Source organism: Ciconia boyciana, chromosome 5 (genome assembly GCF_034638445.1).
Source record: "Ciconia boyciana chromosome 5, ASM3463844v1, whole genome shotgun sequence".
Taxonomy (NCBI): domain Eukaryota; kingdom Metazoa; phylum Chordata; class Aves; order Ciconiiformes; family Ciconiidae; genus Ciconia; species Ciconia boyciana.
Genome location: NC_132938.1, coordinates 68890781 through 69140981, shown reverse-complemented (window position 1 = coordinate 69140981; position 250201 = coordinate 68890781). Strand labels below are relative to the sequence as shown.

Below are 250201 nucleotides of genomic sequence, written 5' to 3'. Positions count from 1 at the left end.
GAGAGGGTGATGAGCTACAGCTCCCTCCGTGCCAAGTGAAGTGTACAAAATAAGCCAGAAAGGAAGGTGGGCAAGTTAGTATGTGGATACGCTTGTTCCAGTATCAGGTTCTGACAATTTCTAGTGCAGGTTTTAAAAAGTGGAAAGAATGCAAGCAGCACGAACATCACAACTCCTTGAGAAGTGTGTGTGCGCGGGGGGGGGGGGGGAATCAAGATTAGGTCACCCCTAATGGTTGATTTAACTGCTACATAATACTCCTACAGTGCACATAGCAATCTGGACTTCTGAAATTTACTTTTTTTTCCTGCTGTAATGCAGGTATATGAAGCTTTATCCTGAAGCAATTCCAGCGTGCATTATGAAGCCAGGATAGCAGTTTTCATTAACTGATACATACTTTCATTACTTCACAAATCACACAGCTTTCTTCAAAGACAGACATGAAGGTGGGGAAAAAAAATAGAAGAGGGATTGGGTCTCACTAAAGCACAAAAGGTACTTCCTGAAAGAGAAGTGCTCTCTTTGTGACTTGCAGTCATTTGGATAAAAGTTCACACAGAGGTTGTTAATGATTTAAACTCTAAAACCTGTTACTACAATTGAAGTAAAATGGTTTGAAGCACAGTTGTTTCATATAGCGCTCTCTTTGTGTAAGGAAACTTTGAACTTGGCAGAATACATAATCGAAATCATGAGTCAGATGTTGCAAAAATAAAAAAATGCATTATTCTAGCATGTATACCTGTTAGATTTTTTTTGCTTTTGACAACCTGACTCATCATTTTATATCATTTTTTATCTTGACTTCAAAATACTTTTTTTTTTTTTAATAAACAACTGTCCAGGAAAACACAAAACAGCAGATCTGCAACCTTTAAACAGTCAATTTATACTCTTAATCACCTCAAGTTAGAATGGTTTTAAATAATATTATACCCATTTTACAGCCATGATTATGTTTTCTACAGGAGAAAACAACCTAAATAAGATTCAAAAGATTATATATATGAGAATCTCAGGTTCACTAGCATGCATGTGCAATTCTGAGTTTTAAAACCACATGTACAGAGTACACTTCTACTGAGACAAAATCCTTCTGAGACACTCCTTCTGACTTCAGCTGGTTTATCACCTCACCATACAGCTAAAATACTCCATTTGCATGGAGAGATTTACTTATTTTTAATCCAGAAGTAAGAAACAAAGTGTATAACTGACAGAAGCAGGGCTGGAGATTTTTTGGGGTGGAGATGAGTTCAAATAGCTACCTTACCCTTGATCATGATTGGGAGTCAGAGTCAGAATTCCCTCAGAATATTTAGGTCCTGCCTTTTCCTTCAGTTCTCCAGATTATGCTGGGTTTGGAGATTTGTATAGCATTAGTAATGATAAGCAAAAAGATCAGAGGCATTCTTTACTATTGCTCACAAACCTCAATTTTGACATGCCTGGGACTAGCAACAGAACTTTCTTCACTAGTAAGAGTTGCAGTGCTAAACCCTCTGAATTATTTTTTAAATACACTCTAATGGCAATTGTGTTGAACTAAGCCAGCGTTGTGAGCAGTGGTTTTCTGTGTCTCCGAATGATCCTACCTGTGCAGGAGGCCGCAAAGTAGCCATTGCAGAAAGGGAAAGAGTACTGGCTCTGTCCTATGATCCACCGCTGCTGTGGCAGCCCTTCTTCAGGTGCTCTAGGAGACCGGGATGTAGGAAATACTGCGTTCTGCATCATCACTCTTTCCACCCGCTATTCCTCATGCATTTCTGGCATAAGTTAATATTGATATTGTCGGCATTTATTTACAACATGCTGTGTAGGTTTTTTCCCCTCCATCATTTGAAACCCCCTTTAGGGGAGTTGAGGTGGCTGCAGCAAAGACACTATGGGAACACAGCTCTTTGAAAGTGCCATGGGGACTGGCAAGCAATAGAGCAGCACTAAATCTCTCTGAGGGTGACCTTGGCTTCAATAGACATCCCAACAGTTTGCCTAAGAGTTTGGTGGGCCAAGCCTTAAGCCTGTTCTGCAGTGAAAGAAATCCCAATGGTTGAATGAATTATCAGGGAGAAACGTTATATACTCTAGCTAAACATTATATACTCTAGCTTTGAAGAGTTTCTAATCCCACGCCTGGAAACACTCTGTATGGCAACAACTTGGTTCTTCATATCTATCCTGGCTAATTGCATTACTCCACATATTGTCCTAGCCAACAGATTATATTCAGCCATCACATTGAAATCAAAGACACATCAGTCCTAACTTTACATTCTGTCCATACACTGGTTTAAGGAAAATGACTAAGGGCATAATGCCATTTTAAAAATAATCTTCCATTATACGTTTGGTGGTATAGTAGGAAAAAGAATTAAGTCAGCTGACCATACTTTTGAACATTTCTAGTCCAAACACAAGAAAATAGTTGCAAGTCTTCCACAGATAACAATATAAATAATGCATTGCTTCTGGAGGTCCTGCTATTAATAAGTAATGATAGCATGGCACCTTCCAAACACCAAACCTAGTTACACATATGAATTAAGTTCAGCCTCAGAAACCACTTTTGAACAAAGTAAATATTTTCTTCACTTACACATGAGAAAAATGAAACAAATTGAGTAAATAAGATTTTCACAGTAGTAAATGATGTAACATTCTTAAAACCTTTGCAGGGTGTCTAGCATCCAAACTATCTCTCATGTAATGTAACAAATACTTGAAAAGGTTGCTAAAGAGAAACTTAAAAATTAGCTGACATCCTTGCTTTATTCTTTGAAACTTTAGAGTTCTGTTCCCAGGCTCAGATTTTTTTTAAAAAGTGTACTGAGTGGAAAAATGGGACCATTTTAACCAGTTCTTGGGCCCCAAACCAAACTACGGTATTAGGCCATCTCTGCTTAAGTACAGCCTACCAAAATGATGGTCAGGTCAGCTGTGTGTCCCTGAGCATGCAGAAGAGAGCTATTCAGGGTCCATGGGCTCCCTTTAATGGTACTCCTATCTTTAGATTAATTTCCTATTGAACATAGAAGATATTTGCCTGTAGCCTCTGTGTCTTCAATATCTAATATGATGCACACTTTTTCATCAAAATTACCCTCTCTCTCCCACACCTCTTGGAGGGATACCCTCAATGGCCTAAACTCCTCCTCTTTTCTATTTTAATTGATGTCAATATTTCTACGCTCAGCAGTAACTATGAATCAATCCTGCAAACAAGATTTGATTATAAACTTCTCTTTGCTCTAAAGCATTTAAGAGCAAACACCAGGGGATGAACAAATCCATAGGATAACAGCTCATGGATACCATCATCCATGTTTGAAAATGCTCTGTAAACAAATAACATTAAGTAATGGATTTGTAATAATAATAAATAATGACAAGTTAGTGACTAGCAAGGCAACCAACCAGTTTCACAAAGGCCAATAAACAATGATCAGAAGTCATTACTATCTGATAATTATTACCTTGGGACAGATAACAAACAATTACAAAGCAGGAGGTGGAGTTGCATAACCAGTGGATCCTAAAAGACGGACAGGCTTTAGCTTTTGTAAAAGGCAACCAAGTTCTCCCTCCACAAAGTTTTTAACCTACTCCTTCTTAAAAAGAAAGGAAAATGAAAAGGCCACAGTCAGTGACCTATCACAGCAACCTAGACAAGAACTCTTTTTGCAACCCTTGAAATCACTGGTAGCGCTCTCCCAACTCTTTAGCTGCCTATGCCATGCTTGTGGACAGAGAGCATATTGCACTGAATGTTCTTCAAGACCAAGATTCTCTTGAATTCCACTACAGTCTTGCAGCCTCAGAGTGGAGGGGCATCAAGGAGGAGTGCAATATATCCTACATCTCTTAGCTAAACTACAACTGGTTTTCTCAGAATCTTGTCTAAATCCTAGCAAACAAACTAGCCATAATCATTTTACAATACTTTCAACACAAGATGCTTCTAGCTGAAATACAAATTTAACACGTTAATACTTCTTCAGAAGAATCATGGTGTTTACATTTTTCAGCTGTTAGTATAGCACACTACCTAGGAACAGTGATATAGCTCTTAATTTCAATTTAAAAAAATCAATATTTAAAGCTGCTAGGCTTAAACCCATGCTGATACATAATCCTAGATTTTGCAGTCCAGAAATACATTGTCTATAGGTCTGGAGAGGGCTTACATTAGTGTCCGCATCTTTTTGTTGCTACTCAAATACTATGGAATGTTTCTTCAGATTTACCAAGGAGGTCTCATGATTCTTATCTTACCATAACTGCAGTTGGCTTTTCAATTCCGTAATTCACTATACCACCTCTTCACACCCCTTTTCTGTAAGCACATTTTGCAAAAAAAACTCACTTGAGCCTATGACTATTAGACTTAAGTCTACAGATACTTGAAATGCAGAATTTCTCCCCCAAATCTGAGCCAGCAACATCTTACCCAGTACAGATTAAATATAGAAAAATTAAATTAGTATTTTACAACATAAAATACTAAGCAACTTCTGCACTGATGGGAAGAATTTGTTTTGTCAAGCGGGGACTGGAATACTTAGCTCAGGGCTATTACAGTTACAAATGTGGAAATAAAAAAGGATAAATATCTGCTCCAATCCTAATCTTTTTGCACCATTCTACATATAAATGCATTGAAATCAATAACTTTACCCCATCCTAAGAAAAGTTTAAGTTAAATCAGAGCGAGACCCACAGGAATCCCTCTGTCATTTTGCTTCTGCTTAACATTTTGTCAGTCACTGGTTAATTGAAGGTTCAGGCACATGCTCATTAGCAAACACCTGCCATGGTTTAAGACATTACCACCCTCCTGGAGAAGCTAACTGCTTCCACCCCCAAACTGGCAAAACAGAATACATTTGGCCTCCTCATCTGCTTCAGTGTGAAGTCTTGCAGTTTAGTTAAGTAGCAAGGCAATAGCATTTTAAGCCACAGCTGTTTGCTAAATGAAAGTGTGTCTAAGTTCTTAAACACCTTGTTACATATACCTTGACAGGCAGAGTCTCTGCTGCACCAGCAAGGTGGCAAATTCCTCAGGGAAATCAGTTCTGGTTTCTCAATTCACTAGCTAGTTTTCTGTTAAAACACTAGAGTAATACTGAGACTGCTCTGGACCCCAAGAACTGGCAAGATCCCAAGGAGCTCATCTACCATCTAGGACCGTGCATTTACCACACTCATCTCTCTCTCTGACATAGCACCTTACTAGCAATACAGCAGGAGGAAGGCAGGCACAGAAGTGGATGTTAGCAGTACTGATGCCAACTATGCCCTCTTTGCAATACCTTAACAGCTTAAAGAAGAGTGAGATAGAATAGAAGGGCAATTGGGAGACAAGAAAACATGGTGGTGCTGAGATCTTATGTTCCCAGGGAAAAGAAACACATTAAGGTAAGGGAGAGGAGGAGTACGTGAAGATCAAGCTTCTAGCAGACTTCACCTGCCTGGTGCGATGAATTTCACATGGCATTCAGCTATGCTTCACAATGCTGCATGTCCTCAGTAATCAGCCCTCACCTACTGGCAGGCAGAAGGGTTTGGGCTGCAAGTCAGCCTGCTGTCACCGCTGCCTGCTGAGCATGAAGTCATGTGGCCAGTCCCCTCCTGTAGGGAATATCTTCTTGCATTGGCACTTCCCCATCGTACCAAATAGCACAGAGGAAAAGGTTATTTGTCTTTTGAGATACTAGGAATAAAGTATATTCTTCTCAACTTCTGCTGACATGGTTTGATGAAAACAATCTTTCTAGTCCCTACTTTTCAGCAACACTAAGGCCAACCAGTGTTTTCAAGTTCGTAGTTTACAGTAAGATGCAAATTATTTGTCCATAAGAAGTAGGCTAATAATAGTGAAAAATCACACATAGAGTAGCACAAAACTTCATGAGTAGGAAGAAAGGAGAAGAGGTAATGCCTGGAGGGAAGCAGCTTACATTTCCACACAAAAAAGCCAAGGGATGCACCCTCAACAAGTTTATAGAGGATATAAAAGTGGAAGGAGTGGCTGATACACCAGATGGTTGTGCCATCTTTCAGAAGTACTACCTTAATAGGCTGGAGAAGTGGACAGAGAGGAATCTACTGAAGTTCAAAAGGGGAAATGCGAAGTCCTGCATCTAGGGAGAAATAACCCCAGGCATCAGTACATCCTGGGGGCCTACCAGCTGGAAAGCAGCTTTGCCAAGAAGTACCTTGGGATCCTGGTAGACAACAAGCTGACCACAAACTTGCAATGCACCCTCGCAGCCAAGAAGGCCAACATTAGGAAGATTGTTGCCAGCAGGTCTAGGGAAGTGATCCTGCACTTCTACGCAGCGCTGGTGAGGCTGCATCTGGGGTCCTGCATCTCATTCAGGGCTCCCTGGTACAAGAAAGATCTGGACTTACTGGAGCTAGTCCAGCACAGGTCCACAAAGATGATTAAGGGACTGGAGCATCTATCATATGAGGAGAGGCTGAAACAGCTGAGACTGTCTAGCCTGAAGAAGAGAAGGCTGGCGGGGGGGGATCTTATCCGTTTGTACAAACGTCTGATGGGTGGGAATGAAGTTGAAGGCACCAGACTCTTCTCAGCAGTGACCACTGACAGGATAAGAGGCAATAGGCACAAATTAAAAAAAAAACCAAAAACCAAACAAACACTCCCCCCCCCCCCCCCCAAACCAACCAAACCAGAAAATTCCATCTGAACACAAGAAAACAATTTTTTACTGTTAGGATAGTCAAACACTGGCACAGGTTGCCTGAACAACCCGTTCTAGCTGACCCTGTTTGAGCAGTGATGTTGGACTAGATGATCTCAAGAGGACCCTCCCAACCTAAATTGTTCTGGGAAAGTAGTGTAACATGAGCATTTACTGTTTCCTAAACATGGTGTTCATGTTTGGTTTTATGGGAGTAGTTTACGGCATACAAATATTCCACTCTGCTTTTTTAGCTACTAGGACTCTTCAGTGAAAATACCCTTATGATATCCAGAATTCTTTAATGTCCAAATAATAATTTTTAAAATTCCTACTGGTTTATGAGCTACTTCCTAACAGAAAACATTCACTAATCATTCCAAACCCATGGTTGGCATTTTACTCCCTCACTCTTCTTCCCTCAATATGGTTCCTACCCTGAAGATTTTACAAACTAAATGAAGCTATAACAGCCGAGCAGGTAGAAGAGTGACTGTATTTTTAACCCCTCTAAAATGCCTGCACTGGAAGTTTGCTGTCTGTCTTCTTAGACTTAGACTTTTCTTAAACATTTGCAAAGCATCATTACCTCCACCTTTCAGTTGGGGACAGGCACTCTGCCTCCAACAGCAGCACATAGTAGTTCAATAACAAAGCTAGATGTAGAATTTTAAGGCTGCTGTTCCCAGCAAACAATTATCACCAACACATACCCCATGTGTAGGTGATGTGGCCACAGGATTTAATTGCTTTTCTTGCTAACCTGCACCCATGCTTCCCTTGTGCAATTCTCTTCTTTTACCAGTAAGCATACAGCTTACTCACATTTCCCCTCGTATATGCTGGCTGCTTGCCCTAAAGGTTCCTATTTCATGGAAGTAAAATTCATGAGGTACCCACATAATTTTACTTCTTGTTACTCTTATTCTCATTTAGCTTTTGGGACAGATACTGCTGTACAGTGAGAAACACCCGTTGATTCCAGTGGCGTTATTCAAGCCTTAAGGCGCTCAACACGGCATAGAGGTCATGGTGGCTCTCGGCCAAGAGTAACGTGCTCTTGCCTGCAGAGGGAGTAACGGTCCCATCCAACACGCTCTCGCACACCTCTTTCCCCCCCAACTGGAGCAATAAACAAACAAAATGAAGGAGTTGTGGGGCAGGGGTTTTGCTCCTCTGCATGCTTCCCTCCTCGAAAAGCAAGTGTATGAATGAAGAATTGAGGGTCTGAAAATTGAAGAATATACTAGAAAGCATTTGAGTGGATCTGTTTATCCCTTTGTATATGTCCCACAAAACCCCCCACATTTTTGTATTAAAGAAGTAAGTGGGTTAGAGAGAAGCCGAAGTGCTCTTAAAGTAAAGGGAGGAGTGCTTTTTCCATATTTCCTACACGTGGAGGATTTTGCATGAGCCAAATCAATGGAATCTGGCAGGAGCCTGAACAGTAAGTATTCCCTGCCTGGCCAGAGAAGGTATGGATCTCCCACTTAGTCTTCTGAAGGTCATCAAACAGAGGACAAAAGGGAAAAATCAAAGTGAATGACATTAGAGAAGTGGTCCAGCAAGGCAGTTGACTTGTGCAAGGCCTGTCAGATTTAAGACAGTTTTGTTGGGTTTTCTTGGAAATCTTTATTATATTTGGGAGGTTTTATTCATTTCAATGTATTGAATGGCAACTAATGAGAAAACAAGTAAGCCTTCCTGGTCTCAATAACCATTAAGTTAGGTGGCCTCTACCCCAAAGCGCCAAGAACAGTGGCCATCAGAAACAAAGCATTTTGGCTGCCTCATGAACGCTACAAGAGCTGTATCAAGTCAACTCAGGAGGGAGGTACTGGGATGCTTTCATTTACATGGGGGGAAAAAAGCAAAATCAGTGGCTTTAAAATCATCAGCTGAGTAGCAAAACAATTGGGAAGAGGGCCAAGAAGGTACTCAAGTGCAGCTTTCCAAGAGAAAACAGCACTGGAGAAGGTACCGCAGTGAAGCTGAGATTAGGAAGAAACAGTGTGGAATGTCTTTCTGAGCTTCTAGTGTAAAAAAAGAAAGTCTGCTCAGTGGAGAGGAGTAATGCAGAAAATATGACAGGGACTCTCCCATTCAGGGCTTATCAGGTTTATACGATTCATACAACCCTCCAGTCCCCACAGCTGTGATACCATGTCAGACATAATTACTTCTGCTGCCCAACTGGGTATGCTAATCAAGGAAGCTAGGTCAAGTCTGACCCCCACCTACTTCCCTCCCTACCACAGCTTTTAATCAACTTATTAAAAATGCTGAGAGCTCATCACACTCTTCACTGTAGAATATAAAAATATGAAGACTGTCATCCTCCATTGCTGACATTGTTGGAGACCTTCACAGCACACGGTCTTTTACCAAAGGTCCTGCTTTATGATCTCTCTTTATTATTAAAAATAATAAAGTCCAACAAATTACCTGGAGCTAGATACTCCAGGTTCCAAAACACAAAACAAAAAAAAGAAAAACAAAATTAAAACATCACCCACAAACCACCCAAAAACCTCCAGAAGATGCTAAAAAGATGAAGACATTTTAGGTTGCAAGGAAAGTCTTAACTCTTTCCAGCTTGACAGCTCAAACATTTCAGCTGACTGAAATTGTCACCCCATCATGTAATAAGAGAGAATATCTAACTTATAAACCTTTTAAGTTTAGGGGCCCTCTCTCTTCCCCAAGTTACCTCTGAACTGTTGCCTCATCCAATTCGCTACTCCTCCCTGTTTCTCCTATTTTATCTTTATGACTGAGGCACATCCCTCCCCTCCATCCTGCCCCAGAACATTCTTCTAACCTACATGAACGCCTAAACTTTATATTCTTCCTCTGATCAACCATCCTATCTAATTCAGAGCTTCTAGCTTAATTTGTTGCTAAAAATCAACTGTCCTTACCAAACTCTTTCCCATCTCCAAATTGTTGTGCCTTCAACAACTTCCTGTAGTATGAAGACTTCCCTGTCTAGTGTCTTTCAAAACAGGCTGCCTGTACTTTTCAAACTGACCTTCTCTGACAAATTACTCATCTCCAGGCCCTGTTAAAGTCTCCCGTTATCTCGGTGACACTGTCCCCAGCGAGGCTTCCCATACTACTGTCTTATTCTTCTTAGCTGCTCCTTGTACAACCAAGCCTTGGGTTTTTACTGGCACAGTAAAGCCATCTTATATACAAAGTGGTAACATGTGATTTTGCCACATAGTTAGGAAGGAAAACAATTATTAAAGAAACCTTAAGGGCCTTTAGAGCTCTGTCCTAAGGGACTGTGCCTCCTCAGACCCCAGACTGAGGCAGCTATGCTAGCAGACACTTGGAGTGAAGGTGCTTCTTTCTTGGCCCACATCCAAGACACAGGAACTCTTCAGGTCTTGCTCACCTGTCTTTTAAGACAGGCAACATCCGAACTCCTGTATTCAAAATCCTTTTCACAAAAGGGAGAAAGTCTGCTGAGGGAAAAGGCTGTGTCAATATACAGAGGATGACAAAGTCACAAATGCAGAAAGACTAGGTTACAGGCCAATACTTGTTTCCTAGTGATAAAGTTAAGAATAATGAAGATAAGATAGTGATTTATTTATGGGTGCAGAAATAAAAATCCCGCACGAATTTAAGTGATTTTTACATCTTACTAAGCAAGGACAAGCTCATCATTCAACCACCCCAAGACACGGCCACCTTTTGAAACCCACCACGCCTTTTTGAAGCATTTGAACAGAAGGAAACTGGCATCGGGTGACAGGAGACAGCGCACCTATAGCAGTACCGTCTCTTCCAAAGCGCTCCTTTGGCTCTGCGGGTCTCTTTCCCGAGGTCTGAGGGCAGCCCTTCTGGCCCGGCAGCAGGCCGCCCCGGGGAGGGGCTCCTGCCTTCGCCTTTAAGAGCGGGGCGGCGGCGGCGGGCGCCCCTCTCCCCTCCGCTCCGCTCCCCTGCCCGGCCGGCGCGGCGGCCGGCGGGGCGCGCTCTGGGCATGCTCGGCCGGACTGGGCCGCCGGGCCGCGGCGGGGCGCTGGCGGCCTCGCCTCCTGTCCCCTGCCCTGTCCTGCCCTCGCCCCGGGGCCCCGCTGCCGGCGTTGCTCTGCGGGGGTGGGGAGCGGCCGGTGCCGGCGGGAGCTGGGAGCCACCAGCGGGGCATCGTTCCAGGCGCTTCCTGAGCGCAGCCCGGCCCCGGCCGCCGCTGGAAGCGGCAGTGGTACGAGCCGCGTTGAAGCGGGCGCCAGGCGCATGGCCGTGTGCCCTCCCGGACGGCAAAGCTAAACCAAAGCCGCATTTGAACGGGGACATCTAGGTGATACGTGAAGGGGGCAGTAAGTCATCCCGTTAGCATGCACAATAGGCAGCATTTTTAGAAATGAGTTAAGGATATGCCCCGTTGTGTTGCGATATTAGAGGCTATTGGGGCAATTCCGGCCCTAACTTCAGCTTTCCTTGCTTCTGGTTTTATCTCTGATTCTTACAGAGTGATTCTTAACATGGTTTTGATGGAACCACGCTCCATTCAAAGGAAATGTTTAGTTTCCTTTGTGTTAAAAAAAGTACCATTTAAAAAAACCCGAAATCCCCTGGAAACACATGCAACAGTCCATTACATCACTATTTCTGCTCCTTAAAGTTAAATAATGCTGAATCACTAAAAGTTACATGATTAAAGCAAAATTTCAGGCAGGCCTTTAGCTACCATGTTGTGGAAACTGTAGTAATGTCAGCTTTTGAGCAAATTAACGCAAGAATTAGGGAAAAAAAAAACCAGCTCAGAAGAACTCATCAATGCCATCTTAAAAATAACCCAAGCTGGTTGGTAGTTTATTTGCATGGCTCAATTTGTGCCTCAGCATGTGCTCAAAGATGCTGTTTAGCAGCCAACTTTTTCCTTTTGCTTAATTAAAACTACAACATGTGTAGCAATGTTTTAAAGAAAATGACACAGTAGAACCACACGTCCACCTGCACTTTTAAAGTCTCCCCACATACGCTACTAGATTCTCAGTGAACCAAAGCTGTTGTCTGTCCCTTAACACCTCCCCACCTCATGAGCTTCCCCAGTCCGATATCATATAAGATCTGCCACTGGACTTGAGCAGTACCTTTCACTTGGGCCATTTTCATGTGGGTTTAGCTGTGGAACTGCTCATTATTTACGCAGAAGATGTGAATTAACACAGAAGATGTGAATGAAACTCCAGAGGGGTTATGAATTTCACCCATTAATCTCAAACCAGGCAAATGTGTAAGTGCTAATGCTGTTAACCATTCAACTGCCAGAAAAGGTTTCTGGTACTGCAATTTCTATCCCAGCTCTTTCTTCACAAGGTATTAATGAATGTTACTACCCACCAGGAAAGCACAGGGAGCAACTGCTGCTAAAATGCACACGCTCCATAGCAGTGTCAGAGAAAGAATTAGACACAAAAATTAGGATATAGATAATCCCACATGGTAAGTTACTGTGGTTTAATAAATTGATGCTCATCAGCTGAGCTTCCCTAACTGCTCTTGCGCATCCTCTTAGACTGTTACAATGGCGCACAATGTGCTAGACTAAAATACCTTTGTTTAACTTCCAATGTGCCAGAGATGAGAAAAGCACGCAGTCAGCTACCTCATTATGCCATTGTAACTCAATAGCCTGCAGTAGTCAGTACAAGCCTAAACCCGTGGGGTTTTAAAGTTCTGAATTGGAGGACACATACTGGAAATAAAGGAGTCACTCTGAATGTGCCAACTGATCCTGGATTCAAGAGCCTAGTTTTCAGTTGTCACTACTAACCTTTTTTAGTTCTACCATTTTTATTATCTTTTTGATGACCATTTACTGAGCATCTGGAAAATTGCTACTTTTACCACTGAAAACAGGGAGTGATTTCCTCAGGTCTGCACCTTCTACTTGTTCATTTGATTTTATTAAGTTGGTCATGGCAATAGCATTGCTGATGCAGTCACGTTTGAATGTGAGAAAAAGCATCACACAATGAACAAATACAGAAAAATTGGTTTAAAAAATGGGTCTTTTTGTAGTCTTACCTCTAGGGCAGTATCCAGAATTGTGTTAGGCTGCTGAGGTCCCTACATAGATCATGACTGTAGGTGCCTCAGAACTGGGTCTGTGACCAACCCACACACTGAAAAGCTGCCTAGGGCTGGTAGAAAATGGATTTTACTCTTACTAGTTGTTTATGCATTTTCCTCAACAACTTTCCCGATCCTACATTGCCAAATATCAGGTAATATAGGCACACTTTATAAAGTGTAAGTTATGGGCTGGGAACAGTTCCTTCAAGAAAGAAACTGAACTTAGCTCACCTGTATCCTGGAGTTCGCTAACCAGTGGTCTGCAGCATGAAAGACTGTGCGTCATCAACTCTTCTTTTAGCTTCTTCCCTTCTCCTCTGCTCCTTTGATCTGGAAGAAAACAGTAGCAACTAATGCCTTTTCTGAGCGGACCCATTGCTTACCCCTGCCTCCATCAATGGAGGCTGGTGGACATGTTCTTGATTCAGATCAGGCTAAATGACAATCACTGGTCAAACTGCAACTATGGTTCAGTCTCAGTTTGAATCTGGAAAACTCTTAATGAAAGCTAAGTCTAGGTGCTTCCAGAGCTAAATAGCAGCTGAAGCTTTTTTCCCTAATTGCAGTCTTAGATGTAGGTAAGGTTTAGGTTAGGGGGAAGGAGGCTGGGTAGGTTTTGGGGTTTTTTTTTTGAACAGCTGTTGAACACTAGCCCCTGAACACAGTCTGGGCAGACAGAAGTGTGGGGCAACTCATTGTATTTTCCTCACCACCACTTTCAATAGTTCAGTTTATTTCTGTAGAAGATAAATAGTAATAACCTTTCCTGGGTGTTTGATGGAAACATCCTGTAAAGATATAGGACAAATGCTAAGGAGCTAAAATAACAGATTTGTGCTGTTAGTCTTCAGCTACCTTCCTGTCAGACTGCATCTTCACTGCAGGGAAGTTCTCATAGTCACCAGTCTCTGCCTGTCCATGCATCAGAGTTTCCTTCTGAAGGAAACTAGGCAGGTCAGAAGACAATGTATATCAGCTGTCATTCCAGCACAGACTCAGGTAGCAATCAGGCTGCTTATCCAGTGACCAAGACTTACAGGTACAGCTGATCAAAGCATTATTTTTCCTCTCCTTTTGTGGAACGCCTCACCTTTTTGGTTTTTTTTTAGTTCTTCTCCAGGATTGGGTGTTAGGGAAAAAGGTGGATCAAATCCTGATGCTGAAATCCTCCCAAGTATGCTACTATCCTGCTTTAGAGGATGGGCCCACTAGCCAGTACATATAACTTGATTTGGGGTGTTCAGCTGGTCAGCTAAGTCAATACTGCTAGAGAAAACTGACTTCTGATAAATCAACAGTCCTCTGCATGCTTTTCCCAAACAGTAGTTTTTTCCAAATGAAAAACAGCTTTTCCTCAGACTTCTCAATAGGCATGACCTCAAATCTTAACAGTTTCTTTTCAATTGTGCTTATGAAGCCACCAGTTCTGTGAACTTGTTTTCTAGGCTCATATATCTTGTACTGACTATCGCAGCTCTCTGGAGACCAGCTAGACTGGAAACAGAAGAGAGCTATTCTGACAAAAAAGTCTCCCCAAGAAGTATCTATAAACAGAAATGGCTGTCATGTCAACACGAGAGGAGAATGCCTGTACTACCACTAACATAGTACCGGTGTTTTACAGAAAGACCCTTTTCTGCTACAAGTTCCTCTTTTTTTTTAATCAGGTTTTTCTGCTGTACCCGAGTAAATATCCACAAATATTTTATGCAGTTATTTAATGCACTTAGGTCAGCAAGCAGTGCCTGAGGAGCTGAGGAAGAAAGAACTCACCATTCATTTGCTTGAATGGTTCTTCCATGCATCTATCCTCATGAGCCAAATCTTACTTTTTAAGTCACACATTTTAAAAGCAAGTAGCACAGGGATTTATGAGCCTTGCTTCCCATGCAGAAAAGCTGAGAGAGGGAAGGAACCAGCTTCTATCATTGACAAAAAAAACCGCAGAAGTAAACAGTTCAGCTCTAAGCAGCAGCACAACTGTTGCACATTGGCCATAATTAGTAATTACAGTAAATCCTGGTCCCAATTCAATCAATGACAAAATCTTCACTGATCTGCTCATAGCTGGGGTTTTGCTCAGAGGCTAATGAGTCTAGCTCTCATCTACCAAAGCAAATTGTTCCAAGGCTTGAGCCACTTTACTGCCCCCAACTGCTCTTTCCATCCCTTTGCCAGAAGTCAATTTTCCCATAACAGAGTCAGCAGAATTAATCATACACCTTCAGCTTAGCCATGGCATTTTGCAGTCCAGGTGTTAAGACACAGTCAGACAAACTCAGCTAGCTGCTCCTGATCCAGATTAAGTGGTTGCTGACCCATTTCTGATACCCTAGCACTCCCTCCTCCTGCTTCTGTTCTGTTGATTTCACTTTCACCTTCCCATTTTCCAGTTCAGATTTGCAATCTTATTGTTTTAGGGACTTTTTTTCTATTTTAAGAAACACAAAACATAGGGTGATATACTAAGCTTTTGCCAGGGACTGTGCTGTGTAGATAGCAGCCTGTACCACAGGAACACAGGTAAGCTGTCAGAGGTTGTGTGTCACCTCCGTTCTCCCCTCTCAAACCAATTCCAGCTAATCTAGCCACTTTGTTGTTGACAGAGTTTCAGACATGCAGTAGTGTCAGGTTTTGTTTCAAAGCTTTTTGAAATAGATGGAAGATGGGGAGCCTTGGGGAGTTTTAGGCAGTAGATAGCAAACGCAAATTCTGCTAGTCTTCACTATGATAGAGAGACAGTCATTTAATGTAACCTAGATTTCTAGGTTACGTGTTGTCAAAAGAGAGTTAAGCAGTACCAGTTGGCAATTGTTCCCCATCCTGTGGGAAGGTAGGAAGAATTTCTCTGGAGAAGCCTTGCTCTCTCCATGGACTACAGAGGGAACTGAAAGACTGGTTCAGCCCAAAACATCAAATTTGTAGGTATCTAAACCTAGCTTAAAGGCAAACTCCAACTGTTAAAAATCAATTACCATTCCATTATTCATTTAACTAAAAGGAATGCCATTTAACTAACAGGAGTGCTGTGTCCTAAGCCATCACACATAATCTGACACAGCCTAGTAACATGGCATGGTTTGACATTCAGTGGCAGTACAGTTTGAGCAAATGTAAGCAATTGCCACCCACCTTGTCTATCATTCCTCTTTTTCTGTACCACACTAGCAAAAGCATTTGTGTAGCACACAGTGAACAAGATTGGACAACAGATGTTGCTAAAATTAACTTGGAAAAACAAAAACCCAAAGTCAGTCATCATTCAGATGGGTTCCCAAAGACCCCACAAACTGCACTGCTAAAGCAGAAAACAAGGGCTGCCTATGACTGAATGGCCATTAAAGCCATGCCGGGTAAGACCACACACTTTGCCTACAGTCCCCTAGGCTGTTGTACACTATTAAGCATTTCACTCTGTTCTCTTTCTCCATGCAGATCCCCATCTCTTAAGAAAAGACTAACACACCCCCTGCCTTATTAGACTGTTGTGACCCTAAATATATTACATATAATCTGTTAATGTGTATGTTATTGCACAAACTCTGTAAGTATGTACACAAGAAGAGCAACACTATCAGAAGCCCACCTGCTAGTCTCTCTTCCCATATCAAATCTGTCCCTTCCAATTGCTCAGCACACAAGGCAAGTTACACAAAGGTCTATTTTCTCACCTGCAGTTTATCAGAATTAACAGTTTCCATGTTTGCTAATAGTGCTTTGGAAGGCTTCTGTCATAGATCAGACTTCTACAAGGAACATACTACACCAACCGCAACCAGGAGGCCAACACTACAGAAACTTCAGCTGCCAGATCCAGTAGATTTTCAGGACTGATGAATCCTAGTAAATTCTCAGTGAAACAACCAGTTTCCTCAGACAAGAAGAGCAGGAAAGGTTGCAAATGACCTAGTACAGTGACTTGAGCAATTATACTTTCAGGTAAAATATAAATTTCTAGCCTGGCCCTGGAGGTCAGTCCTACTGAGGTTTAGGGTTTCTCAGGCCAGATAAAGAGGATGACTTTCCACCTCCACCCCCCCAAGATGCAATTAGGTAACTTGCAGGTTTCTTGACCAGAATAAATCTATCACTGTTTCTTGCTGAAGGACCCTCTTCTCACTGCAGCCATACTTCCTGCATTGCTGTACTAGCAGGCTGCTTCCACCTCTGACAGAGATCAGGTAGCATAGCCCCACCCATGAATTCCCAGATTATAAGTGAGATTATAGTATAAAAAGAAAAAAAAACCCAAAGTGTTTCACAGGATGATGATTGGGACACTCAGCTATAGCAACCTCCTCTCAGACCCTGACGCTTAGTTTGGCTGTGGTAAGCCTTCTGACAGAAAGGTCCCCACCACTGCCACTGCTACTTGCTGTCTCAGAAGTTCTGCACTGATCTGTATCTTGCTGCCTCATTTGCACAGCCACAGACCTCACCCTCTACTGTAACCTGTTATGCCACCTTCTGCTTTAGCCGTTCCATAACACTTACACAAGCTATTCTGCTCAGTCTTGCTCTACCCATGAGAGCAGTTTACTTCTTGCATCAGACTCTTACAAAGACAGCTTCTGCTCCTTCATCCCCTTGTGGGGCAGGAGAAAGCTCTGGGTCAGCAGTTTCCAAACTGGAAGGTCACAGGTCAGCTGAGTGACCTTGGAGGAGCAGGAATGTAGAGAGTAGAATGTTCTGCATCCATTATACTGTATCCCCATTTACAGCTTCTGTGAATTGAGTTTACCACCTGACTAAATACATTCCTGAAAGTTGCTTTAGCAACCCTCTCTGCAAATTAAAATGATACCTGTCACTAGCAATGAAGCTGAAGATAACAGAAGAGAAAGTAAAGAGGAAAAAAAATCCATACTATAAATACTTTGCCTGTCCTTTTCTCCCTCATTTGCGTTACTAATTGTTTTGTGTGGGATTATTTGGCAAAAATTCTAGAGGTACCTACACACCTTTCCCCACTCTGATGAACTGAAGCAAGTTGGAGGTCTTAGTGTTCTACTAAGCAACATTCTTCAGACTTTGGTGTAAAGCATATTTAAAGGAAACGTAAATAAGCTAAACAATACTTTATATCTCGGTTAAATTACCACAAGCCAAAATGTGGTTCTGATTCTCTTTCTCTTTAGCTTGGACCCAATTAGTGAGGAAGTTAAGGTAGAGGGGAAAAAGCTTTGAGTTTTGAGTTTTTTATATTATTGGTTTACATTTTTTACCCTTCTTTACAGTGAAAGTTTAAAAAATAGAAAGTATAACTTGGTTTTTGCCACAGTCTCTGGATGGTGTTTCGAAATGTTTAATTAATATACTACACAAAACAATGTAAATCAGACTGACTTCATCTGTTTTTCAGTGGCTAAAGTAATGAAAAAAATGTAATGGCAAAGAAAATGAAGGTTGAGATTAAAGAGGCCTACAGTTAATGACAGGCTGAAGTTCAACTGTCATGTAATCGAAAATGTTTGAGAATGGACAATAATTAAAGTCAAGCAAAGGATGAAGCCCAGATTATTATAATGAGATATGATATGTTCTTCAGACTATTTGGAGGTTAATGTTACTTGGTTTCATATGGTTACGGGTAAGTAAGTACTGTACTACTATATAGTAAAAATAATGTAACTGGATACAGTCTGCTTCACAGTGACCCAAGGTTAATGGTAGTTGCTCTTAGTATATTTAAAAGGTTTAAAAGAGATGTAACAACCTCAGCATTACAAATCTAGTGCAATGGCAGTAGAAAATGGCACCGAACAGGCTAGCATAATACTGGTGTTCTTGGTTCCATGAAAGCAGCTTCCGGTGTAATGTATGTTGGCTTTAATCTGTATAATTATACTGAATATGTCCATGAATTCTTTCATTCCTGAATGGCACCACCTTTTGAGTAATAGATCATTGGTATGCATCACTCTGATAAGGTATTACACTAATATATCATTAAAGCAACAGATGTATTAGTGTAATACATCACTGGGACAAAGCGCTCTGATGATGATGTATTCCTGAAAAGATGGCACCATACAGAGAAGACGAGGCCCAGGAGAAGACTTTTGTTCAGTTTAATAGAATAAACGGTATGCCTTCCTGGCACAAAAATGTGATGCTCCCTATAAAGATATGGCACCACTATTAATTGTATTCCCATTTGTATTGGTAATTTGAGGATCATATGGCTTGGAAAAAATTTACTGAGGTTGAGGAAAAGATATAATTTAAAAACATAACCTATCAGACTATTTCACAGTCTTTTCCCATAATGCCTGATCTCCTAAGCCCTCCAAATGCCTCATCAAAAACCTCACTGTGTTGAAAGCCTCGAGATGCCTACCCTGTTCTGGAGCAATGAGGCTATGGGAACAGTTCAGAGAGGGTGGTGATGACATGGCCTTGCAGGATTTGCTCAAGGAATGGGGCTCAGCTAGACAAACAGGCAGAGGCCAGGGAAATCCACTAATATTGGCCTCAGAGGCTCTTGGTGACTCACTGCTTCTGAGAGCAGGGATTATGCCACAGCCCCTGTGCCAGCCAGCACAGGAGTTGTACTTAAATAGTTAGAGAGCCACATGCAGCTCAAGATGCACAGACTGGCCAGTTCTGTTCCAACCTCTGTATCAGCCTGCCTCAAGCCTTCCCATGGCCAGTGAATTGAATTAAAGCTTATGTAAAACCAAGGTGCTTTTTGGGGTGAGTCAAATAAAAGAATACGTACTTTGAAAAAGGGTTCAGGAAGCTAAATAGTAGCAGTCCAGTCAGTAGCATGTACAAAAAAACTCTCTGGATTCCCGAAGTCCCAGGTTATCTCACTTACCAGGATGTGTATCTGGGCAGGCAGTTTAGGGATATACTCCCTGGCCCATGTTGTTTCAAAGGAATTTCACATATTTAATTACAAAAGGTGCATGCTGATGTATGAAACAAAGGTGAGGGCTGTGAACAATTAGTCCTCTGAAGCAGTTATCCTTTGTGTTTTACCCATTTTCAGTCCATAAAATTTCTCACACAAATTACAAGCCAAATTATAAATGAATTAATCTGAAAAATCTTTAAAATAATTGTTTAAACACAAAGGTCCAGATTACAATACCTTTAGTCATGCAAAGTTGTGCTGTATTCCTTAGGCCTCATAAGGCAAGGGAGTGTTCAGATTCAGTGGTGATCACAGTTGGGTCCTAAATGAAATTGATTTGAGATGTAACAGTGAGTATATTGGCCATTTTTGAAATAACTCTGAACAACTGGAATATTAAGGGGTAAGAGCAGGATTGCTGTGGAGAAAGAAAAAGGAAGAGAAAAATAAGCATACAGAATGAAAATAAAAGCAGTGGAAAGAAAGGAAACAAAAGAGCTAAGAGAAGAGTTAGAGTGGCAAGGATAGAAGAAAAAGGGGCAGAATTTCCCCCCCAATTTACAATGTTGACTTCAGTATTCAAAAGTTTTACTGTGTCAGTTATAGGCGTACACATGCACACGCACACACACGCACGCATGCGCTTTTCAATGTACAATAGAAGCAAACGGGCCCACTGGACCTGATTTTACCATCTTATCTTGGGGGGGACACTAACACTTATACAAAGAAGGTATAATGTTTTACCTTTAAGATTAACACCATAAAGTTTTGCAGCGCCAAAATGACTACAGAAGGGGTGAGGCAGATGGGACTCAGGATCATGAAGTTTTGGAAAGCTTTATTCTAGCAGTGTGGTATTGTTTCTCTTAAAAGGTTTTAATTTCAAAATTATAAAGTGATAAGGCAGTGGTATTAAGATGAAAAAACAGCCTAACTGGATGTCTCTTTCTCTCTTAATAGGACTGATACATGATGGGACTATATGTTAGTACTGTCAAAATCAGGCCTACATGCTCTAGTCAGAGGAATGTGGGTGATGTAAAATAATTAATGTGTGGCATGTCTTCATATAATTTAGCTTTAGAGTCAAATTATTATCTAATTCTTCTCTTTCCCAAATGCTCTCCAGCAATCTTCTGTTATTTTATCAGAAATATTTGCATAATTGTTAGATAGCAAAAGATACAGGGGTTTTTTTCTTTTTTTTTTTTTTTTTTAATCAAGTTCGTTTATTTCTCACATAAAAAATACAGCACCAAATTCTCACTCCCTGTAAATGTAATTGTCTTTAACGGACCTATGTTGATTTATTGTAGCTGAAGATCTGTTTCACAATGTGGCATTTGACTGGTATAAGAGAGAGGGAAACATGCATTCATTATTTCAGTACAGTAGCACCTAGGAATCACAAAGAAGGATAAGCACAGTTATCCTTATTAGGCCCTGGAGAAACAAAAAATACAAAACTACTTCCTGATATATAAGCCTCACCGTCTAGGATTTTGTTTTGGTTTGTGACCCACTTTCACAAATTATGACAACCCAGTGCCTTGCAAGTCTGAGCTGAACAGATGCACCATGGGGGGAGATCATATGTAACATTTGGAGCCTTCCCTCTGCTTTTCAAAACAGATGAGCATCTGCCTAAAAACTTAAGCCCCAAAGTCAGCTATGCATTGAACAATTACTCAGCTCTACAAAAGAAATATTACTATAGCATGATCATTGGTATTATAATCTGGTCAGTCTCCATGCAGATTTGCTCTTACTTTGCAGAAAGAATCTAGAAATAGGTAACTTCCAAGATGATATTTTTTCTGTAGTCATTATCAACCTGTGGTCTGCAGAACTCGGGGAGAACTAAGGGATCTGCAAAAGGAAATTCAAAGAAGCAAACTTATTCTAAGTAGGTTAAATTTGCCATACACCTACACTGGAAATCAAAAAGGATTAAAAAGCACTGATTTATGTGAGATACAGCTTTACATTCTTATATCCATCCTAAATATTTCCCTTAGCAGTTTCTTCCATGTATTACTTGTCTTCTATCCAATACTCTATACTTTTCTTTCAGTTGGAAACTGAGACTGTGCTTTAAAGTTTTTTTTAACACAGAAACAAGTTACACGGTAAGTCTCTGTAGAACCTTTCACAACTCTTTCTCTTGAATTCTAGGATGGCCAAGAATGCCTCCAATAAAAGATCATTCAAACATAAGAAACACCCTCTGGGGTAAGACCAATGATCCATCCAGCCTGTTATTGTGTCTCTGACAGCAGAAAAAAGAATGGGGAGGAGGGGGTGTTCTGGCAACTGTTTCCATTTTTTTATCCCTGGAGCTCTACAGGGAGCAGTAGGCACACCTGGGTGCTTTCCTCTGTATTTCCCTCCACTTCCCTATCTATATATTAATGATACTCTGACCCTCATACCTTTTTTTAGCTGTTGCACCATGAGTTGTTTTTGCATCCTCAAATAGTTTTGTTTTTTTTCCCCTTTATTTACTTTTCCCTTAGATCTTTCTCCCTGGGAAATTTTGAAAATCCAAATATATTATGTCCAATGGATCCCCTTTATCCATATTCTATTTGTCACCATCAAAGAACTTCAGCTTAGTGAGGCAGGACTTCTCATTACAGAAGCCAACCTGACTCCTTCTCAACAAGCCAAGTTTATCCATGTGCTCACTGATCTTATTCCTCATTATTATTATTAGAGATGGTACTCTACCATTATGCTAGGAATGACAGTAAGGCTCACTGGTCTGTAGTTCTCAAGATCCCATCCAGAGCCATTTCAGTAGATGGAAATTGGCAATTTTGTAGATGGCCATGCACCTGTCCTCCAGCACAGTGGCTCTTTGTTATTATATTACACATCACGGCCAGCAGTTCTGCAATTTCATATTTTAGTTCCTTCAGGACTCTTGAGTGGATGTTATCCAGTCCTGGTGACTTACTGACATCTGACTTGTCTATTTGGACCAATACATCCTGTGTATTTACTTCAAATTGATCTATTTTTTTCTGACTTATCTGCTACAAAGAATGCATCAGAATTGGGAATCGGACAGCTTCTGCTGTAGAAAACAACTCAAAGAGTTCATTGAGCTTCCTTCATCTGCTGCAGCCCCTTCTACACCTTGGCCATTGTGTGGTCCCACTAATCCTCAGCTGGCTTCCTGCTTTTGGTGTATTTACAGAATTCTCTACTATCAGCTTCAGCATTCTTTGCAAGGCTCTCTTCAAATTCTTTTTAGCTTTCTTAATATCTTGTTTGAAATTGACCTGCCATTTTTATGGGCTTTCCTGTTCTCATTTGAGCAAGCTTTCCATTTCTGAAAATGGACTACATCATTTTCACATTGAGCCATGCAGGGCATTTTTGGACTGCTTTGTTTTCCTTTTGAATTGTGGCACAATTTTTACCTAGGCTTCTAACATGGTAACTTTTAACAGCCTTTAGGGTGCTTTTAGGTTTCTTGCTTTTCAGACTGCTCCTTATAAGTTTGGGTTTTTTTGCGAGTGTACCTCATTTTTATGTAGTTCCCTGTCCTTAAACTGAAAATCTGTGTACTGAATTTATTTAGCTTGCTCTCTCCCACTATAATTTTAAGTTTGATTATATTGTGGCTGCAGCTATCCCACTATTATTTCTTGAATGAAGTGTTGCGTACATTCAAGACCAAATCCAGAATGGCATCTTTTCATTGCTTTCTACTCTATTATTTTATATTCAGCTTCTTATAACTTGACCAAATGTTAAGTGATTGAGCTGAAATTTTCCATGTCAGATGACTACCTCGTTCAGCTCTTTCTGAGAATAAGACTTGCAAAAAATATATTACAAAATATGTTTGAGACTTTTGTTTTGAAATACTCTATATCCCCAGGCTCTGCAACAGAAAATCATTATTTGCAAGGGAGAACTGTTAGAACTTAAACACCTAAAACCTCAGAAAATTCCAACCTCATTGCATGCTTGAACTTAGAGGGCTGATCAGACAACTCATACTATGGAGCATATGATCACAGTGCAGCCCCAACACCTGTAGCAGCTCAAAAGAACATTCTTTATAATGGCCACTCTCAGCTTGCTGGACACCAGGAGTGAAAACAGGGTCCTGGTCACATCAGTGACTTGGAGGAATCCATGCAGTAGAGGAGAGAAATCTGTCTAATTAAAACACAGAACAAAAACTACATCCAAAGAAAGATGGGGAATGGACTGGGAGAAATATGCCTAGGTGTGAAAAGCAAGTGAGTGAATGTCAGGGGCAGTCTCTGAAAGGAGACCCAGGAGACAAACTAGGTCTGGCTTGATAAAGAGACTGGGATTAGGATGAGAAGCCTCAGGAGTCAAGGTTAAGCAAAAAGAACAGGAAAGGAGGCCATGAATGGAAAAGTGACAAGACTGGGACAGGGACAACTTACAGAGGGTGAGACAAGCAGGGGCTGAAGTTTGTTAGAGATAGGCAAGAGTACCTGTGTGCACTTTGGTATGCTGCTGACCACTGCCCAGAGCAGAACTTGAGTTTCCACTGGTTTCCACTGAAATATCAGTGTTCCTTTGCTGCATCCCACTGCAAAAAATAACAATCATATAATCGAAGATTATCATAAGGCATACATGCCCAAGGGACTGAGATAAGGTTGTATTGCAGCATTTGTACTGGCACTTCCTAAATCCTGAAGGCTTAATTCCAAAATCTAATTGAACATGCTTTTAATATAGCTTTCTGTGTCTTGCAGAAGTGGAGGCTGAAGAAGGGTAAGGTTGTACTGCTCTACCTACTGAAATGAGCCAGACCAAGCTGGCGATAAAGGACCAGCTCTGGTATGGTTGCTGTTGAGCAATCTGCCATTTGAAGAACTGGGCTGCACCTACTCTGAAAGGGTCACTCCCAGTTTGGAAGGGAAGTAAAAATTTTAAGGAACAATTAGGCTTCTTGCCAAAGTTGCAGCATAACTAGTGGACTTCAAGAAGGAGAGAGGAAAACCCTGTAATTACACCAGTGCTTGCAATCTTGTTTGGTTTTTTTTCCCTACCTGTCTTGAGCCAACTGTTTTCTGCATGCTCACCTTAATTTACTTATCTTGAATTACTAATTTAATTTTTAAATAAAACTACATTATAAATATAAATTGCCACCTTTTTTTTCTTCCTTTGGCATAATAAGTGAATATCTGTGTGGTTATGACATCTTTACAGAGATCTTAAGTAATCCATTGGAGGGTTTTCTTTTCTCTTTTTTATTTTTATATCAGAAATGAAGTGAATTAAACTGAGAAACCTGCAGAAGTTAGTTCATAATTTCGAGGATTCATATACATGCACGTACAATACTTTGTAAGTTCTGCTATAGATACAGTACAAAGTTCATTCTAAAGTATGTAATGTTTCAGTGATTTATATTTTACTAATATGTATAAATTTAAGGCAATGCACATGACAATGGAATGCCTCTTTGGTGAAGACTTGAGAGAAATAAAATAGCAGCAATGGTTCCTTGACCTTTTTTCTTATTTAAAGATTAAATAGGAACTATATTGCTCTTTTGGAAGCCTCTCTACATCTTTCCCAGTGGCACAAGAGGTCAGTACAATCACCAGGACCCTGACATCCTTTCCTCTGTAATGAAAAATCCTTAATAATATGTATAGTTAATAAAATCTAATTGCATAATTTAACTGTAATTTCAGTCATGGTACTTGTCAGTGTGTCAAACACATCTTTCATAATATATGCTTCTTTGACTTAAGCCCCCCCAACTCTATTCAGCTTCCTCATGAATAAGAGTATACACTTTTAAATATTCAGTAATTGTAGGTTCTTGTCTAAATCCAGCCAAATTTGGCACACTGTAATAAAGTGAAAGGTCATTTCTCAGTTGCTGCTTCTCTGAAGGTGACATTTCTTTGGTCGAGCTTCCTGACACTGTGTAATTCCTTCTTCTGTTTATTTTACCACTCTGGTACCTCATTAGCCATTGCAGAAATGGGATTTCTTTGACTGTCGTTTGCACAGAGGACAGAACATATCGATATGCACTTAAAGAGTGTTAAAATGCAGTCTATGTAAAAGCCAGTGTTTAGGGACAACCTGTAAATGTAACTTAATGAACCAACAGACCATAGCAGCTTCAAAGCACTGAAAATGTAAGAACAGAATCAATACTGTGACACAGGATTGTTAGTAGGTTACTTTCATTCTTCTGCGAGGAACACAGTTGATTTCATTAAACTTCTTACTAGAGAGATACTAAATCTCACCCCAACCATACCTAAGACAGCCATTTCCATGCTCCCTTGACAACCTCTTCTAGTTCTACAGAAATAAAGTGGGGTCAGACTCAAACTGTACCTGCCAGCTCTGGTGAAAACTGCCTCAGTCTCCTGTGGATTCAGAAGAAGGAAAACTAGGTAATTATTTTGCTGGCTAGGGACAACTTTGGGGTACCAGCCCATACCAGCCCAAAAACCCCATGGCATGAGTGTTTTTCTCCTCCTGCCCCAGAAGCTGAACTCCTGGTGCCCTCCTTCGCCAACTTGAGTTGAAAGACAGAAGCTGACCGTCTGCCACCACAAAGTCCTCACCACAACATCCAACCTTCTACCTGGTTTTCTCTGGCACAACCCTCAGACGGAGCTAGCCTTAACATACCAGCTACATTTCACCTAATTCTACAGTTTAGACTGGACTTGTCCTGTTCTTCTTCACTGGTGAGACTGAGCCCTCTTTTCCTTATAACACCCCTTTTCAGTTATTTTTAAAATTATTATGTCTCCCTTCAGCTTTGTTTTTTCTAGCCAGACCATGCCAAAATTTCTTAGCCTTTCTTCATAGGCCTCATTTTTCAACTTTTTGGTATTTCTGTTGCTGTCAGCTGAACTCTTTCCAACATACTGAGGTAATTTTCAAACCTGGTGCCCACAACTGAACTAAACCTTGCAAATGAGGCTTGCACAGGACTGTCAAATAGAATAATTACCTTGCTTGTCTCTGTATATAATTAATTATCAAAACTTGTACAATACTAGGCTTTTAATGACAATGTCTTGTTTTTAATTCATGGTTAGACTGTGGCATGTGTGCAGCATACAAGACCTATAGTTCGCCTGTGCTTAAGTAAAATTTTAAAAGCTGAAGAGGTAGCAGTAATACTTCCCTGTGAAAAGTAATGAATCCCAAGGTGTTGGAAATGTGGGCCAGGATTAGACGTCACTGTTTGCTTCAGCAATATCAAGAAATGAAGCTGGTCAAGGAATACGCAGTTAAGGCAGTAAGCAATAGCCAGGCCAAAGCTGTGAAGCTGGAGATGCCTAAACCCCGGGGAGGAGAGGAGCGAGCAGGCCTGCAGCGAAGCCTGGCAGGACAGAACCACAGCTGTGGTGGCAGACAGCAAGAGCTGCAGCTGAGAGCTTGGCACTCAGAGGTGGTCTGAAAGGCCATGAGGCTGCAGGGGATAGTTGATAGGATCCCTGTATAAGCAACCATGAAATGAATTAATTCAAAAGTCGGGCTTCCCAGTTCCAGCCCAGTCTGATGTTTGACTTCTGTTAGATGCTAGGGGAACTGGTTACAGCTGGCATGGGGCTGGCCAGTGCCCAGTGGCCATCTCATAGCCTCCTGCAGGAAAAGGCATAATTTTTACAATAGGGCATGTCTATTTATAAAAAATACTATTTTTTTTAATTTAGCATAAATTTTCATTTATTTTTATTCTACATTTTTTGTCTCAATTTCTTTCCAAGACATGTCAAACAGTAACAAAACAATTACATCTTTAGCTCTTTCCCTCAATGATTTTCTTTTCTTCTATTTCTACACTCATCTGTTGCCCCCCATTAAGCCTCCCACATGTCTAACACTTAATCTCTACATTAATTTCAACTCCTAACAATGTGCAATGTCACATATAGAGTCTTCAGTGAAAAACATTGAAAAGGGAAGGAAAGTGCAGTGGATGGAGCAGAAGAAAAATCACTATAATTTCCTGTAAAGTTTCTGTAAAATGAAAACTTTCTTTTATATTTCAAAATTGGGCAGGAGAGATAATTGAAGAAAAAAGTGATACTTTCTTTTACCTACACTTGCTTTTATGCAGAAAAGCAGCCTTTCATACTTCTCCAGTGGGGCAAAAAGCTAAAAAACCAAATAAACAAAACATAGAGCAATGAAGTTAAAAAAAATCTCTCACGCTTTCACTAGAGAGAAACTCAAAACACAAATTTTAAAACTAGAAACTAATAACCTGTTATTTTTTCAACTTTCAAGTCATATTAAAAAGAAAATGAAAAGTTTTCCTCATGCACACCTTTTCCCTTCCAAAAAGGGCAAGGCAAAAAAAACCCCAAACAAACAAAAAACAGACAAGAGGTCTGTTTACTTTGCAGCTGGCAAATTAAAGGGAAAAAAAAAAGGTTACAAAATGTCAGTATTTCTTAAGAGAGATTAATTTAGATTTTCTGGGAGGGATGGAAATAGAAAAGGTAAAAAAAAAAAACATTTTGGTGATAAAAGAGAACAACCACCTGCAGTCTTTTGTTATTTCACAGAATAGCTTCGAGTGAAATGGAACTACTGAAGAATGACTGGAGATTTATCTTATACCGATCTGATTCCTACATTGCAGGTCAAAGCTAAAGACTACTGTGTATCATTGCCTTTAAAAGCAAATGGGGCCTATAAAAATACATTGTAATTAGCAGGCTCAGCTCTACCTATCTTGACTTCCACAACATGTCTATCACTGCAGACACCAGTGGAAAGCTCAAATGAGGCATGCAACCTTAGAGACTCTCCGATTGCTTTTTGTGGTTTGTAATAAGTAAAGGTTAATTGTTATCCTTTGTATTTCCCAAGAGAGACTAAAGAAATGTGGAGAAGTTCAGGTGTCTGTAAACACAGAAGTGTTTGGAAACCTGTGGCAAAGGTGGTTATTTTGCTAGCCTTACCCTTTGTGTCCTGTAGTTCTCAGCACTGTCCTTCTGACAACATCCCCTGAAGTATTCATAAAATTATTTCACAGGATGACGGAGTGTCACAAAGGCTAATTGACTTGTGCTGCTGCAATGATCCATGGCTGTATACGTACAGACAGCATTGTTTCCAGCCAAATGTATACACACATCTGCAAGTGGAAACTGGGATTTGAATTCATAACCTTTAGCTCCCAAAATTCAGGTCTTTATCCAGAGAGTTAAAAGAGCAGCTGTAGTCGCATAAAAATACTGCTATTCATGAGCATGTTTACCCTGTTGAGGTAAAGAGTAGCAGTGCATTTTCACTTTGGCCAAAGTGACATATTTCCCAGGGAAATCTGCTTCTGGAAAAATGCCACAGTTTATTTATGTTTTTTTGGGTATGGCTACTACTGAACAGCAGATACTGGAGTCAGACTGAACTGTCTCAGTATTGTCTCTGTGCCTCAGTTCTTAGTCTTCTCCTACATCCTACTCTTCCCCCCCCCCCCCCGCCCCGTGTTTTGTCTGGCTTGTCTACAAGCTTTAAAAAGAGTTTACAAGTATATTAAAGCTGTTTAAATTTAAGTACGAGGTGCACTACCCACAGTACCATTACTGACATTTAGTTAATAAAGAGAACATGTTCATAATTGTTGTAATGTATCAGGCCCTAGTAACAATTCATTTCTAAGCTTTCTATCTAGTGTAATATTCCAGTCTAAGGAGATCCTTTAGGATTTAAATATGTATTTAGAAGGATTTTCAATGCTTATACTATTTAATTATATAATTAGGGATGTGGAGGATGTGTTTGCAAAAACTTTCTGAAGGATTATATTAACATACTCCCTGTTGAGGCAAGATAGCCTCACCTGCCACACCACCTGAATAAGAAAACCCCTGTAGTTACAAAAGCAACGCTGGTTACCTTCAGTCACTTTTTCAGAAACCAGGAGAGCTATTTCTACAGGGCAAAAAAAATTGTGAGAAGTGTTTCAAGTGTCCTTTAAAGAACTATTCAAAGCATTTACTCTGGTTTTAGCACACCAATTCCATGGCTTTGGGGAAAACAGGATTACCATAAAAACACCTTACAGGACTAAGTGGCTGATGTCCAAGGATCCAGATCTCCATCCCAGGAGCAAACAAGAGGCATCCTGCTTATACATTCGCTCATTTCAACTCATTTTCACCTCTGTGCACAGCCCAAGACTCACGCTTGAAAACAAGATGTCCCCATTTGTTCACATGGAGGCACAGAGATGCCTGCTTTTAGTGACCTCTGTTGTGGATGACATCTGTTGTGGAGATATGACACAAGGTAAAACAAAATCCTACAGCCAGTGCAAGAGAGGTGGTGCCATTTCTTTTGTGCTTTCCTCAATATGGTAGTTAGGGACTTAGTGGGAAAGAAAAGGATTTAATGCGTCTTTCTGATGTGGAATACTGCATAGCCAAACCAGAACACAGGTTATGACACTAACATGACACAGATGTCAGAAATGAAAAATGAATCCACATCTTACTAACACTGCTGATACAGCTGCAGTTGTGCAAGACTAGTGCTGAACAAAAGAAAGATAGAAGAAAATGAGAAAGGTAAAAATCAGCATAAATACAGACCCATCCCAAATAATCAGATCCTTTTGATATAAAAAATGGATTGTATACTGATTTTTATATTTTGCAAACACAGAACAGCTACAGTTCTTTTAAAAGCACTCAAGATGTCAGATTCCTTCAGAGTGTTGTTATTCCTATTTTTAATAAAAATGCCACAGTGTGAAGTGCACATATCTTAGTTTTGCTTTCTCATAGTATAAGTGCAGAATAACAATCATGAAATTAAATTGTGCTTACTAGCTTTTATTGCCTTTCATTTCTAAACAACCCCAAAGCATTTTATACATCAGAAGGGTCAGTAAGACCAGGAACTCCGCAACTGTCAGTGTGAAGCTGCATGTAGTGACAGTAAGCTGCTCAGGACAGGAAGCGTGAATGCCATAGCCAACTGATACTGAAATTTATGAAGATAGAATTTAATTACCTAAAAAGGCTTGAGAAGGAGTAGGACTGCTACTCTTACAAAGAACCTTATCTGCCTGAAATGACACCTCTAACGGCACAACCCACTTCACAGCTAAGACTGCCAGATATCTGTTAACTCCTTTTATTTCCTGTTGCACATGTATATGTTGTGATGATTTACCATTCAAATACAACCCTTTGCCAGCTTAATGAAACCCAGATTGGTCACAGCACCAGGATGGTACCAGCTCATAAAATATAAGTTTGGTTCTTTTTTCTTCAAATAAAGGGCAAAAGGCTCTACTTGTACCTAACACCAAATACTGTATTCAGTACTAGATCAATTATTTTACTGAGCTATTCTCTGAATGCAAAGCCTATCCCCATTGCATAGAGATTCTGGCTCTTTACTGTCTGTTGTTTACAAGCAATGGTACTAATGCATTGTATAGCTCTTCTATAAGCACTGGAAAGTGTAGCTAAATACCAGCATAAAGGATGTGACAAATGAAGTTAGAAATGGGGAGGAGTGGGGGGGAAGAAATTACAAAAAGAAAAAAATAATCAATTTTAATAATAGCTTGACAATTACAATTAAATAATCCAAAGCTCAAGCTGAGCATTTTTGTTACACACTGCATGAATGATGTTTGTACTTTGGAACCTTTAAAATATTTAAGCAGCGAAGAAATGAAATGAACTGCAACCAGTTAAGGTCATCCATTTAGGACAAAATTGATAAAATATTAAAATGAAAGAAATAAATTTTCAAACAGAGATACTAAGGCTTCATAGAGATGTATTATTCAAAGCAGAGGAACATGTGTGACCTCTAGGCTATTACATAATGGAGAAAGGATATGACAGTTCAAATGAGCAGGAACTATAGGCAGCAGAGACAGAGAGGGAAGATGGATTAACCATTCCGTAAGCCAGTGCTTTGCTTCCAGGGTACTGAGACTGGACCCCTGTATTAAAGCATTACATTCTCAGAGCCAGCTCTTGGACCACACTATTATATTGGGCTTAAAAAAATTTGGAAAGATCATGGATTTTAACTGCTGATTGATTTTGTGTCTAGCTGAGCTTGTTTGTTCTCAGAGGCTGGCATTTAAAGCAGGGGTGGTCCCGGGCTGCTGAGTTTCTGTGCCTTGGCTTCTTCCGAATCGTGACTTTGTCCTTGCGCGTCTTTTGTAGAATGGCCTGCAGTCAGGATGGCACAGGCTGGCCCAAGTATAATGCATCATACTTCTCTCTTTCTGTGGTCAGCTTTGCTGGCTGACAGCCAACCTTCTCCTCATTCATCTCTGGCCTATCAGGGCTTGAAGATGCCCAGTTTACGCTTTGGACATCTTCAAGGAAAATAGTCTTAAACTCTAGCAATAAATTATCCTTTTTTAATTTAAGGCCAGAGTCAGTATTTATTATACAGGGTTTATTACAAAATGGGGTTTTGCAAGGATCCCAACTCTCTTGTATCTGAGGTACTTGGGATAAATGCCACCTAAATGAAGAAGTAGCTGCCTGAAACAAGAAGTATCTTTAAATCCCAGTGAAATCTGTGTAAGAGTAGAGACTTTGGTCCTTTGAAAAATTAATTTCCACCTAGAAGAGGGCCCTTGCCTCCAAGCTCAGTGTTCTGATGTAAGTCCATTGCTCTCCTGTTGGCAAAAGGTATTCAATATTCATAGACAGAAATGCTGTGCCTAACGTAAGGTTTTGAACTGCATGTCAGGGGCCAGGCGTCAAAAAGTTAGGTAACATAATGCCAAAGCTTTTTCTTGGACATAGATTAGCCTCCCTAGAGGATATACAAAAGCATCTAAAACGTTAGGAAAACAAGTGTCACTGACAGTCATTCGTGATCTTAAGTCCTCTAAATGTTTTTGATCATCTTCCCATTTTTACTCAGTTGCAATTACTCCATGTGAAAAATAAATCTTCACATTTGCAGAGCAAGCATTTATTTCTAACTCTCAAAGCTCCTTCCAAAACTAAGTATAAACATTATTAGCTTGATTTTATAGCTGTCCTAAGTGGAGAGATAGGGACAGTTTACAAATTAGGCTCTATCAAGGATGTAGGCGTAACCTATGGTACTAGTTTTCTGTTCCTGGCCCTGCAGCAGGCTTCTCTAGTGACCCTTGGCAAGATGTTCAGTTACCTCACTGGAAAACGGGGATAATGGAATGGGTCTGACCGTTTGGAAATAGTATGAACACAGTCCTCGTAAAGCCTGCGAAGGATGGAGAATTTCAGTGGAAGAACCGAGGCATGAGTCCTGGGCCTGGCCCTGTACCTCAGGAAGATTTTGGAAGAGAATAGCCATCGGTTATAGCCTAGAGGTCTCTTTAAATTTCCAAAGATATTTTTAAAACAGTTTTTTTTTTTAAAAAAAGGGATCAACAGAGCTCAAAACCTCAGTAACAAAACCTACATTTTTTCACCAGTTTCACACAAATGAAAAGACACCTATTTATAAAAATAACCACAATTTCTTAAAAAATTGCTACTCTTGCCCTTTATGGATGTCTTACATGTCAATCAATAGTAGTATAATTTTCAGGAATACAAAGAAATAGGAAGTGCTTAGGAAAAAAAGGTAAACCAGCAATCTTCAGGCTCTTAATCTGACAAAATATTCCCTCAAATAATGCAAAAATTTCAGATGACATTTTAGTTGTCAATACATTTTACCGCAGAAGCTGAAAATATGACCATGTTCCTTTACCTTATAATTGTCAAAAGGGATCATAGAATACAAAGAACATAACAGAACTGTTCTGTGTATCAAACTAAAAAGAAAGACTAAATTTCTAGTGTGATTGACTAAACAGCTGTTGCTACAGTTCTAAAAGAATGTTTTTTCCTTTGAGTCAAAGTGAATTTTTTGTTGACATAACTAGGACTGGCCATATTGATCAAATCAAAGGTCCATGCCACCAGGTACCTTTCCTCCAGCAGAAGCCAATAGCAAATGCCTAAGGAAGTGAATAAGAAGGGGCAAACATACAGTGGCACAGCCTCAGTATAGTCCTATAGTTTCTAGTGATCTGTGATTCAGGGATTTTTTTAAGTAGCGTTACTATCTGTGTATAAGAAAGTACCTGATAGGTTTTCCTCTTATGAAGTTGTCTAATTATATTTTCAATATATATAAAGAAGTGAGATTCACAAAATCCTGTAGCAATGAGTACCACAGTTTAATTACAGCTTGTGTGAAAAAAACTCTCATGATCTTTATAGATTTCAGCTCAACAACATGTGCTGGTATTCCTCTTCCTGCTAAATCCAGCAGAAGAAAATCCCTTGATATTGGTGTGTGGGAGATTGGTCTCAGAACTACCTAGAACAAAACCAATAAATATCTTTTAATTGAAGACAATCTATCTTCTTCAAAAATCTGGTAAAAGGGATTTATATGGCAAGACCGAAGAAGTGAGCTACCCTTTTCAAATAATGGAGGAAAAAACCTAGAATCAGGTAACTCGAAAAACTCACATTATTGAAATTTGGCAGAAAAAATCTGCTATGCCTTCAGTGCAGACAAAGAAATTTTGTAGCCAACATAATTTTCAAAACTGAGATAAGTATGTGTGTTGGGGGAGGGGATAATAGAGCTTTCTATTAATGGAAAGCAGTCCAGCTGCAGCCTGAACTGTGGTATCTTCCCTCCCCATAATCATGGCATTAATTACTTCACAGGTCAAATTATGTTTCTGTTTGAAAGAGTTTGGCTATCTACGTGAACCAGGACATGCATATTTAGATCTACGGTATCTTCTAGCATGGGCTTTTATTCTTGTTTGATGCATGTGGGCTACTAATTTAGTTCTTCACTGAAGATGGCTCGCTCTTTTTCTCTCCTGCACAATGTCAGTCTGGTTCCAAAATATCTAGAACAAGCACACATTAATTGAATCTGAGGGCAAGTATACTTCCTCCTTCGACCATATGGACAGGATTTTTCTTTAAAATAAAAAGGCCAAAAAGTGACTGGAACAATGCCCAAAGGGGAGAATAAAGACAGACATTTAAAGGTGAGCTCACTAGATTTATAATAGCAGGGGACACTATCATCCTTTCCAGCCAGCTATCCAGTTAGCAGTAATGCTTATATCACAAGAAAGACCCAGGAGATTCTTCTTTAGAAAATAATGGATACAGCTATTAATATACTGGGGAAGCTGCAGCAATCCACTTCAGATATTGATAATAAATTACATTGTTCAGATATGAGATTACATAATCCAGGCAGGCAATCAGAAAAGCATTTTTGTGTATCAGTGTTGTTTAGAAGAGCTGCTCGGAAAAGTTTTAAGGAATTAGAGTGCTTCTGTCCAAAAAGAATAGCCAAGAGCTATGAACAAAAATACTGCTAATCATTTAAGCATATGAAGAGCCTGGACGAGATAGTAGCTCAGGGCTCACAGGGAAGGTGCTGCTTCTTATATTAACCTGATCCCACTGTTTGTGGAAACAGCTTGTGAAATGATTTTGAATGTATCAGAAGAGGTAGAGAAAACATCAACGTATTGTAACACATAGCAGGGCTTGTTCAATCGATGAAAGCCCTTTCACAGTAGGCATTAGTATCACCTCTAAGAGGGCCAGTAGTGACCTAGCAGTCTACCCACTAGAAACCATATCAAGACAAGCAGTATTGGTCTCGGAATTTTTTAGAGGATTAGCTTACTCCCATGTGCAAACAGATGTAGGAATTTTGTTGTCCAAAACTTAAAATAAAAAGCACAATGGGGGAACAGGAAATAAGCCTGAAAATCCCAAGATTGCTAACCCTAAACACAGTAAAAATACCATGAGCTTGTTTTAAGAATTACTGTACTTCAGAGCCCTGTGATATTTCAGTTGCCTGGCTTGTCTGCTGGTGTTGAGATAATCAGATTCAATGTTTCTATATTTTTCTCAGTCACAAAGGTTAGAAACTTGTTTGTTTGTATAATGATAGCAAATATCCTTGTATTACCACAGCTATGGGAGCTGAGAGTTGTAGAAGCCCTTAAAAATCATGACCTTGTGATAAGGTTGTGAGTGTTGCCATGAGTGAACTCCAAAAACATTTCTGAACCCTGTACAAGCTCCCTCTCTTCTGATTTCTGACTGAGCATATAGTACTATATTCCCACTGAAGCCAACAGAAGTTAAAATCCCTTTTACTTGAGGTGCTCGGTGCTTTGTTGGATCAGAGCATAAGCAAGGCTTACAAATTAATACAATCAGAGTGATTTTTTTTCACTGTACCTTTTTAACTGTATAGGAATCTTTAACACCACCTTTTAAAAAAAAGTCTGACTCTAAGAGGATAAGCATAATACAGCAAGTTTGAAAAATTCCCTGACTCCCTGGCACCACAGATTCAAGTCTCAGGGTCACTGAACCCTTCACCTTTCTCAGATAGATAAGATGACTACTGCAATATTTAATACAAGATAAGCCACACAAGCATTTGACTGGATTTGACCTCTCAGACAGCTTACAAACCCAAGAGCTTGTGTAACCTGAACCTCTGCAAGGAAATGGATATTTCTGCATTCTCCCATAACTCCAAGAACCCGCGACTTTGGAAACATCAAATATCACAAAACGTGCTAAAGCTGTTAGCCAGCAATACTACTGAAGACATTGCTGTAGCTGTATCCTCTAGTATCAATGGCCAAAGCTTCCATTCACCCAGGTACAAACACCAGGCTGAGCTCTAGGTGTCCGTATCTCTGCAAAGCTCCATTCCAGAAGAAGCCACGCATCCAAGGTAAACAGTAGGTACGTAAGAACACCAGACAGCTTTTAGGTCAGACCAAGGGCCACCTCGCCCAGTTTCCTGTCCCCAACAGTGGGCAAAGGCAGATGCGTATAAAGCAGAGTAATAACAGAGCTAACTGGTCCTTGTTACACCTGTACTGCCAGAAATTGCTCTGGCCTCTGACAATTTATGATTCAGGCTCCCTGTGAGCCAAGGGTGGTTTCTGCCTGTTTAACAGCTGTGTACTCTCTCCTCTGAGCTTTCATCACCCACCACATCTGTGCCAAGCAGTGCCACAAAGCTTACCTAGCTATTACATGAAGAATTGCCAATGCTTTGTTTCGACCTGCCACGTTGTCCTCCTTTAATAGTAGCTCACGTATCGAAACAATGAACAATCAACCCTTACTTGCTCTCCTCCTGCCAGTCATGATTTTATAGACAGCTAATATATCCCCATTCTGCCAGCCCTTTTCTAGACCAAAATGTCTTAACAGCTGGTGTTTATACTCTTGACTGTCACCACTGGTTCTTGGGTATCTTCTCTGGCAGAAGGAGGCACCAAATGGCACTCGGGGCGCTGGCATGCTACTGACTGAGGTGACGACTGGCTGGTGTTGGCCGGTTTGTCCCCAGCCGCCATGGTGTGGGGCAAGCCCTGTGCTGGCGGCAGAGGCCCCCTGCAGCGCCCCTTCACGCGGCAGTTAGGAACCGGCCCTGACCGGTCGGAGCCAGAACGAACCCGCCTCAGCTGCCCCGGCTGCTGCAGGGCTGGCAACCCTCCCAGCAGCCAATCAGGATAGCAGTGCTGGAGACGGGGGCCAATCCCGGTGCAGGAGGCAGCTGCCCCAGCCAATGGGAAGTGGCAGAGACCACAAGGGCCGTGCCTGGGCAAGGAGGCAGGAGGATGGCAGGCCTGCGACAGCACTTGGGTGCCTGGGGCAAGCCAAGGTGAGAGCTGGCAGCCAGGAAGCCAGTGTAAGCCTTGGGTGGGGAAGAAAAGCAGCATGCCACGAGCTGCCAACACTGGCAGGCCCCAGGCCAGCTGCCCGCTGCATTGGGAAGTCACAAAGCGTGTACCTGTAAGGTACTGGTAAGGGTAACAAGGACCGTAGTGTGGTATCAAGCTTGTGTTCAGAAATTATTTTGCATTCCCCACTTGCATTACATCAGCTTCACCCATGACACTTCCTTTTCTAACAATCCCTCGTGTAATTTGCCTTCTCTTTTTTTTTCATTTGCTGCTCAGCATTGAGCTGGTATTTTCATTAATGATGCACTATAACCCTAAGATCCCGCTCCTGAGTGACAATAGGCATCTCAGAAGCAATTATTTTGTATCGGAAGTCTAGACGGGTTCTCTGTTGTCCCAGGTACATCACTCTATCTGCATATAACTCAGTGGTGTGGCAAACACCCTTCCTGTTTGGTCAGATCGATATACAAACATAAAGTTATTATTTTCTTCATTAGAAAACACAACCAGAGAGGAAACCCAGATAGACAGGAACATCCATCTTGCATGACTTTGCTGTCCAAGCATTGTCCCAGTGGTATTTTGGGTAAACACAAGCTCTGATCCACCAGAGTAGTAGGGCAGGAGAAGACAGAAAGCTGCAGGTGCACAGCAGGACAGCCGCAGGCCTGGCCATGCTCCCCTGACTCTCCCGTTCCCCTTTAACTGGTTGGCCAGGATTCCTTAGATTTTCATGCAGCTTCTGTACAAGTGTTTCTAATCACATGAAATGCATATAGTTTCAGAGTACATTAACCCTGTCTTCCCATGTGACAAGGTTTCTCGTAGTGGCTACTGTCATAAATGAAAGCAAGCAACGCCTGAGGAGAGGTACTTACGACTTGCCTGCCAGCGTAGCTCAGTCTACGGTACTTCTAATGTACCAGCAGATGCTGTCATTCATATTACTGTGTCATCCAAACCTGCTCTGAAAAAAGTTGTTATCTGTTGGTAAGGACACAAATGGCTTGTCTACAGTTGAGGCTCTGGTAGTGCTACATGTAGACTGGTAATAGTGGAAGATTCCCAAGTGCAGACAGTCTAAGACAGCCACAGAAAATAATCCACCAAATTTCAATAAACTTATGTAAAGCATTCCTATTTCAGAAGCAGTAATTCCTTATGCAAGTATTTCCATTTCTTCATTTGTACTTCAGGGTGCACTTCAAATGCCTCTGAAAGTCCAGGACAAAGATTCCTGTCTTAATCTGAATGTCCTCTAAATAGCAATGTAATTTTGAAATTGTCTGTAAATTGTCAGAAACTTGGGGATTTTTTTTCCCCCTTCTGTTGTGGCATCAACAGAATCTATAGATGACAAAAATTCAAACTGCATAGTTGGAACTAATTCTCATCCTAACTGAGTTTTAAACAACAAAGATATGTGTCTTGTTTAGCATGATTTATGAAAGCTTCTGGAGAAGCCAGACCACTTCAAACCACTTTGACTAAGAAGAAAAAAAAAATCACTACTAAAAAAATTTTAGGAAAATGTACTGGATGTAAATTAATGAAGAATTTTGATATGTTCTTATCACTATACTTATTTGATAAAAAGAAAAAATAATTAGAAAATCTTTCATTTCCACTATTATTGCATTTGTCTATACAAATAAATTAATTCCTGTTCCAGTTAGGTTCTAACACAGACAGCACTGTTCGTGTGAGCAAGTAGCAGGAAAATATATGTAACTGTTTGTGACTGAGGCTATCTATTCAGGGACATATTTTTGGTCCTGAAAAAAAGTACAGCGCTAGAGTTTTATCTAGCCCACGATTATTTTTTTAAGAATGGAAACTATGGTACACTATAGATCACATCTGGTTATGATGAACTGTAATAAACTTCTATTCGGATGTTTGTCTTTATACTAAATGATTGTCAATGTAAGCTTTTTTTCCTCGTTCTGACTGCAGTTGCATGAACTCTTCCACGTGTTATTGCAACCTGATTCAAACATTTTTGTCCAAACCACTTCACACTACACAACTCAACATTTAAAAGATCTGGGATCAAACTAATTTATTGCTTTTGTTATATTAAACTTGATGATAACCAGCATAGTCCCAAATCTGAAAACACTTGACTTAAACCATGCAAATAGTCACAATTACTTCAGTCAGTCTACTGACGTACTTAAACACCTGTGGTTTCAGGTTCAGGAATATGGCGAGTCTTCACCAGCTCTTTGCCTATGCATCCTGCAAGTATATATTAGCTGCAAAACACTCCTGCAGAGTAAGAGATGAAATCCACAGGCTGGACAACTGCTTGCAAGATGGATAAATATAATCAAGTTGCCAGAGGTACTTCCTTTGTGTCAGATTGTTGCACACAAAAAGGCCTGACAACCTGTGCCTTCAAAAACAACAATTCAAGGTAGCTAAGATCAGTTTCCTCAGCCTGACATAATCAGGTATTAGGTATTATTTTCATGACAGAGGTAATGAGTTGACCTAGATTCAGATGCAAACGTTATTTATGTGTAAATGTTACATATATTACTAAAGTTACAGGAAGCTTTTAAAATTAATATTGCATAGTAATGGTTCCAAATATGTGTGTAATGAACATCAAGTTGCCCATAAGGTCCGCTGACCCTGACGGCAGTGACAGTAAACTGCTGCTGCTATAGTCCAGGCTGACAAAGGGACAAATATGATGTAGCTAGCAGCAAGTCACATGCTTTCTTCTTGTTACCTATAAGCCAGCACTAACTGGGTATTACAGCTGAATATGTAAATGCTGGTTTTTTTATATAAATATGTACATGACTATATATATATTTCACGTATATAACACACACACACACACACATACTTACATGAAACAAAATATTCTAGATGAGGATTCCTTGGCCTTCTAGAATTTGCAGACCCCTCATTGCCTTCTTCCAAAATGCACAGCTCTGAGTTCATTGCTTTCATTAATTTTACCCAAGCAGAGCTTTCCTTTCACTTTTGCTTGGGCAATTTTTTGAGCTGAGCTTCTAGATGAGCCTTGTTCTAGCCATGGATAAACCAAATGCAGTTTAATGTCATACCTTTCCATGAGCTGCTAATGTATAGATTACTCACTGCATGGATCGTGGTGGATGAAGTCCAGTATGGTGACTGAGTTCCTGTGATAGCAGAACAGAAGGCATTACTGAGTTAATTTCTATTGCACTCCTCACTGGAGAGTGGCGAACTAATGTTTGAGCTGATGGTGGGACAGACTCCAGCTCTTCTCCTATAAACATGTTTCAAATGGCAAGAGAGAATGTTTCCAACCCTTTGTTGCGATGGGCTTCTTACACTAAGGTTTCATTTTGAAATCTTTCTTATTAAATCAGTGACCGACAAACTAGACTTCTTATCGTGTGGTGTTGGGACTTTATATTCGGTGGTGGGCTATATTATCTTAAACTTTTTTCCATTTTTAGCAAGCTGGTTATGGCAATGTTAACAAGATGATGACACCACCGAGCTGTGCCTTCTTTTTGCTATATTACTTAGTTTGCATGCAACAAATGGTATATATTAAAAATAAAGAAATCCATTTTTAAACATTGCATTAGTATGTTCAGCTAAAACAATGTTTCTTTGGAGTAATGGGATGATAATAATTTTAATATGATGGCAAGATCTGAGGAAGTTAGTGATCATTTACTATTTTACAGTGGCTAATAGTAGCTGAATATTTCAATGTAGACATGCTACATTTTAGTGTAGACATTAAATAGACATGTTCTCTGTCCTAAGGTCATAAAATGGAGAAGGGAAAGATAACTATGAAAGAGATTTCAAAAGTTCAGAGTGACATTTAGGTGAGCGGCTTTTGTGAATGTGGAATATTTTTGTACCTTTGGAAATTGCTCCTTTCATAAAATAATTGTGATTTTTTTTTCAGGTATTCAGAAATCTTAATAATCATGTAAATTAATTTTATTTGGGGTTTCCTTACTGAAAAATTAACATATTTAGTCCTGATACACTTAATAATATGCTCTGAGGAGGAAAATGAAGGAGGCAAGGGAAATGTGTGTGCAAACAGGGTCAAGCAGCGTGAAAGTTATCTTGGACAACAGCATTCTAGTGGAACCAGCTCAAGTGGTCAGGAGCACAGGAGAGACAACCTGATGTAACTTGGCCCATGTTTTCACTCTCAATAAGCAGGGTTCAAACATAATGGGAATCAGTGAACAGAAGCTTCAAAATATTTACATATATCCCGAAGAGCAAAAAAGTTCACATCCATAATTAATGGTCATTAAAAAAAAAAAAAAATCAAAGCAAAAGCTGAAGCAGATTCTCTAGGCTAAGGTGAATTTAAACCAGGGCTGACTACAGCTGCATTTGACGCTTGAGTCCAAAATTTGGCTCAGCTCTAGTTAAAGCATAATCTGACTGATAGCCTCTTTTTATTATAACTCTCTGCTGAATCATTTAGTTTGGGGAAGAAGCATGATTCTAGCATCGTATCTTAAATTATGAAAATTACGAGATCATTCTTATAATGTAAAAGGGTAATATCAGGCTCATTTATTAATCTTCACAGTTTGCCCAGGGTATTTTTTGTCCAGCAAACATACATGTTACAATGCTTAGCATCCTGTAAGACTTGTAGTAGTAGTCTTATAGTTGCCTTCTCAAAGAACCCTTGCAGGGTGTGTAATCTTGTTAACTTCCCTTTTTTTTCCCATTTTACAGATGGAAAAAATTGAGAAGGGTCATACCATTGACAAGCTCGTAAAGTGTTTAAACTTGTCAATGGCATAAATGAGTGGTTCCCAAACTGTGATGCACGTACCAGTAGTTGCATATAAACTACTTCTGGGTGGTATATGATGTAAAGTTGCCACTGCCAATGAATGGACCCTCTAAGACAGTGGTCTCCAAAGTGGGGTGCACACAAGATAACCCACTGGGATGCAGGAAGAAATTTTTTTGTGTGCCATTAATAAATAATAAAAAAAATTTCATTTCATCTATTTCCTCTTTGGCTCATCCTTTTTTAATTTCTATTTTGTGTATGTTTTATAATGTACATAATGTATTAGTACAGTAGTACATGTATATAATTTATAAATAAATGATTATATATATACTGGGGGTGCATGCTCCAAATTTTTTTGCTGATAGGGGTGCACAATCCAAAAAGTCTGGAGGCCACCGTTTTAAGGCTCAGTCCCTAAGTGACCAAAGTGAGACTCCCATAATTTGACAGTTCTCCTCTAAAAAATTGGCAAATGTGTCTTGGGATTTCATGCAAAGATCACTGAAATGAATGGAAGCCTTTCCAAAAACTTCAAGTGGGTTTGGATCAGGCCCATAAGAATTACAGCAGCAGAGGTAAGAGTAGGTAACTGGCATTCCTGAATCCTGTTCATACAGCCCTGCTGACATTGCATTCTGTAAAGTATTGTATAGATGGAGAGGAAGGAAAAAGTGGTTATGTGTAATTCTGCATAGCAAGAGAGTAGTTTTATGGTGAATACATAGATAAATATGCAAATCAAGTATTGATATGGGGCAAGATAAACACTTTTTGTATCACAGCAAAGGGTATAGTTAGCAAAACGTAAATTTAGCTGTCAGCTATGTACTTTTTCTAGTGTTACACAACATAATCATAAAAAGCAGAACACCTGACACTGCTATTATAAAATAACCAAATACACAGCCCACAAGTTTTGGCAAACAATTGCATTCTCTCATCCTAAAAATGGATGCCATCTTATTCCTTAGCCCATGAGTTGACCACTCAGGAACACAGCATTGCTGCTAACAAGAGGCACTTCGTGGTACGAGACAACAATCCTTTTTCATGGATTTCTTTTATTGTTGACGGCTATGTTTGGGTGGCATTGATCAGCACTAGTTTCTCACTGACCACAGTGCCACAGCTTTAATAGGAGGTGTGCTTATACTTGATGCCAATCACACTGCCCCTCAAGCAGTTCAAAGGCACATTCTTTCCTGGGATCTGAATGATGAAGAAGGGCACCTGAAATATAGCTATTGCTGCCGCTGCACTCTAGAAGTGTTGCAATGTAATGCAACATTTTTATGCACCAGAAACAATTCTATCACTATAAAAGAAGGTAGGCGCATTTATTCAAATGTCTAAAATCAATCATCAGCTACCAGGAATAGCTCACGCCTGAAAAGCTATTGCTTATCCTCCTCAGTTTCAATAGTAACTCCACTGTAGGCCTATCTCTAACTGGCATAAGTGAATGGAAGGGTCAGAAAGAGGAAGCTTAGAGCTATGCTGAAAAATCAGCATATTTTTCTTGCTGTGGACCTCCCTCCACTAATTGAAAGTTCTTTCAAGATCTCTCAGCTAGCTTTTGAGTTCCATGCGGAGCTACTGCAGCCCTTCCCAAATGAAATTTTGCATCGTACCAGATGCAAAAAGATGACTGATGCTTCCAGAACATCTTTAATTGAATAAAACACCTGGCTATTAATAATATTTAATTATAGAGAATTTCACTGAAATTACATTAGCTCTAGAAGAATGCACAAATACAAAACCAGGACAACATTTTAGCACTGACACACTACTACTCCACTTTTGTTAATATGATCAATAGGACATTGACTGATGGGTCTGCACTGGACTGTTCTTTACTGTACTGGCACTCTTGTGCTATGGCTGCTGCTGTAATTTCAATCTATGCACAAGGGAGGGACTCAAATAATTTCAGAGGGTGCAGAGGGGCTCATTCATTAGTCTAGCCTCATAAAAGCTTACTCTACTGCAAACATGTAACTGGCTACACCTATTTTAATGCAATTAAAAAACTGCATAAATCAACGTTGCAATGAATATCCCCTTTTAGATACCCACTAATGATCTTGGCTCTTTGGAGAGGGCTTTCCTTTCCTTAGTGTCAGATCACAACATCTGGTTGGCCTTCCAGTACAGCAGAGGCAGCAGAAACCAGTAGCCTGGAAGCCCTGTGGCTCCAAGGGCTCTCTGGCATCACCAAGCTTTTGTACCCTTGGCTGCTGACTTGTCTCCACCTTCCTGGCAGAGCAGGCAATGCTGATATACCTGCATCTCACTGCTGTCCTGCCTCAAACATCACTGCTATTGTCAGTGTAGCAAAGAGGCCCTGTCGCTGCCTCCAAGCACTTTACAATGACAATATATTTTCTTAGGGTAAGTCCCATTACGCCCTTTTTATAAAAGGGGAAGCTGAGTCACAAAATGTTTAGGTGTATCCAACATTACAAAGCAGCATCGAAGTGGTAATTCTTATATAACTCTTGGGGAAAGCAGCATATTTCACTGAATCATGCTGCCTCCCAACCATAAATAGTGATACTTGGATTCAGCACTTTCAGATCTAGGAGCTATTCTGTCCCTGACTGATGGCTAATGGAATCAACTGCTTTTATCCTCCAAAACCTAGAGAACTAGGGTATATTTCAAGCTTATTTTATGAGTGAGCCTGTTGTGGAACAGATAACAAGGTGGTGGTTCCCAGGAAACTTTTCATTACGAGCTTAAATAGGTAATTTTCTGGAGACATGCATGTAATATTTAAAAAAAGAAACTCCAAGGGAGCACGGACTGGCAAAAGCGCACCATGCAGAAGAGGACTAGGTCAAACTCATATATCCCCGTTCACAACCAACAGCCCCCCGCAAAAGCCTTTGGGCTTGCACATTAGGTAGGGCAAAGTTGCTGAGGATTTTGAAGGTAGTCTGTCAGACACAGACAGGTGGACCCCAAAGCACAATGCACGCAGTATCCAGGTTCATCTATTACCTCTTCACCAACAGCACCCCATTCTGCAGAGAGGTGAACAAGGGGAAGGGCACAAAGCCTACTGCACACCTTCGTAAGGTTTATGTTTATCTGAACATGGTTTCTATTATTGTTTTATAGTCTGGAGCATGTCAACAGGAGATAAAGAGGAAAGATGGCTGAGGAATTAAATTATCTATAGTGCTGAGCAAGCCTATTTCAGTCCACTGTGGTTTAAATTTGCCACCTGACATGATAAGGTAGAAAAGGTTATGTTACGCTTCAGCTCAAAATGCACCTGTCTAGGAAGCCCTAACATCCCTCATTAAAAGGGATAGTGCATGACCTAGCATTGAGGTTAATACTAATATGTTCCCCTGGAGCCATGGCTGTGGTCCCTCATTACCATTACCCTCTGAATGTTGTTCTAAACACTGGCACCCTAATTGATAAACAGACTCAGCCAGTTTCAGACCTCAGAGACAAGCAGCTAGAATTTGAGATAGCTATCCTTTGAAACAGGCAAGGAGAGCAAATTTTTTTTTTTTTTTTTGCATTAGGTGTCTGCAGAACTTTAATCAATCTTCATGTGATGCCAATAGTTCACAGATAGAGCTACGGTGCTTGAAGGAAATGGGTTATCTTTTCCCACTGTGAGCTGCTATTTCTGAGGAGTATTTGATGCGAGTCTGAAGTAACCGTGCAATCTGAATTTGAAAGGACCATTAACCAGGAAAAATTAACAAAATACATAGAAATGACTGAGCTTGGATGGCCAGTTTTCCAGCTATGACCTTTAATTCTCCATAAAGAGAAGGTGCTTTAAAAAGTCAAACATTCTCACCAATCTGGTTATTTAAACAAAATGGTGAAGGGTGCTGCATGTGTGGAAGGAATACAAAAGCAGTTTGGGGAAAGAAAAGAATTGCAGTTATAACCCAGCCTTATTTAAAGTAGAAAAATTCATATTCAAGCACATGGTATATTAATTAATGAACCTTATACTGTAAGACTAGCGTAAATATGTAATTGCACTAAACATACATATAAATAAAAATAAAGTGTGAATGAAATATATTTTTCTCCAAAAAATCTATCAGAATACTCAACATTTATATTTAGGGAGAGAGTTGTAAGCATGCAAGCAAGGTCTTAAACAACTTGTAAGACATATTAAGTTACTTATATGAGACTTGAACATCAAAAATTCAGCTCAAATACAGGCTCTATTTCAGAGGTTCATAGAGTCCAAATCGGTTTGTTCATTTCAGACTGCCTGAACTAGGTACTTGTGTCCTCACTGACAACTTTCAATACAGTATGTGCTTGCTGACCCTAAACATTTGCCTGAATCATGGCCAGAGTGAACAGATGAGTTGAACTTCATACACCACATATCAATGAACCAGTACTTACATTCATAGGTAAATAAAATTCACCCCTACAGGAAGTGTTCTTCCCCTACGCTATCTAAATGTTAGTAAACACACAGAGATTTGTTACCCATCTGAGGGTACAATCCTCATTCTCTGAAAGGCATCATATACCTGCTGAATACATGAAGAACATAACTACCTTCTGAGTTTTCTAAAAAAGAAGCTAATGACAACAAAGTAAGTTATAATCAGATATAAAGTTTAAAGCCAAGGCTTTTTAAAGCAGGAATTTATAAGTTCCTGGTCTAATATGCATTTATTTAAAAATTGTATTATCATAGCACCTAATGATCCAAGTTGCAGGCCATCACTCTCTTGCAATTGGCACTGTATAAGCACACAAAAAAGCAAAGCACATTCCCCAGACAGTTTACAATTCAGTTATAAACAAAGATACAATAGAGGGATACAGCATGGAAATCATGAGCAAACAATGAGATTGGTTGATGTAATGCAGTACATTGAAAAATGTTGCTTTGATGTGGCTCTTCTTCCACATTTCTACCTTCCAAGAGTCATTAAAAATAGCTAAAATCCCTTAATTTGTTCCCTAATAGTACTTTCCCAGGTGACCATACGCCACAGGGATGCTACACGATCACAAATGGGAAAAATACCAAAGATTGTAAGGGGAATGAGTCATGAAGCAGTGAGACATGTTCTAAAAATATTTACAAATCCTTAGTTAGAAAAAAAGGGGCTGTTGCAAATGACACTTCTCGGGAAACAGGATTATTTGTGTGGACAAATGGCACATGTGACTTAACAAATGGCGAGCTTTTCATGTGAGACCAATTTTCAAAGTGCTTATGAATGTCTCTCTCCTGAATTTCTTCCTCAATTTTTGCTTAAACTATCCTGTGTCTTACATATGGAGAAAGAACAAGCTTAATCGAGGCAACTGTAAGCCTTTCATCAATTCAATTACCCGTTTAAGGACTCACTCATTGAACTTAGCCATAAAATGTTAGAGTTGCAGTGCTGCTCCTGCCTATCAGCTTGTGTCCCTGAATTCTTTGTACCCTTAGGGATGTTTTATCTTTTGAGAAATGTGACAATCTGCCTTTTGAGACTGGCCTCGGCAGAGCTCCATAACCAATATATTGACAGATATAAGGTAGCATGGAAAGTGAAACAGTTCACAACTTGTGTCTGTCAAGCTGCTTTTGTCTCCAGATCCGGATCTTTTAACGCTATTACAGGACCTTTCAAACCATTAACTTAATTAATGGCATCTGATTTTTTTTTTTCCAGGGATCTATGGATCTACAGCAGTATCACATCATACCTCATTTCCCAGTATTTTTACTTTTTGGAAAATATAATTAGAATATTATCATATCTCCGAGCATACACAGGGCTTATCTTTGGAATATTCCTTTGCTGTCAGAAGAACAGGCTCAAAATGGAGAGAAGAATTTACTGATACTGACAGTATTTCTGACATTTTCTACTGAAATGCAAGTTGATTATTTCTATATGTAAACTTGATTTTGCAGTTTCTTTTCCCTCCATTTTGAAGAGGGATGAAGAGAGACAGCTGTCTCAAAGTAAATTAAAACAAATCATGTCACCACTAAGAACATACTCATTTATAAAAATTAAATTCAAAACAATACAGGACTAGCTGTGGAATATTACAGGCATCTTCATGAGGTCAACCATCATTTCTGATTTTGCAGGACACACAGATATGCAGCTGTATTGACATCAATGCTTCCTTTTGGGGATAACACTATACAGATCGGCCAACGCTCTGATTTCCTCCTTGTTTTGCCTTACCTGAATATTACTGCTTCAGTGCCCCAGCACCCCAGCTAGGAGAACATGATGGTTCAGATCCTGCTGAAAAGTATTTTCTTTTAAAATTAAGATTTCTGCAAAGATAATAGAAAACAACAGAATGACTTCTTATGTTGTTCCCTTAGTATGTTCCTTCAAGATCAAACTGCCAAAATACCAAAAGACATGATATTCAAAGTTGATTTTCTTGAATTTTAGTTTAGGGGAAGTGAATCTCTTAAGAAGATATATTTTTATATATATATGTATGCCCGCATACTTTAATTTCCTGTCTTTAACCAAAGTCACCAGCCTAATGCTAACACAAGATACTTATTGGACGTTGAGATTTCTTGCCATTTGATGGCCTTTTCAGCTTATGCTCTTGTACACAAGGTTTAAGAATGGTGCGGCTTCAGAATTACATGATAAAATCTCTCAGTCAGGAGCTGGAAGCACATTTAAGAAGGGACTTAAGAAATGCACATTTTAAATCAGGCTTTAAAATCACTGGCAAATATTTCCTAGACAAAGTAGTAAATTCATTGGTCTAATGTAGAATGAAAGACCTAGGTTTTGGTACTGGTTTGCTGTCCTTTCTCTCAGGGAAATAATCATGTGTCCAGCTAATGGTAGACTATATTGCTGTCAATATCACTTTGAAGTTATTAGGTCCAATCAATGCTGGATAAAAGGAAAAAAGGTAGTCAACAGGCAATCTAGCTTTCAGTTTAACACTCCCTTGAGGATTTTCATTATCCTTTCCTTTTCTGTTCTCAAGGTTAGCTCTAGGTAGACTATTTCTAGCTTCAACTTCCTGGAGATAATGCACATCCACAATAGCCTTGCTCCTCCAACGTCAGTGTGCCCTTCCACCTGAGTAAGCAGAGTCCCGTCTTTTTTCTATTATTTGTGACCTTTTCCTGGGTTAAAAGGTCACTCCTGAAGCAGACAGGTTTCACTTCTGATGGTGATTGCAGTGCAGAAAGCAGGCTTCTACCTTGTTAGAAGTGACATCACTGTACATTAAAGACATCATATCTCCTTTCATATTAAAATGCCTGTCAGTTCTGCGGCTCGCAGGCTGTAAATCTGCCACAGTATCCTGTGCTTGGGAGCTTTCATTATGAAAATATGGAAGATAAGCACTCTGCTTTACTGTCAAAAGGAAAAAGTGGTCTAGTAGTAATGAGGTTACTTTAAAAATAAATACACAATTTCTTAAACATGGATTATTTAATGTGGGGCAATTTTTGAAAGCAATCCTTTTTATTTCAATTCCTAAAAAATTTCAAGCTTAAAAAACAGTATGAATAAAGCATGAATATACAGTCCTGTAGAATTTATTAATGCATAGATTTTGCACTTGCTCATGCAGTAAATCATTAGATTTTCCCTTTGACTTTGGCCCTCCAGCCTTGAGAGAAATGACATACCAGAAGTTAACCTGTTTTTCATCTTTATATCATATAGGTACAAAAAGACTTGTATGTTCTGCAAAAAAGTGACAACATTCTGCTGTTATGCATGTCTTTAGAAAATATAGACAGTAAAAAAATACCTCCTAACCAGCAGAGAAAAATATAAATAATTATTGATCATTTTCTCTCATGGCATCATTAGGATATTAATAATACCTTGCTATTACGTAAAGCTTTTCATCCATTGATCTGAAAGCACTTTAGATATATCATTCTTCTTGTTTTACAGAAGGGAGACTGAGACACAGAGAGGTGAGATGACCTGTCTTAACATTTGAGAGCCGCTCAGCAACAGAAATGAGAACAGATCCTACATCTCCAGGCTAGCCTGTCCAATACTTGACTTGCTTATTTCAAACTGGAGATTTGCATCGTTTGATGGTGTACCCCTGAATTGTTCACACAGCATGTGATTATTCATTTATTATTCATTGTTCTTTAATGGGCTAAAGTTATCACAGATATTTCTATTATATATATATATAAAATCTCCTTATCCATTTTGTGCGAAAATACAAATCCACTGCTGTTCCCCATTTCCATTAGAATTCCCTCCAATTGAAGAAACTTCAGCATGCGAGCATAACATGCGTATTTTCATCTTCCAAATGACATACTCCATTGTTGATACTCTCTTTGAGGAGCTGAAATGAGTGGCTCAAGACTTATTTATGGACGATGAAGCCTTTCACCTCCAAGGCATTGATTTTAATGTCTGAACCCTACATCCAGAGACAAATACATATTTAGGCTGTGCTGTGTGCATTATGTGAAATCAATTGGTAGTGTCAGTTCCAAGCAGACAAGCGCCCAGGTGAAAACCATGAAAAAGCCCCCACAATGATGATTTGGATGAGGAAGGTGAATGCACAGGAAAAATTTAGTAGCTGAGGAGATGACATGGTTGGGATACAGTGTGAAGAGGCGAGACCAGCAGTCCACATATGTTATGGAGGAAACCAGAGCATGTGTCACTCAGTGGAGCTAGAAGTAAAATGAAACAAGAAACCATAGAAAAGCGATGCATGGTATGAACACAGCTTGCTTCTTCACCTTCCAGTTTCTCCTGAATGCAGAGGGGATTTTCTTCCTCTTCTTTATAGAATGAAGTCCTCTGTTTATGGAGAGCAGTGCAGAGTGAAGTAATGAGAGCTGTAGTTCTTTAACGATCCAAGTCATAAGGAATTATAACCCATTTTACAGCAATGTTGCCAACACCTTCCTAGCCACAAAAGCCTGCAAGGACTACTGATCAGGCTTTTGTATTGCCTCTCTTCTCCTCAGAAGAGCCTTTCGAACCTTTTCAGTTTCACAGTCACAAGTCTTGTTTATGGTTAGTGGTATCTTAGCATTCCCCATTATTTTCAACATCCATGCAGGTCCACCAGCAGTAAGCAAGGGTGCAATTTTTAATGACAGGTGGTCTGGATTGCTACAGGCACTTTACGCTACTGCCCTCTAAATTTTCTAGGTAGGATTAGGTGAGTGAGAAAACATGGGTGTTGTTTTTGCCCTAAAGCTACTACAATTCCTAGGACTAGTGGAGCTGCACTGATAGCACAGATGGCAGTTTTGCCTGAAAGCTGAAAAACGGATCACGGAACAGTGAGTCAGTTGCCCTGCATCATTCCCCACTCCTAGAAGATAATATTCATTCATACCTGTTATCACAGATCTAGAAGAGTTAGTACATAACTTTCAATATTGTTTTATATAATTTTTGCAGTAATATATTTTTTCTTGTAAAAGCAGTCAAGACTAAAGGATATAGGAATATTTTCTTGCATGTGTGAACACCAGGGAATCAGAACTGAGCATCGTGTTTGAGGTTATACTGCCTCTGAAACTGCAGGCCCTGGGGACTGGGTCACAGGCAGTCACACCATATTGACAGATCTATATTTGTAGATAGCATCCTTATTTTTGCTAGTGTATCCATTGAAATTATAATAAAAATACAAGAGAGATGTATAATGTACTCAGTTAAAAATTAACTTTTGACTTAATATGAAACTTTATGCTTTTGTTCTATTCCTAACAAAACTGTTTATCTGGCATATATACAGTTTCTAGTACTCCCTTTTGATTTTACCTATTTTTTTTTTTTACATTACAAAATAATTACATTCCATTTTGTTCCCTTAACCTCAGAACTGATGATTTTGTAGTCAATGGCCAAGAATTGCAGCCACTGGAAAATACCAGCTCACAAATGCTCTAGGAGTGACCTAACATTGACATTAAATCACATTTTATTTCTAAAGAAATTGAGCTCTCCAGTTAGTAAAGGCAGAGAAAGAACAGAGTGATTATACCACCGTCTCCCTTATTCTAAATACTTAATTGTTTCACTTCCTGGATTAACAGTAGATTAAATATTTATGTTTCAAATTACTGAAACTAGGAATATTTGAGATTTTTCTACATATATCTTCCCTATTTTCCCTCCACCTCAAAAATAATTTATACTAATAAAAATAGCTTCTTCCATCTAATCAAATTTCTGTTAATTGAATGTGGGAACTAGCCACTGAAGATGTGATTCACCCAAGGTCACCCTGGAAGCCTCTGGCAGAGGCATATGAGAACCCAGGTGTTCTGAGTTACAATGAACACCATCATTTTTGCCTATTTCCAGCATCCTCACAAAGTAACATGTATCAGCAGAGTCAACATTGACTTGGTAGCCTCCACACGTGCCTTCCAGTCTGGCTAACATCCAGGAAAATGTTCCTCACATAGACAAACTGAATCATCTTTGTATACTTATTTTCTCTCTAATATTTGATTATTATTTCTTTATTTGCATTTCAGTAATGTCTAAGGAGGTTCTGCATACTGTACAAATACACAATAGCAACAAAACCAAAGGTTTGCAAGTCCAGAGCTTGAGACATCAATCTCTTTGTTCATGTCTTCATTTTCCAGTATTTTTTCTTGGTATGTGTCAGCAAATGCTTTGAATTTCACAGAGTTATATACACTTCTTTTTTATATAATGTTGTGGTCTGTGTCAATAAAACTCAATTTGCTACTATTACAACTATTGCTTAAACTGTGCTAGCTGCTCCATACAGTGAAGTAGCACTGCTGGGTTCAAGCTTATGTCTTACAATTTCTGGAAGACGGAAATGTGTGGATGGAAAAAAACCCACTCAGTTTATTTTAGGCTTGATCCTTAATCCACTACTTGCTGAAATCCATGGACAGGGTCTTGGGATCTTTCTGAGGAGAGGCAAACACAAATTTTCCCCATATATGAAATACCTGTGGAGGGTCAAATAAATGGAAAAATTGGGTTGAGAGGCCGGAAGAAGTCAGGCGATGGCAGATCCAGTCAGTTCCCAAAAAAGAGACTTAATCGTCCTATGAGTCAGATGGTACTTCTTCCCTAGAGCATCAGCTGGATCCTTAAGTGGAAAGGGTCAGAGAGGGACAGAAAGGTGGCTGAACACTTTTTAGTCTTCCTTCTTCACTGAATTTCAGAACATGGTATGGGTTGCTTTTACCACACTACAAATTAGAGCTGCCTCATGTTTACTTCATATCCCCAGGTCTGCATCAGAAGCATTTCTGAGGAGCTGGGAACTAACCTTGCAGATGCTTTACACCAGCAGGTCAATTTAAAGTAACTACTTCAGCCCATGTCTGTGCTTAAACTTGACACCGGAGTTTTCAACCTGAAGGACTGAATTAGCATCATCGAGCTGGCTATGGAAAAGTTTACATTGAAATGTCATCTGGAATTGATATTCCACACTGGAAAAAATAGATAATGTGTGTTTCTTTGATGTAAATATTTTAGAAAGTCTAAACACAACAGGCTGTGTCCAATTCCATGATATTTTGGATAGAATCTAGCCAAGTGTTGCAGAAAAGAATCAAGTGGAGCTTCCGGCCTTTACTTAATAGAAAGCATAATTTTCACATGATCTGTCAAACTATATTTTAACTGGACAGAAAGTAGGAGAGACAAACATGTGACAAAAGGTCATCATGTCACTTCATCCATATAGGAGGACATGAACATCCCAAGGTGGTGAGCACAGTGTAAGAACTTGAAGAAGACAGAATTTTATAGGCTCTTCTATCTAAAAGCTGTAGCACAAACCCAATGGTTTTTGATTAAGGTCCAATTTAAAAATGCATTAACTTTTTAATTGAGAACATGGCTGGGAATCAGCAGTTCCGATGATCTTAGCATAGCATGGGAAATAATGTTGGGTAACTAAGCCTTCATTTAAGGGAAAAAAATCTTTGATCTTTTACTGTATAGGCACAGATAGACTATCATTCAAATGCTGAAAGGCTTGAACTCTCCCATCCAAATGCATGCAAAGGGGGATGTCAAACCTCTTAAGGCTCATGAAAAAGCTTATCCCTTGCGGAAGCCAAGGAGAGCACTCTCAGGAACTCAGAGGGAGTTAAGTGAACTCTGAAAGCTTCTGGGGACCTTCCCTTTCTTTTCTACAGACCTGAAAGTCTAGGAGACAGAGAGAAAGCCTCAGGCTGAGTTCTCACATTATCCTCCCCAGCTCCCTGAAGGCCTGCTGACAGCTCCCTGTTTACCAGGAAGTTTGCTGAGGAGGAAGAAAAAGGAGGGAGGTCCTAATACTTCCTTTCTGTTGCTTCTTCCTTCACCCTTCAATTCCTTAATGTCCTATTCCTCACCCTCAGGCCATCAGAAGAAGACTTCTAAGAAGCACAAATCATAGTGAAAGAACACAGCTCCAGAAGAGAAAAGAAAGGGACAGAGAGCATGGAGGTTATGCCAACTTCAAGAGAGTCGCAAGGTCAGCTCCAGCAGCCCTGTGCCAAAGTGCAAATCTGGCACCGATCTGTTCTCTGCACACAGCACAGCCTCTGACAATGCAAAGCGAGACACAGAGCCCTCAGCTAATCATACCACTGGCTTGCTATCAGACAACAGCCTGGGGGTCCACAGCAATGAGGGGGAAGCTAATCCCACTCTTCTGGCACAGGAGTTGTTTCAGGACTGAAAAGCAGACAAGCCACTCGGGTTGCAAAAGCTTTCTTATCATGAGGTTCTCCCTGAGGAATCCCGTGGGATAGCTGTGCAGAAAGCATGTATGGTGCTTTCTTGATCCAAAGTGGATGGAAAGGATCTGCAGCCTACGAGTCTTATCCTGAATCCACCGGAGGATTTGGGATCAGGCCAGTGGGCTAACGGATTGTTCAGCAGCCAGGATCCATTGCTGAGAAGTCTCTAAAACCAAGCTGTGACAACTATCAGTCTAACAGTTATATTTTTGGTACCAGCTCATCGAGATGGATTTGTTTTGAGATTTCAGTTGTATTTTCAATAATTTATAGAGGCATCCTTAGTACAGAGAAGTAATTAGCAAAACTTCCACTGGCTTCAGTGGGAGCAGAATCTCACCTTCCACCTCTCAAACTTCAGAAATGTAATATCGTGTTTACTTCAGGGCCCTCAGGAAACCCTGCAATAACAGTGCTAATTTTGAATTGCAGAGCTTCTCCACCTCGACACTATTTCATGGAGGCTGACATCTTCTGCCCCCACACTCTCAGAGGCTCTGAACAAGAAAAGTTTCCCTGGATTTGGAACTCGTTCTTGGCCTCTTATTTTATGGCATAATTTTCATATCTTTTTTTTTCTTTTTTTTCTTTTCTTTCTAATCTAAGAAGGCACCAAAGTTCATTGTTAAAATCATGGGGTATGCTGTGATTGTGGCTGGAATGGGTTTGTCCTCTCTGACACAATTTTCAAGTGAGGACTGTTTAATACGTCTTCTTTTTTTCATCTACTGGTTGTAGCCAAGGATTATTTAGGCTGAATTCAAAATCTGCCACAGACATTCTTTTGTCATCTGGATTGTTGTTCTTCTGCATTTAACTTACATAAATGGTGTGCACTTCACAAGAAATAGAAAAATTGGACACTCCTTTTAACACATTCTGTGTTATATAGCCACCTCGCTCTATGGAAATGCTTTTATTTCAAGTAGCTGGGAGAGAAAAACCTTCCTAACTTTGAAGTGGTTTTTATTGCATTAAAGAGAGAGAAAGAGAGACTGTCAAATCCCATTTCATTTTTAAAGTTAACTGTAAAGTTTTAATTAGGTCCTCTGAACAAGGGTTCTGCGATGCTTTATATTTAAGAGTTAGCAATAGTACATGATCCACTGACTTCCATCATTAAGTTCAGTTGACAAAGGCCAACACAACTCTTTTCTTTGTAACTTTGTAACCATTTATGTTTGAGGTGAAGATGTTAATATGGAAATTTTGTGAGCTGGGAATGACTCCGAACTCTATCATTGTAATTTATGACCTTTCATCTAAGGCCAAATGTAAAGGCAATTGCAATTGTTCTATATCTCAAGGCCAGCACATAGCAGATGTATGAAATTTGGAGTGTTAGACATAAACTTTTATTACCAAATTATAAATAATTTCTACCACTTACAATGTTCACCTTTCAAGTTCATCTTGATTAAAACACAAGGGCAGCATCTTGCTGATTTCAATGAGTTATACAGCTGAAAAACCTCTGTCATAGTACACTATGAAAGGATAAAGCAATGCAGTATTTAAAGGAATCTACTCATAGCAAGGTATGTGATGTTTTAGATCAAAATCCTTTTTCATCTAGATGACAAACAAACAAAAGAGAATTATTAGCCAATAACATCTTGATTTTATTTTCACTCCTGAAGCTTTGAAATCTTTGAGGAGTCCACTGGAAGTGGATTACTGAAATCCTCTGAAGACCACCTTCCTGAGGTCACTGAGGTTTTGTCACTCAGGAAATAACACATTCTTTAGGTTGCCTAATAACAGATGTGATGACATAATCTTCCTGAATGTACAAGATGGGAATTGTCTTCCCAGGTGCAAATCACGCTACACCAAAGTGCTCAGCAACGTATGCCTTCCTGCATGAAGGTTAATCTACCACTAGCAACAGCACGTGAGACTGCTTCGAGACCTATGGCAAATCAACAAAAATTACCTAAGATTTGGGTTCATGACTTGGTCTCAAACTGTGAAAGAGGGGAGCTAAGGATATAAAACTTGCCAGTTTCAATGCCTGTGATTCAAAATAGATGTGTTTGTGAGGTTAATAGGGTATGAAGCAGGAAAGTAGAAGGATTTTGTGGACTGACATGGAACAACCAAAGTATCCACACACATAGAAACTGTAACTAAGTATATGCCTAAGCTAGCTAGAAAGCAGCCTATTGAGCAGAAGGCAAAATAGCTCAGCAGGTTCTGAGGGCTAGCAAAAAAAAAAAGAAATACAAGCTGTAAAGACAAACTCATAAGAAATAAAAGGAAGAGGAAGGCTCCCAAACCATAAAATGTCCCTAGTTGGATTTGCAAAATCGTCATGAAAATTTACCAGCCCAGGCATGAAAAACCTATTTGCCCAGTCTTTATCATGGAGATCGATAACAATGAAAACCAGAATACTCCCTTATCAAAATATCACGCACTGAAGCCAGACGGCCAAATAAAACTTTGCAAGCCTGCTCCCCAGAGTAACTATTTTATGTTCCTTTTCTGCTTCAAGTCCTAGATATAATCAAGCACAGTTGGATGCTCCTGATTAACATGATGGTTGCCTGGAAACACGGGCGCAACCTGGCCCAACTTCCCTGGCCGTGCCTGGGCTGGAAGTCTGGGACAGTCAGGTGAACTAGGCTGGGTTTGCAGACCTCGCCTCTTAAAGCCTTTTAGCCTAAGCTTCGGGGAAAAAAATGTTACTGGATATGTGTTCAAAAACAGAAGATGAACAGCTCCGGAAGGAACAGAGAATACAAATCTGTGTTCTGATAGTACATTTTCTTTGTATCATGAGAATTAAGTGTTTCACCGAGATACTAAATCAATAATGGAAGAATAAAAAAATCCAGTCCAGAAGCTTTCACAGCTGATTAACTCCTGTCACAGTACTAAATCCCTTAAAAAAAAAAAAAGTATTTTCCAGACATTAGGGGATAGCTGGAGGAAAGGGGAAAAGATGGGTGAGAAGGTGAGGAGAAGCAGAAGACAAAAGTTCAGCTTCTTCTTGTGCCATGTTCTTTCCAGGTGACATTTGAAAAAAATCTCTTAGCTCACTAATTCATCTGTAAAACGAACTGAGCAACACTTTCCTATCTAGTTCTGGTAAGGACACCTACACTGACAGCTGCGAGACGCTCACTTATTTCTCCGATAAGGCCCATGTAAGACGAGATCGTTTCGGAATTAATAGGATCGCATTATAGTAGAGTATAATTATATACTGGATCATATAGTTTTTCCGTACGAAATCGATGAGACATTATTTTGGGTCCAAGTGCAAGAAAGCCATAAAAATGCATCTCCGTGAAGAAATGGGGAGTTTAGCTCAAGAAGAGTCCGCGGGTCCCGCGGGCGAACCCCTCGCAGCACAGCCTGATGGACTGGGGGGAGTTACCTGCGAATCAACAGCGCTTTTAGGCCGCCACAGTGCTAAACCAGCCAGGGCTCGCGGCCTTTCACAGACCGAGCGCCCCGCGCCAGCGAGCGGGGATGGAGGAACCCGCCCAAAAGCACGGACTCGGGTGGGAAACGCGCCCCGGGAGTTGCCCGCGGGACCCTCGCCCTGGGGGCCCGGGCCCGGGCCCGCACCCGCACCCGCCGGGCTGAGGGCAGAGCGCGGGCAGCGGCCGCCCCTGCCCTCCCGCTCGCTGCCGGAGCCGCTGCCGGAGGCGGCGGGGGAGCGGCCCGCCCACAGGCCGCGCCCCGCCCCGCGCGTTCTCGCGCCCGGCGCTGTTTGTCCCTGCCGCCGCGCCGTAGCGGGGCGGTGGTGATTGGGCGCGAGCGCGGCGGGCGGTGAGCGCCGGGAAGGGGCGCAGGAGGCGGCGGCGGCGGCGGCGGGGGGTGAGTGCAGGGCGCGCCCGGGCCCGGGCCCCGGCCCCGGCCCCTGAGGGGGGGCCTGCCCCGCCGCCGCCGGGCCGCGGGGAGAGAACCGGGGTCAGGGAAGGGGGGTGCTGCCCGGTTCTGTGGGCGGGGGGCGCCTGTGTGTACCCCTCTGCCGCGTGCGGCAGGCAGGGGGTGGCGGCCGTTACTGGCGTCTGTTGCAGCCGTGGCTTCTGCTTTTTTCTCTTTTCTAAGCAAGCAGCAGTAAAGCTCCACGTTGCATCTCGGGTTTCTGTCAGGGACGTTTGTTAAAACACATTTCGCGGCGTTTTAGCTGGTTTTGAACACGCAGCTTTTGCAGCGGCCCCTAAAAACGGAGCGTGTTTACCTTCGGGAGGACGGTGGGCTGCCCGGGGCGGGCAGGTGGGGTGGTGGGGTAGCACCTGCGGTTCCAAACGTGCTTGTTTTCCAGGAAAGCTTCGGCTATAAAGTGCTACACGACCGAGCTCTACGGTGCCAGCATCGCAGATGACATTGCGCGTTGATAGGAAAACCTGTGATGATCCTTGCACGGCTGGAATAGCTTATTGCAATTTGCCACAGAAAGCAGGCAACAAAAAGTTGACACTGTACTGGGTCTCAGCATTAGCACTATTTTCTACCAGTGACTTAAAATGCAGAACAACTGTTACTTAGGCAAAGTGACATAAAAGCAGAAGTTAAGACTGAGGGAGGGTCTCATACCAAACTGGGTGTGTGTGCCGCACCATGAATTTTTAAATCACAGCATCTTTTCAGGTCTCTGTACAACTTAATCATAAGCCTTAATTCTAAACTTAGTCTAACTTAACTGATTCATTTGAAGGCATCCTTTCAAGTTTATTCTTTACTCGTATTTGTGAGCTGAGATCAAAAATCATTCTCTTGCTTTATACGCAGAAGTCTGTGCTAGAACAGCATGTACTGGCTTCTCCCTCTACCCCCTAAAGATATGAACCACTTACTGTGACTTACCTCTCTAATTTTAGTAAAACCATTTTAGCAACAGGTGTTACAGAGAAGATGAGGCCTTTGGCTCCGTTGGAAGTTTACAAGATGCACAGCGTGGCAAACAAGGATTCTTATTCATAATTTCAGAAGTTATAAAAATGCCAAAGGGAAAGTTTAATGCTATGGCTCTAGGAGCTCTGTCTCTCTACCTCCACCCTTAAGGTTTTGCTTTTATCTCCTTTGATATTTACTCCTACTGAAAGTTTTAAGCATCAGGGGACTGCCTATCTCCACTGAGTGTTTAAAGACCATATGTGAGTGTGTTGCTTATCCAAATGTTTTCTCTCACTTCTCTTCCCAGCTTACCAGAGAAGATCAAGATGAGTCTACGGAAGCAAACCCCTAGTGACTTTCTAAAACAAATCATTGGAAGGCCAGTTGTCGTAAAATTAAATTCTGGAGTTGATTATCGAGGTAATTTCTCCATCTGTCTCTCACACTGAGTAAAGTCATTGTTTGGGGAGGCTGGAACAGATGCATTGCTTTTGAAAAGCAAAACAGTGTGATCCAGAATCTTGGGAGTATGTGAATATAGATCTCAGAACAGTCACATTAAAAATCAGCTCTGGGGAAACTGATGACAAGGAGGTTAACAGTGGATTTAGAGATTAAAATTACTTATCTAAATCATTAGTGTCCTTGGTCACAGATGGTTAGACTGGAGTCTCAGGATGATTCTGAGTTTCCTAAGTGATATTTGTAAAGATTGACTGGAATTACAATTCCTGAAATGGCCAGGCAGTCCCCCTTTCTGTGCTCTGATAGCAACTCTTGTTGGAACTACGCTTCTCTTCACCTTCCTGTTCTCCAATTCCTAGTATAGACCTTGGTCCAGAAAAGCTTAAAACAGTCAACTGTGCCATCAGTCATAAGCCTACACTTACACAAGGGATGAAAGTTATTTACATTATTGGTTAAACAACTGCCTAGACACGTGTTAGATCAAGACTCACGGACATACAGGAGAAAGCTTAGTGTGGCTTTTTCTGCTATATGCCCAGTTCATTTTAACACAGTCCAGCAGTTTTATTCCAGAACTCTTCAGCCTATCTGTATACCTTTTTGCACTGTATGTAGAATTATAGATTTTTTTAACCAGTAAATTAAACTTCTCTGTTCAGTGAAATGTCCCGGTCCTACTCCCATTAGGATAAGACTATTGGCCTGTCCAATGTTTTTAGTAGTATCCAAACTTAATTAAAACTGTCATGTATCTCCTATTGTGCACAATTTAGACATTTTATTCTGGAATGATTTAACATTATGTTCCTGCTACAGATCACTGCTTCAGATAGGTTTAATTCAATTGGCTCAGCTTGGCACTTGTGAGAGCAAACGTGTTTGTGCTGTGAGAAGGAATCTTTGTATTATGGCAGTTTTAAATTGTTACTGTTCACTGACAGAGCAAGCAGTGCCTTCTTAATCCCTTCCTGTTCTTCAGTGTCTCTCAGCTGACAAAATTTGCAATCTGTCATTTCTTTGAGAAACACATTGAACACTTCAGGTGGGGTTGGTGGCTTAAAAAATTCACTGCTTCTCATCGGTCTTTGGCCTCTGTCAGTTCTTTCTTGCAGGAGAATGTAGCGATGGCTCATTAAAATCAATTAAAGCAAGTCATCATTTACCTAAAAGTGCACACAGGGCAGGGCCAAACCAGATTTGGGTTTTGGATCCACTTTCTCTTTTCTTTGAGAACATTGGTACCTTCTGCTTGGTAAGATCCATTTGTAACTGCTGCAGATAAATTACTCAGCTTTCCCCTCAACAAGGCTAGTTTAACGTGCCTACAATCAGACCTACCAGGAATTGAACCATAGTTCCTTTGAACACCCTTATTTATTACTGGATTTTTTCCCCCTCCCTTCCTTATTTCCCTCTGCTCTTTTTTCTTCCCACTTGATGTGATCCTGCAGTTAAAAACCCTGTATACTGTTCTCATTTGAAAAATATGCACTTGGTTTGTTTTCTGCAGAAATTTAACCAACATTTGTAAAAGCCAAACATTAAAAAGCCAGCATCTCGGGCTTTTGTTGCAGATCTGTCTAAATTATTCCTCTAGGCTGTGTTGCTAATTTTATGTCTGTACCTCCACCCTCCGAGCCACCAGACGCACAAACGTGGCCTAATACAAGTGTTGATGTGTAACTGTAAAATGTCTTGATGCGCTGCCAAGTGCTGTGCATGTCTAAGGGAAGAAGCCCTGGGAAAGTAATAAGTGATAAATTCATACATATGATTTTATGTGTAGAGATGGATATGTACATTAAAACATATCTACATATAGATAAAACAGATAAAATACTAGCCAGGATGGGCAGTGACAATATTTAATGCCATTAGTGTCCTGAGAGTAAACACAGAGAAAAGGAGGAAGAGAATGAAAAAACCATGAATGCACTCTAGGAACAAAAGTGTTTGAAAATACTGCATTCATGGCCTACTGAGTAGTAGCTATGAAAATCCACACAGTCCCATTTTAATTTTGGACAAACATTTTTTTGTTTTCTATTGTTACGGGGAGCACTTGGGATTACTGGGGTGAAAAAGAGTTCTGACTTTGGTTTGGGTTTTTTGGGTGCATTTAGTAACACTTTGTGAGCAGTCGGTTTCCTATTTGTGTGGAAACAGAGGAAAGAAAAACATAAAGGAAAATAATAATCCTCAAACCGTTACAAGTTGGCAGGAGAACTTGAATTCCTAATTATTTAATGGAAGATACTACAGTTACACTTCTGAAAAATGAGAACGTGTCCTAGAGGAGGATTCTCAGACCGGAATCTTCTCCCCCTCCCCAAGTACAGCCAATATACTATATTTTGAGTTTTAATGCCAGGTAAATAAATTAGATGTTTTTCAAACAGAGGAAAAAATTATTTTAGTAGTATTGTCTGTGTGTGCAAGGATGAAGTCAGGAAAACACATATGCAAGATGGAGATAAAACAACTTGTAAAAAGCTGTATTAGTTATGTGCACAATTAACAAATCAGATTGCATTCTCTGAGTAATTCTTTACCCCTGTTAATCCCCACATTCAGTTCCTTTCATGAATAGTCTGTTTGTTGATCAGGCAAGTTAAATTTGTAGATGGCCATGGTTCTGATCTTAAGGGTGGGTGTAGATGCCAAGGAGTGATTTTTGAATGAAAAAATGCCATCATGCTGCCAGTACATAGGAAGTACTGTGTGAACAAGGTACAGCCTTCAACAGGGGATATGAGAAGTGAGAACATAAATACTTGTCTAAAATCAGTGCTACTCAAATGCATCTTTTCCTGATCAAAAGAACATCTAATATTACAAATGGCAGAGATTTTTTCTTGAGTTGCATTAAACAAACAGTGTGATTTTATTTTCTATTTTTTTATTTAAGATTTCAGTGTAATTTGAAAACCCTTTGTCTGTTGAAAATGATGTCGAATTTTGTTTATATCAAAACAGATTTGCAGCCAGTGTTCTCCTAGATCTGTAAGCATGAAGATAAATATGAAAAAGTGCATATAGTGTCCTGTATTAAAAGGATTGTTTTTCAGCTATATCCTTCAATGAAAACTCAATTCACATAGTCTTGTCCTTAGGTTATGCAGTTACACTTAATGTCACAGGTTCTTTTTAGGTGTGTGGCTTAAAACGGAAGTGAGAAGGGACAATCTGAACTTTCAAAGTGGAAATGCTCAATCTTTTGAAAGTCATGCCTTAATGACTTGTTTTCCGCCCCCCCCCCCCCCCCCCCCCCCCCGTTGTATCAACTGGTAAAGTTGCTACTAGAGTGCCTGGGGTTTCTTACTCCCAGCTTAATTCTTCGAAGAATACTCTGATCTAGTGACTCATCTGGCCAAGCCTGGGCTCTTAGTTTGTTATGAAGATACAGTTTTTTCAGTACTATTCAAACACAATGCATTTTTGTTTAATTTAAAATAAGTTTAAGCTGATTCACTTTTAAACTGTCACTGTGTTCAGGTGTCCTGGCTTGCCTGGATGGGTATATGAATATAGCTCTGGAACAGACTGAAGAATATGTAAATGGACAATTAAAGAACAAGTACGGGGACGCATTTATCCGAGGAAATAATGGTAACTCCTCCTCCTATGTTATTGCTCATTAGATGATTGTGTTTTGTACTTCTGAATTTGAGGAGTGCCTGAGGTGTAAGCAAGCTGCCTGTAAGAATATTAGTTTTAGGCTTTCTTGGAAACCTTAACATATTTACGTTTTACAGTTTCACTTTTCAGTGTCTGTGTTTTTCTGCATTCCTGTGGCCCTTTTTGCCTCTGAATTTGAAGTTCATTTAGAGAAGCATGCTTTTTTCTAGCCTTCCTTAGAGCTTATTTCCTGTCATTTGACAGATTTACTCTTTTGCACTTACTGCCTGCTTAGATGGCCTCTGCTCCATAGAAGTTTCTGTGTTTTGCTAGGCAAACTACTGCATAAATTTGATACAATACAGATATTGATGACACTGTAATATTTTCTTGTGATGCAATTCTCCAGACCTGAATGGATGCTGTTCATTAGTACTGGAGGCTATTTTCATCTTTATGAGTAAAGATTTTACCACCAGTCAAGAAAATCACTTGAACTTTACTATTGAGCCTTTGAATATCCCAGTGCAGTAGGTGGATTTTAGTGCTCTTCAAGGACAATCCCAGGCTCCTGAAATGACTCTGTGGTATCAGTTAGGCTGTAATAGCAGGATGTGCCAGGGAGAAAAATATCTAAAAATAGAAAAGACTCAAGTCAGATGTGAAGAGACTTATAGAGAAGGTAAATGAAGCAGAGTTTGACCAAGTTACTTGAGAAGAAAATGGAGGACAGGAAGGAGGGAGCGAATAAAAAGAAACAAGAACTGAATCCCGTGTTACAAAAGGAGTCAAAGAGAGTGTGGCACCAATGTGAAAGAGTGTTTTGGGAGGAGGAATAATCCTTGAATGAGGCCAAATGCTTTTTGCAAGGAATTTGGATTATTGTGCTAAGGAGTGCAGTGACATTGCAGCTGGAGAATCAATTATGGAAATAAGAATCTATTATAAAAGTTAAAACAAATGGATGCAAGGCAGGAGGCTGAAGAACAGGCTGAGCAGAGAACTTAAGACATCCCAGGTTTAGGAGCACAATGCAGTTTCATGTTGTGTATGGATCCGTTCTGGGGATATCACCAGCCAAGCAGGTGGAAGATGTCTGCTGCTTCATAGGTAATCGTTAGCTTTGCCTTAAGTGCTTGCGATTTCCAGCTTTTGTTGAAAGTTCATAGCATTAGTGTCTGACACCTGTAATTCTGCTGCTTAGAAACTCTCTCATGTTCCCCTCAGTAATGCTGCAGGGTAGCTGGCTTTATTCTCCCTCTGTTCAGCCTGCATCTGCTGTAGTGTAGTTTGGCTATAAATATAGTAAATACTGAACCACAGTAATATATAATGTGTAAATTTGATAGCATTTCTTGAAACGTGGACTTAAGTTTTCTGACTTTGTTCATGCTGAATGGGATTCATTACACTGTTGTTTTACAAGCCATGGAAACAAGCTGTTTTAAATAAACAGGCTTCTGCACATTATTTACCAGGGCCCTCTTATGTGTGCCGCTTTCTCCTTTTCACAGTATTGTACATAAGCACACAGAAGAGGAGGATGTGAAGATGCCAGAAGGAGGCTGTTTTGTACTTGTGAACCTCTTCGAAGTGATGAGCCCTATTTGATTTGTAGTTAATAATCCACAGGTGAAATACAGAAGTGTTTAAATATTTTTTTAAATAAATGTAAACCAGTGTAAACTTCCTGAATGTTTCTGTTTCAAAGCATTGCTTTGTTCCACTGTACAGAAAAAAAATAAAAGAGAAGCATGTAATAGTGCTGCAAGACTAATTCAAAGCAACAGCTCGTTTAATTATGCTAACAGTTACAGAAATACTGATTGGAAGGTAAGCAGGCATGGAGTAATTGCAAATCATGGCCTTGTATTGATGGCAAAACAATAGTTTAACTGATGTTGGGAAGGGAAATGCTAATGTTTTGGTGACAATGACCTGTCCCTTTTGGAAAACACAGGGTCAGCTTTAAATGCCAATCTAGTAAGAGTCATTGGGTAAAAAGTTCAGCTGTCCAAAAAATCTTAAATTGTGGATTGAATCAAGGGATGTAACAGTGACACTTCAACAGTTAGGGGTGGGGAAAGAATTGAATCAAACGGAAGAAGAGCCCTAAGGGTGAAAAGAAAGCTCTGTGCCAGCTGAGGAAGTCAGTCACAGGTGAAAAGCTCTCAGTTGGTATGCCAACACAGCTAGTAGCTGCTTCACCTCCTGCCTCTGCAGCCTCCACCCCACCTCAGCTTGCAGTTACCTTTTTTTCCTGCATCTCTACCAAACACAATGGACTTCTTCAATAAAAGCAATTTTAACTAATATCTAAAGGTACTCCTGAAAACAGACTGGGAATCTAAAAGCTTTTGTAAACATGCCCTATGTATCCTCTTCAGACAGTTCACTCTTTCTCCTATCCACTTCCCCCCAGCCTAGTACCATCTATATATTCTCTTTCTTTATGTGCTAGCCAGAAATGAGAACAAATACATTAAGCTTATAGTGTGGGGTATGCATTAGGGAGGGGGAACCTCTGTGCAGGCAACAGTCAGAACTTGTTTATATTTTGCAACAATGTTCCCAGATAATCAAAGCCCAGTGAGTAAATCCAGCTCAGTTTTACATGGATACTTACACCAATTTATAAAATATCTTTTCTCCTTTTAAATGCAGTCAGCCAAGAAAAAAAAAAAACCTGAACGTTCAGCTATTTCATAGTCTGAGTGTTACTGCACTTAACATCCAGATACTCAGAGTGTTTTCTTGTTCCTCAGGACAAAGTTGTAAGTTTGGGTAATGCACCTCATGGTGAGGTTATTTAGCCAATTTTTTTAAATGAGTTTTCTGAAGCCCTGCTTTATTCTTTGGGCAGTTTATAGTGCCTCCAGGAACAAAAATACTTCTAGTTGTGGATGGATGAACACAAGACAATTGTGTGAATGTAACATTGGCCCATTCTTTCCAAGTACCAGTAGCTCTAATGCAAGCAGGGAATAGTAACATTTCAATTATCCAAGGGAGAGAATAGGGGTTGCAAATTTTTAATTTTTTTTTTTTTTTAAGATCAAGGAATAATTCTAAATTACTTTGCAATCAGTAGTTAACCTTTCCACATTAAAGACTTCAGAAGCCACTACAGAACACAAAAATAGAGATGCTACTTTATAATATGCTTCAATAATTTATCATTTTCTGACAAGGGTTGAAAAGGGTCCAGGATATAAGTACAAATCACCCACTTGCTCTTCTGTAAGTGACTTCTTTTTAAAAAAGGAAGATGTACCTCCAAGTGGAGCATGCAGTTTCTCATTTGTTTTGTCTTGTACATGCAGCTGGTAGGTTACTGCGTGCTTTCATTCCTGGAGACTGTCTGGGTTTTGGGTTTTTTATTTTAATATAGGGTTAGGGTTTTTTCCCTCTTCCTTCTCCACGTTTTTCCCCTCCTCCACCTACCCATCTATAGCAACACATTTTGCACAGACTTTGATTTACTCTCAAGAATTTGCATCGCTACCTTTTTAACTGCAGTTCTATTTCTACAAGTCTAGTTATAGAACATTTTTCAGTTGTGATCTGCTACTTCAGATGGTCTAATTGCATAGTAAACTGAACTTAGAAAATACTATGTAGTTTACATGCTGAGGGTTTTTTTAATGTATTCTAGATGATGAAGTCACTATTTACTATGTGAGGTAAATAGGAAAATTTGCATTAAAGATGAGCTGTTGTAATTCATATTCAAATTTCAAAAGTAGTTAAAGAAATTAAACATTTAATTCCCACAATCACTGACCTTTATGTACATTTTACAAGATTTCTCCCCCTTAATTCAATTTTCAGCCCCTATGTTTAAATCAAGTGAACATTTAAGCTTGACTTCAGTTAGGCAGTCCAATGTTTGGATATAGTCTGTTTTGAGTTGGATAAAACATTCATCTTGGATTTATTTTACTTCTCTTTTAGATTTTGTTTTGACTTAGTATATTCTGTAGGACAACATACCAGTTGCAAGTACATCAGACACTGTCCGGACAGCTTTCAGAATAGCACATGGAATGCTATCCAAAGTTTAAGTTTTAAGGTGAGGCATCCCATTATATATGTATCTAAATGTCAGAGTAGAATGGTGCATTTCACAAACTCTTGATGTTTAAAAATGACTCAACCTGATTTATAAGATCTTTATCCCATTGGGAGATAGAGATACACTCTTACAAATGCAATATATCTTCACACACAGAAGACTGTATTAGATACTAATGCTCATGTCCTTCACGTTACCTCATTTACCATATCCTAATGCTCTTGCCCCAGTACCTGTGTATAAAACGGTTTTACTTGTCGATCAAGCTCATCTAGACCAGGACTGACAATGAAACATTCCTTGAGCAACTTACAAGTGCTTGTCCATCACTTGTCTTAGAAGAATGAACACAAAATTAAGTAATCCAAAACTAACAAACAAAAATTAATTGAATTTCAAAGACTAAAGCTGCATTCACATACATAGTTACTACTTTTTTGCGATGAGATCACTTCGTGAAACCAAGGCCATTCAACCACTACCCCACTCCCACCCCCTTCCATGCATTCAGTTGGCAGACAGACTCTAGGAAGAGCATTAACTCTGGATTTGCTACATCCCCACATCCAGTGTAAGTTTCTTGCACTTGAAAAGCAAAACTAAGCCACATCTTAAACAAAAGCCTGGCTGGGAGCAGCAGCGCAGCATATCCTGTGGAAACTAGAGAAAGCAAGTCTGGAGGAAGGAGGTAAGTACTCACTGCACAGTGGGGCAGCCAGAAGCCAGGTTACTACTAAAGCCTGGAGTGCCCCTATATAAAGGGACCAGAGCATGGTAGGGAAGTTTTGCTTTAAAGGTATACACTGATGACCACTCAGTTTTACAATTTGTTGCCACCTGGTTCCTAGTTCAAAGAGAATCTAACACAAACCACTCTGAACATTATTATATTTGAATTCTTTCTATCTTTTTCACAATGTTACAATAACAAGACAGCTACCCAAGAGCCCTTTTGGATACAACTTGCCCATTAAGTCCTAAGGCTCTTACCCAGCTCCGAAAACCAGCTGTGCCCCACAGCTGCACGTTTCGGCTGTGTTGTTCACGGTAGTCAAGAAAGTGTGAAAGTGTTTGCAAAGTGACAGCCTTTGAATGTTTGACTGATGGTGCCAAAGCAATGGCTGATGTTTAATATGCCAACCCATGCCTGTGGCCAGCTCCAGCCCTGTGTCAGTTTTGAAAGCAAGCAAACTGTGGAGCCAGCAGTTTCAAAGTCTCAGGTTCCTGTGCCAAACTGTTCTCCAAGGCTGAGAAATCGGGCGGGAGGAGGCTTTTCCTGAGCTGCTGTATTGATCCTGACCAAGGGGCCCTTGAACGTTTAGGCGTCAGTGATCCACACGGCAGCTTCAGGCTGGGCTGGGCTGCATGCCTGGCGTGGCCTTCAGGTCTCCATTGGGCTGCACGGACCCCTTGGCTGCAGGACACCTCTGCCAGCTCATTGTAACGGTGGAGCTTGCAGGCAGCTCCCACTCGGTACTGCGATTGCACCACCTGCCTGGCCTTGCCTTTATCTAACAGAGCAGCAACAAGTTCTCACGAGAACATCCTTTAGAAAGAGGGTTGTTTTCTTGTAAGGAATTATAAAATAGCTCAAGTGATGGAAAGGGAGAGCTGCTCTCCCTGGATGGGGTTGCATCTGCTCTGTGCAGTGTACCGTGAGAAAATTCATCTGGGCTCTGTCTGATGCTACATGAACGTGGGGTGCCCAACATCTGAAGGGATGTACAATTTACTTGCTGTCTGTATTCCTTGTCTTATTCTGTCTTATTAAAGCAGTCATTAAGCTATTTGTTGCTGGGCCTTTCTTATTGAGATCCAGAAAGAGCCCTGCACCATCTCTCTGTCTCTCCTCAACCCCCCTCCTCTAGTGCAGAACAGCTGCCCAGGTTACAGTAGTTACCAAATAAAGGGTTGGGGTTTTTTTATTTTAGGCTGAATTTGTAAGGGAAGGAGGCTCACATTATATGTTGCATGCATGTGTGTCAGTTCATTCCTAGCAGTAACATTTGAATCCACTGTCACACTTCAGTAAGTGTGATAGAGGAACAGCAAGAATAGTCAACTGGATAGAAATGGAAGGACCTGCCAGTACTTCTGCCAACCTTCTGCCTAACCAGATGTCAGAGAAACATTCTCTTTTCCCTGGTCTCCCCAAACACAGAGCCACAGACGTGCACAGGTCAACCCTGAGGTGCCAGTTTGTAGGCATTGTTATTCATTCTCCCTGGGGGACTACCATGAGTTGTTACCGCTCTCCTACTGTGGGTTTTGAACTGCTCTTCTCGCAGTTGGCTACTGCTCTTTGTTTTAAAGATGACCTGAGATATTCTTAAATAAGATAGTGCTGGCAGCTTTGTTGGTTTAATGATCAGTTCCTTGTGATCTGGACTCAACTAACTGATGCCACCCTCAAGCTCTCTATTTGATCAACCTGCCCACTCTTCTCTAACCCCCCCCCAAACTTTGTTCACAGGACTCAGGTGGCCGCTAGCTGACCGGGAAGGACTTCTAACTCATTATAACCCTTATTATCTTGCAGTAGCAAAGCATTTCTCAACCTGTCAATGAAGCAACCAGCTTGCTCTTGAGTGTCAGCTCTGGGGTGCTTACATCCATGCCCATATTACATACTGATCTCCACTGCACCTGCTCCACGTCTGCTGTCCCTGCTGTTCCCCAACGATGTGGAGATGTAGAAGCAATCTGCAAGAAGGAGAAAGTTTCTGCATCAAAGAGCCTGGGATGTTACTCAGTTTATAATCCTTCTGTGCACTTCGTTGATGAAATTTCAAGTTATGTGGTTTATAGTCTATCTTAATTATCAAGCTATTACAGAGCACGCACAGTTTTCCCTAGTGCTATTTTAAAATCCTATGGGTTTTTTTCTTCTAGAAAAAAAAAAAAGGTGTTTCTTTTTTTTCTAGAAATCCACTACAAAAATGCTGCTGAGAAAACAATAAGCAGGGTGTAAGTTGTCTTATGTCCCCTTCTCCTTGCCAGCTTCCTACTAACAAAGAAATTTATGACAGGAAAAAGGCAAACCTCTTTCTAGTGACAGCAGTGCCATGTGGTGTTCTCTTTTCTGTCTGGGGCCCATCGTCAGAGTGATACGCAGAGCCTGGCTGAGCTCAAGTGACTCCAGCAGGTCAAAGCTCTGGCCAGAGAAGGCTGAGGCAATGCTGTCCTGGTGGGTGATGCAACCAGAGGCTATGGAGAGGGCTGTATTTCTTACTGGAAACATCTGCCTGTCACTTGGCATTCAAACGTGCAGCTCGAGGCTGCTGGTAGGTGCTTGTGTCACGGTAGTGACTGTGACAGGCTTTTTCCATCTCTAAGGAGGGGATGGTTGTGACATTTGGTTTGAGTGCGGCTTTGAAGCCACTGAGTTCCTCTGCTTGAGAGCAGGCAGCAAGGATGAACTCTGCATAAGGCTGTATTTCAGACCAGCCCAGCAATTAATGCTGTGTCCAGGCAGCACCGTGCAGCTCTGCCGACTGGTGCTGCTAAACCTGCATACAGCAGCCCCCCGCCAGCTTCGGGAGCGAGCAGAGCCAGTTCAGCACTGTGGTACATACTATGCTGTTACAGATGGGTTGGGTCTGGCTCTCATTCGTTTGAAGCTCTTCTCCCGTCTCCCCATAGCTTTGCACAGAGCTCCAGGGAGCACCTGTCACCGCTGTTTCAAGGGTCTGCACTCGGCTGCTTTTTCCCTGTTTTTCAGATGGAAGCCAGTGGAGAAATGGTCCTCACGGGAGCTGGCGTAATGAAAACGTGTGCCCAACGCACAGCAGCAGCTGAAGAAGACCATGCAATGCTGTAACACCATGCCACGATACAAAGACCTACACTTACCTGGAATACTGTTTTCAGACCTGGCCGCTGTGCCAGAACAGCTGTGACATGTTTGGTGTTTCCCCTGCAGATTGTCAGAGGTCTGGAGCTGCTGCTTTATTACGCTGGGATTATAAGCAAGGGATAGTTTCGCTTAGGAGTAAGTTAGTAAGGAAAAGCCATAAGAGACCAGCCAGTTTCAGGAAAGGGTTATTCATTAATATAGCATAAAGGTACTCTTTTTTGTATATAAAGTATGGGCAATTACAACCAGAACAGAAGCAACAATGCAAACTCTTCCTCCCTTCCCCTGGACTACTCTCTGCTTCCACTGACAAAAGGAAAGAAAACCATAAGACTTACTATATCTTGAAATTCAGTGGCTATAAGGCCTCTTTCAAATGCAGAGCAAAGCAGGCTGCTGAGACCCCAGTACCACCAGTTCCCATTCTTTCAAACCAGTTAAACAGATGAGGGCTGGGCTGTCAGCAGCAGTACCTCAGCACCAGCCCAGCATCTTGTTTCACTTCTGAAGGACAAGCTGTAGAGCAGGGCAGGCTGATGGGAACAGTGCTAATAAGTGGGTGTCTGCAAGCCTGCCTCCAGTTTTCAGGAGGTGCCCCGGGCAGAGGTCATCATGGTGCCCGCTCCGGACAGACTCCCACACCGGTCAGACCCCAAGCAAGATCAAATACAGGCACTGCTGGAGCTGCAGAAACGAAATGCAGTGGTGTCAACTGTGTGTCCATGTATCTCCTTTAGTCGTGGGACAGGACAGAGCTTTGCAGTGTCCTGCAGGGAGAGTGGCCTAAGCACCAGCATGAACTCATTCAGCCGTCAGACACACATTTATCTGAGGAGGAGGAGGAGGACTAAAGGGCACCAAGGGCTCTTTTGCCCTTCCATTGTTAATAGCTTTCCTGCACCACAGGGCCAGCCCCGCGCCCGATGGCCCTGGGACATCTGACGCTACCTCTTAAGGGTCTGCTGCCTGAAGAAAAGCCAGCTGCTGATGGGGTTGTTACTCCGTTCCTCTAGCCCTACTCAGGGCTGCAAGCTGCCAGCAGTTTGTTCAGCATCTCCTGACAGCGGCTTTAATGATGACGAGAAATTGCACCCTGATTTCCATCTGTTGCGAGCAAGGAGCCACTGGCAGAGAGCGGGGCAAGCCTGGTGACAGTGGCCAGGGTCGGCCGAGAGTCCTGATCACCAGAGCAGTCTGCAGTCAGGAGGCAGATCCAAGGAGGAGCTGGGAAGCCCAGGGACAGGATCAGCCCCGCAGCCAGGGACTGGCACAGCTGCAGCATAGCTCAGACAAGGAACAGGAGTGACAGCCTGGACTTAAATGCAGCTCATGTGCCAGGGGACAGTCACACACACCAGTTGTTTAGTCCCCTGTGCCGGCTCTGGTGGGTTTGTGGGGTGTTGATGGCTCCTCCTGGCAGGGCTGGCACATGGGACACACCTTCCCAGCCTTTCTAGCAAAATTCTGCTTTTACTGCCAAAGTAACTCCCATGTAAGCGTGAGAGACAGGGCACACTGCTTGGGGGTCACGGACTAGAGGGAGCTGACGTGGCTTTGCTTTGCAAAGCTTCAGCGTGGAAGGGGGGGGTGTGGGGAGGGTAACGGGGCAAGCAAGAGTCCGATCCTCCTGCACCTCTCCAAAGGAGTCCCAGGGTGTCCCACACAAACCCCATGGCTTGCTGCTGCCCCCCTGCTAGTTGCCTTTGTTTTCATTGCAGAAGCTTGGAGATTTAAAAAAAAAAGGGGGTGGGATGTGAAGAGGAAAACTAATATGATTAAGGCAGGATTTGGGCACTGGCGGAGAGCTGCCGTAGGTGGTGGGTATTAGCAGTAACAGCTGCTGCGCTTCCCATTAGAGGAGACGGCGAAGAAGGTCCCTGAAAGGATGGGTCTCCGGCAGGCCGGGCGGGCAGCGGCGGCAGCGAGCCCGGCAGCGGCGGCAGCGAGCCCGGCAGCGGCGGCAGCGAGCCCGGCAGCGTACGTGTCCCGAGGTAAGCGCCGGCGGCAGGGGCAGCCCCAGCCCGGGCGGCCCCGGGGAGCACGGCCCCGCTCCCCGTGCCTGAGCCGTGAGGGGTGCAGGGGGGCGGCCGGGAGGGATGGGAAAGGGCGGCGCAGCCTGGGAAATGCCCGAGGGAAAGAGCTGCTGCTCAGGGGCACTTTGGTGAGCTCCAGCAAGAAAACATACCCAGCAAGGGAGGTTTAGGTGTGCCTGGAGGGGAGGCTGACTCCACGGGGAGGAGGCATCCTGCCGCCGGTCCTGCAGGGGCCGGGATATTTAGTGAAGGCTGCTGTGACTCCTACAAGCATCTTCTGGCACGTAACTGGTTGGAGTGGGACGATGCTCGGCTGTGGAAGGTTAAACTGCATCCGCCCGCTCCCTGCTTCGGGCTGGGCACAGCCTGTCTCGTGTGCAGTGGTGGATTTTGAGAGTCAGCTGGCAAGTTTTAGAAGTGCTAGAGATGGAGGTGTAAGCTAGACCTCCTCAGCCTCTGGTTTCCTCTGGTTTACTTACATCTACTTATTGACTAAGCATAATGAAATCTAAGTTAGGAAAAGTTGCATGTTGAAAAGATGTTAGAAAGAGCTACATTAAAGGCCGGACTACCTACCTTACGATAGCCATTACCCCTCACAATAAATACTGCGCACTCGTCCTTCAGCTGCACTTTCAAAAGCGCATTCTGAAGAATCAGAATAACAAAATACTCCAGCTAATCTGGAAATGTGTTTTGTACCAGCCACCAAAGCTGAGAGGTACTAAAGACACGGCATACCAAATATTAAACTTCTACCATGTTGAGAAAAAGTACTTGTTTGGATTAAAAATTGGACAATAGGGAGAAATCTTGTCATTAGCCAAAACAGCTGCATGTTTATCTCAGGCTTCCAACGCTGACTTCAAAGACAGCATCGCTGCCGTCCTGTCAGCAACAGTGAGCCCTGACTGAGAAGGACAAGCTGCTAAAAGGTGCCTTGTGCTTCCGCAGGCCAGAGCGAGGGGCAGCCACGTGCTGTCCCCGCGGGGACATGGCTCTGCACCGGAGGGCAGGGAGAGGCTTTGTGCTGGGCACCAGCCCTGCGAGGGACGGGGCCTGCAGCACTTCTGCAGGTCTAAGGGCAGATGTTTCCCCAGTGATCAGGTTGTACATTTGGGCTGAGAAGGGTGGAGGGTGCTGAGTGCGGACATACGGAGCCTTCTCCTGCTCCTAAATGCCACAAGACATTTTAGAGCAAATCTTCCCCGACCGCTTCCTCCACGGGTGACTTCACAAGAAAGTCTTGTGGGGCCTCTCCCCTCCCAGCCTCAATAATTTACTTCAAAATGTGAAATGCTGTGAATTACCGAAGTGGCTCCATGCACCACAGAGTTCACTTATTCTCCTTCGTGTAAAGGCTGTGGGAAGGGCGGCTCTGGAGCTCAGCTGATTCAAAGGTGCCACACAGGCTGACAGGCTCCTGAAGCTGCTGCTTCAAAGTGAAGCTGCCTGTTGTTTTCCGCTGTAGGATGGAGGACAGCAGGAGAGCCCACATCACCATTGCTGGCTGGGCATGCACAACCCTGTGCTTGGTCTCCTACGCGGCCGCCTTCTCGCACGGCGCGAGCCTTTCTGCCTGCACCGACATGATGCCCAGGCACCTGAGAGCACAGCTGCACAGCCCCAGCAACAACTACGTTACTGTCCACACCAACATGTCCTTCTACATCCCAGGCGACAGGGTTCCGGGTAAGGAACAGCTTCTCATTCCTGCCTCTGAAAAATACATGATAACTAATCTCAAGTGATGGCATTAATCTTTGTGAGGGCTGGGAAGAGGAATAACTGCTTTGAGTGAGCTACACCACCTCTCTCGTCATGAGGAAACGAACGTATTTACAGAGGGATTCTGTTTGCAGTGCTTGGCCTAAGGTTTCTCAGGTGATGGCTGACTCCAGGTTTTCACCGTGTTGCAGACCAACTGTTTGCTGGAGGCAGCCGGTAGGTTTGGATGCTTTGGGTGGGATTCATTTATCTCAACTGTGTCTCAACCCCACTGGACCTCATCACACGCAACGGCACATGCGAGGCACCTCCAGAGGGTAAAGTCGCCTTCCCTGCTCCTCCGCACTGCACAGAAGGGTCTGGGTGGCTCACCTGACTCTTAGGTACGGTTGGGCAGCATGCCCTGTCCCCAGCATCGCCGCTCCTGAGGCAGATGCAAACAGAGCTGAAAGGCACCGCTCCCCAGCCTGGCTGCTTGCCTGCTCATCCCCAGGCAAAATAAAACCCCTCCAAGGGCAGCACATAAGCTTTTGCATTGCACAAACCTCCTTCCTTAAAAATGGCTGCATGCTGCCTAATGCAATGTGGTTAGCGGCTTATAATCAAGGACAGGGAAAAAAGAGTCGAGCAAATTTTGCATGCAGTTACATACTGCAAAGTTAAAGGCAAAGTCTGGCCTCCTGCATCCAACGTGTCCAAGACAGACCATGAGGACAAAGACAGTAAGATGTTTTCATTGTTGTTGCACAGGGTTTTCTTTTGGTTTCGGTGCTACCACTGAAAACTCCATTGCAAACAATTCACCCCATAACTATGAGACAAATCCCTTTGTGTCCTGTGTTTTGTCTTGCAGTGACAGTGAGGAGCACCCGGGATTTTATGGGCTTTTTGCTTCAAGCTCGCAAAGTGTCTAACGATGAAATCACTGGCACATTCGTCTTCATCCCTCCTGGTTCCAAGCTGCTGACTTGTTTTGAAGATGGTGACACCGTCACCCACTCGGACAAGTCACTGAAGAGAAACCTGTCCTTTGTATGGAAAGCACCGGACCAACCCATTGGAGACATCAAGTTTTTGTAAGAACATGCTGGTTCCTAACCAGAATTTGTGTCTTCTCACTTAAAGGCTTGGCTTTATTTATCCATTGTACTTGTCCAGCACAGTGGTTTATGTATCTTGAACCCCATACAGCTAAATACTTATCAAATGCTGCAACAGTATCCCAGCTGGTACATAAATCACCATTTATATCTGCTGGGTAGTGCTGCTTTTTATTTACATGGTCACTATTTTCTCAGAATAAATACACTGGAAGATGACAACCTAAGCACTTAGGAAATAGAAATATTAAGGCATAAAGAGAGAACTGTGATCATGGTGCCTGTCTTTCTAAATAACACAGCCCACAGGACTTCCCTGCCTACAGGATAATCTTGTATATCACTTCTTTAAAAAAAAAAAAATTAAAAATGAGTGGTTTTTTTAAAAGTTAAATGTAAACAGAATTATTCACAGTAGGAAGAGAGAGCAAGCACTGAGTCAAAACTTGACATCTCTGTTTTGCACCAAAGTCCCCAACTGTCCAAGTATTTTGGTTCTGGTTTGGAATGAAATTAAACATCTTCTAACTGGCTGCCTTAGAGGAAGCACAGCAACTTTTCATTTTGGAAGAGATTAAATTGTTGTGTTTTGACTTTACAAAATGACTTAGAAGCTGCTTGGCCAGATCCTTGGCTGCTCCCCAAAACATAAGCATCCTGGTGAGTGCCATGGCTTGTGCATCTCATCGTGATCCAACACAAGTTCATTGAAACAGAAATATTGCTGCTTGGCATTTCCAATTTTTGCCTGCTGTTTTAGATTGGGAAATACTGTTAAAAACACATAAAACTCAAGCAACCGAATAAACCCAACCCAAACCCAACACCACCTATTCCTAGCCACCTGCTCTGACGCTTCCTTCACCCTCTGGCTTTTGACCCTCCAAGCTGATTTCTGATAGCCTGTCCCTTTGCTCCCTGTCACAGCATCTGGAAAAACTCCTTGTTAGGCTTCAAAATGCCTCGTAAGAGTCACCTGGCACAGGAAAACCTGGGTTGGTTTCCCCTTAGCTAATTCTCAGAAGCAGCTGAGCAATCTGAGCCAAAATTCTCCCCAAATCTCCAGCTTAAATAAGGCTCTCTGGGTGGACAGTTAAAGGTTGGCCAATGCAGTTTTGGCACCTGACAAAAAGCAGAGGGTTAGGCGGGCTCAAATATCAGAGGGCTGAGAAGAGAGACTTTTTTTTTTCCCTACCTATTCCGCTGTTTGTACAAGTTACACTGACTTGTTTTAATTAGTAAATACCACTGTTGTTTCCCTGCCTACGGAAGATTATAAGCAGAGCTAGTCCAAGTTTTCCAAAGGTACTTCTATCAACACAGCAAATATAATAGCTTTTTTTTTTTTAATTTAAGTTCCCAAACATTTTTTTGGCTGATCTTAATTATGAGTGGTGATTCTTCACCCCGAATCTTTCTTAGGGGACCTGGTATCTTTTATTTGTAATATAAAATGTGTGACAGGCTAATCCTTTAAAATACTTTTGCGTCGCTTCTGTCTTCGGATTAAAGCAGTCCTTGTGATTAGCTAAACAGTCTATGTTTTGTTAATGCTATAGAGCCAGTAAATTCTTGCCTAATTATGTTTTAACAGCATCTCCGTAGTCCAGTCATACTTTGTTTACTGGGCAAAGATTGAATCTGCTATTGTGGCTCAGCGAGGGCAAAACAAAACGCTTGCTGGCCGCGGCAAGAAGCCCGACGCTGTAACCCCTGCACCCTCGCAGAGACCGGCTGACCCACACCCCACAGGTATGGCGAGCAAAGATACGGGTTTCTTACTGACCGCTTCCCGCAGAGTGGTTTGACAGCTTATTCCGGGCAAACGTTGAACACAAGTGACCCAAACAAGCTGGAGGGACCCGTTTAACTCCTGTGGCTGTTGGGGAGATCAGTGATGGCCGTGGTGAACGCCCTGAAGTGAGGGCACGGGTCAGCATTTGAGGTGATGGAGCCAGTCCCAAGGGCAGTACCAGAAAGATAAACAGGGTGGCCAGATCTTATGATTTCAATGCAAAGCCTAAAATACAACATACTTTACCTAAAATCTCAGCTCCTGAAGACAAGCAAGTGCAATTAGCAATGCTGTCTAAAGGAATACGTTTGTGTCTAAATGTGAGTATTGCCCTTCGGGTATGTATTTAGTTGTATTTATGCAGGCTTTGGTCAGTAAAATGCCCCCAAAATTTACTTACACTAACATCAGATGTGTTTCTCAGCATTTTTGGCATGGCACCAAGACTGAGTTTTAATTATTTTACTTGACCGTAATTTAGGCAGCAGGCTTTGCTGCTTTGCTTTCCATCTGGGTTCCCACTTAAAATTAGGAGACATGAAAATAAAAAAAAACAACCCACACTATTACAATCCTTCCTGGCAAACGTTAGCACCGAGCGGGATTTGAAATAAACAAACCGAAGACAACAGACTTCTGCTCCTCTCTCCCTGCTTCTTGTTTTGTCTCTGTGCTGGACAAGGTCCCACCTCTCCCGCAGCTGCCACCGGCTCCCCCCCACGCACCCCCACGCCGCCTGCCAGCCCCACCGGCATCACTGCCACGCTGGCACCGGAGCCAGGTTTCGGTGTTGGGTCAGACGCCCGTCCCATCGCTGAGCTGAAGCAGACAGCCCGGCCTTCGCGGGCTGCGTCCGGTGGGAGCAGTGGGTCCAGCAGCCGGGGGCTGGAGCCGTCCCTCCCCACCCGAGACCCCGGCACGGCAGACGCCTTGCGAGGTTTCCTCTCCCAGGACAACACCTCCAGCTACAGCACCTCCGACAGGTAAACTAGGCGGTGGGAAGAGCCATTTCTCCAGCCCTTCTGGGGAAGGAAAATAGTACTAGTTTCCCTGTGGATGAGCGAGGGTCCACGTAGGAAGGTGTCTGCGGCTGCGGGGGGAGGCAAGAGGGTGTTTGCTTTCCAAAATTTTGAAAAATAATCCTTTGGAGATTGCACGTGACAGGTAGAAAATGCCAGTGATGACATTTTCCTGACATTGACATTGCCAGTGACAGGTAGAAAATCCAAAACTCTTAAAAACCCAACATTGTGCTGCTCAGCCCCACAGAGGACTGGCCAGGTGGCTGAAAAATGTGATAAAAACTATTGACTGCTACAATATTTTTCTAAAAGCACATGCAAATATTCAAAGAAACAGTGAACTCAGCAGAGCTATTTCTTGATCTGCAGGGAAAAGGAAGAAAGGATTTAAAGCAATTATGAAATTTGGGCTCGAGGATGTCTGCTCAGAAGTCTTAGAGGGTTTGGGCTGCATGAGCTTTCATGCAACATTTTACACTGTAGGTGAAAATGATGGGGAGAGGAATAAATGATCAGGTGTTATTAAAATACAGCCCTGTAAGGTCTGCGTTGACTGCGTGCATCCTGAGGCTGCTCAGTGAGCGGCACGCTTCTCCGGTGGTGCAGAGCCCAGGCATTCCCACGTGAGCTGTGGCGACAGGTCTGACTTACTAACCCTGCCTTTCCTCTGTCCGTACCTTAGAGCAGGAAGCATTGCCAGCGCTGCCACCCCACGCTTGTGTTTGATGTGCAAAGAAGACGGGCAGGTAAGCAACGGGGATGGCGAGGATGTCTTCTCCAAAGACAGAAAGGTCTAAGAGAAGATGAGGATAAAACCTCTCTACTGCATCACAGCACCAAGCAGCCCATGTAGGTCTTATAAGTGACTAAAACTACATTGAGACTGTTAAGAGTTTTCATTTTTTTACTTTAACTGGGAATTGGTTTTTATATCTCTTTTTTGTTTTTCTTTTGAGTCTGCTGCCTGGGTTTTTAAGAGTGCCACTGTAAAAACAATCTAAAATAACTTTTCCGTACATAGACATGACTACAGGCTGCTGGATGTTACTGGGCTGGAAATGTGTGTTTTATTCCCATGGAAGGCTGAGATGTTCCTTTCCAGAGGTGCTGGATAGGTACCACCCATGACATTCACCAGAGGTCAAAGACTTCATCTTTCCTGGGGACAGCCAAGGAAGCCGTGTGCTTTCGGAGGGCAGGGTCAGCCCGGGAGGCTGGATGGACCAGAAAGGCAGAGGTGGTGGTGGTGGTGATGGGGGGGGGTCAGCCACAGGCGCAGGGTGCGCTCACCGGAGGCAGCTGGAAGAGCGGGAGGTGACAGACGGGACGAGCGGGTGGGAGCGCCTTTTGGGAAGGGGTGACCTGAGGAGAGGAAGCCCAGAAGGGTGCAAAAGGACTGCAGCCTCGGGGGAGCGGGGTGGCTGTAGTACAGAAGGATGTGGGAGCTGGAAAGGGCATGCGAAGAATTAGGTTGAGAAAGAAAAGGAAAGCAAGAGGAGGGAGAGAAACTGGAGAATAACAGGGCTGCAGAGGAGAGGGGGATGCTCAGATGGGAACTAGTGGAGAAGCTGAAAAGCAGGGATAGCTTAGAGACATGGGGTACAGAGTTAGCAGGGGAAGTCCAATATGCAGGGGATGGAGAGAAGAAAAATAGAAGGAAAACAGAGAACTAGATCTGGGTTGCAGGATGCCACAGGAGGAAGAGAAGTAATCTCACAGAGAATAAAAGAGGAAGGAGCCGCACAGCAGAGAATGAGGCAGAAATATTTGGGAAGGTGCGGAGGACAGAGAACAAGTAAAGGAGAGACATGTAACATGAGCATCTGGCGTAGCCATGGAGAGAAGTGGAGAAATGACAGAAGATGGTAACCAAGGGAAAGGAAGAGTTATTGCACAAGGCAAGACCAGAAGAGCATAACAAAACAAAAATATTGAGAAATTAGGCATGAAAGGAGAGAAGAAGTACAAAAAGAAAGGAGAAATGAGGTGAGATAGGGCAAGAACTTGCGAGGCAATTCCATTTTCTATCCCAAAGTCCCAAATCCTGCAGCATATCCCTACAGTATGGTGTTTGCATTTTGAGGGCAAGTGATCCATACACATGCAATCCTAACTTTGCCAGCCAGCTACTTTACAGTTTGCAGTTCAGTCACTGAAAGTCTTTTATTTACTACTGTATTTTACTAGCACCTTCAGAAACGGTCTCTTCCACAAAGGATGCTCTGACCCTCCCCTACTTTGCTTCACAGCTTGCCAGGGCTCCTACCTCAGCTTTGTGCTCCTGTCATACTGTCTTCCCAGCAAGCTTTAGAAATCACTAATGATGGTGGAGGGTGAGAGTTTCTCTGGTGTAATTAACGGATGTGTGAAAAAGCCTGCTGGGCTGGACAGGCTGGAGAGGTGCCAGCTACTGAGGGCCAGATACAAATCTCGGTGGAGCTGAAGAAAAAACTCCAGTACATTGTTCAGGTTTTGGATGGGGGCTCAGGTGCACAGTGGGAATGGAAAAATTCATTGGGGGCCTCCCAGATTGTGTGATTGTTTCACAGTTAGTCTTGGATGATATCTGCAGCAAAGCCTGGGCTGCAGAACTGGCATGGAGTGGCTGTCATTTTGTGGCAGATAAAATAAGATGCGCGGCACCAGGCAGAGCCCCTTGGAACAGGAGCACGCAAGAACAGTCATTACCACTAAAATGGGTGGTTAAGCAACACTGAGAGGCAGCAGGTTTCAAACTGGCTGTGTAGACTGAGAAAGCAAGCCGGGCTTTGGGGAGAGTTCACAAGTTGTATGTGACTGCCCCAAAACCACTGATGTCAAAGGCCATCCCAAGTCTCCTGGGTCCCTCCGCTCCCCAGTTCAATCTACAGCCTCAGAAGCGTGATACTGAATCCCAGTGGGCCTGGTGTGACCCTAAACATGAAGCTTGGCTGGGAGGATCACGCCTGTCCTTTCAGCATGACTCTGGCATCACTCAAGGTGGGAACTGTTTATTAAGTGACCTTTTTTTTGTGATAACGCTGCCTGTGAAAAATACCACCACCACCATGGGAGGTGCAGAGCTTTACTTAGGCAAAGCAGTGACCTTCCTCTCCGCCTGCGCCCTTCACCTCTGCCCCTTCAGCCCGCTCTGCCTTGTCCCCCTGGGACCAGCTCCCAGTGCCTCGTCCCTCCCATGGGAATTCTGATTCGGATGGAGCAGGGTTGAATCTGCCTCATTTTCTAAAAGCTACTGAGTAGCCAGGAGATGGGGCAGGGTTATTCCAAGGCCAGGGGGACACCTGGGTGTCAGAAATACAGAGCTGAACTGTACCATGACATCGGTAGTGAGAACGTAATCAGCGCCCTTTCTCTTCCCTCACCGCACATCTCATGTTTTTGCTTTGAAAGGCCAGTACCGAGAGCGGGGCTGTCTTGAAAGCCTCCCCGCGTGTGACAGCATCTCCTTCTGCCCTGCATGTACACACTCACCTGGGTGACGCCGCTGTGACATCAGCCTGGTTTGGCGATGCCGACGCTGCTGGCAATTTGTCATCAGCTTCAAGGCAAATGGCAGAAAGAAAGCTGGCACCGCAGCCAGAGGAAGCAGGTGCCAGGGGTGAGGAGGAGGAGGAGGAGGAGGTGGGCGGGAATACCCTGCCATGGGTGACCAGGCCAGGTCCCGAATCTGCTGTTCCCGGGAAGGGGGAAGACCCTGGCAGAGGGACGCGACTCCTAGCAGCCCAGCTTGGCATCCTCCTGGTCTGCACCGCCGCCCTGGGTCTGGCGCTGGCAGCCGCCGTGCGCTGTGTCTGTGCCCAGCATTGCCACAAGCGAACGGAGGTCTCCTTCAGCGAGCCGGACCCTGACGTCATCGCCGTCAGAGAAAATGGGGAGGTGATGCACTTCCGAAAGATCCGGGAGAACAGCTTCGTGCTGGTGCAAGCCGAGTACAACTGGGTCAGCCCCTCAAGCAGCGGGAAGAAGATGATCATCTGAACAGCTGCAACGCCAAAAGCAGCGCTACAGCGGCCGGTGTAGGTGAAAACAGGTGCTAGGAAGTGGTGGGGTAGTTCCTCTATGTGCCACCATATAGGTAAACAAACTCGAAGCAGCCAATTCAGACAGAAGTGTTAGTTGAAAGTACCTAAGCTACAGCTGCTAAGAAAATAGAAGTTGATAGATTGTTCAGTGTGTTACACTTACCGCAATTAATATTGTATATCCGCTCATTAGCTGTCACTGCAGCCATGACATACGCTTCCTCTGTTGCCTTAAGGGTGCAGCCAAAAATAGAAATTCTTCCTCTGCACTGTAGTATTGTCTCCTGTTTAATCTCAGCAAAAGTTTCTAGTGTTCTATTTCTTTCTAGGAACTAGAAACCCCTGATATAAACCCAACCATTCTCATTTAGGAGCTTACAGGTTTGATTCTGTGCACTTGGTATCTCTGAGATGACAAAATATTTGCTGGTAGATTTCAAGTTTCAATTTGAAAATAAAAAGCAAGAACTCATTAGTGGAGAACATTGATTCAAAAAACGCTGAATTGATCTGCGGGAATGAAACACAGGGTGGCGGACACCAGCTTTTGGGGGAGAAACATACCTCCTCATCAGGTGCAAATGGAAGACAACCTTTCCTGTCCATTTGCACCTGATGAGGAAGCTTGTCGAAGCCTGAGAGCCAGCATTTACTTAGCCTTTTACTTCGAGTCAGCTCAGTAACACTCTGCACAGAAACACGCACTGAGAAGTACCCTTCCCAGGTCACTTTGGAGATGCCCAGCAAAGGCTGCGTGGAAAGTTAACAGCATCCTTGTACTCTGAGTTTGTGCAAACTTCGACCGTGTGGTTTTCTGCAGGAGGCCACTAAAACAGCCCTCGGAAAACATGAAGATCCTTGACACCTTCTAAGAAGGAGAGGTGATGACAGCAAGGATAAAGGTTTCTTTTACTGCAGCTTTGAAAGAGCCAGAAATAGTCCTGATAACGATCCTCTTGAGATGTACATTTTAGAGCCTTTCAGAGGGCAGGAATCACCCCTTCTGGTGTCCTTTTCTAAGGTGGAGGGGCTCAGATGGTCCCCAAGCTGTGTGATGGGGGACAGACTTAAACTTTGGTGCTGCAGCTTATTTCGCAGCCTGCAGCAATCTCCCCTGAGCTAAGCAGATAATGATGGGGACGGGACCCTGATGGCTCACTCATCCTTCCTGCTGACAACTTCCCCCTCTGTCAGGAGGGCCCTGTGGCCATCTCCAACTAGCTGGCCATCTTCACGCTTGATCGTCAAAGTCCTCCCTTACCTTGATCTCACGTCCTCCCTTACCTTGCCATTGACTTCAGAGGAGACAGGTGGAACATAGGTGAGTTCTATTCAAGTCCCTACAGCATGATGAACATAGTGCATCTTTTGCTAATAGAGCCTTCTGTTAGCATTCAGAAAGAGCTGGTTTCTGGCCGTACTACTATACTGTGATTAGTGACATGAGGCTTTGCACTACACACATGGCCAAATTCGTATCGAGTTAACTTCTAGGCCTAGTGAGCCTTGGGCAAAAGAAATGAGTAAGAAAAGAAGTGGCCTCACAAATGCAGCTTGCAGAGATGAGCTTGATGGTCTTAGCCATTGCACTTTGAAGAGAAGGGTGGCCGCACCATGGCCCTTCCACTGCAGAGTAACCAAGGGTAGTGCTGTAATTGAAAAGACATTTGTTTTAGGACTCAAAAGTATGCTAGGTGAATGGTTTTATGCTCAATAAGTCGAGCTTAAGCACTATCTACTAGGAAGTCTACAGGTTTGTAAGTACAAGTCTAGACACTTTCAATGGCATTCCTCCCCTGTGTCATGTGCCTTAGAAAGAACTCATGTTCCTGTAACCCAGTGTAGCTGAACTGTGCAGCGACTAAGGCAGACTGCATTCAAGTCATTGTTAATGCAGCCAAAAAAATCCTAATTAACTGAGAAAATAGGTCAACAAACTCTTAAATATTTAAAGAACTATCACATATTATTTTAAAAAGTTTCTTATGATGGCATAGCTGTTTATGAATAAATTACAAATACCTATGGCTTCTTCCACTGTCTCTCTAGGTTAATGTTACCAGACTGCTATAGCTACGAAACCGTAACCTTCCCCTCCCCAGCTCTTTCCCCACGACCCAGCACCGCTTCTTGCCAGGCTGACCAGAGCAAATGGAAGCCTCATGGAGAGGTTTGATTAGGATAGCAGCACTTCAACACCACTCTGCCTTCTGCCAAACTCTGCCTTCTGTTAAATTTATGCAGCTCCAGTATTATTATTAGTAAAACCAGTAATGGTGAGCTCTGAGGGACACAGCTCCTTTGAATTAGTAATGAGTTTTGCTACTTTGCAGACTTGGCTGAGACCTAAAGTGCTTGTGTTTTTTTTTCTTGACTTCTGAATGATGTTTCGTTTATTGTAGTTGCCATGACAAGAGGGATGGAGGTTTTATCTCTTCTTAAGGCTGTTAAAAACATGAGCACTGATTAATTTATTAAAAAGCAAACCATTCAAACACCCCCATTCTTAAGTGACTCGCCTTGTATGGAAATTCATCTGTGCTCATGTTTGGAACAGATTTAGGAGAAAAAAATGACAGAATTAGGAAAAGAAAGGCACAAACCATTCCAATATTTACTGGAGGGACAAGTGAAAGACTTGCCTTGTTTCCCTCTCTCAGGGCATGACTGTGTTGGTCATGGACGTTCTGCTGGAACCAAGGGATCTCAGTTCCTCCTGTGCGGGTCAGCCCCACATTAGGCTGCTGTCCCTCAGCAAAGTGACAGGGCTTTGGGTCAGAATTACTGACCAAAAGTGTGGAAAGCAGCTCACATTCAGCTCTAACGCACACCTATCCTGAGTCTGTCTCCTCACCAGCCAAACAGGCATAAAAGGCAGTTTTGGCAGTGAAAACTCCTATGGCTTAAATCCTCTGATGCCATTATGATGCTTGAGCTATCCTAACTAAAAAAAAAAAATAAAAAAATTTAGAAATAACTAACTTGCATACAGACATGCCCGTTCATCACACCCTTACTTGCATACTCATTTTTCCGTCTCCTGTCACTGTGATTCCTGCTTTCCCTCTGCTCCACAAAAATATAAACCACTGCCCCTAAACCATCAGTCCTGCATGTTGAGCATATAACACCATCGCTGATTCTTACCACTTTTCCATGGTATCTGAAATCAGTTTGGTTTTGCCCATCATCAAGCCTTTCCATAAAGCTGTTCCTCCTCTGCTTTGGAGAAGATGTCTCATGCAATGCTGCATCTGCTCTATTAAAGATGCCCACCCCAACTGCAGTTAGCAGAGGATGGCAGCCCTCCAATACATTAGTGGCACTAAATGTAACGTGGAGAGGTTGCATTAAGCAACGCAGTTGGCCCAAAACTCAGTTAAGCCATTATGGACATTTCCTGCATTGGTTGAATTGTCACTAGTAAGCAAAAAAGCCAAACATGCACTGATTTGTTCAGCTCCAAAACGGGTGACAAGGCTCTCGGGAGAAGCCACAGGGCCCTGTGGTCCCAGCTATCATGGTCAGCAGGGCCGTGCAAGCTCAGGCTCTCAGCAGCGGCAGCCCTCTCCCCAGAGGAGTGCGGGATGAGGCCCCAGGCATTACAGAGATCTGGCTGGGTGGCCCAGGAACCCCGAGAGTAAAACATCAGCGCACCCCCCAGCAAACTGAGCATGGGGAGATGATGCCTGGGCTGCCTTGCTCAGGAGTGAGGATTTGTCCTCTCCCTCACCCCTGAGGGTTTGCCCCTGCTGCAGCCAGCTCCCTGGCGGAGCTGCAGATGCATGTGTTATTTATTCACTTAGATTTAAATAGCAATGAGAAATGCCTGTAACAAATGAGGAGACGCTCTAAGATTCCTGCAACATTCAGCTGCAAAAAGACAGCTGCTTACCAGCAAAACCCAATGACAAAGTAGCGACCCGACCGGCCCAGCTGGTGAACAGCAGAACAGCCCCCTCGCTGCTCCTGGCAAGCCGGACCCCCTCCACTGCCCCTACCATCGTCTCAAAGCTCAGTGTGAAAGCCCTGGTGCCTGGAGAGCCCTGCAGGGCTCCCTTCCTTCCTTTCCCCTCCCCTCTCTCCTGCCAGCTCCTCCAAGGCACCACATCACCTACGAGAGGGCAGAGAAAGACCTGGGGAGTCACGACGCCCTCAGACCGTGAGCTGCTCAGGGATCTCTCCCAGCTCCCTCCTGCCACCGAACCGTTTCCCCTTCGCAGGTCTCGTCACAACAGCTCGCTCTTCTCATTAGCACGTGTGTGACTCTCTCAGCAAAGCATTTTGTTATATGATGTATGAAGGATCATGTCTCAAACCACATTTTACTGTATATTTAAGTGCATGTTTTGCTGATTTACTGCTGTTCTAGAGAACATCTCCCTTCCTGAGCAGGGCAGGCCCATAAAGGATATCTCAGCTCTGAGTAATGATTATTAGTACATCCCAAGGTTATGTACCACAATCAAATAACGTGTAGGAGGGAAGAGAGACTCCAGCTTACTTGGCTGAGGACAAAGATCACAGATAGTCTCTTTGAATCTTCAGATTGCAATATCCATTACAGATTGCCACCTTCTAATGTCAAAGTATAATTTGTTGCTGAGAAAATGTGTCGCTATTTCAAAGGGGAGTCAAAGATCAGACTCGCTGTATATCAGCGTAATGTTGATGTACATTAGGAAGCGACGGCCAGGTACCAAGGACATTAGGCTGTTGGTATAGAGGGAAAGGCAGAAGACGTGACTTGCTGATCTTTATTATGCAAACACACGGCCCAAAGTGGAAAAATATTTAACCCAGTCAAGTGAAGTGTCACCAGTAATTCCCAGTGCCTAATGGAGCACAAACACGACATGTCAGACGAGTCAGCCGCGACCTCCTGCTCCGGCAACAGTCGGTGCGGGAGCCCGACCCTTGCTGCTGCCGTTTGCCGGGCAGGGCGGCGGGCGCAGCCACCCACAGGGAAACGGCTCCGCGGGGAACGCGGAGCCTTCGCCTGTCGCTCCCCGCACCGGCGAGGCGGGCAGGGCGGTAGGCAGGACGCCCCGCGTGGAGGAAGGCCAGCGGCGGGAGCCACCTCGACCGCGTCGCCTGCCGAATCCCCCCCCGCGCTGAACACCGACCCGCGGGAGCGCGCCCGCCGCCCCCCCCGCCCGCCCGGCCCCGCGCCGCCGCCAGGGGGCAGCCTTGCCCCGGCGATGGCGGCCGCGCCCGGCCCCGCCGCCCGCGCCTTCCCGCCGGGACGGGCCCGTGTCGGGACGGGCCCGTGTCGGGGCGGGCAGCGCCGAGGCCCTTCACCTCGGGCCCGGCCGTCCCCGCGGCGGGGGCCGGGGGCGGCGGTTCGCCGCGGCGCCGCCATCTTCTCAGGGATCTTCTCCGTGCATCTTCTCAGGGATCTTCTCCGGCATCTTCTCCGTGCTCTGCTGGGCACGGAGCCGCCCGGGGCCCAGCAGAGCAGGTGCGAGCCGGCTCCCGCCGGGCACGGCCCCGCGCCGGGCTTCGGTGCGCCCAGGGCCGGCGCGGAGCCCCGTGGAAGTCGGTGGGAAGAAGCGCGGGGGCGTGGCTGACCCAAGTGTAACCCAGCGGGCCTGGTGAGCTGGGCGGGTGCGCTGAACGCCCGCAGCCCGGCTAGAGCTGCTGCTCCGAGGGAGCCGCGGGGTCTGGGACGGGCCGTGGGCACTGACACGCACCCACCCGCGCACCCCCCACGCGCTGACAGAGGCGACGTGAAGAAGCTCAGCTCCGCTGGCAGCTGCTGGCTCCTCAGAAGACTTACTGCAGGCCATGGCTTCGGGCCGGCAGAGAGCCGGGCCGCTCATCCGTACACACCCGTTACTGCCGGCCGCCAGCTGCGGTCGAGTTGCAAAAGCCCCGTTGAAGCACAGGCTGCAGACACAACAGAACGAGTGGAAGGAACAAATTAATAGATTCCTAGAAGCCAAGAATCCACGCTCGCCAGCTCTCTGTCATTTTCTGAACTGCAAACAAACAAAAAAAGGCCCAAGACAACCATCAGTCCCAATTTTTCACTTCAAGTCAAAGGACTGATTTGGCTTTTGATTTTTGAAGGACAACTATCGTCATTTTTAAGCAACAATATGCAGAAGAGATGAATAGCACACTTGGTGATCTGCATGATTTATTTGGCAAAGCCTAATAGTTCTTTCTGGAGCAAATTAATAATAATTCTCACCTGTTTGTCAGTGGGAATTTAATGTAGGCTAAAAAGTCATTGAGAGTTTTCTTCAGATGGAAGTCCGTTCAAAGCAGAACAAAGAACATGAATTTGAGAAAAAAGCTTAATAAAGTCGTCTTTAAACGAAAACCACTCAAGGCTCGACTGTTAATCAAAAGAACATTACTTACCTTACTCAGCATCATTGAAACCAGAATCTGGCAGCCAGTTTTAAAAAGGAACCCTTTTCTCCTTCTCTACAGTCATAATTTGTAACAGCTGAATTATTGGCTATAAATACTCTTTTCCTTCTGCTAATGTATTGTGCTTCTGGGATTGTTCAGAGCAAACGTTTTGTTGCTAAGACAATAAACTCCTAAACTGGGGCTTCTGAAAAAAAAATTTCAAGCACATTCCAAGCAGCAGCTATTCAAAGAATACCACTATGCCATCTTAACAGACTAAATTTGTTTTATTTTCACTAGTATTGAAAAATACTGAAATTTCTCAATTTATTTTTTAAACATAGAAAGCTGCTGCTTGCAATACACTGGAGCATATTTATGTATATAGCAAAGCTAAAAATTCAAACGGGATGAATTAGCAGAGAGTTTGCTGTTGAAAGTAAAGAGCTAGACAAGCAAAATACATTCTTAAATATATGTATAATATTATAGAACATAGAAGATAATGGTTTCATATACATCGTTACACATAGAGAACAGTTTTTCTGCATGTAATATGCACCTTACTTTTAAAAAAAAAAAAGCTACCTTAAAATCTTCCAAAAACCTGGTACCAGCAAGATTTGAGTTTTCATGTTTTTTAAACAATGTCCTGATAGATACTTTAAATGAGATTATTTGGGAACATTGATATGTGATAGCATAGCTATATACAGCTCTTTATGCCCTTTATCATCAGAGAGGGTACACGCTAGCGTTACACGTTAGTGTTATGCATCACAAATATGTGTTACGTGATCAGAAACATGATAAAAGTCAGGCTCCACAGGCTGCAGCGTTTTTATTCTGTTCCCCTGACTCACACAAAATCTCACATATCACAATCCAGCTATGTTTTTACATTTGGAGGGGCCAGAAGGAGGGGAATTTGTGAGCACAGGGTGGCGAAAACCCCGGCTCCCATGCTGCTGTTCACACAGCTGTGGGATTTGGCTCTGGCTTGGGGAGAGATCTGTGCGCGACACTCGCAGACAGACGAGCTGAAAAGATACAGGCTTCCCCCATTAACACTCCGTGAGCTGCATCAAGTAGAGTTATCATATTAGCTGGCTGAAATTGTGTCATACTCTTATTTTTAGTATGCTATTATGCCTCTGGGGTATATTTTATTTATCAGGGAATTGGACCTAAACAGATCTTGTAGCGGTTTTCTAAAGGGGGCTTTAGGGAACTCACTGTGAGCTACCTGAAAGACTGCATGTATGTTTTGGGGAAGGGGCAGAGTGAATGCATGAGCCAAATACTGTACATGCATCTTTTTTAGTCCTGAGCCACTGTTTGGAAATTACAGTTAATTTTTCAGACAAATAGTGATCTAAAATATTTCACTGAAAAAACCTGTCATTTTTATAAAGAAAAATATTGAGGTTCTCCCGAAATTTCTCTACTTTAAAGCAACATTACGAAACAGAACAAGTGAGAATTTGCTGAAGAACTTGGCAAAACATATCACGCAGTAATACAGGATTGCCCAAAGGACCAACAGTGGCTATAATGGATACAGTGGTGAGCTGCAGGCCCACATGCATGTGCGTGTTTCCATCCAGGGGAGCTGCGAGTCCTAATGAAGAACACGAGAACCATAATTTGCATGGGTAAAGTTCTTCAGCGTCAGCACAAAAAGCTGACTTCTGCTTCCCTAAGCAGCATCTTGGAAAGCTGCCCTGGTCTGTCGGTCACAGTTATCCTGTCGTGCTGCTAGGGGCTGGGGTCTCTAAGAAGAGAGCATCTTCTTACAGATGCTCTCCAAGCAGATGAGAGCATCATCTTGGTGATGACACCAACACGTTCAGTTAGGGACAGTGAACTGGGAGAAGTTAAAAAAAAAGGGGGTGTGTGTGGGAATTTAGGTTGAAGACAGGGAAAAAAAGACATTTTATCACTTATTTCCTCAAACACTGTGGACAAGAAGTGGCAAAACTACACGGGGAAGGCACCAGGAAATAAGATAGAATTTTGTAACATCTTGGGTATGGGCTGTGCAGCAGACAAAGGACACTGATGGGGAAGGACTGCAGTCACAATGCTAAGAAACAGAGGGAGCAGAGAATTGCAAAAGCTTTTGTCAATAGAATTTCATACGCAATTATTGTCATGGGACTCTCAAATTTTATTTCCTACAATTCTTCTGGCAAAAGGCCAGTTCTCGCATGACCTCCATAATTTTTTTAATCCTATCAATGAAATTGTCTTTCCTTTGAGGCAGCCCATTTTCTTCACCATGAGAGCTGATTTCCCTTATAATTTGAAACTGTTTCATAAGAAAACTGACCATAAATAGTAAGTTTTCTCTTACAGAGATGTACTAACATCAGCATGCTAACATCTGCAAGCCTTTGATTTTGTTACAATTACACTAGATGGAGCCCACCCACGGAGGATGCCATCCAAAGAGGCTTTTTTTCTTCTTCTTAACTGGGTGAAAAATGGTTGTGCCAGGTGGCAACTTTGAACATGGGTAAAAAAAGCAGACAATACGTACCAGCACGGAATCCTTGGGAGGTGCGCAGCCTCTTCTGCGTGCTGCAGCTGTTGGGTATCGGCTGCCCCTCTGAGCAGGGATCACAATCAATTTCTAATCTCACGCCTGCTTCTGGTCTGGGCTAGCAACACAGAGTCAGAGTTGATTTGAACCCGAGTTGATAGCCTAAGAATTAGCAGGTTATTTTATTACTTAACAAATCCAGGTGTTGGGATCAACTCAGTGGGGCTCTTTTCTGCATAACAGTGCCAAAGGCCTTCGATCTACCTGCCCTCCCTGCCCAAAACTGCAGTCAGTAGGGTAGGTGGCAGGGAGCAGAGCCCGATTCAACAGCAGCTATTGCTCATTTTCTTGTCACTCTGTAGGTCACTCGCTGGCAGAAATCTCTGCGGAAATGCATCTAAAAATATTTTGAAAACTTGGCCTCCACTGATGAGAAAATTAAGTGGTGACTCATGCTCCCATCAGCTCCAGACTTGATTACTGCAATTTGATGGACTGAGAAGCTGATATTCCACTGAGACTGCAATTTGCTTAGGGGAGCAGCCGAGAGGCCTCATTGGCACCGATTGCTTCCAACACATCCCTCTTGTCCTTTTAATCACTAACAAATTTAATTTCATTTCTCACTGAAGATCTCACTCTCCACCTTTCTGGCAAGAGAACAATTTAGAGGCTGCTTTCATGACCTCTGCTGCAGCTCTGGATGCATGAAGCAGACCTGCCTGTAGCAACGCCTCGCACCTGCATTTCCTGGCATTGCTTTCTCTAGTCCTGCACATCTAAAGCCATTGGACAGTCCTCGTCCATGCCACTCCAGAAGATTACTCACCATCCTGCAGGGTGTTCTCTGCTGAATGAGACTTTTACAGGAACCGTACACATAAACTTTGAAGAATTTAGTTCAAAATGCCTCCTCAAAGAAGTCACAGTCTAATGATCACAAGTGATAACGTGGTTTAAGCAACAAAACGGCAAAGAGGAGACAACCTCCCGCTTCTGAAACTGTTCTGATATGATGCTGTAGTTTTGGTCTGGGAGACTGGGGCTACCCGTGGAAATAGGGACAAAAGAGATTCGGTTTGTTAGATGCTGGAAAGGGCAGGCCATCAAATCTAAAGTAAAATACTCTTCATTTACTCTCGTCATGTGCTACATTATCACCGAGCTTTGTTAGAATAATGGCAGGGCTTTTCAAACAGCTTCCCTAGGGAGACCGCTCTGCAGCTTAACAGCCCTTTCACTGGAGATGTACAAGTGTAACCAAGGGCAGAATTTAGCCTCTTGTCTATTTAACGTGTTTGCGAGGGACTGTATGTGTTTCTGGCACTTTATAATAATAGTAATATAAATGCATTTGGATTATAACAAAATGGAGAAACTATGATTTAGTCCTTTACTGTGTTGTAATTCCCAAATGCATCGACATCTATTTAAGTGCAAAACAGTCTACAGTTTACAAATACAATGCTGCGATCATCTGCTGTAAAGGTTCTGTACGAGATTATGATTCAACACAAAACACAATTCAGTGTCTGAAATTTCATTTTTAATGTCAGAATAACATCAAAAAAGTAGCTCTTTCTCCATATGCAGTCTTGCAAAAAAATGTATACCAGGGACTTGGTCCTTTCTAGTGATTTCTACATATATAACTGCTCATCTCTTATGCATGTACGCACATGCACATAAATAAATGTGCTTGCAGACAGACAATAGTTCATCTTGCCTTCTAACCTCCTGCTGTCAAGATATTTCCACAGAAAACCATACACAAATAAAACTAACAGCTCCTCTTTCCCTGACTGCCAGAATAACGTAGGGGACTACTTCTGTAAAACCAAGCTGCTGAATTACTCTCCTTTTGCTCTCTGAACAAGCACAACTGCACAGCTTCTGCTGAGATTGCCTTTTCTGTCATATAACCTATTCGCACTAACTAAAGGGTCTATAAGAAAAAAAACCAACCACAATTTTGATTTTAACTACATAAAAAATGATTTATCTTGGACCTCTTACTGGGGTCATCAAAAGCTTCTCCATTTAGTGCACAAAAAGGGAAGTAAAATGTTTGAGTAACTCAACACAAAGTGCTAAGATTCCCTGTGACCTCTGAAGTGCTCTTTTATTGTTTGGGCATTTTTTTCCTCTGCTGTCATTAGATGGGATTACAGATATGCAGAAGATAAGAAATGTTGATGATCAAGAAAATCCTTATGTTTTAACATGGGCAAAGTTCTCGTTTGCCATCAGTTTTGCCTGATTATGTTCAATACCAGATATCTCTCAGTTAAATTTAAAGCCGAGAAGTTGAAAAGATTCAGAACTGTTCAGCCCTCTACTGAAAAACTGGTGGAGTTCAGTGAATTAATTTTCAGTTGATGATAATTTGCAGTATTCTGAGGACTTTCTTTCCCCAAGTTTAGTTCATAAAATATTTCTGTACAATTCATGGATTATTATTTTTTTTAAAGAACAAGCAAACGGTTTAAAAGCTTACCCACAAAAGAACAAAACATAGGTAACAGAGGTAAAAAGTTGACCCAGAGGATAAGTAATCTTATCTTGCTTTCCTATTAACAAAATTAAATTCAAACCCATTATGTTTATTAAAGACATATAGGCATAATAACAAGTCATAAAACAAACAACAGTCTTTAAACATAACAGAATTGATATGCATAATTAAGTTTCATTAAGTATGGATTTAAGATATGTATTTCAGTTTTGCTTTATATTCCTTTTAGACCAACACCTCCAACACTCATACACAATATTTAGGCTTCCCCAAGCAATCAACAAGGACTTTGTAAAGGCTCTAACAAAACTCCATCTTAAAACAGTTTGAAATATTCTTAAATGTAGAAAAAAATCAACAAAGAAAAAAGGATATGTTCATTGGAATCTAAGCAAGTTGGATGTACTGAAAGTCGGAGATTCAGTACGCAGAGGTAGCTCAGTAAGGGTACTTGCAGTGTTCTGACCATTTAGCATTGACACAACCACAGTAAGTTACTGTATGCTTGAACTCTTCCTATATATTTTTTAAAAAGCGAGCACTCTTTCTGGGCCTGCTGCTTTGCCATTCAAGAAAGAGTCATCGATTTCAGTGGGATTGGGATTAAGTCCTTATATACTCTGGAAGTTCAGGTTTATGGTAACAGAACAAAAAGAAACTGTCCTGAGTCTGGACTCTCCACTGCAAGCAGGGTTTTTAAGCCCAGACAAAGGAATTTTTTCCCACATGGAGACAGTTACCAGTTAGCATGCTTAAAGGAGGGGAACTTTGAATTTGGCCCAAGAACATGCATGCTATTCTTTCCAATTACCTCGCAGGTTGGCCTGTTGGTGGATCTGACTATGCCATCTAGGGATGCGCTGATCAAAACTGTGAGCTCACTGCCCGCTGCCCTTTGCATCACTGGCTGGTGAGAATAGAACACAGCCCTGGGGGACACAGACAGTGGACAGTGTCCCTCAGCCCTCCCGCCTGCTCAGTGTGCAGAGCTTGATCCCCCTCCAGGGTATGAAAGAATTCAGCATGTTGCCACCTCACGTACCTTCGTTACATGGTCGTTTTATTGGTGATGACAATTCTGAACAAGGTGATGCTGTCAGCTCCCAGTAGTTTCTCACACAGATGGCAACAGAGCCGTCTTGCACTGACTGACCATCAGGAAAGCACCAATGATTGGTACCAGATTACTTTCCTGTTGTTCACAGGAATAATGGACTAGGAATAACAGACTAGGTAAACCAAACACGATGTTTTTCACTAAGGCAAAAGGATATGAATTTCACATGCCTATTGTGATACAAAAGATCTTTAGCTTGTGTAAATGTCTATAGCCTTATCAGAGCTATGATAATTTACATCTGCTAAAGATCTGCTCCTAGGTGTTTGCACTCAGTTGCACCATTAACTGCAATGTTAACCATGACACACATGAAACTTCTGCATTTATATCGATCCCAGTTTGACCTATTTCTTTCATTCCTTTGAATGCTTTAATGAACAATTGCCAGCACAATTTTTGCAGATGGGTACACCTCACAGTCTGGACTAGAGTACACTTCTGAAATCTTAATCTCCTGGACAAGATGCAGTGCTGGCTATATGTTTAAATATATGCCTGTGTTCCTTTCTCTTCAACACTCCTCTTAGAAATAGAATTTTGCATTATTTTTTTACATAAATTTATTAAAAAGAGTAACATTTTATTTTTTAAAAAGTTGTGACTGATTGTCAAATTAGCTAAGATAGTGTTTCTGTTACTATAAGGATCCTTTTAATTGGCAAAAAAAAAAATTGTCGACTTTCTTGTCCTCACAAGCTATTATTCATTACCAATGCAGCAACATAGAAAACATAGCTTAGGTTACTACAATAAAGGCTCTGTTTCAATATTAGCATCCTAAATTCTGTCACTGCAGATCTCTGTGCATTGCACCGGGGGAAGGAAAAGAAAAAGGGAAAACAAAAATTTGTGTTCTTCAGGGGTAAATTATAAAAGATCTCCTAGCTGCAAACACAAATACTTCACTCATAACCCAAGCACCAGACCATTTCTTTGAAGAAGCTTTTGAGGCATTTAAGATATACAATGGCACAATATCATACAATGGAATTGAAAGAATTTTCTTGAGAAACCATTAACTTTGAAGGAATGTCTAGACAACTGTGTCAACAAATGCAAATAATTCATGCTTCTCAGCTTCTATCCAATGGATGGCCCCATGCTGAGTATACACAAACTCAGAAGAAAAAGGCATGTCACAGTCATATGACTAGGGAGTGTAACAGAGTCACAACAGAAATTCAAGTCAATCTTGAAAAAAAACTTCAGAAAGCTCTTCCCCAGAGTGAGCCGGCAGTGGGATAGGCTTCTGGTCATTTTGGCTAGTTTAAAACAGAGACTTACAGCTGGTGCACCCTGGCTTCAAAGCAGGGGCAATGGAAGAAACAGCTGTTAGTCATGACCATTCATTCACTCAGTTAGAAAAATAAAAACTAAAGGACTCCAAAATACTGTACAACCTCTTGCAGTAACCAACAAAGTGGCTTCTGGAAACAACGCTTTTGCAAAAAATGCATCTGTAAGGCACTTAACAGGTATCTTTTATATATATATATATATAAAAATAAAATATGCACTGTAGCAACATTCACAAATACCCAGTTGTCTCAATTGTCTATGTGTACAGTATAGTACATATATACATTCACTGTGACACAGGCCTTCTCCATAATTATACCTTCACGGGTGCTTTGGGCTGCCTGGTTAACTTCAGTGCCTGTGAACAGTAAACAAAACAGTCACTTTTTGATATTCTTAAAAGACAACCAACAGCACAAGACAAGGTTTTTATTTATAAGGGGCAACAAAATGCTGCGTGTACTTCTGGGAGGCTGAGTGAGGAGTCAGCATGCAGCTGACAGGCCACTCTGGGTTTTGTGATGATGTTTTTATCTCTGATAGCCCATCACAACCTCCTCACATACAGATAGCCTTAACAGAGGAACCACAAGGAACATGGCTACAGTGCCAGTGAAGGAAGCGGAGGTGGGTCTCAGATGTCTTTTAGAAAGCAACTATTTGGACCCCACTCAAACCACTTGTGGTACAGATACAAGAGCTTCTGACCCACTTCGGGAAAGACTGTGAAGAAAATTTCTGCCAACACCTTTGTGTTCCCTGGCCTCCTTCCATATGGCTTGAAGCCTGCTCAGAGTAGCGAGCTGCAGTGGTGGATGTCACATGCCTCTGATGTTTATATCTTCCTTTCTGAGAAAAGGTAAGAATAAGCCAAAGTCCATCAGTCCAGAGATTATCTTATGCCAGGGGACACCTGATGTCTTTGTAGCTCTAGTCTACTCTTACTGAGGAGGAGAGAAACCACATGCCTTTATTTGATGGCAGGGTCCAGCTCTGTGTTCCCCGCAGGGCTGGCCAACTATGGTAGCTGAACTATTTATTCAGTGTGTGACAGAAGTGCAACTCAAATGACAGGTGATCATGCTTCTGGTTTGGCAGGAAGCAGACTCTCTAACTTAGGAGGCAAATGTGACAGGCTTAAAAGGTGTTAGGTTTTCAGCCGCTCCTGTATACCGATGTGGTCACGGTGAAGGGTGCCTGTTGTCGGTGTGCTCTGCAACAAAAAAGCTCAGTGCTTTCTTGTGTGGGATGAATCAGCCTGAGAGAGAGGGAAATTCATGAAATTTGCCAATTCCTGAAATTTGGAACCTCTGTTTTCCTTAGCCTTTTGGGTGAAGTGCCCTGACAGACTGGCATTTGCCTGTCGAGTGAGAGACTTATTTCAGGAGGGGTGGCTACACAAGCAATGTCAGTCTGAGAGATGTCTGATGGGTCTTCTTACTGTAGATATTAACCTTTAATATTGTACATTTAAAGCTTGTAAGCACTGCTTGAAAAACGCTCCAGCACAAATGTAAACCCTTAAAAAAATCCAAACCTTTAAAAATAAATAGGCTATATTCCCCTCAGAAACACCAGCTTTCAGAAACACCAGCATTTAACTATTGTTAAATCTAGCCGTTTGAGATTAGTCTTTTGGATATTATTCAGCAAGAGACTTCGGAGAGAGACATCATTCCACATTTTGTTTGGGGAAACAATTTTTTAACTTTGTAGTTTGGCAGATTCTGCTGCCATATTTACAAACTAGAAATACCTTAGTGTAGATGAACCTCTAAATATTTAAATTCCATTTCATACAACCAGATCACATGTACTATCATAATTAAGTAAGAATGTCACTGCAGTTGAGTACTGTGACTGGATAACCGTCTCCCCCTGCAAGAGAGATGCCAAAATGAAGGCAAGGTGTTTATAGAAAATAAACATCAAGGGTGATGATGACATGTTTATTTTCAAAGCGGGAGACCATTATCCAGTCACAATATTCACTTCTATTATACTTATTATAACTGTACCAGACCCAACCTCATTGATTTTTTTCAAAGAGTAATTAAAATAATATCTGTGAATAATACAGAAGACCAACTGAAGAAACTGCTGCAACAGAACAACAATCCCCAAAGTGGTTCTACAGTAGCATTACAGTCTGATTAGCACAGGAGGTTTATTTGATGCTTAATGAATAAGAAACTAGTGCTGGTGAACTGCAAATCTCTCCAGTACTGGTTGACTTTTCTGATGCCCTGTTTAAAGGATGTGTTAACTCGCAGCAACTGACAGCAACCCCTAAAGGCCATTACTGCCCCGGAAGATCAGGGAAGTCTGGATAAGCTCCAGCCCCACTCCTGGTCTCAGGAGCAGGGGGCAGTTAGATGCTGAAGAGAAGCCAGCATTGCAGGGATCGTTCTGTCACCAGTAGTGTCAATTTTAGGCTATCTTTCTGCAGAAATAGCATGGAATTTTCTTTACACAACCTGTAATGTCTCCTGATAATTTCTGATAAAAAAAAAAATCATGACTTTCAGACTGATGGAGAGATGACATATGATTCTGAAATTTCCATTTTCGGATGTTTAGATAAGTATATTTTAACAGGGATATCTTATTTCTGGACTCACTTCCTGAAAATTGAGAGTCTTCCTGCTTTTTATAATTCATCAGGTAATCAAAAGTGGAGCCACATAAAAATCACTGATTTAGGGAATTTTAGCATTGAAGTTAGCAGGGTGACTTTAGTGGAGGGAAGCTAGTAAAATAGCAGCCTGTTGGGTTTTACTGAAAATTGGAAACATAGAAGTTATCAAAAAAATTTCTCCACTGGCAAGTGGAGAATGCAGGATACTCGGGGCACTGGGCTTCCCACAGTAGGTCTCAACCTTCACCTAAAATGGCTGTCAAAGACTGCTTCAGTTGCCACAGCTTCTTGATCCTTATTATCTCAGAACGTTAAAGACAGCATTAAAATCAGTTGCATGGACTAGCTTTCTGCGAGGTGGTTACTACTGTTTTGAGAACCTGAGTAAAACCATTGCAATTATTTCATATAGATCACAGAATGGCCGTCAAATGTCAATAGCTTCAATTTGTACTGAAATAAGCACAATTTGAATCAGTGATGTTGATGCAAAAACCTCTAGGTTATAGTCTATAATCCTACAAGCTACCCCATGCCATAATTTTGGCATGAAATGTGAGGCATCAGACTCCTGTAGACTTCTTGCTATTGTAAAGGGTGACCCAAGCAGAAAAAAAAAAAAATTAAAAAGTTTTCATCCTGCTTCAACTCAATTCAGAAAGTGCCCTCATTTTACCCGATTTCCCCAGCTCCCATGCCAGTGGACAGACTTTTGTCCCTTCTCCATAAGGGAGATCCAAAGCCGTAATTATTAGCTAAAGACGGAGCCATTCTTATTGGGCATAATCTGAATTCATAATTTGAATGAATTCACAATTTGAACTAACCATAGAGGTCTAACTTGAAGACTTGAACTTTTTCAGAGTCAAGCAGGATAAAGTTCAGCATTTTTAATTTGATACTACTGGGACTATCACTGTCATAAAGGAAGTAAAGAAACAGAAAAATCCCTACCATGGGATCTCCAAGAAGGAACCTAAACCTGTTGTTTTTTTCCTCATAGCACACTTTCCATTATAAATCAAACCCAGCAATTCTTACCTTTTGCCTAGAAACCATCCAAGATTTTATTGTTGGTACCAACAGACTGCCAAGAAGAATCTGAGCAGGATGATAGATGAGTAAGGGGACGGAAATTAAGGACAGGTACTCATAACCCGCAAATACTATCTTCAGCATTGGAATCCCTGCAGGCAGAAAAACAGGAGACAGACTCTCACCTCAGACTCTGAGCTCCAGAAAAAAGCAAAGCATTTTATCTTGCATTGACATTTCACCAAAAAAAACCCCCAGAAGAAACAAAATGAAGACTCAGAACTTTTATATAAAAAAAACAACCCAAACAAACCAGCAAGGACATGAACAAAAAAAAAATACACAGCAGAGAAAGTTCTGTGGCAGAAAGGAAGGAGTAGGGGAATGCCATAAAAGATCTTTTTAAATGATGCTAATAGCTGTCAAACTCCTGCTGAAGGCTTGATATAAAATACATTCTGTTATAGCATGACTGTTCAGTTGCTGAGCATAGTTCTGTACTGCTTATTTACTACTTCCTCTCACTATGCTCTGTTTCATGTTTTCATGATTGTCCTCCATCCAACCTGCCCGACTCCTGCTTGTAATCTTTCTTCCGTCCGTTCACCACTGGAGGGTTGCGTTTTCCTGGCATACTCCCTGCCAGTTGGTGAGTACCCAAATGACAGCTTTTCCCTGCTTTGACTGATTCATGCAGTCAAGGTAGGGAGTCAAGTACTCTGCAGGTGAGTGTTCATGTGTTACAGAACAAAACTCTGCTCCACCTGCATGTTTCAGAAGAGATACAGCATGAGAGAGAAAAGGTTTAGTGAACTGAGTGAGCAATATGAAGTGGTCAAGCCTATGAAGAGTTAGGGAGCAGCTGGAGTACAGAAGTTGCTAGATGCTGGAAGAAGTGAGTGTTAAGAGGCAGAGATGGGCCATTTTCCCTAAGAGCTTGAATATGCACTCAACCGTGCTAATTCTGTTAGACATCTCCATGCATAATCTTCCCACTTGGATGATGTGATATGTAAAATTATGTTTGATTTAGTTTTGCAGTAATGAAAATGATTATGTTTACTTTGAAGATGTTATTGTTCAAAATGATCTGTTTAAATCTTGGAACTTTGCTACCATGCTCCACAAAGCATAGGTGTGGGCAAAACTTGCAACCATCTCTGTCTTGCTTGACCAGACATTTGCATAGTTGCCAACAAGAGCAGCTGCAATTCCTCAGGAGCCCCCTGAGAACATACTTTATTTTCTCCTTCATCTTAAATGTCATTCTAGGAATCTTCGCCAGCACCAACCTTGCAGCGAAGCAGACTACACAGTTTTCACAGAACTCACCTATGTGTCTCCTTTCTTAGCAATGACAAAGAAAGCTGAGCTTTGTGCCACATGCCCTCCATTCCCCCATTAGCAGATGTTTCAGATCAGCCAAAGTTGCCATGTTTACATAAACTTTTATCTATGTCTTGGATATATTCCCGTTCTCAACACCCTTTCAGGTTCCCCTTAATAAAAGCTGCCTCCTCCCTATGTGAGAAAACAGCTTATTTGTTGAGTATTTACTACTCCACCAGTGCCCCACTATTGCTGACACAAGTCCAGGCTTGCTGAAATCTTCATGATGTTTCCACAGCAGCATTTCTTGTAATTATTTTGATTAGCTTCATCACATTACAGCACTAACAATCTCGTCCCCATACTAGTAGCCTTTACTTATGCGGATATTTCCAGGGAAAGATTAAATCAAATAAATAAAAGCTTGCATGCTTAATCTCAATATTACAATTACCTTCAAAACAACATCATGACCTACCACACAATAGGGCTGCTTATTATTAACACTAATTTCTGGGGCTTAGGAATAGGTAGTATTTGGATAGAAATTAAATGGGCATTTGCATTATATTAAGGAATGTAATTTACTTCAAATGCCTGTCATACTGTTTTTGTAAACAGATAAAAGTTTTATTGCCTGTTTCCAAGTCTCAACTTGACGCTTGTGGGTCCTTTTCTGTTCTCTAACCACAGAAAGATAAACTAGAGTCCCAAGCTATGAACATGTTATATTTATGTTCGTAAGACAGTACCTGGTGTTTTGGTAGTGCAATTTCATCCATAGATCCAAAAACACTTTAGTAAGCTGAACAGGACTCCTACAGAGAATCAGAGAACACTAAAATGACTAGCCTAAGATCACACAGAAAACTAACGGCAGAGACGTGAACGGAATGGATCCAAAGTGACTGAGACATGCTTTAAATTACCGTACATTTTCGAACTGAAAGAAAAGATGAGAAATTCCAGCCTAAAAGGTAAATTCTCTAGAGGAAAGCTATTTCAGTAAACTAGGAAAAGAAAATTAAAGTTGTCAAATATAAATACAAAACACTATAATTAGTGTGACAATATAATTAGATCACTGGGTGGAAAGAGGTTCTTAATTCACGGCTTGTTTAAATACATGTCACAACAATAGGTTCCTGTAAGCCACTAATGTGCAATTAAAGTTCCTGTTATTTACCAGGAAAAACTAACTGGTGAAAAGAAGAAATAAGAATAATTTTTTGCAGGTACGCATTTGTTTAATGGAAAGAAAAAGCCCTGTTGCCTTTTTAAGGCACTTTCTGATTTTTATTATTCCAACTTTGCCAGTATGCAACTCTCTCAGAAAAGATTTCATGACAGAGATCCACAGACTACAGTCACAAATGCTTGTGTCAGTAATATTACCACAAAGCTAAACAAAACAGCATAGGTTTTATTTATTTTTAAAAATGCTGTCTAAACTTTTTCATAGCAATACATAGTAACTGCAAGCATCAGTATGACTGCTAATGTTTTCCAAATACATAAAACTCATGCAAATTCCTAATTAGGAAAAACATATTTTAATAGTTACTTTTCCCTCTCTGAAAAAAGAAACCACCAAATCCTGTATTTTTTAATATACATAAAACACTTGGAAAAAAACAACCAAAGAAAATGAAAACCAAATGCCAGCCAAAGGAAGAAAAGTGAGGTTATAATGCCTGGGCTGATACTGTATGCTGTATCTTAGCCTGTAATGCATTTTCGAGATGAGATTATGAGCTAGCACTAAGAGAAGCTATAACAGAAACACTGACTGAAACAGTAGTGACATGAACAGGTGCTGCTATAACAAAACTAATGAAGTGAGTGAGATTAGTTTAAATCTTTCAGATAGATAGCACGGAATGAAGGTGCTAAGCAAAATGGATATTGTTATCTTTATTTTGGGCTGTCCACTCCTCTCTTCCTCATCTTTTATAGCACAGGGCTTCCAGTGCTAATGGAGTATGATAGCTACACTAAGTCTAAGATAAATAAATCTTGCACAGGATCAAATCACATATATTAAAACCCAGACCACTACCTTAGTCTTGAGTTTCCTCAAAGTACACAGCAGCTCCTCCCTCCCTCCACCCCCAATATTACTAGGGTATTTATTTGCCATCTGGAGCATTAAGACTGCATTCACACATATAAAGAATAATGCCTGTAAAGATTTTTCATTTTGTTTTCACAGAGCCATTAAACATGCTTATCTGCATTTCAGGGTAATTGGACTGATTTCTATGGGTCTTCATCCTGATTGACACTGGAGGAGGAACACTGGCATTATCAGTTTATATACAATCTTTTTGTTAAGTTTTGGTCATGGTCTGAAGGCTCAGACCCCATTCATACTGCTGCGGTTTATCCAGTTACAGGCTTCCAGCAGCTTGGTTCAGCTCCTCTGCCAAAGACCCTCACTCACTACATATCACGAGAACTGAATGACAAAGTGCTCCTCTGTGGTTTGGTGCCAACTTGGGCAGCTTTGCTCGAAGGAGGGGTGTAACAAGCTGTTGAGTTGCCAAAACCTTTTAACCAGCCTTAAACAGCCATGAATGTGTGTCCAACTCCTGGATCAGAGCTGACCAAACACTGTGACGGGTGCAAGTCAGGGTTGTATCTCATCCTCCTCCAAAGAAAGAGGAAATGTGGTACCCAGCTGGGTGAGAAAACAGCACCTCACCTGACCAGGACTACAGAGAGCTGTAGCAGAAGGGAGGAAGCACTGAGATCATCCCACAGATATCCCTTACAAACAAGATCATTGGTATTCCCAGTTTTTTACCCTCAGTTTCCCTCTTCTCCTTTGTTTGGCTATGTTTCTCCTACCAGCGCTCTCCTGTGTTCCCACCTTCCTCCTTGCTCTTTGGCTCCAGTATTCAGAAGCTCTTTTTCTTTTTCTGTTTGTATTTTCATCCTTCCTCCATTTTCCCCCTATTCTCTACTCCCATGCTTCTAGCCTGCTTGGTTTTGCTTCCAAGGCCTTTGATTCTGCTCACTTGCAGCAGTGTAAATTTTGGGTACTTCCACTAAAATCACTAAGCTCCACTAAGTGCAGTGGGCACTAAAATCAGTCCCACTGCAACTGAGAGAAGCGAGTTAGGCCTGTGATACGGAGTATATTTCATTTTTCTCCTTGTTTGTGTCCTCACTCAGCCCATTTCACGTAAGAACTTTGCAAACCTGAGGAAGAGCTAGCAAGAGAAAAGCTGTTTATCTGTGACCTTCAACAATGGCAAGGAAGAGTGAGAGGGCTGCTCTTACAGTCTGGTATAGGAAAGCCCTCTTTGCTCTCCATTGCTCCAGGGTATTCCAGTTGGGCCCCAAGGCTGTGGTTTATCAGCCCTGGTCAAAGGCCACTGTTTCTCTAGTAGCCTGCACAACTGAAAGGTATTTATCCTTCCTCCAGCTTTGCACCCAGTATAACCTCCCACATTCCTTGCCTTTCCCCTTTGCTACTTTCGTAGTCACCTTCTTAAAAGGCCCATGAAAATATTACGCTGCACTTCACTACATTTAGTTAACTGTAAAATAATAATAATAAAAAATTCTAAAAGATTTGAAGGTATTTTTAAGATAATTTAAATATAGGACTCTTTTCATCTAGCTATCACTGCCGTAATATAAATGAAGCAAATTAATTTTAATGCTCCAAGGTACTGATTCTGTGTCACTGTCACTGACAGGATCCAACTAGACTTTATGAGATAGCATTTGACTTTATGGAAGTGAGCACTATGCACGCATTTACAATTTTACAGGGACTTTAAGCTGTCATGCTGAAAAATGTTTATAAAACATTAATCAAAAAATGCCTCTTTAATACAATGCATTGTCTGAAAGATGTTAGAAGGCACATATTGTAAATGGATTCTTTTTCTGACTAAAGTAATTTCTACCAAAAGCCTTTCCCCACTGCTATACAAGTACACAGTGTGGAGAGATAAAGAGCACTTTCTCAGCACGTTACTACCTGATCCAAACACTTGGGAAATCACTAATGTACAGCATGCCATATTTCCATGTCACACATGACACATTTGTCTAAAGTTACCCAACAGAGTTTGACATTGCAGCATATTCCATAGCAGAGCTTTCAACTGACATCTGCCAAGTAAGAACTTCAAGTAGGAGCTTTCTTCTTCTAACAAGCAAGTAAGAGTTTTCTTTTATCCTATACCCATGATGGAAGTGACAAAACAATAAGTACTGGAAATCAGAGGTTTTTTCTATTTTAATATGTTTATTTTATGCTCACTGAATGTGTAAGCTCCCCTCAAAGCACTGTTTCATCATTTGCTGTTTTCTACCACATTGCAATGGGTTCAGAGAACTTAATAGAACATTTTTATTACCACCGAAACATAGGCCATTATCTCTCACACCCAAAGCAGAATTATTGCTAGGTGCTCTACTTACATACTTTACTGTATAGGTTTTTCCCCTCCAATGTATTCATAACAAACAATTTACCCTAAAACTTTATTGCTTATATTACTGAAACACATTCCAAATCACAAAACGCTGCAGCATTTCTTCTTAGGAAAAGAAGTTTGGTGCAAAACAAAGAGGTCATCACTAGGGCTACGGAACCACCAGGCACTCAGGAATCAGAACAACCCTCACAAAGAGACAGTGGAAATACTTTGAATAAAAGCCTTAGCCTGTGGATTTTCAGTTCTCCCTTCTACTCATCTATACATTTCAGAACTCTCAATTGCCATAATCTTCAAGTGCAATATACAAAATGAATCAAGTGTGTGATGGTAGCTTCTCTGACACTCCATGCTACTTTCTTTCTGAAGAATTCTCTCAAGGCTTGATGTGAAGGGAACATTAGTAGGCCAAATAGCTATTTCTTTTTTTCCACTGAGAAAAGGCCTGTAAAGAGGGGCATATATTGCATTAAACCCTTCCTAAGTTGCCAGAGCAGGGCGTTTCTGAGCTTATCCCTGCAAAGACGGTGCCAAATGAGCACCTGAAATTTTACCGCCAAGTTTCAGAGTAGTATTGCGTGTGGCCCAGCAACTGCATGGTGGGAAAGGGTGGTGAGGGAAAATCCAGTCTAGAGTATTAGAAAAAGGTTTTTCATGCAGATAGCTACCAGAATGGCAAGATGCTGCTAATGTCTTGTTTGAAAACTTTAAGGGTTTCCCTGTTTCTTCCCAGGCAAATCACATCGCTATGGTTAGTTTTGAGGAGACAGAAGTTTATATACTATGCCTATCCTCATGAAGGCTAGCCAGGGATAGAAGATGTTTCTTACCCTTGTTGACTCTGTTATGACATACTGAGATCACGATAGGAGAAGATGCTTTTGACAAATTAACTGGTTAAGGATTCTTTTTCCTGTATCCATGCCCTCTCCAGAGCATGTACTGAACTCAAGTTAAATGCTCTTCCCTGAGGACCAATTTCTTTCAGGTATGGGAATAGCTGAACGGTATCTGACAACCCGTAACAATACAAATATTCGCTTGCTACTGAGTATTCCCATTTCAGCTGAAGAAAGCACCTTCCAATGTAATATGAAATCACATTACACTGGAGGGAGAACAGATTACTTGAAGCTGAGCCTAAAACAGGCAGTCAAGCCCTTCCCCAGGTGAAAAATTCCTCAGAGGAAAATTTGTTAGTCCTTTTCCAGCCCCACTCCAGCTGTAATTCTGACATTTCTTTTGCTCTTAGCCCTAACCAAGAGATCCTACACCTTACAGTCATTTTGTACTCTGCAAAGGAATCAAGGCTGAGAGAAGTAATAAGACAACCTTTGCTACTCTCTTGTCCAGAAGGAAATAACACTGTCAAGGTAAGATTCCATCCGCAGTGGCTAGACAATGGTTTACAATGGTACAGTGGTGTGTGGCACTTTTGGTTCAATCACACCTTGGTGACAAAGCCTAGTGTTACCATGGAAATCTGACTTTTGCCAGTGGGTATAACGAGACCGTCCATCAGCACAACCACAACTGCCTCCAGGTGATATGAGACTTGGTCTCTGATTGGGAAGGATCTGCAATGTTTGTAGCATTTGAGACTCCATTCCCCCTGCCTTTTTGCCCACATACATGCTGTATAAAGACTTGTGCTTAAAATATTTTCAGGGGAAAAAGACCATTTTTTCAGTATGTTTTCATATTTCAGGTCAGTGATAAGTGTAATGGAAAGCAAAAAACAGGCTCACAAAGTGGTAAAAACAAACATCTGAGGGAGATGTTTTACAAGGGACGGGCGAGACGCTAAGGGAGTCTGGAAGAGCTGCAGGGGAAAACTGCAAAATGGAGAGCTATCCTAGGTCAGTTTGGAGGTCTGCGTGGACCCTAATCTTCAAAAACATTTTCACCTTCATCCCTCTCGTTGGGAAAGAACAATGATTTACCAGAATATTCAACAAGCCCTTGCATTACATTAAATGACTTACCTCTTTTGGAGGACTAGAATTATTGGGAAGGCTCTGCAGTGAATCAGAATGATGTGGTCACATATTGGCCATATAGTTATGCCAGGATGCAAGAATTTCACTGAGACCCACACTATGTTGTAAGAGACTGGACTGGTCTAATATTTAAGTAAAGAAGGAGAAGGAGGAAGAGAAATTAATGAGAAATAAGATATTGCTTTTGCCGTAACTCTAACAAGAAAAAAAAGAGGAACACCTAATATGCTTTGAATGCTTTTACTAATTCTTGTTCTTCAGGTAACTGGATCACTATACTAATCACGGAAATCAGCAATTTAAGTGCAATGTAAGTACAGTTACTAGGAAACAGCACATCTTGATACTATCAAAGTTTTAAGTAAATAAAATAGTAAAAGCTGGGAGGAAGAGAGTTTGTCTATTCCTGGGTTTTCAACGGGTGCGTTCAGATTGGAAGTGATGTTTAATGAACAACACAGGCAATCCTACCAGCTGCTAACAATGAAACATTTAACACCAACAACTGAAGACTAGTGCCTTAGACTCCAAAACACCTTTACCTGTCTGACAATATAGCAGTAGTAATTAGTTAACGGGGAATTCAAGAATGAATTGAACCACCATAAGTCATATTTTAAATGTGACTTATCCTTAATTTGGCACCACAATGCGGGCATAGCAACGTTGTAAGCTGATCCTCACGCTTCAGTGCTTTTTTTATTGCTTGGATATCAGTTCACTCTTCATACACATAACATAGTCAAGGCACAGGGTAAATTCTTCCTTGTAATTCACTAGCAATATCTAAGCTATGAAGTTTAAACAAACAGAATTCTGTTTAGCCAACACTTTTTGAAGGTTTAATAGGTTAGACCTACTACTGAAAGGAATTCTGGACAAAGAGATTGACAAATTTCCTAAAAACATGAAGCTGAGATTTGATTAATTTGATTATTTCCTTGAACATTACCGCCCTTTCCACACACAGCTGAGGCTAAGATTTCTTAGCATTAAAATTTTGATTATGTGGATTTTATTTACACATATTATTTAAAAAAGCCATTATAAACATGTTTTATAGTTGTTCTTATTATATTTGTAAACACAAGCAGGAAAGGATTATGCACCAAACTGTTTCATACTATCTTTTAATTAGATTTTTTTAAAGCTTTTTTGCTCCTGAAACATTGATGCAAAGGAAAACATGATACACAAATTCATTATAAATGGTAAAACAAGAAAACACTTACTTCTTTTCATAAAGAAAAAAACATTTGTTAGGAATACTAGTGTATTTTTTCCTGTAATTCTCTCTTAATCTGATTTCTGTGGCCAAGAAAAGAAGATATGAGACCAGAAAAGCTTTATGCTCCAGTCATTTGGGAAGGCATTTTAAGAAAACAGCTCACTACCTAGAAATACTGAGGGATACTCTTTCCTATTCTAAAACGTTATGGACTAGGGTTATGTGCTTGCAGTGGTCATGGCAGCTTTTAGAGGAGGATCCCTCTTCCAGATTCCCAAGACCATCTTGTAATAGGAGATTTCTAAATTTTGCTGCTGCTGTTGATTTTTCACATCTTTGCACCCACCGTTTTAGAAGTGTCTGGAGTCAGCAGCTCAGACTGGCTGCCAGAAGGTGCACTGAGAGCAGCAAATGTAGATGCAACTCTCTCAGGGAGACTCAACATCATCTTCAATACTCGCCAGCTTTAGTATGGGTGACACTTGTAGACTCTGCCAGCTTGAGGTAAAAAAAAAATAGAGTCATGTCCAAACACGGATCTTCCCAAGGGTAACCTGTCAGCTGTCTGCTGAATATAATGTAGTTTCTTAAAGTAGATAAATTAACTTTAACTGTTTTTGGTGGGGAGGGAAGGCTCTTGTGTCATTATCATTTTACAGATGGATATGTGTGTTTATTTTTTTTTTTATTATAAAGAGGTATGAGCTTGCTGTCATTAAAAACCTGCAATCTGGTTTTTAGTGTCTGATCCAATTACATGTACATCTGGGAAGACTCACAACCAAATAAATAATTGGAGAGGTGCAACTCTGAAATGACAATTGTTATTCATCGATCTCTTTCTGCAAGTCGATATTGAGAGATGTAAACTTCAAGTGAATGAGATCTCCTGGGTGAGATTCTTCAGTTCAAACACAGTAAACAACTGTTGTCCTCTGATGCACATTTTAGTACTGCTGGAGGCAAACTTTCTAAATATTAATAAAAAACCTACTACTGGCAGAGTATACAGATGAAAAGGAAGCCCAGGGAGCTGATACAGAATTTCTTGCCACATTCTAAATCTAATCAAAGAAACATACATTTCAGGTCAGAAAGGAAAGGAGATTCCCTAATTTAGTCTAGTATTTCCCCTTCTGGAATCACAGAGAGGTCAAAATTGAGTAAACTGCAATAGATTAGACATGCTGTATTGTGAATCTTGTGATTAAAAAAAACAAGGGAGAATCAGGTACTCTGTGTCCAAAAGCCACACATAACACACTGGACTATGCCATTTCCTACTTTCAGATTGGCCTGCCAGAACATTTCCTTCCTGAAAGTGTAGCCCCTAGGGATGCTCTGGTCTGAAGGAGACAAACGGGGTGCTTGCCCAGCCATGTATATGAGTAGCAAGGGAAAATAAAAGAGATGCTCTGGCACAGACTATCCCAGCAACCACAGCCTACTCAAAACTGTCAGTTTGACTTCTTGTGGAGACAGCCCCTTCAAGTGAATGGTGGCCTTAGTATTATAGAAATGCTTACACATGCAAAATGGCATCTCACCTTGGGTGGATTTGTTCATGCAAGCAGGAAACATTCATACTATTCCTAATGACAGAAATCTTCAGTCTCTATTTGGTTTTGCTAACACTCTGATATAGCAGCTGTACTGGAAATAGCAGCATTTCCCAGGCATTCTTTGGGGTCTACTGAGAAAGAAGACATGCCAATTACATGGTAATAACCTGACTGATAATATTGTTTGGTAAGAACCAAACACTGGTTCTAGAAGACTTCCAAGCTAGGAAAGGCAATCCACCTGTCCTCAAGCTGGGCTACAAAAAAAGATGCTAACATGAGAGAAGTGCAGTAGATCCAGGTGCTTCTGCTCTCCCCGCTATAATCTCATGTAACACGAATCCCCCAGTTCCTATTTTCCAGAGACAGACAGAGGACAAAGAGAAGGGGAATCACAGAGCAGAGGAAAAAGCCCAGCCAATCACTTGCTGCTCCTTCCAAGCAAATGCTGGGCAAAGACTGAAGAGATTAGAAAAACTTTTCATTTCGGCCCAAAGAATCACAGTATCAAAACTCGTTAAAGGTTCTAGCAGCCACTAAGCCCCCTGGGATCTCAGAATCAGGAATGGGAGAGAGTTTCTAACTCTCTGGCAGTAGTGAGGGGTACATATTGGCCCAGACACGGCCTCCACAAGACACTAATTCTTTTAAGCATATTCTTCCCATCAGCTTCCTTTCTGCCCCAAGGGTCAGCACCCACCAATTCTAGGCAGAAGATTAGCCAGATCATTTTCACTTACATCGCTCTATTGGACTCCTGGGGAAGAAATGAGACTAAAAGTCTGTAACAGGTAAGAAAATATGCAAATTCAAGCACTAATAACACCAAGAAGTATGACATGATGCTAGCAGTAGTGTGTCCTGTTCAACACTCATAGGAACATTTTGAAAGTAAAAGAGACAGTGTCAAAAGTCTGACTCTTGAAAACTTTCAGAAAGCAATTAACCAGTATTATTTTCTAGATCTTTATGTAAAAGTCTGAGGACTTATTCACACGTTTATAGCTAGTCACAGTTAGTACCTTGATGAATAATCGCCTTAGAGGACAATTCACTGCCAGGAGCAAAGAAAAACCACCACAATTCAAAAACACCAGAGGGTATAGCCTGAATACTCACTTAGGGCAACGCACCCCATTTTACCATCTTACTTTCTATTATAGAATTACTAAGAGATGTTTAAAATCAAATCTTTTTAAAATCAAAATGATCTACTTTTATCTTAACACAAGTTAGAACATTTTGGCATTTTTCTATCTAAAAGAGAAAGATGATGATCACCACACAATAAGAAGAGTCTGCACTTGATTAATACAGCATTTCACAGAGTTTGGGTACAGGAAAAAACAGATGAAGCAAAAACCCAGCTAATATTAAACAGCAGTGGTTTAGGCTGTGCAAATATATTATTTATCTTTGAAAAATCTTTTAAGGATATATCTGTAGAAAACATGAGCAAACTACAGATAGCTGTGAGCAGACTGGAGCTATATGTGAGCACGATGCACTCTGTCACATTGTGCAGCTGGGGAACTCGGGGGAAGGCATGAGCTGATTAATCCATAGCCTAGATGATCTGCTCACAGACAATTGAGTTGTCTGTGAGTCTACTTGTACATTACAGCAGGCTTTTAAGAATTGTTCAAGTACAATTCTTGAGTACAATATCAGTTCTGTACTCATGCAGTAAGAAGCTGAGTCTTTAAAAAATAAATTTTAAGTAAATTAAAACAATACAAAAGAAAGCTAGCATTTTGGCTTTTATTTGCAAAATTAACTCTATTCTTTCCTGAAAATATTTTGTAGCCTAGAAACTTTGATTGCATACTTTAAGAATTCCATGGTGAAAGAACTGCTACATTGATAAATCCAAATGAGGAAAAATGCACTCTGCATCACAAACAATACCCTGATTTTATTATAAGGTGGGGTTATTTTTGTTGGGTGTTTTTTTTTTGTTTTGTTTTGTTTTTTTTACCAATCTGCTGTTCATCATACACAGTGCTACAGTACTAACATTTGCACTTGTGGTAGCAAAAATTGGTAGCAGTACTCCATTTTTTGCTGATAAAATAATTTTACATAGTAAATACAAAGAATTAAAGTGAAAATATTTTTTGACAATCCTGCATTTTACTTTTGGAGTTGTAACTTCTAGCTAGCAATTCAGTCTCTGCAAAAAATAAAATAATGCTCTGTACTTGGCTGCAACTTTTGTGTAAGTGCAAGCAACAACTGCAGTATTTTTTAGATGAGCCACACTGATAGCTTTGCACTTCCTTGAGGCCTCTTCTCACTGAATGAACTCCAGGGAATGGCATCATGTCGGGCTTTCCAGATGGATTATGTGAAGCCATAGCTCAATGTCATTTTCAATAGCAAGGCTCATAATTAAAGGTCAAATAGTCACTTCATCTGCAATCAATCAATAGACGAAGTACTAATACTAAGTACTAATCAATCAATGGCAAATGCACTAATAAAAGCCATGCATCAAATGTCCGCATATGTGTGTGCTCACATGTACTGTGCATATATGTGAGTAGGGAGAAAGGGAAAGAGAACAAAGTGTGGGTGAACATGCCAGAGGGCATTGTGAATACTATATTTATTTTTGCTTCTTGTAAGTTTATATCCTGTTTCACTCATTAAGTGAAATACAAACAAACACTAGTTTTTCTGCATATGTGATGCACTGTATTCAAAAAACTGCCAAAGCACCCACCTCTATGCAGAAATATCGGCTTGTGTTCCTAACTAAGAAACACAAAGGCACCTACCCTGTGTAATTTGTCCTTACACAAACATGTCCTGCACTCTGATCTTTGAGACAAAAAGTGTGTCAACTGTTCTGTCTACAAAATAAAACCCAGCATATGGGAACAGCACTCATCTCCGTGCAGAGCAAGCACTTATTCATGGATTCAACAGTGGAAGTGGCAGTTGGCCTCATGAGCATGCACTGCATGGGAATTAGTTGGTTTCATAATATGGTGTGGGAGAAAGTGACTTATAAAAGTCTTCTCATGCCTCTCCTATTACCACTTCTAAAGCTTTAAAGCTGTCAGCTCTTCTCCCACTTTAGTCAGTGCCATTCTAAGCTCCCCAGGGAATGGGCCAGACGTACCTATTTGGAGTTTCACCTGCCAAGCTGAGAGAAATCAGTTTCAAAGTGAAAGAACAAGTGTTGGGGGGTCATTTATACACTACCACCAGAATCTTGAAGACAAACAAAGCAGAGCTCCACAACGGATGTGAAACCAGACCCTGAGCTGTGTTTGTGCTTTCAGGCATCGTAATGACAGAGGGAGAGGGAAAAACTCTCTCCACTACAAGAGAACAGAAGGTTTCTCGTTGCACGGTTTATAGTAAACACCTCTGGACAAGTAGAAATGTGACAGAACAACAAAAGAGTAAGGGCCAAAATGCCTACATCTGTTCTTGTTTCTGCTAAGATCAGGGTGGACAAGACTGTGCTGTGGATAGATTTAACTGTCATTCAGAAATGGCTGATCCTTAAAAACAAGTTAGATCTACTCTGCTTCCACCTTCAGTGAAGGAATAAATGCTAGCTGCTCTGATTAACATTCCTGTTTACATCATCAGCTCAGGGGCATGCCTCATCGCACTACAGCTTTATAAAACCCGATCCTCCCTATTTACATAGAAATGGGTGTTTATGCAGCTCTGTCTTATCTGGACCTGGTACTAATACCGAACAGAGTAAAATACCAGTGGTCTCAAAAACAGCCAGCTTAAAACTGATACACAGCAGGCACGCCTACGTGGTGCACACACTGTGTAGGGGTGCACACAAGAGCCGTGGGGCCCTCAGGCTTACCAAAGATGGGCTCCCAGGGACTGCCAAAAAGAGCATTTCCCCGTCAGGGGTGGTGCTCAATTCAGGACACGCTGCTGGCCCCATGCAAGACAAGCCTGGGAGCCTCAAAGAAACCTTGACAAAGCTGAGCCCCAGAGATGGAATACAGCAAGGGAAGCACAGGTCCCAGCCACCCAGTGATCTCAATGCAGGCCCTGAGCAGTAAGGAAAGGTAGTGCAAAAAAGTGCAAAGCCTAAGAACAAATTACATCTTCTGACTAGCCTCCTAGGAGGCTAACTTGCTTTCCATGAGACACCAGCTCTTCAAGGATGAAGGTAAAGCAGCCTGTCCTGAAGCTGACAAACAGAACAGTCTGTAGCTGAGAAACAGTCCTGCAATACTGTGTTCCACCATCTACCTGTTTCATTTCAACTTGCACGCTTATCCATGAGACATCTGTATTAGCAGGGTAAAAAGTATGTATGGCTGGGGAGAAGCTGTAGGAGTCCTTGAAGTCAAGGTGGCCAAAGTATTTTTGTTGGTGTGCTTGGGCAAAGAAAGCTGCAAAATGCAAAGCCTGACTCATTGGGCTGTGCTAATGAAAGCAGCAACTTGCATTTGGGAAAATGTGAGCCAAAAAGTCAAGCAAGCTAGGAACCTCAAACTAGGTTCTTCTAAAGCAGAAAACAAAACATAAAAAGAAGAGTGTACTAGCAGAAGAAAAGTGAACTGACTCAGCTGTGTGCATAGGGTGCCGGTCAAGACAGGCCACATGAGGATGCTTGGTAGACTGAGTAAAAGAAATTAAGAGTCTTCATTTTTTTTCTGGGTGACAGCAAGCCCCTCTAGGACTTAAATATTAAAAAAAGGCTTTGTGCTTATTTTCTTAATAAGCACATGGCAAGCTGCAGAAGTATTCAACAGAGTGTATATAAAACTATTTTCACTGGGGAGGGAAGGGGAGACTTACGCATTTGTGCTCTTAAATACAACCAGCTTCTCTTCCGTAGTATCACAGTTGTGTCCTAAGTTTATACACACCTCCAAATAGCAAGTACAGTACTGTGTTATGACTTAGGTGTGGGGTTGCTTTCTATAAATACAAGTGTAATTGTCCCCTTGATTACAAGCTCATTTATTAGTTGAAGCTTCAGTTTCATAGAACATTTGGCTGAAAAAGACCTAATGTCATTTAATTTATGTTCTGCTCCAAGGCAGGATCAACTCTAGCTATCTAATTCCTGTCTGAGGCTTGTCTACAATGACAGGAGATTCAAGACGTCAATAGGCAACATATTCCAAAGCTAAACTGTTTTACACTAGACAGGTTTCCCTGATTGTTTGCTTAAATCATCATCATCGTAACAAAGTCCTTCCCTTTTCAAAGTCCACTGTGAAAGAGTTACTTTTTTCCTTCTTTGCATCAACCTTTCATGCATTTGAAGATCACTACTGTATTTCAGCTGTTTTCTCTCAACAATCCCAATTGTTTCAACCTTCCTCTGGGGTCACATTTTTGAGATCTATGATCATTCATGGCACTCTCCTCCAATCTCTTTCCAGTTGGTCCACATAATTTTTGCATTGTGGAGCCCCAAACATCATGCAAATGTCAAAAGCCATAATGCTCTCAAGCCATACAACTTTTGCTACTTCTCTGCAACCCACAGGACCTTGTGTGAAAGGAAATTAGGTTAGTTGGGTATGATATGCATTTGACAAATTTATGGGGCTGTTACTCATTTCCTTGTTTCTTCCTACACTGTTAAAATAATTTATTTAATTGTTTTCTACAAAATGAAGTTAAACTCACTGATCTATAATTCCTCGTCCCCTCCTCGTTTCCATTGTGAAAAAGAGGCATTATGTTTGCCTTTTTCTTGTCTTCCAGGAACTCCTTCACTTCCCACAGACTTTCAAGGGCACTTGCTAACAGTTGTGCAGCACAGGCCTGGCTGAAGCAAAGAACCCTGAGATGAGTTTTGCTATGTCAAACTGACTTGGAGAACATCTCACCTAAGTCCCGACTTGTTCTTCCCCTGTTTCAGGCTGAGTTCTTACCTTTGTTATTGACACCAGCTATGTTTCTCTTTGGCAGATACAGTCTTGAAAAGGCATATATTCAGTCACATACGCTTTATCCAACATATGTTTTCGTATTTTGAAAAACAGTAAGAAAATATTCAAGTACTAGTTGTTTCACTGACTGAACATAATGGATGAAGCAGTAGCAAGTGGCTGTAAGCATAACTGATTTAGCAGTATTTTGTGAATTTCCATCAGAACATCTTATTATCACTAAGGGGTCGTAAGTTACAAATACCTCAATGATGTTTTGATAAATGAATTCTAATAAAGAAAACTATCCAAAATATCTGCAGACTTAAAATAAATACATACATTTTGCTCACGTTAAGCAAAAGACAGTATTGTCTATTTGTGATTTCTGAATACACTACATGCTTTGTTTTTCACTTGTACATCCCAGGTTTTTGGTGTAGGACTTTACTGTGATACTGGGCAGATATACCTTACAATGTTTTCAGTAGCAAACCTGAAATTTTATCAATATTGGATTAGACAACAGAACAGAATAAGACCAGAAAGAAAAATCCAGCTTTCCATAAAGGTGTTCTTACTGTATAGCCACTAAAATCTCAGCTGAGAAGACTATGTTGTCTGCCCTGTAATAAGCATTTAATTTATCTGTGCAGGAATATTATCCTACTATTAGTATCATACTGGTAGCATTGTTACACTAAAACCAAAACCATCTAAGCAGAAAAGCCAGCAACCAACAACATTTTTTTTCAATACAGCAAGTTATGAATGTTACTGTTGTTTTGCTCAAAATCTTATCTCCTGACTTACCCAGGGTGAGGGATTTGTGTGTGGAACAGAAAATGATAGCCACTGTGTCTGCTGGTGTGAAACTAGAGTTATTCCTAGAAAAGAAAGAGTTTTAATAACCTCTGATAGCAAAAACCTTCTTAAAACATCATTGATCAAATATATTACTTTGAGGATCCATATGCACGTTCACATCACTTTGATCAGGTCTAGTGACAGAAATAATTCTACCCACAAATGAACAGTAGTGTTTGATTATTATTTTTTTTTAAAGCAGAATTGTTTCTCAGTTGTGGCAAACTCTCTAATGAATATGCTTCTGTGTGAAGGAAAGGAATTCTGAACACATGGTATGTAGGACACAACTTTCTTCCAGCCAAGGTGATTTTTGCAAACATGCTGTATCACAGCAGTGGCCAGCTTGCCTTTGTAAAAAAAAGAGAATGACCTACGATTTCTTTTCCTAGTATGTAATGTTAACAAAATGCTCAATTTAGATAGTATATTGAGTCTACACTAGAGCACTGCTTAGAATATGTAGTTATCTTCCACTTCAGAGAAAAACTGCATCTAAGGGTTTACACACTGCAAGTAAGGCTAGGAAGGGTGGAAAAAAAAATGACATACAGAGAGAGGCATATGACTGGCCAATGGATCACCCTTTGGTCCAAATTAGGAATAATTTTATGAGATTCTAAGTATTTACCATACTGAGTTGGTTACTACTTACAGCATTTCACATTTTACAGTTGGGACATATCTTTTCCCCAGGTTAGGTCTAGCAGTTCAAAAGTTATTTAAAAATGCATTCTAGGGTCAGGGTATGATCTTGTCACAGAGAAATTTTCTTGTGGCACTAAAAAGGTGTAAGTAGCTCTAAGACATTGCACCCTTCTTTGTGATTTTCCCTTATGGATATTGTATAATTTATATAAAGCATATGTCTGGAGTCTGCTGTATTGTGGCACTTCCCATTCAGCAGAGTGCTGCTAAGAAAAATACTCCACTAAGCCTAAGTGAGAGGACAATGGTGGATACTCTGACCAGCTCAAGTGATGCACTAAGCCATTGGCTAACAGCATTCTCACGGTACTATTTTTTGATAAGTGAATGTACAACTGTTCTTCCTGGTTGATATTTAAAAAGAAAAAAAATAGCTCCACCAAACATTAGTTCAGGACAACTGTCTTTTAAGAATCACCATATAAACGTAACACATTTGACATATACAGAGAAGAGTGAATTGCCAGCCCAGCAAATGTATCTTGAGATGTAAAAAGTCAAACTGAGTTCTCTCTCTCATATGTCATCAGCATGTCTGCAGGGCAAATTATACCTTCAGTGACATCTGTGCAAATCCATTTTTTTCAGTGGATGAGGTATAGCAGTGATTGATTGAGATTTAACAACTCTGTAATTAACACACAAGAAAGGACAGAATTCAGGTCCTGCTCTCTTAGCCTATGAAACTCTAACAGAGAAAATGCAGTAAGGACAATATGAAATACCAAAATGAGGTCACCCCTATTCAGAAACCTGCCCTTATACATTTGCATAAACTATATCACCCAAACCAAAGATAGCACACAAAACAAATATTCAAAGGTTCTGATTCAGCACATTCAATTACCTTGTAGAGAAGAGGAAAGTCAAAAACATGAAGCTCATCTGAACAGAAAATACTGAAAGAGAAAAAAGTTAAAATTGGACTTAGATCACAGAAGTAAAGATCACTTAAATTTCTGCAATTGCTGTGTACATGCCTTTTGCCCACATACAACAGGTCAGAAGCTAGGGTGGACCAAGTCTATCCAGAGAAATCCAATTACGACAACCTTTAAAGACTATCTGGAAGAACAATACGTATCATTAAATCCAAGAAAGCTAGAGCTAATATCGTGGCTACACAAGTTCTTCCCGAGGTAACTCTTCTGAATCAAGTATTTCTTGACACGATGAATGGCAGGAAAGTTCACTACTGCATGCTGCACATCTCTTTGCACTAGTTTTGCTTATTGGGTTGACAACATAAAATCTCTCAGACATGCTCTGGTTGCCAAGTATTTAAATTTAGCCCCTTTCTATTTAATAGGAGAAAGTACAATGTGTAAGTGTGATGACAATAAATATTCTCACACACTGGATATATTACTCTCCCGATGAACTATCACTATTAAAAGAAGATCATCATAGACGTTTTAATTCCCTCTGAGACAAAGGCTAATCCCTGAACTGGGCAGTGTACATCAGACAAAGCAGCTTTCGTTCAAGCTCAGTCAGCTTTGTAAGTGTGGACATTTTTTGAGCATTCTGAGGGGAGCTCTCCTCTCTGCCAGCTCTCCTGACACCCAGAGGGGCTGTGGGATGCACAGAGCCCACCCTTGGTCTGCAGAGATGTGGGGAGAAGCAAGCAGCTTCCCCGTTGTGCCATGAGTAGCTGCTGGGACTGCAGAGACTGAGCGTTGTGCCGGAGCACAGGAACTCCCCAGAGAGCTGGAGGAGAAACCCTGTGACCTGCACAGACCTCTTCTGGGTGTTTGTGGGTTATGGGGGGAAGGGCTTTTACTTGCAGCAGAATCTGTGGTGGGTCCTCTCCCTTTTTCTTGCAAAACTTGTGAATGCAATAAGGCTAATGTGTCCCATAGGGTAGTGCAAGCCAAGACAATACATTTGATTTTGACCCCGGTTTACAACTGGGCAACATGGCAGGGATATTTAGCTATTACCAGTGACATTTTCCATTCTCTTACATACATTTCCTAGGATGTATAAATATCACCTCAGCATGTACTTAATTCTTCCTTCATGAACAAAGGAAGCAATCCATTGTTCCTGAATTACAGTTTTTCTGCAACTAAGTACATTAATTTAATATGCACAGAAAAAAAAAATCCCTTAATACGTATAATTCTGTAAAGCAATAGCATGTGTTGCTACCAATTACCCCTTATGCATATTTTGCTGTGGCTAGAATATTAACATAAAAATTACATAAAAACATTAATCAGCAGAATAATAAATGTAGTTTCATCTCAGACTCCTCGTGCTAATTTTACGTCCTGGTATAACACAACACACACATCCAGCCAACACATCCAATGGCGGTACAGAAACTTTTTCTAGGATACAACGTGCATATCCATCTCCACAACTTCCTTGGTTTTTGGTTTTATAAATATTTTAGAAAAAAACAAATGTCTAACATGTTCCAAGCAGTTTCAATGCTCATGTTAATATTCTTACTAAGAAACTCCAGTTATGCACACCGGCAATAAAAATGTATATATAATGATCTTCAGTGTATTGCACTGCAAGTGGTATATATAATTACACATGGCACAAATGCAAAGTTGTCTTGCAGAGAAATAAAAGAAAGGACAAGAAAGGCAATGGAAGCAATCACTCTACACCAACTGTTCAAGGAAGAACATGCCTTTTTAACTAAAAAATAACTTTTTTTTCAAAGTAGCGGTCAGCACAGTAACATAAAATTACTTCGTTCTGAGTTTCTCTGCTTGTAAGTCAGAGTTGAAAATTTCCAAATCCCTCTTTTTTGCTAACGACTTTGTACTGATTTAAGTGCATCTGGGATGTGGAACTTCTCAGGTGTCTATGCAAACAAGTATTTCCTCCATTTTGGAAAAAAGCTCCTTAGCATGGCTTCCTTCTTTGCTTTCAGAATAAAGTATTTATACAGTACCATTTATAATTACATGTAATATTTTACACGCGTATAGTGTTTCATAATCCAAAAAACTGCCACAATTAGGACAGAATAAGAACTGACCCACAAAGGGCAGGGGCAAATTTCCTACTGACTTTAGTGGAGGTTGGATTTATAGAAGATACATTATTTTTATTAGACAGAAACATGTGCACATACACACACTTCAAGGTAGGTGATGCGTTGATTTTTTGAAATCTAACAGTTTTAGAGTGTATGAGATGTGATTTATACTGTAGTATGCTGTAGTTACCTCTCCCCCAAGCAAACTGAAACTCCTGTCTCTGGACAGTCTGAAGCAAGACAGGAATTCCCTACTGGGAGAGGAGACAGTGCCTGTATACCACTGCCTTTCCCTGGGAGGTAGTGATCTGCAAGTGTATTTTTAACTGATGGCAAGGATACCAGCAGTCTATTCTCATGTGTATGTTATTTAAGGCTGAATGACTAGAGTGCTTCTAAAACAAACTCTGCAAGAAATGTGTTCATCCACAGAAATATATCAACACATTCAAACTCCCAACTAGTTTCTAGGTTCATAATATGGTAAGGAAGAACTATTTAGAAGTTATAACAGTGCTTTTGAGTAACAGCTTAAACCCAAATCGTTCCCTTCTGTTTGGAATGCAACATCTGTGCATTTATGGTTGTTTAATAACAAAGAAGCCAAAAGAGAATGGTCATAAACACTTGGAAAGTAGTATCATGCCCCTTTAGAAAGGGAGGACCACTGAGCAATCTCAGGCACACCTAAATAGCAGGGTTCATCCCTCTCTAAATGCTTACTCAATCCCCTAAAAGCATCCACTCCTAAGAAGTCTGGTAATCTGGTTTACTAGATGCATTAAAAGTACAAGCTCTAGCCCCATGCCAGTATCCCCGCAGCCCCACGCTTTCCAGTACATATAGCTCATTACACACCTGAAACAGAAAAAAAGAGATGCTTTAAGGCTGAACTTACTTATGAACACTATTATAATCAAGCTAAATTTATCAAGGTCAATATTTGGATTGGCAAAAGTATCACAGAATGTTGTGTAGATGATCATCAGGAGCACACAGCTGCTGATAGCGCCAAATGGAGGCTTCTTCCTTTCAAGCCAGTCCTTGATGTATCTTCGGACAATCTGAAACACAGAAACCAACAGGTTGCCTCTTTTCAAAGATGCAGGGAGCCAAGTTGGGCATCACAAAGTGAATCTGACAGCGGAAAGACACAAAGAGAAGAGAGTAATTTGGATGACGGCCACAGTGGATTTCAAAGCTTCCCTGCCACACAACTCTTCTTCTGGGGAATTTAACATTTGTAGTGCAACTTCCACTGGGCGTCCATAATGAGAGTATATTTTCAAGTACATTCAAATCCATCCTTAATCATGCCAAATGTTCTTTGCTAGCTGTCACTGAGACATGCCCATTAAGCCTCCCCAAAGTTTATCTCCTCTGCTGATACTAATGGATGTATGTAATTATCACAGTCCCCTTTGCATCAACAGACAATTCCAAGTGCAACTTTGGGAATCTTAAAAATCTGACATCTTCAAGAATTTCATGACGGTAGATAATCGAAAGTGATCCATGGAACATTTTAATATTTAAATAGCTAGCGATGCACCAGAAGTTTTTAATTAAATTATAACTCAAGCTTGAAAAGCAAAAGTGCATGTGTTGTGGGAGTTTAAATAATTCAAACTCTGAATATCTAGAGTTTTTGTAAATCCAAAGACAAATGCCATTTGCACGCTTTTAGAATACCAGAATTAACACATGAAAACAAGGAAACCTACTATACTTAGTGGAACTTTTGCACTTTCAGGAAACAGAATCTAAAGTTGTTTTTCAAGAATTTTTTAGAAACAACTATAAATTTTAAAGTAACTTCAACTTTCAAATTATGCCAAATACTACAGGACTAAGCCTCAGCAGATACAATGCATCTATTTCTGCCCTGCCTGGGGAGTTGCTTTTAGTTTTCTCTTTACTTTATAAGGTTTGAAAAAACTTTTTAAAGCTTTTATCATACGCTGCGACTTGTGTTAATTTTCAGCAATCACATTATCTTGCCTAATTTCTCCTGAGACCTCCTGATGTTCTCTGTTTGTCCTGGTTTTGGCTGGGATAGAGTTAATTTTCTTCCTAGTAGCTGGTATAGCACTGTATTTTGGATTTAGGATGAGAATAATGTTGATAACACACTGAGGTTTTAGCTGTTGCTAAGTAGTGCTTACACTAAGTCAAGGACTTTTCAGCTTCTCATGCTCTGCCGACTGAGAAGGCTGGAGGTGCACAAGAAGCTGGGAGGGGGCACAGCCAGGACAGCTGACCCAAACTGGCCAAAGGGCTATTCCATACCATATGATGCCATGCTCAGTATAGAAACTAGGGGAAAGCTGGCTGGGGGGCTGCGGCTTGGGAACTGGCTGGGCATTGGTCAGCAGGTGGTGAGCAATTGCATTCTGCATCGCTGATTTTGTAGATTCTTTTATCATCATCATTATTATTATTTTCCCTTCCTTTTCTGTCCTATTAAACTGTCTTTATCTCAACCCATGAATCGTACTTTTTTTCCCCCCGATTCTCTTCCTCCATCCCACTGGGTGGGGGGGGGAAGTGAGCAAACGGCTGTGTGCTGTTTAGCTGCCTGCTGGGTTAAAGCACGACAGTCCTTTAAAAAGCTCTGCCCTCTCTGAGGCTCGAACTCAGGACCTTCAGATTATGAGACTGACGTGCTGCTGGCATCCTGAAACCAGGACACTGTTACCATGCTCTTTCAGAAGTAATAGCGTAAGACCCTGAAAGACTTCTACCAGAGGGCTCTAAAGGTGTCTCGTTACTTTCCCATAGCGGTACCATTAATAAACATCACCAGTATCGGTTTAATAATACAGAACATTTTAGAGGTATTCAAGATTAATATCAAAGCATCATCACCAATGCTACCATAGGACCTTTTCACACACTAACTGCCAAAGCTGCGGGATTGATCTCACAGCTGTCAGTTTTCCTCACTGCCTTCCCAGCTTGTTTGTCAGTCTCTCAATAGGGAAGTCCTGGAAGCAGCTATCCCAGTGACCACAGTAAATAGACTTCATCGACCACATGGCAGGGCACATAGTAAAAATTTGGCACATGGGATTCACGCAAAGGTAGCAGGCTGAAGACCAGGACTTAACCTCCCAGCACTTTTAAGCTTCCCACTGATGAAAAATAACAGATTTACAGGAAATCATGTAAGGGAATGCTTAACACCCCAGTGAAAACACTCAACTTTAAAATTTCACACTTGCCAGATGTTAAAGAGAGAACACAACTCAGAATATACGGCCAAACTCCTGAAAGAGCATTCAATGGAGCTCCTTTAGCCACCTCCTTATATGCCACCGGATAGGAATAAACCACTACATTGATGAAAGAGAGGCAAGAAAGCTAAGTGAAGACATTTAGTGTGCAGTGGGAAAGACATTAAATGGGAAGACCAGATTAAGTCTAATGTGAGCAGATTTGGGACTCTGTAATTATCAGAAGCAAAAAACAAAGTTTTTCACCTCTAAAGGGAGTGTTTTCTAAGGAAGTTAAAAAAAAAAAATCCTATTATCCCATAAATTAAGGTCACATTGGGGAAAAAGAAAAGCTACTGAAGACCACCTATTTATTTATGGTCCTTCCAGAAGATTTACACTGAAAGTAACGAGATGTTGAAAAAGAAAAGTGATGGTTAGTTATGCCACAGTACAACTTATACTGGAGATATTTATTACAAAAACTATAGCTTCGTGTCTGCACAAGATATAATTATAACATATATGACAATAATAACTTTATACACATATTTAACATGGACTGACATATAAGAGAAAGAAAAAACATTTTCAAAATGAAACTGCAAGCAGTATTTCCTCAAAATCTTCAATTGGCTGATATCTTCTTTAAATATCCACCTCTATCTAGTCTGGAATTATTGTGAATCAACAACCATAAATACCAGGATGGCTTCTTACTGCACATTGTATTTTTTAAAAAAATGACATAGTCAGACCCTGAAGAAATAAATTGTGGCTTCAGGAAATCATCAAATCAACCCAGTGTCATGCTAAATGTATACTGTAAAAACACAGACAATATACAACATCTTTAACACAGAATCCCATACATTTGGATCTTCTCACAAGGTTCAAGAAGATCTATAATTTCAGAGGTCGATTCAGCCTATGAGCACTCATTCAAGGTAATCTAAATTCTTGTACAACTTAAGAGGGGAGAAATATAACCCTACAGGTATCTGTAAAAACTCAACTAGATTTTTCGCAGGGAAGCTCATGTCAGCTGACTCATTTTGACTGAAAAACAATCCATTTGTTACTTATTCATGCCCTCCAGAGTTGTTTCAGGACAAGCATGCTTTGAAAGCCTTTTAATTCTTAACCCAACTCTATAACTTCTCAGGGTTAACTCAAAACTTTTAAAAAATTGTGAAGATTTGTAGTGAAATAATGATAAATCCCACAAATACAATAAAGACAACACACAATAAAGTACAGAGCCAGCCAGTGAACCTTGTTCTGTGGTGCCGGCACTCTCTGACAGGCAGTCTAATAGAGGTTGAAAAGCCATGAACAATGCAGATTGAAATGATTAAATAAAGAATCTCATAGGTGATTTGGAGGCTGGACAGAGATATTAAGCTTCATCTGTCTGCAAACACAGCAAAAGCTAACACAATCATTTTTGCATGTTATGGCCTGTACGAAGGACGCCAGACTGCAGCACCATACCGGTGTGCCACCTCTCAGTTGAAATGACAAAGTCCAGTATTTTGAAGTACATACCAGTACAATGGGGGACAAGGGAGGGACAAGCACCAGAGAAACAAGCAGTTGAGAAAACGTCTGAACTGATACTCCTGTGAAAAGATGAACTTACAGCCTGTGGTAGAAATGTGAACGACTGACATCCAAAACAGATGCATCAGACTGGCACACTGATGGAAAAGAGCAAAAAGGGGAGTACTCTTCAGATGCAATAATTCCACAGTTCCATTTAAAAACATACTTTACACTGTAGGACGCTCTCATGTTGCAGAGAATGCATGCACAATTTTTAGAGGTACAAATCTCAAGGTACAAAGGCCTTGCAACACATATCCCTGCTGAGACTCCTGCAGAATTACTTCTGCAAGGAGGGCTTTGGAGCCTCTAGTCCTATGGTAGTGATCACATGAAGCACGATGAACTGCAAAGATTTTTGTGCAGATTTAAATGCCACTCTCAAAGAACAAGGAATTCCTTATGTCTGACATGGAGGCTGCACATGAAAGAACACTGCATGGTGAATCCTTCCCTCAAACTGTGGTTTAGTGGAGAGCAGAGAAGAAGAGAAGCAAAACTTTGTAGTAGGTGATATTTTATAAATTACCTACATGATGAAAGATGCTGGTAAGTTAGATGATAAAAGAACATAAATCTGTCCATCAGCTAACTACCTCCTGGTGACTACATCCTGGCAATCTCCAAAGGTTTTTGGAAAGGCATCATCTCAAATTTGCTTCAAAACACAGTTCCAAGTTCAAACTTTCCTCTTGCCCAGGATTTAATTTTTAACAACAAAGGAATGTAATTACACATGAATTAACAGTAGTGTCCCCATTTCAATTCAGTTCTTCTAGCAGAATGGTTACATCCACAGTATTTTTCCTCCAGACTCCTCCATATCCTGCCATAACCTCCTTGTCTCAACACCAGCCTCCCTAAGCAAATGAACTAACTGCTCATGTGCTTAATTCACTTAACATCCCCTGCACAAAGAAACACAATCTGCTGTTCCAGGAAAGCAGGTAAATAATGCTCATCTGTTATAAGATCATACATGAAAATAGCAGAAGATATATTATAGAAAAACAATTCACTTATCTAATTGTACCTTCATAACAGTCACACTGTATACCCAAAGAAATTTGTCAGTAAAATACAGCTAGACTTTTTCCACCTGCCTGCTCAAGCTGGACATATAAGATAAAAAATGCAATAAACAATGTAATTCATTAATGTTCATTATTAATTGAACTAAATAGGGCAAGGAGCTCCCCGACCATGTATATGGAATGGAATAATTTCTGACATTTGTAATACAGTACCTCTTTTAAAAATTACCTAGATCTTCAACTTAAATTTTTTTTTAAACCCATGAAATGAAAAAAATCCCAAAAAAACCAAAAAACAGGAGAAATGGTTATGAAGTCACTTTTTCTGTTTCCATTATACACACAAGAGTATCTCTTGGTATTTATATCATTACACAAAGTAGATTTTTCCTTATTCTATCAACTCTTTTGGACTGATTTAATATTTAACAGAATTTACAATGTTTTTACTGCACTTCTGCTCCTCTTGTTTATTATGCATTGATATGTACCTCTAAATACCTAGGAAAAACACCTAGGGCTTTACCATTTCAACAAAGAAACACAAGTAACTTTTTCCTTGTGTTGAAACACACAAAGAAACAAGCTGAAACTATGCTGGATTATCACTATACCTAAATGCAGCAGTCACCTTATTTACTTTGTCTCTTTGTCTTTTAAGGTAAGATTCCTAACTCATTCTTAACTAATAATATTACTATTTCTAGCAACAGACCTTTGCAATGAACTCTGCAATGCAACATTTTCTTTTGAAAAGCTTTGAGTCAGGCTAGATATTTGAAACAGTTCAATAACTTCTCAATATCTCTTCTTATATAGTAATAGCAAACCAAGAAAGAAGACTGCATGGAATATTGGGAACTACTTCAGTGAAGGCTTGGAAGACATGAAAGGGGGAAAAATTGGAAAAAAGTGAACTAAGATGACAGCAACTGTGAAAACCAGTAGAAAGAATCAGATACTGGAATGGAAGGGAGATTATGTGGGTTGTAGAAATGACATAAGTAAAATGGAACATCCTTCTCAGATTTCTATAGCATAGCCACCCTCCATATATCCAAGGTCTGCATCGCAGTTCAAATGCACAGACCCTTTTCCAAAGCAGAGCTCATATAACTTCAGCCAGACCCTGTCCTGATAATTTTATAGGGACTGTACCTGTGTGAAGGCATGCATTCTCACCTGTTCCTATATACTGCTATAAAGTCCCAAACTTTGTACTGGTTCATCCCCCTTTCTATACCTTCTAGGATATCACCAAATGTCAAATCTATCCTTATTTTATGGAGTGTGCAACCTAATATTTATTTTCTGAAGATGGGATGGAAAAAAAACCCCACATTTTTGCAAGCTGGGAAAAAAAAATTTTTTTACAAGCATCTTGTTTTCTTTCCTCAGCTTACCAAACTCCCCTAAAAGCTATCTTACTCCATTATGTCAGTTAGTTTACTCCCAAGAGATAGCTCCTGACACATACAGGCCTTCAAAGCAAGTTTTATAAAACCCACACGAGGCCATTTTCAAAATTAACTTTCACATTTTGGGGTAATTTACAACTGTTGCTTTAAAGCAGGTGCAACATGTAAAGGGAGCCTGTAGCAGCGGTACATGTTTTCTTCATAGTTTCTGTGTTTGTGGAGACTAGGTTCTGTTCCCTGTTTGAGTCAAGCATCAGAAGGGAGTGAACTGTGGTCTGAAGGCTGTTTATCTGCCATCTCAGTTTTCTGCAACAAGCTTCCAGAAGCGCTCATCTCCCAGGGTACCACTCCTCCTCCCTGCAGCTCCCCTGGACTTCGAAGAGAAAGTAGGGCTACTTCCACGTGGATTTAAGTTACAAGAACGAAAGGATTTGACACTGTTCCCTTTTTACAACAGTTTCTTTAACTATTGTTTCCCCCACTCACCCACTATAAACAAACATTAGGCTTAGGTGAATAATACCTTCTACTCCCTAGCAACTGCCACCTACCTTTCCCTTCCAACTTCTTGTTCTTTAAAAATAAATACATTGCTAAGCTTTTTAGGTTCAATTTCAGCGACAACTTGTATTGCAACATAGCACCCTTTTAGAGTTGTGTTTATAAGCACACCTCCCAAATGCTGATAGGGTTCCTCTGGAACATTTTGGGCAACGATGCAGAAGGGACTTAAAATCCTTTACTTGTAGGACATCAAGATTTTTTTGTGTGACTAGATTCAGTGTGGATTTCTGTACAACTGGCTTCATTTTATACATTTGGGAAGAAGAAATACTTAGAATCATAACATTAATTTTAGCTTTAGTTAGGGTCTGTTTAATGTGAAGTGCCCACTTTACGCTGGCAGACAAATTACCAATGGGGCAACTAGAGAATGCATGAATGATAATGTACAGACAAGCTTTTTATTATTTATTCATAGAAAACAGCGGGTTTTGGTGTGCTGCTTTGAAAAATGTTCAAACTAGTAGAATATAATGAAAGCACAGTGAAAATTCTATTTCATTAACATTTAATCATAAATCGCTCTTTAATATAAAACATAAAATAAAAGTCTGTCATAAGCACTTCAGTGTAGAGAATGGAGAAAGTCTGCAAAAAGGGGAAAGGAAATATTGCAGTGGTTTTCACTGTTCCTGTTATCTGTCACTTGAAAAGAGAAAAATAAGCAAAGAAACAACAGTCTTCAGCCAAATCTCACAACTGGTCACTAAGAAACTGCTTATACATTTCTCGAAACCTTGTATTTTGCTGGCTAAATGTATTACCAACATCTATAGACAAGGAAACAATTATTTTAGCAAAATCACAACAGCTCAGGAACAGCAATCTTCATCAGAACTCTGCTACCCAGGAAAAAAATAATCAGAACTTCAAGCTGCCAGAGCAAATTAAAAAAATCTTTTCCATGAAATATCTATTACTGTGTTTACTGTATAACAAGTATTCTCAAATTCCCCTTAGAGGTATACAAGAGCGGTGCACAAATAACAAACTCTTACACACTACAGATCTTCAAGGCTTACAGAACATTAGATCTTTATAAAATACTATAGATTATGTCTCTTTTCAAGACCTCTTGTCAGAGAGGTCTTAGTCGTTACTCTGTAAATACAAATGCAAAATTATACTATCAATACTGATTTGAATAACATCATACTGTCAATTAGCAAAACACCTCCGTAGACACAGAGGATGCAGGCCACAATGTTTTTTTAGGTATAGACAACCAGCACATCTCTGACAAAGAACAGAGCAATTCTCCTTATTGAAGACCACCTATCAGTAACTGCTACCTGTAAGGCTCAGTGCCTTTCTGATAACAACACCTTCCTCCTCCTTTAACAGTTCTTTCTTTACCTAACAAATGGCAGCCACCACCTGAGCACAGCCGATACCTGCAGCCCCTTACACATTTCATTGTCAGCGGCTAGAAAAGCATGTTTGACTCCTGTCAACAGCAGTCTTGCCACACTGAAAAATTGTTTGAGAAACAGTAGAAAATAAGCATCAATTACACTATTGTGACTTCTTTCTCCCAGCCATCATTAAAAATTCTGACAAGTCAGCCAAGCAACCAAAACTCTTGATACATTTTGCCATAAAGCAAACAAAATATCCCAAACAAAACAAATCTAAAAGCACCTTCTCATCTGCTTTGCTTATATCCCAGGGGCTGCTCAAACAGCCAGCTCTGCAGCCTGCTCAGGAAGTGAGCGTTTAGGCAACACAGGTTTTCCCAGAGGCGAGATTTTTTAAAAAGGAAAATAAAGCCCTTGGAGAATGCTTGCTTTAAGCAGCCTTCTCTGTTTTACACTGATGTGGATCGAGCATAAAGCCTCTGTTGATCACAGCTGAGTTAGGAAGGCTGAAGAGAAGCAATCTTCCAAGCAGACAGGTTCCAAGCTCTTTTCTTCCCCAATCAAGCTCTGGTAAGGTAACCTTACCAGGCATTTTTCCACTGACTTTTCTGCTGACCTGTATGACTGTGCATGGTAAGGAATTGACACTGTGGGCATGAAACGATAAATTAGAAGTAATTGCTGAAACCATCATTCATGAATCGTGGGCCATTATCTCTTAATGCATCTGGAATCCCAGAGTGAGCAACTTGTGATTCACAAAGCAGTATTATGTTGCTGTGCCGCATGTTGTGCAACAGTTCAGTAACGAGTGAGTAGTCGTCTATGAACTAAATGCAAAATTTCCCATTTAGTTGGGAGTAGATCCATGCCACCTCCGGATGAAGGGCAAACAGACCTATCACTGTATCTCTTGGTATCAGTCCTTCTCTTGCTTATTGTGTTTCCCTGATTACTGCATAGTATTTTTGGATATCCACCTTCAAAAATGGCTTCTATTCCTCCCTGGGCAGGTTGGTTTACCTTTGTACAGTTTTATCTAATCAAGACAATCAATGTAAACTACCCTTGGCATTTTTGATCTGTAGCTATCCTTAGCATTTCCTCTCTTCCATATCCTCTGAACAGATATAATCAAGTGCAATAACTTTAGAAACAAAGTCTTTATGCTTAGAGGAATGTGAATCACATCTGTTCTCAGTTAAGTCTCATGACAATTCTGATTTTGAACTTCTGATCATTCAGAGCACTTATTTCACATGCTTACTGCTCAATTCATGTTACTTAGCCTTACTATTTGGTGCAGCCAAAAAAAACCCCAACTCCACCACTTAGCTCATGTAGCAATTTCTTGTAACATGTTTTCAAAGTAACACACCATTATACATATAGATGAAAGTCCTCTTGAAATTTTGCAATCACTTTGTCTAGCAATCTACCATCATTTTCAGACTTATTACATTGCAGTACAGATTGCTGATACTCCATCACTATAGGTTACTTTATTGCTAGATCTGCTGCCATGCTATGTGTTTCCCAGAAATTTCCAACTAAGGCTTCCAACTAATAGCTTCCAGTTTTTGGACCTTTCAGGACCAGAGGATTCAAGTACTTTTGCTTGTCCACTTTTGGTGGAGACTTAATTTAATTTTGATGAGATAAGAATGTGATACACAGGTAAATTCATCAGCAACCCTTTGTGGTCCTAATTAAGAAGAAGGTTCTTAGGCATTTAACTCAAAGCATGTGAGCAATTCAATACCCTTCAGGGACACAGAGGGTATGTCCATTTTCCACATGGTATGGTTACATCCAGGTTACACAGGTACTGATGCTGCTGGCTACTGTCATGCTTATCATGCTCATCTTATTAGATTTTAATGGGGTTTTTTGACCGTGTAAGAAACAAACTTCACTAGGACTTCGGTAAGTTACAGTACATGCCAATTTTGAAATGTGCAATTATAGTTTGATACAGGACTGATCCTGTTCTACATAGCACAGGCAATGACAGATATTCTTAATCCTGTCCAGGGTGCTCCTTTATAGACTCCACTTCCATTTGCCTACATTTTAACCACCTTTCCATGTCAAAGTCTGCTTTAGGCTGACAAAATTCAGAAGGTTCCAGCAGAACCCAGAGTTAAACTGGATGCTAGAAACAGCAATGGTACCCCTTGGGAATGAACTGCAAATCCTACTGATATTCCCTTCATGCATTTTGAATGCCTGAGAACAACGAATACTTGTAAGTATGTAAGAATTAGGCTTTGGGTGTTTTGGTTTTGGTGTCCAAGAATAGTGGACACTTCTGACAACTTTTGGTCTTAATATAGCAATTTCCCACCATGATATGGGAGAAAAAAATAATTAATATTTCTGAAAAAAACAGATACTACAGAGACAAGTGTCACAGAAAATCTTATATTGCAATTAGTATCTTTACATTCAGTGAAAGATTTCAATCATATGCCATGAAAAATAAGGCCTTGTGTTTCAATATGAACAATAAGTATAAAATGGAATATTGAACAGCTGCTCATTCCATGAATACCCTCCATCCAGTGTAACAAAGGATAGAGGAGTCATACAGAAAGAATAGTTTGCAATTGTGCAATTAAAATCCTTATTGTAAAGCATATGCAAAATGGCTTGAGCAGCCTTAATTTTATTATTTCTTAACTTCTGGCTACTTAGCCCTTATATGTTTTTTCATGTAGAGAATTTTTTATTCCTGTAATTAGTAGTAGATACTACAGAGGGAGAACTTCCTTCATCATCCAGGCAAAGGGCATGTGACAAAAGGACTATATAGTATTCTCAAAGCTCATTTGTATGGGGCTGGAATTTCTCACAGTCTGGATTGCCATTTTTCCCACTTTATGTTCACAAACTCCCTTCTCGATATGCAGTAGCGTATGTTTGTGGTAGTGAGGGACAGATGCTCAATCTCAACAAAGATCAATGTGGCTCCAGGGAGCACTGTAGCATCTTTTCTCTGATATTAGACTTCACTATCCTGAGGCTGTTCCTATGTGGCAGCTTACCAGGTTGCCAGTCTGTCTTTAAGATAGCTCTCTTTATCTTATTTTTTAAAATAAGAATGTATATTTAAAAGACATACCTGTCCAATAATAAGGGGGACTACAACAGTCATAAACAGCTGCGAGAATATAGATGTAAAAGGCACAGAGGAGGATGATCCAAGCTACAAAATAAAAATATACCATTAATATTGCACTTTTTCTTAGTATCTGCAAATTTCATACATAGGTATCACACATTAATATACATTTTATTTTATGCATAAGAACTTGGAAGTACGTGCACAAACTTGGAAGTATGTGCACACATGTTTAATTGTTAAGTCACAATAAAGTATTCGGTATTCCACAATAACAAAACTAAAACAATCTCTGGTTGATTATTTTATAACCTAAGCTAATAGTTCCATCAATATGCAAAGTAAACCATATAAGCATTTGTAGGATGATAGTCTAAAAAGATAGGGAGTGAATCTTCCTAACTAAGCAGTTAGCTCAACTAACCTTACCATTTATATAAATATCAAGCAACGAAAATTGGTGTAATTATTTCAATAAATAATAATAATAGTTATTATTATTAATAATAATTATATAGTGAAGACATTCACATTTTTTATTTCAATGATGTTAAAGAAGAGATCTATTGAAACTATATAACTATTCTTTCATTAAGACAACTAAACAGTGACAGGCTTAGTCTTCACGTAGGTGATCTCTTAATTAGAATTGTAAATGCTAAAAGTATTTTTTTTAAAGATGCAGGTAAAAAAGGTGAACCAAACACAGTCAGTGGGATTTTTGCAACTTCAGAATGCTTAGGAAAATATTCACTATTTTTTACATTCTGATTGGACTTGTTTTATACTAGGTCATCGAAAAGTTTCATTTAAAGTAATTTAATATATCTTTAACAGCAATGGAATATGCATTAAGAAATACGTAGCAAGAAGACTGAAATAGCATTGTCAGGGCTTCCACAGACAACTGTTTGCTTCATGATGAGGGTAAATGACATAATGCTGAGGATTTCACAGATCCACATTACTTTATATTTTGCACTTCACTTTAAAGATCCACAAAACCATAACAGAATTCAGAATCTTTTCAGCTCCATCTAAACAATGCTGATTTCCTAAAACATTCTCATATACGTCATTCTCATAAATTACGCTCAGACTGTATTATAGTTTTGACACTTATCTTCCTCTCAAAGCTACCTGCAGGCATGACAGACAAAGTGATCATACAATCTAGTCACTTCCTCTAACTCTGCCTAGAAAAAATCAACATATGGCCATAAAAGTGGGTTTGACATAAAACCAGATTCTTCAGAAATTCACAGAGAAAAATCAGAAATTTCACATACTGAAGTATTTTACTTTATTCAGAAATGTACAACTGCAACCTTTACCTACAGAAAATAATCTGATCAGAAAACACCAATTATACCACTTTTGCAGTGGTTTACATGTATATGCACTGCTTTTTGTAAATGCCACTTGTATATGCACTGCTTGGGAAAACGGTGTACACACCAGCGCGGCTGTCTGTATGTAAGCTGAGCTTCTGGTTGCAGGCAGATGGCATCAGAACTGAGAAACAGCACAAAATAGAATTAACTTCTGACACTAGGAAAACATGGGATGTTGAGTGTTGCTTGGCCAGCTTAGAGTTTAAAAGAGTAGGACCAGACCAAATCTACTCTTTTTTTAAACATACTCCACCACTTGCTTTCATATGTCCCTTTCTGAATACACTCTAGGTAGACAGCCTTGGGCAGAACATACGGGATATAGCTGTTTCCTATGCATTACCTTAACTGGCAACATCAGGTAAGACTCAATTTGGCCATTTAATAAATTACAGCATCTCATCCCCATCACCTCTAATTTTAACAACGTGGGCACAGAAAATGGTTGGAGGGGACCTTAAGTCGATGTCGTCACTGAAACTTCTGGTCTGCAAGTACGGAGCAAGTGAGAGCACCAAGATTAAGAAGCCTAAATTTCCCATGGAAGCAAGAAGGAGAAGTAAGGGCTTGCAGGGGAAGATTCTGACCACCCACATGAGTACCTGAAGTCAGGCAGTGCAGCTACTCCATTCCCAAGGGACATGGGGTGCTCTGCATGGTTCCTTGCAGAAAGTGGAGCAGAAAACTCCATCATGCCACTCATGATCTCCTTTTTGGTTTAATTCTTGTAAGGAGCTTCTGAAATTTTAAAAGGTTCATAGTTTTTCAAACTGTATTTGGACTTACTTTTTGCTACTTGCTGAGGAGCTAAAAGCATTACTTACTGTGTATTCAAGGAAGCTTTTTCAAGTGAAAGTGAAGATTTTTAAACTTTAAAATCTGCCTGGGTCACAGAGGAGTGAATCTAACCAAGCAGTCTGCATGCCAGGACCCTCTGCATAGCTTCACAAAACTATGACACTTTGGCAGTAGCTCTTGTGCATTTTTGTAAAAACACTGATTGGACTTCTCTCACTGCTTTGAAGTCTTATGCTCAGTGGATGCATAATCAGTTTCTAAGTCAGGAATGAAAAACTGTTCAACGATATAACACACTGTTGAAAAAGGCAACCATTCAAACATCAATAGTCTTGCCAGCTTTTTAAAATATTACTTCAAATGTAGTGTCTTCAAGCTGTTGTGTATTCTTAAGCACTTGGTATATGTAAGGATATGTTTTGTTTTGGGTGTGGGGTTTTGGGGGGTTTTTCGTCTGTTTTGGTTTTTTACATAACTAGAAACTGAATTACAGGTACTATGCTGGGACGCTAAACCAATTTACCTAGGAAAAGTAAAATTATTTTATTCAAAGAAACAATCTTCTATATCAGGATACCAGGGTATGGTTCTTCATCTTGTCAACTTCACCTCACCCATTCAGGCTCATCTCACTGTCATCTGGTCCACCAAAAGGCAGACATTTCAGGTATCTATCTCACCCCAACTACATTTTAAACAAAACAGAAATCCACATATCAGTCCAAAATGATAAAATGAATAAATGATTCATTAACTCTCCTTTTGCCCAGAGGAACTGAGTTCTTCAACTACATCTGGTTTGTAGGGAAAAAAACCTCCTCTTCTTGTAGAAAAAGTCAAATTTTTCTGCTTCTAATATGACTCCTCTCCTGCATGATCCTATGACCACACTATTTTTTTATTCTGTTTCAGTTGCATAGTTGAGAATCATATTCTTCTGCCAGTCTCCAGCACCTTCATTACTTTCTACAGAATAGCATGGAGCTAGCTTTCTTCTTGGGTCCTTAAGAGGTCCTAACACTCTGCTATACCACACCTGGGCACAGAGGTTCGGAGCAGTGTGTTTGCTAGGCTCTGCCCCGCCTTCATGCAGTGCTATGGTATTAGACTTCCCTGTCCCACCTATGGTACTGACATTAGTTCTTCAAACAGACTTCTGAACTTTGTTTCCCTTCTGTAGATCATGACAATAACTTCAGTGGACTGTTTTTTATCAGAATCTGTCTGTTAGACAATGTCTATAAACTCTTATGTATTATCTTAATCTTAAATCTATTCCCAGAGAAAGACACAGAAGATAACATAAAGGCTGAAGAAAAGAGAAGGCAGGAACTTCTCAATCACACTGAAGAAAAAGACTTTTTAACCCCGACTTGGACATACAGTGGCTAACCATGAGGAATCACAAATGCTAAGGGACCCACAGCTAATCGATGCATAATTTGATCAGGACTGCCTCAACATTTGTAGTATGGAAACTCATCAGGCTCACAAATGTAAGTGTCCCACAGGCACTCAGACATTACCCGGGTTCCAGACTTCCTTTGAACTTGGACATGTTCATCACATCCATTTTGAGAAAGAGAAGTGAGAACTGAAGAACAGAGGAAACAAAAAGCTTGATATAATGTTAATCAAACCTTCCTACACATTTACAAATGCAAATATTCTGTCTGCATCAATAAATATTATTTTGCTCAGGTTTGAGTTGGATCAAGCTAAGTTCTGTGCTCCATTTGCTGTCATTAAACAAATTTTTTTAAAAAACAACCTAGATGATCTGCATTGCACCAAAATTAGCATCATGCTAAAATGTCTGATTATATTTGGCTGCCCTCCTTTGTTATAATGATCTCCATGCCTAAAATTGAACCTTTCTTCACAGGCAAACAACCAGAAGAAGTACTGTAATAACTGCTGTAAAAACATCACAGAATCAAATGGCTGATTTACAGCTGTAAAAAAATAATCTGATTGGAATCTCTTATGGAAGATAAAATGCACCGTTTAATGAAAAAGCTATCACAAATTTTCATGCCACCATATTGTCTATGCTTATTTTAGAACATTTTTTTAAACAGAAGTTTGATATTGTAAGTGATCATTATGTGCTATTCTGGATAGCAGCATTTCAGTTAAAGGCTTATTAATAAGCCAGCCCTGCTTGAATAGACTCACTATTCAAAAAAAAGACCCTGAAAATTCTTACTTAGGGAAAGGCACTTTTCACTTAAATCATCAGAGTGATTTCAGAAGGACAACTCAGATGAGCAAGAACTACACCTTCTGCAACTGTTTGCTGGATATGGCTGTAATGAAAGAGAATTCCAGGCAAATCTTTCCAAACAATTCTGTCACCATGCAGTACTTCAAACCTGACCTGCAGCATTCTTGCTAATTTAGTCCTAGACCCTTCTTCTCAAGAGACTGCCTGTTTTAAAAAACTTCTGACAAATTATTTAGTGGGTTTCTTTATGAGTTTGCAGTAGAAACGTTGCCTTATCCTTAATTGATAGGCTATATTTAACTGGCTGTGGTAAAAACAAAAAGCGAAAACCAACCAAACAAAAGAAACCTTCATTGCATAAAAACAAGACAATTCCACTTCCCAGCCTAGAGTCCCTCCACAAGACAGATGCTCCATTCTTATCTTTCTGGGCGACCGGGCAGGTATCACCGCGGGTGTTCCCATGTCTACAACTCCCACTGACTCAGAAGAAACACACCTCCTACCAGTCACACCAAATTATAATCCAGTGCCACATGTGCTGCACATATTGAGTCCACTTTGGAGGCAGCTGTCCTCTGGGGCCTTACTCTTCCAGTGTTCTCCTGCAATTAACATGTTTCCTCAGGTTGTGTCTTTGTGCTCTTCATACACCATCAGCCAGCTTCAGCCTCACCAGTTGTTGAGCACAGATGAGGAAGTGAGGCAGGGGTGAAAACAGGGCAGAACTGAGGGGGAGGGCCACTGGCTGCTCTCTCATCTGAGATATTTAATTTAAGCTTTTCCTTTCCACCTTCAGGTCAGGCTACTCTGATACCTGTCTTTTTAAATTTTGTGTTCAGTGCTGCATTGTCACTGCTTCTGGTTCATCCAGTCCAGATTCAGATGCCTTAGAGGCCTGTCTGGACCACCCCATGAGCTAATCCCTTTATGTCCTGTTGTGGATGACAGCCCCGTTACAGAAAGGACATGGAACATGATACACTTTCGGAAAAGATGTGGATGGGATCCAGTTCAGTAATGAAGGACAATGAACAAGAGTGGCCAGGTGAACTAAGCCCTCCCTTGCTTTGGACTCTTTCCAGAACCCTTATCCTGACCCAGTCATTGCGGTATGCTATGTCACAGCAGAGAAGTATGCACACTGCCCTCAGTAACCCAGGCACGTGGCAAATGGAAATGCTCTGCAGTGAATACACTGCAATGGGCAGTAACTGTAATGATGCTGAGGCTCTGGGAAGTAGGAAGCATCCATGCTACTCCATGGGAACTGTGCTGACGGGTGCCTATGAGTTCCCAGTGCCCGGCTCTAGATTTCAGGTAGGAGGTCGAAAGAGATGAAATGGTCATTCCTACATAACATTTCACAGCAGTCTAAACAGAGCTGGCAGGTCACTGGGATGTTCTTCCTACTTCACTGCTTTAAAGGCATTCACATGCAGAGCATTTAGATATCTCGGTAAGGCAGAGAAGCTGTGTAAAAGATGCCAGCACCCAGCGAATGACCAAGGGTCATTGTACTGAAATTATCCACCTTTAGTGGGTACTAACAGCAGGAGAGGGAAGGGAAGGGGAGGCATATCACTGAGAACGGAGCTTCTATAGAATCTATTTAAATTTTAAAATAAAGCTTTTAATTCTGCCTATCAAAAACTGCAAGTTGTCTCTTGCCTCAGAGAAAGGCTAAAGGTATGACAGAGAACACATTCAATGGTTTGGCAGTCATGTATTTTAACAAACAGATCTTCCATAGTTATTCTTAAAAATTAAAGGCAGACCTAAGTTTCTAGTTCTGCTAAAGAAAAGAGATGTTCTGGTCTTATGGTATATTTTGCAAATTCTTGCATATCCTATATGCTTCTGTGGCCATGGGAATTGATTTGGCACAAACATAAAAAAACCTAGCTGTCTACATATACCCTCCTGTTCTGTTTAAAAAAAAAAAATAAAAATTTTGAACAATCAAAATTTCATAATCAGAAGTGTGGAAAAAGAAAAGCTGACAATCTGTCAACTTTTTTTTTTTTTTTTTCCTGGCTTGGGCAAGGAGACTGCATATTTTGGGGTTCCCTTGTTAAAGTGATCACAGATGCCTAATCCTGTTCTGGGTTCCCCTATGACACATTAAATACCAAGCCAATCCAAACAGACCTGTCGATTTTAAAGCCTTTTATAGAGCTGTAAAAATAACCATAGGTATTCTTAACATGAAATATACCAGAGCTACTCTTCCACTTTACCACGGTAGAGTGATCTTGAGGACTAATGTAAGGAAATGAGATCAAGCATACAACCCAAAGGCACCTAAATGGGAGTTAGAGGATTAATACCCTTGGAGAGCTGAGACTTAAGGACTAGTATCCAAAAATTCTGCTGCAAACAAGGGGGTGACTAACTGGAAAGGAACAGATTAGTAAATACAGGAGAATTAAGAACCATGAATATTATGTATCCATGAGAAAGGCAGCTGTAACGTACCAGAAGAAATAAATCAGTCAAGGTAGGGGATACTTGTGACATTGCACAAGGTCTAGATAAGCCCTTGTGAAGAACACTGTGCAACTGTGCACTATTTTTATTACCTGGGCTGAAGGAGGAATTAAAACTGGAACAGGTACACAAACCACCTCAGAATAAGGGATCTGGGTTTTTGTTTGCTTTTTGTATTTATGTTTTAAAGATTAGAAACACATGGTTTGTTTAGCCTAGCTGACTGAAGACTGGGAAAGAGGACAGGATTGTACACTGTGTCTGAGCAAGGGTGATAAATTTCAGGGAAGTGCTATTCAGGTGTATGATAACACTGGCAACAAAGACAAATGGGTAGAACACCTGTCACAAATACTTACTGGAAATTAGGTTTCTGCTCATCAGAGCCACAAGTTTCTAGTATTGCAAGGGTGGAGAGAGAGCAAAAATCCTTACTTTTAAGTTGGATCATGTTCAGTTTTGAGGTGAATTGCACAGCATCGAAAAGAGGCGGACTGGGTGAGTCAGGACAGGATTCTCCTGGTATCCTGGTTCTATGATCCTGTTAAGATGTGTGGTTAGCTTCTGCTGCGTAGAAGCAGGATGTGTACTTAAAAGGCTCCCCTAGCATTGTATAGATGAAAATTTCAAGAGCAAAACCAAGGAGAAAAAGTCCTCCACAGAAATGTTACATATTTTAGAGTCTTCTACCTACACAAATTTACAATATTTTGTGTGTGTGTGTGTGTGTGTGTGTGTGTGTGTGTGTCAGGAAGAGGGAGGGCCCCTGTTATTCTCTGACTGTTATTTGTATGCAATTTATATAACAAAGCCATAAAAGGTGAATTTGAAAAAGGAATAAAATTATTAAGCAAATATTTCACAGCAGTCATTTAAAAGTTCTGGTTAATTGTAAAGGGTTTGGATCAGATCAGAGAATTTTGTCTTCCCAATTCTTAAAGAGAAAGGAAATGGTGAGGTAAATAACCAGGTAGAAATAGTGATGCACTTTAAATCTTCCACATGAATGAGCTGATCTGTTAACAGCTAAGGCACTATGCTGCTTCCCCTCCCTTCCCCCCCACCCCGCCCTGTAATCAGCCTTTTGTCACATACTAGCGAAATCCATTAGCTGCAACTTCCTTATCAACTTCCAAGGCTTTACAGCTACTAAAATATTTGCATATTTAACGATTCATTTGACTGGTATCAACTCTCATTTACCAAGTGATTGAGAGGAAAAACAAGACATAGTGTGTAGAAATCCTGTTTAAAAAAAATATGTAATGACAGCTCCCTTTAATAAAAAGATTTATCTGAAATACACGGGATTGGAGAAGACTTGGCAAGAATTTGGAAAGTATCAACAACTTTTAAAACAATGTTTTAATTTAAGGATTGTGAATACAGGGGAAAGCTTTTAACTTCAGTATTTCAATCAGCTTCTAGTTTCATTCATGTCCTTATTCACTAGTCATTTTATTTCCATTTTCTCTGCAATACTTGCACAGAATTTCCTTTACTTGTCTACTCCAGAATTCTTTCAGCAGTGCTACTTCCTAGTACTTATGGCATCACCACTACAATGCCACCATAAAAATACCTACTATAAAATTCAGAAATTTGAGAGGGTACCAGAAAAGAAAACATCACATAATAAATCAAGAAAAGGAGCAAGCTGATAAAGCCTTGGGAAGATTCCATTTTGACACAAATGTCATGGTAATCTTCTTTGGTAAAACAGCAAACATGGGAGCAATGTGTGACAGTTACATGGAGGTTTTTGCCAAGTGTATTTTTAAAAATACACATGAATTTTGCATTGGCTCTTTAACATTCCACGTTAACTGGTTTGCAGGCATGCTTCTGAAGAATGTAAAGTATATAAAAAAGTAAAACACTTACTTATCTCTAACATTTTCTTTGATGGCTTTCAATAAAAATACAGATTCACACACCTTGACTTTCGTTACTTTGATAGCTAACTGGTTGTGCTTCCAACAACTGAAGAGACTACATCTGTCAGGCATTGAGTCTCAACAGTAAGGGTAATACCAAGAAGGTGGCAGAGCTGGGATACTGTGCCATCAAAACCACAGCATCACATTTGGCTCCAACAGGTGTGCAGATGACTGCTTGTATTTTGATACCAAGTACAATCAACAAAATCGTAAGCTTGTGTGGCTTGGTAAAATTGCCAGTCCACATACTCAACTGACTTCAGGGACAGAGAGGGCAACTCTATCCTAATGTGGCTGGAAAGGAACAGAGCTACGTTCACACAAGAAAGGTCACTCTGCACCATCCTCTTACACGGTAGTACAATATCTATGCTCACTCTGCTTCCAGGGCAAATCCAAGAGACATGATCTTGCTGAGGCATCAGGCTGGCCTCCATCCTGTGCAATACAAAGGCATATGAAATCCCTCAATAAAAACAAACCTGCATTCATACATATTCCTGTTTTTCGTGACTAAAGTTACAATCTAAGGACATCTAAGTGAGATGATACAGCTACAACTGTTGCAGAGTGCAGTGCTCCTGAAGTTCTGTCTTTCAAATGAGACATCATTAAAAGGTGCTGACATCTCAGGTTATTAAAGAGATCACAGGACTATTATCTTCACAGTATGACGACACCTTTTGTTTAACTGTCTTTTAGTAATATAAATGTGCCCAAATGCAGCATACTTAAGAATTCAAATCATAAACTGTTATTACAAATCATAAAATGTTATTACAATTACTAAAGGGAATAACTAAACTGAACATAGAGAACAAGTCATATGGTAAGTAAAGATGGACAGTCATACCCAAGTGACTAACTTCCTCAGGCATTACTTAACCTATTCGTCGTCATTATTTATTGATAGCAATATAGTTATTTCCAAAAGCAAAATTTAGTCTACACTTCAATTTCTAGTTGGTGGGGTTCTTTTCCCCCCCAAATACCTTTGAGAAAATAAAACTTATTTCTCTGCTTTAAAAAATTCCATGATCAATCTGTTACCTCTGGCTTCAGATAAGTATATGACCTGACAAGAGGAAGACAGACAGCATCCTTCTCTGAATGTTTTGGTACACAGCCTCCTAATCATCATTAATGAAACACTGCAGAATGTTGCAAAGAAATGTGAAGAGCATAACCTTGTGTTAACTTGAAACTGCTGTATCTTACAGCACTTTATTTCAACACTCCCGCTCACCACATATATGAACTCTAATCAATTATATCTAGTTTATGGGACATTGCCCATTTATAACATCTTTGCTAGGAATATAACATATTAACTGTTAATAATAAGGGTTAACATGAGGATGATGATATTGCAGATTAACGCATCTGGAAGCCAGATTCAATAGCTTCTTATTAGATAAAATGTTAATCAGAGGTATCTGTGGTGAAGGCGGCTATTCTTTAAAGAGTCTAGCTAGGCTTGCTCACAAGGACACAGTCTGGTAATTGTGTGCATAGTATTTAAGGTTTCATTAAATAAATCGGAATGTCTTAGAACGCTTTTCTTGGGTAAGCTTTACACCAAAGGTTTCATAGTAAAAATACACTTTTCAGAAATGTAACTGACAATCTTATGTTCAACACCATTCATTTAAGATGATAAATTATTTGCATTAAATGCATTATTTATTATAAGCTTCAACATGTCTTTATCAGGGTTGTTTAGACAATTTATATTTACATTACTAGGCAATTATGAACAGAAAAGGCAGTTCAGAACATTATATTCTCACACACATAGGGCAAAATTTAAACCATAACCACTACCACAGGTTAAGCTGTATAACAAAAACACTTAATGGACAACAATGTATTTTATTTCTGGCAGCACTAAGGGTATTTTGTGCACTGTATACAGGGAGACTAACAAATAGGATCACTAATACAATGTAGCATTCAGACTATCATAGTATGACTCTGTGGAAGAGTTAATGCTTGTGAGTACCAAATTCAGAATTAAAATTCACTGAAGGCATTGACTTCAAAGGTCCCTGAATGGTATTCAGAAGCCCAGCTCAGCTACTGTTGAGTTTTAGCTTGAAACTTGAAAATTCCACCCTTTATTAACTAAGCACTAAAGCTAAGTTGCATGACCAAACTAATGAATGGTCCAAAAAAGATAACCAGGAAATTACTAGTCAGTGTTTCTCACTCCACAGTAACTACACAGTACCACATGAAATGATCAAGCAGCAAGTTGTAAACAAGTGAACAGAAGTGTGTGAACTGTGTGCTTGAATCTACTACATGTTGAGCAGGCCAGATGTATCAAGGAAATTCAAAGGAAAATTAGAGAAGTTCACAAGAAAAAAAGGTTTCAGCAGTCCAAACCACAGACTGCCAGGGTACAGGAACAGTTCATCAGGGTGTGCACGTTTAGTTTGCTATCCTAAATACCTGCCACTGGATAAACTGAACCTTCAGAGAAGGTGGACCTTATCTTGGCAAGATGTGTTGCTGGGCTGACCGGAATGGCTGCTCTTCATGTGTCAAGTTCACAACGAAGATCTCAAGGAATTTTAAATATTTATATACCCCAAGAGAAGTCCTCAAGTTTTGAGCTTTGTGACAAAAAAATGCAGCTTTTGTAATTCCCCCCATCCCCAGACTAGTTTGTTTATCACTCTGATGAAAAAATAATTCATGTGTGTATTTTCCTCAAGAAGAACAGCTCTGAGTCATGTTACAAACCACAGAACAATTCATGTGCATTTTACACACTTCTCATACAAGTGTCTCCAGGGCTGGTAGCAAGAAGAGAGGCATACGCTTTGCCTTCCTGTTCTTGCACATACAAAGTTTTACCACCTCTTTTGAGAAGTAACAGTGAAAACTGCAATTTATAGGACAGAGTATCTTGTTATCTGTCCATAAAGTCACCAGAGGAAAGATCTCCATCTTGCTTAAAAAGATATGCAGATCATTCCTTAACATTTCAATTTCTACAGAAAATAGCTCTTTTGGCTACGTAGAGCACCAAAACTCAGTGAGGTATAGCAGGGTGAAAGTTGCCAGTGAGCAAAAGTAAAAAGAGCTGAAGTTTCAGTCACTTAGAAACAAAGGTACAGGTCTCTGGATGAATTCCTGTGGAAGAAACACATTCCATAGAAGAGTGAAGACGACAGGAAACCAGTGAGGCAGACCATCTGTAATCAATGTATTCAGTGCAAGAATAACAAAACATGCATTTTTTTCTTAGAACAATTATCTTTTTCAACCTACAGTAAGTCTATGGTCCCAGGTATATCAAGAAAGCTTTGCTGTTGTGTATTGATATATATCATACGGTCAAAGCAGTTCTTGTGTAAACACAACCACATCAGATGAATTACAATTTGTTATAGTAAAATTAAAATACTGTAAAATAAAAATCTTCCCACACAGCTTTACTGAAGCAATAGTTGATAATGTTAGTTACTCTCACAGTACTATTTATCCCAGTTTAGTATACACTGCTATATTTGTATACAGTACATATGCTGCTTAAGACTCTCTACTAAAAACAGCGTGCCACTGGCATGCCACTTACAAATTGTTTCAGACTAACTTCACAGTTACCCCCCTTTCCAGGGTGCTGGCTTACATACAATGCAATTAGTAAGATAAACATAAAAGACAACGTATACCTCTCCTGAAATCCTTGAAGTGCTTCAGCCTATTTCCCTGCTCTTCACAAAGCCACAGTCCTCAGTAACTTACACTATACCATACCACATGCGCCAGCAAATCCTCCACAAGCATAAAGACTTCCTAACCAACAAGGGACTTACTAAAGCACCATTGTTAAAGTGTCTTCATTGTAGACTGACTAATATCCATACCTTTATAAAACATGAAGATAAAATTTGGTCTTCACCCTTTTCTTCTACCATGAACTGTAAGGAACCAAGGCCCTAACTGAAGACTAACAATTGAAAATGAAATCTTGAACTAAGAGGAATGAAGCAGCATCACATTTAGTGGTACACAGGGACTCTAGTAATTTGTCTTGCTGCTGCTGCTATCTCACTAACCTCTACCACAAAAATACCCATGGGCTTAGTTGCCCAAGAGTGGGGCTCTGTTTATCTGAACAGTGCTTTCCCAATTGGCCTGTCATCCATTTTGGATCATTACAAACTTGTCCAGCTCCTGCATGTGAAAGCTCTCCAAGAGATCTCCTGAGTGATCAACTTACTTGGCAAGCGTTTGTATTTTGCCCAGCCTGACTAATAGCATATGGTTTTGTGATTCTGCAACAACAACGGGTTTTGGTCCTCTTAGAATGAAGTGCAGGTAGTGTTTGCATTCATTGTGACACACTTTGATGACCTTCTGGAAGGCAGCTTATTTCAAATACTGACCAGAAAAATCTTCCTTATTATTTAAGTGTCATTAAATCACCCAAATTTATGTCTTAAATATACTATCTAATAGGTGCAAGATTACACAGTAAAAAGACATCTTAAGATCAAGATACTTACAAAAAGCAGAAGCAGAAGTGGAGTTATAACAATGCCCTAGAAGAAATAAAAAATATGTCTGTTAGTCGGGGAAGCAGAATACTCTTTACTTCCTTGTACCTTAGTGCATGGAAATACACAAACATCATTCAACATCACAGAAATTAAGTGACAAGAAGTTCAAGTTTGCTCTTCACTGTGTACGTTCTTTAACATCCGTACGTCAATCATTTTATAAACTACACTCAGTACAAAGTATCTTTTTTTACCGCTAGTTTTCCCCATTTTGCACCTAAGCCCCTCTATTCTATAAGATTTGATATATAGATCAGATCAATTATTTTAAAAAACATATTAAAGCTCTCCCCTCACTGTGCTGTATCTTAACTCCACTAAGCTGCTCCTCCTTAGGGGGGAGACTTGTGATCAAGTCCCATGCTACCCAGTCCCAGGTCCTCTTCTGAGCAAAAGCCGCATCAACCGTGATGAATTAGGTGTTGTGACTGTGTAACGTAAACTGATACTCCCCAAGGAAATGAGCTGAGATCTCAAAACTCATTTCACTTGATTAGACTTCGCATCTCACTGGTAGAAGGCAAGTCTTTCATCTAATTTAATCACACAGGACCACCTCAGCTTTCCACATCCCCCAGGCAGATGCAAGCAAAAAGATTTGTTGTCTTCACTGACAAGGAACAGGTTTAAAGCTGATGATTGGACAAAATAGAGGATTTTAAGTTTCACAAGAGCAGATCTTACAATGAGTTGTTTGGGTTGGGAGTTAACATGACATGCATCAGTTTCATAGCTGCAAATAGCAATTCCCCACCATCCTTCCATCTGACTTCAATATTTTATTATTGCTCAATAAAATGATTCTATCATTTAATGCATGCTAATTCACAAAGCTTGCTCAGAACTCCTCTAAGCCAAGACTATTCTTCATCCAGATATGTCTCAAGAATAACTAGTCTTTCAGCTATCCACAAACTTCAGTGTTTAAAGGACAACAGTCCAAAACTTGCTCACATCCATCTAAAAGGATGCTTATTTTCTGTTTGTTTTTAGCTCCAAGTGAAAAACAATTGAACAAAAAAGCAGTTGTCTGCTGCTTTTCATTTAACCTTGAGTAACACAGCTTTACTTCAATCTTTTGGAAGCTAATATAAATAAAAACCTTATACAACTAGTTTTGTATTTGCTTTCTGGGTCCACAAAAAGTCTCGGATCCAGACAGCCCATTAGGCACAGAGAGTTCCTATTGTGCTCTTAAAACAAAGTGCAACAAGTAAATGCCACAAATGACAGCAGACAAGAAAGATCTAGGAGGCAACAGTTAAGCTGTGCAACTTGAAGGCTCTGCAGAATTTAAAAACATATTTTGAAATAAATAATATATGCCATATCTGACTGCCCCACAGCCTAGCTATCCACAATCATTTATCTTTTTGCAAATGTCACAGCTGAGATAGATCATAAAAGACTAGAAAGAGAAGTAGAAGCAATAAGAATTGCTTCAGGGAGTCACTCACTGTTTACAGGGAGGCCTAGATGAAAATGCAGATAACAGTTATGAAGAAATATAGGTGTTCAAGTATAACAGCTGTAGAGGAAGAAACAAAAGTTGAGGAAGGGAGGAGGCACTAAGAGGCTGAACTGACACTTGCGTACAGTAGCATCTATGATGCTTAGAATGGAGAACTGACAGTAAGATCTGTATAATGTAGATGCAACACAGTCTCTTCATCAGAATGACCAAACTCCAGCTTTTATGAACTACTATTAAAAATACGTGAGCCAGACTTTCCCCTTCTTCCCCTTTCCCCATTGACAACTACACTGCACAGCTCAAATATTACCAAGTGCCTGAGTATTCCCTAAGCATCCTGTAATTTTGGGATGGCAGAACACCACTGCAGCAGGATTCCACCTTCAGACCTTCACATAAGCGAAGACGAGCATGAATGGAGCAGGAGGTGATACACCAAAAGCATCCTGTAGTCCAAATGAGTATTGAGCGTAGGGAGAAGAGAGCACGCTGCCAGCTGGTGAGTACAGCCAGCTCTCCTCTAAATCTGAAGGAACTCATTGATTCAGCACCATTAGTCATTTCTTAGGCGCTTCATGCCTCAGTACATTTCATAGCGCTTTTATACATTACAAAAAAAAAAAGCAAAGGTAAAAAGAACAAACCTTCCCCTTTATCTTGTTGATAAATAAAGATGGTGTCCTTCCTCTTTAGGATGGGACCTGTGACTTGGTCTATATTTGCTTTAGAAGCTTGGTGATATTAACACAATGGGCAACAGACACTGCTAATTCAAAGCATATAATGTCACAAAAGGAAACATGACCTCTGTGACAGCAACACTTCTTCATGATTCTGTAAGCGGAGAGGAAGAGAATCCTGGTATACATCATAAATAGATTCCTGACTGAGCTTGTTGAAAATCTAGCATTCAAAAGGTCAATTCTAGCAATTCTTTACAAAATTTTGCTATTAAACCTGGTGATCTTAATAATCAGAAGCAAGTTTCCTGTTGCCTCACCACAGAAAGGATTTACAAGATTGAATCTTCCCATTTGCAATACATATGCAATTCCCTGGGAAGCTAAACTATTACCTGATAGAACAGACAAGTTCATATTAAAAAATAGATGCCGTTGCTGAAACAGAGTAATTTGATGTTAATTTTTTATTTTGATAAGGACCACCGGTTTGAAAAACCACAGGGATTACGTTAAAACCAAGGGGGTTTTTTTTGTCAGTAGTGCTGTGGTGACTGTGATGGTTTATGGGTGCAAGCAAGGCAATACTTGTTAGGGGAGGGAATGTCCGTTACCAGACCGACTGATGGAATTGGTAAAGAACAAACTTTGGGTATGTAAAGCCCATTTATATGTTACCTGAAAACACTGATGTGCTTTTTTGTGCAAAAGCCCTTCTTCTTCAGGTTTCTGTTCCACATTTGAAGAGTTTACATGACTAAAATATATCTGTCTAACAAAAGGTATTACCTTTCCCTCCACACACCGCCTTGCTTCAACACATTATGTCTTCGTTAGAAACATGCTCCTCAATGTGCTCATAAGCATGATGTGGTGTACCTCAATTCATACCCACTGAAGAATAATATATAGAGCACATTGTGTCTAAAGCCTACTGATAGAAAATACAGATGACAATTTAGGTTTTGAAGGTAAAACCAAAATCTGATTCACTCAGAATAAAGAAAAAGTGGAAGAAAACAGTTACTCTACATGGTCCAGCTCACACGCTAGCAGAGGCTTCACAAAGACGAGCATATTCTGACACTGGCAGTGTGGCTGCTTTCTAAGACTACAACAGGCTGAAAAGCTCAAAGGAAGCCAAAAATTAAAATAAAGACTATAATTTCTGTACAATATGATATCATTTCTATGCGATATACAATAAAGAATATCGTTTTTATGTCCATTGGACACTCACACCTTCAGAGAGGAAAAAGTAACTAAATTTGACTACGCTTTTCCCTGCCTTGCTTTCCAGGCAAGTGCTGTCAAATACATAGTGCATGGAGATAAACAGATTGTAGATTAGCACCTCCAGCAGAAGCTGAGCATCTGCCCTTGAGAATGCAAGGTCATTACACAGTTTTAGCATCTTCAAAGTTCGGGTGGAGCGTTAAGCTTTCTGACTGCTACCCACAATGGAGTCAAAGTTGTAAAGTGACTGCCGTTTGCTATCAGCAGAAAAACTTTCAAGAAATCCATTTACACCTCTGATGTGAAAGACTGACTGAATATATTTCAATGATTTTAGTGGAAAGGGAAGAAAAAAATCTCAGCCTGACCTGAGACACTGATACAACACAGGAGTCTGAATAGTCAGATACCTGTAAACACATTTCTTTTTACAGTAAAGATCATGAAACATGTCTTAATTAAGAGAGTTTAAATACAGGTTTGTGTGTGCGAGCATGTGCATAAACATACGCTTTTACAGCAAGGACATAATTGGAGATCCATTTAATTGTTATTTGCCTTGTATAGGTAAAGATGTTAAGAGGTCTTATGCAGTACAGCATTGCTGTATAGCAGATATTAAAAGGTGTTTATTCTCCAAAAGAATATGTAGAATCAATACAAGTAATTGGCTGCCAAATCAGACAGCAAAAGGAAGTAACATAATGGATTTGAAACTATGATGGCAAATCATTAAGAAAGGAATTATGCAAATAGTAAGAGGAAGGTGGGCATAGATCCAGAGGGACACATGGTAGGAGACAAGTAAGGATTATTGTAATGAGGCATGAAATACATGTGAACTTTCCTTCGTTTCCTTTACCCACAAATTTCCCATGCAATTTTTCTTCATTCTTACAGGTCATCAGTATGACACGCATGTGGCAATTACTACTGAAAAAACCCTTAACCAAAGTCATGTCTGATTTGTCTTAAGTAGGACTAGAAAGAGAAAAAAGGTTTTTGTAAATCAAGGTTCTAAACAAATGTGTATTTTCTGAAATCAATTATCTACTCGTGCTTAAAGCTACAGATGTTCTTGAATGCTTCATCAGAGCAGGACACAAAAGGAGCAAAAGTGTAAGCAGTGTTATGTTATAAACTGAATAAAGGTTAGTAAAAAGTTAACTGGGCAGCATTTCCATTAGTACTGATAGGATAAGGTACAAGAAAAGTGGCTATGAACTCTGGATAATTTCATCAGAAGGCAAGCATGAATGAGAACTGAAGCTCAATCCTCATCTGTGTACAGCAGTATTTCTCACACGGTTTTATTTCAAGAATCACTGGCACTTTTTGGAAAAGAAAGAGCAACCAAAAAAACCTAGCCTGCCTCCTCCCCCCCCCCCCAATCTGTGCTGTTTTTCTGATTACAACATGAGAGATAGACTTTACCTTGAAACATTTATTATTTTTATTTCTTCTTATATCTTTTGTTTCCTTGCTTTTGTGCTTGGAAGTGTGTTTTTTAAAAAAATAATTTTTTTATTTTGTTTTTGACAAATTTGCAGACAACTTTATAATGTTTTACATTTCAAAAAGATAACCCTGCCTCTGGAAAAGTACTTCTAGGTCTGAATTAGGTATGTTTGTGAGCAATAGACAGCTGGTACCAAAGTTCTGACAGAATACAGATAAACAGATGTTCTCAAAAAATCTGGTACCATCACAAAGGAAAAAAATCGGGCTCTCCTAAAGGTCAAAAAGCTTATTGTTCAGTGTTTTCAAGAACATGATAGAGATTGTAAAGACCACAACAGCATTCAAAGCCAACTCTCAGCCTATTCAAATGAAGGAGTACAAGACTTCCCCCTCCTCTCACCCCTCAGACTGGTCACAGCTCCACAATTCCACATCACAACATGACACCTGTGTAAAACATTGCTTATTAGCTGCGATACCACATTATGCATCCTCTTGAATAAACTGATTTAAAGTATAGTCCCATGCCGAACTGCTTTGTAGTAATCTTTATTTTAGATATCATATAAAGAATGACTCCTACTGCTGAAACAGGGCTTTCACATATGTGGATAACCAGTCGATCCTCAGAAATGAGTTGCCTTCTCCCTTCTTCCACCTGTCCCCACTGACCTTCTTTGGAACTATGCAGAACCTCTTGACAGACACCACAGAACAAGGTAAAAACCCCTACGCTAAATATATTTACTTGGTTCCAAACCAGAAGAGCAAAAACCACTAAAAGTCAGGTTGAGACTAGGCAAGTTCTTGTGAAACCGTCAGTATGCACTGAATAAAGAGGGGTCCTAGCAGAAAAGTGCCCGACAACAGGGTTGCATAAGCAACTGTGATTTTTGCATATCTCAGTTTTCCAGTACTAAACCATTTTAACATGATGATTTCAAGTCTGCAACTGAAATTATTTGAAAACATTTCAGTGCATTAGTATTTGGATCAAGTGGCTGCAGGAGCCTATTTGAGACAACATCCTTCTGGGTTCTTTAAACAGCTTTTAATATTTGTGTAAACATGGCTATACAAACTATGCTGTTCATTTCTTCCTACTTAAAGACAACACTGGAGATGACAAATCTTTGTTGAATGAGATGTTGAACTACACTTCCACAATAAAACATACGTTTTCTGCCCTTTCAAACTTCACGTCCATGTAAATGACAAATCTTTGATTTTATCTCTTGCAATCTCAGAGATTAAGTTAGAACTGCACTTTCTGGTGTGCTTGTAATTTCAGTCATTGCCCCATGATGCAACTTCAACATCCCTGTGTTGTTCCCCCATGGACATCACAGAAGCTCCTGATGCCAAATAATCACTTGCCTTTTGTTTTCCAATTTAATTATTCTCAAAATCATTTCAGGTGCAAAACACAGGCCTTTAAAAGTCTCCTACCATATATCCCTTTTCTGTCAGCTACTCCAATGACATTGCTGGTTCTGAGAAGGCTTATACAACTGTAGGACTTCAAAATAAAATATGTAATTTAGCTCTTTGTTGTCCTGTTTTATATCAAATGACTGATCTGAATGCTGGGAAGAACAAAGGCTTATAAATTGATGCTTTTTAGGATGCTAAATGCACCCATCCTCCCCATAATAAATAATAGGGAAATCTGAAAAGATATTGAAAAGAACATGAAGTTAAATTCACACATTTTTGTTAAATTCATAAACACTGTACAACACTAAGGCAATGAACTACAATACAAAATTGAAAATACAATTCTACATAACCCTAATTCAACTATAATTATAAATTAGCTGCAACTCATCCAATTAGGCCAATATTGGATTTTAATAACAAAACTGTAAAATTAGAAGCGCTATGTCAAAATGGCTTTTGCTTTATTGAGGGGACAAAATAAACCAGATTTCATACCAACTATGAGATTATGCATAGTACTTTGTGAATTGTTCCAGACATTGTACCACCTTTGTTCTGTTGTGTCAGCCTAGTGGCCTCTACTGTGGGAAGGGAAATTAAAAAAAAAAAAAAAAAAAAGGCGTACTAGCATCAGATAACAGTAGAAATCAAAAGCATTTCCACTAGTTATTAATAATTACTAATTGCAGATGTTCCCCTCACATACATTTTATGTAAGTATGAAATTGAAATGGAATCAAAAGCAATGCAAGCAGCCAGAATTCAATTCTTCCAACACAACAGAACCTAGAAACTAAGAAATAAAGTGATCTGAACTACTGGCAGTAGCACTACTACATTTGTCACAGATTGAGTGTAAAGAATAAAACCAAAAGGAGAAAGTATTTCTTTCAGTAAGGTTGAGGGGTAAGGTTCCAGTATTGGATTGAGAGTTAAGCCAAGAGTATGAAAAGAGTATTTCAGAAAGGTAAAACTCCATATAAACCTAGTTTGCCTGGTTTCCCAGCAGAGGGCATCTTCAACACATTAGAAATTTTCTTCCTACACAGCCACAAAATAGTTCAGAACACAGTAGTAAGGACCCTGAAGTTTTATGGCAACTATAACAACTTCTTGGGGCTTCGCAGATGATACTGGAATAGTATCTGGAATGATGCATAAAATACAACAAAAGTCTGAATCAGAGTTGGAAATGAGTGCTTCCATCAAACGTCCTGAAACCTCATAACCTCTATTAGCAATATTTTAATAACAACTAAATGAAATTCAGTTAGATGGGAGCTGTCTGGCAGAGTGGAATAGCTCCTACAATAGGTGTGGCGGGGTGTTGCTGGGGAAACTGCTTCTGGCCATACTTCCCAAGTGCTGCAACCTCCTGCTGCCGCAGCAGCTCCACAGCGCTGTGTGTGACCAAAGGAGGTTTTGGTGGGCCTTTGCTCACTTATCTAGAATGGGATCAAGCCATATTCCTCACTCAAACTTGTAACACCTTCCTGCAACTTTTTGTTGTCTCTCTCTTGTGCAACACATTCAAGTCAGCTGTCTTGTTAACATCTTCAGTGCCTTCACTGATACTGCTGAGCCTGTAGCTCCAACTGTTTCACATTTCCTTTTCAGTTGCTTTTGCTGACCATCATTCCTGGCCTCAAGACTTTCTTCCTCTCCTTTACCTCCCATCTCAATGAGAATCTTTTAAAACTTCCTCATATACACACTATTTTTCCTAATTCCAGCTCATTAAACCATTGTCTGTTCCTATTCAAATTTATTTCTCATGTGATGTCAGCAGAGAACAAGATCACTATAATTCTGTATGTCAGCATAGGAACTGAATTTATACACTGCCATTAGGAGGGCCTTCCCTAGAGGAGGCATAAAAGGGAGAAAGGAACTTCTCAATCATCCATACCCATGCATTTTCAGAGTGATCCCCTTGTCTTTGCAAAAATCACTTTGACACAATCCTGTAATTTCTACAATGCAGGAAGGTTCCCACACCATATAGCATGACCTCAGTGGGACTGAGGAGGAAAGACACACAGCTTGTAAGATTAGGGTGTCTGTAGGTGTAAGCATGGCCCTTTCTTGATAAAGAGTTTAACATATAATAACGATATAATAAACTTGCAGTTACATGCTTTGGGGTGTATGTTAAGTGCAAGGTATGTTAGTGCAGTGTTAAGGATGCACCACAATTTCTCTTTTGTTTTGTATGTAGAAAACAGAAATGCAGTATCATACACATTTTAGAAGAAAAGGGTTTTTTCCACCTAATTTTTAAGTCTGTTTTCTTGCAGAAGAAAGTTACAAAGGATCTATATTTCTCCTGTATTCGGATCTATGTTGAGTAACCAGCAAATCCTAATTTTAATTATTAAGAAGACATTACTAGCAAAACATGCCAGCCTCAGCACCTCTGCAAACACAAAACCGTTTGGCAATCTGAAAGGATTGCACACTAGATGGTGCTGTGGGACCTTCCAGAGAAAAGAACCTCCTTCTAAAACAGAAGTTGTTGTACTGTTAAATTAGCCATATAGTAGATTACATATTTTGGAACACATTAAAGAGTACTGAGTCACAACAAGAGAAAGCAGAAACACAGAAATGGAAGGAATACACTAAGCAAACGTTCTGCTTTGACTGACACTGCTTTTTGGAATAGTTAAGTGCCCCTCTTCTACTGGAATGGCTTCTCACCTCTCCTTCCCAAAACAAGAGAAAGCAGTTTTTATGCTCTACACCAGTCTTACTTTAAAGGGTTCTACATGTAAAACAGGATTGAAACAGTGATGTCCGAAGTCAGAGATCCAACAGAGCAAGGTCCCTACAAGTCTTTTTTGTCCTTCTTGTGAGCTGGACCTAATCACCCTCTAGCACTCTATTTTATTCTGTTGAATGTTTAAAAAAATATTTTAACACAATAAGCTTTGAATTAACTAAACTGTGAATTAACTGTTCCTGCTGTGATAATCAGTTGTGTGAAAGAAAACAGAAGCATAAGGGAAAAATTACAGAAACCTGAGAGAAAAGCTATGACAAATACCCCAGAAATGAGCAGTTATAAGCAGTTATCAAAATTGATTCTTCTTATTTCTTTCTATAGCTTTCCTTGTAACTGAAAACTATTTAAGTAGAACAGTTGCTGTATAAACACACCATCAATATATGAACCAAAGCACATTTCATTTTGTTAACATAAACACTATGTTTAAATAAACTCCTATCTCCCTCATTTTTCTTCAAGCCAAGAACCTCAAACAGTGCAAGTATAAAACACTGTAAAACCCCTCTTTGACATACGGAAGAAAATAAAAACTTTATATAATGGGCAGGACTCTCGTGCCAATAAAAACCTATAAGGATTAATTATGAATCAGTAGTAGTAAAACACTTCCTTAGCATTGCAAAGGTGTCTTGGTGACCTACTATTCAGAAATACCACTTAAAACATATCACTAAAGTGCTGTCATAATTCTCACACTCAACCAAACTGTGGGTTTGGTCTGTGGCATCCATGAAATGAGATACCATCCCCCCTAAATCAAACCAACAGCCTAGTTTGTCTATAATTATTGTTATAGATAACTCAGCTTACATTGGTTTTGTCAGAAAAATGTCTCATCAGCCAAGGTGCTAACTACACTCTGTAAGGTGAGAAACGCCCTCCAAATCCCCCAGGGTAAATGATGCTCAGGACCCTTCAGGATAATTTTGAAGTCTGCTGGAAAGTTAAGCTATTAATAATTAGTTTGAGAGTGAGCTCACTCATACATTCTTTTTTTCCTTTAGTCTAAGTGCCCTGAATTGTTTTACTAAAATGTATCACAAAGCTCATTCAATCTGTTTCCATTATTATTCCTAGATATGATTTCCTCTCAGAATTGAGTATTTCAAAGGCCAAATCCAACCAAAATGCACATACGCATGTGCATGTGCGCACGCGTATACACAAACCCCCCCCAAACCCAGCCCCCAATATGGTAATCTATATTGCTTGTGTTCTGTGCTGCCTGCCTGGCCCCAAGTCATCAATAATGAATAGAAATGTACAGCTACAGCAGTAGCCTGTGTCATGGGCTTGTCAGGGATTTTTGAAAAGGAACAAAAACACAGGTTTGTCATTTAATTGTGTCTTCTTTTGCAAACACAGGACAGAGAAAACAAAGGGGTATTTAAAAAGGGGTAACATGATTAACCCTTTTCGTACTAATTGACAGTTTCTTACACCATACAGAATGGCAAATTATTTGCTTGTAATGCAACCAGTATTCTCCTAGGCCTGGGAATTCAACAATAATGTTGATTCTGAGCACAGGAAGGGGAGGTTGTTTCTATTTTAAGATAATTAATACATACTCAAGAGGAGTCAAATACCATGGTTTAAATAGAGGAGGAAAAAAATGGTTTCGTTTTCCTAGGAATCCAGCAAGTTCAGTCTCAAATAAAATTCTTCTTGAAGAAGAAACTTAATGCATGCAAACACATATACACATAGTCAATGAAAGCAACAGCATTATTAAAAAATATGCAGATCCCAATAAATGAGTTAGACAATGTTTAAAAAAGAGGTGGTTCTTGTATCTATTCTTTCTTTTCAGTGTTCCCAAATACATTTCTACAGACATTAGGACTGTAGTCTAACAGCAGTGATTATCTCACATTTTACAAACAGAACACACCAGCTGGTATACTACCAATCCACCCCCCAGGGAAGGTGGGTGGCAGACTACAAAATGTCTACAGGACACGCACAAACTAAACTGATGGAAAATCCAGTTGTAAACCCAAGTCTGTCTTGCTTTCTACATCTGCATAAATTCCAGAATAAACACTGCATTAATAAAATTAATTAATAAAAACATTAACTTCCGTAGTGACTTCTGTAGTAGATGAGTAAATATTCTCCACTTTGGAAGACGTAACTGAAGATGCAGCCTTGTCTTCAAAAAGCCTGGAACTACATAATTTGTATAAGAAATGAAACTATATTAAGCATGTACATTCAACTGGGCATCAAAAGCAAGACATCTCAATTCAAATTATGTTGCCAGGCCATCTTTTCCAGAAACCAGTAGCAAATAAAAGCACATGGTTTAAACACAACTGAGGAAAATCTTCACAAAGCAGCAATCAATAATACAATTTAAACAGCCTACCCTGTGTTCTGACCTAATGTTATCTTGTGATAACTGTTTTTAATGGTTAGAATGGGATATTAATAGTATTCAGCTGAACTGCACTGTGCATAAATCGCTGAACATTCATGGGTTGAATATGTTATTAATGACTGTGAATAAGGAAAAAGGACCATAAACCACCTTTCTGTGGCAGATAATAAAATAACTGCCTTAAAAATTACAAGTATGCACTATAGCACACTAAGGTTAAAAAAACCCAAACCACAGAAATGTGACTCAGTTTAAATTAACTGATTAAATTAAGATAATTTACTTACAAAAGCAACTTTATTCTGTTTAAAGGGTAACCAGATTATTTTATAGCATAAAAGTTGTTTTTCAATTCTAACTCCAAATATATTTCAGCATGACTAGACTGACTATTACTCATTTCACCAATTCTATAGAATCAGTAAATACTGCTTCTTTTCTTCTACTGACATGTTTTTATGGTTTTGCAAGTGCTCAGCCACTCCTCTTCTAGCCTACTGTCCAAACACAGGTTTGCGAGCATGAAACTTCTGTGTTGTTTTGGATATCCCCACAGAGTAGACAATCTGCTTAATACACATTTTAATGCGCTCAATATGCACATCTGCAACAAGAAAATGCAGGCTATTGTTCATACGTAGTAGAATGGGCCAAAACCGCTGTTCTTGTTATAAATGCCATATGTCTTGGAATATCTTGTAATTTGTTTATTTTTTTTTAACCATCTGCTTCAAAGGTGTTCATTTTTTATATGTTATTCACTAGATACAGATCTCACATTCAAGACAAAAACACGGTGCATTTGTTCAATTGCATGCTATTGCTCAAGTCACAGATGACCTACTGGGCCAAGGTTTTGCTTGTAGCAGCCTGTCCCTCAGCACAACATCCTAAATCACTCACTCACTCCTGCTGAACTGACAACTACTTTGAAGCACGCAGGAAACTGGTTGAATCTACAGTGCTGTCACATCAAAAGAGCTCTGTCTACACTGATTTTGAGCTGGCAGGTCCAAGGAAAATTCACCTCCCTGTAACTCACCTCCACAAGTCCATACTGCCTGGCTCCCATCTACCACATGCCCTTGCAAGAAGACAGGATTGCCACCTAGGAAGGCTCTCGGGCTGCCCAGTGTTGCCCACATCCCCCGAGCGCAGCGAGAGGCAGAGTACTGGCGTGAGGCTGAGCACGGCAACAAGCTCCGAAGTCCATGTCCACTGCAGTGAGTGTTTTGTGGAGTGTCCTCTGACAAAGATGGCATGTCACAGTTTACCTGGGAACGGTAACATCAGCACACTTTGGGTGTACCAGAGCAGGTAAGTTGTAGAAAGGTAAAAACCCAGGCAGAGGCAGCCTAAAGAACTAACTGTTAAAAAAAAAAAAAAAAAAGGAAAAGAAAGAAACGGGGGGAGGGCAGCAAACAAAACTTGGCTTTGTACTTCAATTTCCTGTACAGGTTATGCTGCTCAAACTTGCTGTCAGAAGGAGCCTGCTTTTCCCCTGTCTGATATGAATACTGGTTTTGCATTTAAATCATCTGCCCTGAAATGTGGATCTTTGATTCAGTAACATAACAGAATATTTCCAGAGGGGGAAAATTGTTTCTGAAAACAAAACAGTCCTAGTCTAGCAGAGACTGCCTAGGTAGGGAAGGAGCTGGCATGTGAGACTGGAACCAAATGAAGATAAAATATTTCCCTCACAGCCCCCACAAGAAAGGCTTTTTTTGATTTGAGCTCCCAAGAGCTCAAGTGGCAAGACAGTATTAACTTGGAAGGTGCTTCCTACTTTACAGGACGTAAATAAAGGGAACAACTAAAAGACATTATCCAAGATTTCCACCTTCCCCTTTTCAGGGCAAAAGTCTTCAGTCTACTCTGTCCTCAGGGACATCCCAGCTCCCTAGGTAGCTCCTTTCTGACTGCTCCTCCGGCTTTGCCCCAGCTCTTCCCAAAGAACCACTCCAAGGCTCGAAGTTCACAGTATGGGATTAGACCATTTGTGTACTTAAATTTCCAAAGGCCCCAGTCCTCTGTATCCAGAATAATTCTCATTCTACAAGTAGAATACATTCCTTTTAAAAAGTGAAATCCCTTGTAATTACTCAGTTAAATGACATGCCACACACGTTCACAGAACCTCATTAGCTGAAGGGACAAAACATACTCCTAAGGCCCTTAATTTTTACTGAGGATTTCTAGGATTTTCTAACCAAAAAGAGATTTGTTTGTGTCTATTTTGTGTGCCTAACACCTTTCATAAACTGTTTCACCTGGTGAGTGGCAGACAGGGCTTCTCCACAGAAGCTGTAGAATAAGTAAATCACCTGCTACCTCTGAACATGTGAATTGCTGAGAGAGCAGCAAAATTTAACCCATATCAAGATTAACAACTGACCTGATTTTCAAAGTAGTTCTCAGGTGCCCTGTTTGCCTCATTGATCTAACAGAAATCAAGATATGCAACCTAATAATTAGTGTTACACATCATTGCAATCTACCAGCTGTAACCATTTTGAAAATTACAAAAAAAACAACCCATCATCCAACTCAGTATTAGCTGTCAATAACTAATAGTTACTCATTCCAGGGCAGTTTTAGTACCCATAACATGGAGGGGTTAAATAGCGTCATCTTGGTGTTAAATACAGATTCTGCTCGCATTCTGCAGATTATACCTTACAAATGAGAAATACAACAGCACCTGGCTGCCTGTGTATGAAAAGCATGTTTCATCAAAGAGGGGATCCTGACTTACCAGTGTACTCGCTACCAGTTTATCATCAGTCCTTTTTGTTCTAAGCTTAATTTCTGTGTGAAGACCACTCCATTTCCTTTTTTTTTCCCCTGAAGTTTTGCTGCATACTCTCACACAGGCGACCAAGTCAAAAAAATCCCAACCTGTTTTGGTTATTTACAATTATACGTAACTGTTTCTTTTATCTATAAAGCAATTACAGGCAATGCAAATGCACATAATGCAGGTTTGCATAACACTGCAGCAGGCAAATCAGGGCCCTATTATTAAAAGGCAATAATGCCATCATCCCTCTCATTTCTGGATCAGACACAAAGGACATCAGCCTAGCTCATACATAGAGCAGAAATAACCATCCTGTAGGCTAAAAGTAACAATAACTTGGGATGGTAGTTCCCAATATTGGTGCTGTAAATGAACTGCAAGCTATCTAAAGACTTTAAAAGTTGTGGGGTTTTTTTTTTAACCACACGGTTTTACTGAGAAGGTACATGAATTAAAGAGTTCCAGGATCAGTTTGCCAGATGCCTTCTAGAGCTTTCCAATAAAAACTAAAAAAAATTAAAAAAAAAAAAAGAGAGAGAGAGAGAGAAAGAGAGAATTATATAAAACTGCAGGGTTATTTTTTATATATCTTATGTAAGAGTTTTCTAAATGTAAATATTTTATTTAAATTAGCATTTCTGGTTTGCCTACAATCAAAAGCCTCTAACATCAGAAATCATGGCAATGAGGTGGCCTAGCAACCTAGACAGACAGACACAGGAAGTTCAGTCAGTCAGTAATAAAAAGCTTTGGCTGTCTGGCTTCAGGGAGAAGAAAACTGCTTGGATGATCACTTCAGTACTCTACTAGGTGATGCACTATTTTATTCTTTCTGATAGCTGCAGTTTAAAAGAACTCAAAACAGGGAAATGTACATGTAAAGGCTGAGCAAAGATGTGGACTGAAGCTTTATTTTGTTTGGTTACAGATTCACACTTTTGATAGAGCCTAGGGAGCCCGAGAGAGAAGAAAGGAAACTGTCCCCAAGCGCCTGACAGTACAAAAAGTGAAAACAACTGCCTAAGTTGCAAGCTACCTGTAGAGTGGGTCTAGGAGCAAGGGGCTCTGCTGGGGGGAGGACAGCCTTTGCAACATTATCAGGTGTCACTGCAGTGCATTTGCTAGCAAAACAAAACATATTTATCAAGTCATGGTCACAATTAAATTTCTTATCATGATTCACCACAATACAAGAAAGCGCACTGTCATTCTACTCGCCATAACTTTGTGGTAAATTTACATTGCTGCTCATCATGGACGGACCTAAGCCTGAAGGTGCTGAGCATTTACAGCTCTTCCCAGAAAACGAAGGCATTCTGCACCTTGCAGAAAGGTTTGTTTTAAAAAAGAGGTGGTGTCAGAGGTGAAGATTGTTTCTCCATCCTTCTTCATTCTAATTATATCTAGGCAGTTACAGTGCTAAACTCTATGCTATTGAGAAGCTTTAAATTCTTCTGTCAATATGATTGGCTCTTCTCTTCCTCAGTCTTCTCAAGGCTCTTTCCTCTCTGTTCCTCTCTTTTCTATCTTTTTTTTCCCTCCTCAAAATCTTTTCTAAAAAGATTAAAAGTATAATCCTCCAAAGAGCTGACTTCCAAGTATAGTAACATTTAAGCCTATACCCAGCAGGACACTGAGGCTCTCTGCATTTTTTTGTCTTAGATATGTTTTTTTAAGAACTCTTACTTAAATGATGAGACCAAGAAACACCTAACTTCATTACTAGTATCAGCATTGAAAAAACTCCAAACATTAGCTTGTCTTCAGTCCCTCACAACTACTGACTACTCGCTCAGACCCCGAGCTGCAATGACAATTGGCAAATAAATCTGATTTGGCCATTTATCCAGCAAGCACAGAGCATCAAGATGAACATTTCCAGATCTGACAAGTAATTGCTGTATTAAATGCTGTATATGTACATTTCTCAGAAGTTGATGGCCCATCCATAGAATACTTATTACTAACAGCAATAACCATTCTGGGTAAGTGACTATTCTCTTCCAAGGGTAATAGTGTCTGCTTACATAAAGGGATATTTTTGGCACATTCTCAAGGTCTTCTTTCTTCTGCCCTGCTGTCAGAACTCTAATCAGGTATGCACGGCACCTACAGCGCTCCTGCATACTCCAGGTAATTAGCCTTTCCACTAATCAGAGAGCATCTCTCATCACTGCAAACGTACAGTGCGCTGTTTGTTCCTTAACCCTCCTGTTTCCCTTGCTCATTTCTTAAAGAATTGACTGAACACTGGTTACCTTTCAATGCACACCATTTAGAGCTTTCCAAATAAAATCATTTCTGAGCATTTTGCTGGGAGCTGAATTTAAAGACATGAATTATTGATGTTTCAACTAAAATGTGTCCCTGATCTTTCCCTTTTCTTCTAATAGTTAAGAAAATAAAAGCTCACTGTGTTTCCTTGTGACCATCTTCACATGCCTCGCTGCTTGAAAAATTGATCACCTTAGATAAAAACTAATTTACGCCTGTGATTTATTAAGACAAGAAACTCGTGTTTAAAGGGAAAAAGGCTGCAGTAAGTGTCTATGCTCTGACAAATGGCAAAAAATACAGCTGATTTAACAAATGAGTGCTCAATCAATGATGCACTGAGGCACATGACAAAGGGAAGTCAAAATCCATTACATTCAAGAACCTCCTTTAAATTCCACTTCAGTGCACTGACCCTGTTGCTCAATGCTAAAGACTTTACAAGGTTTTCGGAAACATTTAGAAGTGCTTTTGTTTTGGCATTCACTCAGCTGCACCTCACAATTAACACTGCCAGACTCCTTTCTAATCAATTATTCATTAAGATTACTAGCATATCTTTTGAGCGCCTTAACTTCACATCAGAAGTACGCGAAGGATGACACATGCATGTGTACTTTACAGAATAAAAGGCAGACTCTAAGCAGGTTTTAACGCTAAATGAGAACAAGGCTAAAAGAAGCGAAATCAACACTTTTAGTCAAAGTTGAGCTTCAGGCGAGCTGCAGGCAGTGCACAGCATGAGAGAATTTGGCTCCAGAAAGTGCCCATGTGTTGACAGCTGAATAAGAGTTTGAAGGCTTAATGGTAAGAAATGTTCCGTCAATGATAATGTTACACATTACTTACTCAGTTAACTACTCATCTTCTGCAGCCCTGACAGCTAATGATGCAAACTCCATTCGATATAAGTTTTACCATTCGCTATACAAACATTTTTATTGTGGCTACCATGGCTAATATTTTTTCCAGTCAAACAAAAAAAGGGAAATAATTTTCAGGAAATAACTATGAAACACAACTGTGCTGAGAAATCAAGAATGCAAAAAAACCTGAAAAGCTGCTCAAACTATACAAAAAATACAAATTAATTTGAGCCTATTTCTACAAATCTAATAATATATGTGCAAGATAAATTATTATCAATTTATATTATGGTAGAATCTACTCTATGAAACAGTGTGTTGGCGGGAAAGGATATTTGACCCTTTAACATTAAGACATACAACTTGAACATGTAGGTTAGGAAGGATTTGTATTTAAACTTCATCAGAAATCTAACTTGGGCACTGAAGTTAGATGGTGTAAATGCTTCTCCCCATAGTATACCCCCTATTATCATAGAATCATTTAGGTCAGAAAAGACCTTTAAGACCTTTAAGATCATCAAGTCCAACCATAAAGTTGAAGTTATGAAGTTTTTAAGTCCTTGTTTGTATCCACCTGTTTTACCTGCGTTAGAATGAACAGTCAACTAGGACACTAGGCAAGATGAGCCTAGCTAGTGTAACACGCTCAGGGCACGCAGAAGCACTGATTCTAGGTACCGAGTCAGCTAGGGGGTTTTGTGTTCAGCTGCATCCCAGGTAGCATTATGCAATGTACATGCACGCATAGATCTTCAGACAAATATGGCCTAATTGCCTAGCATTTGTGCATTTTCTAAACATCACAGCATGAGCAAAGTCTAAAGAAAAAAATAAAAGAAGAGAAAGAATAAAACTACCAAAGACGATCAAAGGGTAGAGCTGTAACTGTTCAAGTGCCTACAGTGCTACCAGAGTAGAACTGAGTTTCCTGAATCTAAAGTTGTATTTGACAAAAATCTCATAATCTCTCTAAGTGTGAGCAAGCCTGTAGCTGCCAAATAACATGTCAGTAAAATGACAGAGGTGTGTAATATTCCTCTACTCTGCATGCCCACAGCTGCTGCCATCTTGACTGAAAAGAGCACCTCTGTGTCTACTTTCTACACATAGTGATGAGCACTTGTCTCATCAGGTCATTTACCAAAGGATGGATATCATGTTCTGGTACCTGTTTTTACATTACAGAACCAATAAAAAAGTTTCATCAGCATTTGTAAATAAGAGCCAGGAAATGCCTTTGAACACCTGCCACAGATCCAAGCACTTCAAAATGAAGTGAAATGGTACCCATAGAATCATAGAATAGTTTGGGTTAGAAGGGACCTTTAAAGGTCATCTAGTCCAACACCCCTGCAATAAGCACAGACATCTTCAACTACATCAGGTCACTCAAAGCCCCATCCAACCTGACCTTGAATGTTTCCAGGGATGGGGCATTTACCACCAATCTGGCAACCTGTTCCAGTGTTTCACCACTCTGTAAAAAATGTCTTCCTTACATCTAGTCTAAATCTACCCTCTTTTAGTTTAAAACCATTATCCTTGTCCTACGACAACAGACCCTGCTAAAAAGTTTGTCCCCATCTTTCTCATAAGCCCCCTTTAAGTACTGAAAGGCCACAACAAGGTCTCCCTGGAGCCTTCTCTTCACCAGGCTGAACAACCCCAACTCTCTCAGCCTTACTTCATAGGAGAGGTGTTCCATCCCTCTGATCATTCTTGTGGCCCTCCTCTGGACCCGCTCCAACAGCTCCATGTCTTTCCTGTGCTGAGGGCTCCAGAGCTGGACGCAGTACTCCAGGTGGGGTCTCACCAGAGCAGAGTAGAGGGGCAGAATCACCTCCCTCGACCTGATGGCCATGCTTCTTTTGATGTGGCCCAGGATATGGTTGGCCTTCTAGGCTGTGAGTGCACATTGTCGGCTCATGTCCAGCTTTTCATCCATCAGTACCCTCAAGTCCTTCTCCGCAGGGCTGGTCTCAATCCCTTCATCCCCCATCCTGTATTGATACTGGGGGTTGCCTTGACCCAGGTTTATCATGACCACACCTAGCTCCTTAAATTATCAAGGATCAAGTGGCTTATATGCATAACTCCATTGACTGGATTTTTTGAAGTTACTTAGTTCACTAAGGACAGACAGAGGTGCCCAGAAGCATATGAGAGAGAGAGAGAGAGAGAGAGAGAATAAGGGGCTTAGGAGTGAAACTCCTATTGAAATCAAATTAGGTACTTTGAAAAGTTTTACCTACCATGACTTTGCAGAGCATACACAAAGGTACTAACGCGTACTTAAAATGACAACTGTATTCCTGAACTGATATTCACTATCTCACATGCTGTAAATATCTGCAAAAAGTCTCAGTGTATCAAGAAGTATGCTTGAAAACTTGACAGCAAAAGAACTTACTGTTATCAGACCAGCATTACTGTCTCCAAGCCAACAACAAAGAGATTTAAATTGTCCTTGGAAGAACCAATACTTTACAGAATTATTTAACTGTTCAGTTCATTTTGAATTACTTCAGAAACAGAGGTAAACAGTTAAAAGAAAATCCAGCCCTGAAATTACTATTTGGGGCTCTCACTGGAGTCAGTAGGCACCATTCATACATAACTATGGGCAAACAAATGAAAATGTATGTTTTACTGCTGTGATGTTCCAGCTTTACACCACAGTAAATACACTGATTCCAATGGATTTAGAATAGGATAGAATTTTAATCATGGAGTGCTGAAGTTAGCCCTGTCACCAACTGTACCAGACTACCAAAAGTTATGAATTCACCATGGTTCCCATGATTGGGACTGTACACAATACCAGTTTTTAAGATGTCTCTTGTTCCTGTTAAACTTCCAGCGATTTCATAGGATTTGGCTACTCAGAAATAATTGTTGCAAGCAGAAATAAAATATTATGATATCTCCCAGCAAACAGACTGGTATTCCAATTGAAGTACAGTCTAAATCCTGAGGGGATTTCCTTTACTATCCTGATTTGTTCAAATCATTCAGAGGTAGCACTTAACAGTAGTATTACACCTGCACAAGTTATCTCTGCTTTTCAAAGAGAAAATAATAATTTCCATTTATATGTAAATTCCATGTTCCTTCATGAATCTTCACAGCAATGCATGACAGATTATACAGCATTATGATCGAATATATAGTATTCTGAAGAAAAAAAAAGAGAACAAGACCAAAAAAAAATCCTCATAAAAGGATTATCAATATTATGTTTAGCATCAGAGGCCTGAACACAAACTAGAGCTCTGCAATGTAAAGCAACCAACCGACAGCCCTTTTGGACCATCATGTGCCATTCATTTCTGCTGTAACACGGAGGTCTATTTCCATGACCAGTTTTACAAATGTTCATTGTCCAGCTCACCATCATCTGTAAAACAGATCAAATGGTACCTCTAAACAACCCCCCACTCTGTTTATAACTGTGTATGTAACCCTGTCCTCAGGGTGTATATGAACAATGTTTAAAAGAAAGCAATATGCACAGCTGATCAGACCAGCAGCTGATCAGTATTTAATCATCAAATCCAATAAGGAAACAAATGAGGCAGAGAAGGGGGTGGAAAACAAAGGTAAATGGAAAATGTTAAACGAGCCACCAATTTATGGAAGATAAAAACACTCTCGGAAACAATTTACAAAACAATTTTCTTTTTACACATTTAATAAACATTCTGTCAGAGTAAACGAAATCTCAGAAGCTGGAAGTTTAAAAAAATCAATTAAAATGAAGTCACAGGGAATGGTGGGGAATTGTTCCTGGCAGTTATTTGATATAGTATGGTTAATATTTCTAGTCAGGCAAATTAACAGTTTTGCTGCTGTAGACTTGCGCTTGCACAACGCATAACCTCTGAGGGTTTGTTCTAAAAGTTACAGAAATATATGCATATTTTTATACAGTTACATTTTAGATGTACAGTAACAGTCATTTACTCTACAAACTTTTATACAGAGGAATTTTACACTGCTAAAACCAGTTGAAAAGAATGTCTGCATCTAAAAAAGTAACAAAATACACAATTCATTCCATGAGGTCTCATTTCACCTGTAAAGAATACTTTGAAAGCTCTTAGATAAAAATCTGTTTCGCTAGCCATCTGTATCAATAGATAAGCTTTTCTTCAATACTATTCTACTATATAATTTGTATTGTGCCATACTTGTATTAATTGAAGAAAATTCAAGCGAGGCAGTGTCAGTTCCTGTTTCTACATGGAAACCACTGAGCTGAACAGTGAGGCACGTAAGGTCTAATCAGGATTCAACTTGCTGTGTTGCTACCTTAAAATTATACAGCACTAAGGAAGATAACAATGGTAGGCTTTGCAGACACAGTAATACCAGTTATTAAACTTTTTCTTTTCATTATCCTATTCATCTATCTTGAATAACAACATTAATTAAGGTTTTTACTTTCCATATCCTTTCATGTATTAAGTCATTTAAATTTGCAAGCAGAAGCTGTACTTTCTTCATATGCTTCAAGCCAAACTTTGCTTTCTCTTCTGTGCTGTCAAGTGTGGCCACAGAAAGAAGTTCAAGTTTATTTCATTTACCAGCTTATCTTGACATTCTGCTTAGGAGAAGCTGCTGTTCCTCAGCTTCTGCAGCTCACGTTTGCATTAGAGATTTAGCCACGTGGACTTCAGGTGCAGGAAAGAAGAGAGAAAGCATCTTATCTTTATTACAGTGCGCTTTGCAAAGACATTCCATTTCACACGGATGGTGAAAGTATGGCTAGGCAAATTGATGCAACCTTGCCTTGTTCAGAGGAATGGAAAGAGAAAGAAACACAAGTGTTTCACATGCAGAGTTCACTTTCATTTATGTTTGACCTGTACAAGCTGAACAACTTATTCTGGGCTGTCATGGGCCCCTGCCTGCAGATACCAGAAAGTGGAATACAGAGAACCTCTAGGCTATGTGTTCCGACACCTGTGAGTCAGCAAGAAGTGGGAGTTTTAGTCCTGCCCAGTCTTCAGAAAATAAGACTCCCCCTATGCTGAACCTTGGGCTCTTGAAGCCACAGCTCTACTGCAATGCTCGGGCATCTCTTCATCCCAGTTCTTAACCTGACTGCATACATGCTAGTTACCTACTCTTGTGGATCAAAACACTGTGCTAATATCATACTATGGGGTTTGCCCATATTTCCTGAGCCCGGCACTGTCTATCAGCAACACTCTTCCCTTAACCTGCAAATATCTTCGAATTACATACAAGCAACTCAGAGCCAACCAACACCAGCAAACAACAGAAAAGTTTCCTTCCTCAGTATAGTACTGTATCACGTTTGCTTACACACATTCAGGCTTTCAAGCTCTAACGTAATGTTATGAAAAACGAGCTGACAATACAATGATACAACAAGGGAAATATATAGATAAAAGCAGTTGTATTTGAACTAAAGAATGTGCAGACCAAAGAAACTTTATGTTGGCATGAGGTATTTCATATAAGTCATCCTCTTTTTCCCCTCTACAGATCACACAAGATATTTATGTGAGTCCTGTTAGCGCGCACATGCTCCAAATAGTGAGCATACACCAAAAGGATCAGCAATGATTTGTAATAAGCACTGTGTTTCATTCTTTCTTATTTTTTTAGTGACTGCTAGATTAAAAAACAAACAAAAAAACCCCCAAAACAAACAAACAAAACAAACCCAAAAACCCCCAAACATATTACCTCAGCTTGCTTATAGGCTTGCTTATAGCCCAGGAAAGACTAAATGAGCATGAAACTGAAAGGCATCTCCTATCCCAACAACAGTAAGAAGAATGTCAGAAGTAATGCAATTAAAAGAGGATCCACCTATTGAAATAAAACCATCCCTGAACTACTTAACTTTGATTTTAAAGAGCAAAATAATTTAGTAGAGAACAATGCACACTTGCTAACCTTTCATACCATGTTAACAGGTGTCAGTGCATTTTTCTTTGATGTTTGTTGTCTAGTAAGATTCAAAGAGCCTGTTTAGTTATTCTTTGTTACATTTGTATTCCCCTCTTCTATCAATAGCTACATTAAAAAACAAAAGAAACCCCGCCCCCCACATTTTTAACCTTATGAGGTAAACCTATCAAACAGTGCACACGGTCATTTCTGTAAGCGCACACAGGCAACTTGTGACTTTTGTTTTGGTTTTTTTTTAAAGCATAATTGAAATAACATACTTTTGACTACTGAAAGATACTGTTTTGCACAAAATTTTTGTTTGCAAAATCAAGATATACAGCTAAAATTATCAGAAGGGATATACTCAAAGCAACAAAGGGAAAAAGCAGAGGAAGAACAGGTTTCTTATATAAGCCTTTGCCCTAACAGTTCCAGTCTGTTACTTATCCCAAAAGCAAAACTTTGGACCAGTCTCCTGAAGAGAATGATCTCCTCAGTGAATGACAGTCCTAACCAAGCAGCAAACAAATGCAAGTTTTTCTGATGCCCATCTCATCAAAGAGCTATCTTTTCCATTTGATGTGTGAGCCACTGAGATACCAATGCCCTACTATTTCAATAAAATACCCGAAGTAGTAGCTAGTAAGCACAGTCAACGTATGCAAAAATGGCAGAACCTTCTGGTTAAACTTAGTAGAAGAACACTAATCCCAGACATTTCTTTCCTTAAAATGATTTCTCTTTTACAACTGGATGCATGTACATGGGTTGAAGACAAAATAGGACAAGTTCACAGATGATAAACCTGTTGAAATTTATTACATATGCAGAAATTATAACTAGCTCAGGAAATACAGAGCTGGAGAGTGTGAGAACTTTAGGGGAAAGTGTCATATATTAATTCCCTGAACTCTAAACACAGTGTTCCTTAAACATCTGCTCTTGGCCACTGATAGAGAAAGAATATTCTGTCAGTCCCAGTATGGCAGATTTTATGTTTGCTGCAATACAATCTCAGCCATCCATGTATAAACTTATTTTCATCAAAAGAATATATTCTTTGTTTCCACCCAGGCTCATAATACAACTGAGCAGCCACAGAATCTCTCTGTTTTTTCATTACCTACACACTAGGAGAATTTTAGAAATTAAGAAGACAGATTAATTACACTGTACAATTTAATTAAGTCTTTGAAGAATAATGGATCCAACAGAAAGCTCCCTAATAATCTGCAGATAGAGCTATTAGAGAACAGTGAGTTCAAAAAATAGGCTAAAAGGCCAAAGTGGCACTAAAACTCCCTTTCCACTGAAGTTATCTTCTGAGTAACTCAGGGACAGAATCTAGAAATAAATACCTCCACAGTACAAGCCTCGGTGAACACATCTGCAGCTACAAGCTCCAAGACTGCTCAGTCAGTCTGAATGTTATTTGAGAGGTGTCATCTCTGTTAGCAATTAGATGCTTTCTGCCAATCTGCTGCCTCAGCACAGTGCATTACCTTCTTACACAGACAGCCAAGACACCATAACGGACACTGCTCTCTTTCTGAGTGAACATTTCTGGGCTACAGAGAAAACAAAGCCTACCCATTCACTGTTTTCTAATGAATCAAGATGTACCGCTGGTGGCTGAGGGATGTAAAATGTCCAACAGCTAGGAGAATAGCCCCAAGCTCTTGCCAAATTATGCGCTTCAGTATTACAGATCTGCTAGCAAAATGTATCAGATTTTCCTCCAATATGATATTTATTCTTTTGGACAAAGAGGACAGATAAAAATAAATTGTTGAACAAAATCTGATACCCAATGTAACAGTAAGGTGTTTAACGGGGAAAGGTTTTCAGGCACAGAATATTACAGAATCTCAGATGACCAGGACACACGCACAGTAACTGCAAATGCATTCACTGACATAAAGTGTGGAAAACTTAGAAAAATAAAATTCATTAATATAAACATAAACTCTTGTTCCATTGCTGAATCCACCTGAAAAGTTAACTATCCAGTTAATGGGTATATACAAGGCAAAAAACAAAAACCACCATAATTTTTAAAAATGGCACTGTGAATTAGACATGATTAAAAGTGCATTACTTTGCTGAAACTGTATGACCATCCGTGGTCAACAAGATACATAGAACACAGCCATCTGTATATTTTATTTGTTTATCCCCACCTTGGGACATACTCAGTCTCAAAATTAAGGACAGTAATAACTTGTTTAAAAAAACAAACAAACAAACAAACAACCCCAAACAAACACAAAACAACAAAAAAATCCCAGTACATGACTTACAGTATCAATTAGTTCTATGTTAGTGCACCTGGATTAGGGGAAATTCTGCAGATGGATGTATATGCGTTTGTCTTACTGACATCAATGCAATCCCATCTGAAAACAGGATTTCACTTATCATATACTTGCAACCATTTGAAGGGAAAACCTGTGAAGAGTTCTCTAGTAGCCATCTGTCCTTCTTATGCCAGTACAGTATAGACAATTATAGCAGTATTCCTTTCAACCTCTTGAACAAAGTACATTCAAAAGGTTTGATCAAATCCTCTTTATGCAATATATGTCACATTCAGTGAATACAAATTGATGACCTTGCCCTTTGCCCTGGCAAACTCTCTTTGTCTTTCCTCTATGAAATGGCATATTGAACACAGTATTTTCTTAAATGTTGCCTTGATTGCATATAGAGAGAACACAGGCAGCTAAATGTTAATTAAAGGAATGAATGGGGTTTCTTAAATGCTCTTCTTGTACACAATTTTAACACTCTCTCTGTCACATCAAATATTATCTGTATAATGAAACGCCAGAAAGGAGTATTATCCAAGTAGGTTAAAAAGAAATGACACAAACTCAAATTATTTAATGGTACAGTGAAAACATAAATCCTCCTTTTTCTACCAAAGCACCAACAGATTATCTTTAAAGGGAATACAATAAACCCTTAAGAAAAACCTCAAGCACAAATTATGTTTAATAACTTACATAGCTATGGACAATTCATTAGGCTGCTGTGACTGCAACAGACCTTTTTGTTCAGTTTAGTATGCAAATGGTTGTCAAACAGCCAGAGTAGCTGGTTTCACTGATTTTTCTACACTGCCAGTTAATCAGTCTCCTATTTCATCTGTATGCAACCTTCATACACACATACAGGAGAAGCAAAAGCATAAAAAGGAAGATATAAGTGCTTACCTACAAATTAACAGGGTCTAGTCAGCACTAGAACAGAATTATTTGCATTATTTGTTTTACAGTAGTGCTAAATGGTTAGACAACCCAATGTGCAGCGAACTGTATGTATTCATCAGGCAGTCTCTTCCTCCAAAAGTCTATAACCTGGCTTATGAGACATACATTAAAAAATCCCAGAGGACAGAAAAGAAAGCCAAGAGACAGATAGATAGATATATGAGGGGGTTTGTCTGGTTTGGTTGCCTTTTTTTTTTTTACTGGATTTTTAACAGAAATCCCTAAAGAGTCACAGAAGTTAACAGTAATGGCATGAAGTGAACAAGCGCACCTATCTGTTCATGTGCTCCAGAACAGAATGGATTCAGTAGATATTTACATAGCGAGTTCAAGTAAAAGGTATTGAGATCTAGCACAAGATGAGACTTTGCAAAGTGCACACCCAGAGCATTCAAAGCATTTAACATAAAATTGTGTGGAACAGGCTGGCAAAGACGATGGATTAAGAGGAAGTGTCAAATATGCGTTATTTTTGTGCTGACTGCCATTGCTTGAGCACTAGGAAGGTACAAGCTGGCATTTGATAAGGGGCTGGTTACTAGAAGGAGAAACAAAGAACACTGTCTGTGTCACATGCCTGTCACAGTTCATATTAACAATGAATAATACAGAAAAGACTGCTTCTTTATTCACCTTTTGGGAGATAAGACGACTTGTCCATAAATAAATGAGGACTGAAGATTCCCCCACTTTGCTTTATCAAGCAGCAGACAAGATAGGTAGAGGTCCTCTCTGGAGCAGTGTAGCCCACACTCCACTGATCCAACACTGGTACTCACAAAGGGCATTTCTCCTCTGATTTCTTGCACAAAAGCCAGAAGAGCTCAGGCTCCATCTGATTTGAGTACTCTAGCAGGCTTTTTCTGGACCCTTTCCTTTAACATCCATGCCCCTCAGAAGCATTACCAAGTCTTAACTTCACTATCAAACCGTGTGACATATCTCACAGATATTCAAAAATGCAACTGGAAGATCTTAAATAACTTTTAAAAAAAGGCAGTGTTGACAATATATTAACAGTGCTCTTATACTTATATCACCCTATTTTGTATCTCAACGCTTAACTTTAGCATTTGAAAATTAAGTGATTTCATGTAACCTTATCTTAAAGATATTTGCAGATGTTCCGTTCAAGCAAAAGGGGTTTGAAAACAGTAACATTTCTCCAGCTGGGAAGACATTCATCCTAGTTATGGAAAGAAAGAATATTGTGTACGTGATTTGTCATGTGGTCCAGGGAGGGAATCCAGTAGAGCCATGAGAAGGACATTATCAGAAAGACTGTATAAAAGTAAGTGTATGAGCTTGATATAGCATTTCCATTTTTCTAACCACACTCAGATCTCAAGACTGGAATGAAATGTCACAGAATCATTTAGGTTGGAAAAGACCTTTAAGATCATCAAGTCCAACCATTAACCTAACGCTACCAAGTCCACCATTAACCACGTCCCTAAGTGCTACATCTACACATCTTTTAAATACCTCCAGTGATGGCGACTCAACCACTTCCCTGGGCAGCCTGTTCCAATGCTTGACAACCCTTTCAGTGAAGAAATTTTTCCTAATATCCAATCTAAACCTCCCCTGGTGCAACTTGAGGCCATTTCCTCTCATCCTATGGCTTGTTACTTAGGCAAAGAGACCGACACCCACCTCGCTACAACCTCCTTTCAGGTAGTAGTAGAGAGCAATAAGGTCAATATAAGGTCGATAACAGAGTGATATGAAGCATGCTTGGTTGTTTTTTCCTGGCTATAGCTTGGAGCACTTCAATACTTGACACGATAAACTTCAAAATACACTAAAAAAAAAAAAAACAAAACAAAACAAACCACCAAACCAAACAAAAAAAACCCAACAAACCCCACAACCAAACCCCCAAAAAGCAACTTCTCCTTCTAACCCTTCTGTTTTGTAGCAAAACATTAATTAAAGAAACCTTGCACTTTGGCACCAGAACAGCCTTTTCCATTGATTTTCAACAGGGCTGAATTCTACCTTTTAATTTTACACAAGGCACAGCTTCATTTCAGTCTCCTTTAGCAAAGCTGACTAATAAATTGTTATCCTTAGCCTCCTCTCCTTTGGCCACTGTTAACCATCTCCTCTTCTTCAGGCATACACATGAGATCATTTCTAAAATGGATCACAAACATGATCCAAGTGGGGGAAATAAAACCCAGGTTTTTGTTTTTAAACTCAGCTCATTTCACTGGACTGGTCTAAAACGCGGCCCGAGAAAGCAACGTGTTGGCACCTTTTTTTGCAGCATGAGAGGAGCTGAAAGCAGGGTTGTCACCTCTTAAACTGGCTTTGTCACCAGAGAAGTCAGTGAGGAATTGCACCTCAGATTAAAAAAAAGGAAAAAAAAAAAAATCCCATTTTGCTGGATCACACTTCCCTTTTGAAAGTGCTGTTAAAAAAAAAAGTGGCTGTAAAAAAACCCTGACAGTCACTGGACAGGAACATATGTCGTTCTGAGCACCCTGCCTCTATCTACCAAAAGAACCCGCAACAGACAGGGTAACTTGAACTGAATGAGTTAAACACATTTAGAAAAAGCTATCCCTTATTTGAAACATGTAGCATAATCCCACACGACCGCAGCATTTGAAGCACATTGCTTGCTTTATCAAAGCAGCAGAGCACGCAAAGCAAGAAGTTTAGCGTTCTTGAATGTTGCCAGACATCAGCAACAAACTGTGAACAGTTGGGATGCCATCACTGAAACACACAAAACTCTTTAAGCCACTTTGGAACCCATCTTCCTGCCTCCATTTTTTTTTTCCAAACAAGATTAGCTCCCAAATCATACATTTTGTTTAAAAGGTCAAGTTCATTTTTTGACTTATTTGATTTTTTTTCACTTTTTTAGTTCCATCCAACCTACTGAAATCAATGCATTTCTAATGATCCCAAATTCATGGCAAAGTGACTCTGGTTTGACTTACTACAGAAAATCCATGAAAGCATCCCACAAAATACCCCTCTCCCAGCCCTTTCATCAATGTTCAGGGCTGTACAAAATAAAACTTGCACCACTCAAGTCTCCTGCAGGACCCCACAGAAACAACTTACTGTGGCAGGTGCCATAAAAGACCAACAGTCTCTGAGCTAACAGCCTATAGTTATACTGACAAGCTTGAGCAAAGGAGATAACCTCAAACTTGCTCACCAACTTCTTTCCTGAAAAGGCTACCGTATCTTCGTTAGACAGAAACAACTTTTAATCAATCCACAGTTACAGTGAAAGGCTTGACAGCTCCCTAGAGAAGACATGAGACATCCAAGATGTCATTTCTAGCAGGTAAGTTTACTAACTCCACTTCTGACTTATTTGGAAGCGTTTCTCTCTGGTCACATAGTAAAACGCTGCATGCTTTTCACACTCAGTTTTACCCTTTCAGACATATTTTCAGTCCTCCTTAAGAAGAAAAATTTCCGTTAACCAAGAAAAAAATAATTCAAGCGTATAAGCTTTGAAAATAAATTTTCTTCCAAATATTATGTTGTCATACACAATAACTCTCCTAGTGGTTCTGTAGTCCTTGTAATACACTTTTTTGCCTGTGCATTAGGGATGATCAGGAAGAGAGCTTCAATTCACGATTCACAGTGCTACCACCATTATGCTAACCACCACTGCCTTCTGCCAACACAACCAGAAACCTCCCCATGCTACAGAGGCCTGACACCAAGTGGATGGTGTGGCCACAGAGCAAACAGGACACACCAGTGCAGAAGGACTCCTCTCCAGTACAACAGCATAGTTTCCACTAATTGTGGCATGGACTTCGAATTACATAGAGGTGGAAGGCTTGGGAAGAGAATACTGGAAATGAAGACATGGGCTGGTAGCTGAAAGCACCACCCAATTTGCAGCACATAGGGAGACCTGGGAACCAGCCGGTTTTGGAAGGGCTGGTTCTTTTGTAAGCAATAGAAGTCGAACAATGCCAAAAAATATGCCCACTGAGCCAAGAAGGCAGGAAAACCTTCCTGGCACAAATGCAAGACTGCCAGAAGCAGCGATGGAAGAACAAGGGAACTGGAGTCTGTGGTTTTCCAGGGGTAACTCTTTTCTTGCATAAGACGTGAATAAGAAATTAATTTTCTGAAATCCATGATTCTTTGCTTTCCTGACAAGTGGTTCCTGCTAAGGATAATTAGAAAATTAAAGCCTCAACTCATCAGTAGATAAGGGGAGGGTGTGTGTGAGATAGACTAAAAATAATCAGCATAGAGAACAGGCTGGCTAAGCCTGGGCCAAAATCCTTGTAAGGCTGATCTTTCAGGCTGCATTTCCACTTCTGAAATTAGAGGCTAAGCCTGCTCCCAGAGATGCAAGTCTATTCAGAAACTCAGCAGCCCAGAACAACTCCTTTTCAAGAGCAAGATGCTGATCATCCTATTTTCGTGTGAAGTTCTTGCAATTTCTACTAATTGCAAGTTTTACTGGGAAACAGAAACTAGGAACTGTTACTTTTCACAGACAGCTCTCAAGATGCTGTGCCTCCCAGCACTTGACCTTGTGCGTGCCACTCACATTCTTCTTTAGCATCTTCTTTAGCACCCATGTTGTGTATTGTTGATCTCTCGACTAAGATCCTCGTTCCATAGCCTCTGGGCCAGGTTTCCTCTACTCAGGAAGGAGATCAAGCATAACCTGACATGTAACTGCGAGGTCCTCTGCTAGGAAGCAAAACTAATCACAGTCTACACCCAGGAGTATGTAAACCTGTGGGATTCAGAGACTGGATCCAATCACGGCAGGCTGGTGTCTACCCGTGGTGATTGCAAGCCAGACCTGTTCCATTTTAGTCATAGGCACAGGTCAATCAGCCTATACAACAAAACACGTGTTGTGTGCCAGTCACACAAGTATTTATGAACCAATGCCAGAACATGGGGAAGCGGGATTCTTGCTTTCTTTTAATGGTCCTAGGAGACAATTGTTGTTTTATGCTTAACCAGCCTGTATGTATCAGCGATTATCTCTGCGCTTTTGGTTGTCCAAGTAGGTCCAAAGGTATGAATTCAAATAACAGACATCAGCCTCTGCAATGTTTCCGTCATAAAGCATACGTGCAATGCTGCATACACTCAATACTTTGAGAAGGGAATGACACATTGTGCTAACAGAGTGACAAAGTAAGCCTCTAATTTCACAAACTCCTTCTGAAAACTGTTCCACACAGTAGAAGAATTGGCTCCTTCCACTGGAGACCTGAACCGACTTCATGAAAGCCTTTTGTTACCACATTAGCCAAATTCGTAAATAAATGTGAAGTACACATAAATATTATTAGTAAAATACTGAGATCAGACTTAAGGCCTCACAGTTCGTAGACCACAGAAATAAAGTAGTATACAGACAATCTTTCTTATGTTCTGATTACCTAAGTGTTGTCTTCAGCTATAAATGAGCTCCAAGAAGCTGCCATTCTTTTTTCTCTTCCATCTAACCTTTACTTCTGTTCCCACATCCTGGAATACCATCTGCTCACTTAAGATAGCCGTATGATAAACCAGACTACTGGCATGGTCAGGATTTAAAACACAAAAAAGCACAAGAAAGCCACAACAAACATAGAAAGGGTTATTTTAATACTCAGACCAGGTCTTCCAGCCCAGTCCCACTGCTAGTTGTGTTAGGACAATGGAAGACATGGCAAGCTGCAGGGGATATGTGGGAATGAACAGCCCTCAGTGCTGCTAAGGAGGACAGGCAATTCTCATGTTCTCTTTTGCTTCCCTGGAATTACAAGAAGGCTTCACTTCCTGTATCAATACAAGACTGACAGCAGCAGGAACCAAAGCAAAGAAAGATACCCCTAAACCCCCTCAGTAAATGAAAGGGGCGGGGGGGAATATCTTTTAAACTGTCTCTTCCACATAAGTGTTAAACTGATCTTTCAATTATTGATAGCTCACTTTCTCAAGTGACGGCTGAACTGGAAGCTGCCCAAATCTGTATTTATATTTAAAGACAACAGTCAATGAGAAGTACACTCACAGCCTTACTAAAAAAAAGTGAGCAAGCCCTATGTAAAGCAACTTTGCAATCTGGGACTGTGAGTAGACTCGCTGTTTGCTACTATAATTAATCTAATTGAAAACTGGAACAAAGATTAAACCTATTCCTATTTAAAATCGACAGCTTCGTATTAAAATGTCATTTATACCAGTACATTAAGTGAAAAATGAAGCTTTTGTAAATGTTTTTGCTTAACATGGCAGTGACATATTCAGTGTGAAGTAGAGTTTTATCTTGTTATATAAAACAAATGCAACTTGTATAACATCACTCCCAATACTAAATTGCTATGAAAAAGAACATGTGAATGTGCAGATTTGAATTCAGAAATAATAAAAAACAGTGAAAAATTATATCTCCTGAAGTTAAATTAACTGAACAATAATTCTCTGTAGCTACACTTTAGCAGCTTCACCAGTCAGCCTATCAGTCGTGAAGGCTGGGGGGAGGAAGGAGAGATATTGCATAAAGTGAAAATAAAAGTCTTCTCTTGTAAAAGTCAATACATCATCTTAAGCTAGAAAAAAATGGTCCCTAAACATCCGTAACTACAATCAGTAATTGTCATTAAAAGCTCTCATTATATAGAGTAAGTGTAATTAGAGCATCTTGCCCGCACAGGGTGCAGCACACAGAGAATGCTAGAAGGATTCATAAATTAGTGCCAAATCAGTCTCATTCCCATCTACCACACAATCTGCTGTAAAAGAGAAAAATTATATTTACACACATTAAGGCAAAGCCCACTGGCCTCTACAAAATTAGCCTAAACACAAAATGCAGTTATTTGAGGGACTCCCTATTTCATTATGTGTCTTAGGAATAAAGGGATAAAGTTTGCCATCAATAACGCTGAACATATCTGCTGAACCCCGCAGATTCCAGGGCATTAATAATTTAAACTCTTATGGGAATTTTGTCATGGTGGAGATAGGACTTGTCTGCAAACGGAGCTCAGGGGATGTTCAATATGATCTATTCTAGTATACACACACAATTGCTACATTTATCATGATGCAGAGGAAAAGAAGGGTTCTTTCTTAAGGACTTCAGGAATGTTTCTTCTGTAATTTACACAATAAAACCTCTCAGTATTTCTAATAAAACACCCAGGTTCTAAAAAGATACTATCATAAGAATTATATGGAAAAGGTTTCTTCTTTCCCATCTCTATTACTCATGCATGTACAGTGGTGTTCAACACTTTATAAAATAGGATGGGAACTCAGCAATTCAGCTCCTGATAGTAGTGTTGTCTATGCAAGATGCTACTGTGAGCACAGATACTGTATGAAATTACGGCCTAAGCAGATAAAGCTGTGTGCTTGACGCTGACATTTATACTTTTAAGTGCAAATCTAATAGCTCTGTATGTAAAAGTTATGCACACAACTACTAGATTGCAGTGCAAAAATCCCCTTTTGCACATGCCAATGGTAAGCACAGAAAGAACACATCCTTTTGAGACACTTGTGTTATTTGTGTAATACAGACTAAATTCAGGCATTTATGCAATAGCTAATCTAAGGAAACTAGGTATGGATACATTTATGCTGTAACAAGTGTATTTGTATTCTAATTTAGGGTAACCATTTCCCACACTTTTGTTCTAGAATGGAAGTAAGCTCAAAAGGAGTTCAAAACAATTAGGCAGGAAAACCTTCCTTTCATAACCAAGCCCTAATTCTTAGAATAAAAATTTCAGAAAAAACTTCATAAACATTTCTATCCACGTGCTTTAATACACCCACACTGCACCTTCACTATGCCAGGCATGCACAACTCAATGTGCACCACAGGTCCTGAGTGGCAGAAGGACTGATGCTCCACTACAAAGCTCAGGCACTAGAGAAGCTAATGCAGTACTTACAAACCCAGGAAAGTACCTCAAAATATTTCTTTAATTCGATAAATCTCAATTGAAATAATATTTAAGTCAATGAATTTACAGATGATCAGAAAGAGAATCCTAATGGCACAAGGAATCCTAATGCCTCAGCATCTTAGTCCTGCTGATTAGCTTTTCACCATGATTTAAGATATTCCCTGTAAAACCTGGAGGATAGCGTCCAAAGGCTCTCTACAAGATTACTGCCTGATTATCCATGAAAACTGAACTCCCTATGAGTTCAGTTCAAGAACTTTATCATATAGTGTCATAAAACAATTATTTTTCTGTTGGGATATTTGTAACAGAATCAGTCTGGAAAATCTAATTCAAAAGTTTATTACTAGAGCAGCTCTTACTTGATGTTAACACCCTGAAGAGCTATGTTCCCATCTCAGCTTAAACACGTTATGTTAGTGTTGGCTCTCAAATGATTATGTGGACAAGGCATCCTGTTTCTGATGACAAGAAAAAACCATGGGAGCAAGAACGACAGATAGGCAGAGGATGTGTGGCAACTGTGCAGAGGGAACGTGCAGGACAGTTGTGGTGTGTGCACCCTCCTCCTGAAACAGGAGCTTGCAGGCAGGGACTGCCTCAGGGTAACCCCACTCCAGCCTGACCCAGAGCTCGCTGTTCTTCCTTCTGCACCGAAGCCAGCACAATGCAAGCACTCCCCAGAGATCTGCCAACCCTCTCGTGCTTGTGCTTCTCCAATACATCATCTTAATTTAGACCTCCCACTCTCCAAGGCTCTCCTGTCCCAAAACCCTTCTCCATCACAAAACCTCTTTTTAATCTGCTTGGACATGTCAGGGCTTGACTGAACTCTGATGACTGCTGGATCCCCCTCTTGCTAGTTCTCCAAAGAGGAAGAAACTCCTCCTTACTCTGACCGGGCTTTAAGAAATCCATGCACCAACTATATAACCAAAAATTTATCTGGACAGCCTAGAGACAGTGACTACCACTGTGGCAAAACATACGCCTAGAAGTCTTAATCTATATCATACTAATCTAGGGTGCTTGAGCAGCTTCATGAAACAGACTGATAAAATCGTAGTGTTTTTTCTATCAGTGATAGCCTTTTCTGCCCCTAAAAGAAAGCACAATAATTATCTGGAAGAGGCTGTAGAGTGTTTTTAATAGCTTTTAAAATAATTCCAACAGCAAATAAAACAAATTATACCTCCTCCCATATATTACAGATGATATAATTTTCTGTATATTATTTGATAACACTGGCTCAAGGTGTTCTCAATACAAGTTCAGCTGACACTGGACTGTGCTGTTGTCTGAATTAGCTTGACAATTTTAATCCCAAGAGTTAAAAGAAATCAGATTGAAAAATAAAAAAGAAGCCAGCATAATGCTTTGCAAGCATTTATGGTGCAATAATTATGCCATAGTTTGATGTAGTAGGACTCTGATAATATATTTTTCCAAATGTCTTTGGAGTGACACATCCCATTTTGACAGATCTTTGTGAAAGAGGGGAGGATCAGCCCCCCACTAACTCTGCTTCAGGGCAGGCAAACTGAGATAGTAATGATGAAATTCTATTTTAGTTTTCTGACTTGAATACATATACACATTCATCGGATTTTGGAACTGGGAGACAAAATGGCAGATGGGCCAACTTTGCTGGGAAGCCCACACTGTAATTAGGAGGAGACAAAAAAAAAAAGCGCAGCAAAACCATACTTGTCCTTTTATTAACTGACTGAACTAAGCAATAAGGCAGTACTCTATACATATTAAGCTTCATCTAGATTTTATTATTTTACAAGCTGTTTGCATTACAGTGATGCTCTTAGCTTGTCTTTTAACTACCTACTAAAACTATGGAAAGCAATAGTAATAAATACATTTTACACATGTATTCATGTAACAGTTCTTTGCTGGGCACACTACACAGTCTATAAAATGAACTATCTGTAGTCTTTTGCTCTGCTTTAATTGGCCTGCAAAATAAGAAAGATGGATAGAAGCTGTTTCTCAAAGTCAATGACTACAAAAATCTTACTGAAATGCTATACATGAGTTAAGGCTAGAGTAAAATTTACATTGTTATTTTGCTAACTACTTCATTATAGTGCATTATCTGTATTATGAATGCACCAAGTGGTCTTTCTGGGGACTTTATACGACTTCATATGATTTTGCACCGACTGTAGGAAACTCAATTCTGTAGCACAGGGAAAGATACAATGACCGTCACTGAAGGAACAAAAACATGCATCTTTAAGCGCCAGTTATCAGAAATGAGAGAGAAATAGAGCTAAATTTAGGTTCCTATGGCTAGAGGCGCATGGAAAACAGTGAAACATCTGGGATTTACTTGTTCTTCTTATGGAAAAAAATAAACTAGATACATGAAAAACACTTAAAACCATTTATAACCTTTTTAAATTTCAGATGACTGGTTTGCCAGCTGCATGCTGTCTATCTCCCAGGAAGCATTGGACAGGCACTTGAATATCTGTTCCAGTCATTACAACCAAGCTTTCTCAACCATATACAGGATATTTACAGACTATGGACTAGCTCCTCCAGTCAGAGCAGAACTGCCACCAAGGCAAACACCACACCCCATGAGCTGACAGACAAAAAAAAAGCAGTTCTTTCACAACAACATACTTGTAGAACTAGCAGATCCAGGGCCTACTTACCAAGAAAAAATCCTGCAAAAGCTGTCCTTTCTTGCAGTCATTCTAGCTGATGGAGGACAGCACCATGTCCCTGTTATTGTCTCCCTGGCTAGCCAGATGTTAGGCTATTGCGGGGATCCTACCATCCTCTTCTCACAACAGTCCAGAGTGAGAAGAAAATTGACTGTCCCTCATGCTGAGCAAGGGCCTCAGTACCACTCCTCACTTTCTTTAAGAGATTCTATCTCCCCAATCCACTTCCAATTCTAATTTATCTGAGAATTAGACCTCCTACAGATTGATTACTAGCTCCAGGCACCTGATAAGTCATGACAAAATTAAATTCACAGGCTAGTACAGTTTATTAGCAGGTTACCGAGTTGCTAGAAGAAAAGAAAATACCCTCACCCCTCTCCCAACGCCCTCCTACCAAAACCCTAACAAGCTTCACACCACCCACACAAGTAAGGCACCTGTACATCATTAAGTATAATGTCCACACAAAGCCTATGAAGTCCAGAAAAGAAGGACCTGTAAATTAACACCTTATACCACTTTGACAGGAGTGTGCTGAAGGACCAACCACTAATTTTGCAGTATCTGAGGATTTGTACAGCAACACTACTAACATTCAAGTCTCCTTCATTTATAGAAATTGTATTTACCCACAAGTGTGTGTTTGCACTGCATGTTCCTGTAAAACACCTAATTGGCAAATAAACTTACACTATGGATATATCTAGCTGCATTACGTACTCTCTTTCCACAGCAAAACTTACACAATGTAGCAAATTCTGTCAGCTGCTCATCATGTACAGTTAAAAAGATTACAGGGGAAAAAAAAAACCATCATAAATGCACAAGGACCTTCTCCCTAACTGCTGCACTCTCTCACACAATAAAATTAATAATTTAACTATCTGAAACTTCACATGTGCAGGGCACTGCAAGTAGACCAGTGGCGTTTTCACTTCAAATTTATATAGTCTTTAGTCAGTATACCTAATCTGCATTTCTAACACCTGCTTCAGTCAGCTGTGAAGTGCAATGTTATCTATAAAATTTTCTTTCATCTTTGTACTGTCCATCTAACAAAAAAATTATATGATGGTGGATAATTATTTGACTTTAAAAAGGATATGAAACTTTTCACATGTTTTTTGATCATTTCTTGAAAGACATGCTCATATATTTGACATTCCATTTTATTAAAAGGTTTGAGTTTTTTTTAAAAACCCTGGTTTTCACATTATTCATGTTATCTAATCCTATGTAATATATTCCTCCTTCAAATAGTTAACATTCATTTTCCATACAGCAGTAAAAATGTGGGAAAGAAACTAGACCACAATTAAGCAATGAGACATGACAAGGTGAGCATTTTCAGGCCATTAGTACATGCCTCAAATGCACCAGGAGGAAGAAGCTAGAATGACTTTTCCACTCAGGTGATCATCAGCGCTAGCACCTGTATCATACCACAGTGCAAAGTGATATATAAAGAGTATGCAGAGGGGTGAAACCGCATGCAGCTTTCATTCATGTATGGGTTTATGTCAGGCAAAAAAGCTGTTCCCAGTCATGCATGCTCGCAGTCAAGTTAAACGCTAGGAGAATAAAGGTATCCAATGAAAGTGTCCAGTGTTGAGCTTTCAAGACATTGGTTGAAAACCAGGAGATAATATGAAGCATGGTTTATAAATGTAGAAACAACATCCCATCTTCATATATTAACATACAAAATTTTCTATTTGACATGGGGTGGTCATCACATTTGGATACAAGCAAAAACAATGATTTTTATTTGGATGTAAAAACAGCAAATTTTCAAATGCTTCACCTTCAGTCTTTTCAGGGAGTGACCCCACTTTGTACAACATACTGAGTTTTTCATAGATAAAGCCAGATGATTAGCTAGTCTGGCCTTCCACCAACTAACAGGGAAAGGACATCACGTAACCATTCTTGAACAAACCTTTACACTGGAGTTAACCAAGAAGATACTTTCAGAAAATATTTTGGAAAAGGAATTTTGTGATACAATCTTTTTTAAAAAGTAGAAGCAACAAATAAACAATTTACTTATAATTGCTGGAATGAAGGAGAAGGAAAGAAGATGCTGGGAGGTGAATTTGCTCACGTGTCATGCCAGAAAGGTGATAAACTGTATGAGCAAGCCTGAGTCTCAAGGCAGGCGAAGGAATTATCTCCAAGACGGTTTGGGTTTTGTTGGGGTGGGGGTTTTTTTGTTATTGTTGTTTTGGTTTTGTTTTTACATAACGCCAAAGTGAAAAATCTATTTCACTGATAGAACAGTGTTAAAAGAAGCCAGGTAATGACAGATCATTAATTAAAATATTTCTTCCCCTCCTTCACAATAACCATTATTTCCATTAATACGTGCCATTAAGGATGAAAGCTGTAGGTTGTTTCGATACTTTGAAAGAAGCTAAGGAAAAATAATAATGAAGGGAGCCTCTCAGCAATGACACAAGTACAGCCATTCAAAAAAAACTCATGAACTACCACTGTCTCATACTGAAGGGTCATGATGGTTTCCCAAAATTGCCTTTTAAAAGGCCAACAATAAATAATGAGCAAACACAAATTTCCAAAGGAAGTTCCAGTTTTATGATAACCATGCCTTCCTTGCTAGTTGAGTTAAACACTTTGTGAAAGCTTTTGACCTAACCTCTGGCACTTCCATTAAGACAGTATTTGTCACCCTGACAGCAAGGGGAATGGTTTCCAGCCACTCAGCTTATAGTAATAATGACGTCCCTCTTGTTTTTACCCCAAGGGACTGAGGACTGCCGATTCATGGACTGCGGAGTTTTGGACAGGCCCTGCTAGGTCAGACAGAAGAACCACAGAAAAAAACCATCCAAATTCAGGCAGAGCTTTAACCTGTTCTAGGCCAAAAATCAAGAAGGTTAATAAATTAATGTGTTTGGGATATTTTTCCTCCCCCGAAGAGTCAACTTGAGGTAAAAGAAGGTTTGCATAGAACAATATAGCACTGGTATTGCTGTTTGTAAGGGGATGTCACGAAACATGCATACTGCTTTCTAGAATTCAACTCTTGCAAGCTGCTGAATCCACATTTGGTGGACACAGAAGGACAAAGAGCTCCATGCTCCATTATGGATTACTGCATCCATGTAGGTGACTCATCAGCATTCCAGATTGTATTTTATAACACAGATGCCAGGTGAAATGACTCCTTGAAGCAGTACTAGTTCAAAGTGCTAATGAAGCAGCAGAAGACAGAAGGGTTTAAATACCCCTGTTCCAAATGAAGGGATGATTTCTCTCCACTCCCCCTCACCCCAACACCCACTTTTCTCAGGCAGGTGACTTAAAAGCTGCAGGACAGAGGAAAGATCATTGCTCCATTTCAATCAGAAGCTAAAACTTTGGGGGAGAACATTAACAGCAGATTCTAAAAGCATTTTAATTTTCTTTTGATTAATTTTTTTAAAAGGGAGGGAGAAAATTATATATTTTGTGCATTTACAAATCTTTCTGCAGGGAACATTTGCCCTTAAATCAGGCCAAATGACTACACATTTGTGTACAACCACAGCCCTAGAGGAATGCAGTTTTGCTTCTTCCAGTATTAAAAGATACTACAGAGAGGGCAAAATAAAAAAAAATTGTATTTCATACTGCCTCCCTTCTCAATTTCTCCTTCATGCACCAACCTACCTAACATAAAGAATAAGTAACATTCAAACATTTGGTTCCCACAGACACAACTAATTATTTGCAAGAATTTTAAATCTCTTGTTTCACAAATAGATTGTTCAAAGTTTTGCAGTGTAAATTTTCACCTTTTTAAACAAAGCATGCAAATATTTCTCCATGTATCTGTCAGAAACAAACAGAGCAGCTTTTCAATGCAACCATTTTTTAAAACTGATTTCAAATAAGTGATATGACATTGTCCCATGATACGAACTTTAATGACTTAACTAGAAGTCAGACATCTTCTAACAGAACTAGTGATACTTCTTCCTGTTAATTTTACTTTCTTTGTCTTGGAGTAAAAAGACAGGAAAACCGTTGCAAAACAGAAGACAAGAAATCATCACAAACTAGTACCATGACCTTTTCAATATTATGATCTGCACACAAGTTTCGCTCTAGTGCAACTGTTTTTTTCAAGTCCTGACCATTAACAAAAAGTAAGCAGAACCAGAAAAAATAGCCCAAAACAAGTATATTATTTTGACAAAAATGCTATATTTTCACAGTAGAGAGGGCAATGATGAATTTTACAAATTATGACAAGTAATCTTAGACAACAAACTGATTTTATGCTAAAACTGTGTATCAGCACAGATGTGATTTACATACTAATCCAACAAATTGCCTGATTATATAATATTAAACACATACATTTTCTCCTCTAGATGTTCTCCAAATGATAGTTACCAAAGATACATACTCTTTTGACTCTGTTATTCATTAGCATTCATTTAAAATGGAATCAAGCTTTTTCTAAATTTCCAGTATTCAATTTCCATCAACAAGAGAGATGACTGTAGCATAGTCAGTCTGAGGGCACTTTCATTTCCAGTTTCCACACACTATGTGATCACAAGAAATATGCCAGATCATAAAATTTAAGGTACTCTGAATGCCCAGTTTTAGCTCCTGAAACTTCACTCCCTTCTACTTTGCAATTAATAAATGACAACTGGACTGGAAGAATAAAGCTGCTTGAATTCTCACGCTATCTTTCCAATTTGCAACAAACACCCTGAATTCTGCCTCTGAATTTTCTCCAGCAACTTTCACTTTTGCTGCTTGTTTTGCTAACTCAAGAAATGCTACTGCACATATATCCTCAGCTATTTCTTTCCCCAAGAACCTATTAATCCATAAAAACAGTAATGATGAGAGAGGGGGGGGTTCAACATACTGTCTCAAAAGCAGTCACCAAGTACCACACCAAGCAAGAGCACTAGATGGAGTTGCTGGCCAAAAAAGTAGGTGCAAGAAAAAAATCCTACCTACTGTTAGGTGTCATATGAGGAAGGGGAAAAAGCAGAATATCCAAATATATTTATCTTTAAAAAGACATAGTTAATTATTTTGGGGCTGTAAAGAGAATACGAAGAGATACATTTAATGGCCTACTTATTGCTACCTTTAAATAAACTTTTTTGGAAGAACTGGCTGCTTGAGTCCCATAAGACCGAGGGAGATGAATTAAATGCTCAGTAGCAAAAGCTAATGGGAAAATTAAGAAAGCACTGAGACCAGCTACAGCCCACATAATTTATAAACATTTGACAGCTAATAGTTTCATTTTTTTGTTATTGTGTAGATTTCAATGCATTTTCCTCTTAGCCATTGAAGAAAAAATATAGGGACTAATCATTGGCCTTCCAGAGGATACTCTTTTCGGAGAACTTAATAACACATTTTCTTTCCTCTTGGTTACTGTTACCTACCCTCCTTCCCCTAACATTTCAAAGATAACCAACAGCAGGGCTGTCATTTGTTAACTGGTTCTCAGACAGTCTGTGCTGGCTGGCCATGTAAATCCCTATTGGCTTTGTTGGTCTTTTCAAATTGACTGTGTCATCAGATAGACCACATATCATCTAGGTGTTACAATACTCAGATTTCCAGTTATTCCCCTATCCGATTTCTCTCAGTCCCTTGGCAGCAAGATCTCTTTTACTTCTTTTTAACTTTCTAACGATCATACCTTTATACTTATTCCTTTTTTATTTTAAAGGAGTTCAGCATTACTCATAGACAAACAGACTTTTTTTTATTTTGTAAAAGATTCTGTATCTGTTTCTAACTGACACCCACTCTGTCAGTTTGGCTTTTGGGGAGAGAGGGAGGGAAAGAGGGAGAGAAAATGAATAATGGGATGGGTGCACATGCCTAGCCATCCCTCAAAATAATAATCTGTATCAAGGGCTCTTTTCTTAAGCTTGCACTAACAGGTCTCTGTCACAGTGAGCTTTGTTACTCTGCCTTGCTTGTATCAAGATAGTACAAGCTAACTCAAACTTCGGTATTAAACTGAGCATGCTATACACTGGAAGCACAAATATGCAATAAGAGTGAAGGCCTACACATTTTAAAATGTTACTTGGCAGATCTGGAAACAGACGATGATGCCCAAACTTACATTGAGATTTCAGATCAAGCTAGCAGAAATCAAAATGAGGATGTTAAATAACAACGAGAGAACCGAGCACCAGCCACAAAATAAGAGAAAGTTACAGTAAGGCAACATAAGTGGCTCCCAAGATTATTTAAGTTCCACAGAATCCAAACTCTTCCTGCCAGGTACATAATATCTGGTCCAAAGACTCACTGCTGCCAAGATCTGCCATTCCCTTCCACTCATGCAAAAACCCATCCTTCAAGCCTGAGGTGGCTTCCCAAGTGGCTGATTAACAGGGAGAACTTGCTCAGGATTTTGAGAACTACCCAAATCAAATTCGGAGCACAGACCAGCAGCACCACTGTACTGCTTCACAGAAGAAGAGACCACTTCCAAGAGTGTGGTGGCACACCGTAAAGCAGCTCCGCTTTGAAATTAAACAAGACTGAATCCAGAATTCAGCACCTGTTGTGAACAGACTTCCTGGCAAGATTTTCTTCTAAACAGCTAGCACAGTAAAAAGGGAATCCCAGATGACTGTTCTGCCCCTTTTCATACTGCAAAGACACAATTAGGAGGGAACAAAGAGGTATACAAACATTTGCCTGATTTTAGAAAAATATTTACAATGTTTGTCCTAGAAATAATTAAGCCAGATAAGGATATTTATCCTAGAAATAACTAAGATAAAAAAGTGATAATAAAAAAATCCCTAATAAACCTAAACCATTCAACATCCATTAAGGTAAAATAAAGTAAATAAATTCAGCCAATTGGTTATTTCCATACGGGTGGATTTCTTTAAATAGTAATGAAATCATTGCTAAAAAATCCATTGTTATTAAAATAAAAAAGTTGGCTCAGCCTACCAAAATTAGATTTGTAAGTTGCTGGTCATTCCCATAATTAAATCTGTGTCACAAATTTGCAAGAAAAATGGACACTATGACTAATGCATTTACTTGCTGCACTAGTGCTGTCAGGCTGTGTAAATCATTATGCCTGCTAAAGCAGAGTAGATAAGAATTCCATACATTTTCATTAACCAACTAGGCTTTGTGTATATGTGAGAAGCTAACTTTCACATTCCCTGCTAGCTTTAGCTTTAATTTGGAAGACAACATAAATAAAACACTAGCCTTGATTTGATTAGCCAAGTGGCTGCTCCAAAAATTTTTTTTTAACAATATGAACCAGCTCTGTCCACTCAGAAAGACAGTCAGATAAAACAACAAAACCATACATACCTAATTTGGACAAAGGAGATTAATGAAATGATGGGCACCTGGAATAGGTTCCTTCCTTCAGACTGACTTACATAGCCTGGACACATGCCTTATTTCACCCCATAGGTTTCAATAGAGGAAGCGAAGCTAATCCAAGACAGCATCATAAAAAGTCTCAATCAACACTTTCATTTTCAGCTGCCCTTTGCGCTGTTTTTTTTCAGGAGTGCAATGGTCACCAGAGCAGAGTCCTCTGAATCCTCTCTTTTCCTCTTGATTTCCTGTCACCACAGACCTTCAGGTTTTGGTTACAGTTCTTCATTTAAGTTGAAGCTGATGGCTGTTCCTTTCATACTTATTGTTCATAACCCCAAGGCACCAAAGAATCAGACAATGTTCACTCACATCACAAGCTGGATACTCTCATGAGTTTCCAAGCCTACCGTCTCAAGCGGAAAGGAGATTAATGAGAGGTACAAAGAGATTAGACAAGGCTGTTTCTAATCTAGCAGTGCAAAGCATTTTGTGAGGACATCCTCCTCTAGACTTCAGGTCCTCTCCTTCTTCCATGCCCATGGCATTATATTGTCACTGCAAACTGAGTTTAGTTCTCAACCGAGCACGTGTGCCCACTTCAGTGCAAGAACAGCCTCAACGACAGGCTATGCCTTGGTGAACTTAAAGCCAAAGAGCTGAGCCACCCAGGCAAACACCTTGGAACAATTATCAGCACAGCGTGTTTTGCAGTATCCTGCCTACTGCTCTGCGCTTTGGACATTAACAAGCATTATTTTCTGTTGCAGCACAACTTTTAGAAGCAGAATAGAAATGCTCAGGAAGCATGGTAATGCATACAACGTTAAGAATCTCAGCAGACCCATACTTAACATCCCAGACAATTCTTTAGCCTTTAGGTGCAAAAGTATTCTCTCCTACAGGTGGAAGCAGCTATCTCAGTGCTTTCTATCTCAGCAGATCTTAGCATGCATTGGCATGCTTTACAGCAGCATCCTTGCTGATAACCAACCACCCAGTATTAGTAAAATGCTCTCAGATTTTATTAAAACCCCATTAAGAGGAAAAACTGAAATCACTTATTATGTTCCACAATTATTGTAAACCAAACTGTTTAAGTGAGGGGAGGAGATAATGATATTAACTACCCAACTCAAAGCAATCCTCTGTGGTATGATTCTAAATATTCTCTTGGCTGAAATTTATGTAAATTGAATTCATCTGTCGTTAGTTATTACTAATCTAGCTACATAAAAACACTTTTCTGTAACAATTAGTTCTTTAAAACACTGTGTTTTAATTAGACCTGGGACATTATTAAACTAAGTGTAAATAAGTACAGTATCATTCCATGCATTGTTTTGCCTGCATATTTATAGGAATATGGGCTTTGGTGGAGTTTAAAAGGAATTCCTTTGCAGTTGGTTGGTAGTTTTTGTAAATCTCTTTACCAGCGAAAACACCTCCAAATGCTTAATCTAAGTGTACTTCTCCTCATCAAGACATATTTGGCATTTCTACTTTTTGTGTATCACAGCGTGTTCCTTTTCATCTGAATAAGCTCATCTCAGTACCATTCTAACATTATGCTCAGTCTTTTCCTGCAGACATTTTGTTCCACAGTTTATTTTAATTTAACTTCTCAAGGACCATTTCCTAGTCTTGGGGGATAACAAAAAAAAAGAAAAAAAGAAGGCAAAAAAGAGTTAAAAGTATAGCACATCTCTCAGCTCTTTTAAAGCAGCTTGCTTCACGCTATCATACACAGGCACTGGCCCACAGGGCACAGTCTGAGAACAGATAACACACTGTCCTCCTGGCTTTGTCAGGGCTACATGCAAGTGCAGCAACCCGTCCATGTGCTACACATTGTAAGACAAGGAACATAAGAAAAATTGCAGCCTTGCCAATGGTCAGATCCTTCCAAATTATCTCCAGGACATATATATGGTTATGGTCACAAAGGTATATAACTACATCTAAGCCTATCCACAGACAGCACATCATCAGACACTAATAAGAAAAATGCAAATGTGATTTAGATTCATCATGAATTAAAGATATAGGAAATAGGATCTCCACCTATAGCCAAGCCCGGAAGTTAGGCACCAATATAAACTGATGGATTTCCAAAAACACCACCAGGACCTTCCATTATCTTCTCAGAAACAGGCCAATTATTTTCATATTTTATAGAACAGTTTTGACTTCAAACATTATATTTAAACATTATATTTATATATAAACAAAATTATATTTAATGCTTCACCAGTTTTTCAAAGAAAACTTACAAAGTAAGCGACCAACATGCTAGTGACATTCAGGAGCCACTCAATTAAAGGCCATGTAGACCTACAGCACTGTGAAACTGGAAAGAACTCTGGCTACTTGTTACAGTCCCTGGCCTACTATCACCCCATTGCATTTTCAGTCATAAGGTTCATCCTATCAACTGCATAACTGGAGAAGTTTGTAAGAGCAAAGCTTTCAGTAAACATATTTGTGATTTATTTTCTGTCATACATATATATTCCCTACATTATCATGATTTCAAACTAGGGTACCACAATAAGTGTCTAAGTGTTTGTATATATTTGTGACTTAATAGTGGCCACTTTCTTTATAATTTTATTTTAAAAAATCAGTAATTGGAAAAAAATCAGCTGGTATGGTGGTTTGATTCTAGCTGATCTTTAATATTTTTGAAAAGTCTTTCCTGGGAATTTTTTTAACAAGAATGTTTACTGCAATGCTGCTCCAAGATTTCAAAAAAAAAAAAATCAAGTGAATAAAAAGTGAAATGAGGTAGTTACATGTAAATGGAACTCTCCAATGATCAGTTCCTGGAACTAAGACCAAAACCAAAATCGGGAGTATCACATGAGCACACAAACTAGCTCAGCTTCTTTAACTAAGATTTCTTCGAAGAGCTACAAACAGGTTCTAGAAATTAAAATATGTTTATGTTGCTTTACTAGGAGCCGACATTGTAGTCAGATGCTCTGGGGCCTAAATTCTTATTTGAAGTCAAAAGACATTCTCCTAATGACAGCTGAACTGAGGCCTTTGGGGTATTCAAGGAAACCTCCTGAACTGAAAGCTAGGGACAGCAGAGAAACTGGAGCTCGTGCCAAGCAACAAGAGAAAATGCCACGCACATACACAGACTTAAAAGTTGCTCTAACACTGGGATTCCACAGTTTGAGGCAGAAAGTACCTTCTTCCCATTGGAGGAGAACATGACAGGTGACAAAAAGGAACAAGTATTTGGAAATTTATATTTTTAAAATGTGAATGGTCATCTATATCCACAAAACTTATATCCACCCTCCTAACTTTAAGCTGGTCCCCCAAAAAAGCAGCACCGCAATGCATAACTTCAAAATGCCGTGCAACCTTCTCTCTTGGCAGTACAGCTTTACATAGTTAAGTTCCCAAACTCCAGCTTTTCATAAAACAAATATGCATAAAGCAAGTTATTTTGTACTTGCAGTTTTGATTTTAATTTCCTAATTTGAATTCTTTTGTTGTTCATTCTTTTTATACATCATAGTTCTCTTTATGGGGACACAAGATTGGAATTGCAAACACACACTTCTAAACATGCACAAATTTTAGTAAAGAAGAACAAATTCAATTATTAGCTGCCTAAATAAATAAAACAAACAGTTACAGTAGCTTGCCTACATATAAAGTAATTTGTATTTAATATTCATTAATGTCTCTCTAAACAACACATCAGTAAAAAATCCATTCTTCCTTTCTTCATAAATATATTTATTTAGTGTTCTTTACAGTGTCCTTTCTGAATCTTTGTAGACCACCAGGCCTACAAATACTGTTTTAGCTTTTTACAGAAATGGTTATATTTCCAGATGGATTGATTGCTTTCCCATATCTAGCTATTTTAGTGTGTTCCTCAGAGACATTGAGTGGCTTCACTGACAGTGAAATATGCTAAACAAATGACATGTCACTGAGTAAATTAGCATCTACTCTCTGATCAGCTGGGTCATGTTTTCTTTTCAAAATCCATGGCCTCTTGATAGAAAATAATGAGTATTTGATGGGCCTTATTAGAAAAATCAATATATTGATGCCCACGTCCGAAACATCTGCATAATAATAGATTCTGTTAACCCATTAAGGAGAAAATTAAGATGTGTTTTCACATTATTAATTTACCATAAGCAGAGACAATTTATTCACTACTTTTTTCAAGAGTTCAGCAAAAAGAAATTGTAAAATCTGTATTTAATGGCATGGTGACATAAATTGAAAGATGATTCAAATTTTTGCCAGCTAAATGGCACAAGTCCACCAATACTAATGTGAAAAATACAAACACACCAATGATACTGTTAAAAATAAGACTATTAAAGCACTTGCTATAAATACTGCATTACTTACCAAAAAACTTCCAAAAGCGGAATTAAATATAGCAGCTGCCTGAAGAGAGAAAAAGATAAATATCACCAATGGTAAAATAGCTATAGTACAAGAACAAAATGTTATTCCCCTGCCCAACAAGCTATTAGATTCTCCAAATACACACATACACAGAGACCATTAGGCAGTTAGCCACTGCTTAAAAAATTGCCAGTGGCCTGTAACTTATGAAGACTGATAGGTTCTAGTTTATGCATTCATAAATAATGTGCTGAAACAGACAAAAGCAGGAAGAGAAAAAAAATCCTTGCCGGTAGACTTAAGAGGAATATCCACAAGAACTAGGAATATTACACAGAAGCTTGGTCTCACTGCTTTTTGCTCTAATTTGCCAGAAACATTTTTTACATATTGACCTATTAATTAAAATAAATATAATCTGGTTTAACTAAAACACTGCATTTTCATAGACTTTTAACATTTTTTAATGGAATGTTAATCAGGCAAGCAAACTAATTTAATTGTTCATCATAATAAAGTATTGACAAATTCAGAAGTTTCTGTAGTTGGACCAACAAATTTAAAATGGGAACAACAAAAAAAACCAACAAAAAAAACCCCCAACAACCTCACACTTCTGAGGCCAAAATGTCTAATCATTACTTTTTACTCCATAGTCTTTTAAAATAAGAAAATAAACAATTTTGATAATGACTTTAGAAGTGTTTGTGCTTACCTAAATATCCAGGAAATACAAGGTAGCAGTATTATTTCTTAACATTAACTCATTAAATTCCAGAAAGTTAGAACTTGAGTCTTGAATAGCTTTCCCCAATTACCACGAAAGAACAGAAACTCTTGTATGGCAGCCAGTCTGATGATGAAAAGCCACACAGCAAAGGTAAGAGGAAAGGGAGGAGGGAAATCTACCATTTACATGAAGATTTAGAGCAGAGCCAAATTAATCACCCTGGACACTTCCAGCCACAGATTAATAACAAGTGGATGCTAGTGAGTTCAGCAAGTTTGAATAAAGTCCAAAATCAGGGTAGGAGCTGTAGCTGAACCTGCCTTCTGCTCCATAAGAGGATGCAATGAAAATGAATGGGTAATGAGATCCTTGGCTCTAGAGAGCTTAGCTTTCTTATTCAAGTTCATAATTAATTCAAAGCTTTGATAATTTCATTAGATTCCTCCTCTGCTGGCCCTATCAATAAAAGATGGCACTGGACCGCAGCTCCTCAGCGGCCCAAATACAAAAACAAATGCAGAATGGGAAACCTTTGCTGACTTGCTTACTAACAGGGACAATGGCATATGGCACTCCATGTTGCGGAGGGAGCATCTGAATAGATACAGCTAAATAAAACATTATAGTTGACAGTTGTAAACTACAGTAACATATTTTAACACCTCTTCCTCATCAGCATTCCTTTTTTGAACATAAAAAAAGAGGCACAAGTCCAAACAGCTTCTCTTGCCAGACATCACAGCTGAAAGCAAAAGTGAATACTACTTAAAACAATTCTTCAACAAGTGTGAATTAAATCAGGATTTTCTACTTGTATTTGAAGCTGTGCAGCTGATACTTTCATGTGGCAAGAGAGAGACACATTACACCCACGCACACAAACCTGCTGCAAGGGATAGTTTCAATACAGGAGGTGGCTTTGTAGGTATCTTTTGTTAGTATATCACTCTTAAAGTTCCTATTATTATTATATTAAAAAAACCATCAGGTTTATCAAGTCTCTTTGGTATCTGTTGGATATGTGCCATTCTTTTACACAGACTGATTGTATTTGACCAATTCAATCTGATGAAGATGCAGAAAGGTCCCTTTTATTACATCCTGCCTCTGAATCCACGAAGGAGGATCTAGACTTCCATTTTTAAGCACACAAAGATCTCTTCCTTGCAAAACAGTCTTTGCTATATAAAACAGTGTAAATCAGCTGTTAAGATCTGAAAGACAGAAGCATCTGGGCTCCACTTCCACACCAGAAGGCTGGGAGGAAACTTAATGGTCCCCTCCTCCCCACGCAGATTTTGTGTGCAGAGCAATAGCTACATTTCTGTCTGCTACAAAGAACCACATCACTCATCCTCTTCAGGAAAGCTGGTGAAGTCCACATAAAATGGACAGAGAGCACAAAAAGTGGCCCTTCCCTCCCTAACATGCTCAACTTACCTCCCTGTCTCAAAAATATCCAGTTCTACCAGAAGTTGAGTTCAGGGCAGGCTCTGCTTACAGTGTAGGTGAGCCTGCCAGACCATGTCTAGATGCAAGAGAAACAACTTTAGTGCTAGATGGCCCTCAACTGTTTTCCTGGTCATTTCAACAATGCACAAAGCAGTAGCTGGCAAGAACTGATACACTTAGAAGGACACTGTGCATCTAGTTTCAGCCACGTCAGTGGCTACCTATCCTAATTTGAGGATCATCTAGAGACATGAAAATTTTTACTTAAAATACACTGCAATTCCACTTCCAAGAGAAATTCTGTACCTGGAAAGGTGGTAAGGAGAGATACTAGATGGTTCTGGTGGTATATATTTTGGCCATCAACAAACAACTTTTCTTCCTTCCTTCCTGACCCACCAGGAAGATTTCTGGGTTTTTTAATATTCTCAAGCATATAATAGGTACTAAGACAACAATCTTGGGCAAATTTTACGCTTCAGGTATTCAGCCAGTCATGTGCAAAAGTCATAATTCATGACAGGTCCAGGGGTACACTAGTTTGCAATTTTTAATTCCCTTTCTCCAAAGTGTCAGAAATCATCCATGGCAGATGATTAAACACTCATTACAGGCAAAAGAATAAAAAAAAAAAAAATCTCTAAGACCACAAATTAAGCTATAATCATTCAGATGATTTGCCTCAGCGAGGGAGGACTTACACATGTTGATTACTCTATTTGCAGTTTTCTTTACAAACATTTCTCACGCAAAATAAACATAGAATTAAATTTTTCTCATACCCACAAACCTGGGGCTTGTATTTGTGATTCTGGCTCAGCTTAAACAAACTGGTAGTAAACTGAATCAACTGCTCCAATTTGTAATTAAACGTACCTAGTAGCATGACCCTGTAGAATTTAAACACTTTGTGCTTCCAACTCCCTTCTATCAAGAGGGATAATATTGCCTACATACCTCACAGGGCATTGTCAAAATTAATTCATTGCTTAAAAAGCACTCTGAGATCCTTAGAGGGATGATACAAATAAACATTAGTGCTGACACACGATACAGCTAGGCTCTTCATTTTCTATTTGAAACATTTATTAGTCACTATTATTGTGTAACTTTTTTTAGTGTTTGCTACTTTTGTGCTTCAACAGATATCAGACTATCTGCAGTCAGCTTAAATGAAACAATAAAACATAAAAACATTTAGATGTCCTTATAATACTTCAAGTTCAGATTTGCATGTGTTTGCAAGCTGTTCTTTGCACTTACCATTAATCTGAGGGGAGAGTTCTCTATAAAATCAATGGTAAGATCCTTTCAAAAGGTAAATGCATAGCCATGTATTGAAATGCAAGGTCAGACCATATTCAAAAGCAGCAGTAGTAACAACCAGACCAATTATTCAAGTTCACATCAACTCAGAGACAATAAAGACTGAAAGTCACTGCCAGTACTCTTAACAGGGCTAGTACAGAAGAGGATGTACATCTGTCTCCACTTGAGTTTAAAATAGTACCCACTAGCTCCACTAAACAAATTTACTTAACATTAAGCAGGTACAATTTCAGTCAACTGAGTATGGCACTGGGCTTGAGGGAACTCTCTCTCACTGGTCTACATTTCCAAGGAGGATCAGATGGCCTGAAGCACTTTCAAGTGAGAAGTAACCAGCCAACCTCTGAAGGAAACCTATCTGGCAGTACTTGGCAGCAACTTTCCTCTTCCCATACCTGAGCCTAGCGCAAAGCTTCAGCCCTTCATGTCCCACCTTATCCTGGACTATATGTATGGAAAACACTGCTAAAATTTGTTACAGGGACAGCGACAAGATCCAAGACAGTCCTCATAGCAACAAAGGCTAGTAAAAGACAGAAGAAAAAGGCAAAGCCACAACCAAGGGGCTGAGCACTTCCCCACAGGTGGGTACCCAAATGCAGCAGCAAGTACACACAGCATTCAAGTACATGTGCCTGGGCAGCAAATCAAATCAACATGCTAAGGTTTTGATAGCATTAAATACAGAATACATTCTAAACTCTGTTCCATTTCCTTTTATTTTGGTATCAAACTAAACTATGTTGGAATTTATTAGACTAGATATCTTTTGATAATAATGTAGCAGGACTATATTAAAGAACAGGAGAAGATACACTGGCAACATTTGGAACACCCGGGTCAAAACCCAACTTTTATCCTTATCGGCAGGATTCGAATGAAATTGTTATGCACAACAACTGGAACTACAATTTCCTTTACCGCACAGTCACAGGGAAACAGCAGTGCCTCATAGCTTTATATGTGGACCATATAAAAAAGTAAAAGGCTTTTTCACCAATATGTATATTTTTTTAAGACTAAAACGTTTGTTTCTTGAGTGTCATTTGGCGGCCTTTAGGGAGGTAACCCTCCTGACTGTACTTAACCCTACGCTTACACAGGACCGGCGTCCCCCAAGCACCCCACAGCTGAGAGAGCACATGCTATGCACATTAGGACCTGTCTGGTCCCGAGTTGTCCCCACTCTGTGGAAAGGATGTTTCAGGGCCAAGGCCACAGATGCAGAGTAATGAAACTAAACAGCCTCAAAATGTCTCAGAAGGAAGCGGCCTGGGCATCATACAAAGCTGCTCTGTGTATGCCCACAATTACCTGTGGTTAAAACCTTATCATTTTCAGACATGCACTAGTGGGATGTACAGCTCAAGTATCAGGCATAACACTAAATATCCTATTCAACATGCATGGCACAATGAAGAAGAGATAAAAACCCTGAAGAGTAGAAAAGATCTGGAGAAAGACAAGGACTCTAGTAGTACTACTGCAGGATTACGCAGTACAGGGCAGAGAATACAATGTGGTAGTATAACATTTTACAGTGTCCATGTTATTAATGCAAAATTTAATAGATCCATGTCTCCTATTTGTCAGGGAGAAGGAAAAAAAAAAAAAAAAAAAAGACTGAAGAAAGTGATGGAAATGGTTTGACCAAACAGGACAGAAAAGTAAATTTTATCTACTCAAAGAGATCAGTGTAGTTCGAGAAGGTGGAGGAAGAATGCAGGACACCAGAAGTAGCTTGAATGAGTCGGCAGAGTCCCTTTAAACAACTCCTTTAATCTGCTATTTAAAAATAAAATCTCGTGTGTGTTACTGCAGCTCATGTCTTAACTGCTGTTTCCATTAATAAGATGTTACAGCTCTGTAGAAAGCTATTTGCCACAGCACTGTTACTGCAAACAGAATATAAGTATACCTAATAAGGTTTAATCTGTGTTGCTGTTCATAACTATTCATCTGAGTTCAGACAGGAAAAAATATATATATTCAAGTTCCTGGTTTTGAGCACTAAATTGAATCAGGTGTCCTCTTCTCTTAAGAAAATTAAGTTGCTTTTGTGCAAGAGTGTTTTAATGAGAACAGAGCCTGCCGACATTGATAAATGGGAATGACACCAGAGAGAGCATGTAAGCAGGACAATATGTGCATGTTACAGTCTTACAGGCTATTTTTCACTGACTATCCTGAATGACTTCGCTGTTTCTTAAGGGGCCTATTAATCTCAAATTTAGTTATTACACAACGTTTATTTGAACATATATTCTGTGGATGATGACAGTTAATAAAGGAAATCTTTTACAAGCTGTATTTTTACATATTGTTCCAACTGCAGCTCCCAGTCATTCTACTGTATTGATGGGATAACCTAGTTATGATGCAGCTTTAAAAAAGGCACATATATTCAGATTCTTTTCTAAGCATATGGGGACTCTTAAATAACTGTTAAAATGTATATAAAAATCCTGCTACAACATGACAAAAATAAGAGGTAGTGTTAACTGCTCAACAAAATCTCTGGCTGCACAGTTGCCCCCTCAAAGGCAAAGCACATGCCTTTTTAATACTCCAGCATCATCTTTGACAAATAGGGCCTAGATTTGACCCTTGGAGATGTATATACACTCCATATTGAATTCAACAGAAGTCGCAGTATGCATCTTACACATGAGTTTGGCCCCATGTGTTGTATATGTGATAGGGCACCTCAACAATGGTATTTCATCAAAAACCACCAACACAAAAACACCCAAAAAACCAACAAAGCCAAAACAATACAAAACCAACCAAAATCCAGACTTTGATGATAACTAAATTTTGAGTCCTAAGAAATCTTATAAAAAATGTGAACTGATGCTCAAAAAGTCTCCTAAAAATATACTGAATTACTCTAATTTTTTTAGTGGAGTGGAACTGTACACATAACCTTACCATCTTAAAAAGAAAAAAACACACAACACCAAAAAACACACACACAAAACACCTACACCTACCAACCAAAGAAACCCGAGAACACCAACAGAAAAACACACCAAGATATGGAACAGATTATGTTTTTATCCACTGCCATGTTCCCTGTGGCCCAACACAATCTGTTGACTGTGAAAAAGTTAGCACCTAATCCCCAACCTGCCTCTAGAGCTGTGCTGACAATGTGAAAATACTTCTTTATTTCAACAATGTTCAATAACCATCAGTTTTATGGAAATGACGCTGAAAAGGCACCAGAAAATGAAAACAGAATAACCAATATGCCATTTGTTTGCATTTCAGCGGGGGAATGATGAAGAGAATTATGTCCTCTAAAACCCTTCGTTGAGCCATGGATCTGAAGCTGCCCACACTATAGATTTGTTCCGGGCTAGCAGAGGTTGCCATCACCTGAATACAAGTTTGTGCTGCTTCAGCTAGGCTCAGCATTCTGCCACAAGCAGTGCATGGAAACAAGCTGGGGGCTCTGCTGGCAGAGAGTTATTGTCTCCTACTAGCCAAGTTCTTTCTGTTGAAAATCAGTCTTTTGCTCTCCCATTCTTATAGTTCCTCATAACCATCACTGCCTGTTGGTAATAATATTTACAAATACAAAACCATCCAACAAAAAGATGTCAAAAGGCAGGCTTTTTAGACACACTTATTTAGTGTATTTGGTGCTCTCCATTGAAGGATTTCTCTGTTTCACCAATAGTTTCAGCAATACTGAGACAGAGAAAGAAAACTATCCTGCTTTCTTTCCTTTTGTCAGAAATGGTAACTTCTCTCTACTGTGAGCAACTGGCATGACTCAAGGGAGTTCTGGAGGGGCAGCATGGTATTTCTCATTCAGAGGCAGTAGGAGATGAAGACTAAAAACCAGGAGAGTATATACCTTAAAGGTTTTTTCCAGAGAGTAAAACCAGAATGTAAACATTTGTCAACAATTCAAATGGTAAACATTAAGCATTCAGATCTCAGGAATGTTTATGCATCAGTCTGCAAATTTCCACCAATACTAACATATCGATTAGTAACAGGAAATCCATGTTAAGCAAAGGTTGGAAAGTACACTGTCCTGTATGGCTGGATCATTTTACTTCAAATTACTTGTATAAGTGAGCAGAATGAAAACAAAAGCCTTCGTCATCAGTATCAGAAAGATCACACGAAGGAAGCCAGGAGGGAAGAACCTCTGTCATGAGTAGGAATGTCCATCTCCACACTGAAAGAACCAACACTTGGTCTCCTCGAGTACAGAAGAGATGAGATGCTTCATGAGACATAGTGCACAGTGCCTGACTAGCCCAGGCTATCAGCTGTACAACACTGAGTCGCTTTGTCCATAGTTTCTTTGCTTTATCCTAAATGCGACAGATCAACCCATACTAGATCCTTACGTGGCTGTGTAGCATACAAAACTGGTGCAAAGCTCAAAAGGCTTACCAGGGGAAAAGGCTTATCTAGGCCCTATCCAGAAACACAAATGCAGGCAACACACACCTTTTGCAACCTCACATCTATCCCTTCAGGATGCCAAGGTGAAGAGAGATTTCCTCCTTCTAACAACCATGGTCTGTTTCCTTTTGACAATGAGAAGGGCTGTCAGCAGAAACAGCCACCAATACTCTCACCTCGTCCTTGTACGAGACAGTCCTTGACCAGCCATACCCCAAGCCCAGTGGTACCCTGAAGAGCTGTAGTTTAACCTTCCTGTCCTCCCATCAGCTGCAGTACAAAACACAAAATCACACTCATAAGACACAGTGCCTTCCAGTGTCGGTTCCTACGTCACACACCCCAATGCAGCAGTAACCTGAACATCTACAGAGGACTTTTGAATACCAACATGAATACACAGAGGCAGTTTCTCTTCTTCTCTCCTCTACTTAAAATTGTAAATGCAAATATTAAGATTACTTCCCAGTGCCAGTGTAAACATTCAAGCAAGCAGTGATTTAAAGCTGACAGACTTATAACAACACATGCTTTCTCATACTGAGTACATATGTGCATAACTATCTGCAAACTCCATGCTCTAGCATCTGACCTACTCCTCCATGAACTTCATACAGTTCTGCCATGCCAGAAAGCTCTGGGTTCCTGGGAAGGCATATAGCCAAACTTTTTGTATGTATTTTTCCCCAAATGGGTAGCCCATTTCCATAATTTTCCTAGACATGGAGAAACAGAAGGTAACTTCCCCCTTCTACCTACATACTGTAAAGTATAAGCCTTAGCAGCCATACATTTGACCTGCGAAACAGACCATGCTACACAATCAGAAGGCAAAAAGGAAAGAATTTACTGACACTTTGGTATGAAAACTATCCACAAACCTTATGCATATCATGTATTTATTAGTGACTCAAGGCTTATTACCTTAGCAGCGAAGACACTAGCTCTCACACCAGAACAAATAGACTGCTGAACAATGATTTAATAAGGGAGGCTCAGCTGAACAGCAGTATACAAGTAACTCTGCCAACTTGATCTTCTCTTATGGTCAAACACTTCATAACTGTAAGTGACTTTCTCTCTAAAAAAAAAAAAAAATTTACTGTAGAAGGTATCCTCAAAAGGATACAGAGCAATAACAACCTCCCAAACATACTTTTATTTAAGTTCACATTTTCTGAGATCTTAAGCTGTGATAAAAACACTTAAAGGTCTTGTCCCCTGATTCTCCTGGAGACACATCATCCATAACATCATTAGAGGTCTAGTTAAACAATGCATCCCACAACTCCAAAGAGTATTACTTCCCTGCTGAAGTGAAATGAAAGCACAAGGCCACTTTTTAAAAGGTGCCCTTTGCATTAACTGTAAGGCTGCGCCTGCACCAGTATTTTTCTATAAATATCCCACTGTCATATTGCTTTCTGGGCAGTTAGTAGCAGAACCAGACATTTTAACTCCTGTGCCATCCAAACCAGCTCAGAATGGCATTGTTATTAAAGTTCCTGTCACTACTACCACTGGGAACAGCTTCACTATTAGTAGAGCAGTGCCAGGAGGTGGCAAATAAAACACTAGTGCAAGGAAGGCCACAGCACGGGGAGGCTGGCTGAAGTACCAGCTTTGTAAAATAAAAAGTAAAGTGTCCCACTGAACAGATCCATGAACCCTGATCTCTGGAGCTCATGTCAGAATGTGTCACAGGCCACAGTTAAAAGATATGGAGATTTTCATCTCATCAACAAATTTCTGTCCATACCTCAAAGTAGTTTACTTTTTTTTTTTAACCTAGCCCAAAGGTTAGGCTTTACTGTAAGTCAGTATTGTATCATACCAGAAATTCCCTTTTTATGAGCCCAGTCAAAGCTCTGCATGCTGTAATATTGTGGCAGAGGTAGAAAGAGAAGGGAAAGAAAAGCAGCATACTATGAGAGCAACACTATAACCACTGCCTCAAGGTAAAAAAGGAACAAACTTGATGCATGCAACTGCATTCTTTTAAATGCTGCTCAGATACTTCTGTCATCTCAATTAACAATTCATATAACTAGAAATTACACATACATTGAGTGAGAAAGTGCATAAATGTGCATCTTTACATATTACATATCCCCAAAATTTGCCCAAGGAGTTCAGCAGCGGACCAGTAACAACTGAAGCTCCAAGCTTTTTTTCTCTCAAAACAAATTAACTACAACATTGGTATTTACTACCACACTTCCTGTGAAGCACGCCCAAAACTTTAAATTCTAATCAGTTACTTGTCCCCATTTTCCAAGAGGACTGCTATACCCTATAATCCAAAGGGAGTGGGGTAGGGGGGCTAGTCTTCATTAAAGTGCAAGGATTAATACTCAAATGCCAATCAGGTCTAGGTCAGGGACTTGATTTCACAACTACTTGGCCAGCAGTAGGAGTACATCATGAACTACAAAAATGCTGAAACTGTTCTTTGGAATTTTCATTCATATATAAATATTTATTACATAAACATATATTAAAAAATACATAGTGACTCAACTAAATTAAAGATGTTTTTATTACTTCCTTAAAGTAATTTACTTTATGCTCTTTATTCTTCTATCTCTAATGGGATAGAATACTATACAACCACTACTTCTCTGAAGAAAAGGTGGAGAGAAAACATTAAAACCTATGGGTTTCATGTACAGAAATCTACTCACCTGCTGTGGAGAGCAGAGATTCACCAAGAGCTGTGCTGGGTGCGAGCCTAAGAAATGCACAAACTTGTTTTACTGCAAAAGGTCACAAACTTGCCATCTGCGTTGAACATGCTCTTTGTGGCAGCATTCACTGAGCTTCTATAGTTTCCATTTACATCCAGAGTTGGCTGAAAACTGGAATATCCAGCATTAGGGATATTCCAGTATTTAAACATTTGCTTTAAGCCTAAGTTCGCCCCCTCTAGAATCACCACTTTTCATACAATGATTGAAATATTCTTTTTTAACCATTTCATTTTGGTATTTTGCTGCTTCCAGCTGAATTGCTCTGGTGCCTAGTGGAAGATGGCCTCTCTCTTTCTTTGTCTCTGCACAAAGCTTTTCAGCTGGTCCACAATGCAGCACTTACTAAACTGAGAAGGTACAGCCAGGGAGGTCAGTTTATCAAGACAAATGAAAGCACGGAGCGCCTAAGTTACACTGAAAAATGTAGACAAGGTCAAAATGATGTTTGCAAAACTGACCCAGGTTAACCTGACGTGAAACAAAATATTTACGTACAGATTTTCCTGAAATAAAGTGGAAACACTTCTACAGTCTAAGTTGCATACACAGGGAAGAAAAAAAAGAATGGAAAAGTTCCCAACTCAACATGGTTTGTAGCCGAACTTCCATATTTCTAAAGCAGTTACTAAAGAACTAGGTGCATATACAATATGAAAGAAAAATAAAAATACAATTATTGGAAAAAAAACTCCTTCAACTGGAAAACACTTCTTTTATAACATGTCTATTTTCCAGCATTTTGTGGTTAAAACTATCTTCTCACCTTACTGATAAACTGTAGAGACAAGGCCAACACATTCTGATTTGCCCACAAAGAACTCCAAGGAGAACTTGATAAAGAAATCAATAATTTTGTGTGTTAAGTACAAAGGCTCCAGCAGAACACAGACACTGCTACTACCTATTCCATGGCGGTTATTCATTATGGGCACTCAATGAGGCAAGGGGTGTGGAAGCAAAATTGTACTCTCTCATGCCATTTAAGCCCAGAACATCCTATCAGCCCAAACTAAGTTTACAGAAGCAATCTAGATCCAAAATTCTTTTCCATCTTAAAGTACTTCAGTAATGTAAGACGCCCTATGATACATAAGTGGACAACACTGTGTAAGAAGTACATTCACGACTGCCAGGTCAAAAGTGTGAGAGCTGCCAACTTTTCTGCACAGCAGGAGGTCCTGATGCCAAGACAGACACACCTTCTTAATAGCAATGCAGAGTAGCAATACATGTGAACACAAAACTAAGGAACAGAACTGGGATATGCAAACAAACGAGTGAAGAGTAGAAAAAGTAACCATATACACTAGAAGCAATCAGAAATCACATCTTGCACAAACACCAAGTACCAGCTAAATGTACAAGAAAAGCACCTCACCTATCAAACAACTTTATATCTGACACACTAGCTGCATTTCATAAAAGCAGCTCTCACTTTAAAAAGTTTAATTTAGGTTAACAGCTATTTCTTTGAGTAGTCTGTGATCAGCACTTTGGAGGTAAAATAGACAAATAAGGATGTTAGAAATCACGTCCTGCTGCTATTTCGAGTCAAGTTTTGCCACTGATAGACGCTTGATAAAAGGTAGAGAAAGGCTCTGTATACCAGGCCGTATCATCATCATCGGGGGGGGGAAATCTGTTTACAGAACAGATTTTAATCTCTCACATACATTCATTCTAAAACCAAGTCGCTGTTCAGTCAATTCTATTGCAGAAAAGACCTCAGAAGTATATCACAACATAGTCACCATCTTGTCGAATCAAAGTTCAATTTGCTCTAACACCATAACAAATATATTTCTGAAATCTGTATCTATCTCCTACTCTTGTAGGAGTATCAACAAAATTCAGAGTGATATACTTATCTACAATATAAAAAAGAATCATATCACCGCTATAAGCTGTAGAGTAGCAATATAGTGGCAGAGCATGAAACAGTAATCAAAGTCCTGAAAAATACACCATTGTCAGCATTGTACACTGGTACCAGTGTATTATAGCACCTTGGTTTAAAATAAATCAACCTAAGTGCCTGCTTTGGTAAGCACTTCGAATTCACTGTACATCAGCATTAGGGGGGGTAATGCACAAAGAAACAAATCAGGAAATGGGACTTGTAAATAACAATTCAATTAGCAGATTTATATTACTCATTTCCTAATAAACTTCCTATCCGCACCTACGCGCAAACCCTCCTACAGCCTTCCCCCCTTCATTTACATATCTGTGCAGGCCTGCTCTTTTTTCTTGCGAGCCCCTTTGCCCTTTCAATCATGAAGTATATTACTCCACTGTCAGAGCAAAGCAGTTCCTAACAACAGGGAGCCCAGCTGGGATAGGAAGAGGGCAGCAGGCTCAGGCATTAACATAATAATCCAACCGCGTTCCCCCAGGCCCTCAGGGCAGACAGCATATTAGGTAGGCCTCCTGCGCTGCCCGGGTGGAAGCCGCCGGATCACCTGCCCGTCAACCTGTGGCAGCGGCCTCGGCCTCGGCCGCGCCAGCGCCTGCCAGCCCCGCTGCCCAATTACCGCCCCACAAAAGACACGCATCCATTCTTCCACGTCTGCTTACCCTACCCGCTCCTTATTTACGACTTGAGCGTACCTTGCCGCGTCACTTCCAGCAGACTCGCTCCTTGCCGCTTACCTTCTGGAAAGTCTAGGGTTTTTAACCGGCCCTACTGCTGCTGCCAGCAGGAACCAGACCTTGAAGCAAAATTTCAAATGCAAAGCACTGCTCTGCAGATGCAACTTTCAGCCCTACCTATCCTCCGGATTTCTCCCCGAAAGAAAGAGCAGGAAAAAACAAAAAGGCAGGCGTACGCCTTTGTTATTTCTGTGCCGTGCCACCCAAGGAAACCAGTTCAGGCTTGGCTTGCTTGTTCTTTCTGGGCTTTGCAACACTGGAGGATTTTCAGCAGCAAAGCTATTTTACGGCCTTTGGTGCAGGGCCTGCCACCACGCAGGACACGGCTACTGATTAAGGAATAGAGCCCGTGACAAGGTTTCAGCTGTACAAACACACACATAAGAAATTTCCAAGAATCACCATATAATGCTGATTTCAGATGCAAGACCTGTGAAACCATCCGATTTAAAGGTGGCTTATAATTGCACTACTCTTCCCAACTACCATTTCTTAATATCTAAGAAACATTTCCGCATTTCAAATGCTTTGGGTAGCAAACTACAACTCAGAATACTGATGTGCATGTCCCCTCTATCGAGCCCTTTAAATAAAGAAAATGTTTGCACTTATTATGCAGTGTATTTCAATGCGGTTCTCTTACAAACCCTTTTATTTATAGTATATATGCTGTTTGTACAGAGTACAAGCTCAGGTACTTAACAAGAAAGAAGAATAATAAACACACTTGCCAGTAAAATATACCATTTTCTTTATATTACACAAGACAATCTCAAAGACTACTAGGAAAAAAGCCTTTGGTTCTAATACAGCTTTTAATTTCATTTAAAAAATACATATTCTCTGATTCCCCTTAACAATGGAAGGCACAACAGAAATGTAATACAGTCTTATTAAAATCATGTTTTGCAGGCTGTGCAAAGCCAGATTTACTTGATCACTTGTGAAGCAAAATTTCCCTAACCTCATTAATTTTCATTTATCTAGCCCTCTCAAAGAAGGAAATATTCAGAAGCAATTTCATATTTTATTTTAAATGCTTGGTTGTTATATTATCAGTACAAAGAAGTGTAATGCATAGTAATCCATGTCACAATAGTCTCTCAGAGAAAGACCGTGTAAAATAATGCTAGCTATATAATTTAAATATTTTAGAAAGCAACCGTTACGGAAGTTCTGCCTATTACTATTCCTCCACTACATAATGGTAATAAAAACTACACATTATGAAAATCATGACACATTTTTAAAAAAATTGCTTACGCGCAATTAATTTTCACAATGCAGATGTTCTCCTCTGCCGCCACAGTCACGATAACTTGTCAGCAGCATGCCCCTCCGAACCGGGAAGGGGAACGCAGTTAAAAATAACCCTTTGATTTGAATTTATTCTAGGTCACAAAGGTCACCAGTAAAACACTAGGATAACCTAGGGGTTTGCAAAATATTTTAATATAGTCAAGAGTCTTCTTACACAGCCACAAGCTCAAATATCTACTATGACTTGATTTCGACTTTTAGGACCTGCAATTTAGAGAGGAAGAGCTTTGTCAACTGTCTCGTGATCCTTCCAACCATCTCCTTTGCCCCACAAACCAATTACTATCACATTGGTGACATAAAATTGAATAGCACTTGGAACATTAACTATGGCTTTTCTCCTTCAACACCTCTAAGTATAAATGACTTTGGTTATCCATAAACCAGGAAAAGGAGCTGTAATTTTGAATTACACGAGATTAGAAGAAAAATCCCTTAAAGACTCGTAGTTTTCTAGAAGTTGGTTCTAATTAATTACCTTCCTTCTCCAAATTATAGGTCAAAAACTCCACAAACTAAAGTGATGGCAAGTTGTACCAGACACGCTGGGAAACCAGAAATTCAACAAGAATTTTCTACCAAGAATTTTAGTATAATCAAGTCATCAAGTAGCTTTTGCTGTTGGTGGTGAATGCTTTGTGCTTACAGACATGTTGCCAGCAGATGACAACAGAAAGCTGTAATGTTAGTTACGTTCATAATTTTTCTTATTAATTCAAGTGTTATGAATGGAACATGTGAACAGAAATAAACTTGTAAAGGGAAATACAGATTTTTCTATTTATTTCATGGTATGATCTTTAGATCAGATCCATGTCTCAATTAAGTCAATAGGAGATTTTTTTTTTATTTTATTTTACACAGTCCAAGGTCAGAACATTGCATGGCTCTGATAAGTAAAAGGGAAGCTGTGGCTTAAGCTTCTGATACAGCATGTGCTTGGGTTGTGATGGACTGCTTAAAACAGTGAACACTCCTGAAATTACTACATATAAAGGTTGCAGTATGGATGAAAATATATACATGTTTAAAAATATATTTCATATACCAACATCACTATAAAAAAAGCCATATTTCCTTGAAATAAACAACTAGGTCCATGCCGATGATGTGTTTTAATTTCCTTCACGATTTATCATTCAATTCAACCACTATTTTCTTTTCTTTTGCAAGACTCACTCTTCCTGATTACTTGTACAGCCAGCCCTTGCTCTTTGATAGCACAGTTCCTATGGTTTTATTCTTAAATACCAGAGAAGAGTACATTAGTGCAACAGACAACTGTTTTCTTCCATACATAGCTGTGCCAGCAGAACAAATATGACCCTGTAACCTCTAGATGCCCATCAGCCCTAACTAGAGAACACTGCTCCCACAGATTTTTAGGGGGCAGTCTCTTTAGTTTGTATGTTTTTTTCTTTGCAAAAGTTATTTCATATTCATAAAGACTCTCTTGTAATGGAAATACCCAGAATGAAGCAGTATTCATTAATATGCAATATAACACCTTAATGTACTCAAATTTATTCAGCTTGTATAAGGTATTTACACCTATTTCTGAGTCTACTCAAGAACCTAAATGGCTCTAAAGCCTGTTTTTCCCTAAGTCCAAATTAAGAATTGTTTTATAGGTCCCTAAGACATTTCACGGTACAGAAAAGAAACATGCTACATGAACAAGAAACTGGGGGACAATCTAATTGCAGAAGATATCAATAATTTCACCAGTTCCAAACTCCAATTACTGGTTTAATAACCACTAGCACCTCATAACTTCATCCCTCAACATAAAAAGTAGCTGGTATTTGCCAGGCAGAAGTAGTTCTGCAGTGCTTTGCTCTGCTCCTGCACTGCATTTGGATCTCCCACATCACCTCAAATCCAGTCACTTTTTTAAACTGGAGAGGTGGTACTAGTGATCAAAATTTATATATGAGTTTTCCCAGCCTGAAAATAAAGAGGGAGACGGTAGTGCTTCTACTTCTATACACTAGTATTTGCTGACTATGTCATGTTCTCGCTTGTCGGCAGTAGCTGTGGCATGGTTTCCAAGAGCTCTAGGCAGATCACAAAAGAGAATGAAGTGAAAGGCATTTCTGTCTCAGGTATATTGCAAATCCATCTAGTAGTGCTCTCCCAAAACCTCATCCACGGATTCAACACCTTCATGGGAAGCACCTTGCTGCCTGTGTGAGGTAAGTCAAAACAAGGTCATACTGGCCTCTGCAGACATGACTTAATGGACACTTGGATTTTATCTACTCCAGTTCTGACTGTGACCTTCAACAGAGCAGTGCAGACAACCAAAACTGCTGCAATGCCTCCCAAAGGAACAACTGAGAAGAAAAGTAAGAAAAAAAACAACCCACAAGGGTTGCGCAAAACAGAATCCCAATGTTATGAAGAGCTGATTTCTTTATGTTAGGATAGCCAGCCAGAATATTTTGAGCAGCATGTGGCTTCCAAGCAGTCACAGTGAGGCCCCTGTGCCTGGATTATGGCACATGAATAGCAACAAATGGCCCAAAATCCAGAGTGCCAATGTCCGTATGGAAACAGCTATTTCCTGCCTGTGATCCACTCCTACACAGCTCCCCTTCCCTTGCGTCTCTGAGAAGCACAGTACCTGTCTCTACCCTACGAAAATTTTAATGAGGTTCATAAAGTTAATAAGATGACCGGCTACACCTGCTGACAGCTATAGGGCCTGAAAGGTTAAATAATAATGCATCACCAGAAAACTTTGCCCTCACATTTCTTTAGATGCTGGGTTTTTTAAACACCTCTTTGGGTGTAGAGCAAGACTGATGAGGTATGCAACTGAACAGGAGTGGGGACAATCGAACAGCAGTCATGGCCATGTTGGAAGATGCAGACAGCAGGTATACCTGTGTCAAAAGTGAAAATGTAAAAAACACAATACGCTTTCAGACAGGTCAGCTTTTGGGGTTTCTTGCTCAAATAACATGTTTTGAAGAGAGACTGTCAAGACTGTAACAGATTAATCAATTCAGTCCTTTAAGTCACTCCAGGGATCTTTTCCTCACTCATTACTCACTCAAAAATGTCTCTTAGAATTGTTAAACACATGTAATATAGGCAATAAACTGCAAACACATTCAGTATGACCAGAAACTCACACCCTCCCACTCAAACATACACATGCAGTATTTACCACACTTTAATGTTACATCACATTAAGGAAACTGAAATTGTAGCAGTCATAACAAACAACAGGTATCTCTGACAACTACCGTTTATTATTCAAAAGCTAGGAAAAATTGTTCTGAGTCTTCAATTCTACAACAATAGACAATGTTATCATTTAGTAAAACAGACATTCCACTCACAACCTTCACATTTTCATCTGGAGGACAAAAAAGCACAGAAGGCTTCAATCAGGTTTTTCTCCCTCTCCAGGAGCCACTCATTCCAAAAGCACTACAAGAACTCAGAGACAGCACTTACAATCTCAGTTTGTTATTTCTGAGTACACAATACAAACAAGCATCGATCACTAAAAAATATTAATTAGCATTTCATTAGAAATATCAATATGGGGAAAAAGCAGTGATGTGCAGACATCCTGCCTCTGGGATTGGATTCTAATTCATTTTAGATTAGGAAGCAATGAACTAAAAACCACTACCCTGACAAGTTAACTATTCTTATTGACACAGTGCTGGATAGGAATAACACCAGCCCTAAGGATGGTACAGTAAACAAAAAGAAATCACACTGACTTCTGACATTTGCAAATTACCATGATAAAAAGGATCTGGATGGGTTACATAAATTTGCTACTATGAGAGTATTAGTTTTTTGGTTTTGTTTTTTTTTTTTTTTTAAACTAATATGTACTTATGTAACAGTAGCAAAAAGAACAAATAGTTATTACAGACAGGACTGTACTGGCAAGAAAATTTAACCAACAAAAGGGTTAATTAGGGATACAAATTTTCTCAGACTGTTAATAATAGGAATGACACATAGTATGTGCCCATAAGTAATTCTCAGGTATCTTTGATCTTCAGCCCCAAGCGATTACTGTTGCCTACCATACCCTGGCCTCTGGGACTCTCTCAGAACCAGACATCTGGCTACTTTGTTGTTTTAGACTAATCTCATCCCAGGAGAGCTCAAGAAATGACACCAGGCAAGGAGGGTCCTGGCAAGGGAAAAAACATTACAGTATCAGCAGATTTTTGAGTGGACTAGAGTATCAAAATAGTCTTCAAATTTCTATAGGGATCCTGTGGCTTCTCTGCTCTCAAGCTCCGCTTTCACGCAGAACACCAGAATGCACATGATCTTGTTTTAAGGAACTGTTAATCTCTTTGGGGAAGCTAATGAACGATAATCCACGAAAGAACGTGTGACAAAGGCAAACAGAAATAAAACAACTGCGAGGAATGGGTGGATTTAATGAAGATTTTATTGAAAGGTCACCACATTGCATGATCAAACAATGTTTTTAAAAAACTACAAAAAATGAGTCCAACATCCACACGCTCTATTTTTGACTAATTCATAGGTTTTAGCTGCCAGCAGTGTTATCCCTGAAGTATGACCCTCTGACAACTGCAACAGATTCAGCCGACTGCCCGACCGGCTGCTCCGGGCTTAGAAACAGGGCAGTTCACAATGTGCCGAGATCACAGGGGTAAAATGGGCTGCAAACACGGAGAAAGGAAGGTTTAATTCTAAGGCCAGGCTCTCCTACCATCAGAGGCTACCTGGGTTTTGCCACAAACTCTGGTCTGACAGATTCCCACCCTCCCCAAACCACTGTAGGTTACGTCAGATGTGACACTGGCAGCTGGACAAGAACAGTTGCAGACAGCCCTGCAGGAGAAGGCCCTTTTCCTATAACCAAGGCTCCTATGTCCTTCCTACAGCAGTGCTCCTACATCCTAGGTGTTCCCAGTGCACGCTTACTGCCTGCACTCAGCAACAGAAAGAACCACGACACTTAGATCTGGAAGAAATAAAAATCTCATATATATTTTTCTGAGGGCAGTAAGCATGCCCATACTATGAACATTATCCCAGCCACATACTTCCAAGCAGCATCGTTTTTAAAACCCAGGGGTGGCGCATAACTATAGCAATAAAGAAGAGATTACTTCTGTAGGGGTGTCCTTTTTGTTTCAAATCAACCACCAGACCTTTTCTTCCCTTCCATTGGCAAGAGCAAGTTAACAAGAATGGACACTAAATAAATTTGGATTCTAATCCTTTTCTACGGGCAGGCCTGTATGATTTAGCTTCACCTCATTTGAGGATATTTTCAAAGTGTTCAGAACAGAGTTTCACAGAAGCCTCTGAATAATCTGCCATATCACACCAGCTCCCAAAGAAAACAAATCCCTGCCAAAACCTTTAAAAAGCGCTACTGACAGAAGCAGTTTGAAAACTGTGTGCTAAACTTTACTAGGGATCATGCTGTTACAGAGCATCCTACTTACTTTTTCTTCATATTTCTCACACCACAGCTATCCTGCTTTCTTCCAGCTACAACATTCCCCTCCCAGTGGGAGAAATGATACTAAAAAGTTACCCCAATGTATTGTAGCAGTTTCCTAACGCACTGTAACAGTTGGATCAAGAAGAAAAGAACCTGTGCTTCACTAGCTTTAGTTATATCAACAGTAAAAAAACTTCTGAACAACTCAGCATACTTCCGAGATATTCAGAAAGATGCTATGTAATTTTTTTCTATGAATCATGCAAATTCTCCCTTGCTTTCTCACCAAGCAGGTATGTTGTTAGAGGGAACATGGATTAGTCCAAATAATTAATTTTTAACACACCAGCAGTACCAGGACAACATAAACTGTTTTGTATGCTCTCTATATACAATACGTGCTCAACAAATGTTTCTCTTAAAAGCTTTGCTACGATATCAGCCTGTTACAGTTTAATTGATGACTTCTGTGACTACTTCAGCTTGCAAGTAGCTATGCAGATTTACACAACAGAAGCAAGTAAGAAAGTCATAAAATATTCCATACCACCACAATAAAAACTTATATTGTACTTATTAATACAACGTCTACTGCAGAACAATCCAGACTGCAGTGTAATAAGAAAAGCATTGTAAAATAGAACAGGTCAAACTAATGTATTTAAAAAATAGCATGTGATTGTATCAGTGGAGATGGCATTAATAAAAGTAACACAAAAAAATTAAGTAAAGACTAAGCGGAATGTTAATTTTGGTATTGTACGCACTGAGGATGCTTAATTATACATCCTGTCTTCACTTGCCATAGAATTTGAACAGTGCATCCCACACACTTACCTTTCCCCCTACTCCTTTTAAATCAACAACAAACAATACTCCACATATGAACATGTACAATCTACTTCACAAAACACACAGGAAATAAACAGTTAATAAAGCAAACAAACCTCACACTAATTCTACATATTAAAGATAGAAAAATACAGAGGATATAGATATAGGTTCTAATAAAAGTTTCTCAGTGTTTAAAAGCACATTTTTGTAAGATTATCTTAAATACTACAGTTACAGCTTGGACATACGTATTACAGACTTATTTTCAAAGCCATATGCCATCACCAGGACTCCAACAGCAAATAAGCAAATACTTCAGAACATAAACACTCCTCTGTTTACTCTAAGTATTGATTTATGTTCTATGGGTATCCAAACATTGGTAGCTAATGCTGCCTTGCACTATCTGTTATGAAATTACAGCTATTCAGTGAGGTTTTCTAAGAGTAATTAAAACTCCCCACAGCCATTCTCCAAAAACTCAACAGCTGGAAGAAGCGAGCACTGTAGCATGACAGGAGTGCCAACATATCCATACAAAGGCAAATCAAACATGAAAACAAATTCCAGAGAAAAAAGGTCTTCAAACAAAATCCATGTTAACACTTCTCCTAATTTGCAAATGGAATGGAGTAGCTCCCATTTATCTGTCATTACAGTGGAACACAGAGAGGAAAAGCCATTTCGGACATTAGTAACAATACCTTGAACAACATCTGGAACTCCTCCAAGAACCTAGTCAGTCTATACCAAAAAGAGTTAATGAACAGTATTTGAAATTATGTATAGTTCAAGCATTGATCTCACTGCAGAACCATTAAGGCTGCCTAAGTCCTAAATTCTAACTAGGACTCATGATTTCAACATATATATGAAAGGCTGTATATACAACTATGACATCTGCTTTCTTCTTTCCTAATCTAGGACATATAACAGTATAGCTGTATAGTTCACTGCTGACTACATGTATAATACGCAGTTCTACATGATTTAGATATTTTATTTCTGTATGTATGAACAAACCTAGGAAAAGACATCCATAAACTACTTTGATGAAATTCTCCCAGGTTTTGGAGGCTGCCTTTACCTCCAGTGAAAGATGATGGAAATAGGCTTCTGAATGTGCTTCTGAATGCAGATGGAAGAACTCCACATTTCCTCCACTGAGCAAAGCTCTGTTTTTATCTTGTAATTAAACAGCTCATCAGCTAATAAAATGACTTTATACTCCTCTAATATCTGCATAAGGAGACAGTAGAGAGAAAGCTTAGTGATGTTTCCTGATGAACACACTTCCTAAAGAAAGATAAGTATGGTTACTCTAAGATAATGACATACACTTAACCCACAAATAAAGCTCCATCTTTAGAAACATTTACAGCATGAACAATACTGATACTCATCTTCACTTCTCTATTTTAAATTTACAGGCGCAGTTTCACTTAATTGAAACAAAGACCATATTTTCAAAAAGACAGTAATTAATGTATGAGAATACAGTGGACAAAAATGCAGTACCATACTTATTTATGTATCTACTCAGCATTTTATGTAAACAGCACACTTTTGCATAAGGAGACCAGCTAAGACCAATTACTGCTTCTGGAATCCACCTACTACAAATCATATAGACCCAATTTGCATTTGTGACTCTTACCTACACTTATGCAGTCCGTTGCTTTGATTTCAACAGAAGAATATCTGATTTACACTAGGATAAAGGAGAAGAATCATGCCCAAGTTTCCAGGTACCCTCACTAGCAGCACAGGTGTTCTTTTGCTGGTAGCAGCTGGCATGTGCTAATTAGCAGGAAAACCAAATTCAACTATTTCTAGTTTTGTAAAAAACATCTAAGAAGAAAGATGGCTCAGAATAAAGTCTCAGATTATTACAATATGCTATACAAGAGGAAATAACCTGACAAAACGAAATTTTCCATTGCCTTGCATCACACAATTTAGAAAGAACTTGAAGCCTAAAAGACAGGAAATCTCCTTAAAATCTGCTTGTAAGGCAGATCTGCATTAGGTTGCAAAAAAATTAGAGAGTATGAAAAGACACTCTTGCTTCCCATCACTCACAAAACAAAACAAAAAACCCCACAAGAGCTGATAAAGAAACCATGAACATAGCCTGTTGGAAGTGTTGCTAAATGAGCCATCTACCTCACAAGATACTGTGTGATAAGTTAGCATAACAAGTGATTCACCTGAGTAAAATAATCTCTTGAAAGTTAGAAGTACTGACTGCTATTAAGACCAGGCAGTCTGGGAAACAGAAAACTACTGCAGATTTCAGTGTTGTTTTGCATTAGTAGGGAAGACAACAAACAACATGCTGGAACTGGCTGGTGATTTGAAAGAGGAGGGAAATTAAAATCAGTGTGATCACTTAGTGACATGACAGAATGCTTACACAATGGGCACAGTGACTTATATCATGCAAAAATACCAGAGGGGGAAAGAATTGGGAGGGTGGTAAGCATAACTATACTGCTAAGACAATGAGAAAGAAATTTTACACACTCTAAAGACAAAAATGCTCATTTGAGTGCCGTTCAGAGCTCAGCTGTCAGACTCACAAAGTACCTGGGTTATGAATTGTCATTATGTTGTAGGATTTCATATTTACGTAAAACAAAGTAAATCAGAACTAGTGCAGAGGCCACTATTTTTAATTTATATACATCTAAAAAGAGAGAAAATTGTTACCTATAAAACTGAAATAATCTCAATGTAATACTCTAAATTTAAAGAAAATTGAAAAAGAATGCTAAGGAATCAACTATCAAGGTTACAAGGTTGGTATTTTGTTGTTATTTGCAGAAGATGACTACTCAGTTTTATCTGCTGGGAGTATCAGGAAGGTTTGAAAAAAACAAATGTAGCAACGTAGGCATTTGTTACTCAAGGGGTCATGATAGCAGACCCCTTATGAAGCAGAGATGCCTCGGAGTGACTCATTTTCACAGGGGTTTGAGGATAGCGCTTTAAAATACTGAATATTTTTCTGGGTATTCCATAAACTAATTCCATTCCACAAATAACATCTGTTGTTCCGAGTTTCTCGGATCATAAATTGCAGAGAATCAAGCCATGCAGAAGTCATCGACATGGGTGGTACGAATAGCAAAAACGTCCTAGTATCAATAGGTCACAGATGTTTGTGACTAAGCTTAGATATGGAAATGCCTCACAACTGTACAAAAGAGGTTGCACTGCTGGTTGACGAGAAAACTTATAAGGGAGGCCATTGACTAAATTATTAAAAATATACACCTTAGAGAACATAACCTCTATAGAAAGTCTCACTCAATACAGATATTCTGGACCATTTGGATAATGAAAGCATAGCAAGTATTTTTTGAGATAACACGTACGACATTAACATTACAGAAAAAAAGATGTTATAGGATATATTTTCTAAATTGCATAATCACATCCCATTTTAAAACATAAGCATAAAACACATCCATAGATCAGAACTGAGATTTTATGTCCAACTTTAATGTTGTCATTTCTTGAATTACAGGTAACCTATCAATCCAGCTTATGCTTCCTCTTCTCATAGGTCTTTTAAGAAATCACATATATTGAATATATGAATAGTTTCCCTAAAAGCACACTCATTTTGAAACAAAGTATTTTGCTTAAGTAGAATAAAACCTGATAGCTACTCTCAGAGCCGACTTTCTCTAGTTCCAGTTACAAAATCTTCTTACTGTAGAATTAGTTTATATTTTTTATATTTTCAAATAAATTAAAATATCGCTTGCCAAAAATATATATGTACTTGTTATTTGTAGTTGTAACTCAGGGAACAAATGCGCCTTTTAACAAATACCGCTTCTTAAAGTAGATGGAAGGATTTAAAAAAAAAAAAACAAACACCAAAATCTTAAATTTTACCTAGAAGTGAAATGGCATGAAAACAGGACTAAACAGACTCTTCCGAATAAAATCACAAGAGCTGAAACTTTCCTGTAAATGTAATAACCTTCATGACAGTGAAAGCACAAATACGAAGGGATTCATTTTTGCCGATGGTTGTTTGATACTCTACTTTTAAACGCAGTACATCACTGGCAAATTTCAACACTTCTACAAGCAAACAGATTGAGCACTGTAAACTCTGTGAACAAGCGAGTGCTGTTATTGGCAGGGATATCTGCAAAACCATTCCAAGATGCAGGCACAGAGTTCAGACTCTCTACTGTTGAGCAGATTTCTGTTGCTCATTGGTACCACTGAAATGTATGCATGCACACATGCAAAGTCTAGCAAAATGTGAAAGTCTGTTGAATAAACAGACAAATAAATATCCATTTCCATTGACAGGATAATAGTCCAGGTCACTAAAAACCTTAGTTCTACTTAGGCTTTTCTGCTCTGTTTCCCTTCAACCTTTGTCCTTTCTGGTTTATGTGAACTATCAACAAATCAGGACAGAGACACCATATCACTGCATGCACATGTGCCTTGATTAATTCATTAGGGACTGAAGTTCATTCAGGTTTACTAAATTATATTTCTATAGAAGGATTATTGTTATTAACTAAGGAAGGTATTGCCTGTATGCTATGACAGAGACTGACACAGCTGAAAAGCTAGGAAATTTTTCTAAAGGTCTTTACAATATTACAAAAAAGAGGTTGGTGGTTTTTTTCATCTGAAAAGGTTGAAATAAAGCCACAGTAGATAGCAATAATTACAATGATTCTGATCTTCAGTATCCGGATTAGAGGCTGTAAACTCCCCATCAATAATGTGAAAACCTCAGTGAGCGTTTCATGCCCTAGTATTATGTCTGAGAAATAACTTTTCAGACTCCATTATGTCCGCCATGAACTTGATCTTTCACCTCTAGTGAAAATCCTCTTATAACTATAATTCTAAAGTTAATGATGAGAGATTTCATTTGCTTTCCAAGCACAGATAAAACCTTTTTGAAATACACTCTCACTGCCATGACCTTGGTCTATGACTTAAGAGTTCACCACATGTAATAATTTACTTTGCCCCATGGGGCTCATTGAGATTTCCTTTTAAAAGGTTTTGGATATGCAGTTGGAGCTGAAACACTTACACAGTATGCATCAAAGTATACACTGACATATACATTATGGACATTTGGCAATAATATCAACAAACAAAATGAATTTAGATCATTACAAAATATAACAACAAAAAGGCCTAGCTAAGCAAAGTCATCCACACACTAGAAATTCAACATTTTGGAAATCTTGCTGCAATAATCCACAATACCCGCTAGAATAGGGAGTTTCAAAATTTCATGGAAGAAGTAATATATGTAAATTGACAAACTAATTCAGGAAATACACTGTTGCTCTGGACTTAGCAGCACAAACCCAATCCAGTTCAAGCACAGTAATATTATCTTTAGTTTATGTGCCACATAATTACCAGAATTGCTGCATTAGACTATGGCTGCTGACTTCTTTGCCGATAAGCAGTGCACTAGCTTCTCCGTTTGCTCAAGTATTTCTTACTAAACATCTCTTTATTATTAAAAATAAATAGATGAAGTCAGAACTACTGTATCCACCTCAATATAAGGCAAGTTTTTCGTTCCCCTGAATCTTGGGGAAAATTCTTTCAGGAACGTTATTTACCTTAAATTCAAGCACTGGCTTGCAGCCCTAGTCCATGGCTCCTACCAGTTCCCACTTCGCCTCTGCCTTGTGCTGTCTCACAGAGCAGCCAGGCAGTTGGTGCTAACTCCCTGGGGATGCGTACAAGGGCCTGAGGCAGGGCAGGATTCGGAGGCAGACAGCACGGACCTTGAGAGGTCAGGCTGAGGGTGGCGAGGGGACCCAAAATGCCAGAGAAGCAAACGGTCTGGAAATTGCAGCTTCTGGTGCAGATATATATGATAAGGTACTGAATGGGTTGGCAAAGATTCTATTTAATGGTAAAACTTCTTCTCCTCCATCACACAGATGAACAATCAGGGGCTATTGTGCTTTCAGGGCACCTATAGCAGAGTGAACGCACTAATGCTCCTTTGCCAGTCTCCTGCCCCTCAAAATTTCCTAAACGCTACCATCTTCTCATAGGGGCTTCCCATGTGAGTACAAGAGTTTAAGTCTCTGCTACAGGTACTCCAAGAGGTGTTGTTTCCCCTCCATCCCTGTTAATTTAGAAGTAGTGGATTTCAGACAGAAAAGGCCATATGCACAAGGGAACACCTGCAAAAATCCTAGCTGAGCAGGAAAGCACCTGGCCATGGGGCCTTCATGTCTGAACAAGTGTTCCCAGGAGGCATGTGGCTTTTCTTCAACATGTCCAGAAACAGTTTACCAGCAGCTTGCTGTTTTCAGACTTCATAATAGGGCCAATATTTTCCAGAAACTGGATCCTAAATAATGCTTTGAAATCAGAGAAAATTTGCTGCTCTACTCCTCTCCACATTTTTTGCCAAATGCTCTAACTAACAAAGGAACAAAAAGTCAGTTTAACAGAAAAATACAAACTGGAAACACTTCTACAATATCCTATCTTCTCATAAGAGTTCTATAAAAACATTTTAAATAAACTTGGGCGTGTTTATTTTTATATAAATAATCTAGAAATTTGTTCTGTCTCTCCACACAGATGAGGTTTTCCTCACAGAATGTAAGACACTTTTTCTTAACATATATTGAATATAATCGTTTGACAAACAATTTAGAAAACAAAAACCTTCATGATGCTCTTTCATAATCATAATGATGAAAAAAGGATAATAAAATCAATTCCATTTTCTTGAAAAAGAATGAAATTTAAAGATCCTGCTTCATGTTTTACAGCTATGATTTCCACAAATCAGGACTTAATATTGCACACCCAAAAGGAGAGCTAAAAAACCCAAATTATAGAAATATTGAATTTGCAAGCCTGATTGCTTTCTTTCCTATATATTAATATTAGCCACTAAGCAAATATATTCATACCAGATAAAAATGTGCTTGGATAGAAACAAAAACTTTCTCAAGTGAAATACTCTGAAAGTTTAATTTTAACACACAAAGGACAAATTTAAGAAAGGGGAAACAATGTAACATTATCTCTTTACAAGCCAGTGTTCAGAACTTGCACATTTCAAGAACAGTAACACTATCCTTGACTAAATCCACTAAAGATATTCCTAAAGGGCATTTTGTCTTCTCAATAGACATGTTTAATTTTGATTTATCTGCAGTGAGCTGCAAACAGTCATATGTAAAAGGTATTTTTCAGATTTCAAAATGTTAGCAATGCGTTACACATTATCATTCCAAATGTTCTTTTTAGAAAGAAATACTGAATTAATTCCATTTTTGACAATCAATACTGTTGCATATTGGCTTTTGTTAGTTTTATAAATAGATGTTTTCATTCCCAGTCACAGTGCTGCGGCCACCAACAGTCATGCTAAACCATTTGCAGTAGTATCCCTTCGTGCAAGAGGGTCCAGGTCCACAGAGACAGGTGAACACATGAACGGACATCAAAGGAACGACCTTTATTGTTCATGGTAGAAAATAAGCCACCTACAAGCAACAGACAAAGCTGAATAGTTTCTGTTCTTCTGTATCAGTGATTCAACACCAATCCTAGCATATGCAATGATTGAACACTTCACTTACTATTAAAATTAATATTAAATTAGCATTTGCTTTGTAAGTCAACAGGTGAGGGACAGCAGAACCAGAAGCATGTCGCTGGATTTCAGTGCCAGCAAACAACTGCACTGCTCTGCCAAAAGAAAGCCATTAGAAAACAACCCTTACACAATGAATGCTGGCATCATGCAGGCATTCAAGGGAATTAAGAGTGCATAAAACACTCCACTGCAAACAAATCACTTGTAACTTTTTGAAGCCGTCACCTTCAGAAAAATATTTCCAGCCTTCACTGCTCTCCAAAAGATAGCCTTTCCTTTCAAAAACTGAGGAAGGGAGAGCAGGTAATACATTTCCCTCGCTATAAAATATCTGCAATCTCTTTTTCAAACAGCCATAAGGATTAAACACCAGAGAATACAGAAGCTGACTTTTAGGGGGCCAGCAGACCCCACTCTCTGCAAATACTTTAATAGAAGTATTACTGATTTGTTCAAACAGCTAAAAATGCTTGCTTTGCATAGGCAAAGCATTTCATACAGCACTCCCTGCTAAATAAAGGAAGCTCTTGCACACTATCATTTTACACTGAATTAACCTGCAGACCAAGACAAATACAAAACCACCTTGCTTTAAAAGGCCATTTTTGTCAAGCATGAGAGCAAGACTCTTCTTCTGTCCTGGCTTCTTTACACCACAAACAGCTTTCAGGGTCACTGAATGTCCCATAGCAGACAAAAAACCGGTCTCCCCAGTCAAGCACTGTAGAATAGTAACAGCAAAGCTTCTGAAAACACTCTTGTTAAAGTTAGGTCTAGGACAGTTAGGCAAACACAGTCATAAAAACACAAGGCTATGATGATTCCAAGTAGTTTCCAGCCACAGTCCAAGCAGTTTAGCATAATTTAAACAGACAATTTTACAGCCTTCTAGATTATGGCAGAGCTGCTACAAGCACCCCAGATTTGGGAAGGCTGAACATACACAAGGCTGCAAGTTCCGTGTCATACATCTAATAGTACATAAAGTTGTGCAGTTAAGAGATTTAATATATTTTCTTGCACTTCCCTAATCTCTTACACTCCCAGGAGTGTAGGAGAGGGGCTTTTTCCACTGGACACCTTATGAGCCATATGAAAGACCCTGAGTTAGAGGTACTGGCAACCAAATATTTTATTCAAAGTCTAACTCAACCACTGATACCTTAGTGTAGTAAATCATCTGCTTTTCAAAGGTGTTGGGAGAATCTGAAACTTCATATACACTGAAGTCAGGAGTTTGGGGGTGAAGTGCTCGAATATGGGGATTTCAGAAGTCTCAGTGTTAGCCTGAATTTGTTTCCACTGAATTAAGAGCAGAGCTGAATGCCTTTGAAAATTCCTTCCATTCTGAACAGTTTTAATAGTGGATCTGTATTAGAACTACTAGTGATAAATGAAAGGAGAACAATGAGAGAGGGGAAAAAACCCAGAAGATTCCACAATTGCTTTGGATTATAGAAGACTTAAGAAGACGACGAGGAATTCTAGAGATATCTAATGGAGCTGCGTGACTGGGACACATTATAGTGATGAAATTCATACTGTAAGTAATAATTTGGGCTACTCCTATGCATTGATGGATATAAAATGCACTCACCACTCAGGGAAGGAAAAAACCCTAAGTGTCAATAAATAGTTCAATAAAAACCATCTGTTCAAAGCACAGTAATGATAAAAGAAAAGTAAACTCTTAGGATACATAAAAAATTAGACTGTAATACTAGAATAGAGTGGGTGAATTTAATAGCACAACAGCTCCTATGTACATACAAGGCTTATGCTGACACAGTTAATTCTTTATATTTGTACATGTGAAGTACAGACATCTTCCCTAAATTTGTCCTCTGACACCCACATACATTTCCCAGAGACTTCAGTGTAATGTCTAATGGTAGAATTAGTTACATTTTCATTTAGAAATATTTAATCTGTGTGGGCAAACAAAATTTATTACTTAGGAAATAAAAAAAAACCCCACATTTTCATTGTAGGTTTTTTCCTTTTACAGTATCAAATTTAAAAACAATAGAATGAAATTACTTACCCTTTCATAAACAAAGCCTAAAAATATGAATATTTTAAGTGCAATTTGGAATCAAATTTTAGACAACACTACTGGAAATTTTTACGTATATTTAGAGAAGAAAAAATATATTATAGAAGACAACTAAATATCATGACACATATAGTTTATTTGAAGATCTTACATGATTTTGTTTCATAATGTTCATGTGTTACCTTCCAAGGGTAAACACTCTTGGTACACTGGTGCATCAGTGTATGAATCACAAACCATTAGAGCTTGTACTTCTTTTTATTCATTTTATTTTGGTTTTTAAAAGGTTAATGTACATGTATACACAGTTCAAAGAACTTCAGATATTTTTAGAGAAATCAATATCTTTTCTGTGACTTTACAGTAGTGTTAGGGTTCACTTTTTTGTTTTTACTTAAAAAAACCCACCACTGTCAAACAGAGGAATCTTCTAGTGTTCATTTCTCAGAAAGTACTCATATGCTCTTTATTTTAAAATATCAGTTAAAACTATTGTATATATGTATATGTATATTGTATATGTTGGCAAAGTGTTACTACTCTCCCTTGATTCTTTTCCAGAAAGGCTAGCTGTGGACCTTGCAAATTTATATTCGGTTTTACATTCTATATCTGCTTCAAATCACAAATCTAAAAATCAATACTAGAACTCTTTCTTTACTTTATATCTTATTTCATAAATACCTTTCTAGCTTTCTTCATTATAGGCTATTTTGTATTTCAAAATCTTGTCTTACATATGCAACACCTTGTTTTACAAAAGGCATAGAAGATCTGCATGAAAGTTGCAAAAAAATAAATCAGCACCTTGATTAAGAGATTTTGTACAAGCTACAGCTTAACTGAAAAAAAAAAAAACCTCAATGGTTTTGTTGTGTATGAGATAGCAAAATAGCCAAAGTATTCTTCAATAAAATGAACTGTCTGCCACGATTTATCTGTACAATTCCATCACAGCTCTTGCCTGTTATGTTACTTTTCAAAAAGATGTCATTAAGCTGCCATAAAAGTCATCACAAATTGTTTTTTCTCCCAAACTGATAATAGACTTATAGATCTAATTTTCAATCTCTTTTCTTCATTACTTTGATTCTTAAGGAGAATATGACATTTTCTGTCTGAATACTTTTGTATTAATAACTGGCATCTCTACAGCATTTCTGTCTGAGGATTTCCGAGCTTTTAATAGGTTTGTCTTTACCGCACCTTGAAAGGCTGACATATTTATTTGTGTCTCTCTTGCAGAAACACATAGTTAGAAGCAGACTTTTAAAGAAATGGGCTTTATAGTTTCACTGAAAAACAAGACTTTTTGAAAAAAATAACACAAAAAGCCTTCTATGCTGTCAGACACTATAATGTCATTAAAATCCTGACCCTTCACAGCTCAACAAGAGCAAAGAACAAAACTAAGGCCTTCTGTTTTTCATTCCAATTTTTTTAACTACATGGACTGTCCTCTTCACAAATCAAGAGACTTCATAAGTGTTACTGATGACAGAAACAACTAAGTAATTCAGAAAATATTACCAAATTAAAAATTAGATTTTGATTTCTCATGGTGATCCCTCCTTATTTTTTGCCAGTGTACATATGAACATTGTTTTGTGCATGTAGGGCTTCATGTGCATCAAATTAAATTCAGTACTTGAAACTGGCTTTGCTAACGAACTAAATGTATTTGCAAGAAAAGCTAGAAATAGGCTGTTTTAGGAAGTTTTTTGCAGGGTTAATGAAAGTAATATCATATAGGAAGAGATCATAAGAGGAATGATGGAAAAATCAGGATGAAGAGGGAGAAACAGAGAGAAGAAACAAGAGTTGAAAGAAGAGCTGAGAGAACAAACCACACATCATACAGAGACCAGGGAGAGGAGTTGAAGAAACCTAAGAATGGGTCACAGAGTCAATAGGTGTGAATTTGTAGCCCTACAGACAAGTTGTATTTCTGCTCATCACATCAAGAACAGCTACTTCCACCAAAACAAAAGATAGAATAGCCATAAATCATCTTCCTCTCCTCCAAAAGCCAAGATTTTCAGAGAGCACACAGTTTCCCTCCCCACCTCTTACATCTCTGATTTGCCAACACCTCTCTGAATAGAATGATACGAGCTCCTAGCTAGTCTGAATTATAAAGGCAGATCTTTGGACAGAAATTTTAATCTCCACTGTATCTTCTTACAACAACCACAGGTAAATATCTTACAATGCCACAGATCAGATGCTTTCAAAACACGGTACCTATATCACTACTAGTACACAAGTTATTCTGAAGTGATACAGAAACACTGTCTTGAACAGCTAAACACCTTTGCTGCTACTATTGACTACCATCAATGGCAATATGTAAGGAAATGAGATTTGAGAAGTCTGTCTTAAGTCTCATGTAACAAGCAGTACTGAGAGTGAGCTAGTCACTCCATTATTTTCTTTGCAGCTAGAATCTTTTGTTCTTCCACTCTGCTAATGCCAACACTGGATTTCTCCTCCATTGATTATGGCAATCCAATACACCTATAAAATCTGCTACTGGTTTTCTGTTTGATTATCTCTTTGCTGTCTTTCCATTTCTTTCTTATAAAGCTACAGAGATCTTTCCCCCCTATAATCCCTATGACTTGCGAAGAAGGCTCTTTCCAGTCCCCTAAAACAAGCCACCAAACCACTGATGCATCAGAGCTGAGTGAAGATGTTAATCTTCACCCTCAAACACCAAAAGACTTGGAAGCCTTTTGGCTTCCAAATATAATGCTTTTCCCCACCATAATATCACAGCTACAGCAAGCAAAGGTGCTAACTGGCTTGATTGTCTTCCCTTATTAATGGAAGGCTACCGCTGACAAAGGGCTTTTGATAAAGACTTATTTCCTCTGCAACGCCCCAACCATCCTGTTCATCTACCAGGCATACTGCAGAGTAATACAAATGGCTAACGTGGTAGAGTTTGGAAGGCATTCCTAACAGCTGCTAAGACTAGAAATTTGAAAGCGGTATAGATCACAGGGTTGGTGATCAAACAATGTATAGGAAGAAGGAAGATTTATTTTTGCTTTGGACAATTTTTCATTTGCACTTATGAGTAACTGTTCAGCTGTTGTATTCTTATACACAGATCAAGAGGACTTAAAGCTTAGATACACTTTTTTGATATACCATATGTTTGAACCATCAGGAAAACAAACACTGGTAGATTTTATAGCTATTATTTAACTGTCAGTGTTTAATAGCAAAGATTTTTAGCTTACCTAGATTTGTATTTACAATCCCAGAACATTAACTTTTTCAACGACAAACACAGTTTAATCAGAAGTCTTAGTATCAGCTTTGGTGACCACACCTTCCTTAGCCAACAAAAGCAGAACATTTTATTTTGTGCTCTGAGGTATGTGTCAATTAAAAAACCAGATCCTTGTAAGATTAACAAAAATGTCTTCTTTTTATCATCTCACAAACTAATTTTCTAATTGATATGCAGCAAAACCCCCATCCAAGTAGCTTCTAATGATGTAGACTCTCTTTCTAAGCACTTGACCAAATACTTAATCACCCTGTCCCAGAACAATAAAATACAGCTCTTACATAAGGCTTTTCAGCACTGATCTTCAAACACTTCACAAAGTTGCCATTATCTATTACTGCTAACTCCAGAGACACAATACCCCACCCTGTTTTACCCAACAGGTTAATGACAGAGCTAAAGATAGAATCCATGTTTCCTCAGCCCCAGGTGAGTACTACTTCTACCATGCCATAGTGCCTGATGTTTCTTTGAGAATAACTCAAGTCCAAACTGACATTCAACAGTCACTTCTAGTTAGATAAAGAAAACCTAAACCCCTCTATACCATCATAACACAGACAACTACCACAGCTCTCATGTGCTGTGTTTCAAGAAATCTAAAGAGGTCTTCAGAGCACTTATTGAGGGTGTGCCTGTACTCTGTGGCAGCAGGACACTTCTCAGACTAATTAGTTCATGTGGAGCTCCCTCACTATATTGCTTCTGAGCAAGCTCATTTATCTTCATATTACATTATGCAGTGTAGATACACCCTCAGACAAATCAATTTCTCTAGGTAAGGGATACACACTTGACAAGGCAAAAGCAGTTTGAGAGACATTATGAACAAATACTCTCACAGCACAATCACTTATATTTCCAGTTGACTCCCAGGTTTAAATTCTTCGTATATGAGAATGAATTTAAATTGAAATGGGAAAAAATGCATTGTTCTGCTCACGTCAGAAAGAGAAATATATCAATACCAGCTCAGGTGAAGTTTGGCGAGGAGAGATGCGAGAGGGTCTTCCTCCCTAGCATAAGGGATGTGATTTGCTGTTCTTCAGAAAAAAAAATTAACAATAGTCTGAATGAAACAGTGTCACGGTTTAACCCCAGCTGGCAACCAAGCACCACACAGCCGCTCACTCACCCTCCCCCCCAGTGGGATGGGGGAGAGAATCGGAAGAGCAAAAGTAAGAAAACTCATGGGTTGAGATAAGAACAGTTTAATAATTAAGATAATATATAATAAAAATTAAAATAATAATTTTTTAAATGTAATGAAAAGGAAAACAACAAAAAGAAAGAAAGAAACAAAACCCAGGAAAAACAAGTGATGCAACCGCTCACCACCCGCTGACTGACACCCAGCCAGTCCCTGAGCAGCAATCACTGCCCCCTGACCAACTCCCCCCAGTTTCTATACTGAGCATGACATCATACAGTATGGAATAGCCCTTTGGCCAGTTTGGGTCCACTGTCCTGGCTGTGCCCCCTCCCAGCTTCTTGTGCACCTCCTCGTTGGCAGAGCATCGGAAGCTGAAGAGTCCTTGACTTAGTATAAGCGCTGCTTAGCAACAACTAAAACATCAGTGTGTTATCACATTATTCTCATGCTAAATCCAAAACACAGCACTATACCAGCTACTAGGAGGAAAATTAACTCTATCCCAGCTGAAACCAGGACACAGAAGCATCAAATTCCAAAAATATGTTTGCATTGGAAACTTGCTCAAGTTTGGCAATAAATTTTCCACATACTTTGTCTACACTGAGCGTGCTTAAAGGGTGTTTCTCTTTTGCATACCTTCCTAGAGCCTGACTGAGAACTCTCAATTCCCAAGACCCAATTCTTGATTCACTCTATCTCCACTGTCAGCAACTATCTGTAAAAAAATCACTAACAAGGTATGCATTTTTACATTCTTCCAACACCGGTTTGGTACAGAAGAATCAGAAGTTCAAGCTTAGTTTGTCAGTGATTTATACAATTACTTACACAAGTCTCACATGACAGAAAGTTTCTGTTTTTCAGCTGGTATAAAATACACACACCACCACTACCCCAGAAGAATATTACCATAAAAAAGTGAACTCTAATGGTCAAGAAACTAAAGTACCTCTCTCACTCCTGCACACAAATGCTGTATGATATTGCCTTCAACTAACCAATCACACCTTATTTTTTTCCAGAGGATCTTTTCCTTGTTCTAAGGATAGGACGGACAGTGCTAACACTGAATGAGCACTCATTCAATACTTCATTTCACCCTCACTGTTCACCACGTGGCATCTTTGTATAATTTACAGCACCTACATCTAGACTCATAACTAGAAAACTTCTCATTTCTCTGTTGATCACTATTATGTACCTGAATTATTTCCTTATAATAACTAATTACTCCACAGCACCTCCATCAGACAATTTTATGATTCTCGTTTTCAGGTAGCAAACTGGGAGACAGTGATGTGCATCAGGATTGCCTGCAATTAGAGATGCTTGACTTGAGATGCTTTGGGTCTCTCTTCAGAGGATAGAGCAATTAAACAGCACTTTGTCAGTACAAAGTACAACTTCAATCTATTTCAGTGCTATCATGTGTTTTCAAAGCTGACATTAATCGGTCCCAAGAGTCTGAACTCAGAAAATGAGAAGTACACAACTAATGGCCATATTTAAAAAATGTGGTTGAAGTGACTCACCCAACCTCACGCAGGAGCTCTACGGCTGAATTAAGATTTGGCTCTAACCCTCCAGAACCGCACCCCAGCAGCCCTAGTTTTATAACCAATCTCTTTTAGTGTTATTCTCTCCCTCCCTCACCTACTAGGTCTCATCCACCTTCAGCAGTTATGAGGAAGCAGACCTAAAGGAAACAACCTCATTAATTAGCACACTTGGATTAATTTCCTAAATGCTGTCTACCTCATCTTCCTGAAAATAGCAAGTGTTTTGTGAATAAAGAAAGAGTCTGAAATGACATCAGCACATGCCATTTTAAGGCAGAAATATAACATGACCAAACTGAGTTTGCACAAATAACTTCAATTCTGGGATTTCCTATCTGCCGAGAACTTTGCAGTGCATCACTGTCAGAGAATTCCACGTTCCCAGAATTTTCAGTTCATGCAGTCACAAATAACAATATAAGATTTAAATGAATTTTTGTGTCTCCATCATCATTTGCTACATTTGCAGCTTCAAGCCTGAGGAACTCCTGCTAGAGGGCCTCTTAATACTGAACACATCCAAACAATCACTGCAAGGGCAATTCTTCACCACAGAGCAAACGGTCTATGAGATAACCAGTACACAGCATGTGAACATTATACGGTTAGGAATTACAGTGCAGCAACAAGCAGAAATCTCCTAACACCAATTTCTATCATAAACTTTTCTACCACCTCAGAAAACTGAGCTTCTTTCAGTTTGAACAATACCAGCAGATAACACTATTTCCCCTGTTCGACACAAACACAATACCCAAGGTTTAATTCTAAAAGTTTTTACAAACCACAACAGCATCACATTGCAGTCAGTGTTTTGCCACACGATCTCATCATAAATAAATATGTTTGAACTTCTGTTTAAAAAAAGCATTCAAGAACAAAATGAAAACTCACCTCATTTCCACCAACAGCTTTGGTTAAAATCACTGCAGAAGACACAGGAGGTGGCATGCAGCCTACTGTCTGCAAGCTGAAAACAACAAAAAGAAATGTTACATTCCTCACATGATGCAAACACTGTGCACTAAAACCTTAAAATACCAAACAGCCGAGTAGAAACAATCATCTTATCACCTGCGCAACCCAGTTTGTGTTACAGCTATAGCCCTGCACCAACTGGCAGGATTTCTATGCCATCTCACCAACCACCACAGAGGAGAGTCATGTCACTCACCATTTAAAACCCAAACACTTAACCACTCTGTGACTCCATTTCCCCACCTGTAGTACTGTATCTACACAGATATCACAAAGATATCTACACATCTATCGCAAAGATAACTGCATCATGTGTCCTGATGTAGTAAAGTTTGTAGTGTGTTTTGAGATACCTGTAGCTATTTGGAAAAAAAAGAAAATAAGGATGTAAACCCCTATTTTCCTGAAAAAGCTGTTCAGTGATAAGAACATTTACTGCTAAGCAGAATAGTAAGAAGAACCATGCTCACTATTTCAGGTTCCCACTATACTTCGTTTTTCACCAAACCCCTACTAAAAAAAAAAAAAAAAAAAAAAATCACAATTAAGCTTTTTATTTCCTGAACATTAAAAGGCCATCAAATGTTTAATTTTTATGCATATTTTCACTTCTTGGAAAAAAATCACCTGACTTACATTAATCAACACATCAAAATATTTCTCCTGCATTTTAGAAATCTAAAATACATTATTATTATCTGTCATTTTTTCCACTGTTTGTGCGGCAAAATTATTGAGACATATAGTAAATGCTGTTGCAAAGTAAGAAAAAATGGTAAGCTTTCTTTTGTTTTCAAAGACAGTCGACAAAAAGTGGTTATTATAAAAATTAGTTGTATCAAATGTGAAATTAGAAACAACAAGAACATACCACAACAGACTACAATTAAGTAAAATAGGCCTTCTGAAGAAAAACTGTTGACTTAGAAGAAACAGTAAGGCGTGAAATAAAATAGTCTGCGAAACCCCCAAAAGCATGGAATCTACATATGTTTTCACGTATTGGAGTTTGAGACAGTATTCTAGTTCAGATCAATTACTAGCAGTGAACTACTTTGCACTTGTAACTGTGTTAGTCCATCCCCAAGAAACGCAGTGTCAAAAAGCTATAGCAAACAGAAGTATTAAATACAAACAATAGGGAGCATATTGTAGTGCAATTGATAGGTTGCATATATACAAAAAGCTTAAATAGAAGAAACAGGTAAATGACAATGATGGTGTTCAGTTTGTCACCTACAGACACTGTGGAAAAGGAAAGAGACAACCAACATAAGCATTATATAAATCCAATCACAAAGTGCCAAGCACCACATTGGAAGTACATCATACCTTTAGCTTACAGCAAAGCAAGCTATGGAAGCAGAGAGTTGTCAGCACTTAAGGCTCATATTGAAAAGAAAAGAAAAGAAATACAGGAAAAAGAAATGGTGCATAAAGTTTGGAAATATATATGAAAATACACAGCAGACGAACGCATGGCGATTCTGATGTCCATCCCCTACATCGGTTGTGATACTGTTATCTCTCTTCTATGTGGTTTCTCGGCAGTCAGCTCCTTGAACTTCTCACCTGCACTAATAAGGGGCGGATTAAGTTCAAAGTTATCCAGAGCGGTATAAAATATGTGCAAGGGCATTCATCTCAGCAGGCAGGGATTTTCCACACTATAAGAGAAAGGTTTAATAACACAATCTCTGTGAACCCTCTCAAATTTAAAATAATACATTTGGAATTTAAAAAAATCACTATCAAGCTATTCTTCATATTAATTTACAAAAAAGCCTGGCACACACTAAATGGAAATACTTTTAATCAGGTGTATTGAAACATGCACTTGTCAACTTTTTTTCCTTGCTTTGTATCAACTACATGTAATACTACCAATATACAAACAAATCCCTCTAATGGCCAACAGATTACTATAGATAACAACCAACTGAAACATTCCATTGGCTCAGGCCATGCCATAAGCACTACCATCAGGGGTCCAAACACTTGCTGAAGGGCAATAAATAATACCTGTTCTGCTAACACATTACAGACAACTGAGTAGTAGGGTCCAAAGTCACATATTTTAGATACAGAACTACCAAAGCCATATGTTGTACCAGATCTTTGCATCTCATGCCTTACCACCTGTGCTGTAAACGCTATATGCTAAGAGTGGCAGAAGAGGCGAATCTGTGCAAACTTTAATAAGTTGCTTCATGCTCCTTTCCAAAGACATCCTGTCAATGCAAAACCTAGTCTGCTAACAAAAGGTTAACTTAAAAGATGCATGGGAAGATGTAAGCTTCTGCTCTATTTTACATATTTCAAAATAATTGCAAAACAACAAGCCTCCTAATATCATCCCAGACAGAGAGGAAAAAAAGCCCCAACTGTATAAACACAGATGAAAAGCTGGTACCATCTGAATCTGCCTCCCAAATAACATTTACAGCAAAACAGATCATTACAAGAGCATGGGAGAATCTACCATTCATTCTGATGCAACATGGGAAATTACCTGTGGGGTTGACTGTGCCCTTTAGGCATAACCTTGTGTAGAGAGTGGTGGAGAACTACAGTCCCCAGGGGAGCCACCCTGCCAAAGGGTGCCCTTGGGAGCATATGCCTATTTTTCCAGGCCTTTGTAAGGACTATCAACTAGCTCCCACTACAAGCTCTGCTAAACATGTGTGATGAGGAATTAACTTTGCCAAAGCCTGTCTTGTTCCCCCCTGTTTTCATTAGGGTACTTCAGTGTTTCTAGGGAATAAAAGCTACAGCTGTGAGGCACTAGGATGAACTTCTGGTTACACAGAGCAGCCAAGGCACAGGCAGTTCCTCACATCTGCTCCTCACTCTCCTTTCACATACACGTATATGGACATGCAAGTACTTGCTTTAAAATGTGTTATCCTAGAGTTAGGACAGAGCTCAGTATCTTCTGCACCTGCACAGCACTGAAGGTACAGCTCCCATCAGGCTCCCTTTGCAGTGGACGTCTTCAGGGACACACAAAGGCTGCTGCTCTGAGCATGTCCTGAACAGCAGTATTTATCAAGAAAGCACTCTTTTTAAAAATAAATAATAATAAAAAAATAATCCGTTCATTAAACTCTTCAATCTGACCATTCTTTGAATGAAGTCTCAATACAACAGAGTTACTACATTAAAAGGTAAAACACAGACAAAACAAACAGAAATAGTACTCTAGGAAGAAGTGTTTGCAAGGCTTGAAAGCTTGAAACATATATAAGTATACTAGCTTACTGGTAAAACACAGACACACCTTTGTGAAAAATGAAGCTGGTTCAGGCTCCACATTTAGGGAGACACACATACAAGTGTTTCTTTTTAAAAAAAATACATACATATGTAGTTTTACATGCAGTTTCACAGGTGTGTATGTGTATACATAGACATATACTTGTGCATGTAACAGATCATGTCCCTTAAATACTTAAGAACCAAAGTGGCATAAGAATCATAGGAAAGAAGGAATGAGAAGTGCTGCAAGGAACAAAACCCACAAAAATCTCTTGCACCTTGCACTTCAGAAACTGAGACTCCCATGGATTAGGAGGGAATTTTGGCTCACTGGAAAATCGCATGTCTGTTCTAGCTGAGGAAAAACTTCATAATCATTTTACTTCAAAGAATAACCTTTACTATGAAGAGCCAAATGCAAATGGACATGGTATAGCAACCTTGTTATTTCCTTGAAGTACTAACACTGTTAAGCAAAACTGCTAACTTTTAAATGATGTTGTCTCATTTCACCTTCTCAGTACCATTTGGACCACTTCACACTTGGTGGAACACCTGGAGAAGCCTCTTAAAAACAAAACAAAATGCTCTTTTAGGTTTATGCCTTGTAAAAACATAAACACAAGCAGCTTTATCATTAAACTTTTAAGACACAGAGCTCTCCCCAAGCAATGTTTCACCAAGCAGTAAGAAACAGTGGGGATTCTTTACGTAGTTTTCTAAAACAATTGATTTTTGCATTCAGACATTCCAGTATAGCTGCATGGTGCTAGGTATTGACCTTTGATTCTGAAAAAAGCTTTTTTTTTTTTTTGATTTTTTGTAACATCTATCACTACTGCACCATCAATGCACCTTTGGAAGCACACATTGGCAGAGTACACCAAAGATTTAAAACACATTGTTTTCATGGTACCTTAGGTTCTCCTCATCTCAAAGTTATCCCCCCTACAAAAACTTTACTTTTTTTTTCCATAATGTAGCTAGGAGCAGATACTGAACCCCGATCTGGACATATGCAAGAGATGCTCAATACAGACTGTTTAAAAACAGAAAGGAACACCAGTACGTGGCATACACAGTATTTATTCACCAACTTATGTTTTTCCTTCAGCATTCCTTTTCTTTCCTCCCCATCCTCCTTGAGACCCAGCACAGCACTTCAGCTGTGTTTTGTGAAAGAGAAAGCTAACCTGTTGCAAGTTCCATACACGTGAAACGAACTGACCAGACTTTCTAAAAATGAGACCAGGTTCCTGAAAGGATAATCTTGTGCGTGTACTGTGTTTTCAACAGCAAAGTGCTGAAGCACAAAAACAACCAACAAAATCTGTTCACAATACAAGTCTTAAAACACCCATTGCAGGATAAGCAGCCCTTTAAGAAGACAGCTACAAATATATTTCACTCCATTATGCTTAAACATACCCTTTTAAAAGCCATTCATTTATAGGTGTGATTGATAATAGCTGAAGAAAGAGCCATATTGCTGTTGGGAAGAACACAAGTGTAAAAATCTGGACAAAAAGGTGTAGTTTCACATGCATCAAAGCACTTGTCAGCTCCTGCAAAAGAAAAAGAAGAGAGGAAGTTGCAGTCATAACAGCTGAAGTAAGATCACGTTTGTGCTTTTAAAACTAGGATCATCTTTATAATACAAAGAGAATGCATGTCAAAAAGGCACCTTTAGGGATCACCTCATCTCCTCTTTAATAATGAAGTACATCCAGACAACATAAAAGCTCTGTCTGCTCCTGGGCATTTTTCCAAAAGAATTGTCCACCACTTCAATAACAGTGTAGCTCTCATAACGGTAGCTTTTCAGCAGGCAGCCTTAGCACTTTGTCACTGCTCCAAAACCTGTGTTAACTATGCCGACGGCCTGTTTACTTTATTGACTGCTGATATCAAGAGGAAGGAAAACTTGTAGTGTCCACGTGATTTCAGGTTTCTCTAGTCTAAAGAGAGCCACAAACTGTGATTCTCATTTATATCATGAAAAAGGGATGTTTACATTACAACCAGTCATCATTTGTGGTGGGTTTTTTTTAAGGAAAGACTAACAAACATAAAAAGCAAAGTAAACCGTAGCAGATTTTGATTATTTTTTTATCAACAGATAGGAAATTTATAGAAAAAAATTAGGCTGATGAATAGCAAAGAAAGAATGCCAAGACCATAACAAGCTAACAACAGCTAACCCATAAAATTCAGATAAATAAAGTGCAAAACACCGCTGGAGACTAAACAAAATCTTAATTCTAAATAGTGTAAGAGCACTCCAGAGAGGTGATCAAGTATCCTTATGCAATAAACTCTTCAGTTAGCTCTCTGTGTCTCTGTTTCTGTCTTTTTGGGCACTCCAAGTATCTTCTACACAGTTTTGGAGTACAAGGAAAAAGCCTTGTACATTTCAGCTCATTTCAACTCTCACAGATAAGAAGAAAAATTCCTTTCCTCTCTCTCAAAATAACTAGCACTCTTTTCAAGTAAACAATGCAACAGGAAAAGAACCAATGGCACTTTTATTCAAAACCTAATTTGCTAGGATTCTCCAGCTATCCAACACCCCAGATATATACATTTATATATATATATATAAATGTATATGAAAAAGTGCGTTTCCATGTACAGTAATGCAGCAGCTGATCTTCAAATGCCACCCTCTCTCAGCTTCAAAACAGTTGAACTTTTATGAAGCACCATTGAATATTGCATTTCTGACCATCCAAATGCATACTGATGTAATTATACATCTGGAAGTACTAGCAATTCAGCACTGTGTCTTTGTTACTTTATTTCTCATAATAAAATTATCTCCCAACTTTGGGTTAGGGGAAAAAAACCTTCCACAAAAAAATACGCCGCCGTTCATATCTTGTTCTTCACGTTATACAAAACATGGACTTGAAATGTACATCTTGATCCATTTTTACCAAGAAAGTATAATTACATTCAGTGCTTGGTTAACTGAATGAGAAAACATTGTTTTTAAATAAAGAAAGCTCTTAAGCAGTCTAGTATTACTCTGCATGAAAAAACAGGCCTTCTGCACACATAACCTGTCACAGTACCTATGGCATTATGAATAGCTTCACTGTAGTACTATTTCATCTTATCTCAAAAAGAAAGCAGAAATAAAACGTCTAGTAGTAGAAACACATCCTGTGCAGGAAGAAAAGATACCTGGAAACACCTACATAAAAGTGTACATTTTAAAAGTAATACAATTGAGAAAAACCAAAGCAAGTGACTTCTTTCAGCAAAGCTGCTAATTCCTCCTTCTTTCCTGCCAAGTCACCTCCAGCCCAGATTTCCTACCTACGAAGGTAGTGGACCAACCTACGAAGGCACACCCAACTTAGGCACCATCGCACATACAGAAGTGCCCTTTTAATTTAATACTTTTACAACTGGAAAATGCCTTAAAAACAGATAATTTGACGAAAACTGTGTGATACTTTCAAAAGCAAAATCCAAGACAAAAACTTGGGAAAGACTGATTAGAGCTTCCAGGGAGCAAGGAAGGCGATTACAACACAGCCAACCTAGCTTATGAAAGAATGCTGTATTAGTGGAACAGGTCTTTGCAGATCTAAATTACCAGTCTTTAAAATGTCTCTAGTGATTGCCTTTTAGAATACCTTAGACTATATCATAGAACAAACGCTGAGGCAAACAGCCTTCACCCTCTTAAGCCATCTACAAGGACTTGTCCCAAAATACATCCGTCACTGTAGTCCTCAAAAAAGCAGAAGTCTCAGAAAAGTTACTGGAAGCTGCTAGTTATGACTCTGTTTTTGTACACCAGGTAGAACAGGTTACTTTGTCTTTCCCAGTATTTCAGACCCTTTAGAGAGCTTATCCTAGCCTCTTGCTGGTCCGTGTGGAGCCCTGTTGCCATCCAACTATGCTTAGATGGTCATAGCTGGACTCCTCTGGGCAAATACCCACACAGAGCTAACAGTGTTTTCAGTGGCTTGCCAAATTCCTCACTGAAATGGATAACTCAAGTACGTGATTTAATTTCTGGGGCCCTGGAGGAGGTATTTGCTTTAAAAGAGCAAGCTATCCAGTCATTTGAAACTGAAGAGCATTATATTAAGGTGGAATTAAATGTTCTTGTCATTCCTTGACACAGACTATTTCTATAAATCTAAGAGGACCTCAGTGACCTCTAGATTTGAAAACATAACAAGGCCATGCACAGACAGGCTCTCCCTGAATGCTGCCAATTATTTTGTAAAATGCTTTCTGAATGCATGTTAACAAATTTTTTTGAGCATGCGCTTTCACAGCGGATAAAACCAAAAGTCTAACCTTAAAAGAACATCAGCTATTTCTAATTTTGTCATATTTATCAGACAGCCTCTGTTAACACTTCCACAACTTTTTATCATTTCATAAAGCATACCAAACACTAGTTTTGCTCTAACTAGTTTCAATATTATCCAAGGTAGAACAGCTGACACACAGGTCAAGAACTAATAAAGACAAAAGCAGAAACAATTTACTTCACAATCCAATAAAAAGATACATTAACTGACTAATAATACCAACTTTAGGTTGTGCCTTAAACAATTAAAACACGCTCCAAAGTATCTTAATAAAATCATGACCTGGCCTCCTGGCGCATTTAAGGATTGCCTTTAACATACATTTTAGAAAGTAATAGCACAAGATACAATGAGTGAAATCTTTTTCTTCCTCTTTATCTTCTATCCCCAAGACAGAAATTCAGAAAAGGCTTAGCTTCTTGAGGGAACATGAAGCTGGATGTACAGCACCAGTCCTAACTGATGTTTCCAAAACGATCTGAGGCCAGCTACCTGGACATAAAAATCAGCTCCTGTAAAAGCTTCATTTACATCAATATATTGCTTTTAGAACCACAGATGAAAAAAAGTTATGCAAGTTCGAAGTAGGACATGACACATTGCCCAGGAACCTGTCAGTCATGTCACCTTAACTGGAAAAGGTTAGGTGTACACTAGCACTGAGAATCTAGTCAAGACTTTGATAAAGCTACTGATTTCACTCTCACTCACAGCTGCTTTACAAGTACAAAGCTTCAAGGATACAAACTAGTGAAAGGGACAGAAGTTTTACATCTTTTCTCTGCATGCAAAGATTCCTCACCCTGAAAGCAGAAAACTCTACTCCACTAGTACTACTCAGGCTTTGTGTTTCAGGTCCTCTTCTCTGTGGAAGAAAGCGCCTCTCTGCAGCCTATTTCCATTAGGATTAATTACCGTCCCAGGCAAATAGATAACATGGTTCTTCCTGCTTCCCCATAAGACCACAATGCTCTAAATAGCTGCTGCAGAATTTACTAAAGTTATTCACTTCATTTATACTGTATCCCAGCAGAACTAGAGGCCCTAGTGCCAGAACTGCCAGTACACACAGAAGGAGAGGGCTGCCATCAATTCAAACACCACCTCCATTTGAAACTTTATCACTATAACCATGATACCAGTATAGAAACTTTTTTTTGTTGAATGCACACTGTTCATCCAAATCCCAGTTTGCCCAGAAGATAACTGGACAATATAATGATGATTCTTTTAGGCATTAGTATCATGCAACATATGAATGACATCACCTGTTAGCACAGCCAACAGTGTAAAAGGAATCAAGAAACTAGACTAGCAGAGACATAGAATTATTAAGGTTGGAAAAGACCTCTAAGATCATCTAGTCCAACTGTCAACCCAACACCTCCATGCCTACTAAACCATGTCCCAAAGTGCCACGTCTACACGTTTTTTGAACTCCTTCAGGGATGGTGACTCCACCACCTCTCTGGGCAGCCTGTTCCAATGCTTGATAACCCTTTCAGTAAATAAATTTTTCCTAATATCCAATCTAAACCTCTCCTGACGCAACTTGAGACCATTTCCTCTCGTCCTATGGCTAGTTACTTGGGAGAAGAGATGCAGTTTTTCACTTCAACTAGTTACTAGTTACTCGGGAGAAGAACATGCAATGTTTCACTTCAGCTCTGGCTGCTCCTTCTCTTCTTGGCACATAGCCACCATTTCCTTTCTCTGTGCCTCCTTTACACATCACTAAGTGGTTCTCCCCTTCATCTCTTCTTACTCCCAGATCATTCCTCTTTGAAAAATGTGTGACACACAATTTGAAACAAGTCTCAATGTCTGTGATATGCAGCAGAGTGCAGGCACTTCAAGTCCACCTGTCCACAACTAAATCCTATAGGAAAAGACTGCCAAGACTTTGTACCTGTATATTGGCCTTACATCTGCAGAGGAACCCTTTTCTGTTGATACTAGCTGCTGTCCCATGCCTACCCAATGTGGTAACTTAAAGCCACCAGATCTTTGCTTGCTTGTATCAAACCTGTAATGACTAGCCTAAACAGTTTTACTTAGAGAGCACATCAGCAGGTGAGATGAAGGAAAGAGGCACAGAGAGCTCACACCTTTTCTTCGTGTCCTACAGAGGCATGGAGACTCCACATAGACCCTCTCTGCCTAGTTCCCTACAAAGTTCTACCCTAGGATTTGCACAGTTATCTGGCCTGTATCTCAACTGAGCAGTGGGGAAGCCAAGGTGCAGAAGGAGTGGCAGAAGGCAGGTGCTAGTGTGCTTTTGGGTCTCACCCTGATTTGGGTTTGGGACACATCCAGGGTGTAGCTCCAGTCTCAAAATGGTGCTCAGCACTTCCATTTGGTCAAAGCCCTGCAAAGTCAAGCAACCCACCCTCTACAGATGGGTGAAATTTATTCACACTCGCCTTCTCATCACGTTCACTACTTTGTGAAGAATTTTCTGAAATGAAGGAGGGGTTATTCCATAAATGTCTAATATTTATTTTCTCCTGTTAGCCATTCTCCCAGCATCAACAACAGCGTAGTAATTAGGTATTCCAATTACATTCAAACCTGATCAAAAGCAACACAAAACTTTATAAGCAAAACAAGAATGAAGCAATGAGAAATTACAGTACCTCAGTTTTTAAGGAGAGTCCACTGTTAAAGAATATAGCTGAAACAGCAATGTAAGTTATGGTAACTTCTGGTTTCAAAGGTCCTAAAAAATATAGACATAGAGAACAAAGTAAACTACAGTCAGAGAGACAATGATATGCATACATCACATCAAAGTAAATGAGAATACTTGGAAAAATACCTGGAGAAAATCTAATCATTACAGTCTCTAATAAAAAGAATGGGGTTTCTATTAAATTACTGAAAGCATGCTATGCATTTTTAAATAAAAGCAAATCAGTGAGTGGAGAGTGAAGTATGATGTCATACGAATTTGGCTTCCGTGATTACAGGTCACTAGGAACTAACGGGTAAATTCTGAAAACGTGAAAACAGGAAGTTTTTCAGGGCTTTCCTCTGCCATCAGAGAATCCCCATAGCGTCAGCAAACTCAAACCGTACACTCAAAAATATTAGCTGCTCCCTCCACAGGGCCATCGGTATCGTTCACATATCTACCTCTCACTTCTTCCCCTACAACACTGACACCTGTCTGGCTGCCTGCACAGGGGAAACCAAATCATACCTTGCAATGATTTCCTTGGGGCAATACAATTCTGCATTATTCCCCACAACAGGGCTGTGGCAAAATGGTTCATTCCAGCCCTACAATAACGCATTTCAGACACACTGCTGCAGCGAGATCAGCAAGGGCAGATGCCTGCACCTCCAAGGGTTCCACTATATTAAAGGCTTACATTTGTATATATTTATATACTTTTTTCAGGAAGATTAAAATAAAATACTTTTTACACTCCTATAAAAATGATGAATTCTCTTAATACACTTTGCCTTCAGAGGCCACTAAGCGCAAAACATATATACTCATTTTTTCACAAGCATTCAACTAGTTATTATATTAGAAAGAAAATATTAGCAGTCTATTTAGGACCAAAGTAATATCCTAACTCTGCAAGTGACAGTAAGTTGTCATGAGCAAAACTGCAGCAGCAAACAAGCAAGCCTTTACTCAGTACTCCAGAAGAGGAGATCCTTTCTGCTCTCTCGGATGAATGATACATTGATGGTCACACTGGAGCAAGGTCAGTGATCCTTAAATTAGAGGGATTTGATCGTACACTGAGTCTACTCAAATTTGCATCTCAAGTAATTTAAACCCAAATCCTACTCTCAGAGAGGACTCTGTTGATGCAACACTAAAACTGTGTGTGTTAAATACAAAAAATAAACCAAACAACCTATATGAAGTGCTAGATGAAAATAAGCCAGGAAATGCAGGAGTTAAAGTTGCAACAAAGCACATGGCTAGTTGCAAAATTATGGCATGTTAACTGAATAGGCAGGGGGGGGGAAAACCCAGAAAAATTATATAAATATATATATAGTTATACAGAAAACTGTATTTTATATAGAGAGATAATTATATATTTTTTCTAATTTTTTAGAAGATTAGAGCATATATGTACATGCACATACACACTGGGGAGACAGGCAGTGGGTTAGTTAGTCTGGCTAAGACAGGGGTTCTTCCAGGACTCAGTTTTTCTGTTTTAGGGTTTTTCACTGGGCTACCTGAGCTCCTTTACACAGGAGGAAACCTCTACCACTAGAGCAACCACAAGTTCATGGAGCTCAGGGAACTCTGGTCAGAACAGATCCCCTTCACCTCTTCTGCAAAAGACTGGTCAGGAAAGCTCTTTTCACAAAGGGACTAAAGAGGCTCATTCATCAAATAGGAAAACACACAAAAAGGGCTTGGCTTATGCCCTGAAGGTGGCAACAGCACAAATCTTTGTTATTTGTGGCACAATGTTCCACTGGTATGGATGCTGGACCATCCACACCATTCAGTAAGGCCCTGCAAATTACAGTGCATGGTTTTGTCAGTTGGAAGATGACAAACTAAGGGTTTTGCATATGCTAATATTTCCCACCCCCCATGTCTTTTTCTTCTGGTTTTAAAATGAGCACTGAGATCACGTAGCTTCAGAAGAGGGATACCACTTTGGGGAACACGTGCTCACAAGTTTCAATCAATGCTTACAAGATTTTTAAAGCAAGTTGTCCCAAGAACAATACCACTTCAACGCTTGACATATTTTTGCAGTAGGATAATTAAATGGAGTGCTCCATCATAGTGCTTCCATGCAGGAAGTAAACCGAGGAAAAATTATCTCATATTATAGTTAGAAGGACCTCTCACATTGCTGCTAACAATTAGCATGACAATCAAACCAGAAAGGGACAAAACACCTGATACTATCAATTTAAAGTTGTCTCTAAGGTCTGCTGAAGACACAGCATAGATCCTGCAAGAAGCTCCATGTGGATCCTATTCACCTATGCAAAACAGCACACAGATGTTAGAAGGAATCCTTGCACAGCAGGAATTTGCCTACCCTGAACTGCATGAAGTACCGGAGCCTTAGGTGCCACAGCAAGTGTTCAGAGTCATATTTTTTTAAATCACTTTCTTTTTTCCCAGAACCTGGGAAAAAAAGGGGGGGGGGGGGGGGAGCAGGGAGGTCAGGTTGCCTCCTCAGCGAGAAGCTGTCTATCCTCAAGCTTCAGCTCTGTTAAGAAAAAAAAAAAATCTATGCATACAAAAGCACAGCTAGATTCTTTCTCCCCTCCCTAACATGGAATTGCTAAAGGAATTCTGTTCAAGTGTTCTACATCCCTTTTCTTAAATCTTCAGAGATCAATTAGAAAAAGAAATACATAAAATTTAATTTGTTCTTGAAAATTGTGAACATCTGGAACTGAAGTAACAATGGAAACTAACCAGAAAATGCTGCCAGCATTTATACTTAAAGATATGCACTGTATTTTAACATAACACTGGGTATTTCATCAGCTCTTGTTACAAGAAGCATACAAGATCTCACTGCTTAGAAAGACGTCTTTCCTCCGATTGCTTACTGTGAGCACTTGACACCATTTTGCAGAATAATTTTCACTGTTTTCCCTCATCTTTCATGAGGAAGTAAAAGGGAACAAAAGAAAAATCTTTAAAAATACAAGTGTGTTATTATGAAGTAAAAAAAATCATCTGGCTGAAATACAGCACCTGAGATTTTAATACAATATACATTAAGCTACACCTCTCAAGAAGCTCACAGATGGCAAACATTCATACACTGAACTGCAATGTCCATCTTAAAAGTTCTTGAAGTTATTACTTAGTTTAACAGGAGTATGTTCAAAGTAAGTTGTTATCCAGTTTTCACTACTACTAATGCAAAAAGAGTAGGATATTATTCAAGCAACTGGTACAGTGCCTAGCAAAAATACACACAGAAATACATCTTGAAATACTTCTTGGCTACCTGAGAAACGGTGACTGATTAACAAGCAGAGAAGGCCAGCTGCTGGCGGCGCAGGGACCACAGGAGGGCCCGGCGCACTCGGCTGTGCCCTACACCCCGCAGCTTGCTCTCCTGCACCCCGGGGCAACTCCAGTTTCAAACTTTCTGAGCGGGTGCCCTGATGGCCGAGGGGCACCCGAGCAAGTCTCAGCGTCCCCGGCAGCAAAGCGACGGGCACCCTCCGCCCGGGGACCCGCGGAAAGGCCCACAGACTCTCCCCTGCCTCCACACGCCAGCAGCGAGGCGGGCCGCTCTCCGCCCTGCCGCCGGCACCCGGGCCCACGTCGGGCAGCGCCGGGCCCGGCCCGCACGACCGAAACGCGCCGGCTGGCGGGGGGCGGGCAGCGCCGGCCGCCGGGAGTTGACAAAGTACCGCCGGGCCCCCCGACGGCACCCGGGCTCTGGCGCGGCGGCTCCGGGGCCCCGCACCGCCCGCCGAGCTGCCGGGGCAAACCGGCCCCGACGGGGCAGCGGCCGGACTCACCCCCTTTAACGCCGACGGCGGGCTCCAGCCGCGCCACCGCGATGACCAGCACGATCCCGAGGATGAACCACTCCTTCCGCAGACGCTCCAGCAGCCCCATGGCGCGCCCCGCCGCTCCCCGCCGCCCGGTCCGGCACGGCACGGCGCGGCGCAGCACGGCGCAGCGGCGGGGCGGGGTGCAGCCCGCCCGCCCGCCGGCAGGACCAGCCGGATCCGCTGACAGGAAAAGTCTCACCCACCGCCGCCATCACTACCACGCACCTCCTAATAGACACGCAGTCCCGCGCCGCCGCCCTCCCGACTGCCCACGGCGCCGACCCCCCGCCGGCTTCGGCCGCCCCCGCCCCGCGCTGCGTCCCCGCGCCGGGGCGGGGGCGCCGGCGGCCACCGCGGGTCGCGGCGGCGCGGGGTGCGGAGATGGGGCGGCGGCGACGCCGCCGCCGTTGCTGCCGTCGCCGGGCGGGCCGGGGAGCGCGGCCCCCAGAGCCGGTCCCGGCGGAGGGCGCGGCCCCTGCGGGCGCGGGGCTCGGCGGGCGCGGTGGGGCAGCGGGCGGTGGGGGCGTGCGCGCTGTTTCGGTACATTACAACGTCTGCGTGACGCCTAGCGTTTGACGCGCGGGAGGGCGGGCGCGAGCTGGCGGTTGCAGCCGTTGGGCGCGCGCAGCGCGCTGGCGGGGGCAGCGCGGGGGGCGCTCCCCGGCGTGCGGGCACCCCCGCCGCAGGCCGGCCGGGGAAGCGGCGCCGGGGCGGGAGGCGGGGTCTTCCCGTGGCGGCGGTTCGCTGCGAGGGCGGGCGCGGGCCGGGGCTGGCAGGAGGCTGCCGGCAGTGGAAACATTGGCGGTTAACATCCTGGAGCCCGTGTTGCGGAAGCGAGGAGCTGCGGACAGGCGGTGAGTGCTGTGTGGCACACGTCTCGCCTGCGTACGCACACGCTTGTCCCGTTACTGCGCCGAGGCGGCGAATGACAGACGGGTTGTTCACGGCCGCCTCGGAGCTCGCCCCGGTGTCGCTTCGTTGCCGTAGGAAGGCGCCTGCCTGCCCGGTCTGAGCCGACCCAAAGGCATCTCCCCTGCCCACGGGAAAAGAAACACCTATCGCGACCTGCCGACATCTCTGCGGTGTGTCCCGTGCCGCTGTGTGCGAGCGCCTGCCGAGCGAGCCGGCTTCCAAACTGGAGACGATTCCCTGTGCGGAGGTCGGTGGGTCTGTTTCGGTGTTAAATACATCTCCACTAAAACAGTATCATAAAAACCTCATTCTGGTGCTCGACCTGCGCTTCCCATTTCCTATTCCCCTCTTGTCTCCGCTTCCCCGACGGATTCATTAGCCCAGCCTCTGCCCGGCCACGACCCCCTCGCTCTAAATCACATTAACAAGGAAATGATAAAGTATGAAATGCTCTATCATTACAGCTGCTCACACCAGTACTGCCATGTTCCGGCAGGTTTCAAACACACAACAGTTCTGCTGTGTGATTTCTAAACGTTTAGGTAAGTTTATATTTCACAGTCTCTGTGGATACATTCGGGCTTCAAAGAATAGCCCTGCCACACGCTTTCTGCTCTCTGCTACCAAGAAAATAAATGTTTATAGCTCAAATCTCAGCTGTGATCTCAGCTACATCGGGAAGCATATATTGCTGTATGTCCTGTGAGGTTCACTTGTGTAAACAAGTACACATCATAGCTG

At 40.1% G+C, this 250201-nt stretch overlaps 3 protein-coding genes across 11 annotated transcripts; 2 read left to right on the top strand and 1 right to left on the bottom strand.

Moving 5' to 3' along the window:
- The first annotated feature begins 58664 nt into the window (after positions 1-58664).
- LSM6 (LSM6 homolog, U6 small nuclear RNA and mRNA degradation associated) lies at positions 58665-65649 on the top strand. The gene is made up of 4 exons (XM_072861876.1): positions 58665-58767; positions 60098-60210; positions 63754-63867; positions 65391-65649. The coding sequence occupies exons 2-4, from the start codon at positions 60117-60119 to the stop codon at positions 65423-65425; spliced, it is 243 nt and encodes an 80-aa protein (XP_072717977.1). The 5' UTR covers positions 58665-58767; positions 60098-60116; the 3' UTR covers positions 65426-65649.
- A 2213-nt stretch (positions 65650-67862) lies between these two features.
- On the top strand, positions 67863-83853 carry REELD1 (reeler domain containing 1). Of its 2 annotated transcripts, XM_072862038.1 has the most exons (9): positions 67863-67948; positions 71673-71942; positions 73664-73798; positions 75312-75532; positions 76422-76644; positions 78263-78420; positions 79146-79446; positions 80168-80231; positions 82876-83853. In XM_072862038.1, the coding sequence occupies exons 4-9, from the start codon at positions 75313-75315 to the stop codon at positions 83461-83463; spliced, it is 1554 nt and encodes a 517-aa protein (XP_072718139.1). In that variant the 5' UTR covers positions 67863-67948; positions 71673-71942; positions 73664-73798; position 75312; the 3' UTR covers positions 83464-83853. The 2 variants fall into 2 exon arrangements, with proteins under 2 accessions (XP_072718139.1, XP_072718140.1); XM_072862039.1 differs by lacking the exon at positions 67863-67948 and having other exon boundaries at positions 70912-71942.
- A 10102-nt stretch (positions 83854-93955) lies between these two features.
- SLC10A7 (solute carrier family 10 member 7) lies at positions 93956-248735 on the bottom strand. Of its 8 annotated transcripts, none has more exons than XM_072862121.1 (12): positions 248513-248733; positions 244660-244742; positions 239115-239251; positions 234345-234420; positions 196772-196810; positions 147744-147779; positions 134375-134458; positions 122955-123120; positions 119900-119951; positions 118291-118364; positions 101029-101174; positions 93957-97707 (listed from the first exon to the last, which is right to left on the bottom strand). In XM_072862121.1, the coding sequence occupies exons 1-12, from the start codon at positions 248610-248612 to the stop codon at positions 97663-97665; spliced, it is 1038 nt and encodes a 345-aa protein (XP_072718222.1). In that variant the 5' UTR covers positions 248613-248733; the 3' UTR covers positions 93957-97662. The 8 variants fall into 8 exon arrangements, 5 of the variants coding, with proteins under 5 accessions (XP_072718225.1, XP_072718223.1, XP_072718224.1 ...); XR_012042603.1 differs by lacking the exon at positions 93957-97707 and adding an exon at positions 117233-117374 and having other exon boundaries at positions 101033-101174; positions 248513-248735; XR_012042604.1 differs by lacking the exon at positions 93957-97707 and adding an exon at positions 119606-119680 and having other exon boundaries at positions 101111-101174; positions 248513-248735.
- Positions 248736-250201: the final 1466 nt, after the last annotated feature.

Excerpts from the sequence above, each read along its gene's own strand:
- LSM6 (XM_072861876.1), top strand. The coding sequence starts at position 60,117 with ATGAGTCTACGGAAGCAAACCCCTAGTGACTTTCTAAAACAAATCATT. Across the intron at positions 60,211-63,753 it reads TTCTGGAGTTGATTATCGAG|GTGTCCTGGCTTGCCTGGAT; the intron begins GTAATTTCTCCA and ends CACTGTGTTCAG. Across the intron at positions 63,868-65,390 it reads ATTTATCCGAGGAAATAATG|TATTGTACATAAGCACACAG; the intron begins GTAACTCCTCCT and ends TCCTTTTCACAG.
- REELD1 (XM_072862038.1), top strand. The coding sequence starts at position 75,313 with ATGGAGGACAGCAGGAGAGCCCACATCACCATTGCTGGCTGGGCATGC. Across the intron at positions 75,533-76,421 it reads CCCAGGCGACAGGGTTCCGG|TGACAGTGAGGAGCACCCGG; the intron begins GTAAGGAACAGC and ends TTTGTCTTGCAG. Across the intron at positions 78,421-79,145 it reads GGCTGACCCACACCCCACAG|GTCCCACCTCTCCCGCAGCT; the intron begins GTATGGCGAGCA and ends GTGCTGGACAAG.
- SLC10A7 (XM_072862121.1), bottom strand. The coding sequence starts at position 248,612 with ATGGGGCTGCTGGAGCGTCTGCGGAAGGAGTGGTTCATCCTCGGGATC. Across the intron at positions 134,459-147,743 it reads CACTTCTGCTTCTGCTTTTT|CTTGGATCATCCTCCTCTGT; the intron begins GTAAGTATCTTG and ends TTTATTTTGTAG. Across the intron at positions 97,708-101,028 it reads GGATGGTTTCTAGGCAAAAG|GCACTGAAGTTAACCAGGCA; the intron begins GTAAGAATTGCT and ends TACTGTTCACAG.